Raw genomic sequence first — 261,653 nt, forward strand, 5'->3', positions numbered from 1 at the left:
GACTACCACACGAGGGGAACAAGGTGAGAGAGGACGACTAGTCCACAACCTGTAGCCAGCATGATCCAACTGCCCTTAGAAAGGGAGGAAAGGAAAGAGTTGTGACTTTAATGAGATGGGTCATGTCAAGTGGGATGTTAATGAACAACAGAATTTCCCTGTACCCAGACTATCAACTCTAACCTTGTTCTCTCCTAAAGCATTACAGGATGGAGGGCACCAAGCACCCATGTCACCTCCGCCTTACCCAGTGCAGGAGGCCTCAGCAAATGGCACATCGCCAGCCTATTCGATGCCAATGCACCCTTCGACAATGACACTGGGCACAGATGGCTTCGTCCAGGAGACTCAGTTCAACGGCTCATCTCAAGGATATGCCATACCCTCAAATCACCCAGCGGGACCAATGGGGTCAGCAGTGTACGGACACCAAGGCTATGCCATGCAGTACCAGCCCTGTGCTGCCTACGTGCCGGTTTATCCAATGGCAAATGTGAGTAAGAATTGTGTACGAAGGGTAACACAGGAGAGGGGTGGTGGGGAGGCAAAGGCCCGTGTACTGGTTGTGTAGGGTCAATGCAATTAATGTTGACTTCATTGCGTGCAATTCTGGTCGCCACACTACCAGAAGGATGTGGAGGCTTTGGAGAGGGTACAGAAGAGGTTTACCAGGATGTTGCCTGGTCTGGAGGGCATTAGCTATGAGGAGAGGTTGGATAAACTCGGATTGTTTTCACTGGAACGACGGAGGTGGAGGGGCGATATGATAGAGGTTTGCAAAGTTATAAGCGGCATGGACAGAGTGGATAGTCAGAAGCTTTTTCCCAGGGTGGAAGAGTCAGTTACTAGGGGACATCGGTTTAAGGTGAGAGGAGCAAAGTTTAGAGGGGATGAGCGAGGCAAGTTCTTTACACAGATGGTGGTGAGTGCATGGAACCTGTTGCCGGGGGAGGTGGTGGAAGCAGGTTCCATAGAGACGTTTAAGAGGCATCTTGACAAATACATGAATAGGAAGGGAATAGAGGGATGTGGACCCCGGAAGTGCAGAAGGTTTTAGTTTAGGCAGGCATGAAGATCGGCGCAGGCTTGGAGGGCCGAATGGCCTGTTCCTGTGCTGTACTGGTCTTTGTTCTTTGTTCATATCTTCCCATGCAGAGCCATGCAAAGCAGTGGAAGGATTCACAGGCTGATAGGCCATGATGATAACACTCCTTCTATGGCCACAACCAGCTTTATACCAGACAGTAGGAGGTTTGTCCTATGGGGTGGGAGAGGTTTATGGGCTCCCACAACCCGGGAATGGGGAGGGGGTTGGTGGTAAATGCCACCTACAAATGCAAGCATCCCACTGCCGATTAACCAGCCAAAGCTCTGATCTCCTCACACTGAGTGTGTGCAGAGCTGAGTACAAACCCGACAGCACACCTGCCTCAGAGGCAGCAATGCTGCCAATACGCCAAAGGCTCGCTCCGCCAGTGAGTGGATTTTACATTGTGCTGCCTGGGGTTTTCCGCGTCTCGCCTGCTATCCAACAATTTTTTCCTTCCTTTAAATTGAGCAGGTGGAAAATTCACAGGCTGGGGAGCTCAGGAACAGAAATCCCTGGACTTGCATTCCATTATTAACCCGATGAAGGATATTCCTTTAATTCTTCCAGCATTGTACCAAATCATGTCGACCAGTAGGCCCCAGTTAGACCCCTTGGCCTGCGCTGAGCTGTCTGGTCTCAGCTGGGGCGGCAGTGCTGAACTCTACAATCAGCCCAGGGAAAACTTAGGGTGAAAAAAATCCGATAGCGTTCCTGAATCTGGCTGTGACCTGGTGACCTCCCCCCACTCGGCTCCTGCTGCCACTTGCTGGAGTTACAATGAAATCAACTTAGACTCAGCTCTCTTCCACTGAAGCCCCATCTACCCGCTCAGGGGGATGTAAAATATCCCATTACCATTATTTAGCAGAAGAGCAGGAGGGATTTTCCCCAGTGTCCTGGCCAGTAATTATCCCTCAATCCACATCACAAAAAACAGATTATCTGGTCAATTTCACATTGCTGTTTGTGGGAGCTTGCTGTGCACAAATTGTTCCCCACATTTCCCACATGACAACAGTGTCTACATTTCAGAAGTACTTCATTGGCTGTAAAGCATTTTGTGACATCCCTGAAGTTGTGAAAGACACTATGGAAATACACTCCTCCCTTCCCTGCTTCCTCCCTCCCTTCCTCCCTCTCTCCCATCTGAATTTCCATTCCAGACGATTACCCCTAACAGGTAGACGTTAAGCCGAGGGGCTTCAGATGTCATCATAAAGCGGGAGATACTGTATCATTCTGTGCACTGTATAATCTTCAGTTTGGCAGTAACATGAGATTTAACACTGGTTGATGTACAATGTTACACACAGATCTAGAAAATATGGAATATAAATGTGCCATTAATTTAACACAGGGAAGCGACTCGACACATCCAGAGAATGTGGAACAGCCATTCACGAAAACCCTGGTATATTAGAGATTTAGATTTCACAGACCTTAACTATAATACTGTGGCCAGTATTAGCCACAATAAAGGAGAGATAGTCATATTAGGAAAGGGGCAGGAAAGAGCAACATTACTCATCCCACACGTTCATTATTTATTCATTTTGGGGTTGTGGGCATCACTGGCAGGGCCCATCAGGACCGGGGAGGGCCAGGTTAGGAAGGAGGGCTGGGTTGGAATTGGGTTGAGGTGAGGCAGGGAAACTTGGGCAACCATTCCCCACCATGACGACAGATGGTATATTTTCCAGCCACATGTGAAGGACAGGCACCAGTGCCATTTGTGTCCTATTGTCCATGAAAGTTCGATGCCTTCCCACTGACCCTGTCAACTCCGGAGGGCCCGTGCTGGAGGGAACTGATGGGTGGCATTTCAACATTGCCAGCCTGAGGAATTTCAGGGCTTCTGACTGTAGAGTGATCCGAGTCGCTAATTATTCATTGGGAAAGAGATCAGGAATTTCCTGATTCCTGTCCTTAGTGATTCGATTACCAATTACTCATGGGAAAGAGATCGGGAATTTCCTCTGGATCTTGCCCTTACAGTGATTCAAATCGCCAATTACTCAATGGAAAAGAGGTCAGGAATCTGCTGGCTCCAGTCCTTACATTGATACAATCACCATTTGTTACATGGGGGAAAGGTCAGGAATTTCAGAGCTTCCCGCGTTTTTCTTCTATCTCTGGACTGACTGTCTCAAATGATGTTAACAATCGGAAACTGTGCTCCTCTTCTCCTCAGAATGTGGGGCCGTATCTCCCAGGAAACAATGGGATTACGTCAGGTGGGCAGCAGATGCCAGCTTCCATTGCAATGATGAACCCTCCACGGCCCCCTCACGATTACCTACCCATCGCAGTGTTGACTACAGTGTGCTGTTTCTGGCCAACTGGGATTTTTGCCATATTCAAAGCTGTACAGGTGAGTGTCCCAGTTGCCTTGTCTCCTGTCCTGGGCAGCCTGTCAGCAGGGGTTCTGGAAATGCACCCAGGAAGCACAGACTCAGGTCTGATTTCAGGTTGATTTTTTTCACACTTAAGAGTCTTGCCATTATTGCTTCTGTGTGAGGAAGCAGGCTCACCAGCAGTGTGACTTTTAAAGAGGGAATCTTACCATCAGCACCTCTCTTAAAGGGGCAGTCACATAGACAACACACAATATCATGCGGTATCTAATACTGTATTAAAAGCTTTAATCACTGGTTTCATTTGACATTAGTTGGACTTATTGTAAATGTCACTACACACCTCCTAGGCCTTTACATCAAGCAGCTTTCCCCTTACCAAAGGATCAGAAACATCTTCAAAACGCCACCACAAATCTTAGTCAGGTATACAACGAACAATTGCCTGTATGTGTTGGTTTATAAGTGTGTGTAGGTATATGTATATAGGTGTATGTGTTTATGTGTATGCGTGTGCATGCTTGCATGTATGCGCACCCGGATGGATGTGAGTACATGTGTGCTTGAAGGTATGCTTGTTATGATTGGTATAGGTATGTGATTGTATTTGAGTGTGTTTGTATATCATAGGTGTGTGTGGGTAGATTGGTAGGTAGGCGAATCTGGTTCGGATGTGTTTGTATATTGATGTGTGTGTATATGGATGTGTGTAGATATGTAGTGGTAGTGTATCTGTGTGTATATAAATGTGTGTCGTGTAGACATGTAAATAGGCGTGTGTGTGTGGTGTAGGTGTGTATATGGCTGTATGTGTGTAGATATGTAGGTTATGTGTGGTGTATGTGTGTGTAGATATGGAGATAAGTATATTTCTGTGACATGTATATAAGAGTGTGTGTATAGATATGGAGATAAGTGTATGTGTGTTTATGTATGGATATATTTATATGTATAATATATGAGTATATGGGTGTGGTGTGTGTAGATATGGAGGTATGTGTATGTATGTGTGTGTACATGGGCAAGTGTAGATGTGGAGTTAAGTGTATGTGCGTGTGGTATTTGTTTGTATATCGGTTGATGGGTGTAGATATGTGTGTTGTGTGTGCATTTGTAGGGGTGTGTGTGCATGTATATGGGTGTGCCTAGAAATGCAGATAAGTGCATGTGCGTGGTACTTCTGTGTATATAGGTATGTGTAGCTATGGAGGTAAGTGTATGTGTGTGGTATTTGTCTGTGCATGTCTTTGTGTGTAGATATGGAGGTAGGTGTGTGCGCGTGTGTATATATGGGTGTGTGTAGATATGGAGATATGTATATGTGTGTGGTGTGTATTTGTGTGTATATGTGATTGTGTATATATGAGTATGTGTAGACATGGAGATAAGTATATGCCTGTGATATGTATTTAAACCATCTGGTCCATCAAGCCTTCCCCATCTAGATGTTGTGCAGCCATTATCCTCCGCACAGCCCCAACTCCCCAAGGCAATCAAACAGAGCATGTGGGTGTGAGCAGATATGCACGCAAGCGTGCATTTTCTTCCTGTCACCCTCCACGCGCGGGGCTGTTCCACACCTTTGACCTTCACTGGCTGATAAGAAGGCTGGAGATTGCCTGCCAAGTCTCTGTGAACAGTAGTCCATATCCTGCCTGTAGCGGGGTAGGTAAGACTCTGTCTTGAACAGAGGCCGACCTGCTCCTTCTGCATTGTGAGCTGAAAGGAAGAGGCTGCCCACTGCTTGCCCCCGATGGGACAGCTAAGTTCAGCTAAGTTACCATTTTAGATATTGCTGGCTGCCGATTGATGTCCGATTGGGGCCAGCAGTGCAGATCCATGTGTAATCCACTGTGCAGTCATTAGCCTCCAGCTCCGTCTCACCAGGAGGTGTGTTTGAGGTTGGAATGGAGCAACTCTCCTACTGACTCCAGAATCCTGAAGGGTTTGACAGGGTAGATCCTGAGTGGTTGTTTCCCCCACCTGGGGAATCTAGAACACGGGGGCATAGTCTCAGGATAAGGGATTGATCATTTAGGACTGAGACGATTACAAATTTCTTCACTCAAAGGGTTGTGAACCTTTGGAATTCTCGACCCCAGAGGGTTGTGGATGCTCCATCATTGAGCTAATTAAATGCTGGAATAGATAGACTTTTGATCTCTCAGAGAATCAAGGGGTATGGGGAGTGGGCAGGAAAGTGCATAAGATCATGCATTATTGTTTTGAATGGTGGAGCAGGCTCGAGGGGCCGTAGAGTCTATTCCTGCTCTTATGTTCTTATGCTCACTGAAAATCAGAAGTTGAGAGGAATAATATTTTTATTTTATTTTATTCTGTTTTGTGAAATAATGCTGGCCGGCAATCCTCTAATTCAAAGCTCTCGCAACAGAGGGTTAACCCCATGTCCTGGAGCCTTTTCTGATTTACACTGTCTGGTCAGTGGCGGTGATTACACGGCTGGAGATTTAAATTGGTCTCTGGACAGAATTTCACAGCTTTAACCGAGGCTGCGTTGAAGCGGAATACTCAGGGTCACGACCACTGAAATAACTTAAAAGAATCAAGACAATAATAAAAAGGCACTTCTAATACATAAAAGAATTCTAATTTACTTTAACAGCCATTTTTGTCCTTGTTCCCATGGGTCTTTTTCATTTTAAAAATGTTTATAGTTTTACATTGGCATTGAGTGCATAATGCTGTATCACCAAATGTTATTTCTTGAAAGAAATCTATCTAATTTGCTTTTGGACTAATCAATACTAATATCTTTCATCCTGTCCCTAGGGGGCCTGATTGATCATTTGCTCACTGAAATATTGTTTCCACAGATTTGCTTCGAATTTATCCCCTTCAAACGCAGGTCATGTCCTCTGGTTCTGCTGTTCCAGACAAGGTGAAAAAGCTTGCCACGGTCTGCATCCCAAAAACAGCAATCACATCACCTAGCAACCATCTCTTTTCCAGTGAGAGCGTGCCCAATTTATATAACTGCTGCTCATAACCAAACCCCTCCATCCTCTCAATCATTCTAGTTCCCCTCGTTCGACAGCTGCGAGATCCTAATTGGACTGTAGCAAGCAGAATTGGGCTTAATGAGGTCCAACTAACTGATCTGTATCAATTTAATCTTATCTCATTGCCACTATTTATCAAACCCTAGGTCCCATAGATAGATTGTTTTTTACAGCTTAACCAATTTCCTTGATTTCTGATCCAAATCTGAATTGTAAGTCTTTCAAAACCATCACATCTACTTTGACCTTTCACTGGGTGTGAAATCGGGGAAATGTTCCATTTCCTGGCTAGCTGCCTTTCCTGAAATAAAGGATGAAGATTGGCAAAGAAAGGTCCCATGAGACATGTGACCGAGCGGCACAGGCTGAGAAACGTTTGCCATTTCACCAAGACATTACATAGAATTTACAGCAGAAACAGGCCATTCGGCCCAACTGGTCTATGCTCCCCACACGTCATTTCCCACCCTATTCCACTTCACAATATCAACATATCCTTTCATCCTTTCTCCCTCATGCACTTATCTAGCTTTGCTTAAATGCATGCTGCATTATTCGTCTCAGCTACTCTATGATGTAGTGGGTCCACATTCTAACCATGCTCTGAGTGAAGGACCTTCCCTCGAACCATAGAACCATAGAAAAGTTATGGCACAGAAAGAAGCCATTCAGCCTATCGTGTCTGCGCCAGCTGAAAAAACTAGCCGCCCAATCTAATCCCACCTTCCAGCACCTGGTCCATAGCCTTGCAGGTTACAGCACTTCAGGTGCAGGTCCAGGTACCTTTTAAATGAGTTGAGGGTTTCTGCCTCCACCACCGATCCAGGCAGTGAATTCCAGACACCCACCACCCTCTGGGTGAAAAAGTTTTTCCTCATGTCCACTCTAATCCTTCTGCCAATCACCTTAAATCTGTGCCCCCTGGTAATTGACCTCTCCGCTAGAGGAAACAGGTCCCTCCTATCTACTTTAACTAGGCCCCTCATAATTTTGTACACCTCAATTAAGTCACCCCTCAGCCTCCTCTGTTCTAAGGAAAGCAACCCCTGCCTATCCAATCTTTCCTCATAGCTGCAATTTTCAAGCCTTGGCAACATTCTTGTAAATCTCCTCTGCACTCTCTCCAGAGCAATTATGTCCTCCCTGTAATGCGGTGACCAGAACTGTATGCAATACTCCAGCTGTGGCCCAATCAGCGTTTTATACAGTTCCAGCATCACATCCCTGATTTTGTATTCTATACCTCAGCCAATAAAGGAAAGCAATCCATATGTCTTCTTCACCACTTTATCTACCTGTCCTACCACCTTCAGGGATCTGTGGACATGCACTCCAAGGTCTCTCACTTCTTCTACTCCTCTCAATATCCTCCCATTTATTGCTCGCTTTATTTGCCCTCCCCAAATGCATTACCTCACAAGGATAATCCAGGAAATTATAGGCCGGTGAGCCTTACATCAGTGGTAGGGAAACTATTAAAGAGGATTATTCGGGACAGGATTTATTCCCATTTGGAAACAAACAAACTTATTAGCGAGAAACAGCATGGTTTTGTGAAGGGGAGGTCATGTCTTACTAACTTGTTTGAGCTTTTTGAGGAAGTGACGAAGACGATTGATAAAGGAAGGGCAGTGGATGTTATCTATATGGACTTTAGTAAAGTCTTTGACAAGGTCCCACATGGCAGACTAGTACAAAAGGTGAAGTCACACGGGATCAGAGGTGAGCTGGCAAGATGGATACAGAACTGGCTCGGTCATAGAAGACAGAGGGTAGCAGTGGAAGGGTGCTTTTCTGAATGGAGGGCTGTGACTGGTGGTGTTCCGCAGGGATCAGTTCTGGGACCTTTGCTGTTTGTAGTATATATAAATGATTTGGAGGAAAATGTAGCTGGTCTGATTAGTAAGTTTGCGGATGACACAAAGGTTGGTGGAGTTGCGGATAATGATGAGGATTGTCAAAGGAGAAAGCAGGATATAGATCGGTTGGAGACTTGGGCGGAGAAATGGCAGATGGAGTCTAATCCGGACAAATGTGAGGTAATACATTTTGGAAGGTCTAATGCAGGTGGGAAGTATACAGTAAATGGCAGAACCCTTAGGAGTATTGACAGGCAGAGAGATCTGGGCGTACAGGTCCACAGGTCACTGAAAGTGGCAACGCAGGCGGATAAGGTAGTCAAGAAGGCATACGGCATGCTTGCCTTCATCGGTCGGGGCATAGAGTATAAAAATTGGCAAGTCATGTTGCAGCTGTACAGAACCTTAGTTAGGCCACACTTAGAATTGCATGCAATTATGGTCGCCACACTACCAGAAGGACGTGGAGGCTTTGGAGAGGGTACAGAGGAGGTTTACCAGGATGTTGCCTGGTCTGGAGGGCATTAGCTATGAAGAGAGGTTGGAAAAACTCGATTGTTTTCACTGGAACGACGGAGGTGGAGGGGCGACATGATAGAGGTTTACAAAGTTATGAGCGGCATGGACAGAGTGGATAGTCAGAAGCTTTTTCCCAGGGTGGAAGAGTCAGTTACTAGGGTACATAGGTTTAAGGTGCAAGGGGTAAGGTTTAGAAGGGATGTGCGAGGCAAGTTTTTTACACAGAGGGTGGTGAGTGCCTGGAACTTTCTGCCAGGGGAGGTGGTGGAAGCAGATACGATAGCGACGTTTAAGAGACATTTTGACAAATATATGAATAGGAAGGGAATAGAGGGATATGGGCCCCGGAAGTGCAGAAGGTGTTAGTTTAGGCAGGCATCAAGATCGGCGCAGGCTTGGAGGGCCAAATGGCCTGTTCCTGTGCTGTACTGTTCTTTGTTCTTTGTTCTCCGGATTGAATTCCATTTGCCACTTTTCCGCCCACTCAACCAAACCATTGATACCATTCTGGAGTCTACGGTTATCCTCTTCACTATCAACTACACGGCCAATTTTTGTGTTATCTGTAAAACTTCCAATCATGCCTCCCATATTTAAGTCCAAATCATTAATATATACCACAAACAGCAAGGGACCTAACATTGAGCCCTGTGGAGTGCCACTGGAAAACGCTTTCCATTTGCAAAAACATCCGTCGACTATAACCCTTTGTTTCCTGTCACTGAGCCAATTCTGGATCCAACCTACCACATTTCCCTGAATCCCATGGGCCTTTACTTTTCTGACCAGTCTGCCATGTGGGACCTTGTCAAATGCCTTACTAAAGTCCATGTAGACCACATCCACTGTTCTACCCTCATCAATCCTCCTTGTTACTTCCTCAAAAAATTCAATTAATTAAGACACGACCTTCACTTAACAAATCCATGCTGACTACCCCTGATTAATCCTTGCCTTTCTAAGTTGCAGTTTATCCTGTTCCTCAGAACTGATTCTAATAATTTGACCACCACTGAGGTCAGACTGACCGGCCTGTAATTATTTAGCCTGTGGCTTGCACCCTTTTTCACTATTGGATTTATTAGTGACTAGCTTATATTTATGGTGTCTAGTTTTTGACTCGCCCACTTTTCCTGACTTCACATGAATTGGCATTTTTTGTTTCAGTGATCCTGGTGCATGCTGGGAAAGCCTATGGGGAAATTTGGACATGCAAATTTCCCAGCATGCACCAGGAGTTCTGAAGAGAGAAAAAAACCCAGAAAAAATACTCCTGGCTTGAGTGCTCAGGTGTTACCAAGCCTCCAGAATTGACCTGGAGTCTCCAGGAATTGAAGGTGAATTTCCAGAACACTGCTGTGAGCAAATCCAAGGAGCAAACATCATTAGATGGAATTTTAAAAACTGTCGGCTTTATTTTTCATTCTCTTTAAACACTTCTGTTTAATAAAGAGTCGTAGAGTCATAGAGTTATACTGCACAGAAACAGTCCCTTCGGCCCATCGTGTCTGTGCCGGCCATCAAGCACCTAACCATTCTAATCCCATTTTCCAGCACTTGGCCCGTAGCCTTGTATGCTATGACGTTTCAAGTGCTCATCTAAATACTTCTTAAATGTTGTGAGGGTTCCTGCCTCTACCACCTCTTCAGGCAGTGTGTTCCAGATTCCAACCACCCTCTGGGTGAAATTTTTTTTCCTCAAATCGCCTTCCCTTTACCTTAAATCTATACCTCCTGGTTATTGACCCCTCCACTAAGGGAAAAAGTTTCTTCCTATCCAACCTATCAATGCCCCTCATAATTTTGTACAGCTCAATCACGTCCCCCCTCAGCCTTCTCTGCTCTAAGGAAAACAACCCAAACCTTTTCAGTCTCTCTTCATAGCTGAAATGCTCCAGCCCAGGCAACATCCTGGTGAATCTCCTTTGCACTCTCTCTAGTGCAATCACATCCTTCCTATAGTGTGGTGCTCAGAGCTGTACACAGTACACCAGCTGTGGCCTAACTAGCATTTTATATAGCTCCATCATAACCTCCCTGCTCTTATATTCTATGCCTCGACTAATAAAGATATCAGAGTTGGAATTGTCATGATCATCCAATTAAGTCATAAAGTGTCTGTTTGCTTTCCCATTGGCTATGGAAGAGGGGACCAATGGTGAGAGCCTGTGGGTGGGGCAGTGGGAGGTGAGACCCCTGGTAATAAATCCAACCAGAGTTAGAAACCCTAGTGAGTGCTTTTCCTCCCCTCACCCCCGCTCATCACCACTGAATTTATTTTTTGAGGCTAGATTTACACATGTTGACAATGCAGTATGGTTAACATCCACGCCTTTCTCCGTGAAACAGGTGCGAGCTGCCATCGCGCGAGGGGACATGGTGTCGGCAGAGATCGCCTCTCGCGAAGCCCGGAACTTCTCCTTCATCAGCCTCGCCGTGGGGATCGCCTCCATGGTCCTCTGCGCCATCCTGACAGTGGTGGTCGTCATAGCAGCCCAGCACCACGACGACGAGTGGGATCCTTAACTTGCCGCCGACAGGCACAGTGGCTCAGCAGGCCCGAGGCCTTTCCGACTCTTCAGGTGTTACCACGCAAGAACTCCTCGATAAAGCATCACCACCCACTCCTCCCCACCTGCCCGTTCCGCCAACATCTCCCCATCCGATTACACTCCTGGTTTGCAGACATTACGCATTTACCCGAAACCACCCGACGCGATGAACAGTTAAACATTTTTGCCAAAATGATAGCCTTGTATTTACCTCCGTTGGTTCTCTGCTTCGATAAAGGGACTGAGAATGTTTTGTGCAATTGATTAAATGTGTTTCGTTTAAATACAGACAGATGCTGTTCGGACTAAACTATTGGCTCAGGCAATGGCCTGCTTTAGCTGTGGAGGGAGGGAGGACAGGGAATAGGGGATTGGACAAATGGAGTTTGACACCAATTGGCAGAATCAGGTAAGAAGGTAAGAGGGGCAGGTGGACGGAGAAAGGAGCTGGTCTTGTAGCTTTCCGTTCTCATTTGATGGATAAAAACACATTAAAACCTCAATTAATAGCTCCCGCACCGGAAAGATATAGCAAAATAAGGGAGCCAATTCATTCAAATTTTAGCTGCTGTTAACACCCAGACCATATTCTGCTATGAGAGGATTGACACCACCCAGACCCTGTAAAAGAATTTATATGCATTTATATACAGTGCTGACCAGGGCCTCAGAACAACCCGTGAAGTACCTCCGCAATGTAGTCCCTGCCGTCATGTGAGAAAAGCAAGAAAGGCTTTCTTTAAAACATATAACAGGAACTTCCGCGGGCAGCTTGCAGACTTGAGAAGATCTTTGGCGCTTGAGATTTCCGCTCAGTTTAGTGGGTTAAGTCACCTTATCTCTCAGTAAACCATCCAAACAGAGGCCAGTCAGACAACCAGCACGACTGGCAAAGCAGACAATCTCCTGGCGCCTGGATATGTAGCTTAACTGCAGCCAGAGTGCGTGAGACTGGAGGCTGCAATGGACCCTAACTGTCTGAGTGATTTAGCTAAGCAGAAATTCAGCGCGTAAAAGCTACAGCCAGTTGTACCTTTTTTAAAAAAAGCTTTTCTTGCTAAGGGTGACGATTCTGAAATTTGCAATGACAGCTTTGTGAGTGTTCCATCACCAATGCAGAGGCTGCACCATCTTTGATTGGCTGAACCACTGCATCTGATTACAGATTGAAAACACGATTCTGTTATATTTATTGTGTAATAATGCCCAGGAAATTTAAGTATAGTGTAAAAACTGATGTTAGTCACTTAGGCGCAAATCTCCTCAACCTTTTGCACTAAAATTGGGCATTACACCATAAGTGGCCCACTGTTTTTAAAAAAACTATGTCTGACCCTCCATTTTTCCTGCCCCTTTAAGGGGATGGGTACAGAGGCTCATACTTTAATTATTTACCAAATCAAAAAGAAGTTTTTCTGAGGGCGTGGAATCGTTTCACCTCCCAACAGCAGGTGGTAGTGTTGCACTTTGTAATAATTCACAAATAGTTCAGAACAAAAGTTGTGTGGGTGTCAGCAATAATCGAACCCTTTGGAAGAAAAAAAGGCCCAAAATTTCCACGATTGGTGTAACCGGCAAACTATGCTGAAATTTAGTCCAATCTTGCTGTTGGCAATTTACACCGAGACTTTCCTGACCATTGTGGGCGGCACAGTGGCGCAGTGGTTAGCACCGCAGCCTCACAGCTCCAGGGACCCGGGTTCGATTCTGGGTACTGCCTGTGTGGAGTTTGCAAGTTCTCCCTGTGTCTGCGTGGGTTTTCTCCGGGTGCTCCGGTTTCCTCCCACAAGCCAAAAGACTTGCAGGTTGGTAGGTAAATTGGCCATTATAAATTGTCACTAGTATAGGTAGGTGGTAGGGAAATATAGGGACAGGTGGGGATGTTTGGTAGGAATATGGGATTAGTGTAGGATTAGTATAAATGGGTGGTTGATGGTCGGCACAGACTCGGTGGGCCGAAGGGCCTGTTTCAGTGCTGTATCTCTAATCTAATCTAATCTTATTGGGATACACCGGAACGTAAAAATCTGACATAAAACTGACAGAAATCAGGGTGAACAATTGGCGCTCGAGGAAACTTCAGCCAAATTCATTATCTCGTGTATGAATATTAAAAGTTTGAAGCCATTACATCATCCACATGCACATTAGGCAAATGTTTACAGAAACATGGATGCATTTTAGTTTTAACATAATTACTTTGATGCTACAAAAATCATTTAGATATCCCGAAAATACAATGTAGGTCTCAGTGAGGAGAAATTTTTTTAAAAATCACTTAGCAAACTTCTTGTATTCGGAGCAGGTGTTAATGCAGGAAACGCACACTCTCTGGGTTTTTTTTTTTGCATAAGGGCTGAGCTATGTTAGAGGTGGGAGCATCAGTGGAAGAATCATAGAATCATAGAAATTTACAGCACTGAAGGAGGCCATTTGACCCATCATGTCCCTGCTGGCTGACAAGTAGTCATCCAGCCTAATTCCACTTTCCAGCTCTTAGTCCATAGCCTTGTATGTTGCGACACTTCAAGTCCATAAATTTTATGCAGGTTTCTGCCTCTACCACCCTTTCAGGCAGTGAGTTCTAGATCCCCACCAGCCTCTGGGTGAAAACATTTTTCCTCATCTCCCCTCTAATTGTTCTACCAATTACTTTAAAACTATGCCCCCTAGTCACTGACCTCTCTGCTAAGGTGAATTGGCCCTTCACCTCCACTCTATCCAGGCCTCTCAAAATGTTGTACATTTCAATCAGATCTACCCTCAGCCTTCTCTATTCCAAGGAGAACAACCCCAGCCTATCCAATCTTACCTCATCACTAAAATTCCAGGCAACATCCTCATAAATTTCCTCCGTACCCTCGCTAGTGTAATCACATCTTTCCTATGGTGCGGTGACCAGAACTGCACACAGTACTCCAGCTGTGGCCTAACCAATGTTTTATACAATGTTTTATACAGTTCCACAATAACCTCCCAGCTCTTATATTCTATGCCTCAGCTAACAAAGGCAAGTATCCCATATGCTTTCCTGACCACCTTATCCACCTGTCCAGCCATATTCAGGGATCTGTGGACATGCCCAAGGTCCCTATATTCCTCTACACTTCTCAATCGCTTATCATTTATTGTGTAATGCCCAGGAAATTTAAGTATAGCGTAAAAACCGATGTTAATCACTTAGGCCCAAATTTTCTCAACCTTTTGCACTAAAGTTGGGCATTACGCCATAACTGCCCCACTGTTTTTGGCACAGGTTATTCAGGAAGTTCCAGGCCCTATATTGTCATAAGGAATTATCTTTACACAGAGGCCTAGGGTCCCGCTCTAGATAAGCTTCCATAATGGTGAACAGTGATCAATGGAGGGCCAGCAGGGGCACTAATCCACACAGCAATAAACCCTCGTATTGTACCAGAGGACAATCTCTGGTATGTTTTAGAATCACCACCGGTTCTGAAGAAGGAAGGGCTTTAATCCATAATACTTGACATTGGGTAGCTCCATGGAGATTCCCCGCCCTACATCACTGTGCTGCATTGTCATTGATGAATTCCTAAAGGTTTCCTCCAACTGCCCCATCCAGTCAAACAGCTTTTCCCCCACCTTCCCTCTCTGTCATAACTCTACAACAAATACCTAAAAAAACTACAAAGAAAATGGAAAAAACACAAACTCAATTTCTGAATGAATCACCAGGGCCTTTCTTTTGCTTGAAGCACAGCCCAAGGAGATTAATCTTAAATTCCTGGAGACTCCAGGGCAAATCCTGGAGGGTTGCAACCCTAAGACAAAGTGTGGGGTCAGAAATTACAGCTCACCAGATGACCCTTTGAAGATAAGATTTATTTGTTCACTTTCTAGTGTGGTTCCACAGTCATCCTGTGATACCCTATCGGACACAAGAACTGGCAGTGAAAGAGGGAGCCAGGGTGGGGTGGGCATCAAGGGTGGAATTTACACCTCATGTGACATTCATGCATATTTCATGTTCCTTGTCTAATTCCCAGAGTGGGTTGGGACTGAGAAAATAGAGTTGAAGTAGAGGATCAGCCATGAGCATATTGAATGGGGCTCGAGGGGCCGAGTGGCCTACTCCTGCTCCTGCCCTTCTGTAACGATTTCCAAAGGTTGAAGGGTCGATAACCAGAGGGCACAGGTTTAAGGCGATCGGCAAAAAAGCAAACAGCGGAGATGTGAGCATGTGCAACGCACTGACTGATAGGGTAGATACAGATTCAAAGGTAGCCTTCACAAGGGAATTGGGATAACTACTTGAAAGACAAAAAATTGTAGGCATATGGGGAAAGAGTGGGCAAGTGGGACTAACTGGATTGCTCTTCAGAGAGGGCCAGTTATCTCAGTTGGCTAGATGGTTAGTGTGTGGTTCAGAAGAACATCAACAGTGAAAGTTTAATTCCTGTTCTGGCTCAGGTAGATTTTGGGGACTTGACTCTTTGCCCTGCCCCTGTGGTGAAATATGTGATGCCAACACAGCAGAAGAAGAGCTGATGCAGACTCAATGGATTGAATAGCCTCCTACTGTGCTATATTATTTACAATGCTATTTATATTCTTATGTATTCATCCCCAGGTGAAATGAACTAATTTAGCACAGATTGGAGATGGAATCTAAGGTTTCCCTCATCTTCAGGCTCAGTATCACACTTTTAACCATCAGAGTCTTTCAATCTGTTAAAGGGTCGGTCAGTTAGAAACCGACGGCTGGGATTATCAGCAGAAAGGGCTGAACCCGTCAATTATTTAGCCCCACTTTTTATTGTGCTTCGTTAACTGAGCTCCTCGTGATGGTATCTGTCTGTATTTATTTCTTGGCGTTACTGAATACATTATTAATAATGTTATTATTTGTGTTATCTTTTTAAGTGATCAAGCATGCCCAGTTGGCACAGTGCCTTTTAGGTGCTCAAATCCTGTGTCTGCAGTGCCCGAACTGAGTGGGCATGTGGGCACAGCTTCTTGTCATTCACTGAGGGGACAGGGGAGGGGTGGCGTGACATGACAAGCCAAATGGCCGAGGTCAGCTGCAAATCCTGCTTTAACCCTTTGAGTGCCGAATTTCCCTCCTGATGGAAAACGCTAAACAGGATTCACTGGTTTCCTATTGAAGTACAAAAGAGGTAGCTCTGACAGTGGACCGGACAATGTTGGATTACAGTGATAGATAGGGCACTCTCTCCATTCCCAGTAAATGCTAACTGAACTGAGCATCAGCCCACTCCTTCCATTGTTAACAATCCAGGCAAAGGCCGTGGTAGTGCTCAAAGGGTTAAAGGTCACAAGTCACCACAAATTGTCAGTTTGCAATCAACAAATTTGCTTTTTCCTTTTGGTAGGCAAAAGGGTAACATCAAAAATGCCGGTGAGGGAATTTTTTGGAAACTTTGCAATAAATTATTATTTTCGAAGTGTTTTTCTCAGTGAAATAACCCCTACAAGTTGAAAGCTCCACTTTGTTTTTAAATTATGGGACTTCACATACCTTCGTTTTTGGGATGTAGAAATTGCTGGCAAGCCCAGCATTTATTGCCCAACCCTTAGCTGCCTAGAGAAGGTGCTGACACGCCTTTCCAGCAGTTGACTACAACCGAGTAACTTGCTAGGCCAGTTCAGAGGGAGTTCGGAGTCGAACACGTTGCTGTGGGTCTGGAGTGACATGTAGGCCAGACCGGGGAAGGATGGCAGATTTCCTTCCCTAAAGGGCATTAATGAACCAGATGGGTTTTTTTTTACAATCATCTGACAGCTACATAGTTACTTTTACCAGATTAAAAAAAAAAGGAATTAAAATTCTTAAACTGCCACAGGTGCAATTTGATCATGTTCTCTGGATTATTAGTCCAGGCTCCTGGATGACCAGTCCTGTAACATAAACAAACTACCATCCCACACACTGGAATTGTTGGTAGTGGTGTAACTTCCGTTCAATTAGCCTCGCATGGTCGCTTAGCTTTGAAGAGTGAGATTTATGATTAAGACGTAAAGCTGACCAAAAGCAATCATTCAGCCCCTTGAGTGTGTTCCACCATGCAGTTAGGTCATGGCTGATCTGTATCCTAACTGCATCCACCTGCCTTAGTTTGTGTAACCCTTAATACTTTGCCTAGCAAACCCATATAAGCCAAGGGTCTAGATTTATTTTGAAGAGCGTGGTACATAGAAAAGGTGCTACTTTTAACATCAGACAGGTTGAAAGGATTCAGACAGGAATTGAACTTCAATTAGTTAACTGATATCCTAGAAGTAGCACCAGAGGAAATTATTGGGTGCATTTTTTCCCTTGTGTGAACGAAAGACTTGAAACAAAGACTTGCATTTATATAGCAACCTCAGGATGTCCCAACGCGCTTTACAGCCAATGAACTTTTGAAGTGCAGTCACTGTTGTAATGTCGGAAATGCAGCAACCGATTTGCACACAGCAAGCTCCCCCAAACAGCAATGTGATAATGACTTGATAATCTGTTTTTTTACTGATGTTTATTGAGGGATAAATATTGTCCCAGGACACTGGGGAGGAATCCCCTGCTCTTTTTTAAAATATTTTCATTGGGATCTTTTCTGTCCACCTGAGAGGGCAGACGGAGCCTTGGTTTGACGTCTCATCCGAAATGCGGATGTGTGCTGCTGGTGCAGAGCCTTGCATGCTGAGAAATCCAGAGTGGGAAAAGACGGGAACAGCTTGATTTCTCGGTGCCTGCTCCTCAGGGGCAAGACTCCACACCTGAAGCATATAAAACATACCAGAAAGTCCCCAGTGAGGGAGACTTGGTTCCACAAGTTTCCACTATGTCTGGTGTCAAACACCAGATGGCGGATTTAGGAATGTTCCATCAATTGCCACCTGGCTCTTAAAGTGTGTGTGTGGGGGGGGGGGACAGAAAGAAACTGGCAGCACTGTTTAATGAAGCACCTTAGGATACTTTATTATGTCAAAGGTGCTATATAAATGCAAATTGTTGTTGTTGGTGATGAGGAGAAGACTCCTCTTGTATCTCTCTCCCGTTTTCTTCGGTTTTTATTTTTCTCCCTTTAACACTTCCTCAAGGGGAAATTCAACTTGGGAAGGGATCTGAAAATAGGCGTCAGCAGTTCAGGGCGCCTGTGATACAACCTTACCAAAGTTAAGTATTACCTCACCCAACTCCCCCCCCACTTCCCCCCCCACCCCCGCCCCCCACCATCTCTTGAACTCTCATGTTAGGAACGGTTCTAGATCGGCAGAAACCCTCAGGTATCCTGTCTAACTGGTTAGTCTTCATGCGAGAGTCTTAACGATGAGCCATGTTATTGTATTATATAAGAAGGGGGAGGTGGTGGCAGCGAATCACATCTGAGCCTGATCCTCTCTGCGTGCACTTTACAGCAGGGAGCCATTGGATAGCAGTCAGAAGTGGGAATCCTGACTGTTACTTCCCACTCCCGTAGTTCAGGCTTTTGGAGGATAATTGTAGCATCCTCACCAATGACCATCCACAGCAAGAGGTTGGAATCAGGACTTTCCCGGTCTGTTCAGCTCAATGTCTTTGATATCTCTGCCTAAGTCAGTCAGATGAGCAGTTGTGAGATTCATTCCTAACCTGCTCTCGAAGTATGTCAGTGGTGGCATGGTGGTTACGGTACTAGACGAGCAAAGCAGAGAGGTTAAGTTCTGAGGACAGATTGCATAGCTTGTATTCCCTTGGGTTTTGAATATTAAGGGTGATCTAATTGAGGTGTCTAAGATGATTAAAGGATTTGATAGGGTAGATAGAGAGAAACTATTCCCTCTGGTTGGGGGGAGTCCAGAGGAAGGGGAAGCATAACCTCAAAATTAGAGCGAGGCTGTTTAGGGGTGTCATGATGAAGCACTTCTTCACACAAAGTGCAGTGGAAATCTCCCTCCACCAAAAAACTGTCGAGGTTGGGGGTCAACTGAATCTTTCAAAACTGAGATTGATAGATTTCTGTTGGGTAAGGGATATGAAACCAAGGCAGATAAATGGAGAGAAGATGAAGATCAGTCAGAATCTATTTGAGTGGTGGAACTGGCTCGAGGGGCTGAATGGCCTCCTCCTCTTCCTATGCTGCTTTGCATCTACATTCCTCCGCCCCTCTGTTCCTATCTTCCTCTTCTCCTCTGTTCCTATGGTTCTATCTTCCTATGATCCTATGCACCTGTGTTCCTATAATTCTATGGTCCTATGTTTCTATGCACCTATATTCCTATGTTCCTATTGTCTTATGTTTCTCTGTTCCTGTGTTCCTATGTAGGTCAAGTTCAAATCCCACCACGGCCTGTTTTGCATATCCTGGTCGGAATGAGCTTGGCTTTCAGCCCATTTCCAGCTTGAGGTTCCTGAAAGCAGGCTTTGGAGGAGCTGACCTGAAAATCTGCTGTTTGGGAGTGGGAACGTTTCGGCCACTTGTGTTAACTTCCTTTTTTAAGAAAGGAGGGCACTTAAAAGTTAAAGTGGGTTCGCAGCTCTTTAAATAACAAGAGAGGGAATTATCACGTGCTTTAAACGTGCACCCATTAATACTCACCGAGCCACTTTATAAGTCACTAGTGTGGTTCCCAATCTGCTGAGTCAGTTCTAAGAGGGAGGTTACAATCAGGCTCAGAGTCTCTGTGACAGGGTAAAGGGATCCAGCCAGGGCTCCCACTCCTGATTACAATCCAGCCACCCCTGTGGGAAAATTAGTCCATGTGATTGGGAATTGGGTGAGATCAGGAATGGACTCAGTTATGATACCCGGCATGTTCAAAGCTGAACAAGAAAGGGAATGCGACAGGGAGGATTCGGAAAACCAATCTGAAGTTTGTAGAGCCCAGAAAGATAACAGCCAAATTCCATTCCATTGCTCACATAAATTTGTTGCACAACCAGTTAAACTGTTTGGGTGAGGGTTTGTTTAGAAAATCTCTCCTTGTGCCCTTAGTATTTGAGTTGTGACAACATTAATTTTTCCATTATTCCTGCCCCGCCCCCTACACACTCAGTGCCAGTTTTCCTCCCATCTTTGGGGCAGATTTTCCTGGCCTTTTGATTACCTGGGCGCAGCCAAGACAGGAAAATTGAGTGCACGCCTGCCCGATTATCCAGCTGGAAAACCGGGTGAACCTTGCTCGGGATGAGCGCTCTGACTCGCCCGATCTTCCTGCATTCATTGAGTACGGCTGATCCAATAGACACCAGCACAGGGCCAGGAAAAATCTGCTGCCTATTTTTTCCCGTTTACAAGTGAGGCCCTGATGAACAATCAATCACATTGCCTCCTATCTGTGTGTGTGTGTGTGTGTGTGTGTGTGTGTTTGTGTGTGTGTGTCTGATCCTGAGAATGAGACAAGTGGCATTTGGTGAATGGACAGATGAATACAAGTACAGACATGGTGTTGAATTTCAGTGGATTCTAACTTCAGGAACAGTCAAAAAAATAAAACTTTAACAATTTGTACCATTTATTACTTTGGTGTCCTGCCTGTTCATTCCAACATAAAGCATATAGAAGATTGGGGAATTTATAACACTCTAGCTGAAAGATGATACCCCCTCACTGTTTAATTTATCTTAAGACTAGTTGACCTCTTGTGATGCACAATTGTCAATCTAATAAAGGTACATTTACTCTATTACTCACTGATCACCCTGTGGCGTTGCTCATGGCGAGTTAGACAATACGAAAACGTCTGAAGTGTAATGGTCAAAGTGTGACATGAAGTAAATGTGACATTTATAGGAAATGTGTGCTATACACAAGGCTTTTGAATATATTATTGATATGTACGATACCATCTATATCTCCTGCTATTCCATGGCTCATTCACCTGTACGGTATATTTTAGAATACAATAAATGGGAAGAAAATGTTGAACCCTTCCCTCCAATTTTATATTCTATTTATAAAGAATGATACTTGAAATGAGAGGTTATAACTATCAGGAAAGACTGAACGGGCTGCAGCTCTTTTGTCTAGAAAAGAGAAGACTGAGAGGTGACCTGATAGAGGTCTTTAAAATGGTGATGGGGATCAATAGAGATGAAGAGAAAATGTTTCCACTTGTGCATGAGACCAGAAACTGAGGATTGTAAATATAAGATATCCACTAATAAATCCAATCGGGAATTCAGGAGAAACTTCTTTACCCAGAGAGTGGTGAGAATGTGGAACTCGCTACCACAAAGAGTTGAAGTGAATAATATAGCTAATATTTAAGGGTCAGCTAGATAAACATATGAGGTTGATAGGGTTAGATGAAGTAGGGTGGGAAGGAGACTCTTGTGGAACATAAACAGTGGCATTGACCAGTGAGGCTGAATGGCCCGTTTCCGTGTCATAGACTTGATGTAACTGCATGTTACTCATCTTATAACCCAAGAGAAATGAGCTGAACCTGTTCTGATATCACCTAGTCATGGCCATGTCATGTGATAAGCAGGGACCAATGACAGGTGAGATTTCTATATTCATGTTTCCATAGACCAATCATAATGCTCAACCAATCGTTACCATGGAGCAGTTACTTAGTTGCCAGGGAGCTAATGAGCTATCACTGTGTAAACTAAAACCCATTGGATTGTCATCTTTCTCCAGCTCAGTTATTGGCCCTGAGTCCTGTCAATCAATAGCAAAGCAATCAAGCTCAGTCACATGCTTCGTAGCAGCCAATGAGCTTGATTGGATGCACCACAAATGGAATGCTGTTGTGATCGCTGTTGACCAATTGGATAGCTCAAAAGCATCACTTATGATTTCAAAGAACACATAATCAACTTTGGCCAATAGGATAGGTAAAAAGTGTCACGCATGGGGAAAGGTCACGTGATCATTATTGGCAAATGAGATTGCTTAAAACGAACATCTAACCAACTTTTTAAAATGGCGTAGATGGATTTGACTTCACTGTGATGACACATGTTAATGTTGGCAACTGAACATTTTTAGTGTCAGCACCAAGTATTGCCAGATCAGGTGTACCAGAGCCACAACCAGATGCAGAGTAATCTGCTCTGCCCCACTATATACCTTCACTTTAACCTCTAATGAGTGCTGTTTGTCGCATTGGAGTAAAACTATCTCCTTTTCCGCAACAAACAACTCTGTGGCATTTTATTGTTGAAAATCTGTTACCTCTCTCTTTTCCCCCTCTACTACTCTGTTAGAAATAAATTCAGACAAATAAAAATCAATGACAAAATTAATGATGCATTTTTAATGTGAGACTCATAATTAAAAATTCCAATGTCAACCATGCCAATTATAGTACAGCATCACGATAAAGAATCAATGACACCCTGCTGGAACTTCATTGGCAAATCCACAGGAAATTATCATTGATGACATTAATTAATAGATTAACTCGCACAATTATATCATGAGCTTAAAATGCCTGTCACACAATTACATCATCAACAAAAATCACCTCCTGCACTCGTTCATCGTCAACTGGTGACATCTACCACGATTACACCATCAATAAGTGACCTCTAGCATTATTACATCATCAACAAGTGCCCTCTCATCTATGACATCATCGACAGGTATCCTCTCATTCTACTGCATCATCAATAGAAGACCTCTTACCTTATGACATCAACAACAGGTGACCCCTTGCACTATTACATCGTGAACAGGTGCTCTCTCACACTATTGCATCAACAGTTGTCCACTCGCACTGTTATATCATATGCAAGGTTTCTGCCTCTTGTAAGCTGCCCTGAGATTCCCGGCATTCTCTTGAGGCACAGAGCAAGACTTGCATATGCAATAGGCATCTCTGTTAATGAGGTGCGAAGGAGTTGTGCCCAGCCTCCTGAATCACTTTCTTTAGCTTGCAGTCCTGGGCCACACTAACATAGGAGCGAGCACTCAAGAATGTGGTGGTGGAGCTTGAACCAAGAGTTTACTCAGAATGGAGAGTCTGAAGGGGTGCCGACAGAAAACCAAAGACAGGTTGGAAGTCAATTCCTGGGCTATGGGCAGCCAAAAAGCCCCTAAGTCTGGAGAGCTCACTTGTGTTGGTACTCTCTAACCTCTGCATCAGATGGTCATGCATTCAAGCCAGAGATTTGAGCACATAACACAGGTTGACACTTCAATGGTGAGTGAGCGCTGCATTGTCAGAGTTGTCGTCTTTTGGATGAGACGTTGGTCATGTCTGTCCTCTCTAATGGACGTATAATTTCCCACATCATTATCAAAGAAGAGCAGGGGCATTTAGTGACCTGGCCAACATTTATTCCTCAATCATTGAAATTATTAAGGAAAAGAACAGAATATCTGGCCATTTATCTCACTGCAGTTTGTGGAGCCTTACTGTGTTGAAATTATTACTAACTATCTCCTTACAATACCACATGGCTTCATTTCAAAAGTACTTCATTAACTCTCAATGCTCTGTGGCCATGAAAGGGGCTATATAAATGCAAGTTCTTTTTTTTGAAAGAAGAGAACTCAGAAGCCACATTATGGAAGAATACAGGATATCAAAGATTATAGCAAAGATGAAACTACAAAACTACCATCAGCCCAAGCGCTAATAGTAAGACAGGCAGGTGAGTCAAAACCTGGGATTGAGTCACCAGTAGAGGAGTGGAGGTAACTCAGGAACTCTGCGGTAGGTAGAATGTTTGTTTTTTTCTGTGGACAGATGAGCTAAGATGGGTTAGACCTCGTCTGTATTTACCTGGTGAGTTGGTCTCTGACTGGGGAAGGGAAATATCAGTGAGTTACAATCCTGATCATCAATCAGTGTATTTGTGTGGACATCAGAGCTGAATGTGGTTTGGCTGTGACTGCCGCATTGGGAAAAAAATACAGATTAACTGATTATTAATGAGGAAATGGTTTAAAAATTGGTGGAATTCATTACATTTCAGGAATGAGATTTTCATAGAAAAGTGCTTTGACAGGTCACTGTATTCCTTCAGCACTCCGGTGGTTAACTGTCTCACCAAGTAAGCAAGTGGGCCGAGATTGTACTAATAGGTCATGTTAATTTGACAATAGTGGCTCTCGCCATTAAACCATTAATAATCACCCTCTCACTCCAAGTCTTAGATATACTAAAGAAGCCAGGAATCAGGTGTAGAAGCCATTTACTAACTGACAGGGTCACAGACTCAAACACACGCATAGGGAACTTCAGCAAATCTTGATAATAAGTATTAATTGGCAGAAATAAGAGGGATTCAGTTTTTTACTTGAGAGTTAGTCTGGCAATAAAACAAGAGAAAATACCTTACAGTCGGGGCATTCTTCTCCAGGTCTTGCTCCATGCTGGCACAGACTGCTTCATTATCTGAGGAGTTGCAAATGGAACTAAACATTGTGCAATCATCAGCAAACATCTCCACTTCAGACCTCATGATTGAGGGAAGATCATTGATGAAGCAACTGAAGATGGTTGGGCCTCGGACACTACCCTGAGGAACTCCTGCAGCAGATGCTAAAATCTGAAATAAAAACAGAAAATGCTGAAATTACTCAGCAGGTCAGGCACATCTGTGGAGAGAGAAACAGAGTTAATGTTTCAGGTTTGACAAAAGCTCATCCTGAAACGTAAACTCTGTTTCTCCACATAGGCTGCCAGACCTGCTGAGCATTTGCAGCAATTTCTGTTTTTATTTCATTGAAAGGATGATGAGTGCTCTGAATGACTGATCAGATAAAGTAATAGACTGAAGGTGAGGAGGTTAAGATTCAGTTGATTATTTGGCTAGGTGAATTGAAACACTAGAGAGATAAATTTAATTAGCGAGATGATGCTTTTTTCACTTCATCTATTCTTAAATCTTTCAGTATTTGACATTCTCTCTGATTTTGCTTAACAACTCTAAAACAAACCTGCTTCCTTGGCATATCAGTGGTGAATTAGGTGATTTGGGAAGACCCCTTTCAATGGTTTATCAACCTAAAGACTGACAAATACTGACTCATGGTATGGCTGCACTCCGGCAAATTGGGAATGCCTGCAATAACCATTTCTGGGAAGGAGTGCAAGATTTTCCCATTGTTTCATTATCCAAGAGAGTTCAATTGAAATTGGTGTTCTAAAGGTTTATCACTAAAGGGGTGCTCTCGTTGACCTGAGATACTGCTGGTTGCTTTAATCAACCTGAAACCTCCAGTACCTCAGCAGAACAGATACAAGTGATGCACTTTAAGCCATAATGAGCTTCCATTTTGGACTCATGCAGACAGAGCCCATTAAATGAAAAATGTATCGACCAAGAGCATTAATCAGCCTCAGAAACTGGAGCTGAGCTTTTCTCATTGATAAACGGGAGAGCATTAGAAACATTTCGAGGACAGGAAACAAATTAAATCACAAGCCACAGATACAGTGATTGCTTCAATCAACCTGCAGAGACCTGTTTGAGCAGGATTTGGAGTCAGACAGTGTATCTGTTGGCACACAACTGAGGCCATCCCATTTCCAATCCAAGTTTTTAGTGCGCTAGCTATTGAATAATTCACACCATATATGTGGGGGAAACGGTGACATAGTGGTAATCTCACTGAACTAGTAATCCAGAGGCCCAGACTAATGCCCTGGGAACAGGGGTTCAAATCCCACCATGGTGGAATTTAAATTCAATTAAGACATAAAATACAATTAATTAGTTTTTAAAAATCTGGAATTGAAAGCTAGTCTCAGTGATTGTGCCATGAAAACTATCACCAATTGTTGTAAAAACCCATCTGGTTCACGACTGCTCTTGAGGGGAGGAAATCTGCTATCCTTACCTGGTCTGGCCTACATATGACTCCAGACCCACAGCTATAATGTGGTTGCCTCTTAACTGCCCTCTGAAATGGCCTAGAAAGCCACTCAATTGTTAAGGTCAATTAGGGGTGGGCAATAAATGCTGACCTTACCAGTAACGCCCACATTCCATGAATGAATGTTTTTAAATTACATATTAGCACACCCATTGTGATGGATCTGGTATTGTATAATACCAGTAGCTACCAATGTAGTGCATTTTATACTTCCATGAAATGCATTCAGCATTGTATTGTATCCTGGAGGGCATATATAAACTAGTACTATATTCCCTGGAATTTAAAAGGTTAAGGGATGATTTGATAAAAGTTGTCAAGGTATTGTTATGATCCCGTTAGGGCTCATTAACGTTAAAGAGTAAGTTGAATTCCCAGTTATTACTGAAAGAATTACACCACAAGATTTCATGTTTTAAACAAAAAAACTTAAATGTAAAAGATTTAAGCAAAGAAAATCACCACTAACTTAATATTGCTATTTGAAGCCACATACTTTAAACTTAAAATCTTGACACTTGAAAACGTATACTTTAAGCTCTAAATCTTAACAGAACACCCCCATTTGACTTTTACTTCCACCCCAAGAGTTCCCCTAAACTTTACAGGATCTTGGCTGTTTGTCAACTTCTCCTGGGACCAATCCAAAGTGTTCCACAGCTCTTAGGAATTCATTTCAATTTTCCTTAATCTCTCAGCTGTCTTCCAAGTTATGAGATCTCCTGGGGATTCTTCTGCTAGCATCCGGCTAGACAATCTTCCCATTCTCCTTCAAAACCTCCCAAATCTGGATTTCCAGCTTGGGAATGGACCTTGCTCAAGGCAGAATTACCCAGTTCCTAATGGCCACTCTGCACCTGCGTGCAGCAACTTCTAAAGCTAACTGCTTTCAAAAGCCATCTGACTTCCAAAAGCCAAGTGACAATCTATGTCAGCAAGCATACAGCTAAAGAAAACCTGACCAGAAGGCACCCACTACATCACCTATCTCCATAGCAATGCGGTACTTTTGGGATGTCCCAGATAGCAATTTAAGCTAATTACCTTCAACTCCAAAATATTGCTTTTATTTCTGATGCCCACGTGAATTACTGATATTGCTAACGATGACAGAACAATCCTTTCCAGACTTACTGACTTCAACTCCCAACTAAACAAGCCCATCTGCTGTTTTATGGATCTCATCACTTTAACTCTGTCTCTGTAAGCACTCATGGAGAGATCTTTGAGCTTTAAATCTCTGGTGGTCTGCAACCTTTTGAAATTCTTACAGCCACACATTTAATTTCTCCCAAACTAAAAGTGACTTCTAAAATATTAACACAAGCCATGATCTAGGTGATCATAACAATATTAAGGGGAAACAGGGGTAGATGGAGAGAAATTATTTCCATTGGTTGCAGAGTCTAGAACGAAGGGGCATAGCCTAAAAATTAGAGGCAGATCTTTCAGGAGTGAAATTAGGAAACACATCTACATTCTGGAACCATCTTCTACAAATAGCAATTGATGCTAGATCAATTGTTAATTTTAAAACTGAGATTGATTTTTGTTCACCAAAGGTATTCAGGGTTATGGAGCAAAGGCGGTTATATGACATTTGATAGCAGATCAGCCAGGATCTCACTGAATGGTGGAACAGTCTTGAGTGCCTAAATGGCCTCCTCCTCTTCCTATGTTCCTAAGCTCCTATAAATCCACTGGTTATCCATTTAATATGTTATGTATTGTACAAGGAGTGGTGAATGGGATGAGACCAGATTGCCAAGGCAAGAACATGTACCAGGGTTTTGGAGAGAGAACTAAGGTTGGAAATATGGCAACAATTTAATGGACTGGTCAAATTTTGGGTAGCTTTCTTGAGGAGGTGTTTGATAACGGTGGTGTTCAAACCACAGCTGACAGAGCTGGATGCAAGAGGCAGGTTTCTAATAAGGGCAATGTGGGGGAAAGTGAAGGTGGAATTGGCTGATTCGGAGGTGAGATGGGGGAGGGAAAGCAAGGCAGCAAATGGTAGGATTAATGGACGACATGGTGAGCTGAGGATTGAGATGGGAAGAAATAACAAAGAATAGGAAAGGTGACAGTGAGGTTACTTTGTTGGGCAGGTGAAGGCCTGGTAGTTTGGAGCTTAGCAAGGGTGTTGGAAGCGGTCAGAGAGTGATTTGATAGAGGCATTTCCATCTACGAAAGGATGAGCCAGAGTTAAATAGAAACACCTTACTTGCAGTGATTGAGAGGTCTAGAATGCAAGGACACAGATAGAACAGGAGTACTGTGTCCACTTCCGGCCATCGCACTTTAAGAAGGCTCTGAAGACTTTGGAGAGGGTACAGCAGAGGTTAATTAGAATGGTTCCAAGGATGAGGGTTACGTGGATAGACTGGAGAAGCTGGGATTGTTCTCCTTGACGCAGAGAAGACTAAGAGGAGATTTGATAGAGGTGTTTAAATCATGAAGGGTTTAGATAGAGTAAATAAAGAGCAACTGTTTCCAGTGGCTAAAGGGTGGGATAACCTGATGGACTAGATTTCAGGTGATTGGTGCCAAGAGGAATTTTTTTTTATGCAATGAGTGGTTAGGATCTGCCTGATAGGGCGGTGGAAACAGATTTAGTAGTAGCCTTCAAAAGGAATTGGGATAACTCCTTGAAAGAGAAACCATTGCAGAGATGTGTGGAAAGGGCAGGGGAGTGGGACTAATGGATTGTTCTTTCAGAGAACTGGCTCGGACCGTCCCTCGGTGCTATACTATTCTATCATTCATTGACTTAAGACAGAGAGGCAGCGAAACTTTATTTTTGCAGAGGATTGTGAGGATGTTGAAACTCTACTGGAGTTAGTGATTGAACCAGACACCATGTCAACATGAAAGGATAGATTAGAAGGAAAGGGATGTAAGGATATGGGAATAGGGCAGAAAGATGGTATGAAGTTTACTGTTCATTTGGAGGTTACAGACCAACATGGACTGTGATATATTTTCGATTTAAATCTCTGTAATTCAGTGATTACTAGTGCATTACCTGCCTCGGCCCTGACTTATCTGAAATCCTGGGTTCAGGCCATTTCCATATAAGAGGCAGGCACAAAAACGGCTTTCTTTGGGTCTACATCCCATATACTCCATTAGGACGGCCATTTCGGCCAAGGATTTTCATTTGTTTTTAAAATAGCGCTAATTTCTTTGCAGCTGTTGTCCTAGTGTCAACCAATTGCTGTGTCATTCCTATCGGTCCCGCCACCTTGAGTGACATCATGATGGAAGGCGGAGACGTGGACTATCGGAATTTCCCAGTATTGTTTAAAAATGGGGAGTGACTCAACAGGATTGGGCCCCGGTGCCAAATACTGACGCCTGCCCACATCCCCACCCCACCCTGCCCTGCGCCCACACGTGGCATTTCCCCAGTACCCACCCTCTCAATCCCAGGAATCTTATGGCCGGACTATCTGCCATCAAACTGAAATTACTGGCTGTAAACTAGACCTCTTCCAGTCAGGCCTGCTGAATCAGTAAACTGGAAGAACCTGCCAATCCTATCAGATCACACATCCTTTACACAACAACAACTTATATTTATATAGTGCCTTTAATGCAATAAAACGTCCCAAGGTTCTTCACAGGAGCGTTATAAAACAAAATATGACCACGAACCACATAAGGCAATATTAGGTCAGATAACTTAAAGCTTGGTCAAAGAGGTAGGTTTTAATGAGTGTCTTAAAGGAGGAAAGCAAGATAGAGAGGCGGAGAGGTGCAGGGAGGGAATTCAAGAGCTTTGGGCCAAGGCAGTTAAAGGCGCAGCCACCAATGGTGGAGCGATTAAAATCAGGATGCTCAAGAGGCCAGAATTAGAGGAGCACGGATATCTCGGAGAGTGGTGGGGCTGGAGGAGATTACAGAGATAGGGAGGGGTGAGGCCATGGAGGGATTTGAAAACAAGGATGATAATTTTAAAATCAAGATATTGCTTGTCTGGGAGTCAATGTAGGTCAGTGAGCACAGGGGTGAGATAGGAATGGGGCTTGGTGTGAGTTAAGACATGGGCAGCAGAGTTTTGGATGACCTCAAGTTTACAGAGAGTAGGATGTGGGAGAGCAGGCAGGAGTGCGTCGGAATAGTCAAGTCTCAAGGTAAGGAAAGCATGAATGAGGGTTTCAACAGCAGATGAGCTGAGACGTTGGGCGATGTTACAAAGGTGGAAATAACTGGCCTTAGTTCTAGCACGAACTTGAGGTTGGAAGCTCAACTTGGGGTCAAACGTGACACCAAGGTTGTGAACAGACTGGTTTAATCTCAGACTTTTGTCAGGGAGAGGGATGGAGTAGTAGCTAGGGAACGGAGTTTGTAGGGGGACTGAAATACAACGGCTTCAGTCGTCCCACTATTTAATTGAAGGAAATATCTGCCTATCCAGTACTGGATGTTGGATCGGCAGTCTTATAATCTAGCAGTAGAAGTGGTGGTGAGGTACAACTGGGTATCGTCAACATACATGTGAAAACTAATGCTATACTTTTGGATGTGACCAAGGGGCAGCTTGTAGAAGAGAAATAAGAGGGGGCCAAGGATAAATCTTTGGGGCCACCAGAGGTAACACTGTGGGATCAGGAAGAGATGCCATTGCAAATGATTCTCTGGCTATGATTAGATAAGAATGGAACCAGGTGAGAGCAGTCCCACCCAGTTGGACGACAGTGGAGAGGTGTTGGAGGAAGATGGTGTGGTCAACAGTGTCAAAGGCGGCAGACAGGTCGAGAAGGATGATTTGTGACCCGAGACGTCATTTGTGACTTTGATAAGAGCTGTTTTGGCACGGTGACAGGGGCGGAAACCTGATTGGAGAGATAGAATTCCGGGAAAGATGGTAATGGATTTGGGAGGTGACAACACGTTCAAGGAATTTGGAGACGAAAAGGAGGTTGGAAATGGGACGGTGGCTGGCAAGGGCGGTGGGGTCAAGGTTTTGAAAGGAGAGAGGGACAACAGCTGAAGAGAGAGAACCTTTTACAATATTGGCTAACATGGAGACCAGGAGAGGAAGTTGGGTGGGTCTCATGGACAAGATGAGCTCAGAGGCAGCAGGAGGACAGGTAGGAGAGAAACTAGAGAAAGATGCGAGTTGCGGGCTAGGGCAGGGGGAGTATTACAGGAAGATTGGCCAGGTGGGCTAGTGGAAGGGAGGGACATGGCAGAGACAGCTGATTGGATGGTCTTGAACTTAGTGACAAATAAGTCTATGAGCTCCTCGTACTTACTGCTGGAGATGAGGGTGGAGGAGAAAGTGGAGAGGAGTTTAAAAAGATGATTTATAATACAGCAAAGAAGCCGGGGTTTATCTTTGCATTCTAGGATGATCCTGAAATAGCGAGCAGGTTCAATGAAGAGTGCAGGAGGGTATGCCAGGAGCAGCACCAGACATACCTAAAAATGAGGTGTCAACCTAGTGAAGCGACAACCCAGGACTACTTGCATGCCAAACAGCATAAGCAGCATGCGATAGACAGAGCTAAGCGATCCTATAACCAACTAATCAGATCTAAGCTCTGCAGTGCTGCTACATCCAGTCGTGAATGGTGGTGGCCAATTAAGCAACTAACTGGAGGAGGTGGTTCCACAAATATCCCCATCCTCAATGATGGAGGAGCCCAGCACATCAGTGCAAAAGATAAGGCTGAAGCATTTGCAACAATCTTCATCCAGAAGTGGATAATCCATCTTAGCTTCCTCCTGAAGTCCCCAGCATCACAGATGCCAGGTTTCAGCCAATTCGATTCACTCCGTGTGATATCAAGAAACGACTGAAGGCACTGGATACTGCAAAGACTATGGGCCCTGACAACATTCCGACAATAGTACTGAAACTTGTGCTCCAGAACTTGCCGTGCCCCTAACCAAGCTGTTCCAGTTCAGCTACAACACTGGCATCTACCTAGCAAAGTGGAAAATTGGCCAGGTATGTCCTGTACACAAAAAGAAGGACAAATCCAACCCGGCCAATTACCGCCCCATCAGTCTATTCTCCATCATCAGTAAAGTGATGGAAGGTGTCATCGACAGTGCTGTGAAGCAGCACTTACTTAGCAATAACCTGCTCAGTGATGTTCAGTTTGGGTTCTACCTAAGCCACTCAGCTCCTGACCTTGGTTCAAACATGGATAAAATAGCTGAACTCAAGAGGTGAGGTGAGAGTGACGGCCTTTGATATCAAGGCAGCATTTGACCGAGTATGGCATCCAGGAGCCCTAGCAAAACTGGAGTCAATGGGAATCAGGGGGAAAATTCCCTGCTGGTTGGAGTCATCCTTAGCACAAAGGAAGATGGTTATGGTTGTTGGAGGTCAATCATCTGAGCTCCAGGACATCACTTCAGGAGTTCCTCAGGGTAGTGTCCCAGGCCCAACCATCTTCAGCTGCTTCATCAATGACCTTCCTTCAATCATAAGGTCAGAAGTGGAGATGATCGCTGATGATTGCACAATGTTCAGCACCATGCACTGCAGCAATGCACCAATGCTCCTTAGACAGCACTTTCCAAACCTGTGACCTCCACCACCTAGAAGGACAAGGGCAGCAAATACATGTGAACACCACCACCTGCAAGTTCCCCTCCAGGCCACACACCATCCTGACATGGAACTATATCGCCGTTCCTTCACTGTCGCTAGGTCAAAATCCTGGAATTCCCTTCCTAATAGCACTGTGGGTGTACCTACCCCACAAGGACTGCAGCAGCTCAAGAAGGCAGCTCACCACCTTCTCATGGGCAATTCGGGATAGGTAATAAATGCTGGCCCTGCAGATGAGAGCAGGATCCGATTTTGTTTTATATGGTCCAGCCAGTCTGGTGGCGAATGACTAAACCAGTTGTCCGCCATACCCTTTCTAACAGGCGTACTTTGGAGTAAACAAGTGGAGTTAAGGGCTGCAACGGGGGAATGGCCAAGGTGAGAGGGAAAGTAATGATTTTATTAGGCTAGGGCATCAAAGCTGGAGGTGAGGGTGCTGTTAAGCAAATCAGGGGCTGCAGAAACATCATTGGGAATGGAGGGCCAAAGACTAGACAGGTGGGATTGTGAAACTGCATTTGAGGTATAGTTTTTTCCAGGAATGGATACGGAATGAAGTAGTGTTGGGGAGTGGAAGGGGATATGGATAGCGAGTGATACAAGGAAGTGATCAGAGATGGCCTTACCTAATTGATACGACGGGACCATATGATATAGCATGGTCAAGGGAGTGGCCGTGAATATGGGTTGGGGAGTTTACATGGAGGGAGAAATTTAGGAAGGATAAGAGGGCAGTGAACTCAGAGGAGAGAGAACATGATGAGTTGAGATGGAGGTTGAAATCACAGAGGATGAAAAGTCGTTCGGTGCAGAGGCTGAGGGAGGAAAGCGGTGAAGATAAATCAGTGAGAACATTTTTATCACTCTTGGGAGTGCGGTAGAGAACGATGATTTTTAAAGAGAGGTAAGGGCATGGAAGAAGGTGAGATGCTCAAAGGAGAGAGTGCCAGACAGATTGTGGGTCAGGCCACGGTGGGGCGAGTGATGGAAGATATAGCCAAGTGGGGAGGCTTCATTCATTAATAGCAAGGTGTCATCACCCCCTCAGCCAGGGTTCTGCTAAGCCCATGATAGTGATGCAATCATTCACTAATTCATGGATAGCAAGGGCCTTGTTCGCAAATGAACGGACATTCTGGGCGGTGGGGGGGATTCGTAGAAGGGCGGTGAGAGCTGATCTGCTGGCTGAGGTAATAGGGTCAGCAATGGGAGGGGTGAGTTGGACAGGAAGATGATTGGCAAGATTAGCCCCCAGTAGGCACACTGGTGGGAAGGACAATGAGAGAGTGGAGTGAGGGCTATTGGGGTTGCTGCTGATAGTGAGCCAGTGCTGAGAGCCTCGATGAGCCCATCGGAGGATGCCAAATGAGGCACAGAGCCAAAATAAAAGCAAAATACTGCAGATGCTGGAAATCTGAAATAAAAACAGAAAATGCTGGAAATACTCAGTAAGTCAGGTAGCATCTGTAGAGAGAGAAGAAGAGTTGACGTTTCAAGTCTGTGACCTTTCATTCTGTTCTGATGAAAGAGCCTTTCAGTGCAGCAGCTTTTTCGGGAGCAGCGTGTGAGCGAGTGAGCAGCTGGGAAAGTCCGTTTGAAAGTAAATTTAATTTCCTTTTGTTTTTCGGCGGAGGCCAGGGGGCTGCTGGGTAAGTAAAACACTATATATTTGGGCGGTTTAAAATAACTTTCCTTTCAGTGCAGCAGCTTTTTCGGGAGCAGCGTGTGAGCGAGTGAGCAGCTGGGAAAGTCCGTTTGAAAGTAAATTTAATTTCCTTTTGTTTTTCGGCGGAGGCCAGGGGGCTGCTGGGTAAGTAAAACACTATATATTTGGGCGGTTTCTGAACCCGAGACACCACAATTGTAGTGTCTCCCACCCGCCCTCCTCCTCTAACCAAAAAAAAAAGGACTCGGTGGGGTGTTTATAAGGTAAGGCTTTTTCGATTTCTCTGGTTTTATTGTGATTGGTAAAAACTTTTCGTTCCTTTTTCATTTAACTAAGTTTAAACTTAAGATTAAAAATGGCAGGAGATCTCAGACCCGTATCATGCTCCTCTTGCTCAATGTGGGAGCTCAGGGACATGGCTGATGACCCTGACTCCTTCACGTGCAGGAAGTGTGTCCAGCTGCAGCTCTTGTTAGACCGCATGACGGCTCTCGAGCTGCGGATGGACTCACTTTGGAGCATGCGCGATGCTGAGGAGGTCGTGGATAGCACGTTTAGTGAATTGGTCACACCGCAGATTAGGATTGCTGAGGGAGAAAGGGAATGGGTGACCAAAAGGCAGAGAAAGAGCAGGAAGGCAGCGCAGGAGTCCCCTGCGGTCATCTCCCTCCAAAACAAGTATACCGTTTTGGATACTGTTGAGGGAGATGGCTCACCAGGGGAAGGCAGCAGTAGCCAGGTCCATGGCACCGTGGCTGGCTCTGCTGTTCCGAAGGGCGGGAAAAAGAGTGGAAGGGCTATAGTCATAGGGGATTCGATTGAAAGGGGAGTAGATAGGCGGTTCTGTGGTCGAAAACGAGGCTCCCGAATGGTATGTTGCCTCCCAGGTGCACGGGTCAGGGACGTCTCAGATCGGCTGCAGAACATTCTAAAGGGGGAGGGTGAACAGCCAGTTGTCATTGTGCACATAGGCACTAATGATATAGGTAAAAAACGGGATGAGGTCCTACATGCAGAGTTTAGGGAGTTAGGAGCCAAGTTAAAAAGTAGGACCTCAAAGGTAGTAATCTCAGGATTACTACCAGTGCCACGTGATAGTCAGAGTAAAAATGAAAGAATAGTCAGGATGAATGCGTGGCTTGAGAGATGGTGCAGGAAGGAGGGGTTCAGATTTTTGGGACATTGGGACCGGTTCTGGGGGAGGTGGGACTATTACAAATTGGACGGTCTACACCTGGGCCGGACTGGAACCAATGTCCTTGGAGGTGCTTTTGCTAACGCTGTTGGGGAGGGTTTAAACTAATGTGGCAGGGGGATGGGAACCAATTGAGGTCAGTTGACAGTAAGGAGGTAGTAACAAAAGCCTGTAAGGAACTAGATAATGAAGTCAGTGTGACTAAGGGGAAGAGCAGGCAGGGAGCAGATGATGAATATAAAGGGACTGGTGGTCTGAGGTGCATTTGTTTTAATGCAAGAAGTGTAGTAGGTAAGGCAGATGAACTTAGGGCTTGGATTAGTACCTGGGAGTATGATGTTATTGCTATTACTGAGACTTGGTTGAGGGAAGGGCATGATTGGCAACTAAATATCCCAGGATATCGATGCTTCAGGCGGGATAGAGAGGGAGGTAAAAGGGGTGGAGGAGTTGCATTACTGGTCAAAGAGGATATCACAGCTGTGCTGAAGGAGGGCACTATGGAGGACTCGAGCAGTGAGGCAATATGGACAGAACTCAGAAATAGGAAGGGTGCGGTAACAATGTTGGGGCTGTACTACAGGCCTCCCAACAGCGAGCGTGAGATAGAGGTACAAATATGTAAACAGATTATGGAAAGATGTAGGAGCAACAGGGTGGTGGTGATAGGAGATTTTAATTTTCCCAACATTGACTGGGATTCGCTTAGTGTTAGAGGTCCAGATGGAGCAGAATTTGTAAGGAGCATCCAGGAGGGTTTTCTAGAGCAGTATGTAAATAGTCCAACTCGGGAAGGGGCCATACTGGACCTGGTGTTGGGGAATGAGCCCGGCCAGGTTGTTGAAGTTTCAGTAGGGGACTACTTTGGGAATAGTGATCACAATTCCGTAAGCTTTAAAATACTCATGGACAAAGACGAGAGTGGTCCAAAAGGGAGAGTGCTAAATTGGGGGAAGGCCAACTAAACCAAAATTCGGCAGGAGCTGGGAAATGTAGATTGGGAGCAGCTGTTTGAAGGTAAATCCACATGTGATATGTGGGAGGCTTTTAAAGAGAGGTTGATTAGCGTGCAGGAGAGACATGTTCCTGTGAAAATGAGGGATAGAAATGGCAAGATTAGGGAACCATGGATGACAGGTGAAATTGTGAGACTAGCTAAGAGGAAAAAGGAAGCATACATAAGGTCTAGGCGGCTGATGAAAGACGAAGCTTTGAAAGAATATCGGGAATGTAGGACCAATCTGAAACGAGGAATTAAGAGGGCTAAAAGGGGTCATGAAATATCTTTAGCAAACAGGGTTAAGGAAAATCCCAAAGCCTTTTATTCATATATAAGGAGAAAGAGGGTAACTAGAGAAAGGATTGGCCCACGAAAGGACAAAGGAGGAATGTTATGCTTGGACTCAGAGAAAATGGGTGAGATTCTAAACGAGTACTTTGCATCGGTATTCACCGAGGAGAGGGACATGAAGGATGTTGAGGTTAGGGACAGATGTTTGATTACTCTAGGTCAAGTCGGCATAAGGAGGGAGGAAGTGTTGGGTATTCTAAAGGGCATTAAGGTGGACAAGTCCCCAGGTCCGGATGGGATCTATCCCAGGTTACTGAGGGAAGCGAGAGAGGAAATAGCTGGGGCCTTAACAGATATCTTTGCAGCATCCTTAAACACGGGTGAGGTCCCGGAGGACTGGAGAATTGCTAATGTTGTCCCCTTGTTTAAGAAGGGTAGCAGGGATAATCCAGGTAATTATAGACCGGTGAGCCTGACGTCAGTGGTAGGGAAGCTGCTGGAGAAGATACTGAGGGATAGGATCTATTCCCATTTGGAAGAAAATGGGCTCATCAGTGATAGGCAACATGGTTTTGTGCAGGGAAGGTCATGTCTTACCAACTTAATAAAATTCTTTGAGGAAGTGACAAAGTTGATTGATGAGGGAAGGGCTGTCGATGTCATATACATGGACTTCAGTAAGGCGTTTGATAAGGTTCCCCATGGCAAGCTGATGGAGAAAGTGAAGGCGCTTGGTGTCCAAGGTGTACTAGCTAGATGGATAAAGAACTGGCTGGGCAACAGGAGACAGAGAGTAGCAGTAGAAGGGAGTTTTTCAAAATGGAGACGTGTGACCAGTGGTGTTCCACAGGGATCCGTGCTGGGACCACTGTTGTTTGTGATATACATTAATGATTTGGAGGAAAGTATAGGTGGACTGATTAGCAAATTTGCAGACGACACTAAGATTGGTGGAGTAGCAGATAGTGAAGGGGACTGTCAGAGAATACAGCAGAATATAGATAGATTAGAGAGTTGGGCAGAGAAATGGCAGATGGAGTTCAATCAGGGCAAATGCGAGGTGATGCATTTTGGAAGATCCAATTCAAGAGTGAACTATACAGTAAATGGAAAAGTCCTGGGGAAAATTGATGTCCAGAGAGATTTGGGTGTTCAGGTCCACTGTTCCCTGAAGGTGGCAACGCAGGTAAATAGAGTGGTCAAGAAGGCATACGGCATGCTTTCCTTCATCGGACGGGGTATTGAGTACAAGAGTTGGCAGGTCATGTTACAGTTGTATAGGACTTTGGTTCGGCCACATTTGGAATACTGCGTACAGTTCTGGTCGCCACATTATCAAAAGGATGTGGATGCTCTGGAGAGGGTGCAGAGGAGGTTCACCAGGATGTTGCCTGGTATGGAGGGCGCTAGCTATGAAGAGAGGTTGAGCAGATTAGGATTATTTTCATTAGAAAGACGGAGGTTGAGGGGGGACCTGATTGAGGTGTACAAAATCATGAGAGGTATAGACAGGGTGGATAGCAAGAGGCTTTTTCCCAGAGTGGGGGTTTCAATTACTAGAGGACACGAGTTCAAAGTGAAAGGGAAAAAGTTTAGGGGGGATATGCGTGGAAAGTTCTTTACGCAGAGGGTGGTGGGCACCTGGAACGCATTGCCAGCGGAGGTGGTAGATGCGGGCACGATGGAGTCTTTTAAGATGTATCTAGACAGATACATGAATGGGCAGGAAGAAAAGAGATACAGAACCTTAGAAAATAGGCGACATGTTTAGAGAGAGGATCTGGATCGGCGCAGGCTTGGAGGGCCGAAGGGCCTGTTCCTGTGCTGTAATTATCTTTGTTCTAACAGGGAGTCAAACCTGGGATGGTGGTAGGAGAGTCGGAAAGTCGAGGAGGACTGAAGGGTTGGGATAGGGAATTGGGAGGGCAGAGTACCTGAGAGTGGAGAAGAGAAAGGAGGCATGACAATAGAAGAGAGGGGTCTAGGAAGGGTAAAGAGAAAAGAAGTTAAAAAGAGCAAAATTGGAAATAAAATGAAGGCCTTGGGTCTGGAGTGACAGCCAAAATGCGTATGCGAATGGACTCAGGAGGGCACAAGTTACGTAGGTCTGGTTACATAAATGTTAGGGTACATAAAAACCTGATAGTAAAGGGGAACCAAGCTGCTTTTCGATCAGTGTGGTGACACTCTATCCCAATAGCTAGCTGTCGGCGAGACTAGGTATACCAAGGGGTTAATGCTCTCTGCCAAGATCATTCTGGAGTCTGACCAACCATCAAAGAGAAGCTATGGATTACAGGGTCAATCCTGTTGGATCTGTGGGTGGAAGTGTCATTCCAACACTGGTGATCTGTTGAGAAGAATAGATCTATGAAAAGGTTAATATTGTCCACTAACAACAGGCCAATGACTGATTACAAACAGAAAGAAATGCATGAATGAGTTGTCAACATCAAGAGCAAGTTAGAAGAGACATTTATGATTAAAGTGACTCTGAATAGAAACCCATTTTCTTTCACTTTCCAGCCTAGAAGTTCCTGTGGCTGTTAGCCCAGTCGCGTGACGTTCTTCAGTATGACATTTTAACATAGTCATTAACCAGCTTATTTTAAATAGCTCAAAATCCTCTCCATCTCTGTAACATCCTGCAGCCTTACAACCCTCCGAGATATCTACGCTCTTCCAATCCTGACCTCCTGCCTATCCCTGATTTTAATTGCTCCACCATTGGCGGTCACGCCTTTAGCTGCCTGGGCCCTAAGCTCTGGAATTCCCTCCCGAAACCTATCCGCCTCTCTACCTCTCTATTCGTCTTTAAGTCAATGCTTAAAACCTATGTCTTTGACCAATCTCCTGGTCACCTGTCCTATTATCTCCTTATATGGCTCAGTGTCAAATTTTATTTGTTAATTGCTCCTGTGAAGTGTCTTGGGATGTTTTAATGCAAGTTGCAGTGGCTATAATAGTACACAGGGAAATATCACGCCTTAATCATTCTGCTGATATCGGACTCCAGTTGTCTAGGCGATGAAACTGGCTATCATTCAGTGATCCACACTGAAATAGTCTTCAAAGCAAGCCGAGTAATTGTCAGTCCTCTGGCAGGGGTGACTGCTGCAGCTTGGTGTGGTGTGTTATACATCAACTGAATGAAACCCCACACAACAGATACAAGTTTGTGCCATGCTGGGACCTCTCAGCATCAGTGCTGGGGAGCCAAAGGGTTAAAAAAGGCAGGCGGCCCAAAGTAACCAACAGAAGCTAAACAACCCCCACTGGAAAACAGTGAAGGCCTGTGATTGACTTGGTGACTGAGCAATCAGGAGGGGTGAATTACCACAGGGGGCGTGTTCTTCTATTTTGAGCACCAATGAGCAGCAACCAGTAGGAGGAGGAGGGAAGAGACAAGAGATGCAGTGCCAGAGAACAACGATGCACAGGTCCAACTGATAGGGGATGGGAACAGACAGAGCAATTCATCTTAGCCATTTAATTTGATTATTTTTTTTCTTCGCCCCTATTCCAACGAATGTGAGGCTTCCAGTGTTTTTACTTTGTTTTAACACACAGACCATGTCTACTGAAAAAGCAGGTAAAATTGTTTTCCCTTATGACTAGTGATGCTGGCTGTGCTATAAACCCACATTAGTCTTTTTGCTTTGGATGTGTTTCTGAGGTTAGTGCAGTGGGGAGATTTATGTTGGATTATTAGAGGAAGATTCCTAATTATGTGGCAATTTAAAAATCCGAACCATCTGGCAAACAACATGGTGTTAATTGCATTATAATGGCAACTACCATGAAGGTTTTGATATAAATTAGGACACTGTTGTTGTGGGATCACCAGGACATAGTGATGGTGAACTGGTGTGAAGTGTGACATGTGCTTTCCTGCTGTACAGGGACTATTTTTCCTGTATTGACGTTGGCCACAACTGGCTGGTCCTCTCCAGAGGGAATCTGTTCAGTGGCCGATGGGGCTTTGTAAGAATGCCAAGCTCCCTCTCCTCTCTCATGCTCCCCTTTGTCTTTTCTTCTTTCTTTGGGTGCACAGGGCAGCTAACACTCCTGTATGACCGATGCTGCTGTGTGATTGGGGATGGAATGGGCGTGGGGGAGTATCTTTAAAACACAGCTGGTCTTAGCCCTGACCTCCCCTCCCACCCCTGTCCAACCTTCTGTCCAACTCTCCAAAGCAAGAGAGTCTTCACCCGCTCTTCCTGTTGGGCAGCAATGGGATAGCACAGCTCTGGTTAAAGAGCAGAACTATCCTTCCTCTTCATCTTTTCATTAAAATTTAGTTAATGGGATGACTTTCTTGTTTACAAGTGAACTGGTGTTTTGACCATTTCTCAAATCCATTAAAACTGGGTCCAGTGAATATTACTGTCAAAAGGATGAGTAACTCTGCTATAAAACAGACCAACAGGAATTTTATACAGAGACATGGATCATAATGAGAGCAATATTAGAGTTTAATTGTAGGGTCCAGGTATGTGGAAGGAGTGCAATGCCACTTGTCGGTACAGCTAGGTTTCGTTTTTTTCCGGTGACCTGTTTTTGTTTTGCACTGCAGTTCAGTGTTCCCACTGTTGAAAAAAGCAAGAGGTAATGTTTTTAGTAATGGAAATGTACTGGAACACACCAGACATCTGCATTTTGATGCAGGGATGCAGTCATGTAGAAACATGCCGGAAGCTACAATCTGTCTGACGTGTGGACACACAGAGCCCATGTGAGTGACAGCTCTCCACTTAGTAAAGGAAAAGACCCAGTAAAAAGAGAGATGTTCAGAGCTAGAGGCAAAGTTTATCCAGATACAAATAGAGAGAGATGCTGCAGGAGAGAGAATGACTTTAGCTATATACAGAAAGAAAAATACTGCAGAGAGAGAGACCTTGTACAGTTAGGGACATACTGCAGAGAGAGAGAGATAGACTTTAGCTCGATACAGAAAGAAAGATACTGCAGAGAGAGAGAGAGACATTATACAGTTAGAGATATACTGCAGAGAGAGAGAGAGACTTAATACAGTTAGGAATATACTGCAGAGAGAGTCTTTATACAGATAGGGATACTGCAGAGAGAAAGATTTTATACAGTGAGGGATGTACTACAGTGAGGGAGACTTTATACAGTCAGAAAAATACTGCAGAGAGAGAGACTTTATACAGTTAGAGATATACTGCAGAGAGAGAGAGACTTTATGCAGTGAGAGATATACTGCAGAGAGAGAGACTTTATGCAGTGAGAGATATACTGCAGAGAGAGAGAGACTTTATACAGTGAGAGATATACTGCAGAGAGAGAGACTTTATGCAGTGAGAGATATACTGCAGAGAGAGAGACTTTATCCAGTTAGGGATATACTGCAGAGAGAGAGAGATTTTACACAGAGAGAGATATACTGCAGAGAGAGACTTTACACCGTGAGAGATACACTGCACACAGAGAGAGAGACTTTATACAGTTAGAAATGTACTGCATAGAGAGACTTTATACAGTTACAGATAGACTGCAGAAAGAGACTTTTGCAGTGAGCGATATACTGAAGAGAGAGACTTTATACAGTGAGAAATGTACTGCAGAGAGAGAGAGACTTTATACAGTTAGAGATATACTGCAGAGAGAGAGAGATTTTACACAGAGAGAGATATACTGCAGAGAGAGACTTTACACCGTGAGAGATACACTGCACACAGAGAGAGAGACTTTATACAGTTAGAAATGTACTACATAGAGAGACTTTATACAGTTACAGATAGACTGCAGAAAGAGACTTTTGCAGTGAGCGATATACTGAAGAGAGAGACTTTATACAGTGAGAAATGTACTGCAGAGAGAGAGAGACTTTATACAGTTAGAGATATACTGCAGAGAGAGAGAGATTTTACACAGAGAGAGATATACTGCAGAGAGAGACTTTACACCGTGAGAGATACACTGCACACAGAGAGAGAGAGACTTTATACAGTTAGAAATGTACTACATAGAGAGACTTTATACAGTTACAGATAGACTGCAGAAAGAGACTTTTGCAGTGAGCGATATACTGCAGAGAGAGAATTATACAGTTAGAGATATACTGCAGAGACAGGGGCGGCACAGTGGCGCAGTGGTGAGCACCGCAGCCTCACAGCTCCAGCGACCTGGGTTCAATTCCGGGTACTGCCTGTGTGGAGTTTGCAAGTTCTCCCTGTGTCTGCGTGGGTTTCCTCCGGGTGCTCCGGTTTCCTCCCACATGCCAAAGACTTGCAGGTTGATAGGTAAATTGGCCATTAGATTTTGCCCCTAGTTAGGTAGGTGGTAGGGAAATAAATAGGGATAGGTGGGGATGTGATAGGAATATGGGATTAGTGTAGGATTAGTGTAAACGGGTGGTTGATGGTCGGCACAGACTCGGTGGGCCGAAGGGCCTGTTTCAGTGCTGTATCTCTAAAAAAAAACAACTTTATAGAGTTGTAGATATACTGCAGAGTGAGAGAGAGAGATAATATATACAGATAGGAATATACAGCAGAGAGAGATTGAGAGACTTACATTTCAGGATATCCTGCACAGAGAGAGAGAGACTTTACACTGTTCGAAATGTACTGCAGAGAGAGTGAGAGACTTTACACATTGAGAGATATATTTCTGAGAGAGAGTGACTTTTACAGTTAGACATAAAATGCAGAGTGAGAGAGAGACTTTATCTAGTTAGTGATGTACTGCAGAGTGAGAGAGAGAGAGACTTTATACAGATAGGGATATACTGCAGAGTGAGAGATACTTTATACGGCCAGGGATATACAGCAGAGAGAGAGACTTTACAGTTCGAGATATACTGCAGAGAGAGAACTTTATACAGTTAGATATATTCTGCAGATAGAGAGACTTTATACAGTTAGGGAGATACTGCACAGAGAGAGAGTGACTTCATACAGTTTGAGATATACTGCAGAGAGAGAAAGAGGGACTTTATACAGTGAGAGATATTCTGCAGATAGAGAGAGACTTCATACAGTTAGAGATATACTGCAGAGAGAGAGAGAGAGAGAGAGAGTGACTTTATACAGTTCGAGATATACTGCAGAGAGAGAAAGAGGGACTTTATACAGTTAGAGATATACTGCAGAGAGAGAGAGTGACTTCATACAGTTCGATATATTCTGCAGATAGAGAGTGACTTCATACAGTTAGAGATATACTGCAGAGAGAGAAAGAGGGACTTTATACAGTTAGAGATATACTGCAGAGAGAGAGAGAGTGACTTCATACAGTTTGAGATATACGGCACAGAGTGAGAGAGTCACTTCATACAGTTTGAGATATTCTGCAGATAGAGAGTGACTTCATACAGTTAGAGATATACTGCAGAGAGAGAGTGACTTTATACAGTTAGAGATATACTGCAGAGAGAGTGACTTTATACAGTTAGAGATATACTGCAGAGAGAGAGAGACTTCATACAGTTAGAGATATACTGCAGAGAGAGAGTGACTTTATACAGTTAGAGATATACTGCAGAGAGAGAGAGACTTTATACAGTTAGAGATATACTGCAGAGAGAGAGTGACTTTATACAGTTAGAGATATACTGCAGAGAGAGAGAGAGAGTGACTTCATACAGTTTGAGATATACTGCAGAGAGAGAGTGACTTTATACAGTTAGAGATATACTGCAGAGAGAGAGTGACTTTATACAGTTAGAGATATACTGCAGAGAGAGAGTGACTTTATACAGTTAGAGATATACTGCAGAGAGAGAGAGAGTGACTTCATACAGTTTGAGATATACTGCAGAGAGAGAGTGACTTTATACAGTTTGAGATATACTGCAGAGAGAGAAAGAGGGACTTCATACAGTTTGAGATATACTGCAGTGAGAGAAAGAGGGACTTTATACAGTGAGAGATATTCTGCAGATAGAGAGTGACTTCATACAGTTTGAGATATACTGCAGAGAGAGAGAGAGTGACTTCATACAGTTTGAGATATACTGCAGAGAGAGAAAGAGGGACTTTATACAGTGAGAGATATTCTGCAGATAGAGAGAGACTTCATACAGTTAGAGATATACTGCAGAGAGAGAGAGAGTGACTTTATACAGTTAGAGATATACTGCAGAGAGAGAGTGACTTTATACAGTTAGAGATATACTGCAGAGAGAGAGTGACTTTATACAGTTAGAGATATACTGCAGAGAGAGAGTGACTTTATACAGTTCGAGATATACTGCAGAGAGAGAGAGAACTTTACACAGTTAGAGATATATTGCAGATGGAGAGTGACTTTATACAGTTAGTGATATATTGCAGATGGAGAGTTACTTTATACAGTTTGAGATATACTGCAGAGAGAGAGTGACTTTATACAGTTAGTGATATATTGCAGATGGAGAGTGACTTTATACAGTTAGTGATATATTGCAGATGGAGAGTTACTTTATACAGTTTGAGATATACTGCAGAGAGAGAGTTACTTTATACAGTTAGAGATATACTGCAGAGAGAGAGTTACATTAATCAGTTAGAGATATACTGCAGAGAGAGAGTTACTTTATACAGTTAGAGATATACTGCAGAGAGAGAGTTACATTAATCAGTTAGAGATATACTGCAGTGAGAGAGTGACTTTACACAGTTAGAGATATACTTTAGAGAGAGAGTTACTTTATACAGTAAGAGATATACTGCAGAGAGAGAGTGACTTTATACAGTTAGAGATATACTGCAGAGAGAGAGAGTGACTTTATACAGTTCGAGAAAAAATGCAGAGAGAGTTACTTTATACAGTTAGAGATATACTGCAGAGAGAGAGTTACATTAATCAGTTCGAGATATACTGCAGAGAGAGAGTTACATTAATCAGTTAGAGATATACTGCAGAGAGAGAGTGACTTTGTACAGTTAGAGATATCCTGCAGAGAGAGAGTTACTTTATACAGTTCGAGATATACTGCAGAGAGAGAGAGTGACTTTATACAGTTAGAGATGTCCTGCAGATGGAGAGTTACTTTATACAGTTAGAGATATACTGCAGAGAGAGAGTTACTTTCTACAGTTCGAGATATACTGCAGATGGAGAGTGACTTTATACAGTTAGAGATATACTGCAGAGAGACAGTTACATTAATCAGTTAGAGATATACTGCAGAGAGTGAGAGTGACTTTATACAGTTCGAGAAAAAATGCAGAGAGAGTTACTTTATACAGTTAGAGATATACTGCAGTGAGAGAGTGACTTTATACAGTTAGAGATATACTGCAGAGAGAGAGTGACTTTATACAGTTAGAGATATACTGCAGTTAGAGAGTGACTTTATACAGTTAGAGATATACTGCAGAGAGAGAGTGACTTTATACATTTAGAGATATACTGCAGTGAGAGAGTGACTTTATACAGTTAGAGATATACTGCAGAGAGAGAGTTACTTTATACAGTTAGAGATATACTGCAGAGAGAGAGTGACTTTATACAGTTAGAGATATACTGCAGAGAGAGAGTGACTTTATACAGTTAGAGATATACTGCAGAGAGAGAGTGACTTTATACAGTTGGAGATATACTGCAGAGAGAGAGTTACTTTTTACAGTTAGAGATATACTGCAGAGAGAGAGTGACTTTATACAGTTAGAGATATACTGCAGAGAGAGAGAGTGACTTTATACAGTTAGAGATATACTGCAGAGAGAGAGAGAGTGACTTTATACAGTTAGAGATATACTGCAGAGAGAGAGTGACTTCATACCGTTTGAGATATACTGCAGAGAGAGAGTGACTTTATACAGTTAGAGATATACTGCAGACAGAGAGAGTGACTTTATACAGTTAGTGATATATTGCAGATGGAGAGTGACTTTATACAGTTAGTGATATATTGCAGATGGAGAGTTACTTTATACAGTTTGAGATATACTGCAGAGAGAGAGTTACTTTATACAGTTAGAGATATACTGCAGAGAGAGAGTTACATTAATCAGTTAGAGATATACTGCAGAGAGAGAGTTACTTTATACAGTTAGAGATATACTGCAGAGAGAGAGTTACATTAATCAGTTAGAGATATACTGCAGTGAGAGAGTGACTTTACACAGTTAGAGATATACTGCAGAGAGAGAGTTACTTTATACAGTTAGAGATATACTGCAGAGAGAGAGTGACTTTATACAGTTAGAGATATACTGCAGAGAGAGAGAGTGACTTTATACAGTTCGAGAAAAAATGCAGAGAGAGTTACTTTCTACAGTTAGAGATATACTGCAGATGGAGAGTGACTTTATACAGTTAGAGATATACTGCAGAGAGACAGTTACATTAATCAGTTAGAGATATACTGCAGAGAGAGAGAGTGACTTTATACAGTTAGAGATATACTGCAGAGAGAGAGTGACTTTATACAGTTAGAGATATACTGCAGTGAGAGAGTGACTTTATACAGTTAGAGATATACTGCAGAGAGAGAGTGACTTTATACAGTTAGAGATATACTGCAGTGAGAGAGTGACTTTATACAGTTAGAGATATACTGCAGAGAGAGAGAGAGTGACTTTATACAGTTAGAGATATACTGCAGAGAGAGAGTGACTTCATACCGTTTGAGATATAGTGCAGAGAGAGAGTGACTTTATACAGTTAGAGATATACTGCAGACAGAGAGAGTGACTTTATACAGTTAGTGATATATTGCAGATGGAGAGTTACTTTATACAGTTTGAGATATACTGCAGAGAGAGTTACTTTATACAGTTCGAGATATACTGCAGAGAGAGAGTTACATTAATCAGTTAGAGATATACTGCAGAGAGAGAGTTACTTTATACAGTTAGAGATACACTGCAGAGAGAGAGTGACTTTATACAGTTAGAGATATACTGCAGAGAGAGAGAGAGACTTTTTACAGTTAGAGATATACTGCAGAGAGAGAGTGACTTTTTACAGTTAGAGATATACTGCAGAGAGAGAGTGACTTTATACAGTTAGAGATATACTGCAGAGAGAGAGTTACTTTATACAGTTAGAGATATACTGCAGAGAGAGAGTTACTTTATACAGTTAGAGATATACTGCAGAGAGAGAGTTACTTTATGCAGTTAGAGATATACTGCAGAGAGAGAGTGACTTTTCACAGTTAGAGATATACTGCAGAGAGAGAGAGTGACTTTATACAGTTAGAGATATACTGCAGAGAGAGAGTTACTTGAGACAGTTAGAGATATACTGCAGAGAGAGAGTGACTTTACACAGTTAGAGATATACTGCAGAGAGAGAGAGTTACTTTATACATTTAGAGATATACTGCAGAGAGAGAGTGACTTTATACCGTTAGAGATATACTGCAGAGAGAGAGTTACTTTATACAGTTAGAGATATACTGCAGAGAGAGAGTTACTTTATACAGTTAGAGATATACTGCAGAGAGAGAGTGACATTATACAGTTAGAGATATACTGCAGAGAGAGAGTTACTTTATACAGTTAGAGATATCCTGCAGAGAGAGAGTGACTTTATACCGTTAGAGATATACTGCAGAGAGATAGTTACTTTATACAGTTCGAGATATACTGCAGAGAGAGAGTGACTTTATACCGTTAGAGATATAATGCAGAGAGAGAGTTACTTTGTACAGTTCGAGATATACTGCAGAGAGAGAGAGTGACTTTATACAGTTAGAGATATACTGCAGATGGAGAGTTACTTTATACAGTTAGAGATATACTGCAGAGAGAGAGTTACTTTCTACAGTTCGAGATATACTGCAGATGGAGAGTGACTTTATACAGTTCGAGATATACTGCAGAGAGAGAGTTACTTTATACAGTTAGAGATATACTGCAGAGAGAGAGTGACTTTATACAGTTAGAGATATACTGCAGAGAGAGAGTTACTTTATACAGTTAGAGATATACTGCAGAGAGAGAGTGACTTTATACCGTTAGAGATATACTGCAGAGAGATAGTTACTTTATACAGTTCGAGATATACTGCAGAGAGAGAGTGACTTTATACCGTTAGAGATATAATGCAGAGAGAGAGTTACTTTGTACAGTTCGAGATATACTGCAGAGAGAGAGAGTGACTTTATACAGTTAGAGATATACTGCAGATGGAGAGTTACTTTATACAGTTAGAGATATACTGCAGAGAGAGAGTTACTTTCTACAGTTCGAGATATACTGCAGATGGAGAGTGACTTTATACAGTTAGAGATATACTGCAGAGAGACAGTTACATTAATCAGTTAGAGATATACTGCAGAGAGAGAGAGTGACTTTATACAGTTAGAGATATACTGCAGAGAGAGAGAGTGACTTTATACAGTTAGAGATATACTGCAGAGAGAGAGAGTTACTTTACACAGCTAGAGATACACTGCAGAGAGAGAGTGACTTTATACAGTTAGAGATATACTGCAGAGAGAGAGTGACTTTTTACAGTTAGAGATATACTGCAGAGAGAGAGTGACTTTATACAGTTAGAGATATACTGCAGTGAGAGAGTGACTTTATACAGTTAGAGATATACTGCAGAGAGAGAGTGACTTTATACAGTTAGAGATATACTGCAGTGAGAGAGTGACTTTATACAGTTAGAGATATACTGCAGAGAGAGAGTTACTTTATACAGTTAGAGATATACTGCAGAGAGAGAGTGACTTTATACAGTTAGAGATATACTGCAGAGAGAGAGTGACTTTATACAGTTAGAGATATACTGCAGAGAGAGAGAGTGACTTTATACAGTTAGAGATATACTGCAGAGAGAGAGAGAGTGACTTTATACAGTTAGAGATATACTGCAGAGAGAGAGTGACTTCATACCGTTTGAGATATAGTGCAGAGAGAGAGTGACTTTATACAGTTAGAGATATACTGCAGACAGAGAGAGTGACTTTATACAGTTAGTGATATATTGCAGATGGAGAGTTACTTTATACAGTTTGAGATATACTGCAGAGAGAGTTACTTTATACAGTTAGAGATATACTGCAGAGAGAGAGTTACATTAATCAGTTAGAGATATACTGCAGAGAGAGAGTTACTTTATACAGTTAGAGATATACTGCAGAGAGAGAGTTACATTAATCAGTTAGAGATATACTGCAGAGAGAGAGTGACTTTATACAGTTAGAGATATACTGCAGAGAGAGAGAGTGACTTTATACAGTTAGAGATATACTGCAGAGAGAGAGAGTTACTTTACACAGCTAGAGATACACTGCAGAGAGAGAGTGACTTTATACAGTTAGAGATATACTGCAGAGAGAGAGAGAGACTTTTTACAGTTAGAGATATACTGCAGAGAGAGAGTGACTTTTTACAGTTAGAGATATACTGCAGAGAGAGAGTGACTTTATACAGTTAGAGATATACTGCAGAGAGAGAGTTACTTTATACAGTTAGAGATATACTGCAGAGAGAGAGTTACTTTATACAGTTAGAGATATACTGCAGAGAGAGAGTTACTTTATACAGTTAGAGATATACTGCAGAGAGAGAGTGACTTTTCACAGTTAGAGATATACTGCAGAGAGAGAGAGTGACTTTATACAGTTAGAGATATACTGCAGAGAGAGAGTTACTTTATACAGTTAGAGATATGCTGCAGAGAGAGAGTGACTTTACACAGTTAGAGATATACTGCAGAGAGAGAGAGTTACTTTATACATTTAGAGATATACTGCAGAGAGAGAGTGACTTTATACCGTTAGAGATATACTGCAGAGAGAGAGTTACTTTATACAGTTAGAGATATACTGCAGAGAGAGAGTTACTTTATACAGTTAGAGATATACTGCAGAGAGAGAGTGACATTATACAGTTAGAGATATAATGCAGAGAGAGAGTTACTTTATACAGTTAGAGATATACTGCAGAGAGAGAGTGACTTTATACCGTTAGAGATATACTGCAGAGAGAGAGTTACTTTATACAGTTCGAGATATACTGCAGAGAGAGAGTGACTTTATACCGTTAGAGATATACTGCAGAGAGAGAGTTACTTTATACAGTTAGTGATATACTGCAGAGAGAGAGTGACTTTACACAGTTAGAGAAATACTGCAGAGAGAGAGTGACTTTATACCGTTAGATATATACTGCAGAGAGAGAGTTACTTTATACAGTTCGAGATATACTGCAGAGAGAGAGAGTGACTTTATACAGTTAGAGATATACTGCAGATGGAGAGTTACTTTATACAGTTAGAGATATACTGCAGAGAGAGAGTTACTTTCTACAGTTCGAGATATACTGCAGATGGAGAGTGACTTTATACAGTTAGAGATATACTGCAGAGAGACAGTTACATTAATCAGTTAGAGATATACTGCAGAGAGAGAGAGTGACTTTATACAGTTAGAGATATACTGCAGAGAGAGAGTGACTTTATACAGTTAGAGATATACTGCAGTGAGAGAGTGACTTTATACAGTTAGAGATATACTGCAGAGAGAGAGTGACTTTATACAGTTAGAGATATACTGCAGTGAGAGAGTGACTTTATACAGTTAGAGATATACTGCAGAGAGAGAGTTACTTTATACAGTTAGAGATATACTGCAGAGAGAGAGTGACTTTATACAGTTAGAGATATACTGCAGAGAGAGAGTGACTTTATACAGTTAGAGATATACTGCAGAGAGAGAGAGTGACTTTATACAGTTAGAGATATACTGCAGAGAGAGAGAGAGTGACTTTATACAGTTAGAGATATACTGCAGAGAGAGAGTGACTTCATACCGTTTGAGATATAGTGCAGAGAGAGAGTGACTTTATACAATTAGAGATATACTGCAGACAGAGAGAGTGACTTTATACAGTTAGTGATATATTGCAGATGGAGAGTTACTTTATACAGTTTGAGATATACTGCAGAGAGAGTTACTTTATACAGTTCGAGATATACTGCAGAGAGAGAGTTACATTAATCAGTTAGAGATATACTGCAGAGAGAGAGTTACTTTATACAGTTAGAGATACACTGCAGAGAGAGAGTGACTTTATACAGTTAGAGATATACTGCAGAGAGAGAGAGAGACTTTTTACAGTTAGAGATATACTGCAGAGAGAGAGTGACTTTTTACAGTTACAGATATACTGCAGAGAGAGAGTGACTTTATACAGTTAGAGATATACTGCAGAGAGAGAGTTACTTTATACAGTTAGAGATATACTGCAGAGAGAGAGTTACTTTATACAGTTAGAGATATACTGCAGAGAGAGAGTTACTTTATACAGTTAGAGATATACTGCAGAGAGAGAGTGACTTTTCACAGTTAGAGATATACTGCAGAGAGAGAGAGTGACTTTATACAGTTAGAGATATACTGCAGAGAGAGAGTTACTTTATACAGTTAGAGATATACTGCAGAGAGAGAGTGACTTTACACAGTTAGAGATATACTGCAGAGAGAGAGAGTTACTTTATACATTTAGAGATATACTGCAGAGAGAGAGTGACTTTACACAGTTAGAGATATACTGCAGAGAGAGAGAGTTACTTTATACATTTAGAGATATACTGCAGAGAGAGAGTGACTTTATACGGTTAGAGATATACTGCAGAGAGAGAGTTACTTTATACAATTAGAGATATACTGCAGAGAGAGAGTGACATTATACAGTTAGAGATATACTGCAGAGAGAGAGTTACTTTATACAGTTAGAGATATACTGCAGAGAGAGAGTGACTTTATACCGTTAGAGATATACTGCAGAGAGAGAGTTACTTTATACAGTTCGAGATATACTGCAGAGAGAGAGTGACTTTATACCGTTAGAGATATACTGCAGAGACAGAGTTACTTTATACAGTTAGTGATATACTGCAGAGAGAGAGTGACTTTACACAGTTAGAGATATACTGCAGAGAGAGAGTGACTTTATACCGTTAGATATATACTGCAGAGAGAGAGTTACTTTATACAGTTCGAGATATACTGCAGAGAGAGAGAGTGACTTTATACAGTTAGAGATATACTGCAGATGGAGAGTTACTTTATACAGTTAGAGATATACTGCAGAGAGAGAGTTACTTTCTACAGTTCGAGATATACTGCAGATGGAGAGTGACTTTATACAGTTAGAGATATACTGCAGAGAGACAGTTACATTAATCAGTTAGAGATATACTGCAGAGAGAGAGAGTGACTTTATACAGTTCGAGAAAAAATGCAGAGAGAGTTACTTTATACTGTTAGAGATATACTGCAGTGAGAGAGTGACTTTATACAGTTAGAGATATACTGCAGAGAGAGAGTTACTTTATACAGTTAGAGATATACTGCAGAGAGAGAGTTACTTTATACAGTTAGAGATATACTGCAGAGAGTGAGTGACTTCATACAGTTAGAGATATACTGCAGAGAGAGAGTGACTTTATACAGTTAGAGATATACTGCAGAGAGAGAGTTACTTTATACAGTTAGAGATATACTGCAGAGAGAGAGTGACTTTATACAGTTAGAGATATACTGCAGAGAGAGACAGTGACTTTATGCAGTTAGAGATATACTGCAGAGAGAGAGAGAGTGACTTTATACAGTTAGAGATATACTGCAGAGAGAGAGTGACTTCGTACCGTGTGAGATATACTGCAGAGAGAGAGTGACTTTATACAGTTAGAGATATACTGCAGACAGAGACAGTGACTTTAAACAGTTAGTGATAATTTGCAGATGGAGAGTTACTTTATACAGTTTGAGATATACTGCAGAGAGAGAGAGTGACTTTATACAGTTAGAGATATACTGCAGAGAGAGAGTGACTTTATACCGTTAGATATATACTGCAGAGAGAGAGTTACTTTGTACAGTTCGAGATATACTGCAGAGAGAGAGAGTGACTTTATACAGTTAGAGATATACTGCAGATGGAGAGTTACTTTATACAGTTAGAGATATACTGCAGAGAGAGAGTTACTTTCTACAGTTCGAGATATACTGCAGATGGAGAGTGACTTTATACAGTTAGAGATATACTGCAGAGAGACAGTTACATTAATCAGTTAGAGATATACTGCAGAGAGAGAGAGTGACTTTATACAGTTAGAGATATACTGCAGAGAGAGAGAGTGACTTTATACAGTTAGAGATATACTGCAGAGAGAGAGAGTTACTTTACACAGCTAGAGATACACTGCAGAGAGAGAGTGACTTTATACAGTTAGAGATATACTGCAGAGAGAGAGAGAGACTTTTTACAGTTAGAGATATACTGCAGAGAGAGAGTGACTTTTTACAGTTAGAGATATACTGCAGAGAGAGAGTGACTTTATACAGTTAGAGATATACTGCAGTGAGAGAGTGACTTTATACAGTTAGAGATATACTGCAGAGAGAGAGTGACTTTATACAGTTAGAGATATACTGCAGTGAGAGAGTGACTTTATACAGTTAGAGATATACTGCAGAGAGAGAGTTACTTTATACAGTTAGAGATATACTGCAGAGAGAGAGTGACTTTATACAGTTAGAGATATACTGCAGAGAGAGAGTGACTTTATACAGTTAGAGATATACTGCAGAGAGAGAGAGTGACTTTATACAGTTAGAGATATACTGCAGAGAGAGAGAGAGTGACTTTATACAGTTAGAGATATACTGCAGAGAGAGAGTGACTTCATACCGTTTGAGATATAGTGCAGAGAGAGAGTGACTTTATACAGTTAGAGATATACTGCAGACAGAGAGAGTGACTTTATACAGTTAGTGATATATTGCAGATGGAGAGTTACTTTATACAGTTTGAGATATACTGCAGAGAGAGTTACTTTATACAGTTAGAGATATACTGCAGAGAGAGAGTTACATTAATCAGTTAGAGATATACTGCAGAGAGAGAGTTACTTTATACAGTTAGAGATATACTGCAGAGAGAGAGTTACATTAATCAGTTAGAGATATACTGCAGAGAGAGAGTGACTTTATACAGTTAGAGATATACTGCAGAGAGAGAGAGTGACTTTATACAGTTAGAGATATACTGCAGAGAGAGAGAGTTACTTTACACAGCTAGAGATACACTGCAGAGAGAGAGTGACTTTATACAGTTAGAGATATACTGCAGAGAGAGAGAGAGACTTTTTACAGTTAGAGATATACTGCAGAGAGAGAGTGACTTTTTACAGTTAGAGATATACTGCAGAGAGAGAGTGACTTTATACAGTTAGAGATATACTGCAGAGAGAGAGTTACTTTATACAGTTAGAGATATACTGCAGAGAGAGAGTTACTTTATACAGTTAGAGATATACTGCAGAGAGAGAGTTACTTTATACAGTTAGAGATATACTGCAGAGAGAGAGTGACTTTTCACAGTTAGAGATATACTGCAGAGAGAGAGAGTGACTTTATACAGTTAGAGATATACTGCAGAGAGAGAGTTACTTTATACAGTTAGAGATATGCTGCAGAGAGAGAGTGACTTTACACAGTTAGAGATATACTGCAGAGAGAGAGAGTTACTTTATACATTTAGAGATATACTGCAGAGAGAGAGTGACTTTATACCGTTAGAGATATACTGCAGAGAGAGAGTTACTTTATACAGTTAGAGATATACTGCAGAGAGAGAGTTACTTTATACAGTTAGAGATATACTGCAGAGAGAGAGTGACATTATACAGTTAGAGATATAATGCAGAGAGAGAGTTACTTTATACAGTTAGAGATATACTGCAGAGAGAGAGTGACTTTATACCGTTAGAGATATACTGCAGAGAGAGAGTTACTTTATACAGTTCGAGATATACTGCAGAGAGAGAGTGACTTTATACCGTTAGAGATATACTGCAGAGAGAGAGTTACTTTATACAGTTAGTGATATACTGCAGAGAGAGAGAGTGACTTTATACAGTTCGAGAAAAAATGCAGAGAGAGTTACTTTATACTGTTAGAGATATACTGCAGTGAGAGAGTGACTTTATACAGTTAGAGATATACTGCAGAGAGAGAGTTACTTTATACAGTTAGAGATATACTGCAGAGAGAGAGTTACTTTATACAGTTAGAGATATACTGCAGAGAGTGAGTGACTTCATACAGTTAGAGATATACTGCAGAGAGAGAGTGACTTTATACAGTTAGAGATATACTGCAGAGAGAGAGTTACTTTATACAGTTAGAGATATACTGCAGAGAGAGAGTGACTTTATACAGTTAGAGATATACTGCAGAGAGAGACAGTGACTTTATGCAGTTAGAGATATACTGCAGAGAGAGAGAGAGTGACTTTATACAGTTAGAGATATACTGCAGAGAGAGAGTGACTTCGTACCGTGTGAGATATACTGCAGAGAGAGAGTGACTTTATACAGTTAGAGATATACTGCAGACAGAGACAGTGACTTTAAACAGTTAGTGATAATTTGCAGATGGAGAGTTACTTTATACAGTTTGAGATATACTGCAGAGAGAGAGAGTGACTTTATACAGTTAGAGATATACTGCAGAGAGAGAGTGACTTTATACCGTTAGATATATACTGCAGAGAGAGAGTTACTTTGTACAGTTCGAGATATACTGCAGAGAGAGAGAGTGACTTTATACAGTTAGAGATATACTGCAGATGGAGAGTTACTTTATACAGTTAGAGATATACTGCAGAGAGAGAGTTACTTTCTACAGTTCGAGATATACTGCAGATGGAGAGTGACTTTATACAGTTAGAGATATACTGCAGAGAGACAGTTACATTAATCAGTTAGAGATATACTGCAGAGAGAGAGAGTGACTTTATACAGTTAGAGATATACTGCAGAGAGAGAGAGTGACTTTATACAGTTAGAGATATACTGCAGAGAGAGAGAGTTACTTTACACAGCTAGAGATACACTGCAGAGAGAGAGTGACTTTATACAGTTAGAGATATACTGCAGAGAGAGAGAGAGACTTTTTACAGTTAGAGATATACTGCAGAGAGAGAGTGACTTTTTACAGTTAGAGATATACTGCAGAGAGAGAGTGACTTTATACAGTTAGAGATATACTGCAGTGAGAGAGTGACTTTATACAGTTAGAGATATACTGCAGAGAGAGAGTGACTTTATACAGTTAGAGATATACTGCAGTGAGAGAGTGACTTTATACAGTTAGAGATATACTGCAGAGAGAGAGTTACTTTATACAGTTAGAGATATACTGCAGAGAGAGAGTGACTTTATACAGTTAGAGATATACTGCAGAGAGAGAGTGACTTTATACAGTTAGAGATATACTGCAGAGAGAGAGAGTGACTTTATACAGTTAGAGATATACTGCAGAGAGAGAGAGAGTGACTTTATACAGTTAGAGATATACTGCAGAGAGAGAGTGACTTCATACCGTTTGAGATATAGTGCAGAGAGAGAGTGACTTTATACAGTTAGAGATATACTGCAGACAGAGAGAGTGACTTTATACAGTTAGTGATATATTGCAGATGGAGAGTTACTTTATACAGTTTGAGATATACTGCAGAGAGAGTTACTTTATACAGTTAGAGATATACTGCAGAGAGAGAGTTACATTAATCAGTTAGAGATATACTGCAGAGAGAGAGTTACTTTATACAGTTAGAGATATACTGCAGAGAGAGAGTTACATTAATCAGTTAGAGATATACTGCAGAGAGAGAGTGACTTTATACAGTTAGAGATATACTGCAGAGAGAGAGAGTGACTTTATACAGTTAGAGATATACTGCAGAGAGAGAGAGTTACTTTACACAGCTAGAGATACACTGCAGAGAGAGAGTGACTTTATACAGTTAGAGATATACTGCAGAGAGAGAGAGAGACTTTTTACAGTTAGAGATATACTGCAGAGAGAGAGTGACTTTTTACAGTTAGAGATATACTGCAGAGAGAGAGTGACTTTATACAGTTAGAGATATACTGCAGAGAGAGAGTTACTTTATACAGTTAGAGATATACTGCAGAGAGAGAGTTACTTTATACAGTTAGAGATATACTGCAGAGAGAGAGTTACTTTATACAGTTAGAGATATACTGCAGAGAGAGAGTGACTTTTCACAGTTAGAGATATACTGCAGAGAGAGAGAGTGACTTTATACAGTTAGAGATATACTGCAGAGAGAGAGTTACTTTATACAGTTAGAGATATGCTGCAGAGAGAGAGTGACTTTACACAGTTAGAGATATACTGCAGAGAGAGAGAGTTACTTTATACATTTAGAGATATACTGCAGAGAGAGAGTGACTTTATACCGTTAGAGATATACTGCAGAGAGAGAGTTACTTTATACAGTTAGAGATATACTGCAGAGAGAGAGTTACTTTATACAGTTAGAGATATACTGCAGAGAGAGAGTGACATTATACAGTTAGAGATATAATGCAGAGAGAGAGTTACTTTATACAGTTAGAGATATACTGCAGAGAGAGAGTGACTTTATACCGTTAGAGATATACTGCAGAGAGAGAGTTACTTTATACAGTTCGAGATATACTGCAGAGAGAGAGTGACTTTATACCGTTAGAGATATACTGCAGAGAGAGAGTTACTTTATACAGTTAGTGATATACTGCAGAGAGAGAGTGACTTTACACAGTTAGAGAAATACTGCAGAGAGAGAGTGACTTTATACCGTTAGATATATACTGCAGAGAGAGAGTTACTTTATACAGTTCGAGATATACTGCAGAGAGAGAGAGTGACTTTATACAGTTAGAGATATACTGCAGATGGAGAGTTACTTTATACAGTTAGAGATATACTGCAGAGAGAGAGTTACTTTCTACAGTTCGAGATATACTGCAGATGGAGAGTGACTTTATACAGTTAGAGATATACTGCAGAGAGACAGTTACATTAATCAGTTAGAGATATACTGCAGAGAGAGAGAGTGACTTTATACAGTTAGAGATATACTGCAGAGAGAGAGTGACTTTATACAGTTAGAGATATACTGCAGTGAGAGAGTGACTTTATACAGTTAGAGATATACTGCAGAGAGAGAGTGACTTTATACAGTTAGAGATATACTGCAGTGAGAGAGTGACTTTATACAGTTAGAGATATACTGCAGAGAGAGAGTTACTTTATACAGTTAGAGATATACTGCAGAGAGAGAGTGACTTTATACAGTTAGAGATATACTGCAGAGAGAGAGTGACTTTATACAGTTAGAGATATACTGCAGAGAGAGAGAGTGACTTTATACAGTTAGAGATATACTGCAGAGAGAGAGAGAGTGACTTTATACAGTTAGAGATATACTGCAGAGAGAGAGTGACTTCATACCGTTTGAGATATAGTGCAGAGAGAGAGTGACTTTATACAATTAGAGATATACTGCAGACAGAGAGAGTGACTTTATACAGTTAGTGATATATTGCAGATGGAGAGTTACTTTATACAGTTTGAGATATACTGCAGAGAGAGTTACTTTATACAGTTCGAGATATACTGCAGAGAGAGAGTTACATTAATCAGTTAGAGATATACTGCAGAGAGAGAGTTACTTTATACAGTTAGAGATACACTGCAGAGAGAGAGTGACTTTATACAGTTAGAGATATACTGCAGAGAGAGAGAGAGACTTTTTACAGTTAGAGATATACTGCAGAGAGAGAGTGACTTTTTACAGTTACAGATATACTGCAGAGAGAGAGTGACTTTATACAGTTAGAGATATACTGCAGAGAGAGAGTTACTTTATACAGTTAGAGATATACTGCAGAGAGAGAGTTACTTTATACAGTTAGAGATATACTGCAGAGAGAGAGTTACTTTATACAGTTAGAGATATACTGCAGAGAGAGAGTGACTTTTCACAGTTAGAGATATACTGCAGAGAGAGAGAGTGACTTTATACAGTTAGAGATATACTGCAGAGAGAGAGTTACTTTATACAGTTAGAGATATACTGCAGAGAGAGAGTGACTTTACACAGTTAGAGATATACTGCAGAGAGAGAGAGTTACTTTATACATTTAGAGATATACTGCAGAGAGAGAGTGACTTTACACAGTTAGAGATATACTGCAGAGAGAGAGAGTTACTTTATACATTTAGAGATATACTGCAGAGAGAGAGTGACTTTATACGGTTAGAGATATACTGCAGAGAGAGAGTTACTTTATACAATTAGAGATATACTGCAGAGAGAGAGTGACATTATACAGTTAGAGATATACTGCAGAGAGAGAGTTACTTTATACAGTTAGAGATATACTGCAGAGAGAGAGTGACTTTATACCGTTAGAGATATACTGCAGAGAGAGAGTTACTTTATACAGTTCGAGATATACTGCAGAGAGAGAGTGACTTTATACCGTTAGAGATATACTGCAGAGACAGAGTTACTTTATACAGTTAGTGATATACTGCAGAGAGAGAGTGACTTTACACAGTTAGAGATATACTGCAGAGAGAGAGTGACTTTATACCGTTAGATATATACTGCAGAGAGAGAGTTACTTTATACAGTTCGAGATATACTGCAGAGAGAGAGAGTGACTTTATACAGTTAGAGATATACTGCAGATGGAGAGTTACTTTATACAGTTAGAGATATACTGCAGAGAGAGAGTTACTTTCTACAGTTCGAGATATACTGCAGATGGAGAGTGACTTTATACAGTTAGAGATATACTGCAGAGAGACAGTTACATTAATCAGTTAGAGATATACTGCAGAGAGAGAGAGTGACTTTATACAGTTCGAGAAAAAATGCAGAGAGAGTTACTTTATACTGTTAGAGATATACTGCAGTGAGAGAGTGACTTTATACAGTTAGAGATATACTGCAGAGAGAGAGTTACTTTATACAGTTAGAGATATACTGCAGAGAGAGAGTTACTTTATACAGTTAGAGATATACTGCAGAGAGTGAGTGACTTCATACAGTTAGAGATATACTGCAGAGAGAGAGTGACTTTATACAGTTAGAGATATACTGCAGAGAGAGAGTTACTTTATACAGTTAGAGATATACTGCAGAGAGAGAGTGACTTTATACAGTTAGAGATATACTGCAGAGAGAGACAGTGACTTTATGCAGTTAGAGATATACTGCAGAGAGAGAGAGAGTGACTTTATACAGTTAGAGATATACTGCAGAGAGAGAGTGACTTCGTACCGTGTGAGATATACTGCAGAGAGAGAGTGACTTTATACAGTTAGAGATATACTGCAGACAGAGACAGTGACTTTAAACAGTTAGTGATAATTTGCAGATGGAGAGTTACTTTATACAGTTTGAGATATACTGCAGAGAGAGAGTTACTTTATACAGTTAGAGATATACTGCAGAGAGAGAGTTACATTAATCAGTTAGAGATATACTGCAGAGAGAGAGTTACTTTATACAGTTAGAGATATACTGCAGTGAGAGAGTGACTTTACACAGTTAGAGATATACTGCAGAGAGACAGTGACTTTATACAGTTAGAGATATACTGCAGAGAGAGAGAGTGACTTTATACAGTTCGAGAAAAAATGCAGAGAGAGTTACTTTATACAGTTAGAGATATACTGCAGAGAGAGAGTTACATTAATCAGTTAGCGATATACTGCAGAGAGAGAGTTACATTAATCAGTTAGAGATATACTGCAGAGAGAGAGTTACATTAATCAGTTAGAGATATACTGCAGAGAGAGAGTTACATTAATCAGTTAGAGATATACTGCAGAGGGAGAGTGACTTTTCACAGTTAGAGATATACTGCAGAGAGAGAGAGTGACTTTATACAGTTAGAGATATACTGCAGAGAGAGAGTTACTTTATACAGTTAGAGATATACTGCAGAGAGAGTGACTTTACACAGTTAGAGATATACTGCAGAGAGAGAGAGTTACTTTATACATTTAGAGATATACTGCAGAGAGAGAGTGAATTTATACCGTGAGAGATATACTGCAGAGAGAGTTACTTTATACAGTTCGAGATATACTGCAGAGAGAGAGTTACTTTATACAGTTAGAGATATACTGCAGAGAGAGAGTGACTTTATACAGTTAGAGATATACTGCAGAGAGAGAGTTACTTTATACAGTTAGAGATATACTGCAGAGAGAGAGTGACTTTATACCGTTAGAGATATACTGCAGAGAGAGAGTTACTTTATACAGTTCGAGATATACTGCAGAGAGAGAGTGACTTTATACCGTTAGAGATATACTGCAGAGAGAGAGTTACTTTGTACAGTTAGAGATATACTGCAGAGAGAGAGTGACTTTACACAGTTAGAGATATACTGCAGAGAGAGAGTGACTTTATACCGTTACAGATATACTGCAGAGAGAGAGTTACTTTATACAGTTCGAGATATACTGCAGAGAGAGAGAGTGACTTTATACAGTTAGAGATGTACTGCAGATGGAGAGTTACTTTATACAGTTAGAGATATACTGCAGAGAGAGAGTTACTTTCCACAGTTCGAGATATACTGCAGATGGAGAGTGACTTTATACAGTTAGAGATATACTGCAGAGAGACAGTTACATTAATCAGTTAGAGATATACTGCAGAGAGAGAGAGTGACTTTATACAGTTCGAGAAAAAATGCAGAGAGAGTTACTTTATACTGTTAGAGATATACGGCAGTGAGAGAGTGACTTTTTACAGTTAGAGATATACTGCAGAGAGAGAGTGACTTTATACAGTTAGAGATATACTGCAGTTAGAGAGTGACTTTATACAGTTAGAGATATACTGCAGAGAGAGAGTGACTTTATACATTTAGAGATATACTGCAGTGAGAGAGTGACTTTATACAGTTAGAGATATACTGCAGAGAGAGAGTTACTTTATACAGTTAGAGATATACTGCAGAGAGAGAGTTACTTTATACAGTTAGAGATATACTGCAGAGAGAGAGTGACTTTATACAGTTAGAGATATACTGCAGAGAGAGAGTGACTTTATACAGTTAGAGATATACTGCAGAGAGAGAGAGTGACTTTATACAGTTAGAGATATACTGCAGAGAGAGAGAGAGTGACTTTATACAGTTAGAGATATACTGCAGAGAGAGAGTGACTTCATACCGTTTGAGATATACTGCAGAGAGAGAGCGACTTTATACAGTTAGAGATATACTGCAGACAGAGAGAGTGACTTTATACAGTTAGTGATATATTGCAGATGGAGAGTGACTTTATACAGTTAGTGATATATTGCAGATGGAGAGTTACTTTATACAGTTTGAGATATACTGCAGAGAGAGAGTTACTTTATACAGTTAGAGATATACTGCAGAGAGAGAGTTACATTAATCAGTTAGAGATATACTGCAGAGAGAGAGTTACTTTATACAGTTAGAGATATACTGCAGAGAGAGAGTTACATTAATCAGTTAGAGATATACTGCAGTGAGAGAGTGACTTTACACAGTTAGAGATATACTTTAGAGAGAGAGTTACTTTATACAGTAAGAGATATACTGCAGAGAGAGAGTGACTTTATACAGTTAGAGATATACTGCAGAGAGAGAGAGTGACTTTATACAGTTCGAGAAAAAATGCAGAGAGAGTTACTTTATACAGTTAGAGATATACTGCAGAGAGAGAGTTACATTAATCAGTTCGAGATATACTGCAGAGAGAGAGTTACATTAATCAGTTAGAGATATACTGCAGAGAGAGAGTGACTTTGTACAGTTAGAGATATCCTGCAGAGAGAGAGTTACTTTATACAGTTCGAGATATACTGCAGAGAGAGACAGTGACTTTATACAGTTAGAGATGTCCTGCAGATGGAGAGTTACTTTATACAGTTAGAGATATACTGCAGAGAGACAGTTACATTAATCAGTTAGAGATATACTGCAGAGAGTGAGAGTGACTTTATACAGTTCGAGAAAAAATGCAGAGAGAGTTACTTTATACAGTTAGAGATATACTGCAGTGAGAGAGTGACTTTATACAGTTAGAGATATACTGCAGAGAGAGAGAGTGACTTTATACAGTTAGAGATATACTGCAGTTAGAGAGTGACTTTATACAGTTAGAGATATACTGCAGAGAGAGAGTGACTTTATACATTTAGAGATATACTGCAGTGAGAGAGTGACTTTATACAGTTAGAGATATACTGCAGAGAGAGAGTTACTTTATACAGTTAGAGATATACTGCAGAGAGAGAGTGACTTTATACAGTTAGAGATATACTGCAGAGAGAGAGTGACTTTATACAGTTAGAGATATACTGCAGAGAGAGAGTGACTTTATACAGTTGGAGATATACTGCAGAGAGAGAGTTACTTTTTACAGTTAGAGATATACTGCAGAGAGAGAGTGACTTTATACAGTTAGAGATATACTGCAGAGAGAGAGAGTGACTTTATACAGTTAGAGATATACTGCAGAGAGAGAGAGAGTGACTTTATACAGTTAGAGATATACTGCAGAGAGAGAGTGACTTCATACCGTTTGAGATATACTGCAGAGAGAGAGTGACTTTATACAGTTAGAGATATACTGCAGACAGAGAGAGTGACTTTATACAGTTAGTGATATATTGCAGATGGAGAGTGACTTTATACAGTTAGTGATATATTGCAGATGGAGAGTTACTTTATACAGTTTGAGATATACTGCAGAGAGAGAGTTACTTTATACAGTTAGAGATATACTGCAGAGAGAGAGTTACATTAATCAGTTAGAGATATACTGCAGAGAGAGAGTTACTTTATACAGTTAGAGATATACTGCAGAGAGAGAGTTACATTAATCAGTTAGAGATATACTGCAGTGAGAGAGTGACTTTACACAGTTAGAGATATACTGCAGAGAGAGAGTTACTTTATACAGTTAGAGATATACTGCAGAGAGAGAGTGACTTTATACAGTTAGAGATATACTGCAGAGAGAGAGAGTGACTTTATACAGTTCGAGAAAAAATGCAGAGAGAGTTACTTTCTACAGTTAGAGATATACTGCAGATGGAGAGTGACTTTATACAGTTAGAGATATACTGCAGAGAGACAGTTACATTAATCAGTTAGAGATATACTGCAGAGAGAGAGAGTGACTTTATACAGTTAGAGATATACTGCAGAGAGAGAGTGACTTTATACAGTTAGAGATATACTGCAGTGAGAGAGTGACTTTATACAGTTAGAGATATACTGCAGAGAGAGAGTGACTTTATACAGTTAGAGATATACTGCAGTGAGAGAGTGACTTTATACAGTTAGAGATATACTGCAGAGAGAGAGAGAGTGACTTTATACAGTTAGAGATATACTGCAGAGAGAGAGTGACTTCATACCGTTTGAGATATAGTGCAGAGAGAGAGTGACTTTATACAGTTAGAGATATACTGCAGACAGAGAGAGTGACTTTATACAGTTAGTGATATATTGCAGATGGAGAGTTACTTTATACAGTTTGAGATATACTGCAGAGAGAGTTACTTTATACAGTTCGAGATATACTGCAGAGAGAGAGTTACATTAATCAGTTAGAGATATACTGCAGAGAGAGAGTTACTTTATACAGTTAGAGATACACTGCAGAGAGAGAGTGACTTTATACAGTTAGAGATATACTGCAGAGAGAGAGAGAGACTTTTTACAGTTAGAGATATACTGCAGAGAGAGAGTGACTTTTTACAGTTAGAGATATACTGCAGAGAGAGAGTGACTTTATACAGTTAGAGATATACTGCAGAGAGAGAGTTACTTTATACAGTTAGAGATATACTGCAGAGAGAGAGTTACTTTATACAGTTAGAGATATACTGCAGAGAGAGAGTGACTTTTCACAGTTAGAGATATACTGCAGAGAGAGAGAGTGACTTTATACAGTTAGAGATATACTGCAGAGAGAGAGTTACTTGAGACAGTTAGAGATATACTGCAGAGAGAGAGTGACTTTACACAGTTAGAGATATACTGCAGAGAGAGAGAGTTACTTTATACATTTAGAGATATACTGCAGAGAGAGAGTGACTTTATACCGTTAGAGATATACTGCAGAGAGAGAGTTACTTTATACAGTTAGAGATATACTGCAGAGAGAGAGTTACTTTATACAGTTAGAGATATACTGCAGAGAGAGTGACATTATACAGTTAGAGATATACTGCAGAGAGAGAGTTACTTTATACAGTTAGAGATATACTGCAGAGAGAGAGTGACTTTATACCGTTAGAGATATACTGCAGAGAGAGAGTTACTTTATACAGTTCGAGATATACTGCAGAGAGAGAGTGACTTTATACCGTTAGAGATATACTGCAGAGACAGAGTTACTTTATACAGTTAGTGATATACTGCAGAGAGAGAGTGACTTTACACCGTTAGAGATATACTGCAGAGAGAGAGTGACTTTATACCGTTAGATATATACTGCAGAGAGAGAGTTACTTTATACAGTTCGAGATATACTGCAGAGAGAGAGAGTGACTTTATACAGTTAGAGATATACTGCAGATGGAGAGTTACTTTATACAGTTAGAGATATACTGCAGAGAGAGAGTTACTTTCTACAGTTCGAGATATACTGCAGATGGAGAGTGACTTTATACAGTTAGAGATATACTGCAGAGAGACAGTTACATTAATCAGTTAGAGATATACTGCAGAGAGAGAGAGTGACTTTATACAGTTCGAGAAAAAATGCAGAGAGAGTTACTTTATACTGTTAGAGATATACTGCAGTGAGAGAGTTACTTTATACAGTTAGAGATATACTGCAGAGAGAGAGTTACTTTATACAGTTAGAGATATACTGCAGAGAGAGAGTTACTTTATACAGTTAGAGATATACTGCAGAGAGTGAGTGACTTCATACAGTTAGAGATATACTGCAGAGAGAGAGTGACTTTATACAGTTAGAGATATACTGCAGAGAGAGAGTTACTTTATACAGTTAGAGATATACTGCAGAGAGAGAGTGACTTTATACAGTTAGAGATATACTGCAGAGAGAGACAGTGACTTTATGCAGTTAGAGATATACTGCAGAGAGAGAGAGAGTGACTTTATACAGTTAGAGATATACTGCAGAGAGAGAGTGACTTCATACCGTTTGAGATATACTGCAGAGAGAGAGTGACTTTATACAGTTAGAGATATACTGCAGACAGAGACAGTGACTTTAAACAGTTAGTGATAATTTGCAGATGGAGAGTTACTTTATACAGTTTGAGATATACTGCAGAGAGAGAGTTACTTTATACAGTTAGAGATATACTGCAGAGAGAGAGTTACATTAATCAGTTAGAGATATACTGCAGAGAGAGAGTTACTTTATACAGTTAGAGATATACTGCAGTGAGAGAGTGACTTTACACAGTTAGAGATATACTGCAGAGAGAGAGTGACTTTATACAGTTAGAGATATACTGCAGAGAGAGAGAGTGACTTTATACAGTTCGAGAAAAAATGCAGAGAGAGTTACTTTATACAGTTAGAGATATACTGCAGAGAGAGAGTTCCATTAATCAGTTAGAGATATACTGCAGAGAGAGAGTTACATTAATCAGTTAGAGATATACTGCAGAGAGAGAGTTACATTAATCAGTTAGAGATATACTGCAGAGAGAGAGTTACATTAATCAGTTAGAGATATACTGCAGAGGGAGAGTGACTTTTCACAGTTAGAGATATACTGCAGAGAGAGAGAGTGACTTGAGACAGTGAGAGATATACTGCAGAGAGAGAGTTACTTTATACAGTTAGAGATATACTGCAGAGAGAGTGACTTTACACAGTTAGAGATATACTGCAGAGAGAGAGAGTTACTTTATACATTTAGAGATATACTGCAGAGAGAGAGTGACTTTATACCGTGAGAGATATACTGCAGAGAGAGTTACTTTATACAGTTCGAGATATACTGCAGAGAGAGAGTTACTTTATACAGTTAGAGATATACTGCAGAGAGAGAGTGACTTTATACAGTTAGAGATATACTGCAGAGAGAGAGTTACTTTATACAGTTAGAGATATACTGCAGAGAGAGAGTGACTTTATACCGTTAGAGATATACTGCAGAGAGAGAGTTACTTTATACAGTTCGAGATATACTGCAGAGAGAGAGTGACTTTATACCGTTAGAGATATACTGCAGAGAGAGAGTTACTTTGTACAGTTAGAGATATACTGCAGAGAGAGAGTGACTTTACACAGTTAGAGATATACTGCAGAGAGAGAGTGACTTTATACCGTTAGAGATATACTGCAGAGAGAGAGTTACTTTATACAGTTCGAGATATACTGCAGAGAGAGAGAGTGACTTTATACAGTTAGAGATGTACTGCAGATGGAGAGTTACTTTATACAGTTAGAGATATACTGCAGAGAGAGAGTTACTTTCCACAGTTCGAGATATACTGCAGATGGAGAGTGACTTTATACAGTTAGAGATATACTGCAGAGAGACAGTTACATTAATCAGTTAGAGATATACTGCAGAGAGAGAGAGTGACTTTATACAGTTCGAGAAAAAATGCAGAGAGAGTTACTTTATACTGTTAGAGATATACGGCAGTGAGAGAGTGACTTTATACAGTTAGAGATATACTGCAGAGAGAGAGTGACTTTATACAGTTAGAGATATACTGCAGTTAGAGAGTGACTTTATACAGTTAGAGATATACTGCAGAGAGAGAGTGACTTTATACATTTAGAGATATACTGCAGAGAGAGAGTTACTTTATACAGTTAGAGATATACTGCAGAGAGAGAGTTACTTTATACAGTTAGAGATATACTGCAGAGAGAGAGTGACTTTATACAGTTAGAGATATACTGCAGAGAGAGAGTGACTTTATACAGTTAGAGATATACTGCAGAGAGAGAGAGTGACTTTATACAGTTAGAGATATACTGCAGAGAGAGAGAGAGTGACTTTATACAGTTAGAGATATACTGCAGAGAGAGAGTGACTTCATACCGTTTGAGATATACTGCAGAGAGAGAGTGACTTTATACAGTTAGAGATATACTGCAGACAGAGAGAGTGACTTTATACAGTTAGTGATATATTGCAGATGGAGAGTGACTTTATACAGTTAGTGATATATTGCAGATGGAGAGTTACTTTATACAGTTTGAGATATACTGCAGAGAGAGAGTTACTTTATACAGTTAGAGATATACTGCAGAGAGAGAGTTACATTAATCAGTTAGAGATATACTGCAGTGAGAGAGTGACTTTACACAGTTAGAGATATACTGCAGAGAGTGAGTGACTTCATACAGTTAGAGATATACTGCAGAGAGAGAGTGACTTTATACAGTTAGAGATATACTGCAGAGAGAGAGTTACTTTATACAGTTAGAGATATACTGCAGAGAGAGAGTGACTTTATACAGTTAGAGATATACTGCAGAGAGAGACAGTGACTTTATGCAGTTAGAGATATACTGCAGAGAGAGAGAGAGTGACTTTATACAGTTAGAGATATACTGCAGAGAGAGAGTGACTTCATACCGTTTGAGATATACTGCAGAGAGAGAGTGACTTTATACAGTTAGAGATATACTGCAGACAGAGACAGTGACTTTAAACAGTTAGTGATAATTTGCAGATGGAGAGTTACTTTATACAGTTTGAGATATACTGCAGAGAGAGAGTTACTTTATACAGTTAGAGATATACTGCAGAGAGAGAGTTACATTAATCAGTTAGAGATATACTGCAGAGAGAGAGTTACTTTATACAGTTAGAGATATACTGCAGTGAGAGAGTGACTTTACACAGTTAGAGATATACTGCAGAGAGAGAGTGACTTTATACAGTTAGAGATATACTGCAGAGAGAGAGAGTGACTTTATACAGTTCGAGAAAAAATGCAGAGAGAGTTACTTTATACAGTTAGAGATATACTGCAGAGAGAGAGTTCCATTAATCAGTTAGAGATATACTGCAGAGAGAGAGTTACATTAATCAGTTAGAGATATACTGCAGAGAGAGAGTTACATTAATCAGTTAGAGATATACTGCAGAGAGAGAGTTACATTAATCAGTTAGAGATATACTGCAGAGGGAGAGTGACTTTTCACAGTTAGAGATATACTGCAGAGAGAGAGAGTGACTTGAGACAGTGAGAGATATACTGCAGAGAGAGAGTTACTTTATACAGTTAGAGATATACTGCAGAGAGAGTGACTTTACACAGTTAGAGATATACTGCAGAGAGAGAGAGTTACTTTATACATTTAGAGATATACTGCAGAGAGAGAGTGACTTTATACCGTGAGAGATATACTGCAGAGAGAGTTACTTTATACAGTTCGAGATATACTGCAGAGAGAGAGTTACTTTATACAGTTAGAGATATACTGCAGAGAGAGAGTGACTTTATACAGTTAGAGATATACTGCAGAGAGAGAGTTACTTTATACAGTTAGAGATATACTGCAGAGAGAGAGTGACTTTATACCGTTAGAGATATACTGCAGAGAGAGAGTTACTTTATACAGTTCGAGATATACTGCAGAGAGAGAGTGACTTTATACCGTTAGAGATATACTGCAGAGAGAGAGTTACTTTGTACAGTTAGAGATATACTGCAGAGAGAGAGTGACTTTACACAGTTAGAGATATACTGCAGAGAGAGAGTGACTTTATACCGTTAGAGATATACTGCAGAGAGAGAGTTACTTTATACAGTTCGAGATATACTGCAGAGAGAGAGAGTGACTTTATACAGTTAGAGATGTACTGCAGATGGAGAGTTACTTTATACAGTTAGAGATATACTGCAGAGAGAGAGTTACTTTCCACAGTTCGAGATATACTGCAGATGGAGAGTGACTTTATACAGTTAGAGATATACTGCAGAGAGACAGTTACATTAATCAGTTAGAGATATACTGCAGAGAGAGAGAGTGACTTTATACAGTTCGAGAAAAAATGCAGAGAGAGTTACTTTATACTGTTAGAGATATACGGCAGTGAGAGAGTGACTTTATACAGTTAGAGATATACTGCAGAGAGAGAGTGACTTTATACAGTTAGAGATATACTGCAGTTAGAGAGTGACTTTATACAGTTAGAGATATACTGCAGAGAGAGAGTGACTTTATACATTTAGAGATATACTGCAGAGAGAGAGTTACTTTATACAGTTAGAGATATACTGCAGAGAGAGAGTTACTTTATACAGTTAGAGATATACTGCAGAGAGAGAGTGACTTTATACAGTTAGAGATATACTGCAGAGAGAGAGTGACTTTATACAGTTAGAGATATACTGCAGAGAGAGAGAGTGACTTTATACAGTTAGAGATATACTGCAGAGAGAGAGAGAGTGACTTTATACAGTTAGAGATATACTGCAGAGAGAGAGTGACTTCATACCGTTTGAGATATACTGCAGAGAGAGAGTGACTTTATACAGTTAGAGATATACTGCAGACAGAGAGAGTGACTTTATACAGTTAGTGATATATTGCAGATGGAGAGTGACTTTATACAGTTAGTGATATATTGCAGATGGAGAGTTACTTTATACAGTTTGAGATATACTGCAGAGAGAGAGTTACTTTATACAGTTAGAGATATACTGCAGAGAGAGAGTTACATTAATCAGTTAGAGATATACTGCAGTGAGAGAGTGACTTTACACAGTTAGAGATATACTGCAGAGAGAGAGTTACTTTATACAGTTAGAGATATACTGCAGAGAGAGAGTGACTTTATACAGTTAGAGATATACTGCAGAGAGAGAGAGTGACTTTATACAGTTCGAGAAAAAATGCAGAGAGAGTTACTTTCTACAGTTAGAGATATACTGCAGATGGAGAGTGACTTTATACAGTTAGAGATATACTGCAGAGAGACAGTTACATTAATCAGTTAGAGATATACTGCAGAGAGAGAGAGTGACTTTATACAGTTAGAGATATACTGCAGAGAGAGAGTGACTTTATACAGTTAGAGATATACTGCAGTGAGAGAGTGACTTTATACAGTTAGAGATATACTGCAGAGAGAGAGTGACTTTATACAGTTAGAGATATACTGCAGTGAGAGAGTGACTTTATACAGTTAGAGATATACTGCAGAGAGAGAGAGAGTGACTTTATACAGTTAGAGATATACTGCAGAGAGAGAGTGACTTCATACCGTTTGAGATATAGTGCAGAGAGAGAGTGACTTTATACAGTTAGAGATATACTGCAGACAGAGAGAGTGACTTTATACAGTTAGTGATATATTGCAGATGGAGAGTTACTTTATACAGTTTGAGATATACTGCAGAGAGAGTTACTTTATACAGTTCGAGATATACTGCAGAGAGAGAGTTACATTAATCAGTTAGAGATATACTGCAGAGAGAGAGTTACTTTATACAGTTAGAGATACACTGCAGAGAGAGAGTGACTTTATACAGTTAGAGATATACTGCAGAGAGAGAGAGAGACTTTTTACAGTTAGAGATATACTGCAGAGAGAGAGTGACTTTTTACAGTTAGAGATATACTGCAGAGAGAGAGTGACTTTATACAGTTAGAGATATACTGCAGAGAGAGAGTTACTTTATACAGTTAGAGATATACTGCAGAGAGAGAGTTACTTTATACAGTTAGAGATATACTGCAGAGAGAGAGTTACTTTATACAGTTAGAGATATACTGCAGAGAGAGAGTGACTTTTCACAGTTAGAGATATACTGCAGAGAGAGAGAGTGACTTTATACAGTTAGAGATATACTGCAGAGAGAGAGTTACTTGAGACAGTTAGAGATATACTGCAGAGAGAGAGTGACTTTACACAGTTAGAGATATACTGCAGAGAGAGAGAGTTACTTTATACATTTAGAGATATACTGCAGAGAGAGAGTGACTTTATACCGTTAGAGATATACTGCAGAGAGAGAGTTACTTTATACAGTTAGAGATATACTGCAGAGAGAGAGTTACTTTATACAGTTAGAGATATACTGCAGAGAGAGTGACATTATACAGTTAGAGATATACTGCAGAGAGAGAGTTACTTTATACAGTTAGAGATATACTGCAGAGAGAGAGTTACTTTATACAGTTAGAGATATACTGCAGAGAGAGAGTGACTTTATACCGTTAGAGATATACTGCAGAGACAGAGTTACTTTATACAGTTAGTGATATACTGCAGAGAGAGAGTGACTTTACACAGTTAGAGATATACTGCAGAGAGAGAGTGACTTTATACCGTTAGATATATACTGCAGAGAGAGAGTTACTTTATACAGTTCGAGATATACTGCAGAGAGAGAGAGTGACTTTATACAGTTAGAGATATACTGCAGATGGAGAGTTACTTTATACAGTTAGAGATATACTGCAGAGAGAGAGTTACTTTCTACAGTTCGAGATATACTGCAGATGGAGAGTGACTTTATACAGTTAGAGATATACTGCAGAGAGACAGTTACATTAATCAGTTAGAGATATACTGCAGAGAGAGAGAGTGACTTTATACAGTTCGAGAAAAAATGCAGAGAGAGTTACTTTATACTGTTAGAGATATACTGCAGTGAGAGAGTTACTTTATACAGTTAGAGATATACTGCAGAGAGAGAGTTACTTTATACAGTTAGAGATATACTGCAGAGAGAGAGTTACTTTATACAGTTAGAGATATACTGCAGAGAGTGAGTGACTTCATACAGTTAGAGATATACTGCAGAGAGAGAGTGACTTTATACAGTTAGAGATATACTGCAGAGAGAGAGTTACTTTATACAGTTAGAGATATACTGCAGAGAGAGAGTGACTTTATACAGTTAGAGATATACTGCAGAGAGAGACAGTGACTTTATGCAGTTAGAGATATACTGCAGAGAGAGAGAGAGTGACTTTATACAGTTAGAGATATACTGCAGAGAGAGAGTGACTTCATACCGTTTGAGATATACTGCAGAGAGAGAGTGACTTTATACAGTTAGAGATATACTGCAGACAGAGACAGTGACTTTAAACAGTTAGTGATAATTTGCAGATGGAGAGTTACTTTATACAGTTTGAGATATACTGCAGAGAGAGAGTTACTTTATACAGTTAGAGATATACTGCAGAGAGAGAGTTACATTAATCAGTTAGAGATATACTGCAGAGAGAGAGTTACTTTATACAGTTAGAGATATACTGCAGTGAGAGAGTGACTTTACACAGTTAGAGATATACTGCAGAGAGAGAGTGACTTTATACAGTTAGAGATATACTGCAGAGAGAGAGAGTGACTTTATACAGTTCGAGAAAAAATGCAGAGAGAGTTACTTTATACAGTTAGAGATATACTGCAGAGAGAGAGTTCCATTAATCAGTTAGAGATATACTGCAGAGAGAGAGTTACATTAATCAGTTAGAGATATACTGCAGAGAGAGAGTTACATTAATCAGTTAGAGATATACTGCAGAGAGAGAGTTACATTAATCAGTTAGAGATATACTGCAGAGGGAGAGTGACTTTTCACAGTTAGAGATATACTGCAGAGAGAGAGAGTGACTTGAGACAGTGAGAGATATACTGCAGAGAGAGAGTTACTTTATACAGTTAGAGATATACTGCAGAGAGAGTGACTTTACACAGTTAGAGATATACTGCAGAGAGAGAGAGTTACTTTATACATTTAGAGATATACTGCAGAGAGAGAGTGACTTTATACCGTGAGAGATATACTGCAGAGAGAGTTACTTTATACAGTTCGAGATATACTGCAGAGAGAGAGTTACTTTATACAGTTAGAGATATACTGCAGAGAGAGAGTGACTTTATACAGTTAGAGATATACTGCAGAGAGAGAGTTACTTTATACAGTTAGAGATATACTGCAGAGAGAGAGTGACTTTATACCGTTAGAGATATACTGCAGAGAGAGAGTTACTTTATACAGTTCGAGATATACTGCAGAGAGAGAGTGACTTTATACCGTTAGAGATATACTGCAGAGAGAGAGTTACTTTGTACAGTTAGAGATATACTGCAGAGAGAGAGTGACTTTACACAGTTAGAGATATACTGCAGAGAGAGAGTGACTTTATACCGTTAGAGATATACTGCAGAGAGAGAGTTACTTTATACAGTTCGAGATATACTGCAGAGAGAGAGAGTGACTTTATACAGTTAGAGATGTACTGCAGATGGAGAGTTACTTTATACAGTTAGAGATATACTGCAGAGAGAGAGTTACTTTCCACAGTTCGAGATATACTGCAGATGGAGAGTGACTTTATACAGTTAGAGATATACTGCAGAGAGACAGTTACATTAATCAGTTAGAGATATACTGCAGAGAGAGAGAGTGACTTTATACAGTTCGAGAAAAAATGCAGAGAGAGTTACTTTATACTGTTAGAGATATACGGCAGTGAGAGAGTGACTTTATACAGTTAGAGATATACTGCAGAGAGAGAGTGACTTTATACAGTTAGAGATATACTGCAGTTAGAGAGTGACTTTATACAGTTAGAGATATACTGCAGAGAGAGAGTGACTTTATACATTTAGAGATATACTGCAGAGAGAGAGTTACTTTATACAGTTAGAGATATACTGCAGAGAGAGAGTTACTTTATACAGTTAGAGATATACTGCAGAGAGAGAGTGACTTTATACAGTTAGAGATATACTGCAGAGAGAGAGTGACTTTATACAGTTAGAGATATACTGCAGAGAGAGAGAGTGACTTTATACAGTTAGAGATATACTGCAGTGAGAGAGTGACTTTATACAGTTAGAGATATACTGCAGAGAGAGAGTGACTTTATACAGTTAGAGATATACTGCAGAGAGAGAGTGACTTTATACAGTTAGAGATATACTGCAGAGAGAGAGTTACTTTATACAGTTAGAGATATACTGCAGAGAGAGAGTGACTTTATACAGTTAGAGATATACTGCAGAGAGAGACAGTGACTTTATGCAGTTAGAGATATACTGCAGAGAGAGAGAGAGTGACTTTATACAGTTAGAGATATACTGCAGAGAGAGAGTGACTTCATACCGTTTGAGATATACTGCAGAGAGAGAGTGACTTTATACAGTTAGAGATATACTGCAGACAGAGACAGTGACTTTAAACAGTTAGTGATAATTTGCAGATGGAGAGTTACTTTATACAGTTTGAGATATACTGCAGAGAGAGAGTTACTTTATACAGTTAGAGATATACTGCAGAGAGAGAGTTACATTAATCAGTTAGAGATATACTGCAGAGAGAGAGTTACTTTATACAGTTAGAGATATACTGCAGTGAGAGAGTGACTTTACACAGTTAGAGATATACTGCAGAGAGAGAGTGACTTTATACAGTTAGAGATATACTGCAGAGAGAGAGAGTGACTTTATACAGTTCGAGAAAAAATGCAGAGAGAGTTACTTTATACAGTTAGAGATATACTGCAGAGAGAGAGTTCCATTAATCAGTTAGAGATATACTGCAGAGAGAGAGTTACATTAATCAGTTAGAGATATACTGCAGAGAGAGAGTTACATTAATCAGTTAGAGATATACTGCAGAGAGAGAGTTACATTAATCAGTTAGAGATATACTGCAGAGGGAGAGTGACTTTTCACAGTTAGAGATATACTGCAGAGAGAGAGAGTGACTTGAGACAGTGAGAGATATACTGCAGAGAGAGAGTTACTTTATACAGTTAGAGATATACTGCAGAGAGAGTGACTTTACACAGTTAGAGATATACTGCAGAGAGAGAGTGACTTTATACCGTTAGAGATATACTGCAGAGAGAGAGTTACTTTATACAGTTCGAGATATACTGCAGAGAGAGAGTGACTTTATACCGTTAGAGATATACTGCAGAGAGAGAGTTACTTTGTACAGTTAGAGATATACTGCAGAGAGAGAGTGACTTTACACAGTTAGAGATATACTGCAGAGAGAGAGTGACTTTATACCGTTAGAGATATACTGCAGAGAGAGAGTTACTTTATACAGTTCGAGATATACTGCAGAGAGAGAGAGTGACTTTATACAGTTAGAGATGTACTGCAGATGGAGAGTTACTTTATACAGTTAGAGATATACTGCAGAGAGAGAGTTACTTTCCACAGTTCGAGATATACTGCAGATGGAGAGTGACTTTATACAGTTAGAGATATACTGCAGAGAGACAGTTACATTAATCAGTTAGAGATATACTGCAGAGAGAGAGAGTGACTTTATACAGTTCGAGAAAAAATGCAGAGAGAGTTACTTTATACTGTTAGAGATATACGGCAGTGAGAGAGTGACTTTATACAGTTAGAGATATACTGCAGAGAGAGAGTGACTTTATACAGTTAGAGATATACTGCAGTTAGAGAGTGACTTTATACAGTTAGAGATATACTGCAGAGAGAGAGTGACTTTATACATTTAGAGATATACTGCAGAGAGAGAGTTACTTTATACAGTTAGAGATATACTGCAGAGAGAGAGTTACTTTATACAGTTAGAGATATACTGCAGAGAGAGAGTGACTTTATACAGTTAGAGATATACTGCAGAGAGAGAGTGACTTTATACAGTTAGAGATATACTGCAGAGAGAGAGAGTGACTTTATACAGTTAGAGATATACTGCAGAGAGAGAGAGAGTGACTTTATACAGTTAGAGATATACTGCAGAGAGAGAGTGACTTCATACCGTTTGAGATATACTGCAGAGAGAGAGTGACTTTATACAGTTAGAGATATACTGCAGACAGAGAGAGTGACTTTATACAGTTAGTGATATATTGCAGATGGAGAGTGACTTTATACAGTTAGTGATATATTGCAGATGGAGAGTTACTTTATACAGTTTGAGATATACTGCAGAGAGAGAGTTACTTTATACAGTTAGAGATATACTGCAGAGAGAGAGTTACATTAATCAGTTAGAGATATACTGCAGAGAGAGAGTTACTTTATACAGTTAGAGATATACTGCAGAGAGAGAGTTACATTAATCAGTTAGAGATATACTGCAGTGAGAGAGTGACTTTACACAGTTAGAGATATACTTTAGAGAGAGAGTTACTTTATACAGTAAGAGATATACTGCAGAGAGAGAGTTACTTTATACAGTTAGAGATATACTGCAGAGAGAGAGTTAATTTATACAGTTAGAGATATACTGCAGAGAGTGAGAGTGACTTTATACAGTTCGAGAAAAAATGCAGAGAGAGTTACTTTATACAGTTAGAGATATACTGCAGTGAGAGAGTGACTTTATACAGTTAGAGATATACTGCAGAGAGAGAGTGACTTTATACAGTTAGAGATATACTGCAGTTTGAGAGTGACTTTATACAGTTAGAGATATACTGCAGAGAGAGAGTTACTTTATACAGTTAGAGATATACTGCAGAGAGAGAGTTACATTAATCAGTTAGAGATATACTGCAGAGAGAGAGTGACTTTATACAGTTAGAGATATACTGCAGAGAGAGAGAGTGACTTTATACAGTTCGAGAAAAAATGCAGAGAGAGTTACTTTATACAGTTAGAGATATACTGCAGAGAGAGAGTTACATTAATCAGTTCGAGATATACTGCAGAGAGAGAGTTACATTAATCAGTTAGAGATATACTGCAGAGAGAGAGTGACTTTGTACAGTTAGAGATATACTGCAGAGAGAGAGTTACTTTATACAGTTCGAGATATACTGCAGAGAGAGAGAGTGACTTTACACAGTTAGAGATGTCCTGCAGATGGAGAGTTACTTTATACAGTTAGAGATATACTGCAGAGAGAGAGTTACTTTCTACAGTTCGAGATATACTGCAGATGGAGAGTGACTTTATACAGTTAGAGATATACTGCAGAGAGACAGTTACATTAATCAGTTAGAGATATACTGCAGAGAGTGAGAGTGACTTTATACAGTTCGAGAAAAAATGCAGAGAGAGTTACTTTATACAGTTAGAGATATACTGCAGTGAGAGAGTGACTTTATACAGTTAGAGATATACTGCAGAGAGAGAGTGACTTTATACAGTTAGAGATATACTGCAGTTAGAGAGTGACTTTATACAGTTAGAGATATACTGCAGAGAGAGAGTGACTTTATACATTTAGAGATATACTGCAGTGAGAGAGTGACTTTATACAGTTAGAGATATACTGCAGAGAGAGAGTTACTTTATACAGTTAGAGATATACTGCAGAGAGAGAGTGACTTTATACAGTTAGAGATATACTGCAGAGAGAGAGTGACTTTATACAGTTAGAGATATACTGCAGAGAGAGAGTGACTTTATACAGTTGGAGATATACTGCAGAGAGAGAGTTACTTTTTACAGTTAGAGATATACTGCAGAGAGAGAGTGACTTTATACAGTTAGAGATATACTGCAGAGAGAGAGAGTGACTTTATACAGTTAGAGATATACTGCAGAGAGAGAGAGAGTGACTTTATACAGTTAGAGATATACTGCAGAGAGAGAGTGACTTCATACCGTTTGAGATATACTGCAGAGAGAGAGTGACTTTATACAGTTAGAGATATACTGCAGACAGAGAGAGTGACTTTATACAGTTAGTGATATATTGCAGATGGAGAGTGACTTTATACAGTTAGTGATATATTGCAGATGGAGAGTTACTTTATACAGTTTGAGATATACTGCAGAGAGAGAGTTACTTTATACAGTTAGAGATATACTGCAGAGAGAGAGTTACATTAATCAGTTAGAGATATACTGCAGAGAGAGAGTTACTTTATACAGTTAGAGATATACTGCAGAGAGAGAGTTACATTAATCAGTTAGAGATATACTGCAGTGAGAGAGTGACTTTACACAGTTAGAGATATACTGCAGAGAGAGATTTACTTTATACAGTTAGAGATATACTGCAGAGAGAGAGTGACTTTATACAGTTAGAGATATACTGCAGAGAGAGAGAGTGACTTTATACAGTTCGAGAAAAAATGCAGAGAGAGTTACTTTATACAGTTAGAGATATACTGCAGAGAGAGAGTTACATTAATCAGTTAGAGATATACTGCAGAGAGAGAGTTACATTAATCAGTTAGAGATATACTGCAGAGAGAGAGTGACTTTGTACAGTTAGGGATATACTGCAGTGAGAGAGTGACTTTATACAGTTAGAGATATACTGCAGAGAGAGAGTGACTTTATACAGTTAGAGATATACTGCAGAGAGAGAGTGACTTTATACAGTTAGAGATAAACTGCAGAGAGAGAGTGACTTAATACAGTTAGAGATATACTGCAGTTAGAGAGTGACTTTTTCAGTTAGAGATATACTGCAGAGAGTGAGTGACTTTTTACAGTTAGAGATATACTGCAGTGAGAGAGTGACTTTATACAGTTAGAGATATACTGCAGAGAGAGAGTGACTTAATACAGTTAGAGATATACTGCAGTTAGAGAGTGACTTTATACAGTTAGAGATATACTGCAGAGAGTGAGTGACTTTATACAGTTAGAGATATACTGCAGAGAGAGAGTGACTTTATACAGTTAGAGATATACTGCAGAGAGAGAGTGACTTTATACAGTTGGAGATATACTGCAGAGAGAGAGTTACTTTTTACAGTTAGAGATATACTGCAGAGAGAGAGTGACTTTATACAGTTAGAGATATACTGCAGAGAGAGAGAGTGACTTTATACAGTTAGAGATATACTGCAGAGAGAGAGAGAGTGACTTTATACAGTTAGAGATATACTGCAGAGAGAGAGTGACTTCATACCGTTTGAGATATACTGCAGAGAGAGAGTGACTTTATACAGTTAGAGATATACTGCAGACAGAGAGAGTGACTTTATACAGTTAGTGATATATTGCAGATGGAGAGTGACTTTATACAGTTAGTGATATATTGCAGATGGAGAGTTACTTTATACAGTTTGAGATATACTGCAGAGAGAGAGTTACTTTATACAGTTAGAGATATACTGCAGAGAGAGAGTTACATTAATCAGTTAGAGATATACTGCAGAGAGAGAGTTACTTTATACAGTTAGAGATATACTGCAGAGAGAGAGTTACATTAATCAGTTAGAGATATACTGCAGTGAGAGAGTGACTTTACACAGTTAGAGATATACTGCAGAGAGAGAGTTACTTTATACAGTTAGAGATATACTGCAGAGAGAGAGTGACTTTATACAGTTAGAGATATACTGCAGAGAGAGAGAGTGACTTTATACAGTTCGAGAAAAAATGCAGAGAGAGTTACTTTATACAGTTAGAGATATACTGCAGAGAGAGAGTTACATTAATCAGTTAGAGATATACTGCAGAGAGAGAGTTACATTAATCAGTTAGAGATATACTGCAGAGAGAGAGTGACTTTGTACAGTTAGGGATATACTGCAGTGAGAGAGTGACTTTATACAGTTAGAGATATACTGCAGAGAGAGAGTGACTTTATACAGTTAGAGATATACTGCAGAGAGAGAGTGACTTTATACAGTTAGAGATAAACTGCAGAGAGAGAGTGACTTAATACAGTTAGAGATATACTGCAGTTAGAGAGTGACTTTTTCAGTTAGAGATATACTGCAGAGAGTGAGTGACTTTTTACAGTTAGAGATATACTGCAGTGAGAGAGTGACTTTATACAGTTAGAGATATACTGCAGAGAGAGAGTGACTTAATACAGTTAGAGATATACTGCAGTTAGAGAGTGACTTTATACAGTTAGAGATATACTGCAGAGAGTGAGTGACTTTATACAGTTAGAGATATACTGCAGAGAGAGAGTGACTTAATACAATTAGAGATATACTGCAGTTAGAGAGTGACTGTACAGTTAGAGATATACTGCAGAGAGAGAGTGACTTTATACAGTTAGAGATATACAGCAGTGAGAGAGTGACTTTATGCAGTTAGAGATATACTGCAGAGAGAGAGTGACTTTATACAGTTAGAGATATACTGCAGTGAGAGAGTGACTTTATACTGTTAGAGATATACTGCAGAGAGAGAGTGACTTTATACAGTTAGAGATATACTGCAGTGAGAGAGTGACTTTATGCAGTTAGAGATATACTGCAGAGAGTGAGTGACTTTATACAGTTAGAGATATACTGCAGTGAGGGAGTGACTTTATACAATTAGAGATATACTGCAGTGAGAGAGTGACTTTATACAGTTAGAGATATACTGCAGAGAGAGTGATTTTATACAGTTAGAGATATACTGCAGAGAGAGAGAGTGACTTTATACAGTTAGAGATATACTGCAGAGAGAGAGACTTTATACAGTTAGAGATATACTGCAGAGAGAGTGACTTTATACAGTTAGAGATATACTGCAGAGAGAGAGAGTGACTTTATACAGTTAGAGATATACTGCAGAGAGAGAGTGACTTTATACAGTTAGAGATATACTGCAGAGAGAGAGTGACTTTATGCAGTTAGAGATATACTGCAGAGAGAGAGAGACTTTATACAGTTAGAGATATACTGCAGAGAGAGAGTGACTTTATGCATTTAGAGATATACTGCAGAGAGAGAGAGACTTTATACAGTTAGAGATATACTGCAGAGAGAGAGTGACTTTATGCAGTTAGAGATATACTGCAGAGAGAGAGAGAGAGAGAGACTTTTTACAGTTAGAGATATACTGCAGAGAGAGAGTGACTTTATACAGTTAGAGATATACTGCAGAGAGAGAGTGACTTTATGCAGTTAGAGATATACTGCAGAGAGAGAGACTTTATACAGTTAGAGATATACTGCAGAGAGAGTGACTTTATACAGTTAGAGATATACTGCAGAGAGAGAGAGTGACTTTATACAGTTAAAGATATACTGCAGAGAGAGAGAGAGACCTTTTACAGTTAGAGATATACTGCAGAGAGAGAGTGACTTTATACAGTTAGAGATATACTGTAGAGAGAGAGAGAGAGACTTTTTACAGTTAGAGATATACTGCAGAGAGAGAGTGACTTTATACAGTTAGAGATATACTGCAGAGAGAGAGTGACTTTATACAGTTCGAGATATACTACAGAGAGAGAGTGACTTTATACAGTTAGAGATATACTGCAGAGAGAGAGTTACTTTATACAGTTAGAGATATACTGCAGAGAGAGAGTGACTTTGTACAGTTAGAGATATACTGCAGAGAGAGAGTGACTTTATACAGTTAGAGATATACTGCAGAGAGAGAGACTTTATACAGTTAGAGATATACTGCAGAGAGAGTGACTTTATACAGTTAGAGATATACTGCACAGAGAGAGAGTGACTTCATACAGTTAGAGATATACTGCAGAGAGAGAGTGACTTTGTACAGTTAGAGATATACTGCAGAGAGAGAGTGACTTTGTACAGTCAGAGATAGACTGCACAGAGAGAGTGACTTTATACAGTTAGAGATATACTGCAGAGAGAGAGAGACTTTATACAGTTAGAGATATACTGCAGAGAGAGTGACTTTATACAGTTAGAGATATACTGCAGAGAGAGAGAGTGACTTTATACAGTTAGAGATATACTGCAGAGAGAGAGTGACTTTATACAGTTAGAGATATACTGCAGAGAGAGAGAGAGAGACTTTTTACAGTTAGAGATATACTGCAGAGAGAGAGTGACTTTATACAGTTAGAGATATACTGAAGAGAGAGAGAGAGAGACTTTTTACAGTTAGAGATATACTGCAGAGAGAGAGTGACTTTATACAGTTAGAGATATACTGCAGAGAGAGAGTGACTTTATACAGTTAGAGATATACTGCAGAGAGAGAGTGACTTTATACAGTTAGAGATATACTGCAGAGAGAGAGTTACTTTATACAGTTAGAGATATACTGCAGAGAGAGAGTTACTTTATACAGTTAGAGATATACTGCAGAGAGAGAGTTACTTTATACAGTTAGAGATATACTGCAGAGAGAGAGTTACTTTATACAGTTAGAGATATACTGCAGAGAGAGAGTGACTTTACACAGTTAGAGATATACTGCAGAGAGAGAGAGTGACTTTATACAGTTAGAGATATACTGCAGAGAGAGATTTACTTTATACAGTTAGAGATATACTGCAGAGAGAGAGTTACTTTATACAGTTAGAGATATACTGCAGAGAGAGAGTTACTTTATACAGTTAGAGATATATTGCAGAGAGAGAGTGACTTTACACAGTTAGAGATATACTGCAGAGAGAGAGAGTGACTTTATACAGTTAGAGATATACTGCAGAGAGAGAGTTACTTTATACAGTTAGAGATATACTGCAGAGAGAGAGTGACTTTATACCGTTAGAGATATACTGCAGAGAGAGAGTTACTTTATACAGTTCGAGATCTACTGCAGAGAGAGAGAGTGACTTTATACAGTTAGAGATATACTGCAGATGGAGAGTTACTTTATACAGTTAGAGATATACTGCAGAGAGAGTGACTTTATACAGTTAGAGATATACTGCAGAGAGAGAGAGTGACTTTATTCTTTCTTTTGGGCCTCCTGATCTCGAGAGACAATGGATACGCGCCTGGAGGTGGTCAGTGGTTTGTGAAGCAGCGCCTGGAGTGGCTATAAAGGCCAATTCTGGAGTGACAGGCTCTTCCACAGGTGCTGCAGAGAAATTTGTTTGTTGGGGCTGTTGCACAGTTGGCTCTCCCCTTGAGCCTCTGTCTTTTTTCCTGCCAACTACTAAGTCTCTTCGACTCGCCACAATTTAGCCCTGTCTTTATGGCTGCCCGCCAGCTCTGGCGAATGCTGGCAACTGACTCCCACGACTTGTGATCAATGTCACACGATTTCATGTCGCGTTTGCAGACGTCTTTATAACGGAGACATGGACGGCCGGTGGGTCTGATACCAGTGGCGAGCTCGCTGTACAATGTGTCTTTGGGGATCCTGCCATCTTCCATGCGGCTCACATGGCCAAGCCATCTCAAGCGCCGCTGACTCAGTAGTGTGTATAAGCTGGGGGTGTTGGCCGCTTCAAGGACTTCTGTGTTGGAGATATAGTCCTGCCACCTGATGCCAAGTATTCTCCGAAGGCAGCGAAGATGGAATGAATTGAGACGTCGCTCTTGGCTGGCATACGTTGTCCAGGCCTCGCTGCCGTAGAGCAAGGTACTGAGGACACAGGCCTGATACACTCGGACTTTTGTGTTCCGTGTCAGTGCGCCATTTTCCCACACTCTCTTGGCCAGTCTGGACATAGCAGTGGAAGCCTTACCCATGCGCTTGTTGATTTCTGCATCTAGAGACAGGTTACTGGTGATAGTTGAGCCTAGGTAGGTGAACTCTTGAACCACTTCCAGAGCGTGGTCGCCAATATTGATGGATGGAGCATTTCTGACATCCTGCCCCATGATGTTCGTTTTCTTGAGGCTGATGGTTAGGCCAAATTCATTGCAGGCAGACGCAAACCTGTCGATGAGACTCTGCAGGCATTCTTCAGTGTGAGATGTTAAAGCAGCACCGTCAGCAAAGAGGAGTTCTCTGATGAGGACTTTCCGTACTTTGGACTTCGCTCTTAGACGGGCAAGGTTGAACAACCTGCCCCCTGATCTTGTGTGGAGGAAAATTCCTTCTTCAGAGGATTTGAACGCATGTGAAAGCAGCAGGGAGAAGAAAATCCCAAAAAGTGTGGGTGCGAGAACACAGCCCTGTTTCACACCACTCAGGATAGGAAAGGGCTCTGATGAGGAGCCACCATGTTGAATTGTGCCTTTCATATTGTCATGGAATGAGGTGATGATACTTAGTAGCTTTGGTGGACATCCGATCTTTTCTAGTAGTCTGAAGAGTCCACGTCTGCTGACGAGGTCAAAGGCTTTGGTGAGATCAATGAAAGCAATGTAGAGGGGCATCTGTTGTTCACGGCATTTCTCCTGTATCTGACGAAGGGAGAACAGCATGTCAATAGTCGATCTCTCTGCACGAAAGCCACACTGTGCCTCAGGGTAGACGCGCTCGGCCAGCTTCTGGAGCCTGTTCAGAGCGACTCGAGCAAAGACTTTCCCCACTATGCTGAGCAGGGAGATTCCACGGTAGTTGTTGCAGTCACCGCGGTCACCTTTGTTTTTATAGAGGGTGATGATGTTGGCATCGCGCATGTCCTGGGGTACTGCTCCCTCGTCCCAGCACAGGCATAGCAGTTCATGTAGTGCTGAGAGTATAGCAGGCTTGGCACTCTTGATTATTTCAGGGGTAATGCTGTCCTTCCCAGGGGCTTTTCCGCTGGCTAGGGAATCAATGGCATCACTGAGTTCCGATTTGGTTGGCTGTATGTCCAGCTCATCCATGACTGGTAGAGGCTGGGCTGCATTGAGGGCAGTCTCAGTGACAGCATTCTCCCTTGAGTACAGTTCTAGGTAGTGCTCAACCCAGCGGTTCATTTGTTTGCGTTGGTCAGTGATTATGTCCCCCGATTTAGATTTGAGGGGGGTGATCTTCTTGATGGTTGGCCCAAGAGCTCTCTTCATGCCATCATACATTCCTCTGATGTTTCCGGTGTCTGAGGCCAGCTGAATATGACTGCATAGGTGTTGCCAGTAGTCGTTTGCGCAACGCCGAGCTGTTCATTGTGCAGTACTTCTGGCTGCTTTAAGTGCTGCGGATGTTAAATCGCTGGGGGCTTTCTTGTAGTTCAAAAGTGCAATGCGCTTAGCGGCTATGACAGGTTCCAGCTCTTCATTATGAGATTGAAACCAGTCTGCATTTCTCTTCGCACTTTTGCCGTAGGTGGTCAAAGCTGACTCATAGATGGCGTCTCTGATGTGGGCCCACTTGGTCTCAGCATCCCCTGTGGGAGTGTTTTGAAGGGCTGTTGCAAGTGAATTTAGAAATTTTTGTAACAGCTGTGGGTGAGAAATTCTGCTCGTGTTGATGCGCGGGTGGCCCTTCTGCTTGGAATGATGCAACTTCTTTGGTCTGAGTCTAACCTTGCTGCACACCAGGGAGTGGTCGGTGTCGCAGTCCGCACTGTGGAAGCTGCGTGTGATTTGAACACTGTTTAAGGCGGCTCGCCTTGTGACAATGAGGTCTAGCTGGTGCCAACGACGTGATCTTGGGTGCCTCCATGAAACCTGGTGACAGGGTTTAGTGTGAAAGAACGAGTTGGTGATGCAGAGGTTATGATAGGTACACAACTCAAGCAGTCTCTGCCCGTTCTCATTCATCCTTCCAACGCCATAGCGCCCAAGGCAGGAGGGCCATGAGTCATGGTCGGCCCCAACCCTGGCATTAAAGTCCCCCAGCAGGAATAGGTGTTCGGTGTTGGGGATGCTGCTAATGATGTTATGGAGTTGTTCATAGAACTGGTCTTTAGCTTCAGGTGCGGAGCAGAGTGTTGGAGCATAGATGCTGAGTAGGTGTACTGGACCAGAGGTGGTGAGCAGTCGGATGGACAGTATGCGTTCCGAGCCATTTGAGGGAGGCTCTATCATGCTGAGCAAGGAGTTTCTGATGGCGAAGCCCACTCCATGCTGTCTTGGTTCTTCAGGATCCCTGCCCTGCCAGAAGAAGGTGTAGTCTTGCTCTGCTAGAGAGCCACTCGCGGGGAGGTGAGTCTCCTGAAGTGCTGCAATGTCCACATTGAATCTACTGAGCTCGTTGTTAATGATGGCGGTCTTCCGAGAATCGTTGATTTGTGTAAGGTCTTCCGACAGGCCAGGACACATAGTTCTGACGTTCCAGCTTGCAAAGCGAAGGGCTGGTACCTTCTTTCCTTTTTTCATGTTGTTTGGTGCGGTGTATCAGTCCACCTTTCGGGCAATGACCCTGAGCTCCAAGCACCCATTGAAGCAGGCAGACTGTGGCGGGACAGAACCTTATTGACCGGGGGCTGCCCGGTTTGAGACGGGCGGTAGCTGTCCAGTGAGGTGCAATGACCTCTCCCACCGACAAAGGCAACCCGTGGCGCCCAGTTTCTACGCCAATTTATCTGGACTTATAACCCGTAACTGCTGCCTTCCGTGTTGTTTCAGTCGCTGTGAGGCAACTATGGAGTGACCTCTCCATGGCGCATGCCTGGGCAAATTTATGGAGGTTGAGAGTTGCCCAGTCGTCAAAACCCCCCTCTCGGCCTTTCTGGTGGGGTCCAAAGGAGTGCAGGACACGACGTTTGGCACCAGTATGGCTGCAGGAACTGCCGGAAACATGCCAAAGGTGACACATGACCGCCTACGGGGTTCCGTTCCGGATTTTCTGTTAGGGTTTACTCCCTTAGCCTTGGTCTCTCCCGAGACGCCCACAAGGCAGTGGGGTTGTTGGGGCCCCTACACAGGTGTAGGATGGTGCTGGTGGGAGGAGGGGATGCAAGGGGGAGGGGTAGAGGGAGGGGGTGGGGGGGGGTGCAGGGGAAGGGGGTGCGGGGTGAAGATGGTGCGAGGGGGGGGCGGGCTGGGACGGGGTTGTGAGGGGGTGAGCTGAGAGGGTGGAGCAGGGAAGGGGACGGGGGTGGGGGGGGTGGAAGGGGGGTAAAGGGGGGGGAGGGGGGGTGGGGGAAGCTGGTGCAGGTAATAAGCCATTTCCTCAGTGCCCACCATCGACGTCCGGAAAGCTCATCCACGTCCTTCGGGAGGTGAAGCATCATTTGGCAGACTTAGAGGTGATTACATTTGCTAAGGGTTTTTTTTTTGCAGTGGTTTAAATAAAGGCATGCAGCATTGCCGACAGTGCGCTGCAGATGCTCTCCGAGCCATCTCCCGCGGGCGCTTTGAAGTTGCGGCCGAGGGGGCCGTTCGTGGATGTTTTGGGTGTTCGGGGCACCTTTTCACAGGACTTCTCTCGGGTCCCGCAGCTCCTTCTTCACCTCAATGGACTTACCGCATGCCGTGGCTGCAGACACTCTGGACTGTGAAGACAGCAGGATCGGAGATTGAAGTATCGGCAGCTGTGCTCGTCCAGTGACTTTATACAGTTAGAGATATACTGCAGAGAGAGAGTGACTTTATACAGTTAGAGATATACTGCAGAGAGAGAGAGAGAGACTTTTTACAGTTAGAGATATACTGCAGAGAGAGTGACTTTATACAGTTAGAGATATACTGCAGAGAGAGAGTGACTTTATGCAGTTAGAGATATACTGCAGAGAGAGAGAGACTTTATACAGTTAGAGATATACTGCAGAGAGAGAGTGACTTTATACAGTTAGAGATATACTGCAGAGAGAGAGTGACTTTATACAGTTAGAGATATACTGCAGAGAGAGAGTTACTTTATACAGTTAGAGATATACTGCAGAGAGAGAGTGACTTTACACAGTTAGAGATATACTGAAGAGAGAGAGAGAGAGACTTTTTACAGTTAGAGATATACTGCAGAGAGAGAGTGACTTTATACAGTTAGAGATATACTGCAGAGAGAGAGTGACTTTATACAGTTAGAGATATACTGCAGAGAGAGAGTGACTTTATACAGTTAGAGATATACTGCAGAGAGAGAGTTACTTTATACAGTTAGAGATATACTGCAGAGAGAGAGACTTTACACAGTTAGAGATATACTGCAGAGAGAGAGAGTGACTTTATACAGTTAGAGATATACTGCAGAGAGAGAGTTACTTTATACAGTTAGAGATATACTGCAGAGAGAGAGTTACTTTATACAGTTAGAGATATACTGCAGAGAGAGAGTGACTTTACACAGTAGGAGATATACTGCAGAGAGAGAGAGTAACTTTATACAGTTAGAGATATACTGCAGAGAGAGAGTTACTTTATACAGTTAGAGATATACTGCAGAGAGAGAGTTACTTTATACAGTTAGAGATATACTGCAGAGAGAGAGTTACTTTATACAGTTAGAGATATATTGCACAGAGAGAGTGACTTTACACAGTTAGAGATATACTGCAGAGAGAGAGAGTTACTTTATACAGTTAGAGATATACTGCAGAGAGAGAGTGACTTTATACCGTTAGAGATATACTGCAGAGAGAGAGTTACTTTATACAGTTCGAGATATACTGCAGAGAGAGAGAGTGACTTTATACAGTTAGAGATATACTGCAGATGGAGAGTTACTTTATACAGTTAGAGATATACTGCAGAGAGAGTGACTTTATACAGTTAGAGATATACTGCAGAGAGAGAGAGTGACTTTATACAGTTAGAGATATACTGCAGAGAGAGAGAGAGAGACTTTTTACAGTTAGAGATATACTGCAGAGAGAGAGAGACTTTACACAGTTAGAGATATACTGAAGAGAGAGAGAGAGAGACTTTATGCAGTTAGAGATATACTGCAGAGAGAGAGAGACTTTATACAGTTAGAGATATACTGAAGAGAGAGAGAGAGAGACTTTTTACAGTTAGAGATATACTGCAGAGAGAGAGTGACTTTATACAGTTAGAGATATACTGCAGAGAGAGAGTGACTTTATACAGTTAGAGATATACTGCAGAGAGAGAGTTACTTTACACAGTTAGAGATATACTGCAGAGAGAGAGAGAGTGACTTTATACAGTTAGAGATATACTGCAGAGAGAGAGTTACTTTATACAGGTAGAGATATACTGCAGAGAGAGAGTTACTTTATACAGTTAGAGATAGACTGCAGAGAGAGAGTGACTTTACACAGTTAGAGATATACTGCAGAGAGAGAGAGTGACTTTATACAGTTAGAGATATACTGCAGAGAGAGAGTTACTTTATACAGTTAGAGATATACTGCAGAGAGAGAGTTACTTTATACAGTTAGAAATATACTGCAGAGAGAGAGTGACTTTACACAGTTAGAGATATACTGCAGAGAGAGAGTGACTTTATGCAGTTAGAGATATACTGCAGAGAGAGAGAGACTTTATACAGTTAGAGATATACTGCAGAGAGAGTGACTTTATACAGTTAGAGATATACTGCAGAGAGAGAGAGACTTTTTACAGTTAGAGATATACTGCAGAGAGAGAGTGACTTTATGCAGTTAGAGATATACTGCAGAGAGAGAGAGACTTTATACAGTTAGAGATATACTGCAGAGAGAGTGACTTTATACAGTTAGAGATATACTGCAGAGAGAGAAAGTGACTTTATACAGTTAGAGATATACTGCAGAGAGAGAGAGAGACTTTTTACAGTTAGAGATATACTGCAGAGAGAGAGTGACTTTTTACAGTTAGAGATATACTGAAGAGAGAGAGAGAGAGAGACTTTTTACAGTTAGAGATAGAATGCAGAGAGAGAGTGACTTTATACAGTTAGAGATATACTGCAGAGAGAGAGTGACTTTATACAGTTAGAGATATACTGCAGAGAGAGAATGACTTTATACAGTTAGAGATATACTGCAGAGAGAGAGTTACTTTATACAGTTAGAGATATACTGCAGAGAGAGAGTGACTTTGTACAGTTAGAGATATACTGCAGAGAGAGAGTGACTTTATACAGTTAGCGATATACTGCAGAGAGAGAGACTTTATACAGTTAGAGATATACTGCAGAGAGAGTGACTTTATACAGTTAGAGATATACTGCAGAGAGAGAGAGTGACTTCATACAGTTCGAGATATACTGCAGAGAGAGAGTGACTTTGTACAGTTAGAGATATACTGCAGAGAGAGAGTGACTTTGTACAGTTAGAGATATACTGCAGAGAGAGAGTGACTTTATACAGTTAGAGATATACTGCAGAGAGAGAGAGACTTTATACAGTTAGAGATATACTGCAGAGAGAGTGACTTTATACAGTTAGAGATATACTGCAGAGAGAGAGAGTGACTTTATACAGTTAGAGATATACTGCAGAGAGAGAGTGACTTTATACAGTTAGAGATATACTGCAGAGAGAGAGAGAGAGACTTTTTACAGTTAGAGATATACTGCAGAGAGAGAGAGCGACTTTATACAGTTAGAGATATACTGAAGAGAGAGAGAGAGAGACATTTTACAGTTAGAGATATACTGCAGAGAGAGAGTGACTTTATACAGTTAGAGATATACTGCAGAGAGAGAGTGACTTTATACAGTTAGAGATATACTGCAGAGAGAGAGTGACTTTATACAGTTAGAGATATACTGCAGAGAGAGAGTTACTTTATACAGTTAGAGATATACTGCAGAGAGAGAGTGACTTTACACAGTTAGAGATATACTGCAGAGAGAGAGAGTGACTTTATACAGTTAGAGATATACTGCAGAGAGAGAGTTACTTTATACAGTTAGAGATATACTGCAGAGAGAGAGTTACTTTATACAATTAGAGATATACTGCAGAGAGAGAGTTACTTTATACAGTTAGAGATATACTGCAGAGAGAGAGAGAGTGACTTTATACAGTTAGAGATATACTGCAGAGAGAGAGTTACTTTATACAGTTAGAGATATACTGCAGAGAGAGAGTTACTTTATACAGTTAGAGATATACTGCAGAGAGAGAGTGACTTTACACAGTTAGAGATATACTGCAGAGAGAGAGAGTGACTTTATACAGTTAGAGATATACTGCAGAGAGAGAGTTACTTTATACAATTAGAGATATACTGCAGAGAGAGAGTTACTTTATACAGTTAGAGATATACTGCAGAGAGAGAGTTACTTTATACAGTTAGAGATATACTGCAGAGAGAGAGTGACTTTACACAGTTAGAGATATACTGCAGAGAGAGAGAGTTACTTTATACATTTAGAGATATACTGCAGAGAGAGAGTGACTTTATACCGTTAGAGATATACTGCAGAGAGAGAGTTACTTTATACAGTTCGAGATATACTGCAGAGAGAGAGAGTGACTTTATACAGTTAGAGATATACTGCAGATGGAGAGTTACTTTATACAGTTAGAGATATACTGCAGAGAGAATGACTTTATACAGTTAGAGATATACTGCAGAGAGAGAGAGTGACTTTATACAGTTAGAGATATACTGCAGAGAGAGAGAGAGAGACTTTTTACAGTTAGAGATATACTGCAGAGAGAGAGTGACTTTATAAAGTTAGAGATATACTGCAGAGAGAGAGTGACTTTATGCAGTTAGAGATATACTGCAGAGAGAGAGAGAATTTATACAGTTAGTGATATATTGCAGATGGAGAGTGACTTTATACAGTTAGTGATATATTGCAGATGGAGAGTTACTTTATACAGTTTGAGATATACTGCAGAGAGAGAGAGTGACTTTATACAGTTAGAGATATACTGCAGAGAGAGAGTTACTTTATACAGTTAGAGATATACTGCAGAGAGAGAGTTACTTTATACAGTTAGAGATATACTGCAGAGAGAGAGTTACTTTATACAGTTAGAGATATACTGCAGAGAGAGAGAGTGACTTTATACAGTTAGAGATATACTGCAGAGAGAGAGTTACTTTATACAGTTAGAGATATACTGCAGAGAGAGAGTTACTTTATACAGTTAGAGATATACTGCAGAGAGAGAGTGACTTTACACAGTTAGAGATATACTGCAGAGAGAGAGAGTGACTTTATACAGTTAGAGATATACTGCAGAGAGAGAGTGACTTTACACAGTTAGAGATATACTGCAGAGAGAGAGAGTTACTTTATACATTTAGAGATATACTGCAGAGAGAGAGTGACTTTATACCGTTAGAGATATACTGCAGAGAGAGAGTTACTTTATACATTTCGAGATATACTGCAGAGAGAGAGAGTGACTTTATACAGTTAGAGATATACTGCAGATGGAGAGTTACTTTATACAGTTAGAGATATACTGCAGAGAGAGTGACTTTATACAGTTAGAGATATACTGCAGAGAGAGAGAGTGACTTTATACAGTTAGAGATATACTGCAGAGAGAGAGAGAGAGACTTTTTACAGTTAGAGATATACTGCAGAGAGAGAGTGACTTTATACAGTTAGAGATATACTGCAGAGAGAGAGTGACTTTCTTCAGTTAGAGATATACTGCAGAGAGAGAGAGACTTTATACAGTTAGAGATATACTGCAGAGAGAGTGACTTTATACAGTTAGAGATATACTGCAGAGAGAGAGAGTGACTTTATACAGTTAGAGATATACTGCAGAGAGAGAGAGAGACTTTTTACAGTTAGAGATATACTGCAGAGAGAGAGTGACTTTATACAGTTAGAGATATACTGCAGAGAGAGAGTGACTTTATACAGTTAGAGATATACTGCAGAGAGAGAATGACTTTCTACAGTTAGAGATATACTGCAGAGAGAGAGTTACTTTATACAGTTAGAGATATACTGCAGAGAGAGAGTGACTTTGTACAGTTAGAGATATACTGCAGAGAGAGAGTGACTTTATACAGTTAGAGATATACTGCAGAGAGAGAGACTTTATACAGTTAGAGATATACTGCAGAGAGAGTGACTTTATACAGTTAGAGATATACTGCAGAGAGAGAGAGTGACTTCATACAGTTCGAGATATACTGCAGAGAGAGAGTGACTTTGTACAGTTAGAGATATACTGCAGAGTGAGAGAGTGACTTTGTACAGTTAGAGATATACTGCAGAGAGAGAGTGACTTTATACAGTTAGAGATATACTGCAGAGAGAGAGAGACTTTATACAGTTAGAGATATACTGCAGAGAGAGTGACTTTATACAGTTAGAGATATACTGCAGAGAGAGAGAGTGACTTTATACAGTTAGAGATATACTGCAGAGAGAGAGTGACTTTATACAGTTAGAGATATACTGCAGAGAGAGAGAGAGAGACTTTTTACAGTTAGATATATACTGCAGAGAGAGAGTGACTTTATACAGTTAGAGATATACTGAAGAGAGAGAGAGAGAGACATTTTACAGTTAGAGATATACTGCAGAGAGAGAGTGACTTTATACAGTTAGAGATATACTGCAGAGAGAGAGTGACTTTATACAGTTAGAGATATACTGCAGAGAGAGAGTGACTTTATACAGTTAGAGATATACTGCAGAGAGAGAGTTACTTTATACAGTTAGAGATATACTGCAGAGAGAGAGTGACTTTACACAGTTAGAGATATACTGCAGAGAGAGAGAGTGACTTTATACAGTTAGAGATACACTGCAGAGAGAGAGTGACTTTATACAGTTAGAGATATACTGCAGAGAGAGAGTTACTTTATAGAGTTAGAGATATACTGCAGAGAGAGAGTGACGTTACACAGTTAGAGATATACTGCAGAGAGAGAGAGTGACTTTATACAGTTAGAGATATACTGCAGAGAGAGAGTTACTTTATACAGTTAGAGATATACTGCAGAGAGAGAGTTACTTTATACAGTTAGAGATATACTGCAGAGAGAGAGTTACTTTATACAGTTAGAGATATACTGCAGAGAGAGAGTGACTTTACACAGTTAGAGATATACTGCTGAGAGAGAGAGTTACTTTATACATTTAGAGCTATACTGCAGAGAGAGAGTGACTTTATACCGTTAGAGATATACTGCAGAGAGAGAGTTACTTTATACAGTTCGAGATATACTGCAGAGAGAGAGAGTGACTTTATACAGTTAGAGATATACTGCAGATGGAGAGTTACTTTATACAGTTAGAGATATACTGCAGAGAGAGAGTGACTTTACACAGTTAGAGATATACTGCAGAGAGAGAGAGTTACTTTGTACATTTAGAGATATACTGCAGAGAGAGAGTGACTTTATACCGTTAGAGATATACTGCAGAGAGAGAGTTACTTTATACAGTTAGAGATATACTGCAGAGAGAGAGTGACTTTATACCGTTAGAGATATACTGCAGTGAGAGAGTGACTTTATACAGTTAGATATATACTGCAGAGAGAGAGAGTGACTTTATACAGTTAGAGATATACTGCAGAGAGAGAGTTACTTTATACAGTTAGAGATATACTGCAGAGAGAGAGTGACTTTATACCGTTAGAGATATACTGCAGAGAGAGAGTGACTTTATACAGTTAGAGATATACTGCAGAGAGAGAGTGACTTTATACCGTTAGAGATATCCTGCAGAGAGAGAGTTACTTTATACAGTTCGAGATATACTGCAGAGAGAGAGAGTGACTTTATACAGTTAGAGATATACTGCAGATGGAGAGTTACTTTATACAGTTAGAGATATACTGCAGAGAGAGAGTTACTTTCTACAGTTCGAGATATACTGCAGAGAGAGAGTTACTTTATACAGTTCGAAATATACTGCAGAGAGAGAGAGTGACTTTATACAGTTAGAGATATACTGCAGATGGAGAGTTACTTTATACAGTTAGAGATATACTGCAGAGAGCGAGAGTGACTTTATACAGTTAGAGATATACTGCAGATGGAGAGTTACTTTATACAGTTAGAGATATACTGCAGAGAGAGAGTTACTTTCTACAGTTCGAGATATACTGCAGAGAGAGAGAGTGACTTTATACAGTTCGAGAAAAAATGCAGAGAGAGTTACTTTATACTGTTAGTGATATACTGCAGTGAGAGAGTGACTTTATACAGTTAGATATATACTGCAGAGAGAGAGTGACTTTATACAGTTAGAGATATACTGCAGTTAGAGAGTGACTTTATACAGTTAGAGATATACTGCAGAGAGAGAGTGACTTTATACAGTTAGAGATATACTGCAGAGAGAGAGTGACTTTATCCAGTTAGAGATATACTGCAGAGAGAGAGTTACTTTATACAGTTAGAGATATACTGCAGAGAGAGAGTTACTTTATACAGTTAGAGATATACTGCAGAGAGAGAGTGACTTTATACAGTTAGAGATATACTGCAGAGAGAGAGTGACTTTATACAGTTAGAGATATACTGCAGAGAGAGAGAGTTACTTTATACAATTAGAGATATACTGCAGAGAGAGAGTGACTTTATACAGTTAGAGATATACTGCAGAGAGAGAGTGACTTTATACAGTTAGAGATATACTGCAGAGAGAGAGTGACTTTATACAGTTAGAGATATACTGCAGAGAGAGAGTGACTTTATACAGTTAGAGATATACTGCAGAGAGAGAGTTACTTTATACAGTTAGAGATATACTGCAGAGAGAGAGTGACTTTATACAGTTAGAGATATACTGCAGAGAGAGAGAGTGACTTTATACAGTTAGAGATATACTGCAGAGAGAGAGTTACTTTATACAGTTAGAGATATACTGCAGAGAGAGAGTGACTTTATCCAGTTAGAGATATACTGCAGAGAGAGAGTTACTTTATACAGTTAGAGATATACTGCAGAGAGAGAGTTACTTTATACAGTTAGAGATATACTGCAGACAGAGAGAGTGACTTTATACAGTTAGTGATATATTGCAGATGGAGAGTTACTTTATACAGTTAGAGATATACTGCAGAGAGAGAGTTACATTAATCAGTTAGAGATATACTGCAGAGAGAGAGTTACATTAATCAGTTAGAGATATACTGCAGAGAGAGAGAGTTACTTTATACAGTTAGAGATATACTGCAGAGAGAGAGTTACATGAATCAGTTCGAGAGAGACTGCAGAGAGAGAGTGACTTTGTACAGTTAGAGATATACTGCAGAGAGAGAGTTACTTTACACAGTTAGAGATATACTGCTGAGAGAGAGTGACTTTATACAGTTAGAGATATACTGCAGAGAGAGAGAGTGACTTTATACAGTTAGAGATATACTGCAGATGGAGAGTTACTTTATACAGTTAGAGATATACTGCAGAGAGAGAGTGACTTTACACAGTTAGAGATATACTGCAGAGAGAGAGAGTTACTTTATACATTTAGAGATATACTGCAGAGAGAGAGTGACTTTATACCGTTAGAGATATACTGCAGAGAGAGAGTTACTTTATACAGTTAGAGATATACTGCAGAGAGAGAGTGACTTTATACCGTTAGAGATATACTGCAGTGAGAGAGTGACTTTATACAGTTAGAGATATACTGCAGAGAGAGAGAGTGACTTTATACAGTTAGAGATATACTGCAGAGAGAGAGTTACTTTATACAGTTAGAGATATACTGCAGAGAGAGAGAGTGACTTTATACAGTTAGAGATATACTGCAGATGGAGAGTTACTTTATACAGTTAGAGATATACTGCAGAGAGAGAGTGACTTTATACCGTTAGAGATATACTGCAGAGAGAGAGTGACTTTATACAGTTAGAGATATACTGCAGAGAGAGAGTGACTTTATACCGTTAGAGATATACTGCAGAGAGAGAGTTACTTTATACAGTTCGAGATATACTGCAGAGAGAGAGAGTGACTTTATACAGTTAGAGATATACTGCAGATGGAGAGTTACTTTATACAGTTAGGGATATACTGCAGAGAGAGAGTTACTTTCTACAGTTCGAGATATACTGCAGAGAGAGAGTTACTTTATACAGTTCGAAATATACTGCAGAGAGAGAGAGTGACTTTATACAGTTAGAGATATACTGCAGATGGAGAGTTACTTTATACAGTTAGAGATATACTGCAGAGAGCGAGAGTGACTTTATACAGTTAGAGATATACTGCAGATGGAGAGTTACTTTATACAGTTAGAGATATACTGCAGAGAGAGAGTTACTTTCTACAGTTCGAGATATACTGCAGAGAGAGAGAGTGACTTTATACAGTTAGAGATACACTGCAGAGAGAGAGTGACTTTATACAGTTAGAGATATACTGCAGAGAGAGAGTTACTTTATACAGTTAGAGATATACTGCAGAGAGAGAGTTACTTTATACAGTTAGAGATATACTGCAGAGAGAGAGTGACGTTACACAGTTAGAGATATACTGCAGAGAGAGAGAGTGACTTTATACAGTTAGAGATATACTGCAGAGAGAGAGTTACTTTATACAGTTAGAGATATACTGCAGAGAGAGAGTTACTTTATACAGTTAGAGATATACTGCAGAGAGAGAGTTACTTTATACAGTTAGAGATATACTGCAGAGAGAGAGTGACTTTACACAGTTAGAGATATACTGCAGAGAGAGAGAGTTACTTTATACATTTAGAGATATACTGCAGAGAGAGAGTGACTTTATACCGTTAGAGATATACTGCAGAGAGAGAGTTACTTTATACAGTTCGAGATATACTGCAGAGAGAGAGAGTGACTTTATACAGTTAGAGATATACTGCAGATGGAGAGTTACTTTATACAGTTAGAGATATACTGCAGAGAGAGAATGACTTTACACAGTTAGAGATATACTGCAGAGAGAGAGAGTTACTTTATACATTTAGAGATATACTGCAGAGAGAGAGTGACTTTATACCGTTAGAGATATACTGCAGAGAGAGAGTTACTTTATACAGTTAGAGATATACTGCAGAGAGAGAGTGACTTTATACCGTTAGAGATATACTGCAGTGAGAGAGTGACTTTATACAGTTAGAGATATACTGCAGAGAGAGAGAGTGACTTTATACAGTTAGAGATATACTGCAGAGAGAGAGTTACTTTATACAGTTAGAGATATACTGCAGAGAGAGAGAGTGACTTTATACAGTTAGAGATATACTGCAGATGGAGAGTTACTTTATACAGTTAGAGATATACTGCAGAGAGAGAGTGACTTTATACCGTTAGAGATATACTGCAGAGAGAGAGTGACTTTATACAGTTAGAGATATACTGCAGAGAGAGAGTGACTTTATACCGTTAGAGATATACTGCAGAGAGAGAGTTACTTTATACAGTTCGAGATATACTGCAGAGAGAGAGAGTGACTTTATACAGTTAGAGATATACTGCAGATGGAGAGTTACTTTATACAGTTAGAGATATACTGCAGAGAGAGAGTTACTTTCTACAGTTCGAGATATACTGCAGAGAGAGAGTTACTTTATACAGTTCGAAATATACTGCAGAGAGAGAGAGTGACTTTATACAGTTAGAGATATACTGCAGATGGAGAGTTACTTTATACAGTTAGAGATATACTGCAGAGAGCGAGAGTGACTTTATACAGTTAGAGATATACTGCAGATTTAGAGTTACTTTATACAGTTAGAGATATACTGCAGAGAGAGAGTTACTTTCTACAGTTCGAGATATACTGCAGAGAGAGAGAGTGACTTTATACAGTTCGAGAAAAAATGCAGAGAGAGTTACTTTATACTGTTAGTGATATACTGCAGTGAGAGAGTGACTTTATACAGTTAGAGATATACTGCAGAGAGAGAGTGACTTTATACAGTTAGAGATATACTGCAGTTAGAGAGTGACTTTATACAGTTAGAGATATACTGCAGAGAGAGAGTGACTTTATACAGTTAGAGATATACTGCAGAGAGAGAGTGACTTTATCCAGTTAGAGATATACTGCAGAGAGAGAGTTACTTTATACAGTTAGAGATATACTGCAGAGAGAGAGTGACTTTATACAGTTAGAGATATACTGCAGAGAGAGAGTGACTTTATACAGTTAGAGATATACTGCAGAGAGAGAGAGTTACTTTATACAATTAGAGACATACTGCAGAGAGAGAGTGACTTTATACAGTTAGAGATATACTGCAGAGAGAGAGTGACTTTATACAGTTAGAGATATACTGCAGAGAGAGAGTGACTTTATACAGTTAGAGATATACTGCAGAGAGAGAGTGACTTTATACAGTTAGAGATATACTGCAGAGAGAGAGTTACTTTATACAGTTAGAGATATACTGCAGAGAGAGAGTGACTTTATACAGTTAGAGATATACTGCAGAGAGAGAGAGTGACTTTATACAGTTCGAGATATACTGCAGAGAGAGAGTTACTTTATACAGTTAGAGATATACTGCAGAGAGAGAGTGACTTTATCCAGTTAGAGATATACTGCAGAGAGAGAGTTACTTTATACAGTTAGAGATATACTGCAGAGAGAGAGTTACTTTATACAGTTAGAGATATACTGCAGACAGAGAGAGTGACTTTATACAGTTAGTGATATATTGCAGATGGAGAGTTACTTTATACAGTTAGAGATATACTGCAGAGAGAGAGTTACATTAATCAGTTAGAGATATACTGCAGAGAGAGAGTTACATTAATCAGTTAGAGATATACTGCAGAGAGAGAGTTACTTTATACAGTTAGAGATATACTGCAGAGAGAGAGTTACATGAATCAGTTCGAGAGAGACTGCAGAGAGAGAGTGACTTTGTACAGTTAGAGATATACTGCAGAGAGAGAGTTACTTTACACAGTTAGAGATATACTGCAGAGAGAGAGTGACTTTATACAGTTAGAGATATACTGCAGAGAGAGAGAGTGACTTTATACAGTTAGAGATATACTGCAGATGGAGAGTTACTTTATACAGTTAGAGATATACTGCAGAGAGAGAGTGACTTTACACAGTTAGAGATATACTGCAGAGAGAGAGAGTTACTTTATACATTTAGAGATATACTGCAGAGAGAGAGTGACTTTATACCGTTAGAGATATACTGCAGAGAGAGAGTTACTTTATACAGTTAGAGATATACTGCAGAGAGAGAGTGACTTTATACCGTTAGAGATATACTGCAGTGAGAGAGTGACTTTATACAGTTAGAGATATACTGCAGAGAGAGAGAGTGACTTTATACAGTTAGAGATATACTGCAGAGAGAGAGTTACTTTATACAGTTAGAGATATACTGCAGAGAGAGAGAGTGACTTTATACAGTTAGAGATATACTGCAGATGGAGAGTTACTTTATACAGTTAGAGATATACTGCAGAGAGAGAGTGACTTTATACCGTTAGAGATATACTGCAGAGAGAGAGTGACTTTATACAGTTAGAGATATACTGCAGAGAGAGAGTGACTTTATACCGTTAGAGATATACTGCAGAGAGAGAGTTACTTTATACAGTTCGAGATATACTGCAGAGAGAGAGAGTGACTTTATACAGTTAGAGATATACTGCAGATGGAGAGTTACTTTATACAGTTAGAGATATACTGCAGAGAGAGAGTTACTTTCTACAGTTCGAGATATACTGCAGAGAGAGAGTTACTTTATACAGTTCGAAATATACTGCAGAGAGAGAGAGTGACTTTATACAGTTAGAGATATACTGCAGATGGAGAGTTACTTTATACAGTTAGAGATATACTGCAGAGAGCGAGAGTGACTTTATACAGTTAGAGATATACTGCAGATGGCGAGTTACTTTATACAGTTAGAGATATACTGCAGAGAGAGAGTTACTTTCTACAGTTTGAGAAAGACTGCAGAGAGAGAGAGTGACTTTATACAGTTCGAGAAAAAATGCAGAGAGAATTACTTTATACTGTTAGTGATATACTGCAGTGAGAGAGTGACTTTATACAGTTAGAGATATACTGCAGAGAGAGAGTGACCTTATACAGTTAGAGATATACTGCAGTTAGAGAGTGACTTTATACAGTTAGAGATATACTGCAGAGAGAGAGTGACTTTATGCAGTTAGAGATATACTGCAGAGAGAGAGTGACTTTATCCAGTTAGAGATATACTGCAGAGAGAGAGTTACTTTATACAGTTAGAGATATACTGCAGAGAGAGAGTTACTTTATACAGTTAGAGATATACTGCAGAGAGAGAGTGACTTTATACAGTTAGAAATATACTGCAGAGAGAGAGTGACTTTATACAGTTAGAGATATACTGCAGAGAGAGAGAGTTACCTTATACAATTAGAGATATACTGCAGAGAGAGAGTGACTTTATACAGTTAGAGATATACTGCAGAGAGAGAGTGACTTTATACAGTTAGAGATATACTGCAGAGAGAGAGTGACTTTATACAGTTAGAGATATACTGCAGAGAGAGAGTGACTTTATACAGTTAGAGATATACTGCAGAGAGAGAGTTACTTTATACAGTTAGAGATATACTGCAGAGAGAGAGTGACTTTATACAGTTAGAGATATACTGCAGAGAGAGAGAGTGACTTTATACAGTTAGAGATATACTGCAGAGAGAGAGTTACTTTATACAGTTAGAGATATACTGCAGAGAGAGAGTGACTTTATCCAGTTAGAGATATACTGCAGAGAGAGAGTTACTTTATACAGTTAGAGATATACTGCAGAGAGAGAGTTACTTTATACAGTTAGAGATATACTGCAGACAGAGAGAGTGACTTTATACAGTTAGTGATATATTGCAGATGGAGAGTTACTTTATACAGTTAGAGATATACTGCAGAGAGAGAGTTACTTTATACAGTTCGAGATATACTGCAGAGAGAGAGAGTGACTTTATACAGTTAGAGATATACTGCAGATGGAGAGTTACTTTATACAGTTAGAGATATACTGCAGAGAGAGAATGACTTTACACAGTTAGAGATATACTGCAGAGAGAGAGAGTTACTTTATACATTTAGAGATATACTGCAGAGAGAGAGTGACTTTATACCGTTAGAGATATACTGCAGAGAGAGAGTTACTTTATACTGTTAGAGATATACTGCAGAGAGAGAGTGACTTTATACCGTTAGAGATATACTGCAGTGAGAGAGTGACTTTATACAGTTAGAGATATACTGCAGAGAGAGAGAGTGACTTTATACAGTTAGAGATATACTGCAGAGAGAGAGTTACTTTATACAGTTAGAGATATACTGCAGAGAGAGAGAGTGACTTTATACAGTTAGAGATATACTGCAGATGGAGAGTTACTTTATACAGTTAGAGATATACTGCAGAGAGAGAGTGACTTTATACCGTTAGAGATATACTGCAGAGAGAGAGTGACTTTATACAGTTAGAGATATACTGCAGAGAGAGAGTGACTTTATACCGTTAGAGATATACTGCAGAGAGAGAGTTACTTTATACAGTTCGAGATATACTGCAGAGAGAGAGAGTGACTTTATACAGTTAGAGATATACTGCAGTTGGAGAGTTACTTTATACAGTTAGAGATATACTGCAGAGAGAGAGTTACTTTCTACAGTTCGAGATATACTGCAGAGAGAGAGTTACTTTATACAGTTCGAAATATACTGCAGAGAGAGAGAGTGACTTTATACAGTTAGAGATATACTGCAGATGGAGAGTTACTTTATACAGTTAGAGATATACTGCAGAGAGCGAGAGTGACTTTATACAGTTAGAGATATACTGCAGATTTAGAGTTACTTTATACAGTTAGAGATATACTGCAGAGAGAGAGTTACTTTCTACAGTTCGAGATATACTGCAGAGAGAGAGAGTGACTTTATACAGTTCGAGAAAAAATGCAGAGAGAGTTACTTTATACTGTTAGTGATATACTGCAGTGAGAGAGTGACTTTATACAGTTAGAGATATACTGCAGAGAGAGAGTGACTTTATACAGTTAGAGATATACTGCAGTTAGAGAGTGACTTTATACAGTTAGAGATATACTGCAGAGAGAGAGTGACTTTATACAGTTAGAGATATACTGCAGAGAGAGAGTGACTTTATCCAGTTAGAGATATACTGCAGAGAGAGAGTTACTTTATACAGTTAGAGATATACTGCAGAGAGAGAGTGACTTTATACAGTTAGAGATATACTGCAGAGAGAGAGTGACTTTATACAGTTAGAGATATACTGCAGAGAGAGAGAGTTACTTTATACAATTAGAGACATACTGCAGAGAGAGAGTGACTTTATACAGTTAGAGATATACTGCAGAGAGAGAGTGACTTTATACAGTTAGAGATATACTGCAGAGAGAGAGTGACTTTATACAGTTAGAGATATACTGCAGAGAGAGAGTGACTTTATACAGTTAGAGATATACTGCAGAGAGAGAGTTACTTTATACAGTTAGAGATATACTGCAGAGAGAGAGTGACTTTATACAGTTAGAGATATACTGCAGAGAGAGAGAGTGACTTTATACAGTTCGAGATATACTGCAGAGAGAGAGTTACTTTATACAGTTAGAGATATACTGCAGAGAGAGAGTGACTTTATCCAGTTAGAGATATACTGCAGAGAGAGAGTTACTTTATACAGTTAGAGATATACTGCAGAGAGAGAGTTACTTTATACAGTTAGAGATATACTGCAGACAGAGAGAGTGACTTTATACAGTTAGTGATATATTGCAGATGGAGAGTTACTTTATACAGTTAGAGATATACTGCAGAGAGAGAGTTACATTAATCAGTTAGAGATATACTGCAGAGAGAGAGTTACATTAATCAGTTAGAGATATACTGCAGAGAGAGAGTTACTTTATACAGTTAGAGATATACTGCAGAGAGAGAGTTACATGAATCAGTTCGAGAGAGACTGCAGAGAGAGAGTGACTTTGTACAGTTAGAGATATACTGCAGAGAGAGAGTTACTTTACACAGTTAGAGATATACTGCAGAGAGAGAGTGACTTTATACAGTTAGAGATATACTGCAGAGAGAGAGAGTGACTTTATACAGTTAGAGATATACTGCAGATGGAGAGTTACTTTATACAGTTAGAGATATACTGCAGAGAGAGAGTGACTTTACACAGTTAGAGATATACTGCAGAGAGAGAGAGTTACTTTATACATTTAGAGATATACTGCAGAGAGAGAGTGACTTTATACCGTTAGAGATATACTGCAGAGAGAGAGTTACTTTATACAGTTAGAGATATACTGCAGAGAGAGAGTGACTTTATACCGTTAGAGATATACTGCAGTGAGAGAGTGACTTTATACAGTTAGAGATATACTGCAGAGAGAGAGAGTGACTTTATACAGTTAGAGATATACTGCAGAGAGAGAGTTACTTTATACAGTTAGAGATATACTGCAGAGAGAGAGAGTGACTTTATACAGTTAGAGATATACTGCAGATGGAGAGTTACTTTATACAGTTAGAGATATACTGCAGAGAGAGAGTGACTTTATACCGTTAGAGATATACTGCAGAGAGAGAGTGACTTTATACAGTTAGAGATATACTGCAGAGAGAGAGTGACTTTATACCGTTAGAGATATACTGCAGAGAGAGAGTTACTTTATACAGTTCGAGATATACTGCAGAGAGAGAGAGTGACTTTATACAGTTAGAGATATACTGCAGATGGAGAGTTACTTTATACAGTTAGAGATATACTGCAGAGAGAGAGTTACTTTCTACAGTTCGAGATATACTGCAGAGAGAGAGTTACTTTATACAGTTCGAAATATACTGCAGAGAGAGAGAGTGACTTTATACAGTTAGAGATATACTGCAGATGGAGAGTTACTTTATACAGTTAGAGATATACTGCAGAGAGCGAGAGTGACTTTATACAGTTAGAGATATACTGCAGATGGCGAGTTACTTTATACAGTTAGAGATATACTGCAGAGAGAGAGTTACTTTCTACAGTTCGAGATATACTGCAGAGAGAGAGAGTGACTTTATACAGTTCGAGAAAAAATGCAGAGAGAATTACTTTATACTGTTAGTGATATACTGCAGTGAGAGAGTGACTTTATACAGTTAGAGATATACTGCAGAGAGAGAGTGACCTTATACAGTTAGAGATATACTGCAGTTAGAGAGTGACTTTATACAGTTAGAGATATACTGCAGAGAGAGAGTGACTTTATGCAGTTAGAGATATACTGCAGAGAGAGAGTGACTTTATCCAGTTAGAGATATACTGCAGAGAGAGAGTTACTTTATACAGTTAGAGATATACTGCAGAGAGAGAGTTACTTTATACAGTTAGAGATATACTGCAGAGAGAGAGTGACTTTATACAGTTAGAAATATACTGCAGAGAGAGAGTGACTTTATACAGTTAGAGATATACTGCAGAGAGAGAGAGTTACCTTATACAATTAGAGATATACTGCAGAGAGAGAGTGACTTTATACAGTTAGAGATATACTGCAGAGAGAGAGTGACTTTATACAGTTAGAGATATACTGCAGAGAGAGAGTGACTTTATACAGTTAGAGATATACTGCAGAGAGAGAGTGACTTTATACAGTTAGAGATATACTGCAGAGAGAGAGTTACTTTATACAGTTAGAGATATACTGCAGAGAGAGAGTGACTTTATACAGTTAGAGATATACTGCAGAGAGAGAGAGTGACTTTATACAGTTAGAGATATACTGCAGAGAGAGAGTTACTTTATACAGTTAGAGATATACTGCAGAGAGAGAGTGACTTTATCCAGTTAGAGATATACTGCAGAGAGAGAGTTACTTTATACAGTTAGAGATATACTGCAGAGAGAGAGTTACTTTATACAGTTAGAGATATACTGCAGACAGAGAGAGTGACTTTATACAGTTAGTGATATATTGCAGATGGAGAGTTACTTTATACAGTTAGAGATATACTGCAGAGAGAGAGTTACATTAATCAGTTAGAGATATACTGCAGAGAGAGAGTTACATTAATCAGTTAGAGATATACTGCAGAGAGAGAGTTACTTTATACAGTTAGAGATATACTGCAGAGAGAGAGTTACTTTATACAGTTAGAGATATACTGCAGAGAGAGAGTTACATTAATCAGTTAGAGATATACTGCAGAGAGAGAGTTACATTAATCAGTTAGAGATATACTGCAGAGAGAGAGAGTTACTTTATACAGTTAGAGATATACTGCAGAGAGAGAGTTACATGAATCAGTTCGAGAGAGACTGCAGAGAGAGAGTGACTTTGTACAGTTAGAGATATACTGCAGAGAGAGAGTTACTTTACACAGTTAGAGATATACTGCAGAGAGAGAGTGACTTTATACAGTTAGAGATATACTGCAGAGAGAGAGAGTGACTTTATACAGTTCGAGAAAAAATGCAGAGAGAGTTACTTTATACAGTTAGAGATATACTGCAGAGAGAGAGTTACATTAATCAGTTAGAGATATACTGCAGAGAGAGAGTTACATTAATCAGTTAGAGATATACTGCAGAGAGAGAGTTACTTTATACAGTTAGAGATATACTGCAGAGAGAGAGTTACATTAATCAGTTAGAGATATACTGCAGAGAGAGTGACTTTGTACAGTTAGAGATATACTGCAGTGAGAGAGTGACTTTATACAGTTAGAGATATACTGCAGAGAGAGAGTGACTTTATACACTTAGAGATATACTGCAGAGAGAGAGTGACTTTATACCGTTAGAGATATACTGCAGAGAGAGAGTTACTTTATACAGTTAGAGATATACTGCAGAGAGAGAGTGACTTTATACCGTTAGAGATATACTGCAGTGAGAGAGTGACTTTATACAGTTAGAGATATACTGCAGAGAGAGAGAGAGTGACTTTATACAGTTAGAGATATACTGCAGAGAGAGAGTTACTTTATACAGTTAGAGATATACTGCAGAGAGAGAGAGTGACTTTATACAGTTAGAGATATACTGCAGATGGAGAGTTACTTTATACAGTTAGAGATATACTGCAGAGAGAGAGTGACTTTATACCGTTAGAGATATACTGCAGAGAGAGAGTGACTTTATACAGTTAGAGATATACTGCAGAGAGAGAGTGACTTTATACCGTTAGAGATATACTGCAGAGAGAGAGTTACTTTATACAGTTCGAGATATACTGCAGAGAGAGAGAGTGACTTTATACAGTTAGAGATATACTGCAGATGGAGAGTTACTTTATACAGTTAGAGATATACTGCAGAGAGAGAGTTACTTTCTACAGTTCGAGATATACTGCAGAGAGAGAGTTACTTTATACAGTTCGAAATATACTGCAGAGAGAGAGAGTGACTTTATACAGTTAGAGATATACTGCAGATGGAGAGTTACTTTATACAGATAGAGATATACTGCAGAGAGCGAGAGTGACTTTATACAGTTAGAGATATACTGCAGATGGAGAGTTACTTTATACAGTTAGAGATATACTGCAGAGAGAGAGTTACTTTCTACAGTTCGAGATATACTGCAGAGAGAGAGAGTGACTTTATACAGTTCGAGAAAAAATGCAGAGAGAGTTACTTTATACTGTTAGTGATATACTGCAGTGAGAGAGTGACTTTATACAGTTAGAGATATACTGCAGAGAGAGAGTGACTTTATACAGTTAGAGATATACTGCAGTTAGAGAGTGACTTTATACAGTTAGAGATATACTGCAGAGAGAGAGTGACTTTATACAGTTAGAGATATACTGCAGAGAGAGAGTGACTTTATCCAGTTAGAGATATCCTGCAGAGAGAGAGTTACTTTATACAGTTAGAGATATACTGCAGAGAGAGAGTTACTTTATACAGTTAGAGATATACTGCAGAGAGAGTGACTTTATACAGTTAGAGATATACTGCAGAGAGAGAGTGACTTTATACAGTTAGAGATATACTGCAGAGAGAGAGAGTTACTTTATACAATTAGAGATATACTGCAGAGAGAGAGTGACTTTATACAGTTAGAGATATACTGCAGAGAGAGAGTGACTTTATACAGTTAGAGATATACTGCAGAGAGAGAGTGACTTTATACAGTTAGAGATATACTGCAGAGAGAGAGTGACTTTATACAGTTAGAGATATACTGCAGAGAGAGAGTTACTTTATACAGTTAGAGATATACTGCAGAGAGAGAGTGACTTTATACAGTTAGAGATATACTGCAGAGAGAGAGAGTGACTTTATACAGTTAGAGATATACTGCAGAGAGAGAGTTACTTTATACAGTTAGAGATATACTGCAGAGAGAGAGTGACTTTATCCAGTTAGAGATATACTGCAGAGAGAGAGTTACTTTATACAGTTAGAGATATACTGCAGAGAGAGAGTTACTTTATACAGTTAGAGATATACTGCAGACAGAGAGAGTGACTTTATACAGTTAGTGATATATTGCAGATGGAGAGTTACTTTAATCAGTTAGAGATATACTGCAGAGAGAGAGTTACATTAATCAGTTAGAGATATACTGCAGAGAGAGAGAGTTACATTAATCAGTTAGAGATATACTGCAGAGAGAGAGTTACTTTATACAGTTAGAGATATACTGCAGAGAGAGAGTTACTTTATACAGTTAGAGATATACTGCAGAGAGAGAGTTACATTAATCAGTTAGAGATATACTGCAGAGAGAGAGTTACATTAATCAGTTAGAGATACACTGCAGAGAGAGAGAGTTACTTTATACAGTTAGAGATATACTGCAGAGAGAGAGTTACATGAATCAGTTCGAGAGAGACTGCAGAGAGAGAGTGACTTTGTACAGTTAGAGATATACTGCAGAGAGAGAGTTACTTTACACAGTTAGAGATATACTGCAGAGAGAGAGTGACTTTATACATTTAGAGATATACTGCAGAGAGAGAGAGTGACTTTATACAGTTCGAGAAAAAATGCAGAGAGAGTTACTTTATACAGTTAGAGATATACTGCAGAGAGAGAGTTACATTAATCAGTTAGAGATATACTGCAGAGAGAGAGTTACATTAATCAGTTAGAGATATACTGCAGAGAGAGAGTTACTTTATACAGTTAGAGATATACTGCAGAGAGAGAGTTACATTAATCAGTTAGAGATATACTGCAGAGAGAGTGACTTTGTACAGTTAGAGATATACTGCAGTGAGAGAGTGACTTTATACAGTTAGAGATATACTGCAGAGAGAGAGTGACTTTATACAGTTAGAGATATACTGCAGAGAGAGAGTGACTTTATACAGTTAGAGATATACTGCAGTGAGAGAGTGACTTTATACAGTTAGAGATATACTGCAGAGAGAGAGTGACTTTATGCAGTTAGAGATATACTGCAGTGAGAGAGTGACTTTATACAGTTAGAGATATACTGCAGAGAGAGAGTGACTTTATACAGTTAGAGATATACTGCAGAGAGAGAGTGACTTTATACAGTTAGAGATATACTGGAGAGAGAGAGAGTGACTTTATACAGTTAGAGATATACTGCAGAGAGAGAGAGAGTGACTTTGTACAGTTAGAGATATACTGGAGAGAGAGAGAGTGACTTTATACAGTTAGAGATATACTGCAGAGAGAGAGAGAGTGACTTTGTAAAGTTAGAGATATACTGCAGAGAGAGAGTGAGTGACTTTGTACAGTTAGAGATATACTGCAGAGAGAGAGTGACTTTATACAGTTAGAGATATACTGCAGAGAGAGAGTGACTTTATACAGTTAGAGATATACTGCAGAGAGAGAGTTACTTTATACAGTTAGAGATATACTGCAGAGAGAGAGTGACTTTATACAGTTAGAGATATACTGCAGAGAGAGAGTGACTTTATACAGTTAGAGATATACTGCAGAGAGAGAGTGACTTTATACAGTTAGAGGTATACTGCAGATGGAGAGTGACTTTATACAGTTAGAGATATACTGCAGTGAGAGAGTGACTTTATACAGTTAGAGATATACTGCAGTGAGAGAGTGACTTTATACAGTTAGAGGTATACTGCAGATGGAGAGTGACTTTATACAGTTAGAGATATACTGCAGTGAGAGAGTGACTTTATACAGTTAGAGATATACTGCAGAGAGAGAGTGACTTTATACAGTTAGAGATATACTGCAGAGAGAGAGTGACTTTATACAGTTAGAGATATACTGCAGAGAGAGAGTTACTTTATACAGTTAGAGATATACTACAGAGAGAGAGTGACTTTATACAGTTAGAGATATACTGCAGAGAGAGTGTGACTTTATACAGTTAGAGGTATACTGCAGAGAGAGAGTGACTTTATACAGTTAGAGATATACTGCAGAGAGAGTTACTTTATGCAGTTCGAGATATACTGCAGAGAGAGAGTTCCTTTATACAGTTAGAGATATACTGCAGAGAGAGAGATTGACTTTATACAATTAGAGATATACTGCAGAGAGAGAGTGACTTTATACAGTTAGAGATATACTGCAGAGAGAGAGTTACTTTATCCAGTTAGAGATATACTGCAGAGAGAGAGTTACTTTATACAGTTAGAGATATACTGCAGTGAGAGAGTGACTTTATACAGTTAGGGATATACTGCAGAGAGAGAGAGTGACTTTATACAGTTAGAGAAAAACTGCAGAGAGAGAGAGACTTTATACAGTTAGAGATATACTGCAGAGAGAGAGTTACTTTATCCAGTTAGAGATATACTGCAGAGAGAGAGTTACTTTATACAGTTAGAGATATACTGCAGAGAGAGAGTTACTTTATACAGTTAGAGATATACTGCAGTGAGAGAGTGACTTTATACAGTTAGAGATATACTGAAGAGAGAGACAGTGCCTTTATCCAGTTAGAGATATACTGCAGAGAGAGAGAGACTTTATACAGTTAGAGATATCCTGCAGAGAGAGAGAGTGACTTTATACAATTAGAGAAAAACTGCAGAGAGAGAGTTACTTTATACAGTTAGAGATATACTGCAGAGAGAGAGTTACTTTATGCAGTTGGAGATATACTGCAGAGAGAGAGAGACTTTATACAGTTTGAGATATACTGCAGAGAGAGAGAGTGACTTTATACAGTTAAAGATATACTGCAGAGGGAGAGAGTGACTTTATACAGTTGGAGATATACTGCAGAGAGAGAGTGACTTTATACAATTAGTGATATACTGCAGAGATAGAGAGTCTTTATCCAGTTAGAGAAAAACTGCAGAGAGAGAGAGTGACTTTATACAGTTAGAGATATACTGCAGTGAGAGAGTGACTTTATACAGTTAGAGATATACTGCAGAGAGAGAGTGACTTTATACAGTTAGAGATATACTGGAGAGAGAGAGTGACTTTATACAGTTAGAGATATACTGCAGAGAGAGAGAGAGTGACTTTGTACAGTTAGAGATATACTGGAGAGAGAGAGAGAGTGACTTTATACAGTTAGAGATATACTGCAGAGAGAGAGAGAGTGACTTTGTACAGTTAGAGATATACTGCAGAGAGAGAGTGAGTGACTTTGTACAGTTAGAGATATACTGCAGAGAGAGAGTGACTTTATACAGTTAGAGATATACTGCAGAGAGAGAGTGACTTTATACAGTTAGAGATATACTGCAGAGAGAGAGTGACTTTATACAGTTAGAGGTATACTGCAGATGGAGAGTGACTTTATACAGTTAGAGATATACTGCAGTGAGAGAGTGACTTTATACAGTTAGAGATATACTGCAGTGAGAGAGTGACTTTATACAGTTAGAGGTATACTGCAGATGGAGAGTGACTTTATACAGTTAGAGATATACTGCAGTGAGAGAGTGACTTTATACAGTTAGAGATATACTGCAGAGAGAGAGTGACTTTATACAGTTAGAGATATACTGCAGAGAGAGAGTGACTTTATACAGTTAGAGATATACTGCAGAGAGAGAGTTACTTTATACAGTTAGAGATATACTACAGAGAGAGAGTGACTTTATACAGTTAGAGATATACTGCAGAGAGAGTGTGACTTTATACAGTTAGAGGTATATTGCAGAGAGAGAGTGACTTTATACAGTTAGAGATATACTGCAGAGAGAGTTACTTTATGCAGTTCGAGATATACTGCAGAGAGAGAGTTCCTTTATACAGTTAGAGATAGACTGCAGAGAGAGAGATTGACTTTATACAATTAGAGATATACTGCAGAGAGAGAGTGACTTTATACAGTTAGAGATATACTGCAGAGAGAGAGTTACTTTATCCAGTTAGAGATACACTGCAGAGAGAGAGTTACTTTATACAGTTAGAGATATACTGCAGTGAGAGAGTGACTTTATACAGTTAGAGATATACTGCAGAGAGAGAGAGTGACTTTATACAGTTAGAGATATACTGCAGAGAGAGAGAGTGACTTTATACAGTTAGAGAAAAACTGCAGAGAGAGAGAGACTTTATACAGTTAGAGATATACTGCAGAGAGAGAGTTACTTTATCCAGTTAGAGATATACTGCAGAGAGAGTGTTACTTTATACAGTTAGAGATACACTGCAGAGAGAGAGTTACTTTATACAGTTAGAGATATACTGCAGTGAGAGAGTGAGTTTATACAGTTAGAGATATACTGCAGAGAGAGACATTGCCTTTATCCAGTTAGAGATATACTGCAGAGAGAGAGAGACTTTATACAGTTAGAGATATCCTGCAGAGAGAGAGAGTGACTTTATACAATTAGAGAAAAACTGCAGAGAGAGAGTTACTTTATACAGTTAGAGATATACTGCAGAGAGAGAGTTACTTTATGCAGTTGGAGATATACTGCAGAGAGAGAGAGACTTTATACAGTTAGAGATATACTGCAGAGAGAGAGAGTGACTTTATACAGTTAAAGATATACTGCAGAGGGAGAGAGTGACTTTATACAGTTGGAGATATACTGCAGAGAGAGAGTGACTTTATACAATTAGAGATATGCTGCAGAGATAGAGAGTCTTTATCCAGTTAGAGAAAAACTGCAGAGAGAGAGAGTGAATTTATACAGTTAGAGATATACTGCAGAGAGAGAGACTTTATACAGTTAGAGATATACTACAGAGAGAGAGTGACTTCATACAGTTAGAGATATACTGCAGAGAGAGGGTGACTTTATACAGTTAGAGGTGTACTGCAGATGGAGAGTGACTTTATACAGTTAGAGAATTACTGCAGAGAGAGAGTGACTTTATGCAGTTGGAGATATACTGCAGAGAGAGAGAGACATTATACAGTTAGAGATATACTGCAGAGAGAGAGAGTGACTTTATACAGTTAGAGATATACTGCAGAGGGAGAGAGTGACTTTATACAATTAGAGATATACTGCAGAGATAGAGAGTCTTTATCCAGTTAGAGAAAAACTGCAGATTGAGAGAGTGACTTTATACAGTTAGAGATATACTGCAGAGCGAGAGACTTTATACAGTTGGAGATATACTACAGAGAGAGAGTGACTTTATACAGTTAGAGATATACTGCAGAGAGAGAGTGACTTTATACAGTTAGAGGTATACTGCAGATGGAGAGTGACTTTATACAGTTAGAGAATTACTGCAGAGAGAGAGTGACTTTATACAGTTAGAGATATACTGCAGAGAGAGAGTGACTTTATACAGTTAGAGATATACTGCAGTGAGAGAGTGACTTTATCCAGTTAGAGATATACTGCAGAGAGAGAGTGACTTTATACAGTTAGAGATATACTGCAGAGAGAGAGTGACTTTATGCAGTTAGAGGTATAATGCAGAGAGAGTGTGACTTTATACAGTTAGAGGTATACTGCAGAGAGAGAGTGACTTTATACAGTTCGAGATATACTGCAGAGAGAGAGTTACTTTATACAGTTAGAGATATACTGCAGAGAGAGATAGTGACTTTATACAGTTAGAGATATACTGCAGAGAGAGAGTTACTTTATACAGTTAGAGATATACTGCAGTGAGAGAGTGACTTGAAACAGTTAGAGATATACTGCAGAGAGAGAGTTACTTTATACATTTAGAGATATACTGCAGAGAGAGAGTTACTTTATCCAGTTAGAGATATACTGCAGAGAGTTACTTTATACAGTTAGAGATATACTGCAGAGAGAGAGAGTGACTTTATACAGTTAGAGATATACTGCAGAGAGCGAGAGTGACTTTATACAGTTAGAGATATACTGAAGAGAGAGAGTGACTTTATACAGTTAGAGATATACTGCAGAGACAGAGAGTGACTTTATACAGTTAGAGATATACTGCAGAGAGAGAGTGACTTTATACAGTTAGAGATATACTGCAGAGAGAGAGTGACTTTCTTCAGTTAGAGATATACTGCAGAGAGAGAGTGACTTTATACAGTTAGAGATATACTGCAGAGAGAGAGAGAGTGACTTTATACAGTTAGAGATATACTGCAGAGACAGAGAGTGACTTTATACAGTTAGAGATATACTGCAGAGAGAGAGTGACTTTATACAGTTAGAGATATACTGCAGAGAGAGAGTGACTTTCTTCAGTTAGAGATATACTGCAGAGAGAGAGTGACTTTATACAGTTAGAGATATACTGCAGAGAGAGAGAGAGTGACTTTATACAGTTAGAGATATACTGCAGAGAGAGAGTTACTTTATGCAGTTAGAGATATACTGCAGAGAGAGAGTTACTTTATACAGTTAGAGATATACTGCAGTGAGAGAGTGACTTTATACAGTTAGAGATATACTGCAGAGAGAGAGAGTGACTTTATACAATTAGAGAAAAACTGCAGAGAGAGAGTTACTTTATACAGTTAGAGATATACTGCAGAGAGAGAGTTACTTTATGCAGTTGGAGATATACTGCAGAGAGAGAGAGACTTTATACAGTTAGAGATATACTGCAGAGAGAGAGAGTGACTTTATACAGTTAAAGATATTTTGCAGAGGGAGAGAGTGACTTTATACAGTTGGAGATATACTGCAGAGAGAGAGTGACTTTATACAATTAGAGATATACTGCAGAGATAGAGAGTCTTTATCCAGTTAGAGAAAAACTGCAGAGAGAGAGAGTGACTTTATACAGTTAGAGATATACTGCAGAGAGAGAGACTTTATACAGTTAGAGATATACTACAGAGAGAGAGTGACTTCATACAGTTAGAGATATACTGCAGAGAGAGGGTGACTTTATACAGTTAGAGGTATACTGCAGATGGAGAGTGACTTTATACAGTTAGAGAATTACTGCAGAGAGAGAGTGACTTTATGCAGTTGGAGATATACTGCAGAGAGAGAGAGAGACATTATACAGTTAGAGATATACTGCAGAGAGGGAGAGTGACTTTATACAGTTAGAGATATACTGCAGAGGGAGAGAGTGACTTTATACAATTAGAGATATACTGCAGAGATAGAGAGTCTTTATCCAGTTAGAGAAAAACTGCAGATTGAGAGAGTGACTTTATACAGTTAGAGATATACTGCAGAGAGAGAGACTTTATACAGTTGGAGATATACTACAGAGAGAGTGTGACTTTATACAGTTAGAGATATACTGCAGAGAGAGAGTGACTTTATACAGTTAGAAGTATACTGCAGATGGAGAGTGACTTTATACAGTTAGAGAATTACTGCAGAGAGAGAGTGACTTTATACAGTTAGAGATATACTGCAGAGAGAGAGTGACTTTATACAGTTAGAGATATACTGCAGTGAGAGAGTGACTTTATCCAGTTAGAGATATACTGCAGAGAGAGAGTGACTTTATACAGTTAGAGATATACTGCAGAGAGAGAGTGACTTTATGCAGTTAGAGGTATAATGCAGAGAGAGTGTGACTTTATACAGTTAGAGGTATACTGCAGAGAGAGAGTGACTTTATACAGTTCGAGATAAACTGCAGAGAGAGAGTTACTTTATACAGTTAGAGATATACTGCAGAGAGTGAGAGTGACTTTATACAGTTAGAGATATACTGCAGAGAGAGAGTTACTTTATACAGTTAGAGATATACTGCAGTGAGAGAGTGACTTTATACAGTTAGACATATACTGCAGAGAGAGAGTTACTTTATACATTTAGAGATATACTGCAGAGAGAGAGTTACTTTATCCAGTTAGAGATATACTGCAGAGAGTTACTTTATACAGTTAGAGATATACTGCAGAGAGAGAGAGTGACTTTATACAGTTCGAGATATACTGCAGAGAGAGAGAGTGACTTTATACAGTTAGAGATATACTGAAGAGAGAGAGTGACTTTATACAGTTAGAGATATACTGCAGAGACAGAGAGTGACTTTATACAGTTAGAATTATACTGCAGAGAGAGAGTGACTTTATACAGTTAGAGATATACTGCAGAGAGAGAGTGACTTTCTTCAGTTAGAGATATACTGCAGAGAGAGAGTGACTTTATACAGTTAGAGATATACTGCAGAGAGAGAGAGAGTGACTTTATACAGTTAGAGATATACTGCAGAGAGAGAGTTACTTTATGCAGTTAGAGATATACTGCAGAGAGAGAGTTACTTTATCCAGTTAGAGATATACTGCAGAGAGAGAGTTACTTTATACAGTTAGAGATATACTGCAGAGAGAGAGAGTGACTTTATACAGTTAGAGATATACTGCAGAGAGAGAGAGTGACTTTATACAGTTAGAGATATACTGCAGAGAGAGAGAGTGACTTTATACAGTTAGAGATATACTGCAGAGAGAGAGTGACTTTATACAGTTCGAGATATACTGCAGAGAGAGAGTTACTTTATACAGTTAGAGAAAAACTGCAGAGAGAGAGTTACTTCATACAGTTAGAGAAAAACTGCAGAGAGAGAGTTACTTTAGACAGTTAGAGATATACTGCAGGGAGAGAGTTACTTTATACAGTTAGAGAAAAACTGCAGAGAGAGAGTTACTTTATCCAGTTAGAGATATACTGCAGAGAGAGAGTTACTTTATACTGTTCGAGAAAAACTGCAGAGAGAGAGTGACTTTATACAGTTAGAGATATACTGCAGAGAGAGAGTGACTTTATACAGTTCGAGAAAAACTGCAGAGAGAGAGTGACTTTATACAGTTAGAGGTTTACTGCAGTGAGAGAGTGACTTTATACAGTTAGAGATATACTGCAGAGAGAGAGTGACTTTATACAGTTAGAGATATACTGCAGAGAGAGACTGACTTTATACAGTTAGAGATATACTGCAGAGAGAGAGTTACTTTATACAGTTAGAGATATACTGCAGAGAGAGAGAGTGACTTTATACAGTTAGAGATATACTGCAGAGAGAGAGTTACTTTATACAATTGGAGATATACTGCAGAGATAGAGAGTCTTTATACAGTTAGAGAAAAACTGCAGAGAGAGAGAGTGACTTTATTCAGTTAGAGAAATACTGCAGTGAGAGAGTGACTTTATACAGTTAGAGATATACTGCAGTGAGAGAGTGACTTTATACGGTTAGAGATATACTGCAGTGAGAGAGTGACTTTATACAGTTAGAGATATACTGCAGAGAGAGAGAGTGACTTTATACAGTTAGAGATATACTGCAGAGAGAGAGAGTGACTTTATACAGTTAGAGATATACTGCAGAGAGAGAGAGTGACTTAATGCAGTTAGAGATATACTGCAGTGAGAGAGTGACTTTATGCAGTTAGAGATATACTGCAGAGAGAGAGAGTGACTTTATACAGTTAGAGATATACTGTCGAGAGAGAGTGACTTTATACAGTTAGAGATATACTGCAGAGAGAGAGAGTGACTTTATACAGTTAGAGATATACTGCAGAGAGAGAGAGTTACTTTATACAGTTAGAGATATACTGCAGAGAGAGAGAGTGACTTTATACAGTTAGAGATATACTGCAGAGAGAGAGAGTGACTTTATACAGTTAGAGATATACTGCAGTGAGAGAGTGACTTTATACAGTTAGAGATATACTGCAGTGAGAGAGTGACTTTATACAGTTAGAGATATACTGCAGAGAGAGAGAGTGACTTTATACAGTTAGAGATAAACTGCAGTGAGAGAGTGACTTTATACAGTTAGAGATATACTGCAGAGAGAGAGTGACTTTTTCCATTTAGAGATATACTGCAGAGAGAGAGTGACTTTATACATTTAGAGATATACTGCAGAGAGAGAGTGACTTTATACATTTAGAGATATACTGCAGGGAGACAGTGACTTGATACAGTTAGAGATATACTGCAGTGAGAGAGTGACTTTATACAGTTAGAGATATACTGCAGAGAGAGAGACTTTATACAGTTGGAGATATACTACAGAGAGAGAGTGACTTTATACAGTTAGAGAGATACTGCAGAGAGAGAGTGACTTTATACAGTTAGAGGTATACTGCAGATGGAGAGTGACTTTATACAGTTAGAGAATTACTGCAGAGAGAGAGTGACTTTATACAGTTAGAGATATACTGCAGAGAGAGAGTGACTTTATACAGTTAGAGATATACTTCAGTGAGAGAGTGACTTTATCCAGTTAGAGATATACTGCAGAGAGAGAGTGACTTTATGCAGTTAGAGGTATACTGCAGAGAGAGTGTGACTTTATACAGTTAGAGGTATACTGCAGAGAGAGAGAGTGACTTTATACAGTTAGAGATATACTGCAGAGAGAGAGAGTGACTTTATACAGTTAGAGATATACTGCAGAGAGAGTGACTTTATACAGTTAGAGATATAATGCAGAGAGAGAGAGTTACTTTATACAGTTAGAGATATACTGTAGAGAGAGAGAGTGACTTTATACAGTTAGAGATATACTGTCGAGAGAGAGTGACTTTATACAGTTAGAGATATACTGCAGTGAGAGAGTGACTTTATACAGTTAGAGATAGACTGCAGAGAGAGAGAGTGACTTTATACAGTTAGAGATATACTGCAGTGAGAGAGTGACTTTATACAGTTAGAGATATACTGCAGAGAGAGAGAGTGACTTTATACAGTTAGAGATATACTGCAGTGAGAGAGTGACTTTATACAGTTAGTGATATACTGCAGTGAGAGAGTGACTTTATACAGTTAGAGATATACTGCAGAGAGAGAGAGTGACTTTATACAGTTAGAGATATACTGCAGTGAGAGAGTGACTTTATACAGTTAGAGATATACTGCAGAGAGAGAGTGACTTTATACAGTTAGAGATATACTGCAGTGAGAGAGTGACTTTATACAGTTAGAGATATACTGCAGAGAGAGAGTGACTTTATACATTTAGAGATATACTGCAGAGAGAGAGTGACTTTATACATTTAGAGATATACTGCAGAGAGAGAGTGACTTTATACATTTAGAGATATACTGCAGAGAGACAGTGACTTGATACAGTTAGAGATATACTGCAGTGAGAGAGTGACTTTATACAGTTAGAGATATACTGCAGAGAGAGAGACTTTATACAGTTGGAGATATACTACAGAGAGAGAGTGACTTTATACAGTTAGAGATATACTGCAGAGAGAGAGTGACTTTATACAGTTAGAGGTATACTGCAGATGGATAGTGACTTTATACAGTTAGAGAATTACTGCAGAGAGAGAGTGACTTTATACAGTTAGAGATATACTGCAGAGAGAGAGTGACTTTATACAGTTAGAGATATACTGCAGTGAGAGAATGACTTTATCCAGTTAGAGATATACTGCAGAGAGAGAGTGACTTTATACAGTGAGAGATATACTGCAGAGAGAGAGTGACTTTATGCAGTTAGGGGTATACTGCAGAGAGAGAGTGACTTTATACAGTTAGAGGTATACTGCAGAGAGAGAGTTACTTTATACAGTTAGAGATATACTGCAGAGAGAGAGAGTGACTTTATACAGTTAGAGATATACTGCAGAGAGAAAGTTACTTTATACAGTTAGAGATATACTGCAGTGAGAGAGTGACTTTATACAGTTAGAGATATACTGCAGAGAGAGAGTGACTTTATACATTTAGAGATATACTGTAGAGAGAGAGACTTTATACAGTTAGAGATATACTGCAGAGAGAGAGTTACTTTATCCAGTTAGAGATATACTGCAGAGAGAGAGAGTGACTTTATACAGTTAGAGATATACTGCAGAGAGAGAAAGTGACTTTATACAGTTAGAGATATACTGAAGAGAGAGAGTGACTTTATACAGTTAGAGATATACTGCAGAGACAGAGAGTGACTTTATACATTTAGAGATATACTGCAGAGAGAGAGTGACTTTATACAGTTAGAGATATACTGAAGAGAGAGAGTGACTTTATACAGTTAGAGATATACTGCAGAGAGAGAGTGACTTTATACAGTTAGAGATATACTGCAGAGAGAGAGTGACTTTATACAGTTAGAGATATACTGCAGAGAGAGAGTGACTTTATACAGTTAGAGATATACTGCAGAGTGAGAGAGAGTGACTTTATACAGTTAGAGATATACTGCAGAGAGAGAGTTACTTTATGCAGTTAGAGATATACTGCAGAGAGAGAGTTACTTTATCCAGTTAGAGATATACTGCAGAGAGAGAGTTACTTTATACAGTTAGAGATATACTGCAGAGAGAGAGAGTGACTTTATACAGTTAGAGATATACTGCAGAGAGAGAGAGTGACTTTATACAGTTAGAGATATACTGCAGAGAGAGAGAGTGACTTTATACAGTTAGAGATATACTGCAGAGAGAGAGTGACTTTATACAGTTCGAGATATACTGCAGAGAGAGAGTTACTTTGTACAGTTAGAGAAAAACTGCAGAGAGAGAGTTACTTTATACAGTTAGAGAAAAACTGCAGAGAGAGAGTTACTTTAGACAGTTAGAGATATACTGCAGCGAGAGAGTTACTTTATACAGTTAGAGAAAAACTGCAGAGAGAGAGTTACTTTATCCAGTTAAGAGATATACTGCAGAGAGAGAGTTACTTTATACAGTTAGAGAAAAACTGCAGAGAGAGAGTGACTTTATACAATTAGAGATATACTGCAGAGAGAGAGTGACTTTATACAGTTAGAGAAAAACTGCAGAGAGAGAGTGACTTTATACAGTTAGAGGTTTACTGCAGTGAGAGAGTGACTTTATACAGTTAGAGATATACTGCAGAGAGAGAGTGACTTTATACAGTTAGAGATATACTGCAGAGAGAGAGTGACTTTATACAGTTAGAGATATACTGCAGAGAGAGAGTTACTTTATACAGTTAGAGATATACTGCAGAGAGAGAGAGTGACTTTATACAGTTAGAGATATACTGCAGAGAGAGAGTTACTTTATACAATTGGAGATATACTGCCGAGATAGAGAGTCTTTATACAGTTAGAGAAAAACTGCAGAGAGAGAGAGTGACTTTATACAGTTAGAGAAATACTGGAGTGAGAGAGTGACTTTATACAGTTAGAGATATTCTGCAGTGAGAGAGTGACTTTATACGGTTAGAGATATACTGCAGTGAGAGAGTGACTTTATACAGTTAGAGATATACTGCAGAGAGAGAGAGTGACTTTATACAGTTAGAGATGTACTGCAGTGAGAGAGTTACTTTATACAGTTAGAGATATACTGCAGAGAGAGAGAGTGACTTTATACAGTTAGAGATATACTGCAGAGAGAGAGAGTGACTTTATACAGTTAGAGATATACTGCAGAGAGAGAGAGTGACTTTATACAGTTAGAGATATACTGCAGTGAGAGAGTGACTTTATGCAGTTAGAGATATACTGCAGAGAGACAGAGTGACTTTATACAGTTAGAGATATACTGTCGAGAGAGAGTGACTTTATACAGTTAGAGATATACTGCAGAGAGAGAGAGTGACTTTATACAGTTAGAGATATACTGCAGAGAGAGAGAGTGACTTTATACAGTTAGAGATATACTGCAGAGAGAGAGAGTTACTTTACACAGTTAGAGATATACTGCAGAGAGAGAGAGTGACTTTATACAGTTAGAGATATACTGTCGAGAGACAGTGACTTTATACAGTTAGAGATATACTGCAGTGAGAGAGTGACTTTATACAGTTCGAGATATACTGCAGAGAGAGAGAGTGACTTTATACAGTTAGAGATATACTGCAGTGAGAGAGTGACTTTATACAGTTAGAGATATACTGCAGAGAGAGAGAGTGACTTTATACAGTTAGAGATATACTGCAGTGAGAGAGTGACTTTATACAGTTAGAGATATACTGCAGAGAGAGAGACTTTATACAGTTGGAGATATACTACAGAGAGAGTGTGACTTTATACAGTTAGAGATATACTGCACAGAGAGAGTGACTTTATACAGTTAGAAGTATACTGCAGATGGAGAGTGACTTTATACAGTTAGAGAATTACTGCAGAGAGAGAGTGACTTTATACAGTTAGAGATATACTGCAGAGAGAGAGTGACTTTATACAGTTAGAGATATACTGCAGTGAGAGAGTGACTTTATCCAGTTAGAGATATACTGCAGAGAGAGAGTGACTTTATACAGTTAGAGATATACTGCAGAGAGAGAGTGACTTTATGCAGTTAGAGGTATAATGCAGAGAGAGTGTGACTTTATACAGTTAGAGGTATACTGCAGAGAGAGAGTGACTTTATACAGTTCGAGATATACTGCAGAGAGAGAGTTACTTTATACAGTTAGAGATATACTGCAGAGAGAGAGAGTGACTTTATACAGTTAGAGATATACTGCAGAGAGAGAGTTACTTTATACAGTTAGAGATATACTGCAGTGAGAGAGTGACTTTATACAGTTAGACATATACTGCAGAGAGAGAGTTACTTTATACATTTAGAGATATACTGCAGAGAGAGAGTTACTTTATCCAGTTAGAGATATACTGCAGAGAGTTACTTTATACAGTTAGAGATATACTGCAGAGAGAGAGAGTGACTTTATACAGTTAGAGATATACTGCAGAGAGAGAGAGTGACTTTATACAGTTAGAGATATACTGAAGAGAGAGAGTGACTTTATACAGTTAGAGATATACTGCAGAGACAGAGAGTGACTTTATACAGTTAGATATATACTGCAGAGAGAGAGTGACTTTATACAGTTAGAGATATACTGCAGAGAGAGAGTGACTTTCTTCAGTTAGAGATATACTGCAGAGAGAGAGTGACTTTATACAGTTAGAGATATACTGCAGAGAGAGAGAGAGTGACTTTATACAGTTAGAGATATACTGCAGAGAGAGAGTTACTTTATGCAGTTAGAGATATACTGCAGAGAGAGAGTTACTTTATCCAGTTAGAGATATACTGCAGAGAGAGAGTTACTTTATACAGTTAGAGATATACTGCAGAGAGAGAGAGTGACTTTATACAGTTAGAGATATACTGCAGAGAGAGAGAGTGACTTTATACAGTTAGAGATATACTGCAGAGAGAGAGAGTGACTTTATACAGTTAGAGATACACTGCAGAGAGAGAGTGACTTTATACAGTTCGAGATATACTGCAGAGAGAGAGTTACTTTATACAGTTAGAGAAAAACTGCAGAGAGAGAGTTACTTCATACAGTTAGAGAAAAACTGCAGAGAGAGAGTTACTTTAGACAGTTAGAGATATACTGCAGAGAGAGAGTTACTTTATACAGTTAGAGAAAAACTGCAGAGAGAGAGTTACTTTATCCAGTTAGAGATATACTGCAGAGAGAGAGTTACTTTATACAGTTAGAGAAAAACTGCAGAGAGAGAGTGACTTTATACAGTTAGAGATATACTGCAGAGAGAGAGTGACTTTATACAGTTCGAGAAAAACTGCAGAGAGAGAGTGACTTTATACAGTTAGAGGTTTACTGCAGTGAGAGAGTGACTTTATACAGTTAGAGATATACTGCAGAGAGAGACTGACTTTATACAGTTAGAGATATACTGCAGAGAGAGAGTTACTTTATACAGTTAGAGATATACTGCAGAGAGAGAGAGTGACTTTATACAGTTAGAGATATACTGCAGAGAGAGAGTTACTTTATACAATTGGAGATATACTGCAGAGATAGAGAGTCTTTATACAGTTAGAGAAAAACTGCAGAGAGAGAGAGTGACTTTATTCAGTTAGAGAAATACTGCAGTGAGAGAGTGACTTTATACAGTTAGAGATATACTGCAGTGAGAGAGTTACTTTATACGGTTAGAGATATACTGCAGTGAGAGAGTGACTTTATACAGTTAGAGATATACTGCAGAGAGAGAGAGTGACTTTATACAGTTAGAGATATACTGCAGAGAGAGAGAGTGACTTTATACAGTTAGAGATATACTGCAGAGAGAGAGAGTGACTTTATACAGTTAGAGATATACTGCAGAGAGAGAGAGTTACTTTACACAGTTAGAGATATACTGCAGAGAGAGAGAGTGACTTTATACAGTTAGAGATATACTGTCGAGAGACAGTGACTTTATACAGTTAGAGATATACTGCAGTGAGAGAGTGACTTTATACAGTTCGAGATATACTGCAGAGAGAGAGAGTGACTTTATACAGTTAGAGATATACTGCAGTGAGAGAGTGACTTTATACAGTTAGAGATATACTGCAGAGAGAGAGAGTGACTTTATACAGTTAGAGATATACTGCAGTGAGAGAGTGACTTTATACAGTTAGAGATATACTGCAGAGAGAGAGACTTTATACAGTTGGAGATATACTACAGAGAGAGTGTGACTTTATACAGTTAGAGATATACTGCACAGAGAGAGTGACTTTATACAGTTAGAAGTATACTGCAGATGGAGAGTGACTTTATACAGTTAGAGAATTACTGCAGAGAGAGAGTGACTTTATACAGTTAGAGATATACTGCAGAGAGAGAGTGACTTTATACAGTTAGAGATATACTGCAGTGAGAGAGTGACTTTATCCAGTTAGAGATATACTGCAGAGAGAGAGTGACTTTATACAGTTAGAGATATACTGCAGAGAGAGAGTGACTTTATGCAGTTAGAGGTATAATGCAGAGAGAGTGTGACTTTATACAGTTAGAGGTATACTGCAGAGAGAGAGTGACTTTATACAGTTCGAGATATACTGCAGAGAGAGAGTTACTTTATACAGTTAGAGATATACTGCAGAGAGAGAGAGTGACTTTATACAGTTAGAGATATACTGCAGAGAGAGAGTTACTTTATACAGTTAGAGATATACTGCAGTGAGAGAGTGACTTTATACAGTTAGACATATACTGCAGAGAGAGAGTTACTTTATACATTTAGAGATATACTGCAGAGAGAGAGTTACTTTATCCAGTTAGAGATATACTGCAGAGAGTTACTTTATACAGTTAGAGATATACTGCAGAGAGAGAGAGTGACTTTATACAGTTAGAGATATACTGCAGAGAGAGAGAGTGACTTTATACAGTTAGAGATATACTGAAGAGAGAGAGTGACTTTATACAGTTAGAGATATACTGCAGAGACAGAGAGTGACTTTATACAGTTAGATATATACTGCAGAGAGAGAGTGACTTTATACAGTTAGAGATATACTGCAGAGAGAGAGTGACTTTCTTCAGTTAGAGATATACTGCAGAGAGAGAGTGACTTTATACAGTTAGAGATATACTGCAGAGAGAGAGAGAGTGACTTTATACAGTTAGAGATATACTGCAGAGAGAGAGTTACTTTATGCAGTTAGAGATATACTGCAGAGAGAGAGTTACTTTATCCAGTTAGAGATATACTGCAGAGAGAGAGTTACTTTATACAGTTAGAGATATACTGCAGAGAGAGAGAGTGACTTTATACAGTTAGAGATATACTGCAGAGAGAGAGAGTGACTTTATACAGTTAGAGATATACTGCAGAGAGAGAGAGTGACTTTATACAGTTAGAGATATACTGCAGAGAGAGAGTGACTTTATACAGTTCGAGATATACTGCAGAGAGAGAGTTACTTTATACAGTTAGAGAAAAACTGCAGAGAGAGAGTTACTTCATACAGTTAGAGAAAAACTGCAGAGAGAGAGTTACTTTAGACAGTTAGAGATATACTGCAGAGAGAGAGTTACTTTATACAGTTAGAGAAAAACTGCAGAGAGAGAGTTACTTTATCCAGTTAGAGATATACTGCAGAGAGAGAGTTACTTTATACAGTTAGAGAAAAACTGCAGAGAGAGAGTGACTTTATACAGTTAGAGATATACTGCAGAGAGAGAGTGACTTTATACAGTTCGAGAAAAACTGCAGAGAGAGAGTGACTTTATACAGTTAGAGGTTTACTGCAGTGAGAGAGTGACTTTATACAGTTAGAGATATACTGCAGAGAGAGACTGACTTTATACAGTTAGAGATATACTGCAGAGAGAGAGTTACTTTATACAGTTAGAGATATACTGCAGAGAGAGAGAGTGACTTTATACAGTTAGAGATATACTGCAGAGAGAGAGTTACTTTATACAATTGGAGATATACTGCAGAGATAGAGAGTCTTTATACAGTTAGAGAAAAACTGCAGAGAGAGAGAGTGACTTTATTCAGTTAGAGAAATACTGCAGTGAGAGAGTGACTTTATACAGTTAGAGATATACTGCAGTGAGAGAGTGACTTTATACGGTTAGAGATATACTGCAGTGAGAGAGTGACTTTATACAGTTAGAGATATACTGCAGAGAGAGAGAGTGACTTTATACAGTTAGAGATATACTGCAGAGAGAGAGAGTGACTTTATACAGTTAGAGATATACTGCAGAGAGAGAGAGTGACTTTATGCAGTTAGAGATATACTGCAGTGAGAGAGTGACTTTATGCAGTTAGAGATATACTGCAGAGAGAGAGAGTGACTTTATACAGTTAGAGATATACTGTCGAGAGAGAGTGACTTTATACAGTTAGAGATATACTGCAGAGAGAGAGAGTGACTTTATACAGTTAGAGATATACTGCAGAGAGAGAGAGTTACTTTATACAGTTAGAGATATACTGCAGTGAGAGAGTGACTTTATACAGTTAGACATATACTGCAGAGAGAGAGTTACTTTATACATTTAGAGATATACTGCAGAGAGAGAGTTACTTTATCCAGTTAGAGATATACTGCAGAGAGTTACTTTATACAGTTAGAGATATACTGCAGAGAGAGAGAGTGACTTTATACAGTTAGAGATATACTGCAGAGAGAGAGAGTGACTTTATACAGTTAGAGATATACTGAAGAGAGAGAGTGACTTTATACAGTTAGAGATATACTGCAGAGACAGAGAGTGACTTTATACAGTTAGATATATACTGCAGAGAGAGAGTGACTTTATACAGTTAGAGATATACTGCAGAGAGAGAGTGACTTTCTTCAGTTAGAGATATACTGCAGAGAGAGAGTGACTTTATACAGTTAGAGATATACTGCAGAGAGAGAGAGAGTGACTTTATACAGTTAGAGATATACTGCAGAGAGAGAGTTACTTTATGCAGTTAGAGATATACTGCAGAGAGAGAGTTACTTTATCCAGTTAGAGATATACTGCAGAGAGAGAGTTACTTTATACAGTTAGAGATATACTGCAGAGAGAGAGAGTGACTTTATACAGTTAGAGATATACTGCAGAGAGAGAGAGTGACTTTATACAGTTAGAGATATACTGCAGAGAGAGAGAGTGACTTTATACAGTTAGAGATATACTGCAGAGAGAGAGTGACTTTATACAGTTCGAGATATACTGCAGAGAGAGAGTTACTTTATACAGTTAGAGAAAAACTGCAGAGAGAGAGTTACTTCATACAGTTAGAGAAAAACTGCAGAGAGAGAGTTACTTTAGACAGTTAGAGATATACTGCAGAGAGAGAGTTACTTTATACAGTTAGAGAAAAACTGCAGAGAGAGAGTTACTTTATCCAGTTAGAGATATACTGCAGAGAGAGAGTTACTTTATACAGTTAGAGAAAAACTGCAGAGAGAGAGTGACTTTATACAATTGGAGATATACTGCAGAGAGAGAGTGACTTTATACAGTTCGAGAAAAACTGCAGAGAGAGAGTGACTTTATACAGTTAGAGGTTTACTGCAGTGAGAGAGTGACTTTATACAGTTAGAGATATACTGCAGAGAGAGACTGACTTTATACAGTTAGAGATATACTGCAGAGAGAGAGTTACTTTATACAGTTAGAGATATACTGCAGAGAGAGAGAGTGACTTTATACAGTTAGAGATATACTGCAGAGAGAGAGTTACTTTATACAATTGGAGATATACTGCAGAGACAGAGAGTCTTTATACAGTTAGAGAAAAACTGCAGAGAGAGAGAGTGACTTTATTCAGTTAGAGAAATACTGCAGTGAGAGAGTGACTTTATACAGTTAGAGATATACTGCAGTGAGAGAGTTACTTTATACGGTTAGAGATATACTGCAGTGAGAGAGTGACTTTATACAGTTAGAGATATACTGCAGAGAGAGAGAGTGACTTTATACAGTTAGAGATATACTGCAGAGAGAGAGAGTGACTTTATACAGTTAGAGATATACTGCAGAGAGAGAGAGTGACTTTATACAGTTAGAGATATACTGCAGAGAGAGAGAGTTACTTTACACAGTTAGAGATATACTGCAGAGAGAGAGAGTGACTTTATACAGTTAGAGATATACTGTCGAGAGACAGTGACTTTATACAGTTAGAGATATACTGCAGTGAGAGAGTGACTTTATACAGTTCGAGATATACTGCAGAGAGAGAGAGTGACTTTATACAGTTAGAGATATACTGCAGTGAGAGAGTGACTTTATACAGTTAGAGATATACTGCAGAGAGAGAGAGTGACTTTATACAGTTAGAGATATACTGCAGTGAGAGAGTGACTTTATACAGTTAGAGATATACTGCAGAGAGAGAGACTTTATACAGTTGGAGATATACTACAGAGAGAGTGTGACTTTATACAGTTAGAGATATACTGCACAGAGAGAGTGACTTTATACAGTTAGAAGTATACTGCAGATGGAGAGTGACTTTATACAGTTAGAGAATTACTGCAGAGAGAGAGTGACTTTATACAGTTAGAGATATACTGCAGAGAGAGAGTGACTTTATACAGTTAGAGATATACTGCAGTGAGAGAGTGACTTTATCCAGTTAGAGATATACTGCAGAGAGAGAGTGACTTTATACAGTTAGAGATATACTGCAGAGAGAGAGTGACTTTATGCAGTTAGAGGTATAATGCAGAGAGAGTGTGACTTTATACAGTTAGAGGTATACTGCAGAGAGAGAGTGACTTTATACAGTTCGAGATATACTGCAGAGAGAGAGTTACTTTATACAGTTAGAGATATACTGCAGAGAGAGAGAGTGACTTTATACAGTTAGAGATATACTGCAGAGAGAGAGTTACTTTATACAGTTAGAGATATACTGCAGTGAGAGAGTGACTTTATACAGTTAGACATATACTGCAGAGAGAGAGTTACTTTATACATTTAGAGATATACTGCAGAGAGAGAGTTACTTTATCCAGTTAGAGATATACTGCAGAGAGTTACTTTATACAGTTAGAGATATACTGCAGAGAGAGAGAGTGACTTTATACAGTTAGAGATATACTGCAGAGAGAGAGAGTGACTTTATACAGTTAGAGATATACTGAAGAGAGAGAGTGACTTTATACAGTTAGAGATATACTGCAGAGACAGAGAGTGACTTTATACAGTTAGATATATACTGCAGAGAGAGAGTGACTTTATACAGTTAGAGATATACTGCAGAGAGAGAGTGACTTTCTTCAGTTAGAGATATACTGCAGAGAGAGAGTGACTTTATACAGTTAGAGATATACTGCAGAGAGAGAGAGAGTGACTTTATACAGTTAGAGATATACTGCAGAGAGAGAGTTACTTTATGCAGTTAGAGATATACTGCAGAGAGAGAGTTACTTTATCCAGTTAGAGATATACTGCAGAGAGAGAGAGTGACTTTATACAGTTAGAGATATACTGCAGAGAGAGAGAGTGACTTTATACAGTTAGAGATATACTGCAGAGAGAGAGTGACTTTATACAGTTCGAGATATACTGCAGAGAGAGAGTTACTTTATACAGTTAGAGAAAAACTGCAGAGAGAGAGTTACTTCATACAGTTAGAGAAAAACTGCAGAGAGAGAGTTACTTTAGACAGTTAGAGATATACTGCAGAGAGAGAGTTACTTTATACAGTTAGAGAAAAACTGCAGAGAGAGAGTTACTTTATCCAGTTAGAGATATACTGCAGAGAGAGAGTTACTTTATACAGTTAGAGAAAAACTGCAGAGAGAGAGTGACTTTATACAGTTAGAGATATACTGCAGAGAGAGAGTGACTTTATACAGTTCGAGAAAAACTGCAGAGAGAGAGTGACTTTATACAGTTAGAGGTTTACTGCAGTGAGAGAGTGACTTTATACAGTTAGAGATATACTGCAGAGAGAGACTGACTTTATACAGTTAGAGATATACTGCAGAGAGAGAGTTACTTTATACAGTTAGAGATATACTGCAGAGAGAGAGAGTGACTTTATACAGTTAGAGATATACTGCAGAGAGAGAGTTACTTTATACAATTGGAGATATACTGCAGAGATAGAGAGTCTTTATACAGTTAGAGAAAAACTGCAGAGAGAGAGAGTGACTTTATTCAGTTAGAGAAATACTGCAGTGAGAGAGTGACTTTATACAGTTAGAGATATACTGCAGTGAGAGAGTGACTTTATACGGTTAGAGATATACTGCAGTGAGAGAGTGACTTTATACAGTTAGAGATATACTGCAGAGAGAGAGAGTGACTTTATACAGTTAGAGATATACTGCAGAGAGAGAGAGTGACTTTATACAGTTAGAGATATACTGCAGAGAGAGAGAGTGACTTTATGCAGTTAGAGATATACTGCAGTGAGAGAGTGACTTTATGCAGTTAGAGATATACTGCAGAGAGAGAGAGTGACTTTATACAGTTAGAGATATACTGTCGAGAGAGAGTGACTTTATACAGTTAGAGATATACTGCAGAGAGAGAGAGTGACTTTATACAGTTAGAGATATACTGCAGAGAGAGAGAGTTACTTTATACAGTTAGAGATATACTGCAGAGAGAGAGAGTGACTTTATACAGTTAGAGATATACTGTCGAGAGAGAGTGACTTTATACAGTTAGAGATATACTGCAGTGAGAGAGTGACTTTATACAGTTAGAGATATACTGCAGAGAGAGAGTGACTTTATACAGTTAGAGATATACTGCAGTGAGAGAGTGACTTTATACAGTTAGAGATATACTGCAGAGAGAGAGAGTGACTTTATACAGTTAGAGATATACTGCAGTGAGAGAGTGACTTTATACAGTTAGAGATATACTGCAGTGAGAGAGTGACTTTATACAGTTAGAGATATACTGCAGAGAGAGAGAGTGACTTTATACAGTTAGAGATAAACTGCAGTGAGAGAGTGACTTTATACAGTTAGAGATATACTGCAGAGAGAGAGTGACTTTTTCCATTTAGAGATATACTGCAGAGAGAGAGTGACTTTATACATTTAGAGATATACTGCAGAGAGAGAGTGACTTTATACATTTAGAGATATACTGCAGGGAGACAGTGACTTGATACAGTTAGAGATATACTGCAGTGAGAGAGTGACTTTATACAGTTAGAGATATACTGCAGAGAGAGAGACTTTATACAGTTGGAGATATACTACAGAGAGAGAGTGACTTTATACAGTTAGAGAGATACTGCAGAGAGAGAGTGACTTTATACAGTTAGAGGTATACTGCAGATGGAGAGTGACTTTATACAGTTAGAGAATTACTGCAGAGAGAGAGTGACTTTATACAGTTAGAGATATACTGCAGAGAGAGAGTGACTTTATACAGTTAGAGATATACTGCAGTGAGAGAGTGACTTTATCCAGTTAGAGATATACTGCAGAGAGAGAGTGACTTTATCCAGTTAGAGATATACTGCAGAGAGAGAGTGACTTTATGCAGTTAGAGGTATACTGCAGAGAGAGTGTGACTTTATACAGTTAGAGGTATACTGCAGAGAGAGAGAGTGACTTTATACAGTTAGAGATATACTGCAGAGAGAGAGAGTGACTTTATACAGTTAGAGATATACTGCAGAGAGAGTGACTTTATACAGTTAGAGATATAATGCAGAGAGTGAGAGTTACTTTATACAGTTAGAGATATACTGTAGAGAGAGAGAGTGACTTTATACAGTTAGAGATATACTGTCGAGAGAGAGTGACTTTATACAGTTAGAGATATACTGCAGTGAGAGAGTGACTTTATACAGTTAGAGATAGACTGCAGAGAGAGAGAGTGACTTTATACAGTTAGAGATATACTGCATTGAGAGAGAGACTTTATACAGTTAGAGATATACTGCAGAGAGAGAGAGAGTGACTTTATACAGTTAGAGATATACTGCAGTGAGAGAGTGACTTTATACAGTTAGAGATATACTGCAGAGAGAGAGAGTGACTTTATACAGTTAGAGATATACTGCAGTGAGAGAGTGACTTTATACAGTTAGAGATATACTGCAGAGAGAGAGAGTGACTTTATACAGTTAGAGATATACTGCAGTGAGAGAGTGACTTTATACAGTTAGAGATATACTGCAGAGAGAGAGTGACTTTATACATTTAGAGATATACTGCAGAGAGAGAGTGACTTTATACATTTAGAGATATACTGCAGAGAGAGAGTGACTTTATACATTTAGAGATATACTGCAGAGAGACAGTGACTTGATACAGTTAGAGATATACTGCAGAGAGAGAGTGACTTTATACAGTTAGAGATATACTGCAGAGAGGGAGACTTTATACAGTTGGAGATATAGTACAGAGAGAGAGTGACGTTATACAGTTAGAGATATACTGCAGAGAGAGAGTGACTTTATACAGTTAGAGGTATACTGCAGATGGATAGTGACTTTATACAGTTAGAGAATTACTGCAGAGAGAGAGTGACTTTATACAGTTAGAGATATACTGCAGAGAGAGAGTGACTTTATACAGTTAGAGATATACTGCAGTGGGAGAATGACTTTATCCAGTTAGAGATATACTGCAGAGAGAGAGTGACTTTATACAGTGAGAGATATACTGCAGAGAGAGAGTGACTTTATACAGTTAGAGGTATACTGCAGAGAGAGAGTTACTTTATACAGTTAGAGATATACTGCAGAGAGAGAGAGTGACTTTATACAGTTAGAGATATACTGCAGAGAGAAAGTTACTTTATACAGTTAGAGATATACTGCAGTGAGAGAGTGACTTTATACAGTTAGAGATATACTGCAGAGAGAGAGTGACTTTATACATTTAGAGATATACTGTAGAGAGAGAGACTTTATACAGTTAGAGATATACTGCAGAGAGAGAGTTACTTTATCCAGTTAGAGATATACTGCAGAGAGAGAAGTGACTTTATACAGTTAGAGATATACTGCAGAGAGAGAAAGTGACTTTATACAGTTAGAGATATACTGAAGAGAGAGAGTGACTTTATACAGTTAGAGATATACTGCAGAGACAGAGAGTGACTTTATACAGTTAGAGATATACTGCAGAGAGAGAGTGACTTTATACAGTTAGAGATATACTGAAGAGAGAGAGTGACTTTATACAGTTAGAGATATACTGCAGAGAGAGAGTTACTTTATGCAGTTAGAGATATACTGCAGAGAGAGAGTTACTTTATCCAGTTAGAGATATACTGCAGAGAGAGAGTTTCTTTATACAGTTAGAGATATACTGCAGAGAGAGAGAGTGACTTTATACAGTTAGAGATATACTGCAGAGAGAGAGAGTGACTTTATACAGTTAGAGATATACTGCAGAGAGAGAGAGTGACTTTATACAGTTAGAGATATACTGCAGAGAGAGAGTGACTTTATACAGTTCGAGATATACTGCAGAGAGAGAGTTACTTTGTACAGTTAGAGAAAAACTGCAGAGAGAGAGTTACTTTATACAGTTAGAGAAAAACTGCAGAGAGAGAGTTACTTTAGACAGTTAGAGATATACTGCAGCGAGAGAGTTACTTTATACAGTTAGAGAAAAACTGCAGAGAGAGAGTTACTTTATCCAGTTAAGAGATATACTGCAGAGAGAGAGTTACTTTATACAGTTAGAGAAAAACTGCAGAGAGAGAGTGACTTTATACAATTAGAGATATACTGCAGAGAGAGAGTGACTTTATACAGTTAGAGAAAAACTGCAGAGAGAGAGTGACTTTATACAGTTAGAGGTTTACTGCAGTGAGAGAGTGACTTTATACAGTTAGAGATATACTGCAGAGAGAGAGTGACTTTATACAGTTAGAGATATACTGCAGAGAGAGAGTGACTTTATACAGTTAGAGATATACTGCAGAGAGAGAGTTACTTTATACAGTTAGAGATATACTGCAGAGAGAGAGAGTGACTTTATACAGTTAGAGATATACTGCAGAGAGAGAGTTACTTTATACAATTGGAGATATACTGCCGAGATAGAGAGTCTTTATACAGTTAGAGAAAAACTGCAGAGAGAGAGAGTGACTTTATACAGTTAGAGAAATACTGGAGTGAGAGAGTGACTTTATACAGTTAGAGATATTCTGCAGTGAGAGAGTGACTTTATACGGTTAGAGATATACTGCAGTGAGAGAGTGACTTTATACAGTTAGAGATATACTGCAGAGAGAGAGAGTGACTTTATACAGTTAGAGATGTACTGCAGTGAGAGAGTGACTTTATACAGTTAGAGATATACTGCAGAGAGAGAGTGACTTTATACAGTTAGAGATATACTGCAGAGAGAGAGAGTGACTTTATACAGTTAGAGATATACTGCAGAGAGAGAGAGTGACTTTATACAGTTAGAGATATACTGCAGTGAGAGAGTGACTTTATGCAGTTAGAGATATACTGCAGAGAGACAGAGTGACTTTATACAGTTAGAGATATACTGTCGAGAGAGAGTGACTTTATACAGTTAGAGATATACTGCAGAGAGAGAGAGTGACTTTATACAGTTAGAGATATACTGCAGAGAGAGAGAGTGACTTTATACAGTTAGAGATATACTGCAGAGAGAGAGAGTTACTTTACACAGTTAGAGATATACTGCAGAGAGAGAGAGTGACTTTATACAGTTAGAGATATACTGTCGAGAGACAGTGACTTTATACAGTTAGAGATATACTGCAGTGAGAGAGTGACTTTATACAGTTCGAGATATACTGCAGAGAGAGAGAGTGACTTTATACAGTTAGAGATATACTGCAGTGAGAGAGTGACTTTATACAGTTAGAGATATACTGCAGAGAGAGAGAGTGACTTTATACAGTTAGAGATATACTGCAGTGAGAGAGTGACTTTATACAGTTAGAGATATACTGCAGTGAGAGAGTGACTTTATTCAGTTAGAGATATACTGCAGAGAGAGAGAGTGACTTTATACATTTAGAGATATACTGCAGAGTGAGAGAGAGTGACTTTATACATTTAGAGATATACTGCAGAGAGAGAGTGACTTTATACATTTAGAGATATACTGCAGAGAGACAGTGACTTGATACAGTTAGAGATATACTGCAGTGAGAGAGTGACTTTATACAGTTAGAGATATACTGCAGAGAGAGAGATAGAACTTTATACAGTTATAGATATACTGCAGAGAGAGAGTGACTTTATACAGTTAGAGATATACTGCAGGGAGACAGTGACTTGATACAGTTAGAGATATACTGCAGTGAGAGAGTGACTTTATACAGTTAGAGATATACTGCAGAGTGAGAGAGAGTGACTTTATACAGTTAGAGATTTACTGCAGAGAGAGAGTGACTTTATACAGTTAGAGATGTACTGCAGTGAGAGAGTGACTTTATACAGTTAGAGATATACTGCAGAGAGAGAGTGAATTTATACATTTAGAGATATACTGCAGAGAGTGAGAGAACTTTATACAGTTAGAGATATACTGCAGAGAGAGAGAGAACTTTATACAGTTAGAGATATACTGCAGACAGAGAGTGACTTTATACAGTTAGAGATATACTGCAGTGAGAGAGTGACTTTATACAGTTAGAGATATACTGCAGAGAGAGAGTGACTTTATACATTTAGAGATATACTGCAGTGAGAGAGTGACTTTATACAGTTAGAGATATACTGCAGAGAGAGAGAGAACTTTATACAGTTAGAGATATACTGCAGAGAGAGAGAGAACTTTATACAGTTAGAGATATACTGAAGAGAGAGAGTGACTTTATACAGTTAGAGATATACTGCAGAGAGACAGTGACTTGATACAGTTCGAGATATACTGCAGAGTGAGAGAGAGTGACTTTATACAGTTAGAGATATACTGCAGAGAGAGAGTGACTTTATACAGTTAGAGATATACTGCAGAGTGAGAGAGAGTGACTTTATACAGTTAGAGATATACTGCAGAGAGAGAGTGACTTTATACAGTTAGAGATGTACTGCATTGAGAGAGTGACTTTATACAGTTAGAGATATACTGCAGAGAGAGTGACTTTATACAGTTAGAGATATACTGCAGAGAGAAAGAGAACTTTATACAGTTAGAGATATACTGCAGAGAGAGAATGACTTTATACAGTTAGAGATATACTGCAGAGAGAGAGAGAGTGACTTTATACAGTTAGAGATATACTGCAGAGAGAGAGTGACTTTATACAGTTAGAGATATACTGCAGAGAGAGAGTGACTTTATACAGTTAGAGATATATTGCAGAGAGAGAGAGAACTTTATACAGTTCGAGATATACTGCAGAGAGAGAGTGACTTTATACAGTTAGAGATATACTGCAGAGAGAGAGAGAGTGACTTTATACAGTTAGAGATATACTGCAGAGAGAGAGTAACTTTTCCAGTTAGAGATATACTGCAGAGAGAGTCAGACTTTATACAGATAAGAATATAGAGCCGAGAGAGAGAGGGACTTTATACAGTTAGAGATATACTGCAGAGAGAAATTTTAGCTAGGTCCAGAAAGAGATATGCTCCAGATAGAGAGACTTTATACAGATAAAGGTATACTGCAAAGAGAGAGGGAGACTTTATACGGATAGAAATATACTGCAGAGAGAGAATGACTTTATGCAGAAAGGGATATAATACAGACAGAGAGAGACTTTATAAAGTTAGTGATATACTGCAGAGGGAGAGAGAAAGATAGACAGACTTTAGCTGGATACAGATGAAGATATACTGCGGAGAGAGAGAGCATTTATACAGTTACTGCAGAGAGGGAAAGAAAGATAGACAGATTCCACCTTGATACAGATAGATAGTGTAGTGAGACAGACTTTAGATAGAAAAGTAAAATACTGCAGCTGCTGGATATCTGAAATATAACCAGAAAGTGCTGGCAATACTCAACAAGTTTGGCAGCATCTGTGGGGAGACAAGCAGAGTTAATGTCTCAGGTCTGTGACCCTTAATTGGGAAACATCCGAGTTCTGATGAAAGGTCACAGACCTTAACATTTAACTCTGTTTCTCTCTCCACAGATGCTGCCTGACTTTAGATAGACACGTGTCGGGATATATTGCAAACAGAGAAACTTCTTATGGATACAGAGATATACTGCATCGGGACAAGGCAGAGAGAGAGACTTTAGAAAGATACACACAGGGATTTATTGCCCAGGAAAAGAAAGAAACTTTAGCTAGTTACAGATGGACATATACTGTAGAGAGATAGAGAGAGACTAGTTGGAGATAGGGATGTACTGGAGAAAGACAGAGATAGAAAGACAGAAATTTCAGATAGATACATGTGGAACAGTCTTGCGTGATATGGGTGTTAGTGAATTGGCAGCATATGGGTGTTAGTGAATCGGCAGCTGGTCTTCCACTGGCCCACTCTCCTTTGTCATTGAAGTCAAGAATCAATGTGGAGAGGGATATGTTGTGCAAAGAGAGCTCAACTTCAGATGAAAACTGCATTGCAGACAGAAGAGATGAGAGAAATTTCTGATAGAGATAGAGGTATACTGTATAAAGCCAAAAAAACAGACACAATCTAGGGATAGGTAGAGAAAATAGACAAAGAGAGAAATTTCTAATGGATACAAATTGATATTTTCTGAGCAATAGAGAAAGGGACTTCATTTGGGTGCAGTTAGATATATATCCAGAGACATAGAGATAGAGAGACTCCAAGAGATACCGATCTCCATGTCCTGCAGAGGAGCAGATTATATATAGCATCTGACCACCTTCAGGCGCTTACCCATTGTCTCTCGAGATAAGGAGGCCAAAGAAGATGCAGCACAGAAGGAGGACAATTCAATTCACTCCATGCGATATCAAGATACAGCAAAGGCTATGAGCCTGTGACAATATCAGAGCTATAATACTGAAGACTTGTGCTGCAGAACTAGCCACACCCTTCGCCAAGCTGTTCCAGTGCAGCTACAATACTGGAATCTACCCGGAAATGTGGAAAATTGCCCAGGTATGTCCTGTACACAACAGCAGGACAAATCCAATCAGGCCAATTACTGTCCCATCAGCCTACTCTCAATCATCATCAAAGTGATGGAAGGTGTCATCGACAGTGCTATCAAGCAGCACTTCCTCAGCAATAACCTGCTCACTGATGCTCAGTTTGGGTTCTGCCAGGGCCACTTGGCTCCAGACCTTATTACAGCCTTGATCCAAACACGGACAAAAGAGGTGAGGTGAAAGTGACTGCCCTTGACATCAAGGCAGCATTTGACCAAGTATGGCATCAAGGAGCCCTAGCAAAACTGGAGTCAATGGGAATCGGGGGAAAACTCTCCATTGGTTGGAATCATACCTAGCACAAAGGAAGATGGTTGTGGTTGTTGGATGTCAATCATCTCAGTCCCAGGACATCACTGCAGGAATTCCTCAGGATAGTGTCCTAGGCCCAATCATCTTAGCTGCTTCATCAATGACCTTCCCTCCATCATAAGGTCAGAAGTGGAGATGTTCGCTGATGATTGCCCAATGTTCAGTACCATTTGCAACTTCTCAGGTACTGAAGCAGTCAGTGTCCATGTGTAGCAAGATCTGAACATTCAGGGCTGATAAATGGTAAATGACATTTGCACCACACAAGTGCTAGGCATTGACCATCTCGAATAAGAGAGAATCTAACAGAATTCAATGGCATTACCATTGCAGAATCCCCCACCATCAACATCCTGGGGGTTACCACTGACCAGAAATTTAACTGGACCAGCCCTATAAATACTGTGGCTACAAGAGCAGATCAGAGGCTAGGAATTCTGTGGCTAGTAACTCGCCTTCTGAATCCCCAAAGTCTGTCCACCATCTACAAGGTACAAGTCAGGAGTGTGATGGAATACACTCCACTTGCCTGGATGGGTACAGCTCCAACAACACTCAAGAAGCTCAACATCATCAAGAACAAAGCTGCACCCCATTCCACCACCTTAAATATGCACTTCCTCCACCACTGGTGCACCATGGCAGCAGTTTGTTCTATGTACAAGATGCACTGCAGCAACTCACCATGCCTCCTTCGGGCAACACCTTCCAAACCACCACTACCACCTAGAAGGGCAAGGGCAACAGACACATAGGAACACCACCACCTGCAAGTTCTCCTCCAAGCCACACACCATCCTGACTTGGAAATATATCACAGTTCTTTCATTGTCGCTGGATCAAAACCCAGGGACTCCCTCCCTAACAGCACCGTGGGTGCACCTGTACCAGACCGACTGCAGTGGTTCAAGAAGGCAGCTCAGCACCACCTTCTCAAGAGCAATTATGGATGAGCAATAAATGTTGGTGGTGACGACTTCCTGAGAATGAATTAAAAATCAGCCCATTGTGCCTGTGTTAGCACTTTAAACGAGCTATTAGTCCCTTTAGTCCCACTCGATCCCCTGCTCTTTCTCCAGATCCCTGAAAATGTTTCACTTTCAAGTGTATATCCAATTGTTTTTTCAAAGTTATTATTGATTCTACTTCTCGCACCCTTTCCAGATCATAACAACTGACCGTGGAAAAAAAACATTTTACTCATCTCCCTTCTGACTCTTGATAAAGAGAGAAAGATTTCCGATAGATATGAATTGCAGAGCGAGGGAGAGAAACACTGACAGAAATGTTAATTTTCAACTTGCTTCCCAAGTTAGACTTGTGGATTGACTGCTTGTTATAGAAATAGCCAATTTATTCATTTACTTTAATTTCAGCCCAAATGAACAGCGAGCGTTTCAGTAATGGGTGGGTGATCGGTGGTTCCAGATTTATACATGGACGGTAAATTGTTAATCTGCACAAGACAGGGAGAGACACTGTTAGAGACAGCTTTCAGATAAATGCAGGTAAACAGAAAGCTAGAGACAGGCTCAAGGCAGATAAACACACTGGTATTACTATGGGTAGATACAGGCACGTTTACAGTTGTATCACTGTAGACTGAAATATGGGTGCACAGTGCAGCATGACTTTCAAATTGTCAGCTGTGACATTGAAACCTGAGACAGTTGAGAAGGTTTTCATTTTAACTCCCTCTTATTTCTCAGGATTTTGCATTGAAATGACAGGAGCATTTGCACTAGTTTGGTGTATCCACCCGTTGAATGGTCAAATCAATGATCTGATTGATTGACAGCTCAGAGTCCTTAGCCTCATTCAGGCTGTCATTCAGGAATTAAGTGCCCATTTTGGTAATCACTGTGTTAATATCCTGTAGTTTTTTGGTGGGAAATATGTGGTGTGGCTTTAAGACAGCAAAGGATCAGTACTGCTTTAAGAATAAGGAGGCCTCAGGAGTTACCAAGAAGGTGCATCCTCATTACCTTGGATACAGCCACTTGGACTGAGCATCGAGAGATACATTTGTTACAATTTAATTTTGAAATGGCTTATAGTGCAAACAGTTTGTTCTAACAAGGGACACAGACAGATAACTGTGTGTTAGCACCTGAAAGGAGAGATCTCTGATCATTTAAACTGAAGGAAGAATTTCAACTGTGACTATATTTTTAAGCCTCAAAAATTCTAAAGCCAGATTGATTCTATTGAAAGTGGTTGTGAGTTGTTGATCTACTTTTGTCATTGCTGGAGAAGGAAGGCATCACTTACTGCTGGGATTAGACTACGGACTGTTTTACTGTTGAAGAACCTTTTTTCCCTCCATCGGACGGCTGTGAGGACTTCAAGCAACCTTGGACTTTTTCACCTCCAGCAGGAGCGTAAATTTGCAAGGACTCTAATTTTTCTATTTCAAATGTTGTTTATATCTTTGTAGTGTTTAAGAATTTAGTTTTACTAATTAAACAGTTAATTTGTTGATCTAAAGACACCTGGTTTGGTTAGCCTCATTCGGGGGTTAATAGATGGTACAAGTTGGCTGGGTCTTTGAAATGATATGTTAGGTGATCTGTGGAGGGTCGGGATTGAATTAACAGTGCGTTTCTCCCACCACAATCAAAATCGTATATTTTGATTGGAGGCTTTGACTGGAGTGGTTGGTTGTAACATTGGGTTGTTGAGAAAAAATTTTTACTGACAGTTGGTGCAGTCATTTCGAATGAGACTTTAAAGCAAGGCCCCTTGTTCCTTCTCGGGTGGATGTAAAAGATCCCAAAGCTACTATTTGAAGAGAAAGGGCGATCTTCTGTCTGTCCTGGCCAATATTAGTCTCTTAACCAGCATCACTAAAAATCAGATTATCTAGTCATTATTGCTTTGCTATTTAGAATTAGAATTAGAATTAGAATATTACAGCGCAGTACAGGCCCTTCGGCCCTCGATGTTGCGCCGATCATCTGACCTACACTATTCCATTTACATCCATATGTCTATCCAATGACCACTTAAATGCCCTTAAAGTTGGCGAGTCTACTACTGTTGCAGGCAGGGCGTTCCACACCCCTACTACTCTCTGCGTAAAGAAACTACCTCTGACATCTGTCCTATATCTTTCACCCCTCAACTTAAAGCTATGTCCCCTCGTGTTTGCCATCCTCATCCGAGGAAAAAGACTCTCACTATCCACCCTATCTAACCCTCTGATTATCTTGTATGTCTCTATTAAGTCACCTCTCCTCCTCCTTCTCTCTAACGAAAACAACCCCAAGTCCCTCAGCCTTTCCTCGTAAGACCTTCCTTCCATACCCGGCAACATCCTAGTAAATCTCCTCTGCACCCTTTCCAAAGCTTCCACATCCTTCCTATAATGCGGTGACCAGAACTGCACGCAATACTCAAGGTGCGGCCTCACCAGAGTTTTGTACAGCTGCATCATGACCTCGTGGCTCCGAAACTCGATCCCCCTACTAATAAAGGCTAACACACCATATGCCTTCTTAACAGTCCTATTAACCTGGGTAGCAACTTTCAGGGATTTATGTACCTGGATACCAAGATCTCTCTGCTCATCTACACTACCAAGAATCTTCCCATTAGCCCAGTACTCTGCATTGCTGTTACTCCTTCCAAAGTGAATCACCTCACACTTCTCCGCATTAAACTCCATTTGCCATCTCTCAGCCCAGCTCTGCAGCCTATCTATGTCCCTCTGTACCCTACAACACCCTTCGACACTATCCACAACTCCACCGACCTTCGTGTCATCCGCAAATTTACTAACCCACCCTTCTACACCCTCATCCAGGTCGTTTATAAAAATGACAAACAGCAGTGGCCCCAAAACAGAACCTTGCGGTACACCACTAGTAACTAAACTCCAGGATGAACATTTGCCATCAACCACCACCCTCTGTCTTCTTTCAGCTAGCCAATTTCTGATCCAAAGCTCTAAATCACCTTCAACCCCATACTTCCGTATTTTCTGCAATAGCCTACCGTGGGGAACCTTATCAAACGCCTTACTGAAATCCATATACACCACATCCACGGCTTTACCCTCATCCACCTGTTTGGTCACCTTCTCGAGAAACTCAATAAGGTTTGTGAGGCACGACCTACCTTTCACAAAACCGTGCTGACTATCGCAAATGAACTTATTCTTTTCAAGATGATTATAAATCCTGTCTTTTATAACCTTTTCCAACATTTTACCCACAACCGAAGTAAGGCTCACAGGTCTATAATTACCAGGGCTGTCTCTACTCCCCTTCTTGAACAAGGGGACAACATTTGCTATCCTCCAGTCCTCCGGCACTACTCCTGTCGACAATGACGACATAAAGATCAACAACAACGGCTCTGCAATCTCCTCCCTGGCTTCCCAGAGAATCCTAGGATAAATCCCATCTGGCCCAGGGGACTTATCTATTTTCACTCGTTCCAAAATTGCTAACACCTCCTCCTTGTGAATCTCAATCCCATCTAGCCTAGTAGGCTGTATCTCAGTAATCTCCTCGGCAACATTTTCTTTTTCTACTGTAAATACTGATGAAAAATATTCATTTAACGCTTCCCCTATCTCCTCTGATTCCGCACACAACTTCCCACTACTATCCTTGATTGGCCCTGTCTAACTCTTATCATTCGTTTATTCCTGATATACCTATAGAAAGCCTTAGGGTTTTCTTTGATCCTATCCGCCAATGACTTCTCGTGTCCTCTCCTTGCTCTTCTTAGCCCTCCCTTTAGATCCTTCCTGGCTAGCTTGTAACTCTCAAGCGCCCTAACTGAGCCTTCACGTCTCATCCTAACATAAGCCGCCCTCTTCCTCTTGACAAGCGCTTTAACTTCTTGAGTAAACCACGGCTCCCTCGCTCGACAACTTCCTCCCTGCCTCACAGGTACATACTTATCAAGGACACGCATTAGCTGCTCCTTGAATAAGCTCCACATTTCGTTTGTGCCCATCCCCTGCAGTTTCCTTCCCCATCCTACACATCCTAAATCTTGCCTAATTGCATCATAATTTCCTTTCCCCCAGCTATAATTCTTGCCCTGCGGTATATACCTGTCCCTGTCCATCGCTAAGGTAAACCTAACCGAATTGTGATCACTATCACCAAAGTGCTCACCTACATCTAAATCTAACACCTGGCCGGGTTCATTACCCAGTACCAAATCCAATGTGGCATCGCCCCTGGTTGGCCTGTCCACATACTGTGTCAGAAAACCCTCCTGCACACACTGGACAAAAACAGACCCATCTAAAGTACTCGAACTATAGTATTTCCAGTCAATATTTGGAAAGTTAAAGTCCCCCATAACCACTACCCTGTTACTCTCGCTCCTGTCGAGAATCATCTTCGCTATCCTTTCCTCTACATCTCTGGAACTATTCGGAGGTCTATAGAAAACTCCCAACAGGGTGACCTCTCCTCTCCTGTTTCTAACCTCGGCCCATACTACCTCAGTAGACGAGTCCTCAAACGTCCTTTCTGCCGCTGTAATACTTTCCTTGATTAACAATGCCACACCCCCCCCTCTTTTACCCTCTTCTCTGTTCTTACTGAAACATCTAAATCCCGGAACCTGCAACATCCATTCCTGCCCCTGCTCTACCCATGTCTCTGAAATGGCCACAACATCAGGATCCCAGGTACCAACCCATGCTGCAAGCTCACCCACCTTATTCCGGATGCTCCTGGCGTTGAAGTAGACACACTTTAAACCAAGTTCTTGCTTGCCAGTGCCCTCTTGCGTCCCTGTAACCTTATCCCCCACCTCACTACTCTCAACAGCCTGTACACTGGAACTACAATTTAGGTTCCCATTCCCCTGCTGATTTAATTTAAACCCCCCCGAAGAGCACTAACAAATCTCCCCCCCAGGATATTGGTACCCCTCTGGTTCAGGTGAAGACCATCCTGTTTGTAGAGGTCCCACGTACCCCAGAAAGAGCCCCAATTATCCAGGAAACCAAAACCCTCCCTCCTACACCATCCCTGCAGCCACGTGTTCAACTCCTCTCTCTCCCTATTCCTCTCTTCGCTAGCACGTGGCACAGGCAACAACCCAGAGATAACAACTCTGGTTGTTCTCGCTCTAAGCTTCCACCCTAGCTCCCTGAATTTCTGCCTTAAATCCCCATCTCTCTTCCTACCTATGTCGTTGGTGCCTATGTGGACCACGACTTGGGGGTGCTCCCCCTCCCCCTTAAGGATCCCAAAAACACGATCGGAGACATCACGTACCCTGGCACCTGGGAGGCAACACACCAACCGTGAGTCTCTCTCGTTCCCACAGAACCTCCTATCTGTTCCCCTAACTATGGAGTCCCCAATGACTAATGCTCTGCTCCTCTTCCCTTTTCCCTTCTGAGCAACAGGGACAGACTCTGTGCCAGAGACCTGCACCCCATTGCTTACCCCTGGTAAGTCGTCCCCCCCAACAGTATCCAAAACGGTATACCTGTTGTTGAGGGAAACGGCCACAGGGGATCCCTGCACTGCCTGCTGGTTCCCTTTCCTTCCCCTGACGGTAACCCATCTACCTACTTCTTTTACCTGAGGTGTGACTGCCTCCCTATAACTCCTGTCAATAATCCCCTCCGCCTCCCGAATGATCCGAAGTTCATCCAGCTCCAGCCCCAGTTCCCTAACGCGGTCTGCGAGGAGCTGGAGTTGGGTGCACTTCCCGCAGATGCAGTCAGCAGGGACACTCTTGGCGACCCCTACCTCCCACATTCTGCAGGAGGAACATACAACTGCCTTTACCTCCATTCCCACTATTCTAGATTCCCAATAAATCTACTGAAAAACCAAACGAAAAAAAAAGTCAAAACTTGTTCGCTTAGCAATCCGACGGACTGAACTTTTTAAATAAAAAGCTTACCTTATCAACACACCAGAGTCCTTTTTTTTTGGTTCGAGGAGGAGGGTGGGTGGGAGACACTACACGTGTAGTGTCTCGGGTACTGCCACTGCCCAAATAAATAGTTTTCCCCTACCCAGCAGTCCCCTGGTCCTCCGAAACAAAAGGGGATCTCACTGCGTGCAAATTGGCTGTTGTGTTTCCTACACCTGAAAAGTAGCTCATAGGTTGTAAAGCATGTTGAGATGTCCCGAAGTCAGCAAAGATACTGTAAATGCAATTATTTTTTGATCAGTGAGCGTTACATTTTATTTTCTGTTTAGTTGTGTGGAAATATTTTTCTAATTGTGCTATTTCACTGGTATAATTTTTTAATGACTGCCTGTTGAAATAATCTTGAAGCAACAGGCTGAGGAATCACTGAGATGAAGATATGATAATTCGCAGTGGGAGTTGGGAGGTGCATCTTGTGACAGTGGTGTTGGCTGTGGTTGTGGGTTCAGCTCTCTAGAGACCTGAATATATAATCCAAGCTAATGTTCCCAGTGTAGTACTGAGGGAGTGCTGCGCTGTCAGAGGTACCATCTTTTGGATAAGGCGTTTAAACTGAGGATTCGTCTGCCCTATCAGGTGGTACACTTCAAAAGTACTTAATTGGCTAGAAAGCACTTTTGGGGTCTCCCAAAGTCATGCTATATAAATGCAAGTTCTTGCTATCTTAGATATAGATAGAGAGCTCCATTGATTTAGAATGGTGTTGTTGATACATATACACAGCCAGGGATGCCCAGGATTGAAGTAAACATATTTTGTACACACCTCCAATAGTTTACTCAGGCTGATATACTGGAGACTGCAACAACACTGTGTAACCTAGGAACTAGGATGAAATGCATTACCATAGCAACAGCAATTGCTTAGCAAGGTGAAATATGCAGGAGAGACAGTATCCTCATTGTAGAACCGTACAGCACAGAAGGAGGCCATTTGGCCCATTGCACCCCTGCTGGCTCTTTAAAAGAGCTATGCAATTACTTCCTCTTCCCGTAGCCCTTCAAATGTTTATTCAATTTCCTTTTGAAAGATCTGGGGCATTTTACTCTAATAAAGATGCTAAATACATACACATTTTTGCTGTTGAATGTGTGTGAAACTGGTACCAAGCTCCCTCTGAATATTAACCCTGTTTATTTGAAGAGGATGAACGCTTGGGTTAAGATTACTGTGAGGAATTTGATGTGAGTGGTTATATTGTGAATCACTGACATTAATCTCTTTGACATATATATATATATATATATATAGACACACAGAGACCTGTCTGGAGCATTTTGTACAACTGCAGAGGAATAGGTAAAAAAAAACAGATTAATAGATAGAAAGAACGAGCAAAAGAGAAATAGATAAATACATCTGGTAAGGTCCAAGGAAGATAATAAATCAGTTAGACTGCACTTGGAGTATGTGCACAGTTCTGGTTTCCATATTATATAAAGGATATAGAGGCCCTGTAGATTCACAAGGATGATTAATCAGAACTGAGAGGATATACTTATCAGGAATGGCTGGACAGGCTGGGGTTATTTTCTCTCTAGAAAAGGGAAGGCTGATGGAGGTCTTTAACATTATGAAATGGTTTGATAGGATTGATAGCCAGAGTCTGTTTCCCATGGCAGGGGTGACTAAAACTAGAGGGCATAGATTTAAGGTGAGAGGGAGGAGGTTTAAAGGGGATCAAATGGGTAAATTTTTCACACAAAGAATAGTGGGTATCTGGAATGAGCTGCCTGAGGAGGTGGCAGAGGCAGGAACAGTAGTGACATTTAAGAGGCATCTGGACAGGTATTTGAATGAGAAAGGCATAGAGGGATATGGAACTAATGCAGGCAGGTGGGATTAGTATAGATAGGTATTATGATTGGCATGGACACGGTGGGCCGATGTTCCTATGCTGTACAACTCTATAACTCTATGACTCGATAAAATGTTTCCACTTGTGACAGAATCCAAAACTAGGGGTCATAAATATTAAATAATCACCAATAAATCCAATCAGGAATTGAGGAGGCCTCTTTACCTAGACAGTGGTTATAATGTGGAACTCGCTACTACATGGAGTAGTTGAGATGAACAGTATAGATACATTCAAGGGGAAGATAGATAAACACAGGAGGTATAAACGAATAGAAGGATACGTTGATCGGGTTAAATGAAGTAAGGTGGGAGAAGACTCTAGTGGATCACAGACACGAGCATGAACCAGTTGTGCTGAATGGCCTGCTTTTGTGCTGCAGATTCTTTGTATTAAATAGCAGAGGAAGAGATCATTGGAATAAAATGTTTCTCCCACTGTGCATCTTGACTTTTGCACAAAAGCAGGGGAATTACAGTAATAGCTCAGCAAACCTCATGAGGAGCCCATTGTTCAGATCTAATTTCAGCTCTGTGCTAATTCTCTCACAATCGGATCAGTCATTGCCATCAGGAAACTGGGCAGGTCCAGCAAGCTTTCCCTGCAGCCTGCTCTACCCTGGCAATGAAGATCTCCCCCATTAGGTCCATGCATCAGTTATTGGTCTCATCCTCACAGTTGCACCATAAGCATGACTGGACAGGCATGGAAATGCCATAACAGTGCACTGAAGGGGTGTTCTTTTATGGCTGGGGTTGGACTTTTTGGAGAGGAGTGAGAGGGGAAGCTGGACTAGGCATTTAACCCCATACTGACCCGAGTCGTGAATGTGGGGCAATGTTCCATTCGCCAGCCTTTAGCTCTCACCATTCAATCAGCACCAAGATCCCACCTACTCAAAATAATCAAAGTGCAGGGAACAGTTTTACAAAAAAGTGTGTAGGTTCACGGCTGATGGCATCCAGCATTCCAAAACAAAAAATAAAGCGTTGGACTTGTAGTAGAAAAGTCGATTTTTTTAATTAATGGAAATTTAATATATATATATATATATAAATAAGATCTGAATGACATCATTAGTTAATTTGTTCCCTGGATTGCTTAACATCTCGAGTTTCCTCATGAGAAAGTGTATCTTTTCCAACATGTAGGGATCGCCAATTTTCTAATTAACCTAAGTCATATATTCATGTTAGTCTAATTAGCATGATATCTGATCTAATAGCCTAAATGTTATACCCTTTCATTTGATGAATTATTAATGAAAATCTAGGAAACGATTACAAATCCAATACCCGTGCAGCATACACCAAGTGCAGCATTACATAGTGAAGACAAGTCATGGCCTTGTATACATTCTCGATAAAAACCTGCACCTCGGCTTTTGATGTCAGTTATGACTCCCGATTGGATGACTGACTTGTAACTCACTGAGAGATATAAATTTTAATTCTCTTTATCTAGGTACACATGGCACATAATATCCCTACATCACAACAGTGACTGCCCTACAAAAGCACAGCATTGGTTATAAAGCTCCGAGGGTCATCCTGAGCAAAAGGCACTATGCAAATGCAAACTTCTTTCTTCCTTTTCTATGCAGCTTTTAAAACCATTGATACTCAGAGGGTTGTGAATCTTTGCAATTCTCTACCCCAGAGGGCTGTGGAAGCTCAGTCATTGAGTACGTTAAAGCAGAGATTGACAGATTTCTAAATACCAATGACATAAGGGGATATGAGGATAGTGGGCTGAATTTTACCGGCCCCTTTGACTCCGCGGGTCGCGGCGCTGGGACTGGTAAATTCCTGCAAGAAGAGGTCCGCCTCGACCTGTGACATCGAGAAGGGCCCGCCAAATATTACCGGCGGTGGGGGGACCTTGGTACTGCACCCTCTCCCCCGTACCAAAAAAGATGCAAATACACTTACCCGCAGGCGGCGGCCGTCCCACGTCGTTTGTGCTCCACACAGAGTTCCGGGCGAGAACCTGTGGGGAGGGGGGAGCAATAGAATTTTCAGGGTGGGAGAGGTGGTGGAGCGGGGTAAACAATCTTTACTGGCTAATGGGAGGTTGGGAAGGGGTTGAGGGTCAAAGGAACTAAATTTTGGGTGGGAATGTTCGGAATACTATTAAAGGTTTATTATGGGGGAAGGGTGCGATTCATGTTTAATTTGCTCACTGGGGGGAAGGGAGTGGTGGGAGAAGTGATTTCTATTTGACATGACAATGTATTGTTACATCCCGGAGATCGGGACCTTTAAATTTTAAAAGGCTACTGAAGGGCTTACAGCCCTTTAAAAATGGTGCCTGCGCGGTGGCGCCGGACGCTGTTTCTGGGGATGCGACAGCCTCCCCCTAACGTCATCGGGGGTATGGTTATAAATACTGTATAGAAAGAGAAGAAAGAAGTTTGCATTTGCATAGCGCCTTTTGCAAACTCAGGATGACCCTAGGAGCTTTATAACCAATGCTGTGCTTTTGCAGTGCAGTCACTATTGTGATGTAGGAATATCATGTGTCATGTGTACCTAAATGAGCCCCCGCGCGTAATATCGTGGGGGCACAGGGACGGCGCATCCGTGCGGGATGCACGCCATTTTTAGAGTGCGCCACCACGAATTGCGGCACACTCGTAAAATTCAGCCCCATGTAAAAAAGGCATTGAAGTGGATGAACTGCCATATGATCATATGGAATGGCAGGGCAGGCTCGATGAGCTGAATGGCCTACTCCTGCTCCTATGTTCCTATAAGTTAGTTTACAGGTGCAAACCTGTAAATTACCACAGGAATTGTACAATATTAAAGCAAATTACCATAGTTGAGAGATAGAGCGAATGTGTCAGAACCCATTAGGAACTCCAGGGCTAATTCCATAATCCAGCAATCCCAGCAAGGAAGCTGTGTCTAAAGGGAGTGTTGGGCCACCACCTTGAAGAACAAGGGCAGCACAGGACCACCATCACCTCCAAGTTCCCCACCAAGTCACGCACTATCCTGACCTGAAAATATATCACCGTTCCTTTGCTACTGCTAGGTCATAATCCTGTTGCACCCTACCTACAGACCGCCGCAGTTCAAGAAGAAATCCCCCCACCACCTTCTCAAGGGCAATTAGGGATGGGCAATAAATGCTGGGATGGCCAGTGACACCCAAAACCACAAGAATAAATGTTTTATAAAGGGCGGAGAGGGAACTACAACACTGTCGCATTACGGTTTCCAACACTGGTCAAATGTATACCTGAAGGTTTCATCACATGATTTCCTGTCTGCAATCGCCCTGCCCTCACAATCTCCCCAATGTTCGTCCAACATGTCCATGGTGCAGCACCTTTCCATGGCCAATTGCAAAGTGAAAAGACCCTTCATTACCCAGTTGGATGTTTCTTGACTCTCAAACAGACCCTTTTCCCATATCCAATATTGTTATAACTAACAAACAAAAGTGTTGAAGAAAATGAAAAACACATGTTTCTTTAACGGCCCTATGATTTTTCTTCCTAGACTTTGCTTGCAGTAGTGTCCTGGAGATGAATTCCTGGGGACTCCAGGCCAATCCTGGAAGGTTGGCAACCCTATATCGTCCTGATTCTCTAACTCACATTCCATGGGAATGTAGTTTCCCAATAGGGAGGCGAGAATGCGGAATTAACTGTATTGTGTTCAGTTTTGTGAGCCAAGCTTTGAGGAAGGATATGCTGGTCCTGGGGAGATTCCAGTGACGATTCACCAGACTGACAGCTGGGATGCAGAGAGTGAGCTGTGCTGAGAGGTGGGGTGCCCTTGTGTGATATTCCCTGGGAATGTGGAGGTTAAGGGGAGATCTGATTGAGGTGTTTAAAATGATGAAAGGGGATTGACAAGGCAGATAGTGAACTCTTCCTCCTAGTCTGGGGAATAACAACAAGGTGGACGTTACTTTACAATTCAAGTTCAGACATTTTAACAGATCCAAGAAACCATCTTTGTAAAAAATGTTGTGAGAATGTAGAACACGATTTGAAGGGAAATCCTGGAGACCGAATATTATGGGATAGAAATGTGTCTCTGGTCGCAGGGCAAAGTGGGCATTATTAAATTGGCTGCTTGCTGTAACAGATGCCTGATATTCGGCTCCATTGACATTGTTTGAATTGAATATTGGACTGGGCGTATAACATGTAGCCCATTCCAAGATAAATTTTGACCACGATGAGTCCATCCCGCTGAAGGATGAGGCTATAATTAAAATTGTCAATAAATAAATCAGGGACAGCGTGTGTCAGACGCAATGGCAGAGGATCGTGATGATCTATTTCTGCTCCTGGGTTCCCAACAGATTGTGGGCTAGAAATTCCCCTTGGTAACATGGGTGCTTTTACAGAACTGATTCATTATCAATAAACCATTGCTATTTAGTCCACACATGTGCTTTAAACCACAGTGGGCTGACACGTGGCACTTGCTTTCCCAGTCAACCATGAGTCAGTGAGTATCACTCTGGCCTCTGAGTCAGAATGTTGTGGAATTAAGTCCCACTCCAGGGATTTGAATCCAGGCTGACACTCCCAGTGCAGTACTGAGGGAGTGCTGCACTGTCAGAAGTGCTGCCCTTTGAATGGTACATTAAACTGAGGGCCCAGTCTTCCCAATCAGGGAGACGTTAAAGATCCCACGACATTACCTCAAAATTGAGCAGGGGTGTTCTCCCCAGTGTCCTGGTTAATATTTATCCCTCAACCAACATCACTAAAACAGATAATTTGACAATTACCTGTTTGTGGGAGCTTGCTGTGCACAAATTAGCTGCTGCATTTCAACAACAACTTATATTTATATACCGTCTTTAACATAGTGAAATGTCCCAAGGCACTTGTTGTAGTTTGAACAGTAATTACACTTCAAAAGTACTTCATTGGTTGTAAAGCGCTTTAGGAAGTCCTGAGGTTGTGAAAGGTGCTATATAAATGCAAGTTTTTTCTTGTGTTAAAGGTTACCTTCAACTGCTTCCAATTTCAAAATGACATTAAAATAAGCACTCATTTTAAAAAACCATATAAAATCAGGTCACGTAGCTTAATAGCATAGCTTTGACAGAATTTACTAGCAAACAAATGGCTCATGCCTCCTTGTAAAGAACCCAATCTGGAGCTTCACTATTGCTATAACAAGTGGGAAAAAGAGTGTCAGATTTTTACTATTTTTCTGCTTTTGATAGGTCTCATTTCGCACTGAACAATGGACTTGAAGATGAATTCATATTACATGTGATAATATATATGAAAATGGGCTGCAAAGTGACTTCTGTTGCTTACCTATTTTCTCATCTCCTCTCTTTAGTAGCACTGATTACTGCTGAAAGCAACTCCACATGTCGCTGCCATCCCAAAATAATTAATCGAGTGCCCACGGTGATCCCTCACAGAGAGTCTCACAATGAGAACACGGTGAAGGAGGTCATTCATAGTTCATCCATCCAGAAAAAATGCCTTTGATATAGAACCTTTCAATAACCTCAGGATGTCTCAAAGTACTTTACAGCCAGTTACACACTTGTGAAGTGTCGTCAATCCTGTGAAGATAGGAAACGTGACAACTAAATTGTGAACAGCAAGCTCCCATGTACATGATAGTGACCAGATAATCTGTTTTTTCAGTGATGTTGGTTGAGAGATAAATACTGGCCCAGTTTATTGGGGATTACGCCCCTGCTCTTCTTTGAAATAGCATCATGGGATCTTCCACTTCCACCTGAGAGAGCAGACGGGACGTCGGTTTAAAAATTTCACCTGAAAGGCGGCACCTCCAACAGCCAGGCGCACACACCCTCACTACTGCACTGAGAATGACAGTCTACATTTTAAACCGAGAAGTTTAAACCGAGAAGGGTCCCTTCCCCACACTGTGTCACCTTCACATCATCCAACAGGCTGTTGAAGGATTGTAAAGGTTTTAACCTCCACTGTTGTCTCTGGCAGTCCAATCTCAGAGTTTACTGTTCTTTATTGATGAAGACATTGTTCCTGTCAAGATTTCACAATTTGAATTTCACCGGTGTAAAGCTGCAGGCACCCACTTGTCCTGTCTTAGTTTACCATGTAGGTGGGTCACTTAACATGTGTTGCCAGGCTATTCGACTGTGAGCACTTCACAGCTGATCCTGTTCCTGTTCTCACACACTCTCGACAGCCGCTGTAAGGTTCACTGGATGGTGAGCGGGAACAGGAATCCTGACAGATACTTCCCTCCCCAGACCAAGGGCACTGGGGTCAGTTTTAGGGGTGGTACTAGTTCCTTGGTTGAGGTGAGTGAGCTCAGGCCCAGACTTAGGGTGCATTCAAATTCAGAGTTACCTGACGAGCTTGTTTGCTCGCAGTGCGATTTTTGTCTGTAATACATTATTGGGTCTGAAGCCTGGGCAATGTTAAATGCGCTGCTAAACATGCACTCTCTGTGAGCTGAGTATATTATATGCAGGAAATTATGGCACTGCCTCCTTAACTCAGCAATCCCGACACAGGCCATTCATTTTTGTATTATTTATTTTTGTATATGATAGCACAGAATCATAGAATAATACAGCACAGAAGGGGGCCATTCAGCCCATCGTGTCCATGCTGGCTCTCTGTAAGAGCTACTCAGCTAGTCCCACTCCCCTGCCTTTTCCCCATAGCCCTGTAAATCCTTTCTCTCAGATAATTATCCAGTTCTCTTTTAAAGGCCTCGATTGAACCTGTCTCCACCACACTGTCAGTGAATTCCAGATCCTAACCACACGCTGCGTAAAAAAAATGTTTTCCTGATGTCACCGCTGCTCCTTTTGCCAATCACCTCAAATCGGTGTCCTCTGATTCTCGACCCTTTCGCCTTCTCCGTCTCCCTCTTTATCCAACTCCCTTTAGAAAGTCACTACTGTTCTGCTTCCACCAGCCTTTCAGGCAGTACATTCCAGATCATTACAACTCGCTGCTGGGGCTGAATTTTATTAGTGTGCCACTCATCGCAGCAGCATTCAGGCATGGAAGTGCCGTCGCTGAGGCCCCGTGATACTTCGCGCGGGGGCTCAATTAAATGGAGGGGGCCGAGCGGCCACCCCCGATGACATGGAGGGGGCACGATTCCGTTCCCGACAATGGTGTCCGGCGCCACCGCCCAGGTGTCAGCGCCATTTTTAAAGGGCTTCAAGCACTTAGGACCAAATTGAATTTTTAAAGTTATATTATCGAGCATTTTCATTTAAAAAATAATTAAAAGCTGGAGGCCCTTTCCCAACATCCACCCCCCCCCAATTTTTTTATTGGCAAATATGTAGACAATTTACTTTATTACAAACCTGAACTTTCCCCTCGACCTCGTCATTTTTACCCTTCAACCCCTTCCCACCATCCCCACAGCCAATAAAAAGTGTTTTTTCCGCTCCCCCGCCACCCGCATCCTGACCTGAAAATTAAACACCTCCCCCCTCCCCACCAGTGTCTTTCCTTGAATCCTCAAAAAGGGATCGGAAGGTGTGGGGCTTACGGCCACAGGCCGGAATATCGCCGTGGGACGGCCGCCCAGTCCAGGTAAGTTATTTACAATTTATTTGCATTCGTTACAATTTGCAAATGAAGGCCCCACCGCCGAGTGTCAGGGAGGCTGCACCGAGGCCTCCCAGCCGCTGGTAAAATGCAGTGGGGCCGTGTCGGCGTCGGGGGTCGTGCGGGCCGCTCCTGCAAGTATTTTACGGGGCCCCGCCCCTCTCACAGGCACGACCCCTGATGTGGAGGGGCTGGTAAAATTCAGACCGCTATGTAGACCTCTTGTGGAATATCCTGATTCCTGTCATTTGGGTTTCTCAGCTCTGTTCCCACCTTGAGTGAATACACAGCCACTCTAACCTAAGGAACGGCAGCAGGATTAACCAGTCTGCTGCCTTTTTCCCCTCTCACACAACTTCACCCCATTCTTTTCTGAAGGTGCTGACTTTTAACTGAGTTACAATTCCACGGCTTTGACATCTCAGACAGTCATGGTCAACCTAGAGCTGGCAGGATAGTTGACCTGTGGGGATCCACATTGGCATCGCCCAGTGTTCACACTGGGGACACTGGGCAGTGAGCAGGAGCAGGAAACCTGGCTGAATTTCCCCCGTCTTATCCCAGGGCACTGAGGCCAACTGAAGCATCAGATAGAATCGAATCGAGTGGTTTTATATAGAATAACAGAACATCCAGGAGAGATTACAGATAGAATTGAATAATGGATACCTGGAGTGAGTCTGGAATCTAATTGAGGAGTTTGGGGTAGTTTATATATAGAACAATGGATTTTTTTTTTGTTCTTTCGTGGGATGTGGGCGTCACTGACTAGGCCAGCATTTATTGCCCGTCCCTAATTGCCCTTGAGAAGGTGGTGGTGAGCTGCCTTCTTGAACCGCTGCAGTCCATGTGAGGTAGGTATACCCACAGTGCTGTTAGGAAGGGAGTTCCAGGATTTTGACCCAGCGACAGTGAAGGAACGGTGACATAGTTTAATTTACATGTTGTTAGTATGGAATGTTAATAATGCATCATTAATGAATACACATTTGTATATAAAATATATTTTACAAGTGACAGGGGAGTAAATAGGGTGAGTGCGAGTTGTGACAGAATTTATCCTTTGTATGTTAAGAGGACTCTACATTTACCAGCTGCCATATGGCTGCAGAGTGTGGCCTCCCTGTCACCTCCATGTGGAGGTGATGGCAGTACCTGCTGTTAGTGGAGATTTGCTAGCGATACAGAGAGGTGATAATTGATTGGAGGATGTTGTACCCAGAGAGGAGCTGTGGGAAGCGAGTGGCTGAACCACAATCCAATTACCTCACTGTTGGGTTCCAACACACACACAATATACGGGGCAATGAGCTCCAATGCACTGAAAGGTCCCTTTTGAAATGATAACTGTTATTGATCATCCCAAAACAAAGCTCCATTTCTATCAGTCATTCATCTTTCTGTTTGTCTATCTGACATGAATATGTTTGCCTAGATAGAAAAACTTGCACTTCTATAGCGCCGTTCACACTCATAGGATGTCCCAAAGCACTTTACAGCCAATGAAGTACTTTTGAAGTGTAGTCACAGCTGTAATGTAGGAAATGTGCAGCCAATTTGCTCACAGCAAACTCCCACTAACAGCAATGTGATAATGACCAGATAATATTGTTGTAATGTTGATTGAGGATAAGCACTGATCAGGACACCAGGGATAACTCCCCTGCCCTTCCTTGAAATAGCATCACTGGATTTTTGATGCCCACCTGCGAGAGCAGACGGGGGCCATCTCAACTGATATAGAGGGAACCTCCCTCAGTAGTGTATTGGGAGTACTGTCAGCATAGGTTTTTGTACTCAGGTCCTGGAGCAGGACTTGAATCTGGAACCTCATGATTCAGAGGTGAGAGTGCTGCAGACTGAGCCACAGTTGACACTGAATGCATGTTAGTCATCCTGTGTCTGTCTATCTGTAAATCTTGACGACCTCATCACACTCAACTCATCTGTCTATCACTGACATACCTGGTGATTTTCAGCTCTGTGCCAGGATCTAGTAGTTAAGTACAGACCTGATTGGAAGACTGTGATCCTGAAGTGTGCGAATCCAGCTCTGTATGGGGGAGTTGGTAGTCTTGGCCTTCAGTATGTGGGTATGAAGTATATTGCATTTGGTAATGGATGTGTGTTGGACAGCTCATGAATCGTTTCCCCATTTCTTCACGTTTCAGGTTCATCCAATGGATCCGCACAGCCCTCCTCGCCTCCCCCCTACAACCAAGTGATTGAGACACGTCACAATGCCTTATCCCCGGGGTATTCCGTGCCACCACACATGCCCCCTCTTCCTATGGGCATGCGGGGCTACATTCAGGAGACGCAGTTCCATGGCAGAGCCCCCGGATACACTGCCCTGCTGCCACGTGGACTCATGGGGCCAGGAACCTACATCTCACCAACACCCTCAGGCTACGCCGTACATCTTCAGCCCTACACAACCCTCGTCCCAGTCTATCCCATCGGGAATGTGAGTACTCTGTAATCTTCCAATTGTGAAGCATCCCTGCTGTGGGTATTTTAATTTTTGAGATCAGTCAAATTAACGTTAGTTAATTTGGGAAATCAAGAACAAGTGTCTGGTTCATGTGAAGTGGAGTTTGAGGGTAGCTGATAACTGGGACATGTAAACATAATTCAGGCCCCTTTTTAAACTTATACCTTCCGTCAGCCACAGCTTAGTGGGTAGTTCTCTGGTCTGAGGCTGAAGGTTGTGTGTTCGAGTCCCACTGCTGAGACTTGAGCCTATAATCCAGACTGACACTTCCCGTGCAGTACTGAGGGAGTGCTGCACTGTCAGAGGTGCCGTCTTTTGGATGAATCATTAAACCGAAGCCTCTTCTGCCCTCAGATAGACGTAAAAGATCCCATGATACCAATTCAAGAGGAGCAGGGTGGTTCCTCCCGGTGTCCTGGCCAATATTTAGCCCCCAATCAACTTCTGGTCATTATCTCATTGCTGTTTGTGGGCCCTTGTGTGCAAATTGGCAGCCGTGCTTCCTACATTACAACAGTAATAGCTTCTTATGTGGCGCGGTGTCAAACTTTATTTGATAATCGCTCCTGTGAAGCGCCTTAGCATGTGTTACTACTTTAAAAGGTGCTATATAAATGCAAGTTGATGTTGCTGTGTTGAGGGATCTTTCCTTGGTTAAAGTGGGGGAATTTTACTCAGCGTATAACCATCTGAACTTGTGCGTTTATGCTGGTGTTAAATGTGTTCTTTTTGCTGGTGCTAACATTTCATCTGCTTATTAAGTACAAAATTCACGTTGTTTGCATTGGAAGGTGATGAATGGGATTGAGGAGGCGAAGCCTGCATGGGTCATTTCTGCACCTGAAAACCACTCAGCACCTTATTCTCATTGGTGATTGCTTTATACATAATTGAAATGAGGGGTCCAATTGATTCTGTTTTTTACATTATTTCTAAATGTCACTGCTCAGGAGGTTAACACTGGGTGGGAAACGCTGAATTATTCATGGCAGTTATTGCGTCTGATTACAGGCAGCATTTCCTACTCTCCCGTGAGTCTTCTCTCTCTGCCTCTATCAGAGCCTCAGGGGTCCCACTGCTCGATGGGTGAGGGAGTCTTAGCCCTTTAGTCTTGTAAAGTTCATAGCTGGAAATTTTCCACTCTGACATTCCTAGCACACTCTTTATTTATTTAGAGATACAGCACTGAAACAGGCCCTTTGGCCCACTGAGTCTGTGCCGACCATCAACCACCCATTTATACTAACCCTACACTAACCCCATATTCTCTACCACATCCCCACCATTCTCCTACCACCTACCTACACTAGGGGCAATTTACAATGGCCAATTTACCTATCAACCTGCAAGTCTTTTGGAGGTGGGAGGAAACTGGAGCATCCGGCGGAAACCCATGCAGACACAGGGAGAACTTGCAAACTCCACACAGGCAGTACCCAGAATTGAACCCGGGTCGCTGGAGCTGTGAGGCTGCGGTGCTAACCACTGCGCCACTGTGCCACCCAAAGTGAATATCAATAAGAACCTACATTTATATAGCTCCTTTAACATAGTAAAATGTCCCAAGGTGCTTCACAGGAGCGCAATCAAACACAATTTGATACTGAGCCAAATAAGATGAATCGAGGACAAGGTTGGTCAAAGAGATAGGTTTCAAAGAACGTCTTAAAGGAGGAAAGCGAGGTAGAGAGGCGGAGGGGTTTAGGAAGGGAATTCCAGAGCTTCGGGCCCAGGCAGCTGAAGGTATGGCCGCCAATAGCGGAGTGATGGAAATCAGGAATACTCAAGAGGCTAGGATTAGAGGAGCACAGATATCTCAGAGAATTGGAGGAAGTTACAGAGAGGGGCAAGACCATTGAAGAATATGGAAACAAGGAGGAGAACTTAAAAATCAAAGTGTTATCAGGAAATCCTGCACACTCAGCCTGCGATTGCCCTTCTGGTCATCGAATTCGGGAGTTTCCAGTTACAGGCTACCATCGTTCTCTCAGAGTACTGAAGTACTGAAGTAGAACATTATGGCCTAAGAATGGCTTTCCCAGTTTATGAAGTCTTGTCTTGGGATTTATTCCATGGGGTCTGGTAATCCGGGCTTAATTCCGATATTTGATTTGGTTGCATTGTCTGAAAATTGAACCTGCATAATGAGTGAGTCAAAATAAGGAAGTGGGTGATAAAATGGCAGTTAAAGTTTAATATAGACAAGGGTGAAGTGCTGTCAAATAGGGAGGAACAAATAAGCAACATAAATTGGCTGTGAATTGTTCCAAAATAGCGAATGGGCCACTTGAAATAATTCTCGGGGGAATTTTAGTAACCTCTACTCTGAATATATCCAACCACAGTTGAAATGGATGGCTTCGGTTTATTCCCCTCACCCCACCCAACACAATTTCACCTGGGATGGTATGGTACAGTCGTGGTACTGGACTAGCAACCCAGATGTTGTGAGTTCAAATCCCAGGATGGCAAATTATGAAAGTTAAGTCATTAAAAACAGACAGATTGTTGGACAAAGCAAATTATGTCAGTAACGTCCCTCAGGGAAGGGAAAGCTGCCAGTATTGGCTTAGTCTGGCTTAGATAGCACTCTAGTCGACACAATCTTAGTTGATTCTGAAAGCGCTCTGATCTGACCAAGCCCACTATCACCTTCACAGGGCAACGCCATTTTAACAAATGAGAAACCTTGTATGCTAATCTCTCGCTTGCCCACATTAAGGGGCTGTAGGTGTAACAGGAAAGGCTAAGGTGGAGGAAACCAGCATTGCTTCCGAAATCAATTTGCTGCACTTTCTGTCTGAAAAAGCAGCCTGCAGATTCCATTGAGCAACAGATGCCAGTCTCTATTACTGATTTCCCAGTAATTGCTGGCGGGTTCAGAGAGCTGCAGGAAGATAGCACTGTGCTACTTCAGTACAAATACAGCTGGAGTAGAGAGCACACTCACAGGCGATTGTCTTTGGGAAGAGGCAACATGAGTTCATGACAAGCTTTCTCTGATCCCAGATAACCGTAGACCATCAGCGGTGCCAGGCTAATAGGTTGCAAAGGTGAACTGACTCTGGAGAGAAGAGAAATCATTCAGTTCTGAAAAGGCTGACGAGTATTTCCCTGTCACCTATGCTTTTTGTTTTAGGAGAAATGCAGAGACAAGGCCAAGGCCCCTTAGTGAAGGGCAGCAGCAAGTCTGGAAAGTAGGAGACGGTGTGATCAGAGATATAAACAAGAGGTCCAATGGACTGCCTCGTTGAAGGGGTTTAATTCACGTTCTGATATTTTGATAAAGATTAAATTCAGGTTATAAAGGGTTAATAACTCTTATCACAGTCACAGATGACATCCTATGTGTCTATGACAAAGGTAAAGCTTCCCTCCTCCTCCTTTGACACTGTTGACCACACCATCCTCCTACAACACCTCTCCACTGTCGTCCAGCTGGTGGGACTGCTCTCACCTGGTTCCATTCTTATCCATCTAATCGTAGCCACAGAATCACTTGCAATGGCTTCTCTTCCTGCTCCCACACTGTTACCTCTGGTGTCCCCCCAGGATCTATCCTTGTCCCCCTCCTATTTCTCATCTACATGCTGCCCCTTGGTTACATCATCCGAAAGCACGACGTTAGTTTTCACATGTGCTGACGACACTCAGCTCTACCTCACCACCACTTCTCTCGACTCCTCCACTGTTGTTAAATTATCAGACTGCTTCTCCAACATCTAGTACTGGATGGGCAGAAATTTCCTCCAATTAAATACTGGGAAGACTGAAACCATTGTTTTCAGTCCCCGCTCCAACCTTCATTCCCAAGCTCCGGATTCCATCCTTCTCCCAGGAAACAGTCTGAGATTAAACCAGACTGTTCACAACCTTGGTGTCACATTTGAGTCAGAAATGAGGTTTTGATCTCATATTCCCTCTATCTCTAAGACCGCCTATTTCCACCTCTGTAACATCGCCCGACTTCAGCCCTGTCTCAGCTCATCTGCTACTGAAACCCTCATTCATGCTTTTGTTACCTCTAGTCTTGACTATTCCAACGTACTCCTGGCTGCTCTTCCACATTCTATTCTCCATAAACTTGAGGTCATCCAAAAATCTGCTTCCCATCTCTTAACTCGTACCAAGTCCCATTCCCTTGTCACCTGTGTCGTCGCTGACCTACATTGGCTCCCGCTCAAGCAACATCTTGATTTTAAAAATGTTACCTTTGTTTTTCAAATCCCTCCATGCCCTTGCCCCTCCCCAGCTCTATAATCTCCTCCAGCCCCACAAACCCTCCGAGCTATCTGCACTCTTCTAATTCTGAGCTCTCGAGCATCCCCCAATGTAATTGCTCCATCATTGGTGTCCATGCCTTCAGTTGCCTGGACCCTCAGCTCTGGAATACCGTCTCTACACCTTGTTTTCCTCCTTTAAGACATTCCTTTAAACCTACCTCATTGACAAAGCTTTGATCATCTGACCCAATCTCTCATGTGGCTCGGTATCATATGATATTTTATAATGCTCCTTAACGTGCCTGGGACATTTCATTATGCACGCCCCTCCCACCTCCCTTCATGCCTGCAGAGTTGTGCCCACCCCCCATTTCGCTAACGCTAATCTTCACAGGCTCCGAGTGCTGCAACTTCTGTCCCGCCGGATTTTATCAGCCAGGAACGGGAAGGCACATGATACAGGCCCAATCAGCTGATTATTAGAAACTGTTTCCAAAGCGGCAGTGCGATGCATAATGAGGCAAGGTAAGTAGCACTTTGCATACGTAGATTTGGCTCCCGTCACCGAACGGTGGTGGGGGGGCCGCCACGAGGCCTCGCCACCACTGGCAATATGGACGGGGCCTTCCCGGTATCGGGCAGCATGCCAGACCTCTCCCGGAGGCATTTTCCGGCAGCAACCCCCACTCCTCCACGCCATCGGGGGTCAGTAAAATTCAGCCCAATCTATGTCCATTTCACCTACCCTACCCATCAAGAAAGTGTCATGATTGGATGCAATGCTGGCTTTACAACCTGTTCAGTATATACTCACCAATCATGACACTGGAGGTTATTAGGCAGGGCTGTAAACCTGCAATTCCACCACCTGCTGCCATATTATTATATCAGGCTGTGTTTTTCGCACATGTACGCAACTCCTGATGTCAAGCCAACTGCAATGTTATTAAATCTCCAGAGGAGTTTAACACAATCGTTTAACTCTCCAATTTCATTGCAGCATCCTCCGCCCTATCTGCCAGGATACACTGGGATTTCTGCAGGCACACAGCAGTCTTCAGTTCCTTCAGGATTCCGAATCATAGAACCACAAAGGCCACCTCATGACTATCTACCCATCGCAGTGCTGACCACCATTTGCTGTTTCTGGCCTACAGGAATCATTGCCATCATTAAGGCCCTGGAGGTAAAAGACTCCATGCACACAGTTATGTCACTCGCTCCAACTTAATGGCAAAAAACAGTCCTGCCAGTTGGCCTTATTCCAGCTCGCAGAGGTATAATCGAGTGATAGATTTAGTGATTTGACTTTAATGGAATTTCCATGTTTTGTTTACATGCTATAAATTCCAGGCATGCAACATTAATATCCCACTTCACTGCAATATTAATATCCCTCCTCATGGCACCATTAAGGGCTGGATTCTGTAGGACTGCTGCCGAAATTGGCGGCGGGTGAGAAAAATGGCAGCCTGTACATTCGGGCTGCATGTCGGGGATCGTGGTGGCTCATTAGCATGCCGAGTCAGCCGCCCCCCCCACCAATGACGTAGAGGGGGTGGGCGAGCCATCCCCAGCAACGGCATCCGGTGCCATTTTTAAAGGGCTTAGAGGCCCAAATGACTGTTTCAAATCTTAAAGACAAATTGCGTTTAAAAGTATTAAAAATAAGGTAAAAAAATCTTTCCATCCCCTCTCCGACCCCCTCCCCCAACATTTAATTCCTTGCCCACTCACTCCCCAAAATACTTACTTTGACTACGTGACCTTCACCCCCTCCCCCACACAAAATTCATAAACTCTACCCTCAACCCCTTCCCACCATCCCCCCAACCAATCCAGAGTTTGACCCCACTCCCCCGCTCCCGAAGTGAGAACGGTACCTCCTCCCCCCTCCCCACAGGAGTCACGCTTCATTTCCCCGGACGGGATCCAAAGGCACGTCAATGCCGGCCGCCAGGATGAAGACCACAACTGTGTAAATCGCATGTTTTTGAATGGTAAGTGTCCATCTGTATATTGTAATGCGGGTCTCATTGACGAGCGGCCGCCGGCGGGGGGGGGGGCGCCAACACAGGGCCACGCCACCGCCAAGATCGGGACGGGCCCTGTTGGCGTCGTGGTCGGTGGCAGGCCTCCTCCGGAGCAATCTTCATGCACCACGCCCCCATCTCCAACCCCGGCCACAATTCCTGATGTCGAAGGCTCGATAAAATTCAGCCCAAAAAATCTCACCTCACATCAACATTAAAATCCCACCTTTACAGCTTTGATTTTTGGGGTCAGAATGAAGGTCCATTCAAATTTAGAAAGTCTGCAATCTCATTGAAAAAAACCACCTGGCGACAGAGGGATCGTCATGGGCCAAATAAAGTGGTTCTTTTCAATGAGATCATGACAGCAATCTTGCTTCATGAGACTTATTTTCACTATTTTAATATGTATCTGTGTCTACGTTGCTTCTTGGACTTGTAAATATATTTGTATCTCCATGTTGGAGACACTGTGTGAAACAGGTTCATACGTTTGTTAAAATAGCAAACAATAGAATATTATATCAGGCATTAAGAATTTTTAATTTATATTTTAAGACTGTTTCTCCGACATCCAGTACTAGATAAGCAAAAATTTCCTCCAATTAAAAATTGGTGAGATTGAAGCCATTGTCTGCAGTCCCCGCTTGAAACTCTGTTCCCTAGCTACCGACTCCCTCTCCCTGGCAACCGTCTGAGGCTGAACCAGACTGATCACAACCTTGGTGTCATATTTTGATCCCGAGATGAGCTATCGACCACATATCCGTGCCGTCACACTAAGACTGCCTTCTTTCTACCTCCGTAGCGTCACCCGACTCTAGATGGAGGTGCCCTCTCTCTCTCTCTCTCCCTCCCTCCCACATGCATCGACAGCTCCCACCTCCGATGATGTGTATCAGAGGGTCTCTAATTGGCCCTCCAGCCTCGGGAGTCCCAACCTCCATCCTTAATTGGATGGCGAGTTCTCCCTCGGCCATTAATTGGCCTGGCACTGAAAAATTGTGTCAGAAGTGTCACGCTCACGCAGGGCAGGGTCGGGATCCGGAAATGCCAGGGTCCTGATCCCAGAATAAAAATCTGGCACTTATTTTCAACTCTCTCCACGGTCTCGCCCCTCCCTATCTCTGTAATCTCCTCCAGATACTCTCTCCATGGCCTCGCCCCTCCCTATCTCTGTAATCTCCTCCAGCCTCACAACTCTCCGAGACATCTGAGCTCCTCTAATTCTGGCCTCTTGAGCATCCCTGATTTTAATCGCTCCACCATTGGTGGCCATACCTTCAGATTCTTAGGTCCCAAGTCCTGGAATATCCTGTGTACATCTGTCCGCCTCGCCACCTCACTTACGAACATACGAATTAGGGGCAGGAGTAGGCCACTCGGCCCTTCAAGCCTGCTCCGCCATTCAGTAAGTTCATGGCTGAACTGATTACTCCACATTTCCACCTACCCCTGATAACCTTTCACTCCCCTGCTTATCAAGAATCTATTTACCTCTGCCTTAAAAATATTCAACGACTCTTCTTCCACCGCCTTTTGAGGAAGAGAATTCCAAAGACTCACGACCCTCAGAGAAAAAATTTCTCCTCATCTCTGTCTTAAATGGGCGACCCCTTCTTTTTAAGCAGTGACCCCTAGTTCTAGATTTTCCACCTCCTTTCCACATCCACCCTGTCAAGACTCCTCAGAATCTTATATGTTTCAATCAATTCGCCTCTTACTCTTCTAAATTCCAGTGGTTACAAGCCTAGCCTGTCCAATCTTTCCTCATAAGACAGCCCGCCCATTCCAGGTATTAGTCTAGCAAACCTTCTCTCTACTGCCTCCTTAAATAAGGAGACTAGTACTGTACACAGTACTGTAGATGTGGTCTCACCTACGCCCTGTATAACTGAAGCATAACCTCCCTACTTTTGTATTCAATTCCGCTCGTGATAAACGATAACATTCTATTAGCTTTCCTAATTACGTGCTGTACCTGCATACTAACCTTTTGCCATTCATGCAGTAGGACACGCAGATCCCTCTGCATCTCAGAGCTCTTCAATCTCTCACCATTTAGATAATATGATTCTTTTTTTATTCTTCCTGCCAAAGTGGACAATTTCACACTTTCCCACATTATACTCCATTTGCCAGGACTTTGCCCACTCGCTTAACCTATCTATATCTCTTTGTAGCTGCCTTATTTCCTCTTCACAAGTTACTTTCCTACCTATCTTTGTATCATAGCAAATTTAGCAACCATACCTTTGGTCCCTTCATCTAGGTGATTTATATAAATTGTAAAAAGTTGAGACCTCAGCACAGATCCCTGTGGCACACCACTCGTTACATCTTGCCAACCAGAAAATGACCCATTTATGCCTACTCTCTGTTTCCTGTTAGCTAACCAATCTTCTACCCATGCCAACATGTTACCTCCTACACCATGAGCTTTTATTTTTGATGTGCCACCTTATCAAATGCCTTCTAGAATTCTATGTACAATTTGGGTGGCACAGTGGTTAGTACCGCAGCCTTACAGCTCCAGTAACCCAGGCAGGTTTGATTCTGGGTACTGCCTGTATGGAGTTTGTAAGCTCTCCTTGTGACTGTGTGGGTTTCTGCTGGGTGCTCTGGTTTCCTCCCACAGCCAAAGACTTGCAGGTTGATAGGTAAATTGGCCATTGTAAATTGCCCCTAGTGTAGGTAGGAGAATGGTGGGGACATGGTAGGGAAGATGGGATTAATGTAGGATTAGTATAAATGGGTGGTTGTTGGTTGGCACAGACTTGGTGGGCCGAAGGGCCTCTTTCAGTGCTGTACCTCTATGACTATCACCTCCACCAGTTCCCCTTTATCTACAGCACACGTAACTCCCTCAAAGAACTCCAATAAATTGGTTAAACATGATTTCCCTTTCACAAAACCATGCTGACTCTGCCTGATTACCTTGAATTTTTCTAAATGCCCTGCTATAACGTCTTTAATAATAGAACAAAGAACAGTACAGTACAGGAACAGGCCATTCGGCCCTCCAAGCCTGCACCGATCTTGATGCCTGCCTAAGCTAAAACTTTCTGCACTTCCGGGGACCGTATCCCTCTATTCCCATCCTATTCATGTATTTGTCAAGATGCCTCTTAAACATCATTATCGTACCTGCTTCCACCACCTCCACCGGCATCAGGTTCCAGGCACTCACCACCCTCTGTGTAAAGAACTTGCCTCGCACATCCCCTCTAAACTTTGCCCCTCTCACCTTAAACCTATGTCCCCTAGTAACTGACTCTTCCACCCTGGGAAAAAGCTTCTGACTATCCACTCTGTCCATGCCGCTCATAACTTTGTAAACCTCTATCATGTCACCCCTCCACCTCCGTCGTTCCAGTGAAAACAATCCAAGTTTATCCAACATCTCCTCATAGCTAATGCCCTCCAGACCAGGCAACATCCTGGTAAACCTCTTCTGTCACCCTCTCCAAAGCCTCCACGTCCTTCTGGTAGTGTGGCAACCAGAATTGCACGCAATATTCTAAGTGTGGCCTAACTAAGGTTCTGTACAGCTGCAGCATGACTTGCCAATTTTTATACTCTATGCCCCGACCGATGAAGGCAAGCATGCCGTATACCTTCTTGACTGCGTTGCCACTTTCAGTGACCTGTGGACCTGTATGCCCAGATCTCTCTGCCTGTCAATACTCCTAAGGGTTCTGCCATTTACTGTATATTTCCCACCTGCATTAGATCTTCCAAAATGCATTACCTCACATTTGTCCGGATTAAACTCCATCTGCCATTTCTCCGCCCAAGTCTCCAACTGATCTATATCCTGCTGTATCCTCTGACAATCCTCATCACTATCCGCAACTCCACCAACCTTTCTGTCATCCGCAAACTTACTAATCAGACCAGCTACATTTTCCTCCAAATCATTTATATATACTACAAAGAGCAAAGGTCCCAGCACTGATCCCTGCAGAACACCACTAGTCACATCCCTCCATTCAGAAAAGCACCCATCCACTGATACCCTCTGTCATCTATGACAGAGCCAGTTCTGTATCCATCTTGCCAGCTCACCTCTGATCCCATGTGACTTCACCTTTTGTACCAGTCTGCCATGAGGGACCTTATCAAAGGCTTTACTGAAGTTCATATAGATAACATCCACTGCCCTTCCTTTATCAATCATCTTCGTCACTTCCTCAAAAACTCAATCAAGTTAGTGAGACACGACCTCCCCTTCACAAAACCATGCTGCCTCTCGCTAATAAGTTTGTTTGTTTCCAAATGGGAGTAAATCCTGTCCCGAAGAATCCTCTCTAATAATTTCCCTACCACTGACATAAGGCTCACCGGCCTATAATTTCCTGGATTATCCTTGCTACCCTTCTTAAACAAAGGAACAACATTGGCTATTCTCCAGTCCTCTGGGACCTCACCTGTCGCCAATGAGGATGCAAAGATTTCTGTGAAGAAATAGTTTCTAACATTTTCCCTAAGACAGATGTTAAGCTAACTGGCCTGTAGTTTCCTACTTTCTGTCTCCCTCTGTTTTTGAATAAAAGAGTTACATTCAGTATTTTCCAATCTAACGAAACCTTCCCCGAATCTAGGGAATTTTGAAAACTAATGCACCAACTGACTCACTCGCCACTTAAGACCCTAGGATGAAGTCCTTCAGGACCCGGGGACTTGTCAGCCCGCAGCTCCAACAATTTGTTCAGTACCACTTCCCTGGTGATTGTAATTTCCTTGAAGTTCCTCCCTAGTGGGATGTTACTTGTGTCCTCCTTTAAGACACTCCTTAAAACCTACCTATTTGACCAAGCTTTTGTCATCTGATTTAATATCGCCTAATGTGGCTCAGTGTTTAATTTTGCTTTATAACGCTCCTGGAAAGTGCTTTTGGGCATTTTATTACATTGAAGGAGCTATATAAGTTGCTGTTGTTCATTGCGATCAGTAATTTCCATTCCCATATCTCTGTGTTTCTCCTCCTCTCTGCTTATTCTGGCATTGATCTGTGTTGATGCTTTGATCCCAGTGTGATTCCCATTGGTTTAATGAGGCTGGGTAGATGACAGGGTGAATCACCCTCCATTTGCTGGTCTTCCAATAGTGACTATGAATAGAAACTAATGTCTCCACTCATCTTCCTTCAAAACCAACATGGCTTATTTTGATATATGTCAGTGGCAGAAATAGTCACAGCTCGAAATCTTTAATCAGGTTTGAAAACTCTTTTTTTTCCCCCACTGACAATGAATGTCGTGGCAACAATATCCCCAGTGTTGACAGCTCTGGTGAAGAAATGAATCCACTCTGCCTGACTACAGGCCTTACAGTGAGTGACTATCAATGAGAAGAGGCCGGTGTGAGGATTAACCCTTTCCCACAGGACTCAGCACTCCAGTGTTAGCCCTGGCTCAGTCACTAGCACTCTCACCTGTCCATTAGAAAGTTGCAGGTTCAAGTCCCACTCCAGAGAATTGAGTACCACATCTGGGCTGATGCTTCCAGTGTAGTACTGAGGGGGTGCTGCACTGTCAGAGGTGTTCTCTTTTAGATGAGATGTTGAACCTGTGGCTCTGTCTGTGCTCTCAGGTGAATGTACAAAATTCCATTGTGCAGAAGATCAGGGGAGTATTCCCCAGTCTCCTGACCAATCAGTCAATGAGCTTGGAGGGAGTGAATGGGGCTTGATGTGAGTTAGGATATAGTCTGGACAGATTGAGGTCATGCAGGGTCTCTAACCCCATCTTTCTCTTCCTCGCAGACTCGGGCAGCGGTGACGCGGGGCGACCACTTATCAGCGGAGATCGCCTCTCGTCAGGCTCGCAACTATTCCTTCGTCAGTCTGGCCGTGGGGATTGCGGCCATGGTCCTCTGTGCCATCCTGGTCATTGTTGTAGTAATCGAGGCCAAGCACCGTGACGCTGAATGGGAACCATAGGCCTACTGGAGACACGATAGGCAATTATGGCACAGTGATGGAGCCTCCAGGAACTAAACATTAATCTCCCAGACACTGCTACGAGGAAAAAACATTATGGTGTCAAAAACAAAATTGTTTCTCATTTTCAAATAACACTTCTGCTTATTAGTCCAAACCTATTGGAGATATTGGAGCAGGGCAGTTGTGGGGTGAAATGTCCAACCAAAGTTAGCAACCCTAAGGCAGTGGAGAAAAGGGAAGTGGAAACTTATGGGCGCACTGTGGTTCATTCACTCAGTCCCGACTCTCCGTGCACTCCAGATGAGCACCCCAACATTGAACAATTCCAAATGGTTTGCTTGCCAGCTGCTACAATCGGCTTGAAATCATCTAGCGTACGTTCTGTGCTGGGGGGAAATCCACTCTTGGAAATTGCTGCTTCCGGGGAGGGAGGAATGCGGCACTGCTTTTCCTGCCTGCAGTGGGAGCAGTTATAAAATCAGTGCTTGCGTTCTGTAGCTGTGTTATATTTGTTTAAAATAATACAATGACCGTGACATGATTGCTTCAGCCAGAGTTCCAGTTGGGGTAGGAGTCATGGTAAGCAGAGTCTATTTACCCAATGAACAGAAAAGTCTATTTAAACAGAGCCCAATAGCAAACAGTGTCTATTTAAACAGAGCCCTACAGTAGTCTATTTAAAATGAGCCCGACAGCAAACAGAATCTATTTAAACAGTGCTCTGCAGTAAATAGTCTATTTAAACAGTGCCCTACAGTAAATAGTCTATTTAAACAGTGCCCTACAGTAAACAGTCTATTTAAACAGTGCCCTAGAGCAAAGTGTATTTAAACAGAGCCCTACAGTAGAGTCTATATAAACAGTACCCTACAGTAAATAGTCTATTTAAACAGCCCTACAGCAAATGGAATTTATTTAAACAGAACCCTACAGCAAACTGTGCCAATTTTAACAGAACTCTACAGCAAACACAGTCTATTTAAACACAGCCCTACAGCAAACACAGTCTATTTAAACACAGCCCTACAGCAAACACAATCTATTTAAACACAGCCCTACAGCAAACACAGTCTATTTAAACACAGCCCTACAGCAAACACAGTCTATTTAAACACAGCCCTACAGCAAACACAGTCTATTTAAACAGAACCCGACAGCAAACACAGTCTATTTAAACAGAACCCTACAGCAAACACAGTCTATTTAAACACAGCCCTACAGCAAACACAGTCTATTTAAACACAGCCCTACAGCAAACACAGTCTATTTAAACACAGCCCTACAGCAAACACAGTCTATTTAAACAGAACCCGACAGCAAACACAGTCTATTTAAACAGAACCCTACAGCAAACACAGTCTATTTAAACACAGCCCTACAGCAAACACAGTCTATTTAAACAGAACCCGACAGCAAACATAGTCTATTTAAACACAGCCCTACAGCAAACACAGTCTATTTAAACACAGCCCTACAGCAAACACAGTCTATTTAAACACAGCCCTACAGAAAACACAGTCTATTTAAACACAGCCCTACAGCAAACACAATCTATTTAAACAGAACCCTACAGCAAAACAGTCAATTTAAACCAAGCCCTACAGCACAAATACAGCCTATTTGATGGAAGCACTGTCAACACACCTATCAAGCGGCACTTGCTCAGCAATAACCTGCTCTCTGACGCTCAGTTTGGGTTCCGCCAGAGCCACTCAGCTCCTGATGTCAATACAACCTTGATCCAAACATGGACAAAAGACCTGAACTCCAGGGGTGAGATGAGCACCCTTGACATCAAGGCAGTATTTGACCAAGTATGGTATCAAGGAATTCTATCAAAACTGAGGTCAATGGGAATCTGGGGGAAAACTCTCCGCTGGTTGGAGTCATACCTCGCGCTAAGGAAGACGGTTGTGGTTGTTGGAGGTCAATCATCTCAGTCCCAGGACATCACTGCAGGACTTCCTCAGGGTAGTGTCCTAGGCCCAACCATCTTCAGCTGCTTCACCAATTACATGTCCTCTATCATAAGGGTAGAAGTGAGGATGTTCGCTGATGATTGCACAATGTTCAGTATCATTTGCAACTCCTCAGATACTGAAGTTGCCCATGTCCCGATGCAGCAAGACCTGGACAACATCCAGGCTTGGGCTGATAAGTGGCAAGTAACATTCGCGCCACACAAGTGCCAGGCAATGGCCATCTCAAACAAAAGAGAATATAAGCATTTCCCTTTGATGTTCAATGGTATTACCATCACTGAATTCCCCATTATCAACATCCTGGGGGTTGTTACCATTGATCAGAAACTGAACAGGACCAGCCACATAATTACTGTGGCTACAAGAGCAGGTTAGAGGCTAGGAATCCTGCGGTGAGTAACTCACCTCCTGACTCCCCACTGACTGTCCACCATCTACAAGGCACAAGTCAGGAGAGTGATGGAATACTTTCCACTTACCTGGATGGGTGCAGCTCCAACAACACTCAAGAAGTTCAACACCATCCAGGACAATGATTGGCACTCCATACACTACCTTAAATATTCACTCCCTTCACTGCCGACGTACAGTGGCAGCAGTGTGTACCATCTACAAGATGCACTGCAGCAACGCACCAAGGCTCCTTTGACATGACTTTCCAAACCCGCGACCTCTACCACCTAAAATGACAAGGGCAGCAGATGCATGTGAACACCACCACCTGAAATTTCCCCTCCAAGCCACACACCATCCTGACTTGGAACTATATCGTCATTCCTTCACTGTATCTGGGTCAAAATCCTGGAAATCCCTAACAGCACTGTTGATACACTTACTCTACAAGGACTACAGCGGTTTAAGAAGGCAGCTCACCAACACCTTCTCAAGGGCAATTGAGGATGGGCAATAAATTTTGCCTAGCCAGCAACACCCACATCCCATCAACAAATAAAAACAATTAACAGTGACCTACAGCAAACAGGGTTTATTTAAACTGCCCTACAGCAGTCCAGTTAAACAGTGCCATACATTAAATAGTCTATTTAAACTACCCTACAGCAGTCTATTTAAAGAGAGCCATATAGCAAACAGGGTCTATTTAAACAGAACCCTACAGCAAACGGGGTCAATTTACGCAGTGCCCTACAGCAAACACGGTCCATTTAAACAGAGCCCTGCAGTAAACAATCTATTTAAACAGTCCCACAGCAAACGGGGTCTATTTAAACAGAACCCGACAGCAAACGGGGTCTATTTAAACAGAGACCTACAGCAAACACGGTCCATTTAAACAGTGCCCTGCAGTAAACAATCTATCTAAACAGTCCCACAGCAAACAGAGTCTATTTAAACAGAGCCCTACAGCAAACGGGGTCTATTTAAACAGAACCCGACAGCAAACGGGGTCTATTTAAACAGAGCCCGACAGTAAACGGGGTCTATTTAAACAGTTCCCTACAGCAAACAGTCGATTTAAACAGTGTCCTCCTGAAAACACTCTATTTACTCAAGAAACAGTCTTAAATCAATGTCTGTGAACTACACAAAACATAGCTTCCAATTGAAACTACAGAACAGTCTTCTGATAAAAGCAGGATTATCTATCTCTCCAATATTGTGTGGTGAATAGTCACACAATACAAATTACATGCCGAAAATCAATCTCAATCATTTCCAGCAATGTACCCTGCAGGTGTATTTGGCAGGGGAATGATCTAATCATCTCCATTCTGACTGTGATATTGTGGTTATGGAACACAGGATAACAATTAACACAAGTGGAAATGCACAGCTACAGAGCACAGTATCCAGAATGCACTGCAAGCAAGGAGGGCATTGGTATCCTCATGGTGGCCAAAAGTAATTGAATTTCAGGAGGTATTTCCAAGTGAGGGGCGAGGGGGTTCTACTCAACTCCCATTGGAAACCCTGGAGAACTGGGACAAATGTTATGGTTACACCCTCCCGGGACTTTCCACCATAGTTACGATGGGAGATCGGGGAACTCCTTGTGGAAATTGTTTGTCCTTTTCACTTCAAGGTGCACTAATTGTTAACGAATAATCTACTGTACAAAGTTTTAAAGATGAAATATTTGAATTATTCACCAGAGGGTGTAATCAGAGAGCTAGGCCTGATCTGTTATCCTCCCGAGGCGTCCGCACACCCCCACCCAAATTGGGCAGGATGTGGTGGAACATGGGCATTGAGGCTTATCACTGCCTCTCCCCTCCGCCCACCCACTCCCAGCTGGGATTTTCCTGCTCCCACCAGACAACTATCAGCTACCTCGACTGCCCACCCCACCGTCTATAAATGATGCAGGTTGACCCCAGTGAGTTTTCCCAGTTCCCTGCCTGCCGCCCCATTCTTCCTGCCAGGAAAGGAGTGGGGAGGGATGTAGGAGCAAAACGCGGAGGAAAGGACTCCTCTCTAATGCACCATTCAGGGGACTATAGGGGGTGCATCTCTCTCCCATTCGGCCACAAACCCACATCTCTGTGAGGCTTGGGCTCATTCCAAAGGCTGTGACTTGGTCTACATTTTGGAGTATCACCCATCCATGCAAATCTTCGCTGCCTCTGCTGGGGATTTATAGCCGTGGCTCCGATCACCCTTGACGCTATACTTCCTGCAAAGTGGACGGTTTGTATTTTCCCCCAGTGGATAATTTACAGCGGGACTCCTCTCTTGGCAGATAGTGCACTATTCCTGTCTCTGTACACAGTGTCATGTGAGATGTACCACAATGGCGACAGTGCCCCTTTAAATGCTCGTAAGGGCACAGTGACTGCTTGAGAATCTTGTTTCCGAGTTCCTATAATAGTGGCTTTGGTATCCGCAAGCCAAATCGTAAGTGTAGATCTCAAATCAGCATATTTGTGCAAATCAGTTATAAAACTTAGACAGTGCATGCAAAAGACCCAAACCTTAACTGAGTCAACCTTTTGTATCTGTTACATGCATAGAAAATATATATTATTTCTATTCCTTATGTTACAAAGTATTTCAATCCTTTAGGAAGAATCCAGTTCAGGTATTCTGGTTTGCACGTGTTCCCTCAAGCATTGTGCTAGTTTGTGTAGAGTGAGAGATCTTTTTGAACAGCTCTCTCATTCCACTGAGTGGGTCGCCAAAAAAGAATCAACATTCAGATCAAATTTATCATTAAAAAAAAATAGATTTAGCTTAGCTTATGTGCTCGTGTAAATGGGATGAACTTTCTATCATTTCAGTATGGAAATAGGCCTATCTGTTGTCAGTCTCATGTTACTTTTCATATACTGCCAGGTCCTCTATGGTAAATCTAATTCCTGCTGTAGGCCACAGGGGTGTCCCCCAGTAAATGATGGGGATTTTGCACCAGTTCTTTGATGTGTCTTGACATTTGCAGGCAGCTGCCCACTTCAATAGCAACTTGCATTTATATAGCACCTTTAATATTGCGAGGCGGCCCAAAGTGCTTCATAGGTGAGAAATTTTTAAAATAATGCCGAGTTGCATAAGGAGATATTGATGACCAAAAGCCTGCTTGAAGAGGTAGGTGAGGATTAAGTGAGGGAATTCCAGAGTTTAGGGCTTGTATGGCTAAAAGCATGGCTGCCAATTGTGGAGCCATTAAAATCGGGGATGAAGAGGCCAGAACTGCAGGAGCATAGAGATATCAGAGGGTTGTGGGGCTGCAGGAGGGTTTTGGGTACAAGGATGGTGAATTTTAAATTTGACGTGTTGCCATACTGAGTGCCAATGTAGAGCAAGCACAGGGATGATGGGTGAATGGTGTGAGTTAGGACTTGGGCAGCAGAGTTTCGGATGAGCCCAAGTTTACGGAGGGTTCAAGATGGGAGATTGGTCAGTGTTGGAATAGTCAAGTCTGGAGGTAGCAAAAATAGAATTGGACGAGTGCAGAGTTCTTGGACGGCTAAATGATGGCAAGAGATTGGCATGGGGGTAAAGCTGGGTACAAGAACTCCCCATGGCAGAGTGCTCCACTTCCCCCACCTCAGTTGGGACTCAGTGTAAGACTGGAGGCTGGTATGCCAAGTGAGATGAGCTGTAACAACCTTCAGGTAGTGGGCCCCAACTGACAGATTAACCATGATCCAATTGAATAGCAGAACAGTCTTGAGGGGTTTAATGACCTGCTCCTCTTATTTATTTAATTTTATTTTAGAGATACAGCACTGAAACAGGCCCTTCGGCCCACCAAGTCTGTGCTGACCATCAACCACCCATTTATACTAATCCTAAATTAATCCCATGTTCCTACCACATCCCCACCTTCCCTTAATTCCCCTACCACCTAACTATACTAGGGGCAATTTACAATGGCCAATGTACCTATCAACCTGCAAGTCTTTGGCTGTGGGAGGAAACCAGAGCACCCGGCGAAAACCCACTTATGTTCCTACCCAGCCCAGGCAAAAACCTTGGAATACTCTCATCCTCATGATGGTCAGGTACCAGATTGACCTTCGACATGGGACGGGCAGGCACTGTTATGGGTGTGTGCCAACCAACCTCATCCAGGTTAGACAGGTCTGATCCCGGCATTTACACCATGATGGCATGTGCAGATTCTTTGGCTCGGTTCTGTTTCATGCTATGTCATAAATCAAATTTCTCCTCTATTGTGTACACTGACTGATCCTATACCATAAATCCAATTCCTCCTATATTGTATATACTGTCAGATCCCATATCACAAATCAACATCCTCCAATATTGTATATACTGACAGATTCCACATCAAATCTGATTGCCCCTATATTTTGTATAACAAGAGTTTCTATATCATAAATTATTCTAATCTTATATTCTATATATCAACAGCTCCTATGTCATAAATCTATTTGTTCTATACTCTAGGTACTAGGAGGTTGTTTATAATAAATCCAATTTGCTGTTACATTCTATATACCATCAGCTCCCATATAATAAATCTACTTGCTCATATATTTTCTACACTCCAAGGCCCTGTATCCTAAATCCAGTTACTTCCTCATGTTTTTATACTGTCAGGCCTTAGCTCATCAGGTTAATGAGGGTGAGTAGCAGTAATGTTTTTAAATGGCTAATTGGGTTAGCATCTTAACATAGCAACGCAAAACGTTTTCAATGAACTGCGTGCGTTAATAACATCGCATGCAGATTTCCAACTCCTGTTTATCTTTAATTTATACATCACGATGCATCTTCATCCAGTCATGAAAAGGGGTTGCCATGGTGATATGAGAAAAAATACTATATATGGGATTTTTGCTTTCAATTTTCTGCCCTGCTCTCTTGAAGTCATTAACTCTTATTGGGGAAACTGTTACATGAGAGCCAGCAGCCCTCGGATCCTTTGCCCTACTGGCTACTTTTCATGTACGAGCCTTATTAGCGAGAGTGGGCAATTCTTCAACCATACAGTGTGTCAACCATGACTCAGGTAGCGCTCCCCACTCTGAGCCACAAGGTTGTCGGCGCAAGTCCCACCAGAGACTTGAGTATACAATCCAGGCTAACACTCCAAGTGCAGTACTGAGGAACTGCTGCTCAGTAGAGACATTAAACCAAGGCTTTGTCTTCCCTGTCAGGTGAACAACAAGGAACTTGACCAATATTTATCCCTCAATCAACATAACTAAAACTGGTCATTATCACATTGCTGTTTGTGAGATCCTGCTGTGTATAAATTGCCTGCCACATTTCCAACGTTACAAGAGTCTTCTTTGGCCTCCTTGTCTCGAGAGACAATGGGTAAGCGCCTGGAGGTGGTCAGTGGTTTGTGAAGCAGCGCCTGGAGTGGCTATAAAGGCCAATTCTAGAGTGACAGACTCTTCCACAGGCGCTGCAGATAAAATTGGTTGTCGGGGCTGTTACACAGTTGGCTCTCTCCTTGCGCTTCTGTCTTTTTTCCTGCCAACTGCTAAGTCTCTTCGACTCGCTACACTTTAGCCCCAACTTTATGGTTGCCACCAGCTCTGGCGATCACTGGCGACTGACTCCCACGACTTGTGATCAATGTCACAGGACTTCATGTCGCATTTGCAGACGTCTTTAAAGCGGAGACATGGACAGCCAGTGGGTCTGATACCAGTAAAGAGTTCGCTGTACAATGTGTCCTTGGGGATCCTGCCATCATCCATGCGGCTCACATGGCCAAGCCATCTCAAGTGCCGCTGGCTCAGTAGGGTGTATAGGGTGTATATGCTGGGGATGTTGGCCGCTTCGAGGACTTCTGTGTTGAAGATACGGTCCTGCCACCCGATGCCAAGGATTCTCCGGAGGCAGTGAAGATGGAATGAATTGAGACGTCGCTCTTGGCTGACATACGTTGTCCAGGCCTCACTGCCGTAGAGCAAGGTACTGGGGACACAGGCTTGATACACTCTGACTTTTGTGTTCCTTTTTTTTTATTCTTTCATGGGATGTGGGCATCACAGGCCAGGCCAGCATTTATTGACCATCCCTAATTGCCCTTGAACTGAGTGGCTTGCTAGGCCATTTCGAGGGCAACCACATTGCTGTGGATCTGGAGTCACGTGTAGGCCAGACCAGGTAAGGACAGCAGATTTCCTTCCCTAAAGGACATTAGCGAACCAGATGGGTTTTTACAACAATCGACAATGGTTTCATGGCCATCATTAGACTAGCTTTTTAATTCCAGATTTATTAATTGAATTCAAATTCCACCTTCTGTTGTGGTGAGATTCGAACCCATGTCCCCAGAGCAATACCTGGGTCTCTGGGTTACTAGTCCAGTGACAATACCGGTACGCCACCACCTTCCCCTAATGTGCAAGTGCGCCATTTTCCCACACTCTCTTGGCCAGTCTGGACATAGCAGTGAAAGCCTTTCCCATGCGCTTGTTGATTTCTGCATCAAGAGACAGGTTACTGGTGATAGTTGAGCCTAGGTAGGTGAACTCTTGAACCACTTCCAGAGCGTGGTCACAGAGATTTATGGATGGAGCATTTTTGACGGCCTGTCCCATGATGTTCATTTTCTTGAGGCTGATGGTTAGGCCAAATTCATTGCAGGCAGCCGCAATCCTGTCGATGAGTCTCTGCAGACACTCTTCAGTGTGAGATGTTAAAGCAGCATCGTCAGCAAAGAGGAGTTCCCTGATGAGGACTTTCCGTACTTTGGTCTTCGCTGTTAGGCGGGCAAGGTTGAACAACCTGCCATCTGATCTTGTGTGGAGGAAAATTCCTTCTTCTGAAGACTTGAACGCATGTGAGAGCAGCAGGGAGAAGAAGATCCCAAACAGTGTGGGTGCGAGAACACAGCCCTGTTTCACGCCACTCAGGATAGGAAAGGGATCTGATGAGGCACCGTTATGCTCGATTGTGCCTTTCATATTGTCATGGAATGAGGTGATGATACTTAGTAGCTTTGGTGGACATCTGATCTTTGCTAGTAGTCTGAAGAGACAATGTCTGCTGACGAGGTCAAAGGCTTTGGTGAGATCAATGAAAGCAACGTAGAGGGGCATCTGTTGTTCACGGCATTTCTCCTGTAGCTGGTGAAGGGAGAACAGCATGTCAATGGTTGATCCCTCTGCTCGAAAGCCACATTGTGCCTCAGTGGAGACATTAAACCAAGGCTTTGTCTTCCCTGTCAGGTGAACAACAAGGAACTTGACCAATATTTATCCCTCAATCAACATCACTAAAACTGGTTATTATCACAATGCTGTTTGTGAGATCCTGCTTTGTATAAACCTGACACATTTCTGATGTTACAAGAGTGATTACCATTAATTGGCTGTAATGCACTTTGGGATGTTCTGAGGTAGTGAAAGGTGTTATATAAATGTAAGTTCTTTCTTTACGAGGGCATCTTAATTTTATGCCCGAGTCAGGCTTTATTGGACAAGGTATAAAATTGGAGTTCCACCTGATTCTCTGGCAAGTTTGGTTAATGTTACTGCCCAAGCTTGATTCCAGATGATGCGAGGTCGGAGATGAAGGGTTCACTAAATTCCAAGTTAAAAGGATCGTTACGCAGGATGGCGTTGTTAGAACTGAGGAAGTTTCAGGAGGGAACAACCAGATAGTGTTGAGAAAACAGAGAAAGAGAAGAGAATTCAAGCAAGAAAGAGAAAGGCTGAAGGCTGGAGATGAGGGAGAGATTGAAACAGCTTGGGAAGAACTGTGAGGAACTGACAGATATGGTGGAGAGGGGAAATAAGATCAGAAATAAGAGCAGGAGTAGGACGGACAAGCTTGCTCTGCCATTCGATAAGATCACTTTCCCGCTCCATCCCCAATCTCATGAAATAGAGTGAATATGGTTTACATGGACAGAAGTCTTTGAGGTGATGCAAAGGAGGCTGCTGGAGAAGGTATAGCATGAGGGGGGGCGGGGAGCAAAAAGTAGCTGAAAGGGAAGAGACAGAACAAGAGTTAAGGGTAGAGGGTTGCGAGACTATTGAATGCACCACTGGAGTTAGAAACTGAAGCAGAGGCGTGTCACCTTTTAAGAATAGATTAGATAGGTGGCTGAAGGAAAAGGAGATAAAGGACAATGGGATCAGGGCAGGCACGTGTAGGGGCAGGAGTGCTGGGAAATAAAGACAAATATGGACTTGTTGGACTGAACGTCTTTTTTCTGTGTTGTAACTTTGTAACTGTTGTATTTCCCAGATCGAGTATCAAATTCTGCTTCAGTGAGTGGGATTGGTGGGAGATGGTGACTTTGATGTTAAACTGTGATAGGAAGCCCAGATACCACCACCCCCAACCCCACCCCCCCGCCCCCCCCCACCGCCCTCCCCGCTGTTGAGGTCAATATAGGTGAAAATTCTGTTTCTTTTCAATGAAAGATTAAATGCCAGTTACAGAACATGATGTTTTGTTGCGACACTTTGCTCGAACAGCAGCTTTCAGTAACTGGACCACTTTATTCAGGGTTCTGGTGCAAAGGGGGTTCCCAAACACAGCCAGGGAGACAACATCGCCACCTATGGCCTGGATGACAAACTTACTTTGGCACTGGATCAAACCATATTTAGGTAAAAGCAAAATACTGCAGATGCTGGAAATCTGAAATAAAACCAAGAAATGCTGGAAATACTCAGCAGGTCTGGCAGCATCTGTGGAGAGAGAAGCAGAGCTAACATTTCAGGTCAAAGAACAAAGAACAGTACAGCACAGGAACAGGCCATTCGGCCCTCCAAGCCTGCGCCGATCTTGATGCCTGTCTAAACTAAAACCTTCTGCACTTCCGGGCTCCGTTGTTCTATTCCCATCCTATTCATGTATTTGTCAAGATCCCTCTTAAACATTGCTATCGTACCTGCTTCCACCACCTCCCCCGGCAGCAAGTTCCAGGAACTCACCACCCTCTGTGTAAAAAACTTGCCTCGCACATCCCCTCTAAACTTTGCCCCTCGCACCTGAAACCTATGTCCCCTAGTAACTTACTCTTCCACTCTGTGAAAAAGCTTCTGACTATCCACTCTGTCCATGCCACTCATAACTTTGTAAATCTCTATCATGTCGCCCCTCCACCTCCGTCGTTCTAGTGAAAACAATCTGAGTTTATCCAGCCTCACCTCATAGCTAATGCCCTCCAGACCAGGCAACATCCTGGTAAACCTCCTCTGTACCCTCTCCAAAGCCTCCACGTCCTTCTGGTAGTGTGGCAACCAGAATTGCACACAATATTCTAAGTGTGGCCTAACTAAAGTTCTGTACAGCTGCAGCATGACTTGCCAATTTTTATACTCTATGCCCCAACTGATGAAGGCAAGCATGCCGTACGCCTTCTTGACTACCTTATCCACCTGCATTGCCACTTTCAGTGATCTGTGGACCTGAACATTCTGAAGAAGGGTCACTGACCTGAAACGTTAACTCTGCTTTTCTCTCCACAGATGCTGCCAGACCTGCTGAGTATTTCTAGCATTTCTTGTTTTTAAACCATATTTAGGACCTGCTCAGCAAGACATTTTCTGAGAATTACCCCAGTGATGGAATCAATTTATTCTATTTTGAAAAGCAGCAATAATTGTACATATCTTCCTTGTGTGGTAATGAAGTTGAAACATAGATAAATATTTCTGGTGTGTTCGTTATTTTTAAATGTTTGCATTTTTTTTAACTTGAGGATGGTCACATTGGAATTTCAATGAAGAACTTGACCTCATGACCCATGGTTAAGCATGATCCCTTTTAAACGGGCAGTGAGCGAGCAGGTAAGTTTCTCAAGGCTGGAGGGGTGGGGGCGGGGCAGGGTAAAACTAATTTCATTTGTCAAGGGGGTTGTGGGAATGGGTAAAGTTTAAAGTTGATGAACTTTGTGGGGTTGTAAAGGTTGGGAGCACAAGGTAATTGTTTTTTGGGGTGGTGTAAGGGGATAGGGCAGATTATTATTTCCATGGTTCTTGTTGGGGGCGGGGGGTGTGGGGAAGAGGGTCAGGATAAATTACTCTTTTTTTTTTAAAGGACTGTATTTTTAAAACTTTACATAGTAATGAAGGGCTCAAAGCCCTTTAAAAATGGAGTTGGCGCCTGACGCTGTTGCCGGGGACAGGCACAGATCGCCCGCCCCCTCCACGTCATCAGGTGGGGGAGGGGGGGTAGGGTTGGGGGCGCACCACCCCAGCCATAGCGGCTCCGCGATGAGCGATCTGCGTGGGTTGACCGCCATAGGCGGCAGACATGTAAAATTCAGCCGCCTATGCCCTCTTCACAACTTACTTTCCTACCTATGTAATAAAAGCAAAATACTGCGGATGCTGGAAATCTGAAATAAAAACAAGAAATGCTGGAAATACTCAGCAGGTCTGGCAGCATCTGTGGTGAGAGAAGCTCAGTGACCTTTCATCAGAACCCTTCTTCTGAAGGGTCACTGAAGCTGAAACGTTAACTCTGCTTCTCTCACCACAGATGCTGCCTGACCTGCTGAGTATTTCCAGCATTTCTTGTTTTTATTACTTTCCTACCTATCTTTGTGTCATCAGCAAATTTAACCACCATACCTTCAAGTCCCTTCATCCAAGTCATTGATATAGATTGTAAATAGTTGAGCACTAATCCCTGTGGCATTGCACCAGCTACAGCTTGCCAACCTGAAATAGACCCATTTAGCCCTAGTCTCTGCTTCCTGTTCGCTAATCCATGCTAATATGTTACCCCCTGCACCATGAACCCTTATTTTGTGTAGTAAGCTTTGATGTGGCACTTTACAAAATGCTGATAGGAAATCCAAGTATACCACATAAACAGTTTCCCTCTTATCCACATTTCTTGTTACTTCCTCAAAGAACTATAATAAATTATTTAAACATAATTTCCCTTTCACAAAACCATGTTGACTCTGCCTGATCCTATTATGATTTTCTAAGTGCCCTGCTCTAACCTCCTCAATAATAGATTCGAGTATTTTCCCTATGACAGACGTTAGACAGTAGTTTCCTGCTTTCTGTCTCCCTCCTTTCTTGGAAGGAGATGCTACATTTGCTATTTTCCAATCTGATAGGACCTTTCCAGAAGCTAGAAAATTATGGAAAATTACAACCAATACATCTACTATCTCAGCAACCACTACTTTTAAGACCCGAGGATGTGGGTTATCAGGTTCTGGGGACGTGTTAGCCTTCAGGTCTAACAGTTTTCTCAGTATTGATTTATATGTATTTCTGGGATGTTACTTGTATTTTCCACAGTGAAGACAGACACAAAGGGCTGAAGGACCTTCTCAAGGCCAATTAGGGATGGGCAATAAATGCTGGCCTAGCCAGCGAGGCCCACATCCCATAAATGGATAAAAAAAAAATTTTACCAGCCCCCCAAAGTCGGTGGTCCTGGCAGGGGGGGGCCCAGAAAATCCTTCTTGGAGAGGCCCACCGCTCGCCTTAATGCCAGGAAGGCCTCTCCCCATTTTACCACCGACGAGGCCTCCAGGCACACCAACCCCACCCCCCCCCCCAACTTGGTGAAAAAAAAAAATTAATATATGTAAATAAATAATAATTCAAGAATAAATACTTACCTCATTGTGATGGCCGTCCCATGCCAATATTCCGGCTGGAAATCCCGTGCCTTCACGTCTCCTTTCGGAGATCCGAGTTATAACAGTGGTGGGAGTGGGGGAGGAGTGAAATTTTCAAGGCAAGGAAAACTGTTACTATTGGCTGAGGGGATGGTGGGAAGGGGTTGAAGGGTAAAAATATCTACTTTTGGGGGTGAAAGGTTGGGATCAGCAAAACAGTTTTTTTTGGGAGGGGTGGGGCTTGGGGGGGGTGTGGAATGAGGGAAATAAAAAAACTTGGGTTTTACAACAATCAATGATAGTTTCATGGTACCATTACTGAGACAAGATTTCAATTCTTGATTTTATAATTAAATGAATTTAAATTCCATCAGCTGCCATGGTGGGACTTAAAGCCATTTCCCAGGGCATTAGGCTGGACCTCTGAAATACTAGTGCAGTAACATTACCACTACGCCACCATCTCCTTCAAAAATATCATATCTACACCTATCGAATCCATTCATAATTTTAAAGGACTCTGTCATGTCATCTCTCTCTGTCAGTAGGACTGATGTTCCAGTTGCGCCAAAGGGAGATTGTGCCAAAGCCAGCCTGGCAAGATCTCCCGAGGGCAGCCTCATTATGTAAGTGCAACAAGCTCCCACCAGCACTGGGCAGGCACCTGCTCTCTTATTGCATGGAAGAATGGCTGGGCAAAGACAGATAGCACTTCTCCCTTCAATGTTAATTTGGAAGTGTTTGTGCATGAAGTGTAGCGAAGGACAGTTGCTTCTCGGTTGCAACTGGAGACAGATTGAAAAATCAGGCGGGGAGTATAACTGGAGTCTGATTGAATATTCGGCAGGAAGTTTAATTGACTAGAGATGCAATAATGTGTGCTTTGCACCCCAGCCGGAAATGAATTTCAGTCCCAAATGTACACTAATCAATTTACAAAGAGGAGGCAAATGAGTTTAGTGTCTGGTAAACAGATTTGAAGGAAAAACTTTAGCAAATGAAAGCATCTCCCTCAGCACGACCTACAACTCTGTACATAAATGCTCCTGTTAATTTGTACATAGTGTTATGAGTGTTTCCTTTTTTTTTGTTAAATTTTGAGAATTTGTGTTTTAAAACTGAAAAGGATTCCATAGATGCTGGAACTTTGGGTGTTTTTTTTTAAAAAGAGGGAGGTCACCAGAAAGTGTGGACTGAATCTAAACTGTAAACAGTTCCTGGAAAGCACCTGTTTTCAAATAACCCAGTAGGGGTCGTTTTTGACTTTGAGAGAATCATAGAATCATAGAAAGTTTACAGCACAGAAAGAGTCCACTTGGCCCATCATGTCTGAGCCAGCCGAAAAATGATCCACCCTTTCTAATCCCACCTTCCAGCATTTGGTCCGTAGCCCTGCAGCTTACTGCACTTGAGGTGCATATCCAGACTCGTTTTGAATGAGTTGAGGGTTTCTGCCTCAACTACCTTTTCAGACAGTGAGTTCCAGACTCCCACCACCCTCTGGGTGAAAAAGTTATTCCTCAACTCCCCTCTACTCTACCAGTCATTTTAAATCTATGCCCCCTAGTCACTGACCTCTCTGCTAAGATGAATAGACCCTTCACCTCCACTCTATCCAGGCCCCTCAAAATTTTGTACATTTCAATCAGATCTCCTCTCAGCCTTTTCTGTTCCAAGGAGAACAAGCCCAACCGATCCAATCTTTCCTCAAAGCTGCATTTTTCCAGTCCTCGTAAATCTCCTCTGTACCCTCTCTAGTCAATTACATCCTTTCTGTAATGAAGTGAGCAGAAATGCACACAGTACTCAAGTTGTGGCCTAACCAATGAGTTATACAGTTCCAACATAACCTTCCTGCTCTTATATTCTATACCTCGGCTAATAAAGGAAAGGATTCCATGTGCCTTCTTAACCACCTTATCGACTGATCTTGCTACCTTCAGGGATCTGTGGACATTCACTCCAAGGTCCCTCACTTCCTCTACACTTCTCAATATTTTACAATTAATCTTGCATTCCTTTGCCTTGTTTGACCTGCCCCAATGCATCACCTCACACTTCTCCAGATTGAATTCCATTTGCCACTTTTCTGCCCATCTGACCAGACCATCAATATCTTTCTGCAGCCTACAGCTATCTTCCTCGCTATCTACCTCATGGCCAATCATTGTGTCATCTTCTTGATCGTGCCCCCTACATTTATGTCCAAGTCGTTAATATACACCACAAAAAGCAGGGGACCCAGTACTGAGCCCTGCGGAACTTTGCTGGAAACAGCCCTCCAGTCGCTAAAACACCCATCAACAATTACCCTTTGTTTCCTGCCACTTTTGTATCCACCTTGCTGCATTTCCCTGGATCCCATGGGACTTTTTTTAAACCAGTCTGTCATGTGGGACCTTATCAAAAGCCTTGCTAAACTTCATGTAGACCACATCAACTGCACTACCCTCATCTATCTTCCTTGTTACTTCTTCAAAAAAATTTGATCAAGTTGGTCAGACGAGATCTTCCCTTAACAAATCCATGCTGACTGTCCTTGATTAACCTGTGCCCTTCTAAGTGACAGTTTATCCTGTCTCTCAGAATTGATTCCAATAATTTGTCCACTACTGAGGTTAGATTGACTGGCCTATAATTATTCAGTCTATCCTTTGCTCCCTTTTTAAACAGAGCTACAACATAAGCAGTCCTCTGGTACCACACCTGTATCCAGTGAGGACTGGACAATGAAAAACAGACCTTCAGCTATTTCCTCTCTTGCTTCTTTTAACAGCCTGGGGTACATTTCATCCGGCACTGGCGATGTATCAAATTTCACGGATGCTAATCCCATTAATAATTCCTCTCTCCCTATGTTTATCACATCCAATATTTCACACCCCTCTTGCTTAACTACAATATCTGCATCATCTCCCTCTTTTGTAAAGACAGACGCAAAGTATTCATTAAGAACAATGCCACCATCTACCACCCCTACACATAGGTTCCCTTTTTGGTCTTTTATGGGCCCTATTCTTTCCTCAGTTATCCTCTTACTCTTAATGTATTGATAAAACATCTTTGGGTTCACCTTGATGTTTACAAAGGAGTATGGACAAGATTTATGGATATCAGGCGACTTGACTTCTGAACTGTTTTAGTTTCATTTTGAACTGTTGCAACAATCAGTTGATTTTGCCTGCCAGAAGGAAAAACAGCTCAGTTCTCTCTCTCTTGAAAACAAACCCTGCAAACAGTGCAGTAGTTTCCTATTTCCTCCTGTATTTGAAGAAAACCCTGCATGTTTGAAGGAAGCTTTGCATCAAATGTGTGGGAACTGAAACCTTTGTTGTTGCATTCCCGCTGGAAGATCTATTTGGAGCCTCTGTAGTTGTATCTCTTGGAAAGTCTACCCAAACTGATCATCAACATCGCCTGGAAAGAACTGTTCTAGGAAGATCCCATTGACAGCCATCAATACGCATCTGGGACACCAAAGCAAAACAAAGGACGTCTTTCCATACCTTCTTTTCAGCCTAAGTGTTTTTTTTAAATTCTTCCTATTTCTTTGTAACACCTGTAAACAAAAATCCCTTTTATTTTTTCCTGGTGTGTGTGTGTGTGTGTGTGTGTGTGTGTGTGTGTGTGTGTGTGTGTGTGTGTGTGTGTGTGTGTGTGTGTGTGTGTGTGTGTGTGTGTGTGTGTGTGTGTGTGTGTGTGTGTGGGCTAGGATAAATAAAGGGGCTTTAATATTTCCATTTGTGTGTATATTTTGCTTCATTATTGGTTAGGACTTAGTTTATAATAAACTGTTAATTTTGTTGTTTATTAAAGAAACCTGATTGGTGTGTATTATTCTGGGAAAAATGGAGTATTCGATTGACTGCTTTGGTAAGTGGGAAAATTTAAATATATGTTGTGACTTGTGGAGAAGTGGGACTAGAATAAACAGCGCACTTCTCCCACCTCGGTCGTAGCATGTAATTGGGGCTCTTGTGGGGATTAAACCCGATGCCGACAACATTCAATTGTAAATGGGGTAATAATAATTGAAAAAGGGAAAATAAAAGAACCAGGTTTCTTGTGTAATAAAGCCAACACCACTGGAATGTCTTGAACAGTTGCTGTGACTTTTTTAGGGAAGGAGGATGTATCCAAGTGATTCTAGGTTCTTAACTAAGATTACACTAATAGCATTGGCAGCACAATTGGGGTTAGAGTTAAAACCAGAAGCTAAGAAAGCAACATAATTAAAGTAATAGCACAATGTTTGGAATTGTAAGAAGAAAGCAAATCAGAGGGTAGTGCAAGTTGAATTCGCTAAAATTCAGTTACAGATGAATCAACTGGAGCTTCAACAGGAAAAAGAATTGAAAAAAACCTGAGTTTGAAAAAGAGGAAAGGGAAAAAGAGAGCATTTCAGAGGGAAAAAAGAAAGAGAAGGAAGGCAACTCAAAGCTAAAAAGCTGGAAATAAAAAACAGGGTGGTACTGACTCCAGTGAAGGTTCTGGTGAGGAGGAATCTGAGACCAGCCCAGGACCCAGCAAAAATGTATTTAAATTTATACAAGCTCTCCATAAGTTTGAGGAAAGGGATTTAGAGGTATTTCTCATTTCTTTTGAAAAGATAGCCAAACAAATGAAATGGCCAAAGGAAAGCTGGACACTGCTTATGCAAAGTAGGTTGATGGGCAGAGCTCATGCAGTTTATGCCATGCTTCCTGAAGAGGTTTCTGCAGATTATGAGATAGCAAAAAAGTCTATTCTTACTGCATATGAGTTAGTCCTTGAAACTAACTGACAGAAATTTCAGAACCTCCGGAGATTAGATGGGCAGACTTCTATAGAATTTGAGTGGGCGAAGCAAATTAATTTTGATCGTTGGATCCTGGCACTAAAGATGGAAGCCATCTATGGGAACCTTAGGGAAATAATTCTCCTGGAGGAATTTAAAAATGCACTCCCTCCATTAGTAAGAACTCATGTAGGTTTCCCACTGTTCATTTACCACCATACCTTCCAGTCTATTTACCCAATTAACCTTAGCCAGTTCTCCCCTCACACTTTCATAATTGGAATTGTTTGTGATTGTGATTGAAAAGTGTCACTTTCAAACTTAACATGAAATTAAATGGTATTATGATCACTATTTCGCAGTGGATATTTTGCTATAACATTGCTTATCAACCCTGCTTCATTACACAATACGAGATCTAAGATAGCTTTATCCCTAGTAATGCTCCAAGAAACTGTCACAAAAACATTCTACAAACTCATCTTCTAGCACACTGTTGCCAATTTGATTGTTCCAGTCTATATGCAGATTAAAGTCCCCCACAATTAATACATTACCTTTGTTACAAGTTCCAATAATTTTAATATTCTGTCCAATAATATAGCTACTGTTCGGAGCCCTGTAAACTACTCCCACCAGTGTTTTTAGACTCCTGCTATTCCTAATTTCCACCCAAACTAATTCTACTTCCTGACCTTCCGAGGCCAGATCTCTTCTCATTAATGTCCTTATGCCATGCTTTATTATCAGGGCTACCCTCCTCCTTTGCCATTCTGTCTGTCACTCTGAAATATTGTGTACCCTGGAATATTCATTTCCCAACCTTGATCTCCTTGTAACCATGTCTCGGTAATGGCAATTAGATCTACATCATTAACCTCTATTTGTGCCACTAGTTCATCTATCTTATTACAGATGCTTTGTGCTTTCAGAAAAGGAACTTTAATTTCATTTTTACCTCTATTCCCGGCAATGACCTTATTTGCTGATATATGATATTTGTTAAACTCTGTCCCTTCCAGTCCCATGCTGTTGGGAGTTACCCACATCACTATCCTACACCGATGCCCAGACCTCTCTTTGAATTTCTAAATTTCCCTTTACCCACACCCTCCTCTCATTAGTTTAAAGCCATATCCACAGCCCTAGTTATGTGATTGGCCAGGACACTGGTCCCAGTCTGGTTCAAGTGAAGCCCATCCCAATGGAATAGCTCCTTCTTCCCTGAGTACCGATGCCAGTGCCCCAAGAATCAAAACCCCTTCTTCCCACACCACTCTTTGAGACACAGATTTAGTTCTCTAATCTGCTTGACCCTGCGCTAATTTACATGTGGCTCAGGTAACAATCCGGAGATGATTACCTTTGATGTTCTGCATTTTAGTTTGGACCCTAACTCCTCAAATTCTCTGAGCAGAACATCATTTCTGGTCCTATCGATGTCATTGGTTCCGACTTGGATCATGACAACTGGATCCTTCCCACTCCATGTTCCTCTCCAGCTACTAGGAGATGTCCTTAATCTTGGCACCGAGCAGACAACACAGCCAGCTGAGCTCCCAGTCACGACTGCAGAGAAGACTATCTATCCCCCTGACTAGACTGTCTCCTATCGCTACCACATTTCCCTTCACTCCCCACAATAGAATGGTATCTTTTACCATGGTGCCATGATCAGTCTGCTCAACCACCATACAATCCTTCTCTTCATCCACACAGGCAGCAAGGACCTCGTCCCTGTTGGACAAGGTCAGAGGCTGAGGCTCCTCTATCACTACATGCAGATTCCCCCTACCTGCCTCACTCTCAGTCACACCCTCCTGTCCCTGACCATTGGCCATCTCTAATATTCTCCCGACTCTAAGGGGTGTGACTGCCTCCTGGAACAAAGTGTCCAGGTAACTCTGCCCTCTCTGATGCTCCACAATATCTGCAACTCAGTCTCCTGAAGTCTGAGCTGAAGTCATGCAAGCTGCAGACACTTACTTGGTTGTCCAGGATTTCAGTGCATTCCACAGATTCCTACATGCTGCAGTTGCACTATGGAGAAGGACAATGTAGGTGTAGAGATCAGGGAGGGGGATATACTTGTGATATACTTGAACAAATTAGCATTGAAGGGGAGTAAGTATTCGCTGTTTAGCAGGCTTAAAATTGGATAAATCACCAGGCCCAGATGAGATGTATCCCAGGCTGTAATGTGAGGCAAGGGAGGAGATAGCAGGGGCTCTGACAACAATTTTCAAATCCTCTCTGGCCACAGGACAGGTACCAGAGGACTGGAGGACAGCGAATGTGGTACCATTATTCAAGAAGGGTAGCAGGGATAAACCAGGTAATTATAGGCCAGTGATTCTAACATCAGTGGTTGGGAAACTATTGGAAAAAATTCTAAGCGACAGGATTAACCTCCACTTGGGGAGACAGGAATGAATCAGGGATAGTCAGCATGGCTTTGTCAGGGTGAAATCGTGTCTAACAAACTTGATTGAATTTTTCAAACAGGTGACTAGATGTGTAGATGAGGGCAAAGCAGTTGATGTAATCTACATGGACTTCAGTAAGGCTTTAGATAAGGTCCCACATGGGAGATCGGTTAAGAAGGTAAGAGCTCATGGGATCCAGGGCAATTTGGCAAATTGGATCCAAAATTGGCTTAGTGGCAGGAGGCAGAGGGTGATGGTTGAGGGTTGTTTTTGCGATTGGAAGCCCGTGATCAGTGGTGTACCACAGGGATCGGTGCTGGGACCCTTGCTGTTTGCAGTGTACATTAAAGATTTAGATGTGAATATAGAAGGTATGATCAGTAAGTTCACAGATGACACTAAAATTGGTGGTGTCATAAATAGTGGGGAGGAAAGCCTTAGATTACAGGATGATATAGATGGGCTGGTAAGATGGGCAGAGCAATGGCAAATGAAATTTAATCTTGAAATATGTGAGGTGATGCATTTTGGGAGGACTAACAAGGCAAGGGAACATGGAATGGATGGTAGGACACTAGGAACTACAGAGGGTCAGAGGGACCTTGGTGTACTTGTCCATAGATCACTGAAGGCAGCAGCACAGGTTAGGAAGGCATATGGGATACTTGCGTTTATTAGCCGAGGCATAGAATATAAGAGCAGGGAGGTTATGATGGAGCTGTATAAAATGCTAGTTAATCCACAGCTGGAGTACTGTGTACAGTTTTGGTCATCACACTATAGGAAGGATGTGATTGCACTGGAGAGGGTGCAGAGGAGATTCACCAGGATGTTGTCTGGGCTGAAACATTTCAGCTATGAAGAGAGACTGGATAGGCTAGGGTTGTTTCCCTTAGAGCAGAGAAGGCTGAGGGGGGACATGATTGAGGTATACAAAATTATGAGGGGCATTGATAGAATAGATAGGAAGAAACTTTTTCCGTTAGCAGAGGGATCAATAACCAGGGGGCATAAATTTAAGATAAGGGGCAGGAGGTGTAGAGGATATTTGAGGAAAAATGTTTTCACCCAGAGGGTGGTTGGAATCTGGAACACACTACCTGAAGTGGTGGTAGAGGTAGGAGCCCTCACAACATTTTAGAAGTATTTAGATGTGCACTTGAAATGCCATAGCAAACATAGCTAGGGGACAAGTGCTGGAAAATGGGATTAAAATAGATAGGTGCTTGATGGCCCGCACAGACACAATGAGCCAAAGGGATTGTTTCTGTGCTGTATAACTCTATGACACCACAGACCCTGCCATCTCTGTACAACCTTTTTTTTTAATTAATCAACTAGTTAATAATTCACACAGTAATAGGAAGTTGCACTCACCTACCTTGGAGTCAAAGGAAGAAGATTGACTAGCTGCTGGAGGTAAAAAAAAGATAGGAAAGGGAGCCTCTGTTTCCCCCTCTTCACCGATTTTCCATGTGCACCAAATTTCCAGCTTCACTCTGGCAATGTCTCACTCAGGAAGATGTCTCCTTTTACCACAACCCCTCACTGCATTTGACTAAAAAACTGTTCTGTTTTATATCGAGATTCCGATGACTCACTAGCTAGCTCAGCTTTCTGCTATTAAATTAGCACCGATTGAACCTAACTACTTTCAACTGATTGACAAATAATTGCCACCCCTGGCTGCTTCTTGTTTAGCAAGGCTATTTACCTAACCAGGAGATTTAAAGCCTGACTCTTAATCTAAAATTTAAACTGGACAAAAACTTACCAGAACTTACCAAATGTACCAAATTTCCAATTTCACTCTGGCAATGCCTCACTCAGGCAGATGTCCCAACTCACTGTGCCCCCTCACTGAAGATTATTATATTGAAAATGGAGTTCTGATGAGGAAGTGGAGACCTCCTCGCAGGCCTGTGGATGAAGACTGCGGTTGTTCAGCACATAGTGGTACCACAAAAGTATCGCTGGGAACTTTTAAGGTTAGTGCATGAAATTACTATAGTAGGATATGTGAGGATCTGGAAGACCAAATCATGTATCAGTCAACATTATTACTGGCAGGACATGCGGCAGTTTTGTAAAACATGCCATACATACCAGATTGTGGGAAAATCGCAACCTGGCATAAAACCAGCACGTCTAATTCCCATACCAGTTATTGGGGAACCATGTGGTAGGGTGTTAGTAGACTGTGTAGGACCTTTACCTGAAACAAAATCAGCACACCAATATATACTCACTATCATGGATATGGCTACTCGATTCCCAGAGGCCATTCCCTCGAGAATAATTTCTGCTAGTTGTAGAGGTAGAGAAGTTAACCCAGTTCTTCATTAGATATGGATTACTGATTGAGGTTCAGTTCGATCAAGGTCTAAAATGTTTCGAGAAATTATCGGTAATTTAGGTATAACACAGTTAAAGTCTTCCGCATACCACCCACAGACACAAGGAGCTTTAGAAAGGCACCATCAGACCCTCAAAACAATGATGAGGACATACTGTCATGAATATCCCCATGACTGGGATAAACAGCTAAAATGTATTTTATTTGCCACTAGAGATTCAACAGGTTTAGTTCTTTTAAATTAGTTTACAGGCATGAGATAAGAGTTCTTCTAAAATGAATTAAAGAAAGGTTTTTCGAACGAAGGGATGAATCTTCTGTACTAGATTACGTATCCATGCTCCAGAAACGGTTCACGAGAGCTTGCAAAGTGGCTCATGAACACCTTAAAGCTTCCCAAACAACTATGAAGAAATGGGCAGACAGGCAAGCTAAGACCCGAACATTTCAATCAGGGGAAGAAGTGTTAGTATTACAGCCTTTACAGGGTGAACTGTTGAAAGCACAGTTCAGTGGTCCATATAAAGTGGTCAAGAGAATTGGTAAGGTAAGTTATTTGATTGATACCCCAGATCGCCAAAAAAAGAATCGACTGTATCATACCAATATGTTAAAACAGCATTACTGGCGGGAGGAGGATAAGCAAGTACAGGTATGTAAGGTAGTAGAGACAGTGAGGAATGAAAGGGATAGTGAGGATGAGGCAGAAGGAGGCCTAGCCAACTCTCAAATTGAACTTCCTACTATCCGGTTAGCTTATACTGAATTGCTAGGGAGATTGGACACTATGCTTTCATATTTAGATGCAGAACAATGAGAAGACCTAACAAGGCTACTCATAACATTTTAAAGAGTCTGCAGGGATAAGCCAGGATATACAACCTTAGCCACACATGATGTGAATAAAGAGGAATCTGTTTCGATAAAGCAGCATCCTTACCACTTAAGTCCAGAGAAACAGGCCCAGGTAAAAGCAGAAATCCAATAGATGCTGGAAAACCATCTAATAGAGCCCAGTCAAAGCAGCTGGAGCTCACCAATAGTATTGGTGCCTAATCCTGACAGTTCAACTAGACTTTGCATAGACTACAAAAAAGTTAATGCAGTAACAAAGACTCCTACCCAATCCCTTGCTTGGAAGACTGTATTGACAGAGTGGGCTGTGCCATATTTCTTCCAAAAATAGATTTGTTAAAGGGATATTGACAAGTTCCTTCAACCCCCCCGAGCTAAAGAAATATCGGCTTTTGTCACACCGGATAGTCTTTTCCAATGCTGAGTGATGCCATTCAGGCTAAAAAAAAATGCCCAAGCAACATTTCAGAGACTAATAAACCAAGTGGTAGCCAGTGTTCCTAACCGTGTAGTTTACCTTGATGATGTACTGGTATACAGTGACAGATGGAAGGTCCACTTGAAACAACTAGAAGCTCTGTTTAAAAAATTACAAACAGCTGATTTAGCAATAAACCTTGCCAAAAATGAATTAGCAAATGTGAGAGTAACCTACCTCGGGCATATAGTAGGGCAAGGACAAGTGTTACCAAGAACAGCAAAAGTATAAGCATTGGTGGAGTTCCCTACCCCTAAGATGAAGCTAGAAATCATGAGGTTTTTGGGAATGTGTGGTTTCTACTGAAAGTTTGTACCAAATTTCAGCACTGTAGCTGCTTCACTAACAGATTTGCTACAGAAAAAGAAAACCAAGATAGTGTGGTCAGGGAGGTCTTTAGAGAGCATCTTTTGAGAAGTTGAAGGCCATCTTGACTAAGGAACCAGTGTTGGCTGCTCCAAATTTCACTAAGACCTTCAAGGTAGTAATTGATGCTGGTGACCTGGGGTTGATGCAGGCCTATTACAAAACAATGAATCGGGGCATAGAAAAAGCTAGTAGGATACTTTTCAAAAAAGCTAAATCGACACCAAAAAAGATATTCCACAGCAGAAAAAAAACTTTAGGTCTATTATTGGCTCTTAAGCATTTTGAAGTCTCTGCCCGCCACGACTACAGAGAGACACTGGTATATACTAATCATAACCCCCGAACCTTTGTGGAAAAATATAAAAGCCAAAATGCCAGAATATTCCAATGGAGTTTACTATTACAGCCCTATCACTTAAAGCTTGTCCATGTTGCGCACAAAATTAATGGTACTGCTGATGCTTTATCACAAATTTAATTTTGTTTGACTTATATGAGTGTAAAGATGGCATAAAGCAAAATTTTATTAACTACAGGTTAAAAGTAAATGTGGATGAGTGTGAAAATGTGTGTTTTAAATTGTTTTCAACTTCTATGTTTTTACATTTTGTAATGACACGCATTTAAAAATGGCATTTCATTTCTCCAAGTGCGGAGATGTTGCGAATGTTTCCTTTTTTTATTAAATTTGAGAATTTGTGTTTTAAATTTGAAAAGGATTCCATAGGTACTGGAACTTTGGGTGTTTTTTAAAAGAAAGAAGTCACCAGAAGGTTTGGACTGAGTTTGAACTGTAAACAGTTCTGGAAAGCATCTGTATTCAAATAACCCAGCAGAGGCTGTTTTTGTCTTGGAGAGATATTTACAAAAGAATGACAGGCCAAGAGTTAAGGACGTCAGGAGACTTGACTTCTGAACTGTTTTAGTTTCATTTTGAACTGTTACAACAATCAGTTGATTTTGCCTGCCAGAAGAAAAAATAGCTCAGTTCTCTCTCTCTTGAAAACAAACCCTGCATACAGTGTGGTAGTTTCCTATTTCCTCCTGTATTTGAAGAAACCCCTGCATGTTTGAAGGAAGCTTTGCATCAAATGTGTGGGAACTGAAACCTTTGCGGCTGCATTCCCGCTGTAAGAGCCATTTGGAGCCTCTGTAGCTGCATTTCTTGGAAAGCCTACCCAAACTGATCATCAACATCGCCTGGAAAGAACTGTTCTAGGAATATCCCATTGACAGCGATCTGCGCATTTGGGACGCCAAATCAAAACAAAAGACGTATTTCAATACCTTATTTTCAGCCTATGTTTTTTTTTAATTCTTCCTATTTCTTTGTAACAACTGTAAACAAAAATTTCATTTTTTTTGCTGGTTAACTGGTGTGTGCATGTGTGTGAGGGCTAGGATAAATAATGGGGCTTTAATATTTCAGTTTGTGTGTATGTATTACTTCGTTATTGGTTACGTCTTGGTTTATTAAAATGCTAATATTGTTGTTTATTAAAGAAACCTGGCTGGTGTGTTTATTCCGGGCAAAATAAAGTATATGACTGCATCGGTAAGTGGCAAAATTTAAATACATGTTTTGACCTGTGGAGAAGTGGGACGAGAATAAACAGTACACTCCTCCTGCCTCAGTCATAACAACAGCTAGATCGCACAAGCAACTATGAACTGTTCATCTCTTTTTGATTGAAGGGGATATTCTGGCAAGGATTACAAGTTTTCACGGAATATTTGATCATCCAACTGAACCAGGAAGATGGGGCATTATACTGACCATTATTAGCGGCCTTGTTACCAACTGTCTCCATGGTCTGGTCCCTCCCTATCTCTGTAACCTTCTCCAGCCCCATGACTCTGTGAGATACCTGTGCTCAACTAATTCCGGCCTCTTGAGCATCCCCAGTTTTATCTGCCGCACCATTGGTGGCAGTGCCATCAGCTGCCTGGGGCCTGAACTTTACAATGTCTTTCCATAAACCTCTCCACCTCTCTACCTTGCTTGGCATCTTCAAGACATTCCTTCAAAGCCTCTCTTTGACCATGCTTTTGGTCACCTGCCCTAATTTCTCCTTATGGATCTCACTGTCATATTTTGTTTTAATGTTCCTATCTGAAGTACCTTGGGACATTTTAATTACATTAAAGGCACATTATAAAATCAAGTTGTTGTTGTTGTTGTTGTTGGCCTAAGCATAACAACTTGTCTGACAGACGGAATTTTCCGGGATTGGGGTGGAACGCTGATTTGACAGCCCGCCTGATGTTACTTTCTGCCGACTCGGCAGCTGGAATTTTATGCCATACCATGAATTTGCTAGCGGAGCCAAATGCAGCTGTTGATCCGGCGTGAGCTGGGATTTTACCAGCGGTGGCCAATTAAGAGGCAGCCATTGGGACTACTGTCCCATTCAGGACAGCGGTCTGCCTCTGTCTCGACAATACCACTGACAGAGGTGGCTGCAGGGGGAAGGTGAGTGCACCTGCATGTTGAGGTGCCCTTACAGGGCCGGAAAGAATTTTTTTCAGGGACCAAGGGCGGCCATTGCCACAGGTGTTCCCCTCTGAATGACATAGAGCCTCCAGGAAGTGAAGCCCCTCCCCCACCATGGGCAGTCACTGAGAGGCTGCCTCGATATACTTGGCAGTCTCCCCATGTGTCTCCTCATATGGCGGGGGGCTGTTTCAGCACTGGTAAAATACCAGTGGGGGCATAAAATAGCTGTTAATAGGCCGGTTAATTCCTTTAATTGGTCATCTGCCCTCGGGAGCTGATTAAGTCCTGGCTAGTGTTCCTCATATCAGCTCAGCTTCTCTGCATAAACACTTACTATCCCCCACCCCCCCAACACACCAAACCACGCCCTCTCAGCAAATATGTTTAGTTGCTTTTAATTCTATCCTTACATGTATTTTTTTTCCTGTTTTCAATCTTTTTCTCGAGTTTCTCTGCTGTCAGATTTGATTTCATCACTGAGTGGACATTGCCGCTTCTCAAGGTTATTGCATGTGAATTATGGGAAGTGAATGAAGCTTGAAGAATGTGTATACGCCACCCAGGAGGCTGGTTTGAGGGATCTGGAAATGATAGGCAGGAGATTTTATGTATTTGAACAAAACCAATGATTTGAAAAAAGTTAACCATTACAGATTACAAGGGTTTCATCGCAAGGAAAAAATACAAAAGGGCAAAAGTATTCAGGAGAAAATAAGAGAGTGTATTGGCCAACACACAGTCATTCTACCCAAAATCCTTTGCACCATAGTTGAGGACCACACTTGACAATGGGTCAATTTACACGGTTATAAATGCCACAATGATGACTTTGACAATTCCTCGACTGCCTAAAATATAGATTGAGTCAGGTATCACTCAATAGGTTCGTCAAGGATGAGGAAAGGTTGTTTGAGTCCATCAAGTCTCCTTGGACTTACCTAATTTAGAGACGTGAGTTCAGATCCCACCATTGCAGTTCATGAATTGAATTCAGTTAATATAATAATTCTGGAATAAAAACTCTGATATCAGTAATGGTCACCATGCAGCTATTGAATGTTGATAAAAACTCATCTGGTCCACGACTGCCCTTTAGGAAAGGAAACCTGCTGCCCTTACCCACTCTGGGCCAAAATGTGGCCGCAGACCTACAGCAATGACTCTTTAATGCCCCGTGAAAAAGCCTCGATAGCCACTAAAACTGCTCACTACCACCTTCTCAAGAGCAATTAGGGATGGGCAATAAATGCTGGCCTAGCCAGCAACACCCACGTTGCATGAATGATTAACAGCTCTCCCCAGTGTCGCATTTAACTGGATTTTGAATGTCACAGGAACATTTAAACAGGATGAGGCCATTCAGCCCCTCAGCCCTTTTTTGCCATTCAATTAGAACATGGCTGATCTGCAGATTAACTTCATCTACCTGCCTTGGTTTCATAACCCTTAATGCCCCTATCTAACAAAAAATAGTCAATCTCAGTGTTGACGTTTTTTGAATTGATTCTTCCCCCTCCGACCCCCTTTCCCCTCCCCCTCCGACCCCCTTTCCCCTCCCCCTCCAACCCCCATCCCCCTCCCCCTCCAACGTCAACATCCTCAAAGGCTGTTTGGAGGAGAAAGTTTCAGCTTTCAATGACCCTTAGTGTGACAAAGTGCCTCCCAACTCCTACTCACATACAGTTTATACTTCTTCCTCCAACTTTCTCCCTTTCTCTCTCACCACCATCACCGCTAAGGATTCTCCACAATGGATGAGAATGGGCCATGAAACTATCTTGTTAAAATCGTGTACAAATATTTTAACTTTGAAGGTGAAAATTGAAGCTTTAATTAACAAGGAATCCAGGAAATGGAGCCTTTAATGCAAAGCACATGTAACACTCCTACAGTTGTGGTTTCGTGCATTTGATCTGAGTTCTCCAGTTATCTCTGAATAAATAACTCCATGGACCCCCTTGCACAGACTGTGGTTAGTGAGAAAAACATTAGCAAGTACTTTTTTTAAACAATTCATAATGGCTACTTGGAAGGGAGAAGTGACAGCACAGTGAATGGAGCACCCACCGTTAGACTGAACAGTCGCAGAAAGATAGCTGCAGGTGGATATGCAATTATTTTTTATTAAATGCAAAAAAAAACACGCTGCTCTGTACCTTTGCTACAAGAGTACGGAAATTGGGATTAGGGCAGCTATCATTATAACTGGTTTGCTAGGTGTTGAGCTGCATGTGAAAGTACATTTAGCTCATTTAGAAAATAAGACAGTCACTGTGACCATTGCTGCATGTCCTGCAGGCCCCCCCACCTGCCAAGAACGAGGCACGTTAATTTCGCCACACGGACATGAAATTTCAAATTGTTGCTAGGAAGAAGAGAAGGGCTATTACAAGGGGTTGCCAAGCCCCTGGCTGGAAAGACATTTTTGCATACCAGCAGTGTTGGAACAAAGGAGCCATCCCCTACTCCAATACACAGAACAGACGTGATCAGACCAGTTTAGTCACATGAACTAACTGGCCATTGCAGAGTTTTGAATTGAAAGTTTTAATTTGGCCACTGAGAGTTTGAAGGAAGAAAGCTCTTGGTTGCTGGATTGAAAAGATTCCTCCCCTCATGTCTGCTCCCATCTCTTTCGCACCAGCTTTGGAATCATAGAGTTATAGAGTCGTACAGCATAGAAACAGGCCCTTCAGCCCATCACGTCCATGCTGAGCATAATGCCTATCTATATTAATCCCATCTGCCTGCATTAATTACATATCCCTCTATGCCTTGCTCATTCAAGTACCTGTCCAGATGCCTCTTAAATGTCGCTACTGTTCCCGCCTCCACCACCTCCTCAGGCAGCTCATTCCAGATACCCACTATTCTTTGTGTGAAAAATTTATCCCTTTGATCCCCTTTACACCTCCTCCCTCTCACCTTAAATCTATGCCCTTTAGTTTTAGTCACCCCTACCATGGGAAACAGACTCTGGCTATCTACCCTATCTATGTCTCTCATAATTTTATATACCTCTATCATGTCCCCTCTCAGCCTCCTTCGCTCCAGGGAAAACAGACCCAGCCTATCCAATCTCTCTTTATAACTCAATCCCTCCAAACCAGACAGTATCCTTGTGAATCTTTTCTGCACCCTCTCTAGCTTAATCACATCTTTCCTGTAGTGCAGTAACCAGAACTGCACACAGTACTCCAAATGCAGCCTAACCAACGTCATGTACAACTGTAACATGACGTCCCAACTCTTGTACTCAATGCCTCGGCCAATGAAGGCAAGCATGCCATACGCCTTCTTCACCACCCTGTCTACCTGTGTTGCCACTTTCAGGGAACTATGTACTTGCACTCCAAGGTCTCTCTGCTCAAGAACACTCCCCTGGACCCAGCCATTCACTGTATATGTCCTGCCCTGTTTAACTTCTCAAAATGCATCACTTCACACTTGTCTGCGTTAAATTCCATTTGCCAATCCCTTGCCCACTTTCCCAGTTGATCTATATCCTGTTGGAACCTTAGACAACCTTCTTCACTGTCCACTATACCACCAATTTTGGTGTCATCTGCAAACCTACTAATCATGCCCCTTACATCCACATCCAAGACATTAATATATATGACAAACAACAGAGGCCCCAGCACTGATCCCTGCGGCACACCACTGGTCACCGGCCTCCAATCTGAAAAACAACCCTCCACTACCACCCTCTGCCTCCTATCACCAAGCCAATTTTGTATCCAATTGGCTATCTCGCCCTGGATCCCATGTGTTCGAACCTTCTGGACCAGCCTACCATGCGGGACCTTCTCAAAGGCCTTGCTAAAGTCCATGTAGACAACGTTCATCGCCCTGCACTCGTCAATCCTCTTGGTCACCTCCTCAAAAAACTCAATCAAATTCGTGAGACATGATTTCCCACGCACAAAGCCATGCTTACTATCCCTAATCAGACCTTGCCTTTCCAGATGCATATAAATCCTGTCTCTCAGAATCCCTTCCAATAACTTTCCCACCACTGATGTAAAGCTCACCGACCTGTAGTTCCCTGGCTTATCCCTGCTGCCCTTCTTAAATAAAGGCACAACATTAGCTATCCTCCAGTCTACCGGTACCTCACCCGTGGTTAACGATGATACAAAAATCTATTGAAAACACATGAACCCCAAGACAGAAAAGTCAACTACACTGAACAAGGTTTAAGAAGAATACAGGGCCCCAACGAAAAGCAAGAATTACCTACAAGCTTGGACTTCACCGTGACAGCGAAGCAAGAAACTCTTCAGATATTGCCTCAAACCTCCCCACTTTATTTTTCTTCTGCTCTTTTCTGACTCTATTTGCATGTATGTATTGCATATGCATGCTAGATTGGGTATGCCGTGCATCCGTAGGCGTCAACCAAATTAGAGTTTAAGTTTTAATAAATTTCGCCTTTCTTCTCTAAACCTAAGAAAGCCATTTTGCGCTCATTTCTTTACCTTTTAATTGGAAAGCAGTGAATAAGGATTCACCAAGGGGGAGCTCAAAACACGGTGTGTTTAAAATTAAACCCTGTTACAGTAAGACCAGGTGAAGGTTGAAAGGGATCCCTAGACTCCTTGCTCACCTGGTCATAACAATGCACATGACCTTCCTCTCCTGGTTAGTTTCCATGGAAGAATTATGCCAGCTGGAATAATAGCATTTTGCCTCCCTCGTATCATTACTGACGTTACTGGGTTTCATTGTGTTAGCTGTCACTCAGTGTGCACCAATCCTGCCTTTGAGTCACAAGGTTGTACTACTCCAGGCATTTCATCACAAAGATTTAGGCTGACACTTCCAATGCTGCACTGTCAGAGGTGCCGTCTTCTGGATGAGATGCTGAATCAAGGCCCTGGCTGTCCTATCAAGTGGACGTAAAAGATCCTGCGTTACTATTTTGATAGAAGAGCAGGGGAGTTCTCCCCGGTGTCCTGCCCAATATTTATCCCTCAATCAACATCACTAAGAAACACATTATCTGGTCACCAATTACAATGATATTTGTGGGAGCTTGCTGTATGCACGTTGCTTTCTGTGTTTCCTACATTACAACAGTGACTGCATTTCCATAAACATACTTCATTGGCTGTATTGTACCTCACTGGCATGTCCTGAGATTGTGAAGGACGCTGTATAAATGCAGGCCATTCTTTCAATGGGAATTCCCCATTCTGATGTGGCTGGAAGGAGAGAGGGTTGAATGGATGGATGTCAGGGAACTCAGGCTGCACAAGAGGTGCTCTGCATCCACCGCAACACCCACGTGTGCAGATAGAGGTGACTGTAGAAATGGTGAGGACACATGGTCCTCAAGGTGATCAAGGCATGGTGGCATAGTACGTCTGGTGGAACAAAGCCATGACGAACTGTCCTGCCAGATAGGTCTTCAGGACCACTCTCTTGCCAGCAAGTCATGCTTCATAGAATCTTTGAATGACGCAAAAAGAAGCCATTCAGCCCATCACGCCTGTGCCAGTTCCTTAAATGAGCTATCCAATCAGACCCACTCCCCTGACCTTTATGGCCCTGCACATTTTCCCCCTTCAGTTACATATGTAATTCCCTATTGAATGTTATTATTGAATCTACTTCCACTCCACTTTCATGCAGTACAGTCCCGCTCACAACTGCATAAAAATACTCCTCCTATCTCCCCTCTGCGTCTTTTTCCAATCACTTTAAATCTGTCTCCTCCAGTTACCGAACTTTCCACCACTGGAAAGACTTTCTCATTATTTACCCTATCAAAGTCTTTCATAATTGTGAACACCTCTATCAAATCTCCTCTTCCTCTTCTCAGCTCTAAGGAGAACAATCCCAGCTTCTCCAGACTCTGCACATCACTGAATTCCCCGGTACCATTCTAGCAAATCTCTTCTGCAACCACCCCCCCACCCTGCCCCCCTATCCAAGAGCTTGCTGGACTGCATGGAAGAAGACTTGCCGAGGTGATTATTGGCTGCTAAAGTCTGATTGACCACAGGCGATGCCAAGACGCCAGCACAAGTTATAGTCACTCGCACCAATGACAATGAGCGAGCGTTTTCTCACAGTCCAGCTCAGCATAAAGCCAGGAATAAAACTATGCTATTTTCTGATGCCAATCTCCATTGTACAGAACCAGGCCACTGCAGTGTGGACTTAAGAGGATGTTGCCATGGACTGGCACAGGGGGCAACACTTCATGCAACCACTTTAAACAGCATGATCTCCTCTCCAGCAGCCCTTAAACAGGTTATTTGGGATGTACAGAAGCTCTGTCAGTTGCCAGCACCTTGGGTTTTCCTTGCCAGCATTCAGAACTGTCCTTTTTGAACCCCCCTCCCTCCTCCCATTCAGCCTTCTGGCTTTCAGAATGCCTGGCATTCACACATCCCTTTAATTGTTACCATAACTTTAACCTTTACCTCCTACTCTCACTGTAACTAGATTGAATCTGAACCTGTTATCCATGAATCAAATATTCTGACCCATACAGTTTGCGTCATGCTCTGAAATTATTGAACTCAATGTTCAGTCCGGCAGGCTGTAGTGTGCCTAAATGAGATGCTGTTTCTTGAGCTTGCATTGATGTTCACTGGAACACTGCAGCAATCCCAAGACAGTGATGTGGGCATGCGAGCAGGGTGGAGTGTTGAAATGGCAAGCAACCGGAAGCTCGGAGTCATGCTTTCGGACTGAGCGGAGGTGTTCCGCAAAGCGGTCACCCAGTCTGCGTTTGGTCTCCCCAGTGTAGAGGAGACCACACTGTGAGCAGCGAATACAGTATACTACATTGAAAGAAGTACAAGTAAATCGCTGCTTCACCTGAAAGAAGTGTTTGGGGCCTGGGATAGTTAGGAGAGAGAAGGTAAATGGGCAGGTATTACATCTCCTGCAATTGCAACGGACGGTACCGTGGGAAGGGGATCAGGTGATGCTGGTAATGGAGGAGTGGACCAGGGTGTCACGGGGGGAAAGATCCCTTCGGAATGCTAACAGGGGAGGGGAGGGGAAGATGCGTTTGGTAATGGGCATCACGCTGGAGGTGGCGGAAATGGCGGAGGATGATCCTTTGGATATGGAGGCTGCTGGGGTGGAAAGTGAGGACAAGGGGAACCCTGTCACGGTTCTGGGAGGGAGGGGAAGGGGTGAGGGTAGAGGTGCGGGAAATGGGCTGGACACAGTTGAGGGCCCTGTCAACAACAGTGGGGAGGAATCCTCAGTTGAGGAAAAAGGAAGATATATCAGAAGCACCGTCATGGAAGGTAGCATCATCAGAGCAGATGTGTCGAAGATGGAGAAACTGGGAGAATGGAATGGAGTTCTTACAGGAGGCAGGGTGTGAAGAAGTGTAGTCGAGGTAGCTGTGGGAGCCGGTGGGCTTATAATGAATATTAGTAGACAGCCTATCCCCAGAGATGGAGACAGAGAAGTCGAGGAAGGGAAGGGAAGTGTCGGAGATGGACCATGTAAAGGAGAGAGAAGGGTGGAAATTAGAAGCAAAGTTGATAACGTTTTCCAGTTCAGGATGGGAGCAGGAAACGGCACCGAAACAGTCATCAATGGACCGGATAAAGAGTTAGGGGAGGGGGTCTGAGTAGGACTGGAACAAGGAATATTTGGCATATCCCACAAAAAGACAGGCATAACTAGGACCCATGCGGGTACCCATTGCAATACCTTTTACTAGAAGGAAGTGAGAGGAGCTGAAGGAGAAGTTGTTCAATGTGAGAACAAGTTCAGCCAGGCGGAGGAGGGTGGTGGTAGATGGGAACTGGTTGGGCCTCTGTTCAGGGAAGAAGTGGAGAGCCCTCAAACCATCCTGGTGAGGGATGGAGGTGTAGAGAGATTGGACGCCCATCGTGAAGAGGAGGCAGTTGGGGTCAGGAAACTGGAAATTGTCAAAATCATGCAGGACGTCTGAAGAGTCACGGATGTAGGTGGGAAGAGATTGGACCAGCGGAGAAAAGATAGAGTCAAGATAGGAAAAAATAAGTTCAGTAGGGAAGGAACAGGCTGAAACGATGGGTCTGCTGGGACAGTCCTGTTTGTAGATTTTGGGAAGGAGGTAGAAGCGGGCTGTCCGGGGTTGTGAGACTATGAGGTTGGAAGCTGTAGAGGGAAGATCTCCAGAGGAGATGAAGTCAGTGACAGTCCTTTGGACAGTAGCTTGATGGAGCCATGGTCCAGGGGAAAGTAGGAAGAAGTGTCTGAGAGTTGGCGCTGAGAGAGGTCGGTATGCACCACCCTTGTCTGCAGGTTTGATGACAATGTTGGGGTTAGACCTGAGAGAATGGAATGCAGCAAGTTCAGAGGGAGACAGGTTAGAGTGAGTGAGGGGAGCAGAGAAATTGAGATGGCCGATGTCTCACAGACAATTTTCAATGAAAAGATCCAGAGTGGGTAAGAGGCCAGATGGAGGGGTCCAAATGGAGGGAGAATGCTGGAGGTGGGTGAGTGGGTCTGCTGGTCGGTGGGGGGGGGGGGGGGGGTGGGGGGGAAGACTCCTGGTCAAAGAAGTGAGCCCGGAGGAGAAGGCGACGGAAGACGAGCTCAACGTCATGCAGCACATGAAATTCATTGAGGTGGGGCGTAAGGGGATAAAATTGAGCACTTTGCTGAGTACAGAATGTTCAGTGTCAGAGAGGGGAAGGTCAGAGGGTATAGTGAATACACAAGCAAGGGGTCAAATCAGAAGGGGTGGGGTCAGAGGGAAGTGAAAGGGAAGAAGGATCTGGAGGGACATTAGTCCCCATCAGCTGCTGGAGTTTGCGTTCCTTAACACCTGAAATAAAGAAAAATAGTTTTTTGTTAATACGTCGGATAAGATGAAGGATGTAGAACAGCTTTGAGATAAGGTGAGGCAGTGCTTCTGGAGAGAGAGGTCCAGTGTCTACATATGGCAGTGCATGGCACTGAGTGTGGATCTCAGGATGCAGCAAGAACAGCAGTCCGAGGAACGTTGTATGTCTCGGAGTTACCTGTAATCCTGGGTGGGTTCAAAACATGAAGGGTGAAACTTCAGTTGGAATCCACATGGAATAACTCAGAGCAGGAGACAGTCATTGAGGAAATACATCCTTGCTTTTGTACTCTATGCCCCTATTAATAAAGCCCAGGAGACTGTATGCTTTATTAACCGCACTCTCAACCTGTTCTGCCACCTTCAATGACTTATGCACATATACACTCGGGTCCCTCTGCTCTGCACCCTCTTTAGAATTGTACCCTTTATTTTATATTGTCTCCATGTTCTTTCTGCCTTCACATTTGTCTGTATTAAACTTCATCTGCCACCTGTCTGCCCATTCCACTAACTTATCTATGTCCTTTTGAAGTTCTACACTATCCTCCTCACAGTTCACAATGCTTCCAAGTTTTGTATCATCTGCAAACTTTAGAATTGTGCCCCGTACACCAATGTCTTGGTCATTAATATATATCAGGAAAAGCAAGGGTCCCAACATTGACCCCTGGGGAACTCCCCTACAAACCTTCCTCCTGCACGAAAAACACCCATTAACCACTACTCTTCATCCCCTGTCACTCAGGACCTACATAAATATATGCTGCTATTGTTTTACACACACAGCTAGGCTGCCATGTTTGCCTATGACAGTGGCTGTACTTCCAAAGTAACTCATTTGCTGCAAGAGCTATTTGGACAGCCCGTTGACATGGTGATGCACTATGTAAATACAAGTACATAATTTTCCCATTGCAAACTAGAGTCTGTGTCACAGTGCCAGGGGTTCAGACCCGCAGTGAATGAAGGAAGAGGCTCTGTTCCAATGCCTATTCTCATCGCTCACTGAAGACCACCAATTTATCACCAACAGAGCAGTTTCCTTCAAGCAATCAGGGACAAAAACAGAAAATGCTGGAAATACTCAGCAGGTCAGGCCTCATCTGTGCACAGAGAAACAGAGCCAACGTCCCAGGTCCGTGATCTTTCATCAGAACCGAAACGTTAACTCTACTTGTCTCCCCAGATACTGCCCGAGCTGCCGAGCACCCCCAGCTCCCTCCGCCCTTGTTTCAGCTTTCCAGCACCTGCAGTATTTTGCTTTTGCTCAGCAATCAGGGACTGGTTTAAAAAGAGCTTCAGACAACTTAAATACAAACTGAACATAAACACAAACTGAACATACATTCAAACAGAAAATACTGGAATCACACAGGATCTTCATCAACATTAACCAGGAAGGACAAGTTAACATTTGGGTGGAGACACCACTTCAGATGTGCTTACAGTTCTCACAGTAGCACCACCCTAAACTGTAATATCTCTCTCTTTCAGATTCCAACTAACCTATTGTCTATTTCCAGGATTTTCTGTTTTGATTTCAGAATACCCACAGTCAGTTTCCTTTTTGCCTGAATTTAACACACAACTTCATTTAAGTATTCTCAAATACTTATTTTATACTTTTGGCAACACCCAGAATTGCTTTTAAGATAATAAACGGTGCAATGGTTAAAAAAATGTGCCCGAGTATAACTTATTTAACTCTCATTACTACACTCCTGCATATAGAATGGATCCAAGTCTTGAGGATGGATCATCCAAGCCCGGAACTAATCTTCAGTTTACATTTCAGTCCTTCAGCATCAAGGAACTGTCTTTGATGGTGAATTCATAGTACAATTTTAAGAGCGCATTATTGCAACAGTTTTGACCAGGACACATGATTCACACCAGCTATGTGGGCCTGTTTGTGGATAACAGCTTCTCCATTCTCCACAGATTCAGCATCAAATGAATTGGCAAAAAAATGTTATCTGTTAAACCGCAAACATTATAGCAACAACAGTGGAAGCATCCAGAAACAGGTTAAAATGAGGAGCCAGAACATAGACATAGAAAGAGGCCACTGGAGTCAAACACTCAGTATGGGAGTTTATCCTCCACACCAGCAGTCCCAGATTCCTTTATTCTCCCTTTCCTTCAACCACTAACCTAACCTATTCTTAATGGTCTCTGCTCATGCATTCCAGTTTCACAACTCTTGTTAAACAAAAAGTTCTCCTGTTCTCTATATCTCATAGTCCTACACAAAGCAACTAACACCCCCGCACCCCACCCCCCCAATCCCAACCTCCACAAGCAGGCTGTTTCAATCAACTCTGTCCCATCCATTCATAACTTTAATACCTGTCAAATTACCTACTTAATCTCCTGTTCTAATGGAAACAACCCCAAAAGACACTAGCTCAGATAGTGCTAAAACCAAAAGTTACTCCAGCACCACAGATGCTGTTACGAGCTCACAGGAGACCAGCTTCGTGTACTCTGAGTCTTTAATGAAATGGCTTATAATAGCTGCCCCCACTCAGAGTACCTCAGGGTAGAGGTCACATGGCTACAGCAAGCCAGGAGGCACATTGGTACAGTATTGCATTTCTATCCTACACATCCCCCTTTTCATACAAAAAAAACCAAAAAAATTTGCATGTATTATCATTGACACTGTAAGTTGCCCAAGTTACCCACTATGCACACAACTGTTCTCATGCGTTAGTAATTCATCATTCTTGTCAGTCTCTGCACATGCATTACACACATAGTCATTAAGTCATACTGGTCTCTTAATGGTGCGCATGTTAGTTGTTCATCTGGTTGATTTACCTTCTCCAGCGAGTGTCGTTCCCATGTCACTTGTTGCCACAGTAACTGTTGTTGTTCCATTTCCAGTTTGTTGGGGTGCTGTGGATCTCTGGAGCTGATGGTTGTTCTGTGGTCTGTGCAGTTGGTGAGTTCATATCTTCCTGATTGGCTGACTCTGTGAAGGAACAGTTTCCCCACTCCCCAGTTGTGTGAATGTGCCTGCGGTTGCGACGGTATATCTGGTCGCTCACTTCCACTGCATACGACTGAGGTGATAACTGCTCTATGCAGGTCCCAAGTTGACTCTTGTTGTAAGCGTTGAAGGTTTGTACCCTGACCGGCTCTCCAATGCTCAATTCTGGCAATGGTTTGGCAGTTTTGTCAAAGTGAAATTTGGCTTTCTGCCATTTCACCTTGATTTTGTCACTCACGCCTGTTACTACTTTTGACTTCAGTAGCTTTTCTGATATAGGAAGAGGAGCTTGGGTGCAATGTGACATCAGTCTTTGTACTGGACTACTTTCCATTCCTTTCGGAGGTATGTTTCTCCACTCAAGGATTGCTTTGTGTAAGGGGCGACTGGCCTATGGGGATCATGGGATACTTGACATAAAACCTAGGCCCCTGAAACTTGAGAAAAGCTTGTCTGTGAGACACAGGGAATCACATGAATGATCCAATCAAAGGTAGACAAGGTGAATAATATGATCAAGGAAAGATGAGATCAGGGAAGAGAGTAAGATGGGAAGATGATGTAATTAAAGAAAGAGTTTGTCAAGTAAACCTCTTGTAACTGTATAAATTGACTGCTCAAACATTGTACTAGTAGAATCCCGATGATCATTCGTGAGAGGAGGACTTCTCCTTGCATGCTTGTAATAAAGATCGCCAGTTTGGACAAGACATCTGACTCTCGAGGCGTTTTTGGGTACTGGGGCAAGCCCTTACCTCTACACCTTGTATATATCTCTGCCATATTTTCTCGACCTCTTTGGTGATTTTCATTGCTGCCTCAGCCTTTCCATTTGACTGGGGATAGTGTGGAAATGATATATGGTGTTGAATTTCCCAATCCTTTAAGAAGCGGCTGAATTCTTCACTCGTGAACTGAGGGCCATTGTTGGTCATCACAATGTCTGGAATGCCGTACCAACTGAAGTGTGCTTTCAGGCATTCTACAATCTCACCGGTAGCTGTTGATGTCAGCTGGTCTACCTCCCAGTAGTCAGAATAGTAGTCCACGGTGACAAAATAATCAGTGCCTGTGAGAGTGAAGAGGTCTACTCCCAGCTTCATCCATGGTCTATCTGGGATGTCATGTGTCATCAGCAACTCTTTAGCTTGCTTAGCTTAGTATTCGTTACATGTACTGCACTGTCTGATGTGGTCCTTGATCTCATTGCTCATGTTTGGCCAGTAGATGTGCTTGAGCATCTCTCCCCTCAACTTCTTGGGGATAATGACTCTATTTCCTTTGTACAAGATACCTTCTTGGACTATCAATTAATCTCCGTAAACCCAATATGCTTTTGTGACCATATGCGCGTTCTTGATGCTTTCAGGCCATCCTTTCATCACTACTTCTTGCAACTTGTAGAGTTGGATCTTGTTGGGTAGTTCGCTTGATTTGAGCAAAGCGCGTGTCAGTCAGATTCAATGTCTCTGCTGGGTTGATGACTTCCAGAGCATGTCAAACTGCAGCTTCACATTAGATCTGGAAGATTTCACACTCTGTCATAGCATCTCCTACTTCCTTCATAGGGAGTGCAGCTCTTGACAGCATGTCAGTAATGTATAACTGTTTGCTAAATAGTTGCTTGTATGTCACATCCAGATGATATCTCCGTAACTGGAGTAACATTCTTTGCAGACACTTTGGAGCAGATAGTAGCAGCTTGAGGAAAATGCTTTGAAGTGGCTTATGGTCAGACTCGACTGACACTGAGTCTCATCATGGTAGGTATTGATGATAATGTTCACAAGCAAAAACAGTGGTCAGGCACTCTTTCTCGATCTGAGCTTAACATCGTTCCATTTGTATTAACGCCCTGGATGCAAATGCAACCGATTGTTCCTTCTGAATTGGGGTTGCTCCAAGTCCTGTCTCGCTGGCATCACACTGCAGGGTAACTTAATCTTTGAAATCATGGTATTTCAGCACTGGCTTTGCTGTCACTAGTTGTTTAATTTTAGTGAACTGTGCTTCTTGTTCTGTGCCCCAATACCACTGCACGTCCTTGGCAGTGAATTGGTGTAATGGCTCACACATCAATGACAAATTGGACAAGAATTTTGATAAATAGTTGACGAATCCCACAAATCGTTGCACTGCTTTAACTTCTATCAGTCACTGCATCACTGCTACTGCTCTCACCTTTTCGGGATCTGGGTGAAAACCTTTTGCTGTCAGTACATGACCTATTTAATTTACTTTGGGCATTTAATTGCAATTTTTTCTTGTTCAGCTTCAGGTTCATCTGGCGAACTCCGTCCAGCTGTCGCACTAGTTCTTCCATTGTGTCTCTCCATCCATAAACTAGCAGATCATCCGCTATAGCTTCCACTCCGGGAAGATCACTAACTATCTCATGCTACCTGAGTTGATACTCCTCTGGAGCAATGGAAATGCCAAACGGCATGTGCAACCATCTATATCTCCCGAACGGCGTCCAGAATGTAGTTAGAAAGCTGCTGCTTTCATCCAGCTTCACTTGCCAGTAACCATCTTTCACATCTAGAGCAGTGAAGATTTTTTGTCTTTGCAAGTTGTGACAAAATTGCTTCGATGGTTGGCATGGGTAGTGAGATCTCTATCTTGTCTTTCAGGCTGGCCTTGAGGGTAGCTGGAAGTTTCCTTGGCAGATGCTGAATTGATCTTACGCTCTCATCTACTTTGAGATGATGTTGTCCAGGAAGACATCCTAAAACTGTAAATACATCATTGTACTTCACTGGGATCTGTTCCGCGGTCAATGGTTTAGTGTGCTGCGACACATTGCAAATTTGTTTTTGCATGTTGAGGGTTAGACTTGCTCCAGCTGAGATGAATGGCTTTTGCTTGCCATCTATGGAACTGGAGATCTTCATTCGGCCATTGCATTGGGCTCTCAGAGTAATTTGCCCTCTTGGCACTAGTATGGTGTCATCATATAGCCTCAATCTTACTTTCAATGGCTTCACTTTTGGATCATCATGTTGAGCCACTTTGCACAGGTCTGTAAAGGTCATGATATTACATGATGCACCAGTGTCTATCTGGCACTTTATATTGACTTGATATTCTCCTTCTGCAGTCATCATTCCAACAGTCACAAACCATTTATCACCTATCGACCTGCCTGAACCAACCTGTTGTATAGTGATTCATCAGAATCTTTGGCTGATATTTCTCCAGTGGCCATCCGTACCTGCTTGTTGTGCTTCCTTCTAGCCAAACACTTGTGTGCAGAATGATTCAGCTTCTTGCATTGAGAACATTGCTCTCCCCACACTGGACATGCCTTCTTTTCCTGTGCGTGATGTTCTCCACAGTGTTTGCATCCTGCCCTTTGTCTGTGATCTTTTGGCCTGGAATATCTATCAGCATAATGCAAGGCCTGGTCTGTTCTGCCATGAATATGCTCTAGCTGCTGATTTATAACCTCAGTCCTTTCACACACGTCGATCGCTTTCCTGAGAGTCGGTTTGTTCTCTCTCAGTAGACATGCTCTCACAGCAGGATCTCTTATGCCTAATACAATTCTCTCTTTAATTAGATCAGCTTTTAGTTGTGCAAATTCACAGGATTCTGAGAGTTGTGTTAATGCAGTAGCATATTGATCAATGGACTCCTTTTTCACCTTGGGCCCTAATATTGAACACATATTGTTCATAGGTTATGTTCACTTGGGGTTCAAAGTGTGCCTTCAAGGCTTTCAAAATTTCTGCTGTTTCTTTTTGTTTTTAAGAGCAATTTAGGATGGAATACACTTGTAACAGTCTCTCCCCAACAATAATAAAAGTGTAGCCACTCACAGCTGCTCTGGTTTGTTAATTAAATCTGTCACAATTTTGTAATTTTGCCATTGCGAGTGGAAGAACTGCCAGCTCTATTTTATTTCACCTTTCATTTCCACCGGCGCAGGGAGAGGAAGATTTTCAGCCATTGTCTTACCCTGTGTTTTCAGCTGTTTCTTTTCTTTTTTCCTTTTAGCAAATACATGGAGAGCAAATCAATGGAAGCATTCGTGGAATACAGAAAGTGTAGGATGGAGCTTAAGAAAGCAATTAGGAGAGCAAAGAGGGGATATGAGAAAGCTCTGGCTGGTAAAAGTAGGGAAAATCCCAAGATATTCTATAAGTATATCAATGGGAAGAGGATAACCAGGGAAAGAGTAGGTTCCGAAGAAGGGTCATTGACCCGAAACGTTAACTCTGCTTCTCTTTCCACAGATGCTGCCAGACCTGCTGAGTGAATCCAGCATTTCTTGTTTTTGTTAAAGAGTAGGACCCATTCGGGACCAAGGGGGAAATTTGTGGGTGGAGCCAGAGGACATTGGTAGGGTGTTGAATGAATACTTTACATCTTTCAAGGGAATGAGGATGTAGATATGAAACTTAGAGAGAGAGACTGTGAGGTTCTTGAGCAAATTGTCATAGGGAGTGACAAGGTATTGGAAGTTTTGGGAGGCTTAAAAGTGGACAAATCTCTAGGTCCGGACGATTTGTGTCCCAGGATGCTGTGGGAGGTGAGGGTGGAGATTACAGGGGCTCTGACCCTAATTTTTAATTCCTCTCTGGCCACAGGGGAGGTTCCAGAGGACTGGACAACAGCTAATGTGGTCCCACTATTTAAGAAAGGTTGTAGAGATAAGCCAGGGAACTACAGACTAGTGAGTTTCACGTCAGTGGTAGGGAAATTATTGGAGAAAATTCTGAAGGAGAGAAGCTATCTCCACTTGGAGAGGCAAAATTTGATTAGGAATAGTCAGCATGGCTTTGTCAGAGGGAGGTCATGCCTAACAAATTTGATTGAATTTTTTGAGCATGTGACCAGGTGTGTAGATGAGGGTAGTGCAGTTGATGTAGTTTACATGGATTTCAGAAAAGCCTTTGATAAGGTCCCATATGGGAGACTTATCAAGAAAGCAAATGCACATGGGATACAAGGTAACTTGATAAGGTGGATTCAAAATTGGCTTAGCTGTAGGAGACAGAGAGTGATGACAGATGGCTGTTTTAGTGACTGGAAGCCAGTGTTCAGTGGAGTACCACAGGGATCTGTGCTGGGTCCCCTATTGTTTGTCATTTATATCAACGACATAGGTGACTATGTGGGGGGTAGGATCAGTAAGTTCGCGGATGACACAAAGATTGGCCAAGTGGTTAACAGTGAGGTGGAGTGTCTTAGGTTACAGGAAGATATAGACGGGATGGTCAAATGGGCAGAAAAGTGGCAGATGGAATTTAACGCTGAAAAGTGTGAGGTGATACACTTTGGAAGGAGTAATGTGATACGGAAGTATTCAATGAATGGCCTGACACTGGGAAGTTCCGAGGAACAAAGGGACCTTGGCGTGTTTGTCCATAGATCTCTGAAGGCAGGTTAATAGGGTGGTGAAAAAGGCCTTTATCAATCGAGGCATAGATTACAAAAGCAGGGAGGTCATATTGGAGTTGTACAGAACTTTGGTAAGGCCACAGCTGGAGTACTGTGTGCAATTCTGGTCACCACATTATAGGAAGGATGTGATTGCACTGGAGGGGGTGCAGAGGCGATTCACCAGAATGTTGCCTGGGATGGAACATTTAAGCTATGAAGAGAGATTGGATAGGCTTGGGTTGTTTTCATTAGAGCAGAGAAGACTGAGGGGTGACCTGATCGAGGTGTACAAGATTATGAGGGGCATGGACAGGGTGGATAGGATAGGTTCCCCTTAGTTGAAGGGTCAGTTACGAGGGGTCACAAGTTTAAGGTGAGGGGCGGGAGGTTTAAGGGGGACTTGAGGAAGAACTTCTTTACCCAGAGGGTGGTGACGGTCTGGAATGCCCTGCCTGGGAGGGTGTTTAGATTTTAGTTTAGAGATACAGCACTGAAACAGGCCCTTCGGCCCACCGAGTCTGTGCCGACCATCAACCACCCATTTGTACTAATCCTACACTAATTCCATATTCCTACCACATCCCCACCTGTCCCTATATTTCCCTACCACCTACCTATACTATTGACAATTTATAATGGCCAATTCACCTATCAACCTGCAAGTCTTTGGCATGTGGGAGGAAACCGGAGCACCCGGAGGAAACCCACGCAGACACAGGGAGAACTTGCAAACTCCGCACAGGCAGTACCCGGATTTGAACACAGGTTACTGGAGCTGTGAGGCTGTGGTGGTAGATGCAGGTTGCCTCGCATCCTTTAAAAAGTACCTGGATGAGCACTTGGCATGTCATAATATTCAAGGCTATGGACTAAGTGCTGGCAAATGGGATTAGGTAGACAGGTCAGGTGTTTTAATGCATCGGTGCAGACTCGATGGGCCGAAGGGCCTCTTCTGCACTGTATTATTCTGTGATTCTGTGATTCTATTGCTTCTTGTGGCTTTCAGCAGCTTTTAGCAGTTGTGACCTTTCTTTTGGCCTTTGTTCTCTCGCTGAGCTTCTCAACAGCTTTTCACCACTCAGTCTCAGCTCCACCGTAATACCATGCTACAAGCTCACAGGACACCAGTCTGGTATGAACTGAGTCTTTAATAAAACTGCTTGTAATGGCTGCCCCCAGTCAGAGTACCTCATGGCTGAGGTCACATAACTCCGGCAAGCCAGGAGACACGTTGGTGTACAGTATTGCATTTCTATCCCAAACAGATCCGAATGCAAACAAAAAGAAAAAATACAGCCTGTTGATAGGGTATCAGTCTCGGGGGAGGATCTGGAATCTTGAGCAATCCTAATCCTGGAGTATCTGGAATCTGGTGGGTCCCTGCTCCAGGGTGTGGGGTCTAGAAATTTGGGGGAAGGGGGAGGGTTTCCCAGCCAAGGAAATTTGGGGGTCTGGGATCTGGAGGGCGTGGGCAGGGAGGTGGATTAGCAGTCCAGGGAAACCTGGGGGCTTTCAGATAGGGGATCTGGGGACATGAGAGGTTCCCAGTAAAGGGGATTTGAGGGCATCTGTGATGGAAGAAGATTCCCAGTCCTGGGAGTCTTGGGGTATCTGAGAGGAAGCATCCAGGATCTGGGCAATCCCTGGCGGAGAGGTACTGGGATGGAGGGGGCAGGGATTGGTGGGGGGGGGGTTCTGGGCCCAGCGAATCTGGGATTTGAAGGGGGTGCTGGTGGTGCTCTCCCCTTCCCAATCTCCCCAATACCTGACCCTGGCTTGGGCCCCAGCTGCAAATCTCTCCTGGCCCCGTACTCACCTGGCTCGGCCTCCACACCATTCCCTATTCACTCTCCTGCTCCAGGGCTTGACCCCTTCTTGCGGCCGCAGCTGGCTCTCGGCTCCTCGACACTGTCTCCAGCCTGGACTGGTGAGGTCGGGTCTGGTCCTGGTGGCGGCTTCAGGCCCAGGCTCTGCGGGGCGGAGATGGGGCAGACAGGCCGTTTTACTCCATGGGTTCGCCTTGGGTGGCGGGGCTGCCATGAGGCGTTTGGCCTCGGGTCTGGTGCTGTCCCTGGCCTGGGTGGCTGCCTGCTCGGGCCCCACGGCCTGGCTCGGTGCCTGGGCCTGAACTCCGTGAGGCGGCCTGGATCAATTTGAAAGTAAACTCTATTGGAGAAGATTATTTGCATTAAATAAAGCCGAAAGCAAATAGGTACTGCTGCTGTCCTGGTGGTTAAGTGCAGACTTGTTTTTCTTACAATGTTAGTCAAATCAATACAACTGTTATTGCATTAAAGTGGGCCAAAGGCTGACTGAACAGATCAGTCATTTTGGGTTGGACAACTGAACAATAGTTAAACTCTGCAGAGAGTACATCTACAGCATTCAGATTTACCTCTACACCATGGCTTTACTGAATATATTTCTTCTTAGTCCCAGCTTGGTGCTGTTTGTTTGCACTATTGTTCTCCTTTATTTGATAAACCGACATAGTCACAGAGCTCGAATCAACTACCCTCCTGGTCCCACTCCCCTCCCAATAATCGGAAATCTTCATCAGCTGGATCGGAAGAGAATTTACAAATCTCTATTTGAGGTAAGAGAGAACTATTGCCCGCTAACCAGCAGGTAATTGCTGTCAGGGCACGCTTGCTAATAATCACCAGTATTTGGCTCTTGCTTCAGTGCAGTGGAAGGAGTTGGTTGGTGAATAACTGGCAAGCTATTCTTATTTATAATAAATAGTCTGTAAAATTAAGGTATGGAAGGGCAGCTCGGCCCAGTGGAACGTACAGCCTGTGGCATGTGGGAAGTCATGAACGCACCATGTGTCCTAGACGAACACATCCGCAGGAAGTGTCACCAGCTGTAGAAGCTTGAGTGGCAGCTGGAGTCTCTGTGGTGCATCCACGAGGCAGAGGACTACGTGGATAGCACGTTTAGGGAGGTGGTCACACCACAGGTTAGGAGCATACAGGCAGATAAGGAATGGTGACCACCAGACAGTCTAAGAGAACCAGGAGGGTAGTGCTTGCTAATTATTTTTCCAATTTGGATACTGGTAAGGGAGATGGTTCCTTAGGACTGCAGTCAAGGTTGTGGCACCACAGGTTAGTTAGGGGATTAGACAGGTGTTTCCGCGGCGGTAAATGGGACTCCAGGATGGTGTTGCCTCCCTGGTGCCAGGGAGCGGCTTCAGGACATTCTTCTGGGGGAGGGTGAGCAGCCAGAGGTTGTGGTCCACGTTGGCACACTGACATAGGTAAGAAAGGGATGAGATCCTGAAAGCAGAGATTTTAGGGAACTAGGATGGAGATTAAAAAGCAGGACCTCAAAAGCAGTAATCTCAGGATTTCTCCCAGTCCCACGTGCAAGTGAGCATGGAAATAGGAGAACTGAGTGATTGAACATATGACTGGAGAACTGGTGTAGGAGGGAGGACATCAGATTTCTGAGACATTGGGACTGGTTCTGGGGCAGGTGGGACCTGTACAAGATGGACAGGTTGCATCATAGCAGGACTGGGACGAATATCCTCGCAGGGAGATTTCCTCGTGCTGTTGGGGAGCTCAGATTGGAGGGAAGCAAAACTGGTAACTTGTCAGGGGTGTGGGAACCAGGAGGAAATATCAGAGAGGAATACCAAGGTGCCCAGAATACTGGGGGAGATAGATAGCACTAGAGTAGGGAATAGTAAGTTATTAGGTGAGGTCAGAGTAAGAGAGAAAGTAATAAAGTCTGAATCAGGGTTAATGTGCGTGAATGTAAATGCACGGAGGGTGGTTAATAAGACTGCGGAAATATGATGTTGTGGCTATAACAGAGACATGGCTCAAAGAAGGACAGGACTGGGTGTTAAATATTCCTGGATACAAGGTATTCAGGAAAGATAAGAAAGGGAAAAAAGTGGGAGGGGTGGCAGTATTGATTAAGGAGAACATTGCAGTGCTGGAGAAAAAGGATGTCTCAGAGAGTCGAGGGCAGAATCAATTTAGCTAGAGCTGAGGAACAAAAAGGTGCAGTTACATTGCTCAGTGTTGTCTACAGGCCACCAGATAGTGGGAAGGACATGGAGGAACAAATTTGCAAGGAAATTACAGAGATGTGTGAAAATTATAGCGTAGTAATAATGGGGGACTTTAATTATCCAAAATAGACTAAGATAATAGTAGTGTAAAGGGCAGTGAGGAGAAGAGTTCCGAGAGTGTGTTCAGGAAAATTTTGTACAGCAGTATATTGCTAGTCCAACGAGAAAGAAGGCACAGCTTCTTGGGAATGAGGTGGGCCAAGTGAATCAAGTATCAGTAGGAGAGCATTTAGGGGACAGTAATCATTTTATCATAAGATTTAGGCTGACTATGGAAAAGGACAAAGAGATTGCTCTTTGGGAATAATTAACTGGGGGAAAGCCAACTTCAATGGGATAAGAACGGAGTTGGGTGAATAAGTTGGAGTCGAAGGTTGGCAGGAAAAGCAATTGCTGAACAATGGGCTACCTTCAAAGAAGAGATAGTTTGGGCACAATCATTTTAAAAGGCATTTGATACAATGCCACACAACAGACCTGAGAGCAAATTTATAGCTCATGGAATAAAAGGGACGGTAGCAACATGGATACAAAATTAACTGAGTAACAGAAAACGGAGTGGTTAATAGATGTTTTTCAGGCTGGAGGAAGCTTTTTAGTGGAGTTCCCCAGGTATCAATGTTGGGACCCTTGCTTTTCCTGATGTACATTGATTACCTAAACCTTGGTGTACAGGGCACAATTTCAAAGTTATGAAACTTGGAAGCATTGTGAACTGTGAGGAGGATAGTGTAGAACTTCAAAAGGAAAGGTTGGTGGAATGGGCAGACAGGTGGCAGATGAAGTACAATGCAGAGAAATATGAAGTGATTCATTTTAGTAGGAAGAACATGGAGAAACAATATAAAATAAAGGATACAATTCTAAAGGAGGGGCAGGAGCAGAGGGATATGGTCTATATGTGCAGAAGTCATTGAAGGTGAAAGGACAGGTTGAGAAAGTGGTTAATAAAGCATACAGTATCTGGGGCTTTATTAATAGAGTACAAGTGCAAGGAAGTTATGTTGAACTTGTATATGACGCTAGTTCGGCCTCAGCTGGAGTATTGCATCCAGATCTGGGCACCGCACTTTAGGAAAGACGTGAGGACATTGGAGAGAGTACAGAAAAGATTCACAAGAATAGTTCCAGGGTTGAGGAATTTCAGTCATGAAGATAGATTGGAGAAGTTAGGACTGTTTTCCTTGGAGAAGAGAAGGCTGAGAGGTGATTTGATAGAGGTAAAGGGGTCTGGACAGGGTAGAAAGGGAGAAACTGTTTCCACTTGTGAAAGTATCGAGAACGAGAGGGCACAGATTTGAAGTATTTGGTAAGAGAAGCAAAAGTGACATGAGGAAATACTTTTTCACCCAGTGAATGGTTAAGGTCTGGAATGCACTGCCTAAGAAAGTGGTGGAGGCAGGTTCAATTGAAGCATTCAAAAGAGAATTAGACTGTTGTATGAAAAGGAAGCATGTGCAGTGTTACGGGGAGAAGGCAGGGGAATGGAACTGAGGGAGTTGCTCTTTCAGGGAGCCAGTGCAGACATGATGGGCCGAATGGCCCCTTTCTGTGCTGCAACAATTCTGTGATTCAGTTAAAAAAAGTATTAGGTTTTAAGCAAGTGAAGTGGTGGGGTGTGGAGTGGGTGGGTTGGGGGGTGGGGGGGGGGGCGTTGCTGTGTAGGTTGTGTGGGAAAGAGAGCAAAAGGGAAGGTGTGTGATAGGGCAGAGGGCAGGAGATAATAAATAACAAAGATGTCATGGGACAAAGGCAAAGTGTGTTAATGGTTGTGGTGAAAGACAGAGCATAAGTCCAGAGAGAGGGTTAATGGCAGAATAGTGAACAGCTCCGTCCAAAAGCGCAACATGAAAAACAGGCATAAAAGCAAAATACTGCAGATGCTAGAAATCTGAAATAAAAACAAGAAATGATGGAAATACTCAGCAGGTCTGGCAGCATCTGTGGAGAGAGAAGCAGAGTTAACGTTTCAGGTCAGTGACCCTTCTTCAGCAACAGGCACATGGTTAAAAAATAAAATAAAACAATTAAAAACGATAAAAACAAAAATTAGAAAAGGTCAGTCATGCCAGATACTGCCAGTTTTGCACCACCGCCTGAGACTAATTTCTACCCCAATATCTGATCATTATCCCATTGCTGTTTGTGGGATCTTGCTGTACGCAAATTGGCTGCTTTGCCTCCTATGTTACAACAGTGAATACACTTCAAAAATACTTAATTGGCTTTAAAGTGTTTTGGGAAATCCTGAGGTCGTGAAAGGTGTTATATAAATGCAAGTCTCTCTTTCTCCTTACAACAACAACATTTAAAGAACACCTTTTAATGTTGTAAAACATCCCAGAAGAGCACATCAAACAAAATTTGACATTGAGCCACATGAGGCAATATTAGGGCAGATGACCAGAAGCTTGGTCAAAAAGGTAGGTTTTAGGGAGTGAATGAAAAAGAGAGAGACAGGGAGGCTGAGGGAGGGAATTCCAGAATTTAGGGCCTTGGCAGCTGCGGGAATGGCCACATACGGTGAAGCAAAGGAAATCGGGGATACACAAGAGATCAGAATTGGAGGAGTGCAGAGATCTCGGAGAGTTGTGGGGTGAAGGAGGTCGCAAAAATAGAGAGGACAAGTTGAGTTAGACACAATTCTGGGAGATGAAAATGAATAAGGACAAGTCGAAAGAGCATATTGGAAGAAAAGTTATGCAACGGAAGTACTTGGTGAATGGCTTTGACCTTCGAGTGACGTCAATGAGCTCGTAATCCAGAGGCACAGGCTAATGCCCTGGGAGCATGGGTTCAAATCCCACCAGGGCAGCTAGAGGAATTTAAGTTCAATTAATCGCCTTGCCAGCGATGGCCACATCCTATGAAAGAATTTTTTTCAAGTTCAAATAGACTGGGTAGATTGGCTGCAATCAACAAAGCAGATTGGATACTGGACTATATAGAAAAACAATATAACACAAGTCCGTCAATTAATTGATTAAAAATATCTGCAATTGAAAACTGGGCTCAGTGGTGCCCGGAAACTATCATCGATTGTCGTAAACACCCATTTGGTTCACTAATGCCCTTTGGGAAGGTAATCTGCTGTCCTTACCTGATCTGGCCTACACATGACTCAGGACCCACATAAAGTGGTTGACTCTTAACTGCCCTCTGAAATGGCCTAGCAAGCCAGTCAGTTCCCGAGGGCAATTAGGGATGGGCAACAAATGCTGGCCTTGCCAGCGATGGCCACATCCTGTGAAAGAATTTTTTTCAAGTTCAAATAGACTGGGTAGATTGGCTGCAATCAACAAAGCAGATTGGATACTGGTCTATATCGAAAAACAATATAACACAAGTCCGTCAATGCCATTCTCCAAGCTGTATATTGCTGCTGTCAGACCACACCAGTTATCCAGGTCATTGAGATCCATCAGGAAGACACTGATTCCCTGAAGGCACTTCAGGGAAGAGCCACGAGATCTGATCCTCCATCAGCAGAAGGCTGAGTTATGAGGAAAGAGTGGAAAAAAGTGGGATTCTCAGCTTTGGAAGGAGGTGACTTGAGAAGTGGCCTTATGGATGTTTATACGATGGCAAATGACATTGTAACCATTAGAGTGGTAGAAGGGGAGAAAGGTTCAGACTGGTGCAAGACAAAATTAGGCTTGATACCAGAATGTTTTCTCCAGATAAAGACAAATTAACATATGGAATGGACTTCATAGAATTACAGGAAACGATTTTAACCTAACGCACCCATTGGGTCACTGACTGGATTGCGTACGCTTCTGGTTTACATCCCATCTGCTTTTACTCTCCACTGAAGTTAATACTGAGTTGGATGTAAAATTATTGTTCTTCATGATCCCGTAGGATTCCAGCCTGGAAAGCTAGGTTAAAATTCGCCCCATGGAATCAGACAGCTCAGGCAGAGATCATTCGGCCCATCGTTCTTGTGCCAGCTCTTTGACAGAACTATCCAATTGTTGCCACTTGGTAACAATGTACCACATTGCATCTTTTAATATATCACACAAACATTATCATTGTGGTTGTTTGTAGTATAAGGATTTGATAGGGGTTAATGTTTGAGATAGTGTGGAACACCTCCCACCATGATGATGTAGGCGATCACATGTGAGACAGACTCGAAGGAGAAGCGGCATGGCTTCAGAGGAGTCATACAGACTTATGTAAAGCTGTAATAAAGTTAAAATGTAATAAATGAGTTACTGTTAAAATTACTGAAGACTCAGTAATCTCTCCTAGATAGACTAACCAAACATATAATGGTGGCCGACTAACCAAATATGCAACATTGTTCACCTTTTATTCCAAGTTATAAACATTCTAACCTATCCATGAATAACCCACCCTGGAAACAAGGCTTGTGTTCCAGGCAATCATTGCAGGAATTGTACTACATCCACCAGGCTAAACGAAAGTGGAAATGGGAGGACAAGCATGTGGGATGTGTATATGTGAATGCAAATTTACACTTCTTTGAAATTCTCTCATGTTCAGAAGGAGCTCTCAAAATGTCGCCTACAGCGACAGCTATCAGTATTTGAGTAGCTGTCATATCCTGATATCCTGTCACTTTACAGAATGTTTTCTTTTTATTAACAGCTTTCAGAGAAGTATGGCAGTGTGTATTCAATCCAAATAGGAGCAACTAAAGCTGTGGTGCTAGTGGGTTATGAGACTGTGAAGGATGCTCTTGTCCATCACCCCACTGAATTCATGGGAAGACCCTTCATACCGGTCATTCACATGCTGAAAGAAGGCTCTGGTAAGTCTTGATATATTTGATTGATTTGTGGGAGGAGAGATTGTGTAGAATGGGTCTATATTCCCTGGAGTTTAAAAGAATGAGAGGTGATCCCATTAAAACATATAAAGTTCCTAGAAGGCTTGACAGGGAAGATGCTCAGAGGCTGCTTACCCCGGCTGGAGAGTCTAGAACTGGGAGATATAGTCTCAGAATAAGGGGTCAGCTATTTAACATGAAGATCATCTGAGCTCCAGGACATTACTGCAGGAGTTCCTCAGGGTAGTGTCCGAGGCCCAAGCATTTTCAGCTGCTTCATCAATGGCCTTCCTTCATTCAAAAGGTCAGAAGTGGGGATGTTCGCTGATGATTGCACAATGTTCAGCACCATTCGCGACTCCTCAGATACTGAAGCAGTCCATGTAGAAATGCAGCAAGACCTGGACAATATCCAGGCTTGGGCTGATAAGTGTCAAGTAACATTCGCGCCACACAAGTGTCAGGCAATGACCATCTCCAACAAGAGAGAATCTAACCATCTCCCCTTGATGTTCAATGGCATTACCACTGCTGAATCCCCCACTATCTTCATCCTGGGAGTTACCATTGACCAGAAACTGAACTGGTCCAGCCGCCCAAATGCTGTGGCTACAAGAGCAGGTCAGAGGCCAGGAATCCTGCGGCGACTAACCTACCTCGTGACTCCCCAAAGCCTGTCCACCATCTACAAAGCACAAGTCAGGAGTGTGATGCAATACTCTCCACTTGCCTGGATGGGTGCAGCTCCAGTACATGTAAATGTGCCATGCTGCCAGCCCCACTGACAATCATAAATTAGTTGTCAGCGTAATTCTGAGCACACAGGATTATTTGGCAAATGTTGTCCAATCATGGAATCACATCTAATGTTGGACACTGTTTTAAGTTTTGTGAGCACGGGCTGGTTGCGAACGGCCAGTACCTTGCCCATTGCAAACAGCAGAAGGGACATGTTGTTTGATACGATCCGCCAGTCTTTAGGACTTACGGCCTATATACATAGCATCACACTGGCATTGAAATTCATATATCACGTTACTCATTTGTGTGATAGGCAGGAAGTCTTTTTGGATCGACGGCAGCATCCTGTTCGTGGCGAACACCACACGTGTTGCTACTGCATAGTAGCAGCGTTAAACAGCTAGCTACACCTGATGCCCATTGAACCTATTCCGTCATTCAATATGATCATGGCTGATCTTGGGTTTCAACTCCACTTTCTTTGGGTTGACCTGTCGGTGTCATTTCGTCCAAAGGGGAGCCATAAAAACAAATGCGACGGTTTGGTGTGCTCAGAATTACGCTGACAACCAATTTAAGATTGTCAGTAGAGCTCGTAGTGTGGCACATTTGTGTGCACTGGAAGCTACATGTCTTAATACACAGGGCCCTGTTCTTTGCAGACAGAAAGAACATGTACACACATTGCACCTGTTTCAGCTAAACAATATAAGTGACAGCCATTCGCTGGTTCATTCCTCAGGGCAATGCCTTGACCAATTTGTCAAGCTGCCTGGGCTAAATTTCAAACAAAGCATGGCAGTTAACTGTCAGTAATCGTAAACTGGTGCATTCCCCATGGAAACACCTCTACCAATCAGAATTTGCTTGCCAACCAATCAGCAATCTTTTCTCATACAGTATAAAGTCATTGTTTTCCCTTCATTGGTTATTCTTGTGGATTGTCCTGATGAGTGCAAGACGAAAAGCTTCGACAACATGTCTCTATTTTCAGTAATACTCAAAGTTGCATTTATTTAGTGCCTTTTACATCTCACCCCAGGACACTTCACCGGAGTGTTATCAGACACAAATTTGACACCGAGGCACAAATGGAGTTATTAGGACAGGTGACCAAAAAGCTTGGTCAAAGGGACCGATTTTAAGGAGCATCTTAAAGCAGAAGAGAGAGAGTTAGAGTGGCGGAGAGGTTTAGGCAAGGAATTCCAGAGCTTAGGGCCCAGGCAGCTCGTGCACCATCTTGCCCAAGAGCTGGTCTTGGTAAAGCTCCAACATGTTGCACGATGGAGCAAAGAGACCCCAGTTTGCACCTGTAGTTCCGACTGACAAAGCACCACAGTTAGTTGCTGAATGGTAGTCAGATAATTCCTCACATGAATGTAAACTATAGGTCCCAAATGCTGGCATGGTTCTGCCTCCTGTTACAAATCACTCGCTGTCTGTCACTGAAAAAATCTAGGGAGCAAACAGCACTGTGTCTGTAACCACACTAAAACCTCACAGAAGAAGTCTCCACCTAATTAATGGGTTAAGAACATAATAGGAACAGGAGTAGACCATATGGCCCATCGAGCCTGCTTTGCCATTCAATATGATCATGGCTGATCTTGGGCTTCAACTCTACTTTCTTTGGATTGACCGGTAGGTGTTACTTGGTCCAACGGGGAGCCATGGAAACAAATGCGAAGGTTTGTGCTGTCAACCCTGCGGGATTTTGGGATGGGCAAGAAATCCATCGAGGAAAGGATAAATGAGGAAGCTGGATTCCTGGTGGCTGTGATCGAATCATACAAAGGTGAGTCTTCAGCGGAGAATTTCTGACCTTGTGCAGTTGGTGGGAGTCTCAGCCCCTGGCAGAACATCTTGGAGATCGGAGCAGGCACTGTGGTTAAGTTTCAGCTGCCTGGCGCCATTTTGAAAGGGCAGCTGGCTAATTTACATTTTTAAGGTTATGCCCGCCGCCCCACCCCACTGGTCTGATCAAAACTCTGCTGCACCTTTCCCACCTCCAAATAACAATAACATTCATTATTTTCCCTCTCCCGCCCCAAAACACTTACCTTTCCCGCTTGACCTTGTTCCCCACCCGCCCCCCACTTCCCCCACAAAGTGAACAAAGTGCAGAGGTCACCCCTTCCCACCATCCCCTACACTAATGATGTAAATTTGACCCCAATCACTTCCCCCCCCCACAACCCGCACTAAAAATCTCACGTTTCCCCCTCCTTCCCCACCACTGTAGGGCCTGCTTTCCCCAGACGGGAAAGTCAAGGCCCAAGAGTGCGGGCCGCCGCTCAGATGATCGCGGCCCAAACGCAAGATTGCTTTTAATTTTATTTAAATGTACTCATTGTGCTCATTTCAATATAGCATTCCGGGTCCTGTCGCCCAGCGGTAGGGGGCGGTGGGTGGGGGGGTGCTGCCACAGAGCCTCGCTGCTGCTGGGAAGATCAGGACCAGCCCTCCCAGCATCGGGCTCTGTGGCGGGCAGCTTCTGGTACTATCTTCCGGCCCGCAACCCACCACGGAGGCCGACGTCAGGCCATGCCTGTCGTAAGGGAATGTGGGATGTGTCTTACCTATGATTATAAGAAAGAAACATGCCCTCTTCCGGCCTACTTTGGTTATTGTCCTTCCCACTTCAGACTCTCATCCCAGGTGGGGTTGGGGTGGGGGAGGGGAAGGCTGGAACAAGTGCAAGGCCCAACACCACTTCTTTTCAGTGGCCTTTCATCTGGCTGCCCTGTCAGTATACCAGGAAGGCCCTCCCCCTTCCCTTAAACAGCTGGGCCATTCTTGGGCTGCACCTGTTGCAAGTGCAGTCAATTTACCATCTGCTTAAGGTGAAAGCCCAGGGCTCCTGGGGTGATGCAAAGAGGTGGCTGAGCCAGCGTAACAGGCCTCTGCCTCTATTACCTGAGTACAAACTAAAGGAAAGTCCACAGGGGCAAACTTGAATGGAGGCACGGGGGAGACGAAGTGGGCAGTGTCGCAAGGCTCCCTCGTTATCCACCCGGCCCCCTATGCAGTTTCATTGACTTCAATAAAACCCAATATTAGATGTGTGTTAAAAATGAGCGATGAATGCAACTCCTCCTGACATGACTCCCCACCCAACTCCAGTGTCACCCCCTCCCCTGCATCTTTTCATATGACATCGCCGCAAGGCCCAACCACAACAAATTTAAACCGATCTCTCTTAGCTGCTACTCATTAACAGTTTCTGTGTTCATGCACATGTATATGTGTGTGTGTGTACACATGGGAGATTAGAGAAAATATACAACAGCAATTCTCTCCTGGCTTCGAAACTTGACTTGCAGACGCATGCAAAGTTAGCAATGCAGGTACTATGTTTTTGAAAATGAGCCAGGTGGAGAGAGATTCTCTCAAGATGCTCCACTGAGTCTTTCACCTGGCTTGATTGCCAGCCCTGCGTTCTGAGGCTCCTAAGGCTGGGATGAATAAGACAAGCTTTTGCTATATCTTTAGTTAACCTGTTTCTACCATTTAGCTTCACGTTGTGCATTGAACCGCAAAGAACTGAAGTGCCCGAGCTGCATTTATCCAAGATATATTTAAAAGAGGACATAGATTTAAGATAATTGGCAAAAGAGCCAAGGGAAGATGAGAATATTCTTGACGCAGTGTGTTGTTGTAATCTGGAATGTGCTGCCTGAAAGAGCGATGGAAGCAGATTCAGTAGTAACTCTCAAAAGGGCATTGGATAATACTTGAAGGGGAAAAACATTTGGGGTAGGAGTGAGACTAATTGGACAACCTCCTCAAAGAGGCAGAAAGGGCCGAATGGCCTTCTTTCTATTCTGTAACGTTCTGCAAAAGCATCTGAAATAATCAAAGAATTCAAATATTTGAGGGAAATTTTAACCTCAAAAAACAGGCGGGTTTGGGTCAGATGGTGTGTTTTAGTGAAAAAGTCTGAATCCTGACCCCAATCCTCTTCCAACGTGGCCGACATGTTTTAACAGAGGCTGGGCAGGGAGGAGCAGCCTACCCTCTGCCAAGAGGAATCTCCTAGGCCTCAGGAAATCTGCCAATAACCAGGGTCAGGGTTTGCTGGGTCAGGAGGTACGTTCCTTTCCAGCGTGCCTGCCTGACCAACCACACCATCCCCCCACAAACAAACTCCCACCAACCCCTCCCAATCTTCCACCCTCCTGATCTTCCCCAAAAGCCCTGCAATCTCCCCTTCCACAAGGCTTCTGAATTCCCCGCCCATCAAGGCCTATGATCTCCCCGTGCCCGCTCCTCTCAAAGGCCTCCAACCTGCCCCTGCACCAGGCCTCCGACCCTTCAGGCCTCCGATTTCCGACCGTCTTCACCTTCCTTGTTCAGCTACTCCTCCAGACTGCATTCCCAGAAGGTTAAGAAAGTTAAAATTCCCCCCTTTGATACTTGCTTAGAGTCTCTTTTTTTTGCAGGACAGCCCTTTGATGCCAGCATCATCTTAAATTCTGCCACAGCCAATATCATCTGTTCTATCTTGTTTGGCCACCGGTTTGATACTGAGGAAGAAACATTTCTCAGCCTTGTGAAGATGACCAATGATAACTTCAAGTTGCTTGCAAGCCCAATGTTACAGGTACTGCAATGGTGTTGCCAATGACGGTAAAATATTTGGAATGTCGGAACAGGAGGAGGCTATTGAGCCCCTCGAGTCTGTTCCGCCATTGAATTAGATCATGACTGACCTGAATCTTAACTCCACCTATCTACCTCGGTTCCATACGTCCTAACAAAAGCCTTCCAGTCTCAGTTTTGGGAATTTTCAATTGAGCCCCCGGCCTCAACAGCTTTTTGAAGGGGAGGAGAGTTCCAGATCCCCTTTGTGTGATGAGGTGATCACCCCTGAACGGCCCAGTTGTAATTTTAAGAGTATGTCCCTTGTTCTGGACTCCCCAAGCAGAGGAAATAGTATTTATCAACTGCTTTATTCATCTTAAACACCACAATTAGATCACCCTTTGATCTACTATATTTGGAGGAATACAAGCCTTGTCTGTGCAACCTGTCCTCATAATTTAACCTGTTAGCCCCGGTATCATTCTGGTGAATCGGCAAGGCCAATATACTCTTCCTGTGGTGTAGTACCCAGAAGTGACTGCAGATGGGGTCAGAGCTGAGCATTTTACTTAACATGGCAAGTGTGTTTTTTTTTAAACATTTATTTTTTTGGCTCCTAGCAACACATATTTGCCTCTGATTTTAATCCTATCGCCCACCCTGGCTATAAATCAGAAAAAAAAACTGTCCTCATAAAAACAATTTGTGAGAACGTGGAATTTACTGCCTCAGAAGGCAAAGGCATGTTTGAAAGGTCTCCTTCCACCTGCTTCATCTCACCCTATCAACATATTCTTCTATTCCTTTCTTCCTCATGCACTTATCTAGCTTCTTCTTAAAAGTATTTCTGTTATTTGCCTCAAATACTCCTTGCGATAGCCAGTTCCACATTCTAACCACATTCAGAGTAAAGAAATGTCGCCTGAATTCCCAACCGGACTATCAGATTTATTAGTCACTACTTGATACTTATGATCCCTAATCTTCAAGCTCCACATAAGTGGAAACACCTTCCCTGTTTCTACCCTATCAAACCCTTCAAAGCTGTAAAGACTTCTATTCAATCTTTCCTGATCATTCTAACCTCTCAGTTTTGGTGGCATCCTTGTAAATTCGTTGGGGTAGAATGAGAAATATTAGGATAGTCTGTGATATGATGGGCCGAATAGCCGCCTTCTGAGCTGTAAGAGTCTATGATTGCCTGAGAATCGAGGAAGCAAAGAGCTGTTGAGCTTGAAGAACGCAAAAGTTTGAATGACTGTTTACAAGAGCAGCAAACAACTTTCCTGAGTGATTGTTTTTATTTTTAACATTCAGCCTGCACAGCTTTGGACTTAACTTCTGACTGCTTGTGGGATTGTCGAGGTCACTGGGAAATTTTGCTCCTTCTCCAACATCTCTAGTCGACAGTGAGGGCTTTTCAGGGCAGGTATGACATTCACTGTGGGAAGGAGATTGTATATCAATACCATGGCGGGACAGAAGGAGAGGACCTAAGAAAAGAAAGTGATGCTGTAACCCTATTGGATATTACGCACCGCAAAGATTATACACAGATTCAGGAAAAAAATGTGCATTTATGCAGCACTTCTTATAACCTCGGGACGTACAAATGCAGCCACAGAAGTAATTTTGAAGTGGAGGCCCCATTGTAATGTAGGGAAACACGTTAGTCAATATGCACATAGCAAGATCCCACAAATAACAGTTTGACTATGATCAGATGATCTTTTGTTAATGATGCTAGATGAAGGATAAATGTTGGCCTGGACAAAAGGGGCCTCGGTTTAACGTCTCATCTGAAAGACGGCATCTTGGACCAGGCACCACTCCCTCAGTGCTGCACCAGAGTGTCAGCCTGGATTATGCGCTCAAGTCTCTAGACTGTGACTTAAACGCACAACCTTCCTACATGGAGGAGAGAGTGCTATCACTGATCTAACGCACCACTCTTCATAGTAAGAACCCAGCCTGATCTTACATCCATTAATATAAACAGATGGATCATCATGTGGGCTTCACTCCTCCCAGGTTGAATTCCTCGTATTCTATGTGCCCACAGCATCCAATAGCTTCAGTGTCCAACTTGTTCCGTATTAACCAGGAAAAGGGGTAAAAATTAACACAGCTACTTAAGTGATGATCGGACTGATGTAATTCAGCTAGTATTAAAATCTAGATCATTTATTGTTGCTCCTTCTTCTTCTTTGGCTTCCTTATCTCGAGAGACAATGATACGCGCCTGGAGGTGGTCAGTGGTTTGTGAAGCAGCGCCTGGAGTGGCTATAAAGGCCAATTCTAGAGTGACAGGCTCTTCCACAGGTGCTGCAGAGAAATTTGTTTGTCGGGGCTGTTGCAAAGTTGGCTCTCCCCTTGCGCCTCTGTCTTTTTTCCTGCCAACTACTAAGTCTCTTCGACTCGCCACATTTTAACCCCGTCTTTATGGCTGCCCGCCAGCTCTGGCGAGCGCTGGCAACTGACTCCCACGACTTGTGATCAATGTCACAGGATTTCATGTCGCGTTTGCAGACGTCTTTAAAGCGGAGACATGGACGGCCGGTGGGTCTGATACCAGTGGCGAGCTCGCTGTACAATGTGTCTTTGGGGATCCTGCCATCTTCCATGTGGCTCACATGGCCAAGCAATCTCAAGCGCCGCTGACTCAGTAGTGTGTACAAGCTGGGGATGTTGGCTGCCTCGAGGACTTCTGTGTTGGGGATACAGTCCTGCCACCTGAAACTACTAAAACTAATTGGTTTCCCAATCATTCCATTGTGTTTTCAGATCTTTAATTCCTATCCTTTCCTGAGATTTCTGCCAGGAGTTCATAGGAAAGTTTTCCAATACAGCAAGGAGACAAAGACGTTGCTGAACAATATTATTAACCAGAGAAGAAGTACACTGAATGAAGGCAATGTCAGCGGTCTTATTGACAGGTTCCTTGTCAAGCAAAAAGAGGTAAGGTGATAATAGATAAACCCAAAGAAGTAAGAATTAGTGTTGATCTGCCGAATGGAAAACAGGGATTACAATGCTATTCCACAGCATGGAGTAACAAAAACTGAGATCAGAGCAATAACCCACACCAAGGAGTAACAGAAACAGCAATCAGAGTAATATCCCACACCAAGGAGTAACATAAACTGTGATCAGAGTAATAATCCACACCAAGGAGCAACATAAACTGTGATCAGAGTAATAATCCACATCATGGAGTAACAGAAACTGTGATCAGAGTAATAATCCACACGGTGGAGTAACAGAATATAAGCAAAATACTACAGATGCTGGAAATCTGAAATAAAAACAAGAAATGCTGGAAATACTCAGCAGGTCTGGCAGCATCTGTGGAGAGAGAAGCAGAGTTAACGTTTCAGGTCAGTGACCCTTCATCAGAACTGGCAAATATAAGAAATGTAAAAGGTTTTAAGCAAATAAAGCGGGGGGGTGGGGCAAGAGATTACAAAAGAGATGTTGATAAGACAGAGGGTCACAGAGAATAATTGCCCAGAAGGTTATGGAACAAAGGCAAACGGTATGTTAATGGTGTGAAAGACAAAGCGTTAGTACAGAGAGGGTGTTAATTGACTGTAAAATGAACAGCCCTGGCTCCAAGCACAAACATTAAAAAAACAGTGGGGAGGCACAGTAGAAACAAACTAAGCAAATTAAAATAAAATAAACAAATAAAAAGGAAAAAGAAAAAAATAACGAAAAATAAAAAGGGGACCCGTCATGCTTTGAAATTATTGAACTCAGTATTCAGTCCGGCAGGCTGTAATGTGCCTAATCGATAAATGAGATACTGTTCCTCGAGCTTGCGTTGATGTTCACTGGAACACTGCAGCAATCCCAGGACAAAATAACCCACACCACATGGTAATGGAAACTGGGATCAGAGTAATAACCCACACCACAGAGTAATAGAAGCTGAGAACAGAGTAATATTCACACCACACAAGTGCCAGGCAGTGATCATCTCCAACAAGAGAGAATCTAACCATCTCCCCTTGACATTCAATGGCATTATCATCGCTGAATCCCCCACTATCAACATCCTAGGGGCTACCATTGACCAGAAACTGAACTGGAGTAGCCATATAAATACCGTGGCTACAAGAGCAGGTCAGAGGCTAGGAATCCTGCAGCGAGTAATTCACCTCCTGACTCCCCAAAGCCTGTCCACCATCTACAAGGTACAAGTCAGGAGTGTGATGGAATACTCTCCACTTGCCTGGATGGGTGCAGCCCCAACAACACCCAAGAAGCTCGACACCATCCAGGACAAAGCAGCCCGTTTGATTGGCACCCCATCTACAAACATTCACTCCCTCCACCACCGATGCACAGTGGTAGCAGTGTGTACCATCTACAAGACGCACTGCAGCAACGCACCAAGGCTCCTTAGACAGCACCTTCCAAACCCGCGACCTCTGCCAACTAGAAGGACAAGGGCAGCAAATGCATGGGAACACCACCACCTGCAAGTTCCCCTCCAAGTCACACACCATCCTGACTTGGAACTATATCGCCGTTCCTTCACTGTCGCTGGCTCAAATTTCTGGAACTCCCTTCCTAACAGCACTGTGGGTGTACCTACCCCCACATGGACTGCAGCGGTGCAAGAAGGCAGCTCACCACCACCTTCTCAAGGGCAATTAGGGATGGGCAATAAATGCTGGCCTGGCCAGCGACGCCCACATCCCATGAATGAATAAAAAATTTTTTTTTTAAAACAACCCACACCACTAGTAACAGAAACTGAGATCAGACTAATAACCCACATCAGAGTAGCAGAAGTTGAGATCAGAGCAATAACATATAGCACAGAATGACAGAAACTGTGATCAGTGTAGTAATATACACCATGTGGTAACAGAAACTGAGATCAGAGTAATAACATTCAACACGGAGTAATAGAAACTGAGATCAGAGTAAGAGTATGCACCAGAGTAACAAAAACTGAGATCAAAGTGATAACCCACGCCCCACAGTAACTGAAACTAAGATCAAATTAATCATTTACAGTACAGCACGTGAGGAACTGAGATTAAAGTGAAAACTCACATTACAAGTTATAGGAGTAACTGCAGTGATTACTCACATTAGAGAGTAATAGAATCTGAGATAACAGTTATAACTCTCAGAGTCATCAGAGTAATATGAGCTAAGATTACAGTGATAACCCAAATTATAGAGTAATAGAATTAGAACTCAGCAATAACTCACTCTATAGTGTAATAGAAATTGAGATTACTCTGATGATTGATGCCACAGCGTATTTGGAACTGAAGTAATATCCATAACACACGAGAGTAAAGGACCTACTATCAGAGTAATAATCAATACTACAGCGGAATCGAATTTCAGAATACAGCACAAACTCACTCTTCTAATAGTAACTGCGATTACAGTCACAGGGATTCTCAGCATGTGGGCATCACTGGGAAGATCGGCATTTGTTTCCCATCCCTAATTGTCCCTGAGAAAGTGGTGAAGATGCACCCACAGTGCTGTTAGTGAGGGAGTTCCAGGATTTTGACCCAAGCACTGATTCTTGCGGTACCCCATTAGCTACAGCCCGCCGACCTGAAAATGACCCATTTATTCCTACTGTCTGTTTTCTGTTCGTTAACCAGTTCTCAATCCATGCCAGTATATTCCCTCAATCTCATGTGTTGAAGTTAGGAGCCGCTGTCACTTTGAGGGCCAGAGGCATAGTATGTCCACCAAAGCCCATCGGCTGCAGATCATGTTACAGCAGTGCACAGAGGTGTGTCACCGCCTCTCTGGACATCCGCAGTCACCTCCGACACTGGCGTTCAGACATCTGCAAGTATGTCATGCGGGACCTGTAGATGCGCGGTGTTCTGTAATGCCAAATGCGCTTTGGGGGCTGCTGCTGCTCTCGTCCAGGGGCTTCCACATGGGCTGTGTTCTGCCTCTTGGTTCTGCCTCCGGCAGATATGGCTCCTCACAAAAAGTAGTTCAATAGATCACCAGGGAAAGGGGTACTGAAAAAATTATTGGAACAAAAAGCTGACATGTACCCAGGTCCTGATGGACTTCATCGTAAGGTTTTAAAAGAAGTGGCTGCTAAGATAGTAGATGTAATGGTTTTAAATTTCCAAAATTTGCTACATTCTGGAAAGGTCCCATCAGATTGGAAAATAGTGAATGTGACTCCTCTATTGAAGAAAGGAGGGAGAAAGAAAGTAGGAAACTACAGGCCAGATAGCTTAACATTTGTCATAGGGAAAATGCTGGAATCTATCATTAAGAAGGCAAGAGTGGGATACTTAGAAAATCTTAATGTAATCAGGTAGCATCAACATGGATTTATGAAAGGGAAATCATGTTTGACTAATTTATTGGAGTTCTTTGATGGAGTAACAAACAACATAGATAGAGGGGAACCTGTGGATGTGCTATATTTAGATTTCCAGAAGGCATTGATAAGGTGTCACATCAAAAGTTAATAAGCATAATAAGAATTTATAGAAATATAGAAAATAGGAGCAGGAGTAGGCCATTCAGCCCTTTGAGCTAGCTCCACCATTCATTATGATTATGGCTGATCAACTCAGTAACCTGCTCCGGCTTTCGCCCCATACCCTTTGATCCCTTTGTACCCAAGAGCTATATCTAACTCCTTCTTGAAAACATACAATGTTTTGGCTTCAACTGCTTTCTGTGGTAGCGAATTCCACAGGCTCACCACTCTCTGGGTGAAGAAATTTCTCCTCATCTCAGTCCTGAAAGGTTTACCCCGTATCTTTAGACTATGGCCCCTGGTTCTGGACTCCCCCACCATCGGGAACATCCTTCCTGCATCTACCCTGTCAAGTCCTGTTAGAATTTTATAGGTTTCTATGAGATCTCCCCTCATGGTGTAGGGGGTGACGCATTAGCATGGATAAAGGACTGGTTGGCTAACAGGAAGCAGAGAGTAGGTATAATTGGGTCTTTTTTGGTTTGGCAAGCTGTAACTGGTGGAGTGCCATAGGGATTACTGCTGGGGCCTCAATTATTTACAATTTATATCAATGACTTGGATGAAGGGACCAAATGTATGGTTGCTAAATTTGCTGATGACACAAAGATAGGTAGGAGAGTAAGTTGTGAAGAAGACATAAGGAGCTTGCAAAGGGATATAGACAGGTTAAGTGAATGGGGAAAAATTGGCAAATGGAGTATAATGTGGGAAAATGTGAACTTGTCCACTTTGGCAGGAGAATAGTAAAGCAGTATATTATTTAAATGGAGAGAGATTGCAGAACTCTGACCTACAGAGGGATGTACCTGGTAATGAAGCACAAAGGGTTGGTATGCATATACAGCAAGTGGTTAGGAAGGTAAATGGAATGTTGTCATTTATTGCAATGCAAATGAAATATAAAAGTAAGGATGTTTTGCTACAGTTCTATAGGGTAATAGTGAGACCACATCTGGATTACTGTGTACAGTTTTGATCTCCTTATTTCTGAAAGGACATAAATGCATTACAGACAGTTCAGAGAAGATTCACTGGATTGATTCTGGGATGAAAGGGTTATCTTATGAAGAAAGGTTGGACAGGTTGGGCCTCTATCTATTGGAGTTCAGAAGAATGAGAGGTGATCTTATTGAAACATATAAGATCCTGAGAGGACTTGACAGGATGGATGCTGAAAGGATGTTTCCCCTTGTGACTAGAACAGTTTAAAAATAAGGGGTCACCCATTTAAGACGCAGATGAGGAAAACTTTTTTCTCTCAGAGGGTCGTGAGTCTTTGGAACTCTCTTCCCCAGAGAGTGATGGATGGTCATTGAATATTTTTAAGGCAGAGGTAGATAAATTCTTGACGATCAAGGGAGTCAAATGGTAGAAAGATTTAGAAAAATGAAAGCCCGTGGGATACAAGGGAATGTGGCAGGTTGGATCCAAAATTGTCTCAGTGACAGGAAACAAAGGGTAATAGTCAACGGATGTTTTTGCATCTGTGCAATGGAAAGTAGTTTCCAGTGGCATTCCACAGGGCTCAGTGCTGGGTCCCTTGCTGTTTGTGGTATATATTAATGATTTGGACTTAAATGTGGGAGGCATGATTGGGAAATTTTCAGATGACACAAAAATTGGCCGTGTAGTTGATAGTGAAGAGGATAGCTGTAGACTCCAGAATGACATCAATGGTTTGGTTGAGTGGGCGGAAAAGTAGCAAATGGAATTCAATCCGGAGATGTGTGAGGTAATGCATTTGTGGAGGGCGAACAAAGCAAGGAAATACACAATAAACGGGAGGATATTGAGAGGGGTAGAAGAAGTGAGAGACCTTGGAGAGCATGTCCACAGGTCCCTGAAGGTGGCAGGACAGGTAGATAGAGTGAAGAAGGCATATGGAATGCTTTCCTTTATTGGCCGAGGTATAGAATACAAAAGCAGGGATGTAATGCTGGAACTGTATAAAACTCTGGTTATGCCACAGCTGGAGTATTGTGTACAGTTCTGGTCACCACATTACAGGAAGGACATAAATGCTGTGGAGAGATACAGAGGAGATTTAAAAGAATGTTTCCAAGGCTTGAAAGATGCAGCTATGTAGAAAGATTGGATCGGCTAGGGTTATTTTCCTTAGAACAGAGGAGGCTGAGGGGTGACTTAATTGAGGTGTACAAAATTATGAGGGGCCTAGATAGAGCAGACAGGAAGGATCTGTTTCCCCTGCAGAGAGGTCAATTACCAGGGGCACAGATTTAAGGTGATTGGTAGAAGGATTAGAGGGGCATGTGGGAAAAACTTTTTCACCCAGAGGGTGGTGGGAGTCTATAATTTGCTGCCAGGAATAATGATGGAGGCAGAAACCCTCAGTTATTTAAAAGGTACCTGGACCTGCACCTGAAGTGCTGTAACCTGCAAGGCTATGGACCAGGTGCTGGAAGGTGGGATTAGAATGAGCGGCTAGTTTTTTCGGCCGGCGCAGACAGGATGGGCTGAATGGCCTCCTTCTATGCCATAATTTTTCTATGATTCTATGGTATCGGAGGTAGGTGTGAAAGTGGGATTGAGGCCGCAATCAGATCAGCCATGATCTTATTAAATGGTGGAGCAGGCTTGAGGGGGTGAATGGCCTACTCCTGCTTCTAATTCGTATGTTCGTCTGGCTCTAGTTTCTAGACTATGCCCCCTAATCCTAGACTCCATAACCAGCTAAATCGTTTCTCTCAATATACCCCATCTGTTCCCCTTAATATCTTGAAAACCTTGATGAAATCGCCCCTTAACTTTCTAAATTTCAGGACACACAGCCCTAGTTTGTGTAATTGCTCCTTGTAATATAACCCTTGGAGGCCAGGTATCATTCTGATAAATCTCCACTGCGCTCCCTCCAAGGGCAATATATCCTTCCTGTTGTGTGCTGCCCAGAATTACTCACAGTTTTCCAAGTGTGGGTTAACCAGGTCGTTGTATATCTGAAGCATGACTTCTACCCCCCACGGTATTAAAGGCCTGCTCGGGTCTTCAATTGAAACCCGACCCGAGCCCAACAGAACCGCATCTGACCCGAGCCCAATCTGGCCCGAGTCCTTTGACTTTTTCCTGCGCCCGACCTGACCACCGGAATGAAGTTGATTATATTAAAGAGGTTGTGCTCTACCTCGGATGGACTCACTCACTGAAGACTAGAGTGGAGTCCAGATGCACGTTTCCCGCCTTCACATCCTGACTGTCACTGTGTCCCACCTGGCCCGACCCGAGCCCCAATACCAGACCCGGAAGAGCGACCTGGCCCGACCCGAACCCAACACATGTCGTTGGGCCCAGTCGGGTTTGGGTCGGGTAACCACGCTCTACCCTGTATTCTGGTCCTCGAGGTATAAAAGGCCAGCATTCCATTAGCTCTTTTGATTATTTTCTGTACTTCTTCATGGTATCTAGACCATTAAATCTCTTTAGACTGCCACTTTTTCTAGCTTTTCATCATTTATAAACTTCTCTGTTCTATCCTTTTTATGTCCAAATTGGATCACCTCACATTTGCCTACAGCGAAATCTATTAGCCAGTTTTGCCCATTCACTTAATCTATCAATAACAATTTGTAACTTTATGCTTCCATCTATGCTACTTAGAATGTTGCCTATTTTTATGTCACCAGCAAATGTGGATATGTTGCTTTCTATTCCATCATTTCAGTCATTAACAAATACGGTGATTTGGTGAAGCTCCAGCACATATCTTTCAGGACAACATTAGTCCATTCGGCCAATTAGAGTACCTGCCCATAATCCATATCCCAGTCTCCTTCTATTCAGCCAATTTCCTAACTAGGTGAATAATTTTCCAACATTTCCATGAACAGTCTCTTATGAGGGACTTTATCAAATGCCTTCTGGGAGTCTATATAAATAATATCCATAGACATTCCCCTGCCTATTACTTCAGTTACCTCTTCAAAAAATTGTCAGGTACGTCAGGCATGACTTCCTTATAAAAATCCATGCCGGATATCTCTGACCAACTGAATATATTCAAAGTGTTAGTCACCCTATCCTTAATTATAGCAATTTCCTGACAACAGATCTTAGGCTAACAGATCTATAATTCCCTGGTTTCCCATTCCGAAATAGTGCATGGTAGAATGGTAAATGGAGCTGTCTGGAAGGCGTGTATCAGAAGGCCCAGAAAGGACCCTCCTGTCTCTCCAAATGATGTCTTCCCATGACTGTGTGAATGGATGGGGATAAATCAAACTTGTTGCCCAGCACTGAATGCTGCAACTCATTAATCAGATGTAATGCTTTGTGCTAGTGAGAGTACACATCACACAAAAGATGTCTGCCTGAACCTACATTGGTTCCTGATCCAGCATCGCCTCGAATTTTAAATTCTTTCTGTTAAAATTCTTCCATGGCATTTCCCCCTCCCTATCTCTGCAGCCTCCTCCAGCCTTAAAACTCACCTAGATGTCTGCACTCCTCCAATTCCAGCCTTTTGCACATCCCCTTCTTTAATCACTGCACCATTGGCGGCTGTGCCTACAGCTGCCTGGGCATCAACCTCTGGAATTCCCTCCCTAAACCTCTCCACCTCTCTACACCTCTACCTCCTTTAAGATGCTCCTTAAAACCTATCTCTTTGACCAAGCATTTGGCAACACTGTCCTAATATCTCCTTATGTGGCTCGGTGTTAAATTTTATTTCCTAATGCTCCTGTGGTATTTTGGGACATTTTACTAAGTTAAATCGTATAAATGTGAGTTGCTGTTGCTCCAGTCTTAATCCGTGGCCTATAATTGTTTCCAAGGAATCAGGAAATCCGGACACCCTTTTCCATGACAAGAACCTGCTGATTGCAACCCATGATCTATTTGCTGCTGGAATGGATACCACTGCTACCACCTTACGCTGGGGACTTCTCCTCATGATGAAGTATCAAGAGATTCAGAGTAAGAGTCAACAACAGCTTAGCCTAGAAATTCCTCTTGTGATGTTTGTTGTTCTGACCGCATGAGAAAGGGGTCTAGGGTTCCCTCTCAGCCTTCACCTGGTCTTACAGTAACAGGGTTTAGTTTTAAACACACCGTGTTTTTAGCTCCCCATTGGTGAACCCTTGTTCTCTGCTTTCCAATTAAAAGGCTCAGAAACCAGCCAAACAGTTTTTCTTAGGTTTGAAGAAGAAAAGTTGTAATTTATTAAACCTAAACTCTAATTCGGTTAACGCTTAAGGATACATGACGCGCCCACGCTAGCATGCATACGCTATACAGACATGCAGATAGAGACAGAAAAGAGCAGAAGAAATAAAGTAGACAGGTTTGTGGCCATATCTGAAGATGGTTTTGGTTTCTGTTCTTCAAGCTCACTGTAGAGTCCTTGATTGTAGGTAGGTCTTGCTTTTCGTTAGGGCCCAGTATTCTTCTTAAACCTTTTTCGATGTAGGAGACTTTTCTCTTTTGAGGTTCATGTGTCCTCAGTGGGTCCAGAGGCTTGTGAGAAAGAGATGGGAGCAGACAGGAGAGGTCTTCTCAGTCTAGGAACAAACAACCTTTTCCTTCTCAAACTGTCCGTACAATTTAAAAAAAAACAGGTTGCCCAGCAGGTTAGTCTGTGGCTAGATGGTTTGACCACATCTGCTTGTGGATTCGGCCATCTTAGCAGTCTTCCTGGAATGTGAGCTTCCTCACCCTCAATGTCTGATGATCAAAGTCCATTGTGGGTTAAATGGATAAGGGTGTTTCCACAAGCACTGTCTGTTAGTATGTAAATATCCTTCCAACAAATTGTCTAGTGATTTTTTAACAAGTCATTTTCTTCACTTCAGCAACAGTTTAAAAATTAATGTTCATATGAGCAAATTAATATGCAGGTGGGGAGATCTGCATGACATAGTGAATCGACACTTAATGATTCATCTGAAATGCTCTGCTATTTTAGTGTTCTGGTCAATGTCGATGCGAATGTTAAGCATGGCTCAGTGGGCAGCACTCTCACTTCTGAATCGGATAGTTGTGGCTTCAAGTCCTCACTCCAGAGACCTGAGCACTTAAGGAAGGCTGACAATCCTAGTCTAGTACTGAGGGAGTGCTGCACTGTTGGAGGTGCTGTCTTTCAGATGTGATGTTAAACTGAGTTCATACCTACCTTTCAGAGATGGACATAAAAGGTCCTTTGGCGCTAGTCAAATAAGAATGAGGTTTATCCTTCAAACAACAGCTAAAACAGATGATCCGGCCACTATTACATTGCTGTTTGTGGGAGCTTGCAGTGTGTAAATTGGCTACAACATTTCTTACATTACAACAGTGTCTATACAATATCTGTAGCTTTGGGATGTCCTGCAAAAGGTGCCGTGTAAATGCAAGTCTTTCTTTCCTTAACATTGTGGAATAGAATTACTACAAGAACATATTAACTGCTTGGTCAATCATATCAGTAACAGTCATTTCTGGGCTTGTGTTGATATATCTGAGAGTTTAAGATTGAGCCACATTATAACCAGGATCCAGAAAATCTTCTCCATCTCAAGTTTAGATTATAATGTAAGGCCACAGGAAGCTTTAGATCTTTAAATCCCAACAAGTATGTCTCTTTTTCACACATCAATCCCAGTCTCCTTTTCACCACATCCTTCAAATCTGTTCACATTAGAAAAGCATGGAATTATCTCAACCTCATTATAGTCTCCACTTCAAATGCTGTTTGTGGTAACATATCATCCTTTGGGTCAAAATTATTTCTCCTAACTTCCTAATTGTGCCCTTTATATTTCAACCCATTCATGGGTTGGCCTGTGCTGGCAAGGCCTGCATTTATTGCCCATCCCTAATTGCCTTCTTGATATACTGCAGTCCATGTGGGGTAGGTACACCCACTGTGCTGTTAGAGAAGGAGTTCCAGGATTTTGACCCAGCAACAGTGAAGGAACGACGCTAAATTTCCAATCAGGATGGTGATCTAAATCAGTGATTTAGAGGGGAAACTGCAGGTGGTGTTGCCATGTTTCTGCTGCAGTTGTCCTTCTAGGCAGTAGAGGTCGCGGGTTTGGAAGGTGCTGACTCTTGGTTCTTTGCTGCAGTGCATCTTGTACCTGGTACAAACAGCTACCACCATGCGTTGGTGGTTCTGGGAATGGTTGATTGAGTTAGTCGATGAGCTGATCAAGCAGACTGCTTTTTCCTGGTGGAGTTAAGCTTCTTTGTATCATATTGTTTTTGCATTACCTTGATGTTTTTATTTATATTATTCCTGCATTATATGACTTACATCCCTGTCTGTCCTAAAGTAAAGTGATGTCTTACCTGTTTCTGTTTCAGAGAGAGTTCAGGAAGAAATCGACCAAGTGATCGGATCAAAGCGATGTCCCAGAATGGAGGACCAGAAGCATATGCCCTACACTCGTGCAGTTATACATGAGGTCCAGAGGTTTGCGAACATTGCGCCAATGGGTGTTCCTCGGGAAACGACCGTGGACATTAATTTCCGAGGATATTTTATACCTAAGGTAGGCTTTGGTTGGTACCTTGTCTCTTTCAAGTTATATTTTCTTTGGCTTCCCCCATCTGGAGCTCGACATACTTCAGGCTGGTGACGTACTCCAGGTCTTTACCAATCTGACCACCAGAGATGCATGGATGGCCCTGGAATGTCAGGTTCTTGTTTTGGAACACTTCCTCACATATGAAGTGTCAAATCATATCTGTAGATCCTCATTTTCTGACTTGATGATTCCCATTGGAATTCCAACATGTGCCGCTCAATATAAAGAGGAATCGGGTGTCATTAATATGTGCATCAGAAGTCAAGGATACAAGAAAGCATCGGGTAATTAAATATGGTCAAAAAATCTTCAGTTCTCATTTCTAAATTCTTTTATTCTAAACCTGACCTCCATTTACTTTTTTATCATGAGTAGCAATTTAAAAGAAGTGGAAATCAGTCCTATCTCATTCATTTCTCGGATGAGATATTAAATGAAGGCCCCGCCTGCTCTCTCAGGTGGACACAAAAGATCCGACAACACAATTTCAAAGAAGAACAGCGGAGTTATGCCCCGTGCCATCTGAATATACAAACATACAAATTAGGAGCAGGAGTGGGCCAATCGGCCCTTCGTGCCTGCTCCGCTATTTAATAAGTTCATGGCTGAACTGATTACTCTACATCTCGTCTATCCCCAATAATCTTCCACCCCCTTGCTTATCAAGAATCTATCTACCTCTGCCTTAAAAATAACCAAAGACTCTGCTTCTATCGCCATTTGAGGAAGAGAGTTCCAAAGACTCTCAACCCTCTGAGAGAAAAAAAATTCTCATCTCTGTCTTAAATGGGCGACTCCTTATTTTTAAACAGTGACCCCTGGTTCTAGATTCTCCCACAAGGAGAAACACCCTTTCCACACCCGCCCTGTCAAGACCTCTCAGGATCTTATATGTTTCAATCCTATCGCCTCTTACTCTTCTAAATTCCAATGGATACACGCCTAGGCTATCCAATCTTTCCTCATAAGACTGCCCGCCCATTCCAGGTATTAGTCTAGTAAACCTTCTCTGAACTGCATCCAATGCATTTACATCCTTCCTTAAATAAGGAGACCAATACTGTACACAGTACTCCAGATGTGGTCTCACCAATGCCCTGAATAGCTGAAGCGTAACCTCCCTGCTTTTGCATTAAATTCCCCACACAGTAAACGATAACATTCTATTAGCTTTCCTAATTACATGCTGTACCTGCATATTAATCTTTTGCGAGTCATGCACTAGGACACCCAGATCCCTTTACATCTCAGACCTCTGCAATCTCTCACCATCTAGATAGTATGCTTTTTTAAAATTCTTCCTGCCAAAATGGACAATTTCACATTTTTCCACATTATACTCCATTTGCCAGATCTTTGCCCACTCACTTAACCTATCTATCTCCCTTGGTAGCCTCCTTACGCCCTCTTCACAACTTACTTTCCTACCTATCTTTGTGTCATCAGCAAATTTAGCAACCATACCTTCAGTCCCTTCATCTAAGCCATTTACATAAAAGTTAAGGCCCCAGCACAGATCCCTGTGGCACGCAACTTGTTGCATCCTGCCAACCACATAATGACCCATTTATGCCTACTCTCTGTTTCCTGTTAGCAAGCCAATCTCCTATCCATGCCAATATGTTACCCCCTACACCATGAGCTTTTATTACTGAAATAACCTTTGATGTGGCACCTTATCAAATGTCTTCACAGCACATGTAACTCCCTCCAAGAACGCCAATAAATTTGTTAAACATGATTTTCCTTTCACAAAACCATGTTGACTATGCCTGATTACCTTGAATTTTTCTAAGTGCCCTGCTTTAACATCTTTAATAATAACTTCTAACATTTTCCCTAAGACAGATGTTAAGCTAACTGACCTGTAGTTTCCTGCTTTCTGTCTCCCTCCCTTTTTGAATAAAGGAGTTACATTCGCTATTTTTCAATCCAATGGAACCTTCCCCGAATCTAGGGAATTTTGAAAAATTAAGACCAACGCATCAACTATCTCACTAGCGACTTCTTTTAAGACCCTAGGATGAAGTCCATCAAGACTCAGGGACATATCAGCTCGCAGCTCCAACAATTGTTCAGTACCACTTCCCTGGTGATTGTAATTTTCTTGAGTTCCTCCCTCAATTCCATTTCCTGACTTACATCTAATTCTGAGATGTTACTTGTATCCTCTATAGTGAAGACTGATGCAAAATACCTGTTCAATTCATCTGCCATCTCCTTATTATCCATTCTTAATTGCCCAGACTCACTTTCTTTAGGACCAACGTTTACTTTGTTAACTCTTCTTTTTTAAGTATCTATCTATCTGTCTTTATATTTCTAGCTAGCTTTCTCTTGTACTCTAATTTTTCCTTCCTTATCAATCTTTTAGTCATTCTTTGCTTTTTTTTATATTCTGTCCAATCTTCTGACCTGCCTCCCATCATTGCACAAAAATCTAGACTTTTTCTTTAAGTTTGATACTGTCTTTAACTTTTTTGGTTAACCATAGATTGTAGGTCCTCCCCTTGGAATTTTTCTTTCTCGTTGGAATGTATCTATTCTGTGTATTCTGAAATATCCCCTTAAATGTCTGCCACTGCATCTCTATTAACCTATCCCTTAACCTAATTTGCCAGTTCACTTTAGCTGCCCTCATAATTGTCCTTATTTAAGTTTAAGATATTAGTCTTGGACCCACTCTTCTCTCCCTCAAACTGAATGTAAAATTCAATAATATTATGATCACTCCTACCTAAGGGTGTCTTAACTATGAGGTCATTCATAGTTGGTTGGCTCATTGGTTGGCTCCAGAATGTACTGTTCCAAGAAATTATCCAAAAAACATTCTATGTGCTCCTCATCTAGGCTACCTCTGTCCATCTGATTTTTCCAGTCTATATGTAGGTTAAAGTCCCCCATGATTATCGCCATACCTTTCTGACAAGCTGCCATTATTTCCTCCTTTATACCCCATCCTACAGTGTGGTTAATGTTAGGTGGCCTGAACATCACTCCCACGAATGACTTCTTGCCTTTATGATTTCTCATCTCTACCCAAACTGCTTCTGCATCCTGGTTTCCTGAACTTAGGTCATCCCTCTCTATTGAGCTAATACCATCATTAATTGACAGAGCCATCCCTCCACCTTTTCCTAGCTTTCTGCCCTTCCTAAATGCCATGTACCCTTCAATATTCAAGTCCCAATCTATGTCATCTTGCAGCCATGAATCTGTAATGGTGGCACGTCGTACTTACTTATTTCTATTTGCACTCTCAGTTCATCTGTTTTATTAGATTGCCACGTGCATTTAGGTACAGAGCATTTAGTTTTGTCCTTTTATTATTTTTGTAACCTCTAGCCTTATCTGTTGATTTACTCTTAGATTAGTATGCTCTGCCACTTCCTGTCACAGTCTGTTTATCATTTCCCATATGAAAACTTTTCTCACTTACCTCGTGTCTACTCCTTGATTTATCATACCTTCTCCAATTTTCCCCCACTATTCAGATTAGAACCCTCTCTACGTCCCTAGTTATGCAGCTCGCTAGAACACGGCCCCAGCACAGTTCAGGTGAAAACCATCCCAATGGTACAGCCACCACTTTCCCCAGTACTGGTACCAGTGCCCCACAAACCGGAACCCACTTCTACCGCATCAGTCTTTGAGCCGCGCATTCATTTCTCTAATCTTATTAGCCCTATGCCAATTTGCACGTGGTTCAGGGAATAATCCAGAGATTATTACCTTGGAGGTTCTGCTTCTTAATTTGGTTTCCTGGGCCAATAGTTATTCCTAAACCAACATCCCTAAAAAAGGAGAGATTATCTGGTCATTTATCATAGAATTATCATAGAATTATAGAATCCTAGAAATTTACGGCATTGTAGGATGCCCATTAGCCCATCCTGCATGCACTGGCCGACAAGTAGCCATCCAGGCTAATCCCACTTTCCAGCTCTTAGTCCATAGCCTTGTCAGTTATGGCACTTCAAGTGCATATCCAAGTACCTTTTAAATGTTATGAGTATTTCTGCCTCTACCACCCTTTCAGGCAGTGAGTTTCAGATCCCCAACACTGTCTGGGTGAAAACATTTCCCCCAGAATCCCCTTTAAACCTACCTCTTACTCTAAATCTATGCCCCCTTGTTATGGACCCGTCAACCATGGGGAATAGGGCCTTCCTATCCTCTCTATCCAGACCCTTCATCATTTTATACACTTCAATGAGGTCTCCCCTCAACCTCCTCTGTTCCAAAGAAAACAACCCTAGCCTATCCAATCTTACCTCATCACTAAAATTCTCCAGTCCAGGAAAATCCTGGTAAACCTCTTGCGTACCCTCTCTAGTGTAATCACATCTTTCCTATAGTGCGGTGAGCAGAACTGTACTGCAGTTTCTTTGCTCGCTGTTTGGGGGAACTTGCTCGGTACTAATTGCCTGCCAGGTTTCCCTTTATTACAACAGTGTGTACACTTCAAAACAGTGTTACATTGGTTGTTAGCTGCTGTGGGATCTCCTGAGGTGTTAAAGAGATGAAAATTCTTTATTTCTTTACCTCATGGCCTGCCCGTGTTTGTGGGGACATGGGGCAGAAGTGAAATTGACTGAAATAAACAAGAGAAAAAAGCTGCTTTACCCCAGGTTCAGGTTGAATGATAAGATAATGAGGTGTCGGGGTTGTGGGGGGGGGTGGGGAGGGGTGGGGGAAGCAGGGACCAGACTGCCCAATAGGAGGTCTATGCAGGCAATGCTTCCCACTAGGAGCATAACTGCGTGTAATTACCTCCAGTGAGCTCCAGGACATCACTGCAGGAGTTCCTCAGGGTAGTGTCCTCGGCCCAACCATCTTCAGCTGCTTCATCAATGACCTTCCTTCAATCTTATGGTCAGAAGTGGGGATGTTCGCTGATGGTTGCACAATGTTCAGCACCATTCGCAACTCCTCCGATAATGAGGCAGCTCATGTCCAGATGCAGCAAGACCTGGACAATATCCAGGCTTGGGCTGATAAGCATCAAGTAACATTCACGCCACAAGTTCCAGGCAATGACCTTCTCCAACAAGAGAGAATCCAATCATCTCCCCTTGACATTCAATGGCATTACCATCGCTGAATCCCCCACTATCAACATCCTGGGGTTACCATTAACCAGAAACTGAACTGCACCAGCCATATAAACACTGTAGCTGCAAGAGTAGGTCAGAGGCTAGGAATCCTGTGCCGGTAACTCACCTCCTGACTCCCCAAAGCCTGTCCACCATCTGCAAGGCACAAGTCAGGAGTGTGATGGAATACTCTCCACTTGCCTGGATGGGTGCAGCACCAACAACACTCAAGAAGCTCAACACCATCCAGGACAAAGTAGCCCCACTTGATTGGCACCCCATCCACAACCTTAAGCATTCACTTCCTTCACTACTGAAGCACAGTGGCAGCAGTGTGTCCCATCTACAAGATGCACTGCAGCAACTCACCAAGGCTCCTTCAACAGCACCTTCCAAACCCACTACCTCTACCATCTAGAAGGACAAGGGCAGCAGCTGGGAACACCACCAAGCCACATGCCATCCCGACCTGGAACTAAACTGCCGTTCCTTCACTGTCGCTGGGTCAAAATCCTGGTACTCCCTTCCAAACAGCACTGTGGATATACCTACCCCACATATGGACTGCAGCGGTTCAAGAAGGCAGCTCACCGCCACCTTCTCAAGGGCAATCAGGGGTGGGCAATAAATGCTGGCCCAGCCAGCGACGCCCACATCCCATGAAAGAAGAGTCAGCCAGTAGCTCTTCCTTGCACCCAGTGACTACTGAATGACAGACGTCTGGGAGGAGGTTGTGGGGGTGAAATTAGGCAGTGGTGGAAGGATGGAAAGGAAAAACAGAAGGAACTGATTTTGCCATCCATTACACCGACCGCCTGATATTCCCACTGTCTAATTTTACACCCTGCTTGTTTAATCTTAGCCTGGAGAGCCATGGGTGAAGCCATGCGACAAATCCTTTCCTGTGCTGAAAGCTGAATACTGCAATAACTACAGTGATTTTCGTATCATTGCTTTTGTGTCAGAGTCATCGAATCATAAAGTCATTACGGCACAAAAGGAAGTCATTCGGCCCATCGAGTCCATGCTGGCTCTCTGGCGAGCAATCCAGTCAGTCCCATTGCCCTGCTGTGTTTTCAATAATAAGACTCACTATAATCATATAGTGTTAGCATTTTAAGGCCTTCTCAGTGTCTCTGCATAATGAATCATATTTTAAGTGGCAGCGACTATTAATATCTCATTCAAAGGACCAGAGCTCAGACAATGCAATGCTCCTCTGCACTGTGCTACAATGCCAGCATAGGGTAGGAAGTGCAACACTGAAATGGTCTTGAACCTGGAACAATGCCACAGTTAAAAATAAATTTGGTCTACCAATACATCTCATGTGGCATCTAAACAATGACATCATAGCAACGGCAGAGCTGTCACGTCTCTATAGCAACAGAGCGACTCACTGTGAGATCATCAGCTTAGTAACCATGTAAGTGTCATTAGAAACTTGTCGCCAGGCCAACTTTTCTTCTCTTCTCTTCACCTTTTCCAAGGGATCGTGTATTTTTCCATTGCTGACCTCCGTGCTTTACGATAAAACCCAATGGGAAAAACCGGATGAGTTCAACCCGGCTCACTTTCTGGACGAGGAGGGGAAGTTTGTGAACAAGGATGCCTTCATGCCTTTCTCTGCAGGTAAGTTACTGATCACCTGCCCAAGTGCATCTTCACTATCTTCGAATATCAGCCTGTGGAGGGAGTCAGCCTATGGCGCATTGCTAACATTCCTGCCTCTGAATCAGAAAGTGCAGCATTTGACCCCAGCTCATGCCTCCGAATTCTGGGCTAACATGCAGTGGGATGTTCTCATCAAGTGTGTGTGGGTGCCTTCCTCCTCACTCATTGCATGGGTGTAGGAGCCAATAATACACTCCCACCGCACAGGACTATCCCTTCCTTATGGGCTGGTATTGAGCTGGTCATGCCCATGGTAGGATTATTCATGTTGCAGACTGCCAATCAGCCTGAAAATTTGCCCATTACTTCATGCTGTTCTCCAAAGGATCGGTGCAAAGCTACATCACCAGATAGAGATATCTCTCGACAGTGCTTTACAGTAAAGTGGGCAGCCTACTTTATCGATCCATGTTTTGGGAGATCACATATATCATTGCTACCCCAGTCTACAGGGAGCGAGCTCAATGACTGTCTCTGTGCCTGTGTAGTTAATGGTCACTCGTCACGGTGAATTTACCCACTCAAATATTGGGAATGGTGAGCTGTGGTTTTCACCATCGAGTTGTATGTGGTTTTTATTGATAATGTCTTTCTCCCAAGAACACAATATATTGCTTACACGACACAGCAAAGAGAAGAGGTGAATCCAAAGTGGTAAGTTGTTCCCATACTAATAGTGCCAGAGGTCATTTTGACACTATGCAAATTCTCTGTCATCACTCTGAAATCGTTCAGCTTCAACAAACTAAATGGCTTCCCTCCATCTGCGGTAATTTCCCGCTTTGCCCGTCCATTAGGGAACACCTCCGAGGTTTATGTCCATTGATTTCGGCGGGCACGGCAAACGGGCGGGTGATCGGTTTTGCCAGCTCAGTAGGCAGGGCTCTCACCTCCGAGCTAGAAAGTTGTGGGTTCAAGACCCACTCCAGAGACTTGAGCGCAAATATCTAGGCTGATGCTTCCAGTGTAGTACTGAGAGAGTGCTGCTCTGTCTGAGGTGCTGTCTTGAACAGAGACACTGCCTACCCTCTCAGGTGGACATAAAAGATCCCACAGCACAATTCTGTAGAAGATCCGGGGAGGACTGGCCAATATTGGTCCCTCAACCCAACATCACTTTCATAAATGATCTAGTCACTATTATGTTGCTGTTTGTGGGAGCTTGCTGTGCACAAATTGCCTGCTGCATTTCTTGCATTACAACAGTGACTATGCTGTAACAGTGCTTCATTGGTTGTAAAGCACTTTAGGGCATCTTTAGGTCATGAAAGGTGCTATAGAAATGCAAGTTCATTCCTTCTTTCCCCACCCCCTCCCCGCTCCGTGTTTGAAGAAGTCGGGTGTTTTCACTAAGTCTGCTTATGTTCTCGTTGGCTTTTGCAGGTCGCAGGATTTGTGCTGGAGAGACTTTGGCTAAGGTGGAACTCTTCCTCTTCTTTTCGACTATGCTCCAGAGGTTTCATCTGCACGCTCCACCTTCTGTCACTAACCTGGACATCACACCTGCTGTAGGAGCGATACTAATGCCCAAGCCTCACAAAATGTGCGCTGTGCCCCGTTAGATGCCAGTACCTGCCACCCACCAATACCTCAACCATGGATACGGTTTCTGGGACATACCAAGACTACTGAAGGGCCCCTATTTTAAAATGCCGAGCACCTAGAATTAATGCCAAGTGGCACTGATAGTCTGCTGGGGGAGCTCATACCTCTGTATTCATAGAGCCTTCACTAACTAGGCATGTTAGAAGCTGATGACAGATATAAACTCATCATTCTATACGTTGATTCTGTTTCCACATTACACCCAACTGCTATGGGAAAAATAGTTCTCCAGTGGTTATGCTAGCAACTTGCAACAAAACAAAAGCAAGGAAACATTGACCCCTGCAAGATGGATGATGTTAGAGAATTCAGCCCGAAGCAAGGAGAAAGACTCCGAGGAAATAGTAGTGGCACACTCCTTTATACCCATTGTTTTAATGCTTCTTACTCATAGCCCTTACACTAAGAGTCAAATAAAACATAACCCCTCTTTAGCATGTATTTCTGTATGATATTAAAAAAGAGTCAATTGTGCATTACCTACATTGACATAATAATATCTTTGTTTGATGGATAGGTTTTTGTAAATGTGCTGCCCACAGTTGAGCTGATGTAGGTGGTGTTGGGACGAATCCCAATTAGAGTATCTGTTCTTTTTTAAATTCATTTATTCATGGGATGTGGACATTGCTGGCTCCCGCAGTGCTGTTATGGAGGAAGTTCCAGATTTTGACCCAACGACAGCGAAGGAACGGTGATATAGTCCCAAGTCAGGATGTTGTGTGACTTGGAGGGGAACTTGCAGATGGTGGTTTTCCCATGCATATGCTGCCCTTGCCCTTCTGTGTGGTGGAGGTCAGGGGTTTGGAAGGTGCTGTCAAAGGAGCCTTGGTGCATTGCTGCAGCTCATCTTCAATATGGTACACACTGTTGCCACTGTGCGTTGGTGGTGGAGGGAGTGAATGTTGAAGGTTGTGGATGTGGTGCCAATCAAGTGTCCTGGATGGTGTCGAGCTTCTTGAGTGTTGTTGGAGCTGCACCCATCCAGGCAAGTGGAGAGTATTCCATCACACTCCTGACTTGTGCCTTGTAGATAGTAGATTGGGAAGACAGGAGGTGAGTGACTCACCATAATATTCCCAGCCTCTGACCTGCTCTTATAGTTACAGCATTTAGATGGCTGGTTCAGTTCAGTTTCTGGTCAATGCGAACCCCCAGGTTGTTGATAGTGGGGAATTCAGCAATCGTAATGTAATTGAATGTCAAGGAGCGATGGTTTGATTCCCTGTTGTTTGAGATGGTCATTTGTGTGGCATGAATGTTACTTGACACTTATCAGCCCAAGCCTGGATATTGTCGAGGTCTTGCTGCATTTGGACACGGGCAGCTTCAGTATCTGAGGAGAATGGTGCTGAACATTGTGTAATCATCAGCAAACATCCCCACTTCTGATCTTATGATTGAAGGAAGGTCATTGATGAAGCAGCTGAAGATGGTTGGGCCTAGGACACTACCCTGAGGAACTCCTGCAGTGATATCCTGGAGCTGAGATAATTGACCTCCAATGACCACAACCATCTTCCTTTGTGCTAGGTATGACTCCAACCAGGGAAAGTTTTTTCCCAGATTCCCATTGACTTCAGTTTTGCTCGGGCTCCTTGATGCCATACTCGGTCAAATGTTGCCTTGATATTAATGGCAGTCACTCTCACGTCCCCTGTGGAATTGTTACTTTTAAATCTTAAATTGATAGACTGGGAGAACTGGCTAAGGTTAATTGGGTAAATAGACTGGAAGGTATGGCGGTAAATGAACAGTGGGAAACATTTAAAGAAAGAATTCAAAGGGTTCAACAAAAGTACATTCCATTCGAAAACAAAAATTCGTCCAGAAAGACCCATCCATGGTTCACTCAGGAAGTTAAGGAGAGTAATAGACTAAAAGACACTTACAATGTTGCAAAAAAATAGTAGCAAGTTTGAGGATTGGGAGTGTTTTAGAAACCAGCAAAGGACCACCAAAAAGTTGATAAAAAGGGAAAAGATAGAATGAGTAAACTAGCCAGCAATATAAAAACAGATTGTAAGATCTTTTATAAGTACATAAAAAGGAAGAGAGTAACTAAAGTAAATGTTGGTCCCTTAGAAATTATCATGGGGAATGAGGAAATGGCAGAGGCATTGAACAAATATTTTGTTTCTGTCTTCACAGTAAGAAAACACAAGTTCCATACCAGAAATAGGCAGTAACCTAGGTGATAAAAAGAGTGAGGAAATTAAGGAAATTGATATCAGCTGAGAAAAAGTATTGGAGAAATGTGAAGGACTAAAATCTGACAAGTCCCCAGGACCAGATGGCCTACATCCTAGGGTTCTGAAAGAGATAGCTGCAGAGATAGTGGATGCGCTGGCTATGATTTTCCAGAATTCCTTAGATTCAGGAATGGTCCCATCAGGTTGGAAGTTGGCAAATGTTATGCCACTTTTCAAGAAAGGAGGGAGAGAGAAAACAGGGAACTACAGCCAGTAAGCCTAAAATGAGTTGTGATGTAGTATATCTGGATTTTCAAAGGGCATTCGTTAAGAGCAGCATAAAAATTTAATAGGCAAGATAAGGGCTCATGGAGTTGGGGGTAATATATTAGCGTGGATAGAGGATTGGTTAACAGACAGGAAGCAGAGAGTGGGCAGAAATGGGGCATTTTCAAGTTGGCAGCAGTGAATAGTGGGGTGCTGCAAGCATCAGTGCTGGGGCCTCAGCGATTTACACTCTATATTAATGACTTGGATGAAGAGACAGAGAGTAATATATCTAAGTTTGCTGATGATACAAAGCTCAGTGGAAAGGTAAGCTGCAGTGAGGATATAGAGAGGTTGCAAAGAGATATAGACGGGATAAGTGAGTGGGCAACAAGATGGCAAATGGAGTATAATGTAGGGAAGTGTGAAGTTGTTCACTTTGGTCGTAAAAATAGAAAAGCAGAATGTTTTTTTAAAGGTATGAAACTGGTAAGTGTTGATGTTCAGAGAGACTTGGGGGTACTGTACAAGGAATGCACAAAGTTAACACGCAGGTGCAGCAGGCTATTAGGAAGGCAAATGACATGTTGGCCTTTATTAAGGGGATTGGAGTATATGAATACAGAAGTCTTACTAAAATTGTACAGGGCTTTGGTGAGACAGTACCTGGAATACTGTGTGCAGTTTTAGTCTCCACATTTAAAAAAGGATTTACTTGCACTGGAGGTGGTGCAGCGAAGATTTACTAAATTGGTCCCTGGAATGAAGGGGTTGTCCTATGATGAGAGGCTGAGTAAATTAGGCCGATATTCTCTGGCGTTTAGAAGAATGAGAGGCGATCTAATTGAGACATACAAGATTCTGAAAGGGCTTGATAGGGTAGAAGCTGAGAGATTGTTCCCACTGGTCAGGGAATCTAGAACACAGGGACACAGTCTCAGGATAAAGGGTCAATCATTCAGGACTGAGATGAGGTGAAATTCCTACACTCAAGGTTGTGAATCTTTAGAATGCTCTACCCCAGAGTGTTGTGGATGCTCCATCATTGAATATATTTAAGTCTGGGATAGATAGATTTTTGGTCTTGCAGGGAGTCAAGGGATATGGGCAGTGGGCAGGAAAGTGAAATTGAAGCCCAAGCTCAACCATGATCGTATTGAATGGTGGAGCAGGCTCGATGGGCCATCTGGTCTACTCCTGCTTCTATTTCTTGTGTTCTTGTGTTCTGTTAACCAAAGGTATGAAGGGATATGGAGCAAAGGTGGGTGTTTGGAGTTAGGACACAGACCAGACATGTTCTGATTGTATGGCGGCACAGACTTGAGGGGCTGAATGGCCTCCTCCTGTTATGTTCATATGTTCCTATAAGTCTCACGATCTTAGGTGGAAGGCAAAGGATAAATGCAAAGAATAAACGTTCAACAACTTTGAGGGAAAATAATTTGGGAAAATCCTTGTTGACCCCTGAAGTTGATGAAGCTCCAGGAGACTAGATGACATTGTGCCCCTCACCACCAGCCCCTCCGCCCCTACTCGAAGCCATGGCTCGTCTACCTTCTATATATTGATATGTTCACCAACCCCAGCAGCAGGCGACCATGATAACTGGATATCATGTCCTCCCACCCCCTCACCCAATTGCTTACTGTTAGCAGAGCCTTTATCCTTTATATATGTCCCCATTGTGTAGAGGGGCCAAAATTAGACACCGGTTTCTAGTTCAGGCCTCACCAAGGCCTACTATAAAGCACAGACAACTGGCAGTAATGGATTGGATGTAAACTATACCGTGGCATTATTTTGGAGAAGAGCAGGGGAGTTATACCCAGTATCCTGGCAAACATTTATTCCTCAATCAACATCACAAAAACAGATTATCTGATCATTATTACATTGCTGTTTGTGGGATCTTGCTAGGTGCAAATTAGCCATCACACCACAGGAGGGCGCTGTTAAGTCCAACCCCAATGGGTCGATAATTCAGCTCGCTATCAGAACGGGAGACGAAGTCCCGTGAGACTCTTGTGACATAACTTCAGCAGAACGGCCACAGAAATCCCAGTAAAGTAACATAAGCAGCAATCCCACTGCTTTTCCGAGGATTTCAAGGCTCTTCCGCTGAAGTGACAGCAGGTGATTGAAAAAAGACCCACAAAAAATGCAACAACAACTTGCATTTATATAGCACCTGCAATGCATTAAAATGTCTTAGGGTGCTTCACAGAAGCGTTAAGCAGACAAATTTTGACACCAAGGCACATGAGATATTAGGGCAGATGACCTAAAGCTTGGTCAAAAAGGGAGATTTTAAGGAGCGACTTAAAGGGAAGACAGTTTTAGGGAGAGAATTCCAGTGGTAAGGGCCTAGGCAGCTGAAGGTACAGGCCCAATGGTGCAGTGATGAAAACTGGGGATGCTCAAAAGGCTGGAATTAGAGGAGTGCCGAGATCCCAGAGGGTTGTATGGGTGCAGGAGGTTACAGAAGTGGAGAGGGGGCCAAGTCATGGAGGGATTTGAACATAAGGGCTGAGAATTTTGAGTGCTATTAGTTATGACTAGCAATGGTGAATAAAAAATGGTGGTGAGTTTCTTTCTATTGAACTAATACTTCTCCAAGTTTGTTTCTAGCAGATGAGATATACTTGTTAGCATTCTGAATGACACACACACACAGATAAGCAATCAATCACAAGCCTCAACAGGCCTAGCTGAAAGCATATTTTAGACATAAACCTAATTGAGAAGGGAATGGCATGAGCTGACAATGCCACATTCAACATTTTGCGAATGAAAGGAATTAGTTGCGTTGCAAAGTCCTGAACATCAATCATTCAACAGGCAGTGTCAAAAATATTTGTTTCTGACAACTTCTCTAATAGCATTTTTGTTGTGATCTAAAGAGTTTGTGCTTTAACAGGATCGAGCACCTCTCAAGCTCTATATAAATCCAGCTTCAATCAGGTAATCGCACTGAGAGACCTCATAGAACAGGAATATCAGCACAATTCATCATGTCATTGGACATGAAAAGAGTAATGCGCTCGGAATTTTACATTACCAATGAACAGACCTTGTCAGAAACTAATCAGTTTCACACTGCCCTCTCGAATGATTGATTTTCATGAGTGCGCAATGCAATTTACTGGGAGACCTGATTTTTCCAAGGATTTGCATTTTCACAGCCAAGCCCTTGGAAGCATTCGTACATCCAGAAAGGACAAGCAGGAGATGACTAACTGGTCCATTAAATCTGCCCCTTACTCAGGGAGCCTGGAGCATCACGACTCTTGGCATTTCTTCATGGACAAAGATTTTGAGCAGGTTGTACTCATTGGTTGCAGGCCCACTGGTGGCTAGTCAGGCCTTGACTGGCAGATTATCCCACAGCAGGTACAAGTGAAGGTGTAGTCGCTGCTGGGGGCAATTGGATCTATCCCTCGCGCCCTGTTCTTTTTCATGCTGGTTCTTTGCTCAGTCTCAAAGGTGTCTGTAGCCCTCCTGATGTAGCATCTCCAGGCATCACGATCTGCGGCCTGTGCTTCCCATGGTCGATGTGGCACACAGAGAGGGACTTCTTCAGGGAGTCCTTGAAACGTTTGCGTGGGGCTCTTCTGTTTCTTTTACCAGTGGTCAGTTCTCCATACAACACGATCTTGGGCAGGCGACTGTCATCCATCTGGGCAACGTGACCCGACCAACACAGTTGGCTTTGTAGGAGGATGGCCTTGATGCTGTTGATGTTGGCTGTTTCCAGGACTTCAATGTTTGTGGTGCAGTCCTGCCAGCGGATCTTGAGGATGCTGCAGAGGCAGCGCTGATGGAAGCTGATTGAGTATCATGACTAGGCCCTTCGTAAACCACCTCCCCACCCCTGCCCCCAGACTCCTGCAGCCATGTGATCTCCTTGGGGGTGGTGGAAATAAACAGGAGGAAAATATCCCATACAGTTTAGTTTTCTGTTCTGATCGACCTGAAACCGGGGCACTTTTAACCCAATGCACCCTCCACCACCAACGCACAGTGGCAGCAGTGTATACCATCTACAAGATGCACTTGCAGGTGGTGATGTTCCCATGCGTCTGCTGCCCTTGTCCTTCTAGGTGGTAGAGGTCACCAGTTTGGAAGGAGCTGTCCAAGGAGCTGTGCGACGGTGGTGGAAGGAGTGAATGTTGAAGGTGGTGGATGTGGTGCCAATCAAACAGGCTGCTTAGTCCTGGATGGTGTCGAGCTTCCTGAGTGTTGTTGTCTTCAATGGAAATGGAACTGGGGACAGATGTAAAATGAGATTCCAACTCACTATCATCCATCTCACATCATCGCACTGTCAAGATCTGACCCAAAGTCTGCTGTCCAACAAGACACTCTGAGAAATGAGGAGTACTATCTTATTACCACATTTGTGTCAGCACTATTCTTTTTAAAAGATGTTTATTGACCTTCTACTCATTAACCACAATATCCAGATAAAGCATTGTGCTCTGTTTGTTTAGTGATTAGCTGAAACACAATGCAAACATGCTGCAACTAACAGCACCAACGGTGTTCTGGAGTTCAAATGATGAATATCTTTTCATTATTCCTGCACGAGTAGAATTAGAGGACATGGGTTCAAACTTGTAAATTTTTAGGATTCTCAAGGGGTATCATATTAACCAAACCCACGCAGGGGCCAATTGATTTAATGGGATTGCCCTTATCCTATCTGTTTTCCACATTGACTTCAATAAACTACTCACTCTGCCCCAATAAAATGCTGTACACTCAACAATGCGCACTAGTCCAAACTCAGTTGAAAAACCTAAATTCACTGAGTAAACATTTTCACCTCGTATTATACATCCTTGTAGATCCGGGCCACCTTCTGAAGCTGACCCAAACTATTCATAACCTTGGCCGCCTATTTGACATTGAGCTGAGCATCTCACCCCATAGCCTCCCCATCACCAAGACTATCAACTTCCACCTCTGTAATATCACCAATCTCCACCCCTACATCAGCTCATCCTCATCCATGTCTTTGTTACCTCCAGGCTCCAATATTCCAATGTTCTCCTGATTGGCTTCCCATTTTCCACCCACCATAAACTTGAGCTGATCCAAGACACTGCTGCCTGTGTCCTAACTCGCACCAAGTCCAGTTCACTCATCATCCCTGTTCTCACTGACCTACACTGTCTAGTAATGCCTCAAATGTAAAATGTTCATCCTTTTGTTGGAATCCCTCCATGGTCTCTCCCTTCCCTATCTCTGTAACCTCCAGCCCTACCGTTCTCCGAGATCTCTCTGCTCCTCCAATTCTGCATCTTGCGCATCCCTGATTTTAAACTCCCCAACATTGGTGGCTGTGCCTTCAACTGCCCAGACCCTAAGATCTGGAATTTCCTCTCCAGTGTTTCACCCTCTGTGACCATAACATTCCATGATGTTTGACATACTAGAAGTTGTCCAGGTCAGCGAGCATGTCTACTCACATTATTACTGAATGTTTACTGGAAGGCATTTTCTGTATCAGTCAATGACCTCAAACACGTGACCCACAGCATGTACTGGCATCAGCCATTGTGAGGTTCAAGTAAGCTTTCTATTGTGCAATGATGCAACGAATAGGCAGACTGGAAACCTGGTGCCAGCCTTCCGGCATGAAGTGAAAGTAGAAAGAAGGTTAAGACACACGTTGACTTCCTTTCCCCTTCCCCCCACCCCCCCCCCCCCACCCCCGACCTTGAATAAGTAGCTTTTTTCATCAATAGAGGAAACTGTGGGACCATTTGACTTCTAAAATGGGTCTTAATGGTTACAATGCCAATGTGATCATGGTTTGCTATCCCTCTTTTCCTCCTCAATCGCTTTACAGCCTTTTAAATGCTCAATCACTTTCTCCACCACTTTTCATCGTCCAACTCCACGGTTACCATCCCATCTTGGTTCCATTCACAGTTTTCCCTCCTGACCCTGCACCGGCAAGTTCACAAGTTATTAAAAACTTCAGCTCAGTTGGATAAAGCCACAAAAATCCAAATGGCATACTGGGTTTTATGGCAAGAGGTGTGAATAAATAAGTCTTTGTGGAGAAGGGTCAAAGGGCCGAATGGCCTACTCTGATGCTACATCTTATGTTCAACCTGCTGTTTTAGTGATGTTGGTTGAGGGATAAATATTGATCAGGGCACCAGGGAGAACTCCCCCGCTCTTCTTCACGTAGTGTCCTGGAATCTCTGTACATTCACCTGGGAGGGCAAAGAGGGCCAGTTTAGCATCTTATCTGAAAGACAGCACCTCCGACAGTGCAGCACTCCCTCAGCAGTGTGCTGGGAGCATAAACCAAGACTTTGTGCTTAAGTCCTGGATTGGAATTTAAACCCACAACTTTCCAACTCAAAGGTGAGAATGCTACCAACTGCAGCATGATGCTCAACCTTTCAAAAGAAATATAGCAGTCACATTTTTTTTGTGTGTACAAATAATTTGTTGTATTTGATTTGAAGAGGAAGAGAAATAATTGTCACAGGAAACAATTAAATAGCTGCTGCAAAGGTTTCCTCCACCTTCCTTATAATCCAATTGCAGGCCAACAGAATTTGGAATATGAAGGGCCTCTGGAAAGAATTAGGAACATTCTCTCACAGTGGGACAAATAGAAATATTTATCATTTTATCCATCGTGGGGCTCTTAAGATGGCCTCCCACTTCGAAGACATGATAGAAGTAGGGTTGCTAACCCTCCAGGATTGCCCTGGAGTCTCCTGGAATTAAAGACTACTCTCCAAGTCACTGCGGCAAGAAGCCCAGTCAAAAACGGTGCTTTTTAAAAAGAATTCTTGGAACACGTTTGCTTATTAATTATAAAACTATTGGAAATAGAAAAGAAGACAGTTTTTCCCACAGCCGTGGGAAGATGAAGCATTGCGAGAATGGACGTGTCAGGTGACCAAAGGCAGGAGTGTGGTTGGGGGTTGGGGGCAGGTCGT

The 261,653-nt window shown here is 42.0% G+C and overlaps 3 protein-coding genes across 3 annotated transcripts; all 3 read left to right on the forward strand.

The window, feature by feature from the left end:
• Window positions 1-425: 425 nt before the first annotated feature.
• Window positions 426-11,368, forward strand: prrt1 (proline-rich transmembrane protein 1). The gene is made up of 3 exons (XM_068009163.1): window positions 426-493; window positions 3,282-3,461; window positions 11,192-11,368. The coding sequence occupies exons 1-3, from the start codon at window positions 443-445 to the stop codon at window positions 11,366-11,368; spliced, it is 408 nt and encodes a 135-aa protein (XP_067865264.1). The 5' UTR covers window positions 426-442.
• Window positions 11,369-38,967: 27,599 nt separating this feature from the next.
• On the forward strand, window positions 38,968-171,023 carry LOC137346302 (proline-rich transmembrane protein 1-like). The gene is made up of 5 exons (XM_068009784.1): window positions 38,968-39,030; window positions 40,474-40,495; window positions 158,170-158,465; window positions 163,716-163,901; window positions 170,516-171,023. The coding sequence occupies exons 1-5, from the start codon at window positions 38,968-38,970 to the stop codon at window positions 170,690-170,692; spliced, it is 744 nt and encodes a 247-aa protein (XP_067865885.1). The 3' UTR covers window positions 170,693-171,023.
• A 46,932-nt stretch (window positions 171,024-217,955) lies between these two features.
• LOC137346108 (cytochrome P450 2K6-like) lies at window positions 217,956-252,660 on the forward strand. Its single transcript, XM_068009406.1, has 9 exons — window positions 217,956-218,218; window positions 224,330-224,492; window positions 226,897-227,046; window positions 229,694-229,854; window positions 232,620-232,793; window positions 241,119-241,260; window positions 243,628-243,815; window positions 250,438-250,579; window positions 252,005-252,660. Exons 1-9 carry the CDS (start codon window positions 218,027-218,029, stop codon window positions 252,181-252,183), a joined length of 1,491 nt encoding a protein of 496 aa, XP_067865507.1. The 5' UTR covers window positions 217,956-218,026; the 3' UTR covers window positions 252,184-252,660.
• Window positions 252,661-261,653: the final 8,993 nt, after the last annotated feature.

This window comes from Heterodontus francisci, chromosome 29, assembly GCF_036365525.1.
Source record: "Heterodontus francisci isolate sHetFra1 chromosome 29, sHetFra1.hap1, whole genome shotgun sequence".
Taxonomy (NCBI): Eukaryota; Metazoa; Chordata; class Chondrichthyes; order Heterodontiformes; family Heterodontidae; genus Heterodontus; species Heterodontus francisci.

Excerpts from the sequence above, each read along its gene's own strand:
- prrt1 (XM_068009163.1), top strand. The coding sequence starts at position 443 with ATGCAGTACCAGCCCTGTGCTGCCTACGTGCCGGTTTATCCAATGGCA. Across the intron at positions 494-3,281 it reads CGGTTTATCCAATGGCAAAT|AATGTGGGGCCGTATCTCCC; the intron begins GTGAGTAAGAAT and ends TCTTCTCCTCAG. Across the intron at positions 3,462-11,191 it reads CCATATTCAAAGCTGTACAG|GTGCGAGCTGCCATCGCGCG; the intron begins GTGAGTGTCCCA and ends TCCGTGAAACAG.
- LOC137346302 (XM_068009784.1), top strand. The coding sequence starts at position 38,968 with ATGCGTATGCGAATGGACTCAGGAGGGCACAAGTTACGTAGGTCTGGT. Across the intron at positions 40,496-158,169 it reads CATGTCTACTGAAAAAGCAG|GTTCATCCAATGGATCCGCA; the intron begins GTAAAATTGTTT and ends TTCACGTTTCAG. Across the intron at positions 158,466-163,715 it reads CAGTCTATCCCATCGGGAAT|CATCCTCCGCCCTATCTGCC; the intron begins GTGAGTACTCTG and ends ATTTCATTGCAG.
- LOC137346108 (XM_068009406.1), top strand. The coding sequence starts at position 218,027 with ATGGCTTTACTGAATATATTTCTTCTTAGTCCCAGCTTGGTGCTGTTT. Across the intron at positions 241,261-243,627 it reads GAAGTATCAAGAGATTCAGA|AGAGAGTTCAGGAAGAAATC; the intron begins GTAAGAGTCAAC and ends TTTCTGTTTCAG. Across the intron at positions 250,580-252,004 it reads CTTCATGCCTTTCTCTGCAG|GTCGCAGGATTTGTGCTGGA; the intron begins GTAAGTTACTGA and ends TGGCTTTTGCAG.